General features: G+C 40.6%; 6 protein-coding genes and 2 long non-coding RNA genes across 13 annotated transcripts; 2 read left to right on the top strand and 6 right to left on the bottom strand.

The window, feature by feature from the left end:
* Positions 1–12,943: 12,943 nt before the first annotated feature.
* Positions 12,944–43,415, bottom strand: nrip2 (nuclear receptor interacting protein 2). The gene is made up of 6 exons (XM_075471506.1): positions 42,899–43,415; positions 25,095–25,409; positions 19,918–20,000; positions 19,262–19,368; positions 16,653–16,705; positions 12,944–15,354 (listed from the first exon to the last, which is right to left on the bottom strand). The coding sequence occupies exons 1-6, from the start codon at positions 43,052–43,054 to the stop codon at positions 15,238–15,240; spliced, it is 831 nt and encodes a 276-aa protein (XP_075327621.1). The 5' UTR covers positions 43,055–43,415; the 3' UTR covers positions 12,944–15,237.
* An 11,133-nt stretch (positions 43,416–54,548) lies between these two features.
* LOC142385211 (protein PHTF2) lies at positions 54,549–95,901 on the bottom strand. 3 transcript variants are annotated; one of them, XM_075471508.1, is made up of 21 exons: positions 95,729–95,901; positions 91,640–91,699; positions 76,892–76,971; positions 68,168–68,224; positions 64,789–64,858; positions 64,542–64,700; positions 63,876–64,041; positions 61,395–61,556; positions 60,199–60,427; positions 59,937–60,083; positions 59,689–59,845; positions 59,534–59,604; positions 59,311–59,439; positions 59,138–59,223; positions 58,853–59,045; positions 58,625–58,756; positions 58,426–58,512; positions 56,923–57,078; positions 56,753–56,848; positions 56,542–56,667; positions 54,549–56,458 (listed from the first exon to the last, which is right to left on the bottom strand). In XM_075471508.1, the coding sequence occupies exons 3-21, from the start codon at positions 76,934–76,936 to the stop codon at positions 56,438–56,440; spliced, it is 2,289 nt and encodes a 762-aa protein (XP_075327623.1). In that variant the 5' UTR covers positions 76,937–76,971; positions 91,640–91,699; positions 95,729–95,901; the 3' UTR covers positions 54,549–56,437. The 3 variants fall into 3 exon arrangements, with proteins under 3 accessions (XP_075327623.1, XP_075327624.1, XP_075327625.1); XM_075471509.1 differs by lacking the exon at positions 95,729–95,901 and adding an exon at positions 92,131–92,269; XM_075471510.1 differs by lacking the exon at positions 61,395–61,556 and having other exon boundaries at positions 95,729–95,900.
* A 409-nt stretch (positions 95,902–96,310) lies between these two features.
* LOC142385764 (transmembrane protein 60-like) lies at positions 96,311–98,424 on the top strand. Its single transcript, XM_075472474.1, has 3 exons — positions 96,311–96,461; positions 96,781–96,895; positions 97,182–98,424. The coding sequence occupies exons 2-3, from the start codon at positions 96,812–96,814 to the stop codon at positions 97,497–97,499; spliced, it is 402 nt and encodes a 133-aa protein (XP_075328589.1). The 5' UTR covers positions 96,311–96,461; positions 96,781–96,811; the 3' UTR covers positions 97,500–98,424.
* Positions 98,425–99,484: 1,060 nt separating this feature from the next.
* LOC142385207 (uncharacterized) lies at positions 99,485–124,139 on the bottom strand. Its single transcript, XM_075471504.1, has 9 exons — positions 123,432–124,139; positions 118,691–118,828; positions 114,087–114,655; positions 113,609–113,767; positions 107,941–108,078; positions 107,072–107,214; positions 104,191–104,361; positions 103,902–104,010; positions 99,485–103,649 (listed from the first exon to the last, which is right to left on the bottom strand). Exons 1-9 carry the CDS (start codon positions 124,066–124,068, stop codon positions 101,721–101,723), a joined length of 3,993 nt encoding a protein of 1,330 aa, XP_075327619.1. The 5' UTR covers positions 124,069–124,139; the 3' UTR covers positions 99,485–101,720.
* A 2,290-nt stretch (positions 124,140–126,429) lies between these two features.
* On the bottom strand, positions 126,430–166,796 carry ptpn12 (protein tyrosine phosphatase non-receptor type 12). Of its 3 annotated transcripts, none has more exons than XM_075471502.1 (18): positions 166,235–166,796; positions 152,161–152,269; positions 149,133–149,209; positions 148,902–148,997; positions 147,931–147,969; positions 147,488–147,559; positions 147,303–147,362; positions 146,772–146,914; positions 146,076–146,142; positions 145,837–145,914; positions 145,142–145,240; positions 141,432–141,517; positions 135,769–135,958; positions 133,971–134,943; positions 131,220–131,291; positions 130,219–130,272; positions 129,774–129,858; positions 126,430–129,511 (listed from the first exon to the last, which is right to left on the bottom strand). In XM_075471502.1, exons 1-18 carry the CDS (start codon positions 166,334–166,336, stop codon positions 129,502–129,504), a joined length of 2,412 nt encoding a protein of 803 aa, XP_075327617.1. In that variant the 5' UTR covers positions 166,337–166,796; the 3' UTR covers positions 126,430–129,501. The 3 variants fall into 3 exon arrangements, with proteins under 3 accessions (XP_075327617.1, XP_075327616.1, XP_075327618.1); XM_075471501.1 differs by having other exon boundaries at positions 129,778–129,858; XM_075471503.1 differs by lacking the exon at positions 131,220–131,291 and having other exon boundaries at positions 129,778–129,858.
* Positions 166,797–174,396: 7,600 nt separating this feature from the next.
* On the bottom strand, positions 174,397–189,856 carry LOC142385204 (uncharacterized). Of its 2 annotated transcripts, none has more exons than XM_075471499.1 (24): positions 189,526–189,856; positions 187,888–188,090; positions 187,439–187,543; positions 187,209–187,304; positions 185,930–186,040; positions 184,836–184,959; positions 184,142–184,595; positions 183,540–183,607; positions 183,206–183,452; positions 181,975–182,153; positions 181,459–181,681; positions 181,219–181,367; positions 179,965–180,056; positions 179,690–179,862; positions 179,457–179,602; positions 177,892–178,144; positions 177,680–177,795; positions 177,355–177,589; positions 177,123–177,271; positions 176,759–177,008; positions 176,420–176,550; positions 175,991–176,243; positions 175,753–175,859; positions 174,397–175,598 (listed from the first exon to the last, which is right to left on the bottom strand). In XM_075471499.1, exons 1-24 carry the CDS (start codon positions 189,563–189,565, stop codon positions 175,591–175,593), a joined length of 3,912 nt encoding a protein of 1,303 aa, XP_075327614.1. In that variant the 5' UTR covers positions 189,566–189,856; the 3' UTR covers positions 174,397–175,590. The 2 variants fall into 2 exon arrangements, with proteins under 2 accessions (XP_075327614.1, XP_075327615.1); XM_075471500.1 differs by having other exon boundaries at positions 179,690–179,847; positions 189,526–189,855.
* On the top strand, positions 189,525–193,002 carry LOC142385205 (uncharacterized). The gene is made up of 4 exons (XR_012770147.1): positions 189,525–190,157; positions 190,449–190,571; positions 191,272–191,498; positions 191,628–193,002. It is a non-coding gene; the product is annotated as an uncharacterized LOC142385205 (long non-coding RNA).
* Positions 193,003–211,659: 18,657 nt separating this feature from the next.
* On the bottom strand, positions 211,660–258,208 carry LOC142385763 (uncharacterized). The gene is made up of 3 exons (XR_012770226.1): positions 258,111–258,208; positions 248,536–248,609; positions 211,660–213,222 (listed from the first exon to the last, which is right to left on the bottom strand). It is a non-coding gene; the product is annotated as an uncharacterized LOC142385763 (long non-coding RNA).
* Between the last annotated feature and the right edge of the window lie 9,287 nt (positions 258,209–267,495).

The raw sequence follows: 267,495 nt of genomic DNA, 5'->3' as shown, positions 1-267,495 counted from the left end.
ACATAATTAAATTGGCATGGCAGCAAGACGGCAGCATGGCTCGCCAGCTGAGCAGCAATATGCCTGCAGGGTGTGACGAATGGAAGGATTGAGGGAATCACCCACTGTTCCTTTTGGGAGGATCCTATAACCACCTATGTCGACTGCCTCTGTCTTTCTCATGCAATATAAATGAGATGTGTGTTTATCGGTGTGACTGAAAGAAAGGCTCAGGTGTCCTGGAAGGCCTCAACCTCTCATCTATTCTGTGTGTCTGCCCTTTAGAGACGTGCTCAAACCTGAGCTTCACATTTTAGCTCGTTTGGAATCTTTGTCTATTTTATTAGAACGTTTACAGCTGATTACAATTTACTGTTTGTTTTATACCCGTTTTATTGTTTGACATCTGTGGGATATTCTGGTAAAGTCTCGACTCTACTCTTACTGCCAGAGAACTGCTTCTGTTCTTACTTTGCACACCTGATTTGCTCAAGAAGCGGAGAACCAGTCTCCCTGTAGCAAATGGCAAAATAATACAAGTACAGAAGGACCTCAGATACAGTAATTGCGTATATTTCAGAAGCTTTGGCACAAATGTCTGCCTCTAACATTGTTTGTTGCTGTGTAGAAGCCTCTTGCCCTTGTTTTCTGGTCATTTTTCCTTCTGTTCTGCATCCATGCTCGTCAAGGTTTTGCAGGGGCCCTTTTAGTAGAGTCAGATTTCAGCTCGTTCCAAATTTTTCCAATCGGCTTTCAATCAGGATTCATTACTGGCCAGTTGAAACAGTCCAAATTTTTTCTTTTCAGCCATTCTTTTGTGCTGGTGGATGTGTTTTCAGTGCCACTCTGAAATACCTAACACCTTCACTTTAAGCCTAGCTCTCAGACCCTGGGTAACCCATTTCATTCTAAACTGACTTGACAACTTTTCATCATTCATTGCCTCCAGTACCAGGGACCTTATAAAGCCTTCACCATGTTTTACTGTTTAAGCTGTTCTCTTGGTTACTATATTGGCTTCATTTTGCCTCTGTAACAAGCTGATGCTCTAAATTCCCAAATAACTGCACAGAAATTGGATTTTCTCTCTTTTGTCTCTGGATAATCGGCTATACTTTATTTTAACTTTACCATTTTCACGTTTCTTTTAATGTTTGTGTCCACCTGTAGAACTCCTCTTGGTTCAGTGTGTAGTGTATCATAGAGGATGAAACCATCTTTCCAGATTCTTCCAGGTCGGCCAGATCCTATTTAGATGTCTTGTTGAATTTTTCTGAGAATTGGCACATACACCGCACACTGCTCTCATTGAGCTCCTTCTCACCATCTCAACCTCCATCACAACAATGATGTAAAAACTTCTTGGTAACATTGACATCTTGAGTCAGGAATTTTAAGATCTTTGATGATGCCTAGTAGTGTTTGGCTTTTATTTACAGCAGCTTGTTGGATGCTCTCCGACAGCTTCCCTATGAAGCCCTCATTCATAATCTGGACACAGAAAGGAGCACTTGAGTCGTTTTTAATTTAATTTTGTTTGAGAAGCTTTTTTTTTTTCTTCATATTTTACTGTATTAAAGCCTTTTTTGTTGTTTAAAATCAAAATAGTATTGCACAAAATTGGTTAATTTGCATTTATTACTGAAGATAGTCCAACTTCTTTTCTAATTTTTTTTTTAACTACCAATTATTTTTGACTGGAATCATTTAATTACTATTATTTATATCTCCCGCATTTACATCATCGAGAGGGCAGGCGCCCTGACAATCTCTCGGCTCCACTTATACATTGATGATTATGAAGTTAACCTCGGTGGTTAAAATAATCACAGCAATTGCAGTTTATATCACAATCTCAACATCTCCTCTGTGCAGCTGCAGCTTTTCCATGAAAGTGGCGAGCATTCCAGTGCAGTGAGCTCACTCTGAGTCATGTTTGAGACCTTTCATGGTCAAGCAGGACCAGGCTGGTGTGTTGTTTGTATGGATACTATCAGATATACTATACATGGATTCAGACGAGTCAGGCCAGTTAGCTTCAAACAAGCATCCATCTCCTGTTTCCATTCTGATCTCCTCGAGAAAATGTCAGCCCGTTTAGTATGCAAAAACCTCCCTGGTTTCCAATGATGAATCCTGTGTGACTGTGACTTTTGCTCCGATATTTTCCCCAAGCAGGCACTCTGGACATGAAACATGTCTCAGACATCTGACCCCATGACATGAGCATGCAGGGCTAATGGCCTTGTCAAGATCTAGCTGACCTCGTGGGTGTGGATTTGTCTGCAGCTATTTTAGGCGCATTATATCTTTCACAGACAACATTAGAAAAGCTAAATTTGCCCTTTTTTAGCATCAAAATATGGAAGTTGGGACAAGAGGCATCTTTCCTCGAGGGAGTGCGTTGTTCAACATAAGTGTATCTGTGTGGTCTTCATTTCTTTAGAGATTATCCTGTCATCAGAACATGTTTAAAGTGGAAAGTTAGATTTCCAGAATAATCATGCTATTGTTTTAAAACTAGGAGTGAAAGCTGTTTTTGACCTCACCATGGAGTCGGATTTCAAATGATTTCTGACAGTCTAAATCTCATTTGTTTTTCTGTTAGCATGAATATTGGGCAATGTGGTGGCTTAAAATGTATTTGTATTCATTTTTCAATTAATTTGAGTAGGTCTTCGAGTTGTTGTCAAACGAAATGTAGAGGGACGTAGCTTCATCTACGCCTTCATCTGCCTGAGTTTGTTGTTGTTGTTGTTGGTGGTGAAGAGGTCAACAGGAAGTGGCTCTATTAGCAATAGCTGAAATGGGTACAGCGCCATCTATTGTACCGGGGTATGACATGCTTTGTGCCTACGATTCGATTCATTCACCGCCATATATCCAAGGATAATTACCCTTGCTCAAATAAGGAGCATAATCCAACTATAGCTGTAATCAAATTAATCTAATCATGTAGACCCACTGAGTGTCAGTGACCTGTCGCAGCAGCCAGCAGGAGTGGAGCGCCCCACAGAGCCCATGCGTTTTTTTTGCACGCTGGCATCATATGCAACATTAAGAAATTGCAATTATTTGGGTTTTAAATCAATAAGTGAACAATTTTTGTCTGTTTGTCACTCCTTTTTTGTGTAATAAACTATTTGAATATCATTAATTTGCCTTTGGAGTGGGTTTTGAAAATGACCACGACTCATGAAATTGTCAGGATCTGACGGTGCCTGACACACCTACATGACAGCTGTTACACGCACACACCAGATTTATACTTAATAGTAACAACACTTATGGATGGATCCTGAGTGCCATCATCTTTTATTTTTATTTTTAAATCCGAAATAAGCCCACGTCCACCTGATCCTCCCCTCTGACTGTAGATTTGACCCTTCAATTATTATTCAGTATCAATTTAATATCATTCAAACATCACAAACTTTGAAGAATAACAGGCAGAGAGAGAGGGGGAGAGGCTTTAATTATGCTTTTAAAGACTGTATCACATCTGCACACGTCTTAAAACATGTAAAATGCATGAACAGAAAGAAGGGACTGTTATCTGTTGAGTAACGTAGATTTCCTTATATGGAAAGCCTTGTCGGAATGGTGGGACGTTTGCTTGTCGGACTGGGTGTTGCCGCCCAGTTCATTCTAGCTTTACTGTACCAGCAGCTCTGAACAGCATGACTCCTAGATTAACTCAGTTTTCACTGATCGTTTTTACTCCGCTGTGAGCAAATCCAGTGCTCCCACAGTAGAGTAATACTAGGTTTTTGATTCTATAAGGAAAAGTGTAGCGATTTGATCACATTTCTTATCTTGCATCATTCAGTTATTTGTTTGATCGGTTTCTGACCTTAAATCTGAGACCAAGCTTTGTTTAAGAGGTCACAAGCAAAACAGGCTTATATGTCAACATATACCCCAACTATACTATCTATAAAATACCAGTGCCGTGAGACATTTTACTGACTAATAAACCCATCACGATGACCCTTTTTATTAAAACTGACAGCATGCAACCATGCTTCCTTGAGGCTGCTAGCTACATGCTCCTACATGAATGAGTGCTTCTTTGTTTAATTTACTGCCAGATTAAGTGTAAAAAGAGGTTTTATTACTCATAATAAAATCATCTGCTTAGCAGCTGGGCCCTCTGACTCGCCAACCATGAGAAAACTGCCTAAAAAAAAAGACTAACATGATTGCAACAATTTAGAAAAAAAAAAAAAGAATTCGACATGCTTTATGGGCTTTATGAAAAACCATTAATAGACTGAATGTATCTGGAATTATTCAATTTGATCCTGTTTTAATGAGTCTTTATTAACTTTCTTTACAGTGTCCTGAATGTAGCCGTTAAAATGTTCCTGGCTGGGCTTAACACAAACCGACAGTTCAGTGCTTCGTAAAGCACACCGAATCCTCCCACATTCCACAACCCTCAGGGACAGGTCACAGGGTAATCCTGCAGATGCTGTCAGATCTGTAAATATAAATATCTGTTGGCGGTCAGGCAGTCTGTTGTCAAGCTGTCAGTGAGAAAGTAAGAAGATCCACAGATCAGTGGAGGAGAGGCTGAAGCTCTTCTGCTGCTCCCACGAGCCCCTCTCTGCTGCTGGGGAGAACAAAGTTTACAAATGAACTACATCTTGGTTTATTTATAGAAAAATCTTTGAAAAGTTCATGGTGGCGTATCCTTATGTGGAAAATTTAGAAATGTTCTTTTCTCTGAAAACCAGGCACACTTGATGATGAGCTGAAAGCAAGGACTGTTGAGCAATTTTTATGAATGAATGCGTCAAATGACGTGTTGACTGTTTAGATTAATGCTTTGTCATGTTCTATACATGGAATTTTATTAAGTTATTTGTGAAAATAACTTCAATGAATGCATAGTATTCGAGGTGTCATGTCTGTGGGTTTTTTGCCACGTTTTTAGTTTCTGTTTAAGTTCTTAGTTTTGCCATGTTTTAGTTTTTCATGTCTTAGTTTAGTTAAGTTTTAGGTTCAGGTCTTGTTTTTAGTTTTTCCATGCTATGCCACCTTTTTCCTCAGTCTTTCTCCTGTCCTGCCATCAGCTTCACTTCCTTCACCTGTGTTTTCTCCATCAGCTGTACTCAATCACCAATCACCCTCCATAGTATTTAGTTTCCCGGTTTATTCATGTTCTTGGCCAGATCCTCACTTGTCACTCGTCACTCCAAAGTTAAGTACCGTTCTTGTTTATTCTAAGCCATAGCCATGTTTTGTTTTTGACAGTTTAGTTTTTGGTATCCAGCTCAGCTGCGCTTTTTGTTGGAACCTTTTTTTTTTTTTTTTTTTTTCAAATAAATAAATCATTTCGGTTTTCCTTCTGAAGTCCGTGTCCTCCTACGCCTCGCATCCATCCTCCCTGACACGAAGTTGGAGTTTTATTTGAATATTTGTGCTATTCATGATCGCAGCAGCGTCCATGATTCTAAAAAGTTGTCTTGATTTTGTAACTTCTTTGCCACTTTGTGAATTAGCAGTGAAACAGTGAAAGCACAAAAAAACAGTGACTGAATGCTAAAAAGATTTCTTAAAGTAAAGTTGCTTAAAGGCACTAGTCTGGACAGGACTTGATCTTAACTCTCCTACTCGGCAGTTGGGTGTGTGGCACCATCCTCAAACACTAAACTATCACTGCCCCTCATTCGAAAATATGGACTGTAACTTTTCAACACCGAAACAAAGTATACACCAATTGCAAGTCATAATATGCCCCTTAGTGACTTCATAATGTAGGACACTCCCTCTTTACATCTATGGATCATGTTTATTTTGCACCTTGTACCTTCTTCATAGAGATCTTGGGGCTTACCCAAGAGTAAAATAAACTACAAATATCTTTTAATTTGATAATCTGGGCTTTTGAGACCACCGCAGTGCGGTCATATTTAAAAAAGTATTTTCAGCTCTGATTATATTACTTTGTATCCCATGACACTTTTTTTTTTTTCCTTGCACTGCTCACGCTTGGTCACAGTCGCACAGTTTGAATGGGAATGTTAATCTGATTCTGACTGACAGACGACTGGACTCTTCCCCCCCAAAGAGGAGGGATTGACGTGAGCTCTGGCTCGTTCCATCAACAGCTCCTAGCCGCTGTGAGGACTGACACAGCTGATTAGCAGCACCCAGTTTCGCCTGTGTCAGGCGGAATTCTGCAGCGTTTCATCATCCCTGCATGCTCACTGACAAATAGCCACCGAATGAACAGCACAAAAGGCAGATTTAATAGCCGCCGGTTTTATCTCGCAGACATATGGAGGTCTGCAATCTGACATGCCGCTTGATTAAACTCGGTATTCTGCAAGTTTTGGGGTTTTTGACGTTATAAATTTAGGGGCTGCAGTTAGTGTTTTGAACAATGAGAAGTATAAGTACGCCTCAAATGCGACTGGAAATGTTACGCTGAGATTGAACGGCTCTCCAAGAAAGGCTGAATAGAGGGCAAGAAAAGAAATTGTTTGTATTTGGGGATTTATATTGGAAGGCCTCTTTGAAGATGCACAACAGCAATCATCACAGGACATTTTTAGATTTCAAAAACCTTGCAGTTCTTCTTTTAAAAAGGCTCCTAACATCTGTTTGGACCCTTTTTTTTTTTTTTTTTTTACTGCAGTTTTACAAAAATAACCCTGACTAAAGGCCAGGAGACTGCGTTACCTTGATACATTTTCTGGAAACCACAATTACCTTCAACATCTCTGTCCTTTTTGTTGCCATCTTTTTCTTTTTCCATACATATATGAATGGCTCTTGGGTCACGTTCTTCTGTTTTGGGGAACATACACACGAGAAGTTAAATCAAGCAAAAAAAAAAAAAAGAAGCCCTTTCAGATGGTTGTCGGGGGTATCAGAGGCTTTAAAGCATCCCGCTGTTGCTTGAGAGACCTGAGTTTGAGTCCTGCAGGGAACCATTTTGGTTCCTTTGTCCTCCCGTCGCTCGTATTCCTCCTTTTCTTTAACTGTTTCTCTGGTTGTGTATACACAACATTGCCAGTTTGTTAGGTTTAGAAAATGTAATACCTGTTAAGAGTTACAGAAAGAAAATGTTGTTTGGCTTAATATACAGCGTTTACATGGCCTGCACATTTCTTATAAACATCACAATGTGTTGTGTGGTGGCAGAGACACGAGGTTCCTTGAGCTGAGGACATATGACATATGCTGTACACAGGATGACTAATTGTGCTTTCTCGAAATAACATCTTGAGACAGTTTTCAGGAGACTGGGCTGAAGATAAACCTCTGACTAAACTCTAAAACCTAATGGAAATTTACATGCAGTGTTTTCTGTGGCATTCTGCTTTATAGTGTCAAAAGCTTACAAATTTGGTAATTGATTGAGGATAGATCACTGATTCTTTTCACTAACTTGGATGTCTATGCCACGAGCATTCTGCAGGTAAAATATCCGTGTCAGCATTAAGGCAAAGCCTCAACATAAAGAGACATTAACTGAACCATACAGCGAAATATCATGATAAAATCATGTCAAAGCACATAGTAACACAATGTTAACTACTTCCTCCTACTTTTAGAAGTTTCCTTTCTTGTTTTTCTAACAGAAGTCCTTAACCAGTCTTGTAAAATCAATTTCACTTTGAATGGACATCAGACGGGTGATTGAGTCTGTCTTGTTTTTTAATCTTTTTATGTTTGTGTTGTCTCACCAAAGTAGCTACATTAGCATCCTTGTTCTGCCAAGCGTCCGGTATTTTAATCCCATATGTCCTCATGTGTTCATTCATTTTTAATCTCAGTCAGGATCATTTTCATTTAAAAAAAAAAACCTTGTTGATGCAGCTGCCATATTGGAAGTTTTAATTATTTCTAAACGACATATCTCAAGAACATTTTTATCCTAGTTTACATGCAGGTCTTACCCTTTCTAGTCATTTCAGCACATGGACAGACATCTCTGTAAAAAGGAAGATTCCCATCTGGGTCCCCTCCACTAGAGTAACTGCCTGAAACCAAAGAGCTGGTACACGTGTGACTCACATCTGTCAGTGACTCACACCAGGTTTTGACATTAGCATCACCACAGTTTTCTGAATTCAATGCCATAAATTTGTCATTGATTCAAGACTCACCAGTTGTGTAGATTTACATAAACCTCATTGTTCCACTGAAATAAACTGATTTCACCATGAATTTTCATGGTCACTAAAAGCTGTTTGCTTCACTTCAGTGCACCACTTTAGATGGCTATTAGACACCACAACCTTTTGATGTGCATTTAATTACTTGAGCTCACCCTTTATTTGTCTGTGGTATTTCTGTTTTATGGCAGTCGAACAGTAGCTGTCAGAAACATCAGAATATTATACATTAAGTGTGGTATCCCTGTCTTGAATGGAGTGTTAGTTTTGTTTTCCTCTCATTTTTTTCTACAGGCTAACTAATGAATGTCTGTCCGTCCATGTGCTAGTTTCCCAGAGATTAACTGTAAGCTGGAACGTGCATGTTTACATAGTCTTGTTTGAAATAATCTCCTGAGGATCTCTCTCTGTTGAACTGCATGTTCCAAAACATGCCGCCTCACCACAGAGGACCCGGTCTGATCAATACCCCCCCTCATAGAATCCACTCTGTGGGGTTCAGGCTTGTGGGTCATTCCCACTGTTACTGGACCCTGCAGGGATGCACTGCCTGTATTTGAATCCCTTCAGCAGATGGTTGAAATGATGCGATTGACAGAGATGAAGGACAAAGAGACATTGAAAGCTATTTGTGGCGACAGGGAGAGTAAATTTCTTCTGTGACAGACTTGTTGGTGTGGGAGTGAGCAGGGAAATGAGGGTCTGTATGGAGGAGGATGCTGTGAGCTTCTATCAAAGGTCTGTGATAAAGGCAAAGTCCTTCTGCCCACACTAACCTTACACCGCTTCTCATCATGTGAAGTAGAGCACAAATTCAAAACTTGCATTCATATGCCATCTGAAAATCTTTTTGCTGTCTGGCTGAGAACGTTCTGTTCATTTTAATGCTTCAATTTGAGGACACCTACTAATAAAACCGAATCCAAAATGTCTTTTCCAAATGCATCTTGGGGGGGGAAAAAACGTATACCGGTTGTAAATGAGTTAAAAGGAAATCAATATTTTGAATATTAGCAGAAGTTTAGAGGTCAGTTTGTATCTGAAACTCTTTTAACTTCAAAACATTTTTTAAGATATGTTTGCAATTAAAAATAAAAGCGTCACTAGAATTTACCAGTTAATGGCACATGTTAAAAGCACAGACAAGTTATTATTATTAGTTTAACTTATTAGTTAGTTTTGGATTTATGAAAGACTCTAGAAAAACGATCAGTTTTGTTGAAATCCAGGCGTCTAACAAGCGTACTAATGGCTAATTATGTACAGCGCTAGCAAGTTTTCTTGAGATTTCAAACTTCATTTATTTTACTTTTTACAGCACAAAATCAACCACACAAATAGATTATCTTATGAGTTCTTTCCTTTTCTTCAGGGGTGTATGTAGCTCAGTTTGGACATCTGACTATGTTGACAAAAATGTTTGTTTTCACTGGATTTTTGTGGCGATATTTTGTGTTTTTCCTTTTCAGTAATTGGCCTATTATATTCTAATTTCATTCCCGATTCCTGTGGAGCTCAATTTATGACCAACAAATATTAAAATTACTGAGAACCATTATTGTACACATATCATGAGTACAATAATTATAGCTAATGTGTTTATTTTGCTTCCAGAAATACATAATAATCTGAAAATATTCCCCAGTAAATGCACTATTTAGCCTGCTCTGTTTTAGGAAAGTATTCAGATTGATAGACTGATTTTGGTCCTTTCGAAGGATTTGTTATCGGTCTTATTTGGAAATCCCATATTTTTTGGCATGTTTGTTTGTTTTTTCATGTGCTGGAGGACATATCGTGAATGAAAGAAGCTGTCCATGTGCATATTTATAATCCTGAATTAAGCAAAAGTGTAAAAAAAATATGACACATTAATGAACAATGATTTGTTTTTAGGGAATTAATCAGTACCCAGTGAAAGAAGAGCTAAATGTGGCACTTAATCGTGTTGTGTGTGTAATGACTCTGCTGCTGCTGCCAGAAGCAGCAAGAGCCACAGAAAGCTGGAGAATAGAAGTCATGCCACAGTGCGTTTCTACTGCTGTGAGGATGCATATTTGCAGCCAGGAATAATGGAAGTGTGATAATGATTGGCTTCAGTGATGTAGTGCAGGATATACATGGGTAAATACAGTATACCCAGTTCTTAATCCCCTATGAAGTAATATAGTATGATGAAATGGTAATGAGCTGCTAGTCAGTTTTCGATTCACAGGAAGGCCAAACATAATTTGCCCTTTTCCTCCCACTGAATCGCTAGTAGTAGTGACTTCATTTGATGGGTTGGTTAGGTTGCAAAACTAATATCATGCTGTCAAGCAGCACAAAATATGTGTACAAATCCATTTTGGGTCAACTATGTCAGAGGATTCTTAGGCAAGGAAAATACTTACTTTTTAATCACATGTAGACATAAGCAACTTGCTGCAATGTGGGTGAAGTTGTTCACATACTTCTAATATGTATGTAATTGGAGAATCCCACTGGGGGGGATACGCCATTCCGTTTCTCCAACATCTTTATCTGTGCACAGACATTTCCAAAATGGTACTGGCCTCTGGCCAGCAGTTTCTCGAGCATATCTGTCCCTGTGCAGTGCCCAAGACCCATCACAAAGATAAGGCTAACTGTGAACTTTCACTATCCTATATCTGGTCAAATTGACGCAGCTTGTGAAAGCTTCTGTTAATTTCTGAGGACAAGCACAATTGACGCTCCAAACAAACAAACGCGGGATACGCGAGGCAGCCATGATAGACACGCGTAAGTGTAAAGTAACAGATTTTATGCAAAAGTTTAGAATGTTGCCGCTTATTTTTGTCCACATTTGTCTTTTTCAGGTAATGACGAGCTTGTCAAAAAGTTTATAAAACCTAACTAATTAATTTTGGTGCCTAAAACACACCTTTTTTTTGCCCAAACCTTTGCGCAAACTGTGACTGAAAACAAAAAATACCCAAAGCCTGAAAAATACAAATAATGATAACAATTCCACTCAATAATCAAACATGGGTGTCCTTGTGTGACTTTTAGCAGCTTATCATTAGTCATTGTAGAATTCTTATTTTTATAGGGACACATTCAAATACCACCCTCCCGTCAACCCTGCCAAAACATTTTGTGACCACACGTAAGAACTTTTTAGGTCCCGTGTTATTTCATGTATACTGCTCTTACAACCAAACTTACCATTAATTATCTGTAAATACAATGACAAGTAGTGTTGTGTACTGTATGTCTATGATGCTTGTACAGCCTCAGAGGATTCATTCCTCATGGGTTGTGAGAGCGTGGGGAGAATATTCTGTCACACAAGTGTGCTTTTAGTCCTGAGGATGGAGATTTATATTAGTCATTCTCTGAAGTATAGAGCTACCCCCTCTGCTGAGACCTTTAGTCAGAATCTGCTCTCTGATGATAACAATGCATACTGTATAAGAGGATGAAGCAAAGCTTTATGCAACAGTTCTACTGTAGGTGGACTGACAAAACTGAACTTAAAAGTCACACAGGTCAACACACATTTCTTGTTTCACTTCATGACGAGCAAACTGTGTGTCTGTGGTTTCGAGACAAAGCCTCAACTGTGCATTTGTCTCAATACACCAGTGCAAAAAGGAAAAGTACAACCACTTTTTATTTCATGTAAGAACACTTGCTTGATGGAACTTTCCTACCAGGGGTTTTAACAGGATGTGGTGCGCAAACTGCCTTTAAACAAATGAAAGGGGGCGGATTGAGCTGGTTCTCCTTGAACAAGGTTTGTTATAATTTTGTGTTCATGTCATTCAATCTAAAAATATTTCCGTTGCATCTTGGTTATTTGGCAGCATGTAACTTCGTGCTTAGCTAAATGATCTTAACAAAGCTGCGATCACATAAGTCAAATTTGGAGGAGGCCAACACTCAACTGAAGAACCATAAAAAGTAGATTTTTTTGCAACGTGTTCGATGTCGTGAGACTTTGTTTTACTCCAAATCATGATGTTTTCCTAATGCTACCCTAGTAGTTTTCAATGCCTAAACCTAACCAAACAGCATCTTAAAACAGAAGTGAAATTTCAAATCAACTCAGTGTGTTGACTACTTTTTTGAAGGACAGAAGATGATTAACAGGCTCCTGGTTCCTCCAGCGCCCTAATGCAAACATTTTTTTCCTGGTTATTCTGAAAATGGCTTCTTCTCTGGTAGCTTTATAAAATACTATAACACTGTATTCCTACATTTAGTCACCTTTCCCAAACGAATGTTATCAAAATATAACCGATGGATCTAGCGTCTTCTCCTAAAGGTGTTTGCTGCAGCAGATTAGTTGGAAATCTATGCAGTTTCAAGGAGAGAAGGTATTGAATATTTCATTCAAGTAGAGGAATAATTATTAAAACAGCTGAAAATAAAATGTAATTTTATTATATTTGATCATTTTAGTCATCATCATTTAGAGACCTCAAAGACTTTAATCTTCACATAGAATTTACTTAAAACTGGGAATGTAGAACTCAGAACTTCACTTCAATGCTGCACACCATGTTGTGTTTGTCATGGAAAAAATGCAGTTCAGCAGGATGAGGTCCTTCAATGGTCAAATCAGTCGACTATCGAAACCCCCTGTTGTTGAAGGAACATCTGCTTTCTCTGTTCCTTTTATAGAAGGATGTACCAGTTAAGGGCACACACAGGGGTGTCTTTGTTATGGGAATCAATGTATGGGATGCTCTGACTGTTTTCTTGTGGTACACTCCCACAAACTGTCTGCTTACTCATATTTTGTAGACAGTTTTCATTGCTCTGTCACTTCTGCAACACTACCCAATAATTAAAAGAGACAGAGCTAGCCAGAATACATATTTTATTAGGCAGAGAAAATACTGTTTAGAGGAAGAAAAACACCAAAAATAAATTTCTTTCATACATCAATTTCTCTCACACGGCATAAGAAGGTCACTATACATCAAAGAGAAACAAACTTTGCGACGTGTGGATGAATGCCAAGAATTGGTTACGTGGGTAGTAAATTGCAGTAAAAAGCATGGCATGGCTCAGGTGTTATTAAAGCAGAGCTCAATGGTAAGCACTTCCTGATCCTCCACATTATAAAAGCTAACAATAGAGGCAGGGGACAACATAGTGGGGGCGTTTGTTTGTTTTAGTTTTTTTTTCTCCAGTGATGGACAAAGCAGCAAAGAAGAGGTGTCGAAGTTGGTAACAACAGGTGGTAAAATAAAGTACATAAATAAGACCGGTTCTCTGAATGCAGATGAGCTTCGAGAGGAGGCCTCGGCACTGAGTTCAAGTGATTCAAATCTCCTGAAATAGGCAGAGAGGGAAGGCAACTGGGGTCAGCTTTTGGCAGCTTGTTCTGTTCGGAGCTCAGTAGGGGAATATGTGAACAAATCCACTTTTTCCCATGTGAACCAGGAGTCGGTACAGGGCAGAAAACCCTGCTTTGACTCGTAACACACACATGCACACAAAAACACACACCGACCAGCCCCGTCAGACTTTCAGCATTACATAATCTGACTAGTACACTACATGCAGACTTATACAAAAGCAGAACTGTCCAAATCATGCAGATGGAATGTTTTGATATTTTTTTGTTTTGTCAGAGTCTAACCCAGACATATTTAGCTGGTTGACCAAAAGACTACCGTACTTTACTCTTTTAAAAGGGATTTAAAGGAAACTACAAATGTCAATCTAGGCCACTGTGACAGGCTGGAAAGTGTGCTTTTTGAAACACAATCACATCATTCCTCTGATGAGAAAAGAAAGAAAGTAGGCGCTTTACAAAGCTCTGTATTAGTACTTAAGAAACTGTGACATTGTCTTCAGAATATAATCTGAGGTGAGAATCCATCCTTTTCTCTTACAGAGGCGGCCTGATCCTCACCTAATTACTCTTTGAACATATTTGAGAAGGCATCTTATGCACCAACACTTTAAGTTGACTCTTGTAGGAGTAATCAGACATTTTGCGAAAAGCGTTTTCCCCAAAATTCTCCTTCACAACTCGTCACACACCAATGCTGATTGATCGCAAAGAGACGTGTCCCGCAAGTTGGGAAAGAGAACAGGTTGCTTTCCTATTGATGACGGTGATAAGATACACAAACTCACTCATTTATCGTCAGTGCAGGATGTTTAAGCCAGTGGTTCCCAACCTGTGGTGCAACTGGAACAGATTAACTAAATTTTGGATGGAAATAGTTGTATCAACTGAATTGTTGAAGGAATTATGGCAAGGGGATGAACGACTGGATTGAAAATTGACATATAGCTTAAAAAAAAAACAAAAACACGGTTTATATATTTATATGTAAATTAGAGCTGACAGAGTACTATAACTTGTTGGATAGATACATGGGGACCTATCACACAAAACTGGATGGGAACCACTGGTTCGATCCAACCTGACATAAATTTCAGGTTGTTTTGTTGCAGGCCCTTATGTGCCTATTAGTCTACCTATCATCCTGGAGCTGTAACTTTCTTTTCTTCAAATCCAGCTTTTAGATTGAACATCTCAGTTTTTCTACGATTACTGGTTACAATTCTATAATGTGGTAGACAACCCGGCTTTAAAAAAAAAAAAAAAGGCTGATCAGCTTTGTAAAAAATTGTTAAATGTTAAGTATAAATGGTGCTGCAGGTTGATTTTCTTGCAGTTGATTGTATGTCCTTGAATATAAAACTATTTCTGTAGCTACACTGAAATGATTTAGATTTGTAATTGACCTTTTTTTTTCATAGGACATGGCATAGGACAGTCAAAATCACAAAATATTCCACCTAAGTTTATTTTAAATTATAATCAAGGTTTCCCTTTTACTCAGTGTACCCAAGCAGCACAACAGAGGAATCAACATCATAATCATAGAGTGATTAAACTTACAGAAACTGGATTTTGCTCTGTAAACTAGGCTATTCTAATGTAAGAGAAATGGTGAACATCTTAATTCTGCAAACACAAAGATGTAAACTCGAGAACAACTGAGGCGACTGCTCATCCTTGTTCTGGCAGTTAGAGACACTGTGATTGGACAGTCCAGACACAAACGGCATTGGTCCGCACTGCTGCAACCGGTTAAGCTGAGAAGAGGTGGCCGCCGCTGTCGAGTCGGGCTCACAGGTTCTCATTGGTGTCGTGTTGGCACTGGCTGTCGGTTGAAGGGACCAGGAAGGGCAGCTCCTGGCCACAGCCTTGCAGCTTCAGAACCCGCCTGTCTAGATCCAAGCAACACTGGAGAGGATTCACATGGTGAGACATAATTAGTGCACTTAATAATTCATACAAGTTGCCAGCCTGAGTTCAGGAGACTAATCTGAGCGGTGTGGATTGGAGAGAGTATATATAGTATAGTGTATGTATAAAGTATATACACATACAAATATACTTGTGACAAAGTTGTGAAATGATAAATAGTTTTACCCCTTCAAGCCTGTGAAATATTGGAGTTTAATAGTCTAAGAAGGAAACTGATTTAGTTTGTAGCCTTCAAGGCCTGTTAAACCTGTCATGAATGATCATGATGCTTTTGAGGGGGATACAAACCAAAAATGTACAATACATTTGTGCTGATTCATTCTTACTGAACTCTACACAATACGCAAGTTACTATTTTTCATCTACTTGTCAAATTCAAGGATTTGCTGCTTTTTTTAAATCTTTTATATTAGTAGAAACTGCTACCTTTTTCATTCAACCAAACTCAAACAGCTATCTGAGACATGTCTGTGCAAATTAATCTTTTTAAATGATTTTATAGTTCAAATAATTCCCCAGTACATCAGACATTAGTTTTACTCCAAGATAAGATGTGACAGTAATAATCATTCATGACCCTGACATTGTCTCCGATCTTTACAAATCTCGCAAGAAGGTAATTTTAGTGAAATGAACCGTAGTAATTATACCATTAAAAAAAAACACTCTTCCATGACAGTTTGTCACATTTGTTTTATTCTTTTATCAAGCTCTGAGCTGTGGATGTTTTCATCATTCAGTAATCTCTGATGGGCCTTCAGCTGTTGCTTATACTGGCCACTCTACCTTCTACTTCAATTTTCCCGTTTCACATACATATATAATGAACAAAGAGCAAATTTTGAGTTATGTTTTACTTTACTTCAGGCTTTTTTGTTGTTGTTGTTCTCTAATAGAGAATAGAGGAGCACTATCTGCAAATTGTTTGGTATTCTTTTCTTTGGCTTTTAATGCAATTTTTCAAATGTACACATTAAGAATGTCCACATCACAGAATGTATTGAATCTGCACTTACCTTAGTTTCAGCTGCTCAATGTGCAGCTGATAAGAGGCTGCACTATTTAGAAAAAATACTTTTTTCCTTTCAACAACATTAAGAATTTGCACCTGTGACTCATTTCGTCTCGAAACATTCACTTTTATATAAATATGCTTCTTCTCTCTCTCTCTTTTTTGCTTAAAGGAACTATCTCAGGATAGCAGGCTCTTCAAAGGGCACACACCTAAATATACAAAGCTCACAAAATATTAGCAAAGCAAATGAAGACCTTACTTTAAGTTCCAGGAGAGTCTGCAGACCCAGGCACAGCTCAAACGCCTCATCCTCTGAAAAGAGAAAAGATAAGAGCAGAGGGAACGGAGAATTAAATGAATTATTGAGATGCTTTTGAAAGCAACTCTGACTCCCATTCATTAACACCTTCATCTGAACACGCATAAATTAACTTGAAGTTAAATCATCAGCGGTACAAAAACACTCATTCCTGTGATAACGTTAACTGTTAAGCATATGTACTTGTGAGGGTTGGTGTGAGTTTTTGTCGTGGCAAAGTGCGAAGTTAATTTCCATGAGTCTAGATATGGCGCTGAATGTGTCATTATTCACTGGTGAGGATAATTTATCCTATGTGAACTGCATAATATTAACATGATTTTTCCAGACAGTTCATTTCATTTAAACTTGGTAAGACAGCTATTCATGAAATAGTAAAGTATAAAAGCAAATATTTTTCATTTAATTGGCTCTAATAGCCATGGAGGGGTTCATATTTTCTGGGAGAATTCTCACCTGAACAAAAGGCAAAAGGACAGAAACCATAATCATAAATACCAAGGACGAAGCAACAAAAAGATCAGTCCTTCAAAGGAAAGTGACCTTTGTTACGCCAAAAATAACATCCAATAAATAGCTTCCAGAGATGGTGAGTTATGCAGTGGGACTTAGATGAAAGACAGATTTAATTTTTTGTCTGAACGCGTTTGACCTATGCTTTTATCAGTGACCTCTTATCAACGAATAATTTTGTAAAAAATCTAGAACAAGTTCAAACATGAATTTTCTCAGTGGTGGTTTTTTCTTTCTGCTCCAGGGGGTTGTTGCCTGAAAAAAAATCTGCCTGATGTTGTCAAAATACCGAATGTGCATACCCTCAGAAACAAAATATACAGACTTACTGTGTTACTTTATGAATGAATTACAGAGTAGATTGGCAAAAGATCAACAAACCAGACCAGCCTGAAAATATTAATTACAGCATCATATTGTCTACTTTATTGACCTGTCAATTGTATTTTCCACTGAGCTTATAATGTGTTTTTCGTACTGAAACTTCTCCTACAAGGCAGATGAAATACAATATTTGGTGCAGGAGAGAGTTTTTCTTAGAAAAAAAGCTTAATCACTTCCACTGCACCTAGCATTTATTGTGTGTCTTCTTGTTTTTAGTGAGTGATCTGATGCAATTGGGCAGGCGTGAGTTGCCCGTAGAAAAAAACTTTGATGCTCTGGTGAAACTTTTAGTAAACTGGCTTTAGTGCTTATCTGACATTTTATGAAGATTATTAGGCAAAGAAAAGTATCAAAACATCTTCTACATGTACTGGCACAAGCTTCCCAATCAAACAAATACTAAGTAAGTAACTTTATAATGAATAAGTTTGGAATTTTTGGTTTCAAACTTAAGCTGAGTGTTTCTGATATCTTCTTAAAGGTGCAATATTATGCTACTCTACAACTTGTTCTTGGACACTACAAGGCTAGTTTTACATGAGTCAGAGTTCAAACAAATGCTTATTTGGCTTGTACTCGCACTATATCCAGCCTGTCACTTCATCCTCTATCTGAAACAAGCCATTTTAGCTCCTGTCTCTTTAAGCCCCACTCTTTTAAAACCCAATTTCTTCTGATTGGACAATTTGTTGAAGCCTGTTCGGTGCCTCAAAATATATATATTTCTATCTTTTTTATTCAATTTTAAACTGCGCTTAGTATGAAAATCTGACAGTATAACATTACATATTCAAGACAGAAAAAGAAAAAGCATGATCAGTCCTCTTTAACCTCTAATTTAGTTTAATGCCAAACAAAATTACAGTTTTACAGTATTTTGGTTTACGATAATAAATATCTGTATAATCAGTTATATTTACTTAAATATCTGTTACAGTTGTGTAATTTTGCATATCAATGATGTTTGGACATTGGCAGGCTAAATTCAGTATTGTATTTGCTAAACATCTGCATTTTGTTATTGGTAGCATGTTAGCTGCTGTCAGCATTTTACATCAAAGCTCTTGAATGCCCATTTGCAGCTTTCCAGGGCAGAACGGCTGCACTGTCTGAATGTACTGTTGTTTTCCTCCACCCATTAACTTTAGAATTTTTTTATTCTTCTGCACGTTTCTGGGGGAAAAAAAGTAAAAAAGTAATTTTCATACTTGAAGCTATTAAAACCATTAAAATATCAAAAGGCTCAGCTCATCAAGGAGCAGTGAACCATGACTTTTTCTACCTTTATAGTTTTTTTAATGATTAAGCTTTTAAAAAAACTTTTAGCATTAAAATGTTAGGACAAGCCTTGATTTGTGGGCAAAGATTTTATTGCACCATGAGTGAGTTTTCATGGATGGTTAGCAAGAACCACAGTTAGCATCGTACTTAAGGTACTTATATTCTTCTTTAAATCGTTCCACTATTTATTTTCAACTCAATAACTTCTAATCCTAACTCTTCTGCATCTGTTTTTAAGATATTCTCATCAATATTCTTCAGCAAATCAAAGTGTGTTCATTCAGCAATCTTCAAGTCTAAGAAATTCAGATCCTCTAAATGTTTCTAAGTTACTTCTTTCTTTTATCAGTGCTATAACTGTTAGAACTTACCTTTCACATAGGCTGAACACTGGACAGTCTGCCTGCCCAACTGCAGCTGCAGAGCTGTCACTGAGCTGCTCGCACCGCATGATGAACTGTCCTGACTGGGCACCAGTCTAACAACACACAGAACCACACGCAATCACATCAACTGCATGTTCAATATTTGGGAAATTTGATTTGAGTAGCTGACATAGAAATAGATTTCAGTTTTAATGATCTGCCAAACCTTTTTTATTAAAATGTCAATCAGACGTTCCGGCAGCAAGGATTTAATTTATTTGGAAGAAACAGTACACCAGTTTTAGCAGATTTTACTACTCAGTTACTCTGACAGCTGCCAAAATGTCACATTTTTATTAAGTCTTAATCCAATGTGCATCCACTGATCTAAGACTCAGCTGTAGTTGCCATTTGAATGTATTTTTCAAAGATAAAGGTGACATCAAGCCTGCAAGAAACTCTCTTAACAGCTCATATGCTGTTGTTATTGCATCTTTTACTTTTGAATTGTTTTAGCCTAATTTTGAATTCAAACATATTTCCTCAGTTGCTGTACTTTTCTATCAGTTGGTTCATTTGTCTGTCAGAGCATTGTAAATTGCTTAAAAGTTTTAAAAGATAGCAGGTGATATTTAGTAAATGTGTCCAATGGTGTTTCTTACCCCAGCCTCTGGCAGCAAGAGGTGGAGATGTGGTTTTGTAGGCTACCAGTGTTGATGGATGCCTTGACTTCAGTCTCGCAGCACTGTGAAAAAGACAGAAGGGGGATTTTTGTGTCACAGTGTGATTTTTTTTTTTCCATGTCGCTCTGACGCTGCCACACGCAAGGTTAGTCACAACAACATATGAACACAACTCAGGGCAGCCTTTAAAAACACTGATTTTTCTTCTTTCAAACAAATCCATTCAGTTACCAAGTGCTTATAACACTGCCAAACCAAAAATGTACGTCTATGTTGACTGTTTATCATTTGCACAAAGAAAACAAACCTTTCCCCCCATTAGTGAAACTCTTCAAACCTTGAGTTGATTCATTTGCCTTGATCTGTATTGATTCTGTGTGGCGGTAGACATTTGATTTAGCAGCTGGACACGAATGATAAGAATCTGTGTAGGATCTATGATAAGATGTGTTTTGGGGTTTTAAACTAATATGTTTATGATCATGTTGCTGACTAAAGGTGCTGATTCTTCAATTTGTTGAGTGCACTTTGATTTCCCAGACTCACTGGAGCATGAAATATTAAGCAAGTCATAAATGCACATTTAACACATTGCTCAAACAGCTGCACAATGAAGAGTAAAACATGCATGATGAGATTCATGGTGGTAAAGACTCATTATTCTTTAGATTTTGTCCAAATATTTAGTTTATTTTTTATCATTAATGCACTTAAATTCAATTTAGGTGAAATTCTAATCCTTGCCATGGCTGTATCTGTTATCAGTATTTCTCTCATACCAGTGAATCAGATGTTGTGTTGTGTGGTGATGACAGATAAGTAGATTTTTTTAAAAACGATTTTCATCTTTCTTTCTGTTTTCATAGCAACCCGCTCTCGTAAAGAATGTGTATTAATTTATCCACAACACAAATTTTCTTTACTGTTGTTTTCCTTTTGCCAGTGTTCATGTCACGTGACTGTCTCTTTTCAAATAATAAAACCCACAGCATTAGCTTAGATGGTGGAGGGATGGTGGTGGTGTAGGTCACAGGACATCCATTCAGGAGATGGAGGTTTGTGTTCCATCTGGTCTGTTACTATGTTTTTGCTCATGTTTTCAGCTGTGATTTAGTTCCCTTTTGGTACTGAGTACTGTTAACATTTCTTCATGCAAATTTCAGATGTCGCATTTATAAACTAACTTGATTTTAGTTTGGTTTAGGCTCCAAAGGTACTTAGTTAGCGTTTCTTTGGGCAGATGTTCAGATATATGCTGTACTGAGGGGCAAAAGTAACAAAAGAGGCTGGAAGCAGGGAGGCTAGGGACAATCGTCATAAGTGGAGAGTATTCTTTTATACGGCGCATAGAGATTACATGCTAGAGATGTAAGACAAAAACAAAAAAGCTAGTTCCTTTTTATACTTAGATGTGCATGAAGAACAACACGTTCTGGTTCTGTTTCTCAGCATATGGTTTCTTTAAAGGTCTCCTAGACTTTTTGGCATCTAGTTTACTTATACACTATATTGCCAAAAAGTATTCACTCACCCATCCAAATAATTAGATTTGGGTGTTCCAATCACTTCCATGGCCACAGGCCAATGGGTTGCCCTCAGGAGCTCAGTGAATTCCAGCGTGGTACCGGATAGGATGCCACCTGTGCAACAAGTCCAGTCGTGAAATTTCCTCGCTACAAAATATTCAGTGACAGTAAATATGACAGTCAACTGTCAGTGGTGTTATCACAAAGTGGAAGCGATTGGGAATGACAGCAACTCAGCCACGACGGGGTAGTCCACGTAAAATGACAGAGCCGGGGCAGCGGATACTGAGGCTCATAGTGCGCAGAGGTCGCCGACTTTCTGCAGAGTCAATTGCTACAGACCTCCAAAATTCATGTGGCCTTCAGATTAGTTCAAGAACAGCAGGTAGAGAACTTCATGGAATGGGTTTCCATGGCCGAGCAACCGCATCCAAGCCATACATCAACAAGTGCAATGCAAAGCGTCGGATGCAGTGGTGTAAAGAACGCCACCACTGGACTCTAGAGCAGTGTTGACGCATTCTCTGGAGTGACGATTCACGCTTCTCCATTTGGTAATTTGATGGAGGAGTCTAGGTTTGATGGTTGCCAGGGGAACGGTACTTGTCTGACTGCATTGTACCAAGTGTAAAGTTTGGTGGAGGGGGGATTATGGTGTGGGGTTGTTTTTCAGGAGCTGGGTTTGGCCCCTTAGTTCGAGTGAAAAGAACTCTGAATGCTTCAGCATACCAAGGGATTTTGGACCAGTTCATGTTCCCAACTTTGTGGAAAGAGTGTGGGGATGGCCCCTTCCTGTTCCAACATGACTGCGCACCAGTGTACAAAGTAAGGTCCATAAAGACATGGATCAGCGAGTTTGGTGTGGAAGAACTTGAGCCTGCACAGAGTCCTGACCTCAACCCGATAGAACACCTTTGGGATGAATTAGAGCGGAGACTGCGAGCCAGGCCTTCTCATCCGACATCAGTGTATGACCTCACAAATGCGCTTCTAGAAGAATGATGAAAAAATTTTCCATAAACACACTCCTAATCCTTGTGGAAAGCCTCCCCAGAAGAGTTGAAGCTGTTATAGCTGCAAAGGGCGGGCCGACGTCATATTAAACCCTATGGATTAAGAATGGGATGTCACTTAAGTTCATATGCGTGTAAAGGCAGATGAGCGAATACTTTTGGTATTATAATGTATCAACAATCTCCTTTGTTTATAGTTTCCTTTCATGAAAAAACACTTTTTTTTCACACAACACAGTTGTTGTGAGACTGGGTTGTTAATTGCGGTGTTTTCATGAGTATGACTTTTTCTGACTAACAAAAGAGAAAATGTCCACTGCATGTAGTGAAGAGCCTCCAGGAGCTCGTTTAGCTTAGTTTAGCAAAAGTCTGATACAGGAACAGTCTGACACTGTCTAAAATTCAAGAATACTCATTCACTAACATGCACTAACACGTTTGAAGCTTACTCAAACATTAGCAACAATTTTAAAAATCTCAAGTTTTCTGTGTATAAACGTAATCCCAAAAATCTGCGTGCTTTCCATCATCTTCTAGTCTTCGTGCTAACCTGAGCTAAGTGTCTCATGGTTTTAGCTTTGTATTTTGTGAACATGAGGCATGGGGACATGAGAATTGTACTATTTCCTCATTAACACCCAGAAGATAAAAAAAAAAATCAACCTAATGTTCTTTGTAGATATATTTTTATTAGCCTGTCACAGTTGTTCCTGTTTTTTCAAGCAACAGCTAACAGGCAGCTTGACCTTATTTCTTCTAACATTTGCTCTCTTCTTTATCTGACAGTTGCTCTGCTGCCTGCAGGGCACTCCATGTCATAAAGAGATGTTTTCTCTAAAACTCAGCAGACTGCAGTGGTCTGCAGAAATGGTTGTGTCACCATTCAGCATCCTCAGTCGCTGTACATTGAAAATGATGTAGGAATGAGAAAAATATACCGGACATATGGCTGCTCTGCATGCAACATAAGCAGTATGGTGTCAACACCCCCACACTGTGCATAAATTAAGAGATTTTTCCAGGATAAAAGCAAAACTATAAATCGAGCAAAAATAGATTCTTGCTGAGAACTGCAAGGCTCTGTAAATATGACTTCCTGAACTTTAGTCTGTATTAAACAGACAGCTAAAGAACTGAAAACAACTCAAGAGTTTTATACTATTCCTTATCCTCTTGCTAATATTTTATCCATGTACTCTTCTTTGCTGGCCATCTTCTTATCCCCCTCTTTAAATAAGAAAAATCAGTTTCCATCGACGTTGTTTTGATCTTCCTCTTTCAGCACCAACTGAGCTGCCTGTCGAGTCCCCTTTGTCCTCACAGGCTTATCAGCAGACACACAAACCTGCTCTTTTGTCTCAGGCCTGGTGGCACAAAAATCCTTCTCTATCCCTGAAGTTTAAAAATAGCAGCTGGATGGATGAGTAACTGAGGAACACTGTGCTTTTAATAAGTTGATGATAAAACCCAGTATAGCCCTGAGTGATAAAGGAAAATGCTGAATGCACAGGAAAAGAGGACTACTGATTTTAATCTTCTTCACAGAAGCTGTGCTAATTCAATGCCACAGGGAAAAGAAAATGTTTGATCTAAGTAATGATTTCTCTCTCAGATAGATCATTACTTAGCTACAGCGCTCATTTATTAACAAGAAACAGTGCTGATAAGGAGGTTGAAGTGGAGGGCAAAGTCAAAGTCACATGAGACCAGAGTTCAAAACCAGTAGAATCAACAGTACACCGTTTGAGTTAGGCATTAAAAGTACCTGGTTAGGATTATGAAATCATAATGATTAGGTGTTAAAATACAACATTTTAGCTTGGCAAAGCTTAGGTAACAATACTGACGTCATCGCAATGCATGCCTCGAAAGTTAGGTCAACAGATAGAAAAATACCCTGCAGGTTAAAAAATGACCACATGGGTGTACACTTCTTGTTGAAAACCAACATACGTGACTCCTGATCAAGCGTTAGTATGTGATGAGTTGGGAGTAAGAATGGGATGGTCAAGCAAACTGTACCTTTTCCATTATACCTGAACTGTTAACTTCTCAGCCAACCTACTGGCAGCTCTTCATAGGAACTTTTTTCTTATAATTACCATGCAGATTTAGGGAGAAAATTCTGTGCTAGTTACTAATATTACCAAAAATCTTGGTGACAGAGTAAGCTTTTTTTGGGAGACTAGAAGAAAATTGACACTAATCCTGAAGGGTTAACGAGACCAGTGTTGGGTAAAAGTGGGCTAAGCCTGGTCCTACATGGAGGAAAATCTGTTGGTTGCCTTGCCCAGTTATTTTTACTTTTGTCCTTTTCTTCCTGAAACCTACACAGTTTGGTCATTTCAAGCCTCTGAATAAATGTGGAGGCGTCACCGTGGTTGGACTTTCGATCACTGTGACTGTTATCTGTTGTTCTGATGCTGTCAGACATCTGCTGGGTCCTGAAAAGCTTTTGATCATTGCCAAAGGGAAAGTGAAAAGAAGAGCAGGCTTTAAGTGATGAGTCATGTGCGCAGAATGGTGCTGTCTTTGTATCTTCTCTTGTGTTCAGTTTGCATGCAGTTGAATGTGGGTTAACACGGACAGGCAGAGTATGTTTTGTTGCGAGCAGTACCTTGCATTGAATAATTAAAGCTGTGAGGAGGGACGAGCTGTCTGTGCTCTCCGGCTTCTCAGCCGTCTGCCTGGCTCCAGCTTCACTGTTATCGTCCTCTTCGTCTGATCTTAGGCTGCGTTCGCTTTCCTCCAGAGACTCCCTCTCCTCTGTTGAATCATCAGCTGTGCTCTCGCTCCTCTCTTCAACGTCGACAGGTCCTTCCTTGCTGTCAGCCAGCGGGGAACGAATCCTGGCGCTGAGGTCCCGGGCCTCCCCACGCAGCCTTGTGATGTTTCCCTCCATGAGGCGACGCTGGACAATGCTGTGTGGTTGCTATAAAAAGAGAGAAAATTGATTTCAGATGGCAGGTTTAACCAGCGATACAATCAAGTGGAAGATAATAGGTGTAGAAATTTTGCACTGAAACCAAAAATTGATTTGGACATATTTCTGGAAAAGCAGGAAGGGCAGCTTGATCTTGAGTCAATCAGATGATGAATTAATTGAAGTCTGTCCATTATGCCTCCTCCTGTTAATCTTTTTATTCAAATGAACAGAGTTTAACATTTTTAAGCAAATAATCTTTCCCTGAATTGTCTTATGGCCTAAACGTTTATTCTTAAAGCCTCTTTGAAATAGTTTCCAAACTGTTGATGACAGTGTATATAAAATCTATCAGCTCCTACTTTTTCCAACACCTTTACTGATTTAAAAAAAATACAATTACTTTGCACGATACTATCCAACCTGTTTATTCCAAACTTTTTACATAAAAACATTTGGTTTGGAGGATAACCCTAAATGTGCCAGATAGTCCACTTCAGTTGGAGTACAAGACCATATGCAAATGTTTTCTTCATGATTTTTTGGTTTATCATCTGCTACTTCATCTTTTCTTTCCTGCCCTTTTTTTTTAACACCTGTTTTCAGCTTGGTGATGACTCCTCACCTGTGCTTGGTTTGTCATTTGGTTGGTCATTATGTGACAAGTTGAACAAGAATGACTTGAACAGACTGTGTCAAAGATTGCTTGTGACAGAATATGTAAGAAAATAAGATGCAGTATCTAGGTCTCTTTGTAAAAGGAACGTGTCAGCATAACTCTTGGATCTACAGGCAATCCGCATCATTACCATCTTAACAGTAGTAAAGCATATTTATGCCTGTTTGTTTAAATTTGGATCAAAGTGTTTCATTAAAAGTGCATATGTAGGTATTACCAAACGTAGAACCAGAAGAGTCTGACTCTAAATCAGCGGTCTTTACAAGGTTAACAACACAGTAGGTTGTAATTCAAAGAAAAATACGGACTTTACAGCACAAGTCAAACTGACTTCATCCCTGAAGTCATATAAACAGAGTATGTCAGTGAGGCCAGAACTGAGCGACATCAAATTGGATTTCTCTTCAGCTGAATCCTCAGTGCTGCCACTCTATATTGAATGTAGGTACATAAAGTGTGATGTGGTATATAATGGAAGAGCGAGCAATAACAAGCCTATTTCCTGCTCATGAGAAAAGGCAGAAATGTTCAGCAGCTGAAGAGGGCAGGTTTGAAAAATGAAATAACATTTCTCTTCATGCCTCTTCAAAAGGGACAGGGAGTCGCTATTAGGTTCAATCTCCATTTCAAAACATTCAAGAAAATGTAAATAAAAACAGACTGCAATCACTTGCTATTCTCATAAACCAATATTTTACTCACAATAGAACATCGAAAACTTATAAGATGTTCAAAGTAAAATATGTTACTATATCATAGAAAATATTGGCTCATTTTGAATTTGATGGCAGCAAATTACAGAAGTAATATACAGGTTTACACTCGCACAGCTTCTCTCCCTCTCCTTCCCGCACACGAGGACAGACATTGAACTACAAACTTGTGCTTCTGCGAAAAATTTAGAAGCAATCCAAATTAGTTGAAATCAAGGTTCTATTGTCGAAATGTGAATATCAGTTCAAAGTTATCTGTTAATGCTCTTAGGTCATCACTGTTAGTAGACATAAATTGATCACAACACAAGCCTGGATACACTTTTTGGGGGTTTTACATGTAAACATTTTACTGTACACCTCTATATTCAGAGCTAGTGGGTTGATCTTGTGAAATGCTGAATTAATGTTGAATTTCCACTGTTCAGTCACTGGCAACAACATGTGCCAGTAAATGCTGTCTGGGTCATATTAGAAAATTGTATTTAAGCTGCCTGTTGCTCCATAATCTTGTTGCTGTTCCACCAGAGTCTTTTTACAGACTTTCAGGCTTTGAAAACAGCAGGTCACACAACACCAGCAGAGTCCCTGCATTAGTAAAACAAAGGGCTTTTTCTTTCTTTTCTTTGGTTTTCTGAACACTGAAATCAATAGGGATGTTAAGTGATGTTTCATCATCACTAAAATCATTAAAATAATCTAACAACCTAGGTCAATATATTTACAACGACAACATTTTTTTTTTCTAGTGAGAACTATGTGATGATTAAGACCCAATTTTAAACCTTGGCCCTACATTGGTACTAGAAATGGCCCTAAACACCATGGTTGACGGGCTGGTAAACGTCCACTCTCTGAACCCCAATTGCAAAAGGGCTCCTTACTTTTTGCAAAACAAATGGGTAGGTCCACATGTTAGGAATAAATTGGGTCGAGATTTAGTGGAAACCCTTCAAAAGGACTGAGTAACTGCTTTAGTAGCCATCAGTGGCATTTATATAACCACAATGACACAGCTGAAGGATCTTGGGTGAATGCCAGCCTTCTAACGCTTGTCAACATCTGCCTTCCTGTTGCTCTCAAATGTACTGTGTCTCCACAACCTGTTGTTCACCCCATTACATCTTACCCCATTATTCTTAATGCAATAACAAGTCTGGAGTTAGCACACATTGATAGAAAGTGGTATGTTTGTCCATTTCACCATGTTCTTTCTGATGAAAACAGCCATCGAAATGTTGTTGTAGCTGATGTCATTTTGATGAGCAGAACAAATATCTGAAAGTGTACAGGTAATAGAACTGAGTTTATGGGTTATTGTGCACTGTCACAAATGCTGACAGAAAAAGCTCACTGTCTTCTGTCTATGAAGGAACTTGGTTGAGCAGCTTTGATGCTTTTATTCCTGTCAAGAGAAAACTTATACAGACATGATGGCATAGAAAATATTGACCCTTTCCAATTTTCTTACACACTGATGATCATCACTTGATGTTCTGCTCTGATTAACACACCAGCAGCAATGATAGATTGTGCTGTTAGAACATTCCTGACTGGAATTTGAATGAAGATGGAGATGATTTCATGGACCGGAAAGCACAGATGGAAATGGAAAATCAATTGAAAAAAGCATCACAGCCCAAGAGATGAGGCTGTATAACTATAATTTTTTGGTCCTACACGTCCATGCACGAATGTGAACCTCAATCCAGCACTGCAGAGATCCCTGAAGAGTCAACGAAAGACCATATATTCCCCTTGAATAGATTATTGAAAACAGTGAAACAGACTAGCTTTCTGTTGTAGATTGTTCATATTCACAGTTGTGTTTCTGTCAGTCTGGCCTTCACTACCAAACTGCAAAACATCAACACTTCAATCTAATAATTGCCACCCTCTGTGAGTTCGGCTCAGCCTCCTGTGTGAACTCCAGCTGAGTCTGAGCAGGCAGTGATGGTGGCTTTCTCTTCTCTCTTGTTCTTATTATTTCATGTCATTCATTTCCTTACCCCGCACCTCCTTCTTCACTACATTTTTCTCTTATTCCCTCCTCTCTTATTATTCCTGGGGTTTTTTTCATCAATTTTTCCTTTCGTTCCTTTGTTCCTCTCAGTTCCTTAAAATCAGTTTTTTGTTTTCATTACATGTCAGTTTTCTAATGCTCTTTCCTTAAATTCCTTACAATTTGTGTCGTTCTTTTCCATTTCTTTTCTTTCTTTCTTCTCTCTTATTTTTTTACCTGATATTTTTCTGTTGTGTACGGTCTGCGGTCAATGTTTCTATTAATGTTCTTTCCCTCATTTTACTCCTCTATTTGTTTTCCTTCCATTCTCTTTTCACTCATCTATTTTCCTTCTGTTTCATTTTTTAACTTTTCTTCTTCATAGCTCTACGTAAAAAAGGAGCTTTCAACAATTACAGTAACATGTCTCCTTCAGCATACTTTTTGCAATCAACACAAATCAAAACAGTTTTTGTGCCTTCTACTGAACGCGCTGATTCACAGAGAAGCTCAAACTCTTGATGTTGGCCTGTTTAATTTTTGGAGTTGTGTGAAGTACTCTGATGGGGTAGCTAAGCTAACAGCTAGTCAGAAGTGGGCCAGAGATGAGCAAATGTTTGCCATCTGAAACAATTCACATCTCATCATACAGTTGTTTACAGTTTTTTTCTAATATGAAGAACATGCATGTTTCTACTTGTGATTGCTGCTCTGTCCTACCACTGATCAGCAGTGTCATGCAATACCACAGACATTCTTCAGCTGAACAATGTCTGGTGCTTAACTGAAGTGGGGTAAATTCTCTGTGAACATCATTCACTTACATTTAAGTTTGAGTTGTTTCAACAGCAGAACGTTTGCTCCTATGTTTCTTCATTATTAATAACTCTTGTCTTAGCTTCCTGTCAGAATTACCCCGTTTCTCCAAACAGAGAGTGTTCTCACTGCTGTCTACACCATGTAATTTCACAAAGTACCACTTTAAAGTACCTTTTAAAAAAAGCTTTTAGAAAAACAAAATATCATATCTTATGGTGATGATAAGAGAGGGAAGTAACCTTACAGACCATTTAAAAGCACAAATAAAGACTGTGTAACACAATGATGGAAATGGCAAATGTAAAAGCTGGCAAACATAAAAGGATAAGTCTAATCACCTTAACAGCAGTTATCCTCTTAGACAATAATGCCCCACAGCTAAGAGCTAAAACACCATGTGAGTCAGTCAAAGAACAGAAAATATCATTTTAATGAAAATGCTTATTAAATCCGTCTCATCAGACTCCACAGAAGTAGAAACGTAATCTGACACAACACAGTTTTAGCTATTAGTGTCGCCATTTACCTTCTGTTGGGTGGCCCTGACTGCTGTGGAGTCAGCTGTAGAGCAAATCAGCTCCACAGCTGCACTCTTCCAGGAAACACTAGGTGTTGCATACATAATAGTTCAGAAGCGTACAGGAAAAGTTCCATTTTACCAGATGCATTTAATCTGTGCTTCCTCTCTCAACAGATTTCAGAGTTGAAGGGATGACACAGAGAAGAGGTCTGCACACCAAAATTAACATTCCACTCTGTAACGGGTGCATGAAAAAGCTGCTTAAATCCAATGCGCATACATTAGCTTTCAAACACAAAGAGACTCGAGGAAGACCCGAGCACAGCTAACCCTGACCCAAACACACCTGAGGACTACTAAGCCCGACAATAAACGCAGTCAACCTGAACAAACCCTAACAGACTGAACACCTGCTGTTAACTTCTTCAATATATTCTTTTTGTCAGCTTCTCAACCTTTAAATATAATACTGAGGCAAAAAAATAGTGTCCCTCAGTTTAATACCTGTAACAAACTGAACTGCTACTCTAAAAATGATGATCATCATCAGTTGTTCTTATCTCATTCTGTCCTCTTACTCTGTATTGATTTATTGGTTCCAGATGGAGAATTGAAATCACCTGCTGTTTATCACGAGGAATCAATTATCAGTTGCATATTGGTAGTTAATGAACACTACATTCATTTGAATTTTATTTCACCAGTTTTCTCAAATTTAACAGAATAGATAGAGAGCTATTCTCAGATTAAAACCTATGTATCGTTTCATATTATTCTGACATTTTGTGATTATCATAGGGGTACATTGCAAGGATTTTTAATTCTATCAGTAAATTAGTTAAAAGCCAAAATGTGAACCAATTTAAAGTGAAAAAAATACTTGGCAGACAGAGGATAAGATCGGAAATCCCTGGCAACATTATTCTTCCTGGTTACATCTTCCAGTGCATCATGAAAACATGATTACAAAACTTTTAAAGGATCATTACCCTCCAAATTAACTATAGTATACTATACTATTAGCTTTTTATCAACTGCTTTGCACTTTCGACACTTTGCTCTCTGATGGGGTCCCACAGTGTCAGACTCTGAGTCTGTCATATTGCACACTTTGTCCAAGCTGAGGAGACTCTCTTCACAAACTTTAATGTGTGAAAATAGTCCTCCCACGTGACGCATCTCAAGGTTTCAGAGCATTTCTCACCTCCTTCCACTGACGGCTTGTTAACAGACTGAGAGTATGTAAACTGACATCAATCATATGGCCTCCTTGTGTGTTTAATGCCATGAAATCTGCCGAAAACAGCAGGCAGCAGTAACCCATAGAATTGATCTTATACGCTTTGCGTCCCGCTGCTCTGCTTCAATTGACAGTCGTGTTTTTTTTACAGCAGCAATTGGCACAATTGAGGTGTAATCTGTTCATTTTATCACCGAGTGCAAAAGAAGATGTCAGACAATATCATTTTGAACAGTCATGTGTCATAGACAATGCAACGGCTAAAGAAAGCTCATGATTCACAGAGAATTACTAAACCACCTCTCCTTTCTTAGAACGTACCCTCAATGTCTTCCTTTGCAATTTGAGCTTAATGATTAGTCTGCAGATATTACACAGTTTTTTGTTTTTTTTGTGATTAAAATCAAAACCCTTGCCTCCAGCAAGCTAATGTGCCCAAACAGTTATTGCTCGATGATTGTGCTGATTATATTTAAGTTTTTTTTCTCATTAGTCAGTAATGTGTATACAGAGTGATCACCCTGAAAGGATTTGTGTTTTTACACTGCCATTTAGATATCATTTCAGCTTTGAAGTGCTTGAGGCAAAGTTCTTGTATGAAATCTAATTAACTGTGATTGCTTTAAGGTTGTCGGCTTGGAACAAGATTGTTTCTATCGTAATTAATTTTAATTTGTAAAAAGGCTTGCATTAATTATATTTTGATTACAGTGATGATGTTCAAAGATACATTGACGTGAAAAAAATAGAGCAATGTTGCAGGTTTATTAACAGCTTTATCACATTTTCACATTTTGGTGTGGCGTTCTAATGACATCACAGCAGGACAAACCAGCCTGGCTTGGAAGTCTGTGTCATGTCTCTCAAACCGCGAATTACTGCAACCCCGGGCAGGAAAAGGAAGTCCAATAGAAGCTGTTCACTAACACTCTGAGACCTGTAATTTTTCAAGAATCTTCAATCTTGAAGAATAATGTAGCCCCTGGTCTCCATAACCCTGACCTCAGCCCTCGACCTTAGCTGTTCTTTGCTCTGACCCAGCAAAGGGAGATAGTGCTGCTGTAGCACCAGTTTCTTGGCGCTGGATCCGATGCTTTGGTGTTCGAAAAAAAACAAAGAACCGGTTCTAAGTTAGGCTCTGGTTCCAAGTCAGCTTTATAAAAACTTTAACTGGTGGAAAAATGCCATTTCATTCCCACTGTGAAGGCTGATGTCCACAGTCAAAAATAATAAACTACCCTAATTATATGAGTAAGTTTTTCTTGTCAGAAATGCATGATACAGGCTTGTGCACTGGGTAGTAGAAGTTGTTCGACGACTTGACTGGGTCTTAAATATTGAAGTCCCCAGAGTACCTCGGGTAACCAAACTACTTCTGGCAATTGGAAAGTATATAATTGGCTTGTTTTACTGGGTGTACCTGCATTTGAAAATCCTGTTTGAACGTACAACTTTTGGTCTAAAAGTGGTGTGTGAGTTGCCATTGACGACTTTCGTCACACCTTAAACATTTTGCTGATTCGTCCAAAACAAACTGGGCCTCATCCGCAAACACAAAGCTTAAAACCAAGATAGTTTCTCTCATGGCTGTGAGTTTGCAAATCTAGACAATCCAGCTCCTCTCAAGGTAATAAACCCAGGCAAGACAAACGAATCATCTGCCAAATGGAAAACAAAGCCAGGAGCCTCTTTAATCACCATTGTAAGCACAGCTCTGTGCTGAAACTACGAGCATAGCATGACTTAGCGGTATGCTGCATACATTAAGAGGCACTCGTGATCATGCACATGCAGCTCACCCTTTTGAGAGAGTGATTACAGTGAGACTTACAGGACAAACAATCAAATCAATCAGCACAGGTGTTGAAATTGAATAATACAGGTAAGAATAGATAAAGTCAGAGATGGTTGATGCTGAATTAATTGATGGATTATCATGGGAAAAGAAACCAAACAGCTGGTCTTTCCTTGTATGAAAAATTGCACAAGCGATCCTCTTTTCAAGCGTGATGAGGGGTGTTAAAACATATATTTTCTTGCGCACAGGAGAATCAGATCATTTGGAGGAAGTAAGGAAATTCTGACTCTGAGTGTGTTCCAATATGAAGGGTCAGTTTGCTTCACGGGTCTCTCAGCTCATTTGAATCTCAATCTACGCCTCCTCAGAGTCTGCTTTAATCTGGTGGGTCATTCTGTGGAAAACTCTTTACTTCCTTGCTCTAATAGCACCATCAAACAGGTTAATGAGACAGTCTTGGATTCCAATCATGACCTATACGGGGTATATCAACTTTTGCCTTCTGGGGAGGCTCGTTTGGGTGCTTGAATGTTGGAACAAGTAAAAACTTTTTTGTGTCTTATCCTATCGCACTCGTCAATCAGCAGATGACAGTACTGTGACAGATTTTGAGTGTATAAACATCCGTCCATCCATTTTCTATACCTACTTAATCCAATTTAGGGTCACGGAGGGGGGACTGGAGCCCATCTGAGCTGTCATTGGCCGAGAGGCGGAGTGCACCCTGGACAGGTCGCCAGTCCATCACAGGGCCACACAACCATGCACACGCACACTCACTCCTACGGACAGTTTAGAGACGAGTGTATAAACAGATGTTATTAAAGTGCTGAATTGGATGTTTTCATGAGCCAATACATTATTTTGTCTATGCAGCTGGATGTGTGTCCTTAGGAGCGTATGAGGCAACATAAATTTCCACATCAGCGGACAATAAAGTGCTATCATCTAATCTTACATCTTATTTACTTATAAAAATGATTGAAATAGTCTGTTGTTGTGTTTTGATTTCTCATCTTTTCAGACACAATGACTGAAGTACCCGTATAAAAATATAGTGTGTTGTCTGTGAAAGAGGGAACAATTTAGGCTGAAACTGCTCCACTGTTCACATGGACACAATGTTCCCTTGTGACCATTCATACGTGTTGCGTTGCTGATTTAGCTGATGTGGGTCTTGTTGTGACCTCTGAGCATCAGCCAGTTCAAACCGGTCTCCTGCCAGTGGGTCAGAAAGACTGTTAATGTGTGACACCAGAGCTCCTCCTCCTCCTCTTCTTCCTCGTCCTCTCTGTCTCTTTGGCGCAGTTCCTTTCCTCTGTATTTCTCCCTCTGTGAGTCAGATTAGAGGCTTATTGCCATGTGGACTAATTATCTGACTGCAACAGGCTCATCTCTCTCATCCAGCTGGTTATATGAGCTTCCTAATGTCCTCTTTCTCATTCTGATCGACGTCTCCAGTGGCTGATTTCCTATCACACCAACCAGGGGGCTCCAACAGCTTCACATCTGCTGTCTGCATCATTTCCTCTTTATTCTTTGTTCACATCTATTTCTTCTACTTTATGACACGACTCTCTGTCTCTTCATTTGTCCTGACAATCCTGCATGGAAAATAACTGGCAGCCACAACTCCAGTGACCAAATAAACTACAGATTTGGTTCTTCTCTTGGTTTTTTATTTTTTTATCCTATTTGTTCATTATCTTGTTGTCATTTCAATTCAATTCCACCCTGAGTCTTTTTCACACATGCATTTTATTCACCAGAAGTTGTTTAGATTTCTCTACATCCAGCTGTCCTTTCAGTCCAGATTCCTCTCAGTCCTCCAGCAGCCTACTTCAGAGGCTGTTTACATAGAATCTGTATTATTCAAGACCACTTCCTCTTTCTGTGTGCAAGTGACGTCTGCGACTGTTGGTGTCAGATTTTGAGTCTGATTCTGAGTGGAAAGCTGAAGACACTGCTGTTGCACAGCTGAAGCTTTCACAGGGTGTTTCTGGAGGCTAAATGTATATCTTTTTTTGCAGTAAAGTAATTTGTAATTGCACTTCTTGGGTCCTTGGGTCAGATGAATATAAGGTGTGTACACATGAACATATGTCACATTGTGCGATACCCAACTAATTCTTTTTGTCTCTTTTGGTTTGCTCTGGTCCAGTATTTTTAGCGTCCTGTCTTCCTACACAGCACTCAGGGAGCAGCTGAGGGAGTGTTACCGCCCATCCACAGCTCCAGATGACAGAGGCAGGTTCCTAATTGTCCTGGAGCTAATAATAAAGCCTCCATCTGAACCGATTTAACACAATGTGTTTTGGCTGCAGGAAGAGGTTAACTCACGAGGGGTTATACAATCGCTCTGTGTGACACTGTTGAGTTTGCTCTTCACTTCTACAGTGTGTCTTTACCCTCAAGGGAAAACAAACAGTTGAATTCAGAGAGTGAGTGGAAATGTATATGAGAGATTTGCTGCACACCAGATGCTCAAGCAAATGATCAACTTCTTGAAACAACTGCAAATCAGGAAGTTCGCAAAACTCTGCTGCGACGACAGGAATAGCACCTCTACACCCTGTTTTTTCTTTAGGTCTTTAAATGATGACACTTCTGCGTCCGAGCTCAGACCTGTAGCCTTTAATCATGTTCAGAGGCAGCTAGTGACAGGCTTTCACACACAAACACACACAGACCCGGGCGCATGAGCAAACAGACAGCTGAGCTGCAAGGAACCGAGCTAAGCTTTGACAGCAACAGAGGAGAACAATGTGTGAGAAAACTGCTTCAATAAAAAGGATGATTTTTCATGCAGGAAAGTCTGATATGTTTTCCAATTTCAAAACCAGAAATATAATATTTGGGGGGGATGTGATCTTAATTTGAGATTATATCAATAAGATGTTTTTTTAAGTGTTACAAGATATATCATGAGCCAAATCAGCCAACACTGGGGTGTGGATTTCTGGTTTGACCAACTTAAATTTTAGAAAGGTGGTGTGAGACTGTGTGTTCAGTTTGTTCTGCTATAAGATCTGAGGAATCAGTCCTGACAACCTGTGGGACGGGGCTTTGCAGCTATTTTAAATGCACTGTGAGGAACTCATGAAGTAAGAAGCTATCTTATTCTACAAAGAGAAGTCAGCTGGTTATAATGGGGATCAAGTGACCGGTACTCATAGTCAAAAATAGCAATGGTTTTCTATCCGTTTGTGATTAACATTTTGCAGATACGAATAAGAAAAGGTGAATCAAACGTGTAAAAATCTATAAAAACTCCAGTAATTTTTGCTCGCGTGGGCTGGCTTTTGCCTCTTTCCAAGGACTGCAATTGATAGTAAAATTGGAGCGAGTGGGATGACAATCAGCTGTGAGTGTGGGCTCTGTTTTATTCGAAGATCAGACAACATGTTTGTGTATCAAGTGTATCAAAGCTCGAACAAAGGAGATATTTTAAGACCTCTGGAAGGGAATTGCTCATGTGGCTGGAATATCATCTCTACTGATTTTGGACCCCATCAATCAACAATCCGACAGAATGTTGACACATAGATTGTTTAATTAAAGACTATTGTTTCCTTTCACTGGAGTAGCCGGCAAAATATCACTCCAAGAACGATACATGTAAGAATCTTGTTTCGAGTACTGTTAATGCCCATGAGTTCACCAGAAGAAGAACACTGAACAAAAACAGTGTCCATGGCTCAGCTACAGGGAGAAGGCAACTGCCATCTGTTAAATATGACATGGACAAACCAGAAGATTGATGGATGGATGTTTTCGGGAAAGAGGAGAACAAGATATAAACTATATTTGAAAAAAGTACAGCTCCGCTTTCAAACTTAAGACACTCGTCCAATCTTTGAAACATGACAGCATCTTTCTTTGGGCTTTGGCTTTGGGTTTACCATCGTTGATGGGGCTATGAATTATGAATGATACCAGTACATTTGAAAAGAAAAGGCCAGGGCTTCTGTCCATGAACTGAATCTCAACAGAAAGTTGGTCGTGTAGCAAGACAACGACACAAATGCATACAAGTAGTTCTGCCAAAGAAAGGTTAAAGAATGATGAAGTGAATGATTTGGAATTACCTTAATGCAGTAGATAGGTTGAGAATGGAGAAGGGTTAACAAGTGGGTGTGTACAGTAGTGAACATCAAGGTCACACTGCGGTTATACAATAGCTTGGGTCACACTGGAATCAGGTGTTGGATGCATCCGTGCTCAGGTCTACATTATTTACATTGTGTTGCATAAAACAGTGACACAGCACTTTACGTCCTCACTGATCCCATCTATACTCTCATCTCCTTCCTTCCTCTCCATTGCTCTTGCATTAGAGAGGTTGATTTTTGCCCTTTTCATGTTCACCGCTCCCCCCGACTTCACAGCAGAGCAGGGCTGGAGTAATGGTGCTGCTGAGAGTGAGAGCGCCTCGGGCTAAAAAGCAGCAAAACAAGCTCTTACGTAACTGCTCTGCTGCTGACTTACACAGCGGACAGGACAAGCCAGCCAGCAGGATTGAACAGGAAGAAAAATTAGGTTACAGCCAAAAGATCTAGCATTACAGACCAGTTTTGTATATTTTAGTGAGTAGCAGCGGAGCACTCATTGAAATTTCTGGAAAAAAGGTTTTCAATGTGGGAGGCAGGTCTGGGGAAGACATCTTATATTAGTTATTGAATTAGTAATCAAAGTGAAATAACAGAATAATCTTTATGTGTCAGCGTTGGTTGAGTTCACAGATGCATCGTTTTTGTGGGATTTTTACAGGTTTTCCCACAGAGACACAGAACAAGCAGAATCAAAGCAAACACCAAGAAACACCAATCAACCCAAAAGAAATGAAAGAGACAAAACGATCAAAAGGACATAAGCAACAGAATTAAAACATCGTGAGATGTAAAATGGCCACTAAGACACTCAAAAAGACCTCGGGGACAGACGAAAAAAGAAAAAGCCTACAAAGAGACTAAAAACACAACAAAGAGACGAAAGCGACTTCACAGACAAAAGCAAGACCACAGTGGAGCAAAAATAATGCAAAATGATGAGTCAGACAAAAAAAACACTGTTTAAGTAATTACAAAATTACCACTTTTCATGAGAAATACATCAATATTTGGCTTTGGCTTATTTGGTGAGTGTCTGTGAGATCAAATTAAATAAACATGAGCATCCCATAAGCATTGAGCTAAACTAACAGGGTTTCTTTTTCTAGCTTTGTCGGAGAGGATGTCCACAGTCTAAACCCCTGATCTGAATTAGCAGTCTGACATTTTGAGAAGAACTCTTATTAACCTCGAAGAGTTAGATACAGGAGCATTTTTCATTTTTAGTGTTGTGGTAAACCAAAGACATGTTATTTAGTAAGCTTCAGAGGAACTAGTAGATGGACTAGCTAAATTAATGCCACGTTCCCTTCAGGTGGATCATGTATATATATATGATCCGCATTCTCCACAGCACCAATATTTTCATATTGGATTTTAACAACATGGTAATTGAATTAGACAAAAATAATTCCAAACGATTATTGGCTGTCAAAGACAGACTTCTGCTCTTGAGCTCTTAGACAAGAAAAAGTAGAAAAGCTGAGCAGAATGATTTACAGACAGTGTGCTGACAAACAAATGGCTCCAACAGCTGTACCCAGATGATCTCATCTTCTGCCTGTGTGCCACCTCAGAGGCACATCATACTTTCTTTTCATTTACAGTACATCTGTCCAGAGCCCAAATTACATTTTTTGTCGAGGGGACTTTCAGACATGGCAGAGAAGTAGCTTCTTCATCAATTTTCCTGAGCTATTCTAATAGAAAAACGCTTGTTGTGAATGCCTTATGAATAAGCTCCCTGTGGCCGTGTCTGTGTCACAGATGGGGTTTTGATAAGATGAACTTCAATCTGTCTTAAAAGAAGAGATAATTGGTATTATGAATGGAAGGTTTTCAAGCCCCTGCAGGAGATGTTCAATCAGACTGCCAATAGATGACTTGTACATTAAGCTCCATTAACCTAATGGAGTTTTGGAGGATCTTAGATTTTTAGTTTTATGTTTATATGTGTGGTTGTATTAAACTAATCTGTGCTCCCCAAGAGACTAAAAGCACGAGAGCTTGCAGCCATGTTTGCAGCTCGTTGCGGCACAGTGGTGCTCCTAGCCCACTGCTAATGTGAGCATGCTGTGAATTACAGACCAAATGGGAGTATATTTTTCTAAGTTCACCATCTTAGTTTGATAAACGTTCAACACATGGCCAAGGAGGTGTGATGGGCAAAAATGAAAATAACTGCTCTGAATGTAGGACTTTAATCTTTTATCCCTTCCCGCCTCTCCGTGTGGAGCACGCTGAGCCAGCTGGAAGCACAGCGGAGTCTTTAAGAACCACATAACATTCACATATCATCTGACAATCTTCTATCCTGTAAGATATCATCTAACTTTCTGCAGAACCACCTGGAGTGTAAAGTTTGTTCACACACAAAACAAGTTGATTTGATGATCACTGTGCAGCCAGAAACTGTAAAGAGGTGGTTTCTGTAGCCCTTGCCAGATATCGTTGGTGATATCTGCGGTAGATATGTTGAGCTGATGAGCCTTCCATGCCAGTTTGTATGCTCTATGTTTATAGCTACATGACTCAGGGGTTCTGCCTAAGAAAGAAAGAAGTATCTGAGCTTTCTCAAACATAGTAGAGATGTGTAGTGAGCTTGACAAGTTCTCTGTGATCTTGATTCCCAGGAATCTGAAAGTTTTCAACTCAGCTCCACAAATGGAGACAAGGCTGAAATCATGGATGCCAGACTAAAAAGGAGAAGGACCAGCTTGTTACTAGAACTGAGTTCAAAAGGCTGCATCTCTGATGGTATTTCCAGCATCTGGAAAGGGACCATCAGTGCTGAAAAGTAAATACAGGTTTGAGAGCAAGATGTGCTCCCATTCAGATGACATCTTTTTCAGTGAAGTCCTTGCATAAATCAGCAAGACAATGCTAAAGCACATACTGCATCAATTACAACTGCATGGCTTCATAGTGCCTGCAGGACTGATGAGCAGATGGAATCCTATATCAGACAAGAACGGGACAACATTCCTCTCCCAAAGGTCCAGCAACTCGTCTCCTCAGTTTCCAGATGCTTAAGATGAAATAGGAAAATGTTTTAATATCAACATTTCAATGTTGTCTATGTCCTGTTGTAAAAAAAAGAATGCAATCACTGCATTCTGTTTTTATTTACATTTTACACAGTGTCCCAACTTTTTTGGAATTGGAGTTGTAGATGTTTTGAGGCTGTTATATCTCTTTAAAACCATTTTGTGTCTCTTCTTAGTTGTTTTTCATCTCAGTGAAGCTATTTTGCATTTCTTTGTAGTTGTTTGTGTCTCTATGATGTTATTTTGCATCTCTTCTTTGATCATCTCTTCTTTAAATTCATGCTTTCATATATATCTTCATTCAGTTGCAATCAAATCAAAATTTCTTAAGATATGCTGACATTTCTTTATCTCTTAAGTAACACCTGCTTATTATCACAACCTTGTGAAAAAAACATGTGTACCTCAGAAACACAGGAAACAAATCCATCATTAGATCAGAGTGCAGTCACAGAGTAGATTAAAAAGGGGGGGAGGGGGGGGCATTTTTCTACCAAATGTGGGTTTTAAAATCTGGCAGACACAAATGCATCACAGTGAGATTGTCATAGAGCAAAAAGCGCTGCCAGTGCTGCTTCCCAATGCCAGAGCGATTATATTGAGGTTGCTGAAGAGCTCTAGGGAATCTGGGAAGCAGCCATCAAACCAGAACTCTGTCGCAGCAGTCATAAATTGTCAGAATTATTATAGGGGGTTCCTCCAGAGTGTATATAAGCACTTTGCTTTAGGAGTCTTCCGGGGGTAGAGGAAGTAAAGTGGTTGGACACGCTTCTTTTTACATGAAGAGCTGTGTTTCAACCTATGGCTCAGCCCTGAAATGTATGTGTGTGTTTGCGAGTGTGTGCACAGTGAGCTGTAACCGGCTTTGACATTCTCTCCTCTGTGGGCAAGACTCTGAATCTTTCATGACTCTGATGATTCAAAGCTGCACACAGTTCACATAACAGAGCAAACCGTTAATGCATTAAAACACTTATGAGCTTTCTCTTTTTCTCTGTTTATATTGTTAAAATTTGAGTCCAGCATCCACAGATAAAAATTAAAACTCTGCCATGCAAAGAAAAGAAATCCGGAAAGGCAGCGACACTCATTTGACCTTAGTTCATTAAAGATGGACGAGGTGAAATGGAAAACTTTTCCTCTTTTTGGGAATCATGGACGCCACATCCTTGATTCTAAAGAGGAGAGGAACCATCCTGTTATTAGCGCACAGTGCACCTGTGATGTGATGGGAGTGCATTAGTGCACATGGCGTAAGTAACTTGCACATCTGTTGAGGCCCCATTAAGACATTACAGGATATATATCTATATATACACATGTAGGAGCATTTGGAGCAACATATGCTGCCATCCAGGAGATGTCTTTTTTCAGGAGAGATCTTTCTTATTTCAGCAAGACCATGTCAAAACACATTTTTTACATATTACAACCACATCTGACAAAGAATTCAACAAACTGGCACCCTCAGAAGAAAACTCATTTCAGCTGCTTGTATTCGCGGCCTTATTCTTTTGATCACCACCCAAACCTCGCAACCAAAGGTGACTGTTAGAACGTAAATGGACCAGTAAATAGAAAGCTTAGACTTTCAGCTCAGCTCTGTCTTTACCACAGACCGGTGCAGTGCCCTCATCACTACGAGGCAAGGCAAGGCATCTTTATTTATATAGCGCATTTCATACCACAGGCAACTCAATGTGCTTTACATAACGACAAGGCATTTAAAAGAACAGCATAAAGCAGCAAAGAAACAAGCAATTTAAAGAGAATAAAAAAATAGAATAAAAATTAAAACACACAGTTAAAAGCAATCAATCACTACAGAGAAAGCCCCCATGTCAGTCTCTCGCTCCAACTTTCCATCCCTCATGAACACGATCCCAAAATACCTAAACTCCTCCTCCTGAGGCAAGGATCCATCTTCAACCCGGAGGGAGCACTCCCCCTTTTTCTAGTTGAGAACCTAGCCTCAGGCTTGGAGGGGTTGACTTTCAGCCGATTCACACTTGGCTGCAAACCACTCTAGTGTGCGCTGAAGATCATGGCTTGAAGAAGCCAACAGAATCACATCATCCATAAAGAGCAGAAAGGCAACCCTAAGGTTCCCAAACCAGGCACTCTCCTCTACCCAACTACGCCTCAAGAGGGATTAGAATGTATTTTTCTTTATAACAGTTTCAAATGTGTCAGCTGTTGATTAAATATTGGGTTAAAAAGGTTTATAGATCACCGCCTTTTGTTTTTTATGAACATTTTTCACAGCTTGCTTGATTTTTGGAACTCTTAGATTTGCATTTACTATTTCTTGACAGTTGATCTGATGAATAGTCAACAACACAGAAAAGACTGATCATCCATGTAGCAATGAGACGACTAAAGGTAAACTCTGGCGAATTCAGACATCAAAGTCAATTTACAGGAACTTGGGAGCCTTTTTTATGTCTACAGACAATCTAATTTCTATTAATCTCTGGTCAGTCTCGGGCAGCACACACAGCAACAGCCTTTCCAGTTTGGTAAAATATAAACTCTCAAGCAGTCTTTTGAATTCTCTCAAAGTCCACTCACCAAGTCTTTGGACGTGCCGAGTCTCTTGAGCCCATCCAGGGGCAGGAGGTCAGCTGAGTCCTTGTGTGTGAACTGGGTGGCTTGTTTCAGACGTCTCTGCTGGTGCAGGATGGCTTTATCCCGGATGGCTAGTTCACCTTTCTTTGCCTCACTCATGGTCTCGAAGTGTAAGGCAGTCGTTTCTAAAGCTGTACACAGCAGCAGCACAGAGTGGATGTCCGTGTGCGGAGAGGAGGAGAAACCCCCAGAAAGGCAGCTGTTCTTAAGGTTGCTGTAAAGATCCTCTTTAAGGTCCCTGGCAGCGGAATAAACCTGCAGATGTTGCCTCTTCCTGTCTGAAACACTGCTGTCCTCCCCTCAGGGCTTCCACTGCTCTCATATATCTGTCTCTGCAGCTTTTGAAGCTACTATCCTGTCCTCAGTGCTCCTCTGATGTGTACATGCATCTTCCTCACTGAGATCAGCTCAGTCTCTGACAGAGGCTGTGAAAGGCTGTGGGGAAGGTGTGACTGAGTCCGTGTGAGCGTGTTTTCTCCCCTCCCCTCACTGCCGTCTGTCCTTGGATCTCTCTGTCTCTCTGTTACACTCACGTTGCTACTTTCAGTGTTGACGCTGCAGACAATCTGCAAGTATATATGTTGTTTTTAGCATGACACAGTTTGCAGTATTAGTCCCGGCATCCCTGCTGTGGAGGTGTGAGGGAAATCACTGCGATCTGACCTCCCAAAGAGGATCGATCTGGACCGCTGATGGCAACCATTGATTTCCTCTGCCCCCCACTGACTACCATTGTGAAAGCAAGAATCCAATATCTTCCATTCATTCACCCAAACCACCAAAAGCTAAAAATACCACATCCATCTTTGTTCATGACCTCTAGACGATGGCACCTTTTCCATAGAGGTGATGATGCGGCCTAAAGGTGGAGGGTTTCATCAGGTGCAGTCAAATGCTCATCTTTGACAGGATGGCATTTAATGAGCAGATTCTGACAGAAGATGCATGTTGACATCAAAGTAAAGTGGGCATTATAAAACACATGACATTCATATAAAGGGGGAATCCTTCTGAGGGTGAAGTGGAAAACAGTGCCTGCCCTGCGGATATGGAGGGGGTGTTTTAAAAGCATGTGCTGCCCCCTGCTGGTTACCTTCTGTTGGATTGTTCAGCTTCTTGTCCTCCGTCTTCAAATTCTGTCTAAACTGCTGTTTAGTGAATTCAGATGGCATTTTTATGTTCAAAGGGACTTGTGTTTTGATATGATTTGTACCAGAGTTCATCAGAATCCTGTTTAGGGGAAACGTATACCTTAGTTCTGGATGTTAGATGTTTAGGAGTTTCTTTTTTCCCTCCACGTAACAGTAATTTATTTATCTTTTGTATTGTTTTGCTGGATCCGAGTGTATGATGACCTTGGTTCTGAAGATCTGGGATCAAAGCTCATGGTGGGATGCATTTTTAAAGGGAAGAGTGAAATGAAAGATCATATAGCCCAGGTGGTTGGTGCACTGCTTGGGATTGCAGAGGGCACTGGTTTGAATCCTGATGAGGCTTTGTAATGAAATGTTAAGGGTCGTTGGAAAGGAAAAAAGCATTTGGTTATGTCTATTACCTCAGGTGCCTTTTAAAGGTCAATAGTAATGAAAGGAACAGCAAAAGGCTGTGAGAACAGATCACACAGTCTGGTTTGATAGCTCAGCCTGTTAGGTAATTACCTAAATACAAGAGATCAAAACTTGAGGACTTTTGAAGTTTATAGTCCAGTTTCAAAAGAGAGACTAAAATGTGCGCAAAAAGATGTTCATTAGTGTGAGAGCAGAGTATGGGATCAGATAAGGGTCAGAAAGATTTCGCACTTGTACAATGATCTTCACATGTGTAACAAAGTTTTGGAGTTCTAAACATAGTTTGTGTATGTGTAAAACACATTTGTATCTGTGGGAATATTTTGTGCATGTGTAAAAATAAATCCAACGGACACACACATTTCCCACCTTCAAGTGCAACCCTGAAGTTGCAGGTTTACAGAACTCAAGTTACAAGTACGAATTTTGACGCCTGAGTGAATAGCCAATCAGCACGTTGCTTACTGACTTGCCAATCAACCCGGTGCCCACCCACGTGCCAACCAACCACCTAATCAAGGAGCAGCAATAACACCTGTCCTGTCCAAGACATTCTCTGGCCACAGCCTCTAAATGCATTGAGTTGCGGCCATGCGGTCAGCTGTTTGTGTTAACGAGCAACTGAACAGGTGTACCTAATAAAGTGGCAGGTGAGTGTATAATGAATATATGTGGTGAATGGCAGTGGTCCCAGCATTGAGCCATTAGACAGTCCTACACTAAGACTAATAGGTCTAAATAACTTTTAACATTCTATGATTCACTGTGTCACAAGCTTCATGTAAACCTAGAAAAGGACTGCAGAGTGTTGCTTATTGTCCAAGGATTCTGTTAATTCATTCTTAGGCCAGAAATATACTTGCTTTTGATTATGGATACGCGTGTTTATCCTGGCTGCCTCTGTGTTTGGAGCATCCCTTGTGCACATCCTCAACAATCCTTGGGTTTCACTTGACGTCACTTGCGTGGTTTCTAAGCGCGCGAACCTATGTGGTGGGCTACTGGAGCTGGAGCCCATTGAAAACAGCGGTGGGTGCTGTGAGTCCAGCGTGTGGGTGGATAGCATCAGTGTCCCAGATGAGTACGAAGCTAGAAAGCAAAGAGCTGCAGGTTGTGAATGACTTTGGCGGTGGCCTGTGATGAATGAAAAAGTGTATTGGCTGAATTGTCTTTGTTCCAAGCAGCAGAGATTAGTTAATGACAGTTGTGATGCACTTGAAGGTTTGGCTGATGAAGTGGCAGCAACGCGTGCGGTGACACGGCAGAAAGGTTTGGCCTGAGACGTGTCGGTGTGTGAGCGTGCAGGTGTTTGTGCCCTTATGGGGGTAGTTGGTGTAGTTTGATGGCAAATAATAGCGCATGAGATGGTTGTGTAGGCAGAGGTTTGGAAAGGCTTAGTTGAAAAGTCACGTGAGGATGGTTTCCTTGGAGGATGGTTGGATTGTTTGTTTGTTTGTGTCATGGAAAGCGTTGATAGTTAGAGTTATTTTGGGTTCTCCATGTGAGCACAGTGCGGTGGCTGCATTGCACCTGTAGTTGGAGGTGTTATTGCGCGAAGGCTGGATAAATGTGTACGTCCTGAAATGTGTGTCTCGCTCCTGTGTTTGAAGGTACTTGTGACAGTGAGGGTTAATTATTTTCCTGTTGTCTCTCTTATAGTGTGTAGTGGTGTCGATGTGTTTGGAATGAAGACATTTGATGTTTGTCAGGGATGTTGTCTGTAGTTATTCTGTAAGTAAATGAGTATTTGTTTTGAGTGATGAATCTGAAGATATATAGTGAAAAGGAGTGAGCTGTGTTGGAAGAAAGATGAACTGTCCTTTAGTATGTGTTGGGTGTTTTTTAGTGTATGTAAATCCATTTTTAGCATGTATTTCTGTGGGAAGTTGGCGACTGAGACAGTGATGTGTGTAACAGGCTGTTTTTGTATGTCTGAGTAAGTTGTGAAGTGTGAGAGTCGTTGAGAGGTCCATCAAATGCTGTTCTTTGCCTTGATGAGGTAGAAATGAAATGTTTGAAATGTTGATATGGTGTCTGTGTGCTTTGTTAACAGATATTTCCACCAAATCCACACCGAGTCAATATGTTTGTTAGCCGCAGTAGAGTCCCAAAGTAGGGTTTGTAAAGTGATGTTTTACAGGCTCTGGGTTTGCGTTTGTAGAGGCAGACGTGGCTGTAATGGGAGAAGCTGCTGATACCACAACGAGTGAGAGCAAAGGTTTAGAGTTTGTCTTGAATCAGAGGAGGTGGTTTGTGAACGGAAGTGTTTCAGAAATGTAGCATCTACAGTAATGTTTCCGAAGCGGATCTTTGAGTGAATTCCCAGGAATGTGAGCTGTTAGCTGTGGGTGTTAGAGCGCTTGTGAGGTGTGTAGAAGTTGTGGGATCAATCCCCAGCCAGTGAAAATGTAAACAATTAAGATCCAAAAGGAGCTTATTGGCAGCTCGTCTTCAGACAGCAGATCCTTCACTCACATTCCTGAGGGTCACAGCAGAGTCATGAAGTTCCCAAAGCACAGACAAACTATTAAACCTAAACATCTCAAACAAGGAAAGCAAAAACAGTATGTACAGTAATTAACAGTACACGTTACGCTGTGCACGTCTCCGGCACGGTCTGTTCCTGTTGATGAGAAAGCATCTGCTGCTAACTTACAGCTACACTGTTTCCCTCTGGAAACAATTCAGTCTTATTTACACATCACCAAATGGCATCTCAACACACATAGATAATATACTTCAATTCATTGAAATTATTCACACAGAGCTAATTCAAAAACTATTTCCTAACTGAGGAAACCAACAAATTGCACAGAAACTTGTCTTCAGTCCGATCCTCCATCCTGAAAATCTCACCTTCAGCAGCTAGCGTGATGAAATGGAAACTGACGGCTTGGTGAACTCACGAGAGGGAAGGCCAGCACCCTTCCCTGCGGTTTTTCCAGGGACAACTTACCCTTTTTAAATGGGGATACAGAAGTTGTGGTCACCCAAATGGTTTCCACTGCCTCTGTTTAAAGCCTGTTTGATCGCCTCTCATGGGGCACCTTAACCCTGAGGAACAGAAGGATAAGGCCGAGTCAGAGATTTGGTATAAATAAAGTCTCTCAGAATCGGATGCCTTTTGTGTCTTCTGTGAATGTAAACAATGTACATGCTTCTGTTACTGGGCTTATTCACATCTTATACCGAAACAAGGCTACGTTTTAACTACTTTTCCCTGTTTTGTTTTTTTCCTTGTTATCCGTTTCTACAGTTTAGTGATGCCACCTTCATGACAGACAGATGTGCTGCTGCTGGGGGGGCTGAGTGCGTCTCAACATCACGTTTCTCCCAGAGACCCAACAGTAACTAGATGTTGTCCATGAACTGAACTGTCAGATTAAAAAAATGTCTTCGGAGAAGGCGAGCTGTCCTCGTGGATCTGAGCGGATCTGGAGTGTCGGACATGAGCTGAGGCAGGAAAAGGAAAACTAAATTAAAGATTCATGTCTTTGAAATGAAGACTCCAAGTAAAAACAAAACAACCAACATCAAATATGTGAACTGGGAATATTATCTACAAAAATAGTACATTTCTTGAGAAAAGTACCTCATTATATACATAAATATAGGAGTAAAAAATAGCGCTTACAATCTTTTAGAGGCTTTTATTTTTATGTCCTTACCGGAAGTGATATCTAATTGCGTATCTGCTAGCTTGACAACCTCTTTGGATCTCTCTCTATACTTCCCTCTGGTGGCCATAAGATGTAACTACACCCTCAACGTCAGTATAAACATTGAAATGTGGGAAATCTTTATCAAATGTGGTTTTCTGATGGAAGAGAGCAGTCATATCAATATTTTTTAAAAAACTGTCATATTGAGTTAAGATTATGAATGCTGGATTTTTACCACAGCTTACATTTCTTATTGTTACTCAGTGTAGATAGATAGATAGACAGTTTCAAACCTGCACAGTAACTGATAAAAACCTTTAAGGATGAAAGTTCTCGTAAAGATTGTTGTACTTTGTCAGTTTGAATGTTTTACTGAAAGCATTGTTGTCCCGTTGTGTCTGAAATGGAGTGAAATCTGTTCCAAAGTCATTTTGTTAAAATGATGAAGGCAGCCAGCTGCAGTCTGCAGATTCAGTCTTTATACTGTGAGCAGGGCGTTTCTGCCCTCTAGTGGCCACAAACGGTATCCACAAAAAAGGTAAAGCTAGAGATATTACAAATGACTGATACTTCCGATGATACCTTTCAAAATAAAATATTTACAGACCTAAGAGTGAAATTCTCAGAGAAAGAAATCTACTTGTTTGCTTCAACAGCTCAGGCTGTCAGCAGAAGGCTTTAAGTCTGAAAGGGATTTTCTGAACTCTGCTCAAGAAGCATCTCATCTCTGTGGTCACATAGCGCAAGCTGTTAGAGGTCAGTTTGGGAAGTCTCAGGGACTGAGTTCAAGTCTTTACAAGGTTCCACTAATTTTTTCTCAGTCTTCAAGTTTTGAAACCAACAAGTCAGAGACTTTATTGGGATACAGAACATGAGACAGAACAGTCCCAACCCAACACCAAGCACCTGAACAAAGCAAAGACAGTTGATGAGCAAAGCTGCTTCACAGGAAACATGTTGGAAGACTAAAAGATAGTGTCTGTAGTCATCAGTCTCAGGTAAAAACTGCCAAGAAAACAGCACAAACAAGCAGAGGCGTAGCTCAGAGGGTCAATAAACTGCTTTGGTACACGGAGATCATATGTTCAAGTCCTGTGAGAGCTGCTTAAAGAGTTTAAATGTCTCCAGGCTTTAGAGGCCAAAGTAAAGAGTGAAAATCTTTTAGAAAAGGAAGGGCAGGTTGTTCAGCTCAGAGCAGGCTGGGATTTTTGAAGCCTAAATGAAAAGAGAAACTTTAGGATTCAACCTTTCAGTGTGGAGCTCAGGCTGTTGGCTGAAAGCTTTGAGCCTCTGGGAACGTGGAAACTATAATCATATGACTTTTAAAGTTCAACCAAGTTGCTCAGAAAGAGTAGCTCAGGATGATGGGAAGCTGCCTGGAGATGGAAACATCATGGGTTCAGTTCCCTCAAATGCTATGTGGACTTCCAAGTTTTGTTCTTTCAGGGATAGAGACCAACCATCAAACTAAGGTTTGTGTGAAAGTGTTACAGGGCAGATAGCTCAGACTGATAAAACAGTGAGGTGGTGTTTGGGGGAGTGGGGGATCGAATCCCACAGCTGTAAAGGGTGCATAGCATAGAAGGGCAGATTGGTAGAGAGCATAGGATGGTAGAGAGCATAGCATATAGCATAGGAGGGTAGAGAACATAGCATATAGCAGGGTAGAGAGCATAGGAGGGTAGAGAGCATAGGAGGGTAGAAAGCAGAGCATAGCATAGGAGGGTAGAGAGCATAGGAGGGTAGAAAGCAGAGCATAGCATAGGAGGGTAGAGAGCATAGCATATAGCAGGGTAGAGAGCATAGGAGGGTAGAGAGCATAGCATATAGCAGGGTAGAGAGCATAGGAGGGTAGAGAGCATAGCATAGAAGGGCAGATAGCATAGGAGGGTAGAGAGCATAGCATATAGCATAGGAGGGTAGAGAGCATAGGAGGGCAGAGAGCTTAGGAGGGTAGAGAACATAGCATAGGAGGGTAGAGATCATAGGAGGGTAGAAAGCAGAGCATAGCATAGGAGGGTAGAGAACATAGCATATAGCATAGGAGGGCAGATAGCATAGGAGGGTAGAGAGAGGAGAAGGAAGGGGGTCCCAAGAGAGGAGAGAGAAGGCAAAGAGGAGAGGAGGAAAGGGGCCCCAGAGTAAAGGAGTGGCAAAGAAAGAGGAGAAGGAAAGGGGCCCCCCAAGAAAGGAGAAGGGAAAGAGGAGGAAAGGGGCCCTTGAGAGAAGGGAAGAGGAGAAGGAAAGGGGCCCCCAAGAGAAGGAGAGAGTGGCAAAGGAGGAGAGGAAAGGGGCCTCAGGGAAAAGGAGAGATTGGTGGAGAAAAAATAGGAAAGTAGTCTTCCCTTTCCTCCTCTACTCTTTCTTTGCTAGTTTCTCCTTCTCTTGAGGGCCCCTTCCCTTCTTTCCTCCTCTACTCTTTCTTTGCTAGTTTCTCCTTCTCTTGGGGGCCCCTTCCCTTCTTTCCTCCTCTACTCTTTCTTTGCTAGCCTTCTCTTGGGGGCCCCTTCCCTTCCCTTCTCTCAAGGGCCCCTTTACTCCTCTACTCTTTCTTTCCTAGTTTCTCCTTCTCTTGGGGGCCCCTTCCCTTCTTTCCTCCTCTACTCTTTCTTTGCTAGTTTCTCCTTCTCTTGGGGGCCCCTTCCCTTCCCTTCCCTTCCCTTCTCTCAAAGGCCCCTTTACTCCTCTACTCTTTCTTTCCTAGTTTCTCCTTCTCTTGGGGGCCCCTTCCCTTCTTTCCTCCTCTACTCTTTCTTTGCTAGTTTCTCCTTCTCTTGGGGGCCCCTTCCCTTCTTTCCTCCTCTACTCTTTCTTTGCTAGTTTCTCCTTCTCTTGGGGGCCCCTTCCCTTCCCTTCTCTCAAGGGCCCCTTTCCTCCTCTACTCTTTCTTTGCTAGTTTCTCCTTCTCTTGGGGGCCCCTCTCCTCTCATGCTATACACCCTTTCCCTCACTGTTTATCAGTCTGAGCTATCTGCCCTGCAACATTTCCCTTCTCCTCTTTCCTTCTCTCAAATGCCCCTTTCCTCCTCTTTCTTCCTCTCCTCAGGGCACCCTTTCCTTCTCCTCTTTCTTTACTACTCTCATTAGCCCCTTTCTTCTCCTCTCTCTACCCTCCTATGCTATGCTATCTGCCCTCCTATGCTATATGCTATGCTCTCTACCATCCTATGCTCTCTACCAATCTGCCCTTCTATGCTATGCACCCTTTACAGCTGTTTACAGCTGTGGGATTCGATCCCCCACTCCCCCAAACACCACCTCACTGTTTTATCAGTCTGAGCTATCTGCCCTGTAACACTTTCACACAAACCTTAGTTTGATGGTTGGTCTCTATCCCTGAAAGAACAAAACTTGGAAGTCCACATAGCATTTGAGGGAATTGAACCCATGATGTTTCCATCTCCAGGCAGCTTCCCATCATCCTGAGCTACTCTTTCTGAGCAACTTGGTTGAACTTTAAAAGTCATATGATTATAGTTTCCACGTTCCCAGAGGCTCAAAGCTTTCAGCCAACAGCCTGAGCTCCACACTGAAAGGTTGAATCCTAAAGTTTCTCTTTTCATTTAGGCTTCAAAAATCCCAGCCTGCTCTGAGCTGAACAACCTGCCCTTCCTTTTCTAAAAGATTTTCACTCTTTACTTTGGCCTCTAAAGCCTGGAGACATTTAAACTCTTTAAGGAGCTCTCACAGGACTTGAACATATGATCTCCGTGTACCAAAGCAGTTTATTGACCCTCTGAGCTACACCTCTGCTTGTTTGTGCTGTTTTCTTGGCAGTTTTTACCTGAGACTGATGACTACAGACACTATCTTTTAGTCTTCCAACATGTTTCCTGTGAAGCAGCTTTGCTCATCAACTGTCTTTGCTTTGTTCAGGTGCTTGGTGCTGGGTTGGGACAATTAAATTCTACAATTCATGCAACATTAAGCTGGTATATTTACTGAATCTCACTGTGTTAATCTGTCCTGCAGAGGCTCTTGAACAGGTTTCATGTTTACATTTACTTTTTACTTCATTTACCTCTTTCTCACCTCCTGTGAGTCATTGGCCTACTAAATGACCAAATGTGTTTTGGTGACCACATCCAACGTCTCAATGGTTGCAAATGTATCTGAAAGGAAAGTCAACATTGCATTGGAGTTGCTCAGTAGCTCATATCTCACACCGCCTTCCCTGTAACATTCACTGCAATGACACGCAGAATGGTCAGGTAAGCCAATGGCACACGTGGCCTTCCTGACCCTTTGTGTGTCAAACTTATTTCCACTACTTATAAAACTCAAACCCCGCTAACTACTTCGAACTGAAGAAGCCTTTTAGATGAGAGCTTAAACGTCTTCCACAACAAAGGAAAACTAGTCCAGATGCCTTTATTAAACCTCTTTGGGTTACCGTAACATGGATGACTGACAATCCACACCGAGCAAAGCAGTCTCCCATCACACATAGAAAACCGTGAGCCTTAACCAATCGGTTTAATGTGTGCTTCTCTTTCAGGAAAAATAAGACTCTTTGACGCAACAGCTCTGTTTTCCTGAGTTAATTTAAGTACTCCTGATGCAAGACAAGATGAGATAATACAGAGGAGACCGCCAATCGGGAGCTGTGTATACATGATCTTGACAACAGATTTAAAACATATTCACACAAGTGACTTCAACAACATGTCAGTATAACTCGTGATACTAGTCATTCAAAAAGTTCACTCAACACGTTTCTCCCCTGTTCCCTCATTATTTTTCATTTTTCCTATTATTAAAGCTGAATAAAAAGTCAGAAGAAGTGTCTCCAAAACAACACCAGGAAATATACTTGAAATGCATACGATACAGCACTTAGGAAACCTTTATATGTTCGTGCTTTTTAGGGTCTTCATAGTGTTCAGGGAATCCTCCAGTGCATCCAATCACAATGTTTATTGTCTCCTTTCTCTTTGCCCCAGTGGCTTGCACAGAAACCTGTTCAACGGTCTGACTTTAAATCCATCATTTGGGACACATCCAAAGACTTCCTACACCCCTAATTTCTAATTTCACTGAACAAAGCAGCTGTTAATGAAGTGCCAAAACTATGGATCTGTTCTATCACCTCTGTGAGCCGCCCTTCAGAAGGCCCCGAGTGTTTCATACCAAGCCATGCACGTTTCCTCTCCTTAAAACTGCGGGGTGCAGCCCCACTGATTATTTCCTGATATCTCAAACAGCCAAATCAGAGAGCTCACTTTATGCCGATTAAATCGCCAAATTTAATCGTAAGATGTTGACTCAGACATCTTTTCATTTGATCAGTTGTCATAAGTAGCAGCTTTGTTGCTTTTTGCTGTAGTGATTTTAAATTTTTGCATTCAAACAGCAGGCTTGTTTCTTATGAAGCGTCACATGAACTGTGTGTTTTGTGCAGAAAGCATCAAACGACACCTACAATTATTCAGTTTCAAAACCTGAATGTTTACGTGACCTGTGCATTATGTTTTCCTCAGAGAACTGAATGTGGCGCGAGGTGGAAATACGTTGTTATCAACTACAAGGTGCCCACAACCCATGGATGTATCACAGGGGGAAAGATGCTGTTTATTGTGAGCAGAGGATGTTTGTTTTTTAAAAAAACCTTTATTAATAGACTGATTAGGATTAAAAGCTTTAGTTAGTGTCTTCACTCAGCTGAGCTTTGCTCAATCACATCAGTTATTTTACTTCTCTCGTATCATGGTTGGGTTGTGTACTTGTTTTTTTCATCTTTTAGGTTCAATTCAAAATTCAAATTCAAAAATACTTTATTTATCCCAGAGGGAAATTAAATTCAGGGAGGTGTTTGAGAAGGGAAAGACGAGGGGTCAAGATGGATCTGTTGCACATGCTGGTTCTGTTTTTACAAACTCTAAGTGTTACTTGTGTTCATTTTAAAGTGGTATCTCTGTACAGCAGCTTATACTTGGCCTGTCTCCCGTGAGGTAAAGGAGCATTTTACAGAGTAAATAATACTCAAGTTTATGTTGAAATGGTTATATTACTAATAATCTCGCTGCAGAAAGCAGCTTCTGTAAATATTCCTAATAAAAGTAGTGGTTGAGTAACAACAGTCAGCTTTTTTTATTAATATGACGCAACTTTTCAAAGGATTGGTAAACACGATTGATACAAGAGATTTCCCTGCATTCGTCTCTAGTTGCATCTAATCAGATTTTTCTTGTTATGAGACTGCAATCATTCACTTCTATCAACACAACTAATTGAGTTCCTGCTACACTGGCCCTCAGGTGGCGGCAGTGAAGAAGACGCCTCCTCAGACGAAGCATGGATCAAGGTTGGTGTCTTTATTTTATTCCACAGAAGAAAAATCCCATCCACAAAAAGAGTCAGCCATTTAACTTTTTTTGTATTTTTATTTTTCTTATGAAATGCAGACGTTGTGGACAGACTATTCACAAAAAACAAAAACGACTAAATCTAAATATTCAGACCCTTTGAAAACAGCATCACAACATGGAGTCCTTTATCTAGATTTACTTTGATACTATTTTGTTCCTTTAAAAACAGTAAAACGTGCCTCTTATTTCTTTTTTTTTTTGTGAGCGTGAGGAACGAACAGCTTTAACAAATGACTCATGAAAAGACCAAAAAACACAACTGTTTCCAAAGGGAAACAAATATATTCTTAAAGCACGATGCTACAAGTACATTCTTTTCCCCGCAGAGACAAACAATTAAATAAGCACTTTGGTCTTCGCCCCCAAACACTCTGATGATGATTATCATTTAAATAAATGAGGCATCATTTATGTCAGCATCTTAATCACGTTTTCTGAGGGCGTCATAACTTCACGTACCATGTTGTGTTAACTTCAGCCAGTGATGTGAATTGTCAATACAATGGAAGTCCGAGCTGGCATCCACTTCAATGCCAAACACACTAACTGTCACGCACGTGAGGTACAAAAAGAAAAGAACCCAGACATTGAAATAAGGTGTAACTTTTTCTACCGCATGTCTGCTTTAAAGTGCATATTTTCATTCACGTACAGACTTGTTTAAACTGCAGTGTGACACGTGAGGCTGAATTGATCGAACAGTCTCGTACAAATGGAGGAAAACACCAGGTTGTTTCATTTCAAGAGAGATTGAACCCATTAAGACCCAAAGAGTGTTGGAATACAACGTCCTGAAGGTTTTTGGAGAAGCTTGACGATATATTGCTCTAATTTGTAACAGGTTTGAGCAGGAGAAGAACGTGCCTTTTTCCGTCTTAATGGGTTAAAAATGACACTCCCATACATGCACAGAAAAAAAGAAACCCTGTATATTTTACACAGAGGCATTCTGAGATTCTGAAGAAGTCAAAAACAGCGGCTTGTCTAAAGAAAAACAGCAATTTAAGGTGAGATTTACTGAACAAAAAGCTCTATGATACCACCCAAGTTCTATTTACCTGCACATCGTCATAAACATGCTATGAAATTGTCCTCTTAAACAATATAATCTGAGGAAAAGTTATTACATTTACACATGTATTGCTGGAAATACTGCTGAAGCCACTGATAGGGGGGTCTGTTTCTACATACCACCACATATGCATTCACTTCTCATTTAGCTGTGTTTACTGTGGCCATGTTTCTGTAAATCAGCCGACGTCTCCCTTTCCAGGATGATCGCCGGGATGTACACAAGGGAGCTGATGTAAATGGGAGATTAGCTGTAAATTGATTAAAGAATTGTCTTTAAATTCTTATCTACCAAATATAAATGTATTGAGATGGGGTTTTCTGCACATAATGACACTTTAACTACGCTTTACTGCATATATTTAGAGTAATTATTTTAGGCTGGAAGAAAACAGATGGACACCTGCATCTTTAACGGTTTAAAACTTAAAATAGAAAATTACTCAACATAAATAGCTTTCTGTTTCAGCAAAAATAAAAACATTTTACAGTAAAATAATTGCTGGCCCATCAGCATCTCGATGCTTTAAATTTGTAAATGAGTTATATAAAATAAAATAAAAAATCTAAAATGCATCTGAGAACCCAAACCATCACAGACTGATAAGTTATTACTAATACTTTTCATAGTCAGGTGAAATATAACTTTGTCTTGTGTCAGAGCACAAACGTGAACAAACTAGAACTCAAATAAACCTTATGTACAAACACTGACTGGGTAAATAAATAGATTGTGAATTGCACAAAGTGGTAACATTGAAGGTCAGAACACTCGGATATGTTGAGACAGACGGGCAGTTTCTCAAGTTACTGTCATGATTTGATCTTCCAGAGCTGTGAACAAGATAAAAATATACATTAGATACAAAAAAGGCAGTAGCAGGCTTGATATTTACAAGATTTAACTGTTGTTTTACCTTCAGATTAAAGCCTAATAGATCAGATATGACTCCTGACACAGCAGACAGGATGACCACCTGGGTGATGTTGTAGAGCAGAGGGTTCATCGTCAAACCATACAGCCTGAAAGGAGTATCCAAGTCCTGCAGAGAGGAAAACACAGACAGGCTTTTAGGAAATCTTAACAGTTCCAATGAAGATGTGTGTAATGAGAATAATAGTAGGTACCTTGAGAAGTTTGGTAGCCAGTTTTAACACATTGTTGACCAGAGTCAGCTCCTCTTTTTTATTTGGCTTTTTCTCCATTTTCAGATACAGGTTGATCTGTGGAACACAGTGGATCAGTGTGACCGTCGGAAGGCATGTTGGATGTAATGCATGTTGGTTTCTGTGTGTACCTGTTCAGTGAGCAGAATGGAGGTGTTGCTGTACTTCTTGCTGGTTTCTGAGCCCAGAGTGACGAACCTGAGCAGGAACAGAGACAGGCTGGAGCACCAGATCACCAGCTCCCAGTTATAGTGACACTCCAGGAACGTTCCGTGGACGTGGAGCAGCTGGAGGAAAGAGGTTTGTGCATCAGTGCGTTTCTGTGTTTAGATCAAATAACCAGGATACTGATGTGCATTCAACTGCAGCAATAACTATAGCCGGTTACCTCCAAAATAGGTTAAATTAATCTCTCAAACTGTACTGAGAAGTTACTCGTAGAATAAGTATGACCTACATCAGCCAGTGTTTATTCTTTAAGTGCTCTGGTGTCAGTTTCACCCACGTAAACATTGTTTGTTTTGATCATTTTACTGAATAATTCAACAGTTGTCAGGTTTTGCAAAGTCACTCGTAGCTTGAAGCAGAATACATGCTTAGATTTTTCTGTACACATTATCAAAGGTGCTCATTTCAGCTTTAAATTAATTTAAGAAAGCCTATTGCAACAATGACATAGTTGTACTCTATCCCTCTAACACGGGCAAGTCTCCTTCTTTAAAGTCTCCTTTAAAGAAGGAGACTTGCCCGTGTTTATATATTCTGGTGCCATAAATCCAATGCGTTAGGCTTTCAATAGACTGGTTATCCACAAGTATTATTGTTCTCAATGGAAATTTGGACTAAAAGGTATACAATACTGCATACAGTTGTGTTTAGTTTATATGCAGTAAACTGTCATTATTTTGACATGACAGTAGCATGTTTCTGAACATGGTAAGTGTTTGACTGCGTTATCCATGTCACAACAGGCCTGTTTTAACCAAAAACTGTGCTTTTCCCAGGGGGAAACACAGTTTACAGTACAACGGTCTTATTGTTGCAATACCTGTTCTCAATTCACTGATTTTTCTATTTGTTAGGGAACTATTCATTTCAAAGCATGTATTTAGCTTCAAGCTATGAGTGACTTTGCAAAAACTCACTGATAGAACAAATAAAAGATCTACATAAACTATATTCATGTGGGTGAAATTGAGGCGTTGAGTGTTGTGGATCCAAGCTCCTGTTTAAAGTGCCTTCATCGGACATTGAGAGTGCTCTTGCACCACTGTTGTATGTGCTGTTAATGCGACTCCTTTATCTGAAATGGGTTTTAATATGGTGCTGAAACTGGATGACATGAGAAACATTTCATACTTTACATGAACTTAAAGAGTTGAGCCTCATGTTGCACCTTCCCATCTCATACAGGAGTAAATTATCACAGGTAATAACGACAAAGCTTGTTACTAAAGTGAAATAAAATAACACCAACTGTTCCCTGAACTTAAACACGTAGTAAGTAAGATATTTTCAGGTGACCCCATCTATGTGGCATATTGCTGACAACCACAGCCTGCTCTGCATGAGACCCATAAACGGACCCCCAACACACTCCATCCTCACTCTGATTTGACACCCTCAGAAATTACCTGGGCACAGCAGATGAAGACCACCGACAAAGTGAGCAGGAAAGCAGACGACACAATGACATCCACCGAGCGCTGTGGACCCCGTCTCTGCAAATTATCGGAGATTAGTACCCACAGACAGCAAAGTCTGTCCCATCTTGCTTAGTTCACTGCAGTAAAGATGGAAAAACGAAGGTAACATGTGGAACACGGTCGGTACCTTGAGGTAGGAGCGTAGCAACAGCCACATTTTGATGTTCTGAACTTTCTTGAGTCTAAAATGTGGAACTTCAGACTTCCTGGCTCTGCGGGCCGAAGTCAGGTGACCGAATAACTTGGCAAACAGCAGCCTCTGAAACACAAATATGACAAACTGTAAATATACCCGACATGCACTCAAACACATATCGACTACTAAGAGTAATTGATCAGGATTTAATTTTCGCACCTGTTTGTAGGTCCTCTCTGCGACACTGAGCAGGAAGAAGAAGAGCCATATCAGGCAAACACGCACCAGGAAGCTCAGCGTTACCATGATGATCACCAAGGCGTCTGATCCAGACCCGCCTCCCATCGCCACAGACAGCAGCTCATTGGCTGAGAGAGTCGTCAGCTGATCCAGGTCACGGTACTGAGCCAGCCTGCAGAAGGTTAAAAAAGGAAATGTCATGTTGATGCTACATTTTAGATAGTTGGATGATCTGTTTTCTCCTGTAATTCAGACTGTAGTTACCTGTAAGCAAAGGGCGTGAGTCCAAGCGTCACTGAAACCAGGTTCCCAAAGACCTGGTAACCAATACCAGGAGAGTAAAGATTCACCTGAACATGGAGACAAAAACATCAGTCTGATTTTCTCACAGTGTTTGAGTGCTCATCTGATGGCTGCAGACAGAAAGTATCACTCACTCTGTTCATGATCATGCCGCTGATCTCCAGGACAGACATGTCGGCCTTCTTACACTCATTTCCCTCCCACACGATGGCGCTGACCCTCTCCAGGCCGGGGTTGGGGCTGTGCAGCCAGGGAATGTGGCCCTGCAGAAAAACACACAGCAGCAATATTCAGATCAATTCAGACGACTCAAATGTGGTTTGCAATCTGCAGATCTTCTAAAGTACGCTTACAGACCTGATGGAAGGGGTCGTCTCTGTATTCCTTTTTAGCAGGAGGACATACAGGTGTTCCTCCTCCTTCTCCCTCTGGAGAAAAGAAAAAAAGGTTTTAGTTTACATACTAATGCATCTGTGAACAAGGACAGGCCTTTGGAGTCACTTTAGCAGCACCTGTCTCTGAGGTACACGATGATCTGCACTCTGCACAGTGCAGGAAGTCCTCCCACATCAGGTCCTCAGTCTCTGACTCATGCCGAGCGCTTTCTGAGTCCTGCGTCCTCAGACTGGAACATCTGGAGCTACAGCTGGTTCCAGATTTTGGTACGTCCTGACCAACAGAATAGACGTTTATCAGTTTTAAATAGCTGTGACTTGATCCTGTAGAATTGAGCTAATATGAATTAAAATGTGCCATTTACCTCCACAGCGTAGTGTTTCTTATAGTGGTGTGTATTCTTGCGGTTTCGGAGCGTACAGTCACTGTTCATTCTCTCTACTCCCCTGCGGAGGGCGCTGTAGGATGCTTCAGGGTCCTCCTCACTGGACGCCTCATCCGACGCTGGGTCCTTTAAAAAAAATTAATTAATTAATTAAATCCATCCATGAAATACAGAAGTGACAGTTGTTCTCTGGTTGTCTAATGCTGAAACTATAAATAAATAAATAAAGTTAAATAATTACCTTGTTCCCGGTGGTCATCAGCAGGCCTGGGCTGCGGGCTGTGTTAGCATGTGGTGGCTGGACCTGTGAGTTCCAGCACACCTCGTCGGCCCTGTTTATTACGTCACAGCGCTGTTCGGGGAGCTGAAGCCCCTCCTCGCTGCTGCGATTGGTCACTCGGCCGTCCAACGACACGTAGCCGTTATCCGTCTCTGTGGATTTATCAATAGAAAGCTTGGACTTCTTAGATCTGCAGGAGGAAGCAAGGCGAGTGATGGATAGAAAAAAAACAAACAAACAGACAAAGTGACAGGTAGCAGGGCAGTGAGTACAATTATTACATCGTTATCAATTTCAAGTCTCAAAAGCAAACATGCAGCAACAAAATAAACCAAGATGCATTTAACACAACACTGTGGAACATCAATAACAGAAATGAAATGTTTATGTGACAAACACTGAATGAGTGCAACCACAGCGTCATCTGCAGTTAGATAGACCCTGTAGTCAATAATGTGGGTCACATCAGGAATTCTAAATGATCAAATCTGTTATCTCCTTAAAAACATTATGTGACGGGGGTACAAGTGTCTGACAGGAAACTAAATGGCTGAAGTAACCGTAATCAGAGAGATGTTCAACACTGCTGCAGTCTGCTGAAAGCTGATTGAAGGAGAAGCACGGGCGGAGGCAGCGGCTCGAGGCATTTACCGCTTTTATCATTTTTAAATTAAACTCAACAAAAGGGGATGGGGGTACGTTGTTTCCAGCCTGGAGCCCCGCCTCCCTCTCCCATGCTTCTCTTGAATGTAGCTTAGTCAGCAGGATATTAAGATTAAAATAGCTGCAAAATCCCTCCACAGCTCATAAGTAAATGACAGTTTTAGTGCTGCAGGTCAGCATTTATACAGACTGAAAAGTTTTGCTCTGAATTTGTTCTTTTTGGGATTAAAACTTGATAAACATGGAAGTGTTGGGATAAGAGAGGAGAGGATGTTGCAGCTAAAGAAGCACAGCTTAAGTTGAAGGCAAGGCTGGCCCTCTTTCAGTTTAAACATAAACTATACAGATTCAAAGATTAACATTTTTCTTTTAAAATTGACCGATTTTTGTGTGAATTAATTGATTAATTTGATTAGTGTGGCAGTTTTCCTGAAGCACAGCCTTGTCTTTGTACACCATCTCATTGTAGGAAGAGGGGAAATGAAAATACACACCCAGCTTTACAGATATCATGCCAGAAATCTTGGAAGAAAGCGCCCAGGCTGTATGTGGTGCTGGCTGAATGGGATTGTGGCGCCCCCTCCTGTGTGTTATCGGTAGTGCTAGACCCGTCGCCTTCCCTATGCACCTCCATCTGAGATGCCTTCCTCAACTTCCTTCAGTTTGGAAAGAATGGAGGGTGGAGAGAGACTTAAAGCGGACCTGGAGACTAAGAAGTCTTAACTACAGCAGTGTGTCCACTGGGAACCTGGCTGTGTTTTCTCTTTGGGTTTCATTGTAAGGTTTAACACCACAAAGTTAGATTTAAACTTAAGACAGCAGCTTCACAGTGTCATGATTCACAGGTTTGGAGCTTCAAAAGTTGGGTAGTATGAAAACTGGCCCCCGCTGTACATAATGGCTGATACAGCAAATCTACTTTTTGGTTGTTATTCTGCAAAAGTTGAAAAATTCATAAATTCTGCAAAAACACATGCATTTGAAAAGTCAGAGTGGCTGATTTAAAGAAGTTATTGGGCGGTATTAGCCTAGAAATCTAGCGACCGCAAATGGAATTTGCTCCCGGGCTAGTCTAGTCAGTTGTGGTCGTTTTGCGAGGCTGAAAATTGAAACTTAATCAGGCCAATCAAATCGTGAGGAGCAGGGTCGGAGGCCGGGCTACCGAGTGACGACAGAGGCGCGACGTTTCAGTGTGTAGTTCCAGAGAGAACTGCACTTAAGTTTTTCTTGGAAAAAAAAAAAAGACGTTTTCGGAGTTTTGCCCACCGGGTACGGTAAAAGCTTAATTTACCAGCTTGCTCCGTTGGTGGGACGACGCATGGGTCTCCACATGGGTCGCGCTGACTACGTAATCCTTCTTCATCGCTCTGATTGGTTGTTGCGCCATCCTATTGCGTGGCGTTGAGTGCAGAGGCAACTTAACAGACAACCGTTTATCCCGCCCACACTGCTATCCAGCTTCACTAGACCCCTGTGCAGCTTTTTGCTGTAGGGGTCTGGCTTGCTAGGCTAGGGCGGTATTGGTTTATGTTGCAAATGCAGTGACAGGATTCAAACAAATTTGAGTGTAAACACATTTTTATATGGTCTACTTCTGCAGAACTGCTCAAAAAAATTAAATAAAAGGCACACAGGAAAAGTGTAAGACGGCAACTGAGCACCGTTATCCAGCTGTTCTCCTCAGTCACATGGGCTGCACCGTGTTCTATTTTCTGCGAGGAACGTGACAAAATACGGGAACGATTTCCATCCGACTAATTTGAAAGAATCACTCATTCAGTTTTCCTTGCAAACAAAGCAGCCGATGACCGCTCTGCATTAATTCACAAGAAGAAAACTGGTTTGTTGACTCACCGCGACGTCAGCCAGTGCGTCACAGTGGACGCAACTCTCACCGTGACGTGATATTGAGAATGTTGTCATAGCAACAAAGTACCAGCGTTTATCCTCCTGTCTGCGCCTGGAAAACTTTCCGCACTGAGGCCAAAATCGCTCCTGCGTTCATTACTTACGAACAACAGACTTTTTTTTGTCTCATCGAAGGTTAATTGCTCGAGAAGAACAATCAAGCGGCAGAAAATCTTGAAGGTTAATTATTGGTGACTTGAACTTGCATTTAGTGCGATGTCTGTGCTCGGATGTGAGATCGTGACCTTAAAGTATAAAAGCAAGTAACTAAACGGGGTGTTTACATTTTATGTGCTAGTGATGTATTAAATCCTGCTGTCGGAGCGATTTTACTTGATTTCTGTGAGACGAAACATCTACGAGGGTCAGATTAGGAAAATAAAGACTTTCCCAGAATCAAAATCCCAGTTCTCTCCAATCTCTCAGGAGAAATAGATCAAATTTTGATTCAGTTACAGAACAAGAGTTATTAAATCACCTAAAAGTCTTCCAAAACTGGGGCATGATCCAATTTTCTTCCAGAGTCTGAAAATTGTCTTCACATATTTGTGAGGCAGACACAGCAGATACAAGCTTTGAACTAAGGAAGACAAACTCCAAATCTAAACACAGCAAATAAAACTCACACACACTGAATTCTGTCATCTACAACCAGTTACACAATTTATCAGGGAGAGATTTGATTTCAATGGTGTCTTTTGTTTGAATTTTTCTTGAGATTAGTCATGATTGATTAAATAACTTGTGGTAAACTCTCCATGATAAACAAGGTGTTTTTGACCGAGAACAGAACATGTATTCATTAATAATTTCATTAATTTTGTCTCATGGTTTTTATTTCCACTGAATACTCCCTTTGTCGTCTCAGATTTTCCTCCCATCTCCTCCCTTTTTGCAGAGGCACTTCAGTTCTTGTGACTCTTTAGCTTCAATTCCTTCACCCTATCTTTGTTACTGCCTCCTCTTCCTCAATCTTTCTACGTGTCCTTGTCCATGTGCGTTTCATTTTCTGGTTACATCACAGATATCTGGTTACTACCCCTCACTGTGCGTGTACTTGTCCTTACCTGCGTCTCTTCCCCCCGCTGCTGGAGGCGGGTTTGGGGGTCCTGGTGGAGACGATCTGACAGTGGACGGTGCCCAGCAGCAACATGAGCCAGATGGCTCCAAACACTTCTGTGGTCGGGATCCCATGAGGCTGAGGGATGATCACATACAGCACTGCAGCTGCCACTGTGAGAAACACAAACAAATGTTAGTGAATACGACAGATTCAGAGGTTAGTGGAGAGTTTGTACGTTAACATTTTTTCTGACTCTAGTGTTAAAATAAGCTGCCTTTCCTGTAGAGTTAGAACAACAACAAGGTTGTTTTGTGTGCGACAGTGTGTGGGGAAGTGAGTGAACAGGAAGGGTGGAGGGAGAGATGAAAAAGGGCCATATCATGTAGGAGGGGGAAAACACTGTTCAGAGTTTGCACAGTGCGTGCGTGGCCCTGGTTTGCTCTATGCTGGCACGATATGTGTGGATGGTAAAGAAAACAGATTACAAGGGACGTATCTTGTGAACCTGGTCTATTTTGAAAGGTTTCAAGACTTTGAATATGAACTATATGGAAGAAATTAAGCCTGATTCAGCAACTGTAAAGTGCATCTCTTGTTTTTGACTTTGATTTTCCAATGAGACGCCTCATTTGTCCAATATCTCTGGTGTCAGAACTGTGGACATGCATACCTTGCAGCAGATAAAGAGCCAGCAGGAGGAGGAAAATGGCTCTGGAGGTGACCTGGATCCACCATCGATAAAAGAACGGGAAGAAAACAACTCGGACGATTCCCTTCCTGGTCAGTGACGTCCACGGACTCTCCGGTTTGGCCTTCGCAAATGCCGAACCTGGAAGGATAAACTCTGAAGTGAGCAGAGCAGCTCATCGCATGTCGGGATAAAGGGAAAGCAACACATACACAGAATCGTTTCTCACCTCTAACCAAGTCCACATCTATAAGATCTGGTTTGACATGTCCTGTCTTCTTTGGCTTGTTCCTCAAGCCCTGCAGGGGGAGACAGAGTCACAGAGTCAACGCCACACAAAGAAATTAGTAATAAACAAACACAAACACACACACACACACACACACGCACACACACGCACACACACGCACACACACGCATGCCTGCAGCCCTCTGGTCCACTTTGCGCCTTCATAAACACGCGCATTCATCGTGTGAGGGGGGCACGCCATGCGTTCACACAGCTACAGGTTCTGCATGGTTTAAAAGCACATTCATCTACCCCCTTGTGTTTTTTTTTTTGCTACATCCAGCTGCTATTCCTGAGCCACTCAGCAGTTTTTTTAATAAATCCTAAAGGTCTCTCAAATCCTGAAACCAGCTGTGTCACTCTTCCCGGCAGCTGTGGCTGAGGCTGCTGCTTCGCTCTGTTTACGTGCCCCCTGTGGCACACTTCATTTACCTGCTTGTCACTTTCTCGTATGATGCATACACTTGGTGTGTGTGATATCAGCTGCAATGTAACTTTGAGTTACAGTAAAATATGTAATTTGTGTGGAATTTGTGCATAAACCAGTTTTTAACAATCCAGTGGTGAGACCATTAATGAGGTTTTATATCGATGACTGGCATCATTATTTCAGGCATCAGCAACTTAATTTAGGTTTTTGTATTCACACTACAGCTGGAAATATTAAAATCAACAAAAAAATTCTGTGTAAACAACCGAATAAAACCATTGAAGTCCTCTGAAATGCCACTCAAAGCTGTGCACCTGAATCTGCTTGGTTCATGCCAATATTTACACAAGCCAATCAAGTCCTGTTATCATTCAGCAGTCTGATATGGAGTTCTTTATCTTTAAATAGCACAACTAACAAGCTTATACACCATGTGAGAGTGTATGCGTAAAAGGGGGAAAGTGTTAGGGAGTGTAGAAGTGTGTGTGTGGGAAGCTAAAAGCAGCAGATCGATAGCTTCCTCTTGGCAGCAGATTTACTGCAGCAGTAAAGTCCTTCACAAGGATATCGCCTGTTATCTCTGTGCTATTTGTAGCCTCCTCGTGAAGTAATTGATGCGGCATTCATGTTAAAAACACAAACTTTACTTATTTCATTTGTTAGGAAACGCTCAATAAAAACACAGATATAAACTGCCTGCAAGGTTGCTGTGTTTATCCTTTTGTCACACACACACACATCAATAATATTTCAGCTATGTGACTTTCACCTCTTAACCCGAGTGTGATGTTGGACTGAACAAAGTCCTAGATACACCACACTAACATGTTTGAATCATTAAACAAAATGTAGGAAGAGCTATTTATACATTTAGGTTACTTATTACATGTATAATGTGCCTTATCAATTATTTAGGCATCTGCCGACTGTTGACTCCTGATTATGTAGTCCTGCTGGCTGGACTACATATATCTGTAGAGAAAATACGATTCTGATTCATATGATAAGATAAAAGGGCGACTGCATCACCTTTTGTTAAATAGAGCTACAGTCAAGTTACACAGCAGAGAGATTATTTAGATTTACGAGAGCGATTGGTTCAGTTTTTATGCTCCCATTAACAGGACAATTAACACTTTACAGGGATAAGCCATGGTCACACGCAGCAGTGAGTGGGTATCGAGCTCATTGGAGTGTTTCCCACCTCTCTGTTCACAGGACAGAAGGCATCTTGCTAAGAAGTAAAGATGTGACACAGTGTAGAAACCTCATTACAAATATGGAGCGTTTGAACGACCTCCATCTCTGTGGGTAACTCACAACAAGCCATACAGTTAGGCTGCGACCTGCAGGAGCTGTGGAGGTCAAAGGTCACACCAAACAGGTGAGAACATTAAAGCCCCATACACACACGTCGCAGCTATTTACTCGCTCAGCGAGTGAAGTCAATAGAATGTCTATGTGTTCACGCGAGGCGAGGAGGCGAGTAGGCGAGGAGAGTACAAGCGAGTACAAGCGATGCGATGTGGGCGGATTCCGAGATGAACATATTTCAACTTCGAGCGACGCGAGTAAGTGAGTAAAAGCGAGTAGCCAATTAAAATGCAGAATACAGATTATTGACAGGTGACGTTCCCCCAGTGTTCTCCAAACAGTGGCCACCCAACTTCTACACACCAAGTCAGCAAAAGCACCCAAGCGAGTGGCGAGTAGGCGAGTGAGCGAGTAAATAGCAGCGACGTGTGTGTATGGGGCTTTACATGAACCTTCAGCTCGATCCCTTAAAGTGACACTTTGATGCCCTGCATAAAGGTCAATGACATGGCTTGCTTTGATCACCGTTAGTGGCTTCTTTTCATTACCAACTGGATTAAAAAGATACGGATGGTACGTTTTTCTTGACTGATTCCAATTTATTTATTACACCAAAATAAAAAACAAAACTGTTTTTTCCTTAAAAAGGCCAGAGGAGAGACTATAAGCATCAACATAATCAGCTGATATCTTAAAGCTCTGCACTTTAATCACAAATATTAACACTTTTCAGCCCTTAAATAGTCATCCTCTACTTCTGTCTGTCGATTTGTCGCATTTCTCAAATGTATCATTGATACCTGCTGTAGTGTCACATATCATTTAGGAAGAAGAACCTGACATCACTCTGCCTGGTTTCGCGTTTAATCCTAATAAAACATGATTTGGAGCTGAATTTGGGAGTGTGTGCACATTTCTGTAGTGACCGGCAACAGTTTGGTGTATGTTCAGAGGAAGACGCAGCACTGATGATAAAATGACCTCGACCACTTTTGTTATCTGTATCTTGTAAGGAAAACCTATCAAGCCACAACCGGCCTAATCGCACGACTCAGCCATCTCATTTCTAACTTTAACTGCAGTTTAACTTTCAACAAGGCAGCATTGTAGGCTGGGGTTAATAAACACCAAGATTCAACACGGCAGCTGAACTCAAACCAACCAATCACGGTCTAGCAGTCTACAGCGTGGGTGAGCAGACGTGCACTGTGGGATACAAGAGGATCATCCTCCCTGCTGCATACTCACCAGAGAAATAAACTGTAGAGAGGAGGAGGAAAATGGAGGAGAATGGAGGTGAAGAGAGGAGAGATGGGCAGGTGACAGCCAGCCCAGAGGGCAGAGAGGAAAGCGTTAAAAGAAAATTCTGATGGCACCAAAACAAAAAGAGTCAAAGGAAGACGAAGGAGTTGCAGTCAGAAAGGACAAAAAGATAGTTCATTGCAAAAGGGAAGCAAAAGTAGAGAGAATGAGGAAACATTTGGAAAATGTAGGGCACTTAATGAAAGAACACGCACAAACTCAAACAATGAACAACATGGAGATGTAAAGCAAACAAACTGTGACCCAACAGACCTTAATTTCTCTCTGCTCCACTGATTTCTCCCATATCTGCTGGTCATAGGCGCCAATCTGGAAAGATAAATAAAGTACTCGTTATGTCACGTAGAAAAGGAGAGCTGCAGAAAACAGGCGAGGTGCGAGCTTAAGGCTGCTCAGTAGTTACAGTAACACAAAAATATTATATATTACATATACAAATATTACATATACATCATTTCACCACTTTCCATCCATGAAAACCAAGTAAACCAACAGCAACCCTTTGGTTTCTAAGTTGCATCATTACCATCATCTAAAGCCTGATTACGTAATGAAAACGGAGACAAATCAAGAATGGTTACAGTTTGGTTTGATGTAAAGCTCAGATTAAATGTTAAAGCTGATCTAAAAACTTTCACTACTAGTAATTAAACTCAGTTTCTACACAATGTTTAGTTGCACGGTACGTTTATGGGCCGGAAAAATGTCTCCCTCAGCTCCTGTTTTTTGCCTTTATTTAGTCTAAAATAGAGTTAAGAACGTGTGACACTAACTCAAAAGGTCAACTTCACCGAAAGAGTAGCCAGAAAGCTCTGAGACAACATGAACCAGTCCTGAAGCGAGTGTTTATCAGTCCCACGCAGACTATCAGGAAATGCAGCCTGTAACTGTCACATTGATCAATACATCAAAGATCTTTTGTGTGCGCGTGTGTTGAAAGTGGATGATATGCACAAATGATATCCATGTGACTTTGACACAAGAGATACCAGACAGACATAATACCAAACAAACACGGATAGAGTGCTGTTCCTAATAGAGCAAGTCAAACTTTTAATCCACACTTGCTACACTAAACCCTGGCTGCAGAAACACAGCTTAGTACGTGCGTTCTGACATCAGCAAATCTGAGTATTCATGCGAGCGACTGAGTGCGTCTCCAAGGCATCAAGTCTGGGTCACCCTGCGAGCTCTCCAGTGGAAAGTCTGCATCTTTAATAAGACTTCATTAAAGATGGATGGAAAGAGGAGAGAGGTCAGAGACAAGGAAGGGAGAGCATGAAAAGACAGAAACAGAGAAGGCCTAATATAAAACAGAAAGTATCTACAATTAAATAGTTCCACGATAGTTTCACTGTGTGCTTGTCTTCCACGTCAAATCGCATTGAATCTCATTCAACTGAAGCGTCTTGAGCTTTCACAAGATTTCCTCATCGTGCTAAAATTTAGAACGGGTTTGCCTTGTCTGCAAGCAGCTGAGTGCAGTGAGGCTGCTCATGTGGTCTGAAAGTGTTCAAATCATCCTGCCAGAGAGCACAACAGCAGCACACGTTTAAAACAGAGACTCCATTATTAATAAAAGACCCCAGACCCTTCTCCCGCTCCTTTCAGTCAACAGCTTTCTGATTTGTAGATCCTCAGCAGCGACCAGAAAAGTTTCAAATGACACATTATGTCAGTGCAGCAGCTGAGCTCAGTTAAATTGGTGCTGTCAGTCACATAACCTGCCCCACTCCCAGGTCACACCCAACCTCTCTGGTAAACACTGATCTTATGCCTCGTAAAATGCTGTGTTAGGTGAAAGGTGGTTAGGTTTATTTTCTGAAGCACAACACGGGTGATTCATCAGTGCTACCAAAGGAACGTTAATGCATTACTACAGGCAACAGTCTTTCATGCTCACATTCTGGATGCTTCTACCGGTTTGATTGCTTTATAGCTCAGCAATGCAATTCACACTCAAAGTATAATAAGACCCACACCCTCTATTCTTTAGCCTTTGTTTCAATGCTGTCATAACCTGCCTGATAATATCTATTTAGCTTAGTTGAACCCATCAAACCTCGGGCAGGTCAGCCAAAACCGCAAATTACATGCAGGACAGCAAGATCCAAACAAGCAAGCAAGTCCAGTTCAATTAGAAGATCAATACGGACTGCCACTCTCGTCTTAATAGGACCAAGCCACTGTAACCAGTTTAATTAATAAGTCAGGTGTAGCTCCTATCCAAGTAAATAGTAACAAATATATTTGTGATATTTAAGATTTCTATGAGTGGATAAAAAGAACAATTCATTCGACAGCTGCAGCGTAAGCCACTAAATCCAGAGTGATATAACATCTGCCACTTAATCTTGTGCTGGGTTTGGAGTCAGCCAGTTCATCACTGCTGCCTTACAACACAGATTTTTCTTTATAAGCCAAATGTGTCCAGTTGGTGGACTTTTAATGACACAAAGACAGAAAAATACTTTTAAAAGCCATATTATGAAAGTAACTTCTCTTATTAACTGGAGACAGGTGTGTGGACGTGGACAAATGACGCACACCGGACGGTGTTAAATTTAACCTTCGACTGACAGATTCACAATGTGACATTTGGTCCGAGAGCTGATTTCCATAGCAACCCTCCTATCAAAAATAAATAAATAAATAAATAAAAAATAAAAAATAAAAAATAAAAAATGAACAAACACACAAAGATTAGAGAATACTGCCGGTACATGAGGAGGACAACTGGAGGGCAAACATGACCAGACTACAGAGCAGGAGTATAAACGGTGAGGTTTTAGACTGTGTGGAGAAGAGACGCGCATACGCCCACCTGTCGTTATATCACAGTCATAAAGTAGCTGAAATCTGACAGAGTGGGATTAACAGCATTGTAAATCCTCTTATCCTCTCACACACAAACACTTACATCACTTTCTGTTCATCTCATTTGCTCCTCTCAAAAGATATACTTATCTTTGATAACAAAACAGTGTAATTACTGACTCTCAGATGGCTTAACCCTGAGTTTTGCCTCCATTATTCAGCCTTAAATTTCCAGAGATGACATTTTATCAGACCTGATCAAAGGACATTAGAAACTGTGCCGCTCTCGCTCAAAAAACCCGTCTTCCGTGATTTGATAAGCAAATCAAGTACCGAGAATGAACCAGCAGAGAAGACGACGAGGCCAAGTGTGTCTCTGCAGTAATGCTGGTGTCACCATGACAACAGATGGAGGGCAGAGCCAGAAGGAGGAGGTGGTGATGGGAGGGGGGGTTACATAACTGGTACTGCAACACACACAAGTTTACAGAGAATTGGAAATGTTTGCGTGTCGACAACGAAGAATGTGGGTTAACGCCTTGACAGGTATTATCGGGCGGGGAAGCTGAAGGGAATCAGAGCATCATCATCCTCCTCCTCTCGCTCCGATCAAGGCTCGTAAAGAAATCCCAAATTAAGGAGACGTCACTCGCCACAGAGAAAAATCTCCAGTTTTACAGCTCACTTCGTCTCAGCACATATTTCTAACACCTTCCAGTGCTTCATTTTCATTATGCAGCCCTTCATTTATTTGTTTTATTAGACCCCAACGACGCACATAGCAACAGTGTTACAACGTTAAGCAGCCAGTGACCCTCATATTACAGGGAGGAAAATAACTAAGACTAAAAATAAACTACATCTACAGTCTTTAAACATTACTCAACTTCATATAAACCATGTGAAGCTACCGTCAGTATAAAAGTCAACTTCCTTGCATCCGTCGTGTTATTTTACAGCCAAATATGCACCAACTTTAAACCCAGCTCACGTCACTTTTCCTGCTACGCCCTCCAGCTCTGAAAGCCACTCACTGTGATGGAAAATCCCGTTTTTTTCACACATGTTAAGGTGTGGCGAGCTTTAACAGATACACAAGCATACTTTCAGTTCAGTGTGGTGCGTCCAACAGGTGGGACATCTCATATGTAAAAGGCAGAAGGAATGCAAACATGAACAAACAGGAAAAGCGTTTCAGCTTCCATTCACTTCTTTATAAGACGGATAAATAATTTCTTTAAGTTTAACATTTTGTTAGGCTAAAAGTAAAAAACTCTCCATTCAGATTAATTATCAAAAAGACTTTTTAAAAGGCTTTTCCATCAAATTATTCCATATCAATCTCTATATAACAATTTTCTCTATTCACGTAAGTCTGTTAGGAAAGTCTGAAAATGTGTGAAGACGTACAAAAAAAACGGAAGGAAAAAGCTGCTTGTGGCGAGAAGATTAACCACTCTGGTGTATTTGTAACTGTCATGGTGACATGGCACCATGGCATAGTGTGTTAGGTCCATTTTTATCTCTGACAGATGTTTGTGGTGTGTGTGTGTGTGTGTGTGTGTGTGTGTGTGTCTCAGGTGGGAAAACCTCCTTTTAGCAGACAGACACATTGAGGACATTCACAAAGAACACAATATGTTTTACTTAATATAACTAAAGAACAATTCAGTCAGGTTTTACAGTTACAAAGTCAAACAAAGAAAAGATGCAAAATTAGAAACAGCACAGATGTTTTTTGTTGCCTGGTAGCTGCTGGTATTCATGCTTGCAGCGATTTCTCCTGTGTAGATTGGATGGAAGGAAACTAAACAAAGAGCACAACTAAGTACAGTATGTGTATCCTATGTCTGAACCCTCAACTATTAGGGCTGGGCGATATGGACCAAAAGTCATATCTCGATATATTTAGGTTGAATATCGATATATATCTCGATATTTTTTCCTCAAAGTGAGAACTGTGAAATGAAATTCTCAGTCAAAGTCAAAGCCAAATACGAGTAGTTTTGTAAACATAAACACTGTATAACAAAGCTCCGTAAGGTGCACATTTAAATTAAAAAAATATCTTAAATAAAATTAGCCTATAAAATAAAATAGGTAAATCTTTTTCTGAGGGCAGCATTTATATATAAAGAGATAAAATAAAGTGCTCAGTTTAAGAAAAACGTTTTTAAACATCAGCTTGAGATTACCTGTTTCTTTTTGTTAACTTAATAGCTTATCTGAACAGTCTCAACCAGTTGCACAAAGTAACTTGTTTGGAGACTGTTTTCAAGCTGTTTTCATCTCCCAGTCTTGCATGAAGTGAACTGTCACGCTCATATAAGGTTCGCACGTCCTGCTTAATCACATAGCGTTGGTCAACGCAAAATGGGTGACTATATCGAACTATAATCGATATGGTCTAATTCCATATCTTATTTAAAAATATATCGCCCAGCCCTTTCAACTATACATAAGCGGTTAGATGAGGTGCTGTACAAAGGTCTCCAGCCACCACCCATTTCTTTAAATATTGCAGCGATTTATTAAGAAATGTGCAAACCTAAATTGAAAAATATAAAAAGGAACAAAACAGAGTTTGTACACTTCTAACAAGCCTGAAAGTGAATATTTGGTCAACCGTCTTAACAAGCTTTCTTTCATTTCTTTAAGTAATCTACAGGAATAGTTCTCTGGGCTTCTTGAAGGACATCCCCAAGCTCTTCTTTGGATGTGTGCTGCCTTTTGTTCTGTTCTCTGTCAAGATGATCCCACACTGCTTCAATAATGTTGAGGTCCGAGCTCTGGGGAGGATTCATCCCTCCATCAGACCTGCTGCCACTGATTTTCAGTCCACTTCTTGTGTCATTTGGCACAGCTCAGCTTCTTGACAGCCACCCTTCCATGGAGACCATTTCTGATGAGGCTTGGGCCAACAGTTGATGGATCAATTGAAGGTCCAGATGCATCTCTCAGGTCCCGTGTCAGGTCTTTGCTGATGGCAGATAGTTTTTCAAGCCTGCAACTTTTTCTTTTGTCCTGCACTTTCTCAGTTTCCTCAAACACCATGCTGAGATATGTCAAATTTCAGCTAAATTGTAAATGCAGCTAAAGAAATGGGAACAAACTATAAGTCGTTGTGACAGGCTGTTGATAAAATATCTTATCAAGTTCATCCTTTGAGTTCAGTGTCTTTTTAAAATCTCTGAATGATTCATAAGTCACAGTAAGTGGCTTAAAAGAAGAAAACAAACCCCACATTCCTCTGAACTTGGACAAATACAAGGACAGAACTGAAAATGAGTGAAAAAGCAGCCAATGTCCAAAGAAAACTTTCAAAGATCTTCAGAAAGCCTGGAGACCTATTGCTCAAGACCACTTTAAAATATTACATCTGGAAGCAGTACATTAAGAAATAAGTACAGTAATCTGTAAATGCTCCCCGCGACTCTAAAGATAAAAACATCCTCCATTGTCCCACTGCCTCTACAGGGAATCTTCACATTAAGACTCTGACCCCCTGATCTCATCGAAATACCAACAACATGAATAGTGCCACATCTTAAAATACCCCTAACAGCCACCACACAAATAAACCGTAAGCATGTCACCAGCCGGTCACTCGTCGAGGCTACAATTAACAACAAAATGCTCACAAATAGCTGAACCATCTCCACAAGAAACTGACAACGGCTTTGTTTTTGGCAGCATCAAATGCTGTGTCAGACATAAAAAGTAAGGCAGTCTGGCGCCGGGCAGATATAGACTACAGGGCTGCGTGTGCAGTGACTGCAATATGGGCTTGGCATAGAGATGTGGTGAGAAAAAAAAAAAACAACAACTCCGTAACACAAACACAGCACAGAGTCTATTTGCAGCCCAAGTCCAGACAGCAGTCAGAAATATACTGTGACTCATTGCCTAGAGGGTGGAGGGAGCATGGAGAGCTGCACATGTCAGAATCAATTTGAACTGAAATCTGCTACTCATGTATTCAATCTTCTGCAGGGCTCAGGTTTGTTAGGCCAACAGTGAAAGGACACTGTAAGCTGGACCGTTAATGCTTATCGTATGCAGCTGCAGCAGTTTAAGAAAGTAGTGGAAAACACCTTTCTGGCTTTCTGGGTGAGTGCAATTTGGTTCATGGAGTTTAAGGCATTAAAAAGGGAACACATTTAAATAATTCAGCAGCAACATGTCCCAACAGCAACTGTCTGCATCCTACTCTGGTTTGTGTGGCTCTTCTTCAGAAAGAATTCATCACTATGAAAACTATTCAGCAGTATTTGTTACTACAGAAATGATTCTGTAAATGTCATACAATTAACAATATAGATTAAATAGATTTAAAAAATAAATAAATAAATAAATAAATAAATAGAGATACAGTTGATTCGTTTTATATCGAACATTTAACTCTGAAAAAAACGCTGACCATATTCTCATTTACACAACAGATTATAGCTACACACCCCCCCGATCTCAAAATATAAAAAGTGCACTAGAGAGGTGCTGTATTTGTGGTTTTTACTATTAAAACTGATCTACCAGATACGAGGAGGAACAAAACATGCTATGTTAAGGTTGTTTGCAACAAATGTAGACCAAGCTTGAGTTGACCTTTTAATTTGACCATCCTCCTCCTCTCAGTACACCTGCGTGGGAGCAGAAAAGTATACCTGACACTGTGTGGAAAAACTACCACGACAGTCTGGCTCTTGTAACTTTCTCCGTGTCAGTTTAGCTGAAATCACTGCACAGATGTGGGGACTTTGTCAGATGAGATGTGGGTTATAAAATCAGGACTTTATAAGAGCAAAGCAGCCCCCCCCCCCAAAAAAAAAATAAAAATCACTGGCCAGTCAACTGATGCAAACCAGCAGAAACATGAAACATGAATCTTAACGTATCAGGTGTGCTATCAGACAACTTTTATAGATCACAGGAACGATGCAGAGCTGTGAAGTACAAGTAAGGACAGCCAGGTTTATCTAGCCAACATTCAGATGATCAGGGTGGAAACTTTTATTAACTTGTCCAAATGACGCATCCTGGATAAAGCTGCCCTCGAGGACAGGTGTAACTCATGCTGAAAACGGTTTATTCATGATGACTCAGGAATCGTCGTCAGTGGTTGTGCTTTTGTCCTGACAGGCTTGGTTAGAACACGTGCAACCCCAATTCTGCTGCAAGAGTCATCAAACTTAACCGTCATATATTCTGTTGAGTACGAGTGTATGAGTCCTGTTCAGTGAGATCAGACTCCAGAGAAAGCTTGCACTGACATATAAATCTACCAGTGCAAACATCAGGGAGACAGACAGAAACACACAGAGGTTGCAGGGGGAGTCGGAACAGGCAGAGGAGATAGATGAGGCTGTAATGACAGAAATGTGGTCAGGTTTGTGAGGGTAGATGAGACTGTAAGCTGAGCGCTGCAGGTTGAGCAGCTCCGGAGTCCAGCAAGGGATCTGATATCTGAGACCATGGAACAAGAGGATACACAACACCGGCCCGATGTAGACCGTGCCGAACGGCCGCTGCTGACAGCAGCGAGGAAGTCATCAGCAAAACGCTGATCTATCGAACAGAGTTCTCCTCGCTCAATATGAAAGAACTTTGAAACCATCTTTAGGTTGCATTCATGGAAAGAAATGAACTAATTTTTTTGCTATTCTTTACCCAGACCGATAAAGAGACAACAATAGAATCACTTGTGATTTTTGCTTATCTGCAGAGGGTCAAGAGACACAATCCAGCAAAACCTGACCATTCTGGTGTCATCTCTTGAACTAGTTACACTTTTCAACACTCAAACAGTTTAGGCCGGCATATTATACATGTACGACATGATTATTAGGTCAAAACACTTTAGATGACAATATTCCCGCAAAAACAATAAATAAATGAAAAAAAAAAAAAAAAAACCTTTTCACAATATCTTCATCTAACATTTAAAATGTCTTATTCATGAAGAGGCACAGCTCATTTATTTCCCACAGCAGCAGTTAAACACAAGAGTAAGCTCCATTAAACCCTCCATTATTATAAAACCCCCTAAAATTATCATCAGTATGCTGCAAAATACACAACACAAAAGCACTTCACTTATTGCAAAGGCAAAGCAAAAAAATAAATAAAAAGAAGACATGCAAGAGATATTCAGTGTCTTACCTTTTTCTGGTACCACACCACAGCATCTTTTACTTTGGAAGCCATTTACATTTCCCTTCTCCGGCCTAGGGCATCTTAGACTGAAACACACAGCGAGACACAGAAGAAGAGCACCGTGAGTGACGAGGAAACACAGGACGACTGAAGCCTACACCTGTTTGGAAAGGTGCGTCTTCACATCTGTTGAAGGAGAGAGGGAGGAGAATGCGCGCACACACACACACACACACACATTTAGGTAAAAGATTCCCCAGAACAACTTGAACCTAAAATCAAGTCTCAACACACGAATAGTTTGTTTGAAGTCATGAGATCGCCTTCACAATAAAGAGTTTTAAACCCAAACAACCAGAACAAGCTTAGACTAATTCCCTCACTTTATTAATAATAAGTTTAGTCACTTTTACATGTCGTCTCCATGGAGAACCGCTTAACTGCGTAAACAAACAGTCTTTCTTTAGGTTTAATGATTAAACACCGTGTTCTGAGTTAGCCATATCCCAACAAATGTTCCTGAACACTTCATTTACACACCTGAGCCTAGTTTTAAAGCTACAAAGTAAACCGTGTGTCTATGTGGATGTGTGAGTTCATCACGACTGCATGCATTACTTCTAAACAAGTCCGTTGCCACCTGGCTTAGAATAAACAGAAGTTCACGTCATGTTTCTTGTTTATACACACACAAAAGCCAAACTGCAAAAGGCCAAACTAAATGCATTAAATGCATGGAAACAGATGCTGATGTCAGGTCAGTCTGCTGACAGTAATGCACAATGTAACCTGTTTAAAAAAAAAAAAAAGTGATAAAAAAAGCCAAATATACCAGTTAAAAAAAAAAAAAAAAAAAAAAAAAAAAAAAGATATATGCGCTTTCCTCTCATGCCCAGATATTGATCAATAATTGAAGAGGAAATAAACAACCGACATCATGAGTGTATCAGAGTATTATTCCAGGATGTCGTCTTTGAAACTGTTGTGGTTAAAACCTAAAAAGCTGCCCGTCAGTAACCCAGTGATCCAAACTCCATTTGTCACCGAATACAAAAAGGTAGCAGCATGAGAGCTGTTGAACCGTTGCACAACATTACCAGGTTCACAAAGATTATTCTCTTTTAATCAGCTTGATATTTCCAGCTTTTCTTCTGAAGCCAAAAAGACACTTCAGGTACACGAGTGAGGCGTTAATGAGGAGAGAGATGCTGCTGTAAATCAGTGGAGGTGGAAGGAGAAGATGATGTGGTTAATGAGATGAGAAGCAGTTATGTGGAAAACATAGACGCTTTGCGGTTAGCCGCTCTCCTTCCCTTTTCTCTGTCTCAACCCCTCTTCCTTCCTCATTGGTCTTTAAGTCTTTTCCATTTGCTATTTCTCCGTTACATAAGCTGTCCAGTTGTCCTGCTGGGTGAGTCGGAGGCGTTGAGGGCAGCAGCTGCAGCACGTTTAGGTCCAGGGAAAGTATTACTTAATTCAGTAAATGTTTGCTGAAACAGCTCTTAGCTCCGCACTAAAAACTTTTCATTTTCCAGTAGCCGAGTGAAAACATCCTGCTTTGCATGTAAAAGCTCGTCTGTGCTTCCAGTCTCAGTCGGGGCTTTCAACCCCTGATGTCAGGGCAGGTTTCTGTCATCACTTCCAGTATGGTTGCTTCTGGCCATGCTCTCCTCTTAAGATATGCTATACAAAAAAAAAAAAACATCTCTGAGGATTAGCTGAAGAGTCAGCTCTGTGACCATCTGGCTGCAGATGTGTCAGGGTCACAGTAAATGATCGTCCGACAGCTCCACAGTTTATAAACCAACTGCCACCACAACACAGAGGGTTTATACTGAGTGATAAAGTCACCACTTCAAACAGAGGAGTATTACTGTGCATCAAAGCTCTTATATTCAAACTGAGGAAGAACGAGTCCAAGCTCAGTGCATCGAGAATGTCAAGTTCAAAAGCAGGAAGGAGAGAAAATGTTCCACTCAAGTCAAGTGTGACCGGTTTTTGATGTTGCTCACCGCAGTCACACACACAGAGCAAACCACCCCAGTTCCTGTAAGTTTAAATGCTGCATGCATGCTTCACATAAAGCTGCAAAGGTGTCTTTGCATGGTTTATGGTCTGTGTGTATACGTGTGCACTTTTGCCTCAGTAGGCAAAATACATTTTTAGCAACAGGAAGTAAGTCTCGTTCTCGCTCACTCCCCCCTCCATCCATCTCTTACTCCACATAATAATGTGTTTGTTTTTTGTGGAAAGGGGTGTGGCCATCGCACACTCATGCAATGAAAATTACACTTAATAGATGAGAAATGGATCAAATACTACAAATAAGACTGAAGAGAAACCCTGAATAATACAAATGTGTGCTTTTTAATGGACAGAGGAGGGCCGTTGTATGGGAAAATAAAACAAGTAAACCCAAACTGGGATGAGAAAACTAAAGGATTCAAGCATCAGAGAACCAAATACATGCTGCATTTCTGAAGTTATGTAAAAAGCAGAGTAGAAAAGTACTTCATGACTAAATCAAAGCAAATTCTCTCATATATATGCCTGGAATAATGACTTTTCTAATCATTCCCTCAGCTGAGAATCTACATGGTGAGTTGTTAATTCAACAAGGACTTCTGTTCAAATGATTTAAAGTTGAGATTAACATCCATGGTGAATCAAACATCCAATAGATTCAATACTGAAATCAACATATTGTATTGTGGTTAAATTTGTCAGTTAAAATTGCAACAATGTGATCTAGCCAGGTTAAAAGAGACTGCATGACACTGACTTTGAGCCAGCATAGCACTCTTATGCACTTGGCCGGGTAGTCGAGGACATACTTCTCAGTGGTGTAAACAACTAAAACACAACAAACAGACCAAAACTCAACCTATCCAACACTAATAACCAGAGATCACAAAGTGAGTCAAACTTAATTGTTCATACTAGAGTTTAAAATCGACAGATGGTCGCCAATGGCTGACAGGAGACATCCTTGTGGTGTTTTTAACATTTAATATCATCAGTTTTTGCTACATTTTGTGATATAACAAAGACGTTTGTGAGATTTTGAACTGAAACGGTAATCAAGTAAATCCATGTAGACAGCCCATCATTACTAAAGTCTTACACAACAGCCAAAAAAAAACAAACAAAAAAAAACAAACAGGCCGAGCTGCTTTGTTCAAAGCCTCGAAATCCCATCATACCTCACTGTGATGCCAACACTGATTCACACACACACATTAGCTGAGGAAAAACAATCAGAGATGCCCATTACCGCCTTATCCAGCCTCAACCACAGGCTTTACTGTACTCTGCAAGCTATCATTTATGCAGGGAAACACAAGAAATAGTTATTTCCCAACACGCTTTTTTGCAAATCACACACTCGCCATCATCCCGAAATACACAGTGGTTTCCGGGAGGGTATTTTGGAAACGATTATTATACTTAGATGGTCACAAGAAGATAAAAGAGTGAAAGATGGAAACATCTTTCCTCATTAAGCTTCAAACTGTAGCGTTACGTCTGACAACAGAAAGGTTTAATTCACCCCATCAGACCACGTCTGCCTGTCATTTCTGTCTAACTGAGCTGACCCGTTTACAGAGAAAGCAGTCAAGTTAGACAGTGTGCATTATGTAGGCCACAGTGCTCATGGCATGACAGTGTGTGTGTGTGTGTGTGTGTGTGTGTGTGTGTGTTCTCATGCAGCAGTTGCTGGGTTAAGTGACAGAAACTAACCCACTGAGGGTTGTTAAACATTTAAATGCTTCTCAGGAATCTAACAACTAGATTTTCTCTTGTGCATCTCAACATAGATTCACATTTCTATTCAAAATCTAAATGTGGGAAATCTGGGATTTCATTTTGAATGAGTCGGTTATCAAAGCTTTGACTGGGGCCGTGTGCCATGATAAATCTTTGTCGGAAATATCCCTTTAGACTAATGGATGTGGACTCTTTTTGGCAAAGTAGTGACTGAAAATCAACACAACTTGACAAATGAATATCAATCCAACCTGTTCATCACCCGACTACAGAGCCAAAGATTCAGATTGTTGTTGCAGAGGATGTCAGATGTGCTCATATATTACTCTTCCTGCCCAAAGAGTAATCAGTCTTTTTCCACTGTGGACAAAAGCAGTGGTCATCACAGTCCAGGACAGATTTAAGACCAACACACACTAACGATGAATCCAGTGCAGACGTCGTCATTCTAACACGTTTGTTACCATGTAAACCAATTAAAAACAAAACTACTGTACTGCACTCTTTTTCCAGCTGCCAAACACACAAATCTAACCAGAGCTAAATGAGTGCTAAGAAAGAGGGTGTGCATTGATGGAAGTTGTGCGACAGTGATGCAGAAAATAGTTTTATAATGGCTCTTCAAACATTACATCATAACTGTTCATACAACCTGCTAACCTTCTGATTCTCACCAACAGTGGCCTGGCCTACATGGACGGCAATATTCTGATTACTGGCCTCAATCTAAAAAAAGACATTCCGATTGTGATGTTTACACGATTTCCAGATGGAAGAGTCCATTCATATTCCCGTTTACATGTAACAGAGCAGTGTCTAAGTAATGACTCATGCCCCCATTACAGCACCCTTTGGAAGTAAGCGACCCCGTTTTATTAAAAAAGGAAAAATAGTTGATCATAATAAGTGGACTTGGAAACACTGGAGCCAAGGCAACGGTAAAGCAGCAGCGAGTGTCGCAAAATGCTGGGAAGGCTCCTATACGACCTTAGCCTAGTTAAGGTGATCAAATTTGGGACTTCCGGCCGAGACGCCGACAATATGGCAGCGTGAGGAACCAGCTCCCGAATAATTAAATGTGTTATGCGTCGCCAATTTGAGAATTAGGACTGAGCAAAACGTTATTGCATGAAAAGGGCGATAATGCCAAAAAAAAGACAAGAAAACACGTCCAACGAGACAAAACCGGACCAACTACTCCCCGAATACCAGCATGGATGAAGCCGAGGCTAGTCAACATGCCGACACCACTAGTATGATTCTGCAAGAATTGCGAGATTTTCGCCGGGACAATAAGACACAACTAGAAGACATAAAGGAGGAAATAACCAAAATGAACACCAGACTAGACGAGGCAGAAGAAAGAATTGGTAGAGCCGAGGACAGAATTCAAAATACAGAAGACATAATCTTAGAAATGATCAAACTCCAGGAGCAGATGGAAGCTAAGATGACGGTTCAAGAGAGCCATTCAAGACGAGAGAATATCCGCATTTACGGGATACCAGAGGAAGCCGAGAATGAATCCCCGTCTATGACAGTGTTAATTTTGTCAACTAGGACGATGACGAAAATATTTCGTTAACGCCCCTTTTACCCGTGACGATGACGAGACGATGACGCACAAAAATGCTTCCAGAAAATAAAAATATGACGAGAATAAAAAATGATTTTCGTTAACGAGACTAAGACAATTTACAAGCCATGGACGAATGGACATTAACAAATTTAATTGTTTATAATTCATTTGTAATTGTTAAAGACATGGTTGGTAATCCTGTTCAGAAACACATTTTGTAATACTGGGTGAAATGGTCCGTCTATCCTGAGAGAAATCTATACAAGATGTATTTAGAAAAAGGGACGAAAATAATCAGACCTCTGTGGCAGCTGCAGGACTGAGAAAAAGCTGACGCCCCAATCAGATTGGTCGCCTACAAAAAACCAATCAGATGCCTCTGCTTTCTGCCTACGCCCCCCTCTGCCGGCTCCCTGCTCCATGTGCGCACGCGGTTCTACCGGCTTTGGAGGAAGCACTGACGGAATGGGGAGGGGGGGGGTGGAGCTTAGAGGAGGGGACACTTTCGAATCTTGCTAGCTCTCTTGCTAGCTCTCTAGGATTACCTACCATAGCTTTAATATAAGTGTTTCTTGATGTAGAAAAGGCTCCAAAGTTGTGTTGGTCAGTTCAGAGCGGAGCGGCCCCCTGCTGGTCATGTAGCGTAACTGTCGGTGCTCGGTTAGAACAGGTGTGTGCTCTGAGTCGACAGAAGGAAGATCGAGCTGTTGATTAATGTCCCGGCAAGTGGTGTGTGCGTAAATGAAACGTGAGTATGGCTGTATATATTGTTCATGTAATGTATTCAGGTTGCTGCAGCCGTAGCTTCTGTTGCTTTGATGTGTAACTCGCCATGTGCATGCTAGTTGTAGCATTTAGCTCACCTGCCGGTATACGGTTTGTTGGAGCTGGAGCCATTTCGTTTACAACAAGGACAACAAAACAACCTGCATGATAATGATTGATCATGCCGCCGTGTGTAGAGAAGTTAAAATGACTAAAATGACTAAAATTTGACCAAGACTAAAATTGATTTTCGTCATTGTGACTAAGACTAAGACTAAATTAAAAAAAGCTGACGAAATTAACACTGGTCTATGATCGAGTTTGTTGAAAAATTGCTTGGTGACAATCTGGACATTGCAGACATCACGAGCCTCCAAATCGAGAGGGCACACCGGGCGCTTGGAACTAAACCACCTTTCACTTCTCCGCCGAGATCAATTCTGGTGAAGTTTGCCAGCTACAGAGTCAAGGAAACTATTTTGCGCAATATATGGCAAAAGAAGGGCTTGAACTGGCAAGGTCAAAAAGTGAACGTGGACAACGACTACCCCCCACGCATAATCCAAAAGAGGAAAGAATATGCTGAGGTCAGGAGAATTTTGAAAGATAAAAGCATCAAATTCCACACGATGTTCCCGGCCAGACTGCAAGTGAAGTATACAGATGGACCCACGATCTACGAGACCGTTGAGGAGGCGACGCGCGACATGCACGAAAGGGGCTTCCCAGTCGAGGTCATCAAACCTCCCGAGACACTGATGGAGCGACTACGGCAGCTGTCCTGGCAGAGGAAACCTCGACGAACGACTGGCAGAATTCCCACGTTCAGGTCGAAACTACAAGCATTTAGAAGAGAGCCCTCGCACGCAAACACAGACGGTGGTGGTCAGTAACGAGATTATCTAGCCTATCCATCTCGCTGGCGCGGTGAGTTATGTTTGATTAATAGACAATGATGTTGATAAACATGCAAGGACGTTGATTTAAATGATTGCATAATGACTGTTGAATTAAAATATGATTCGGGTTAACCTTGGACACTGGACCCTTTTTGCTCTGCTACTCACGAGGGCCCTCCTTCTCCGTATAGAGAGGGGGGCTTTCCCTTAAAGCCACCTACTACTACCATCTGGTGGAGGGTCATTAGACAGACCCTTACTGTGGAAGACCTTGTATTGTATTGTTTTTTTTCCTTTGTTATTTTTATAAATGTTTGTTTTCAATATTATTCACAGTTGTTTTTTACTGTAAAGGGGAAGTCTTACACTTACACAAAGGAAATGTCAGTGGATATAACTTAAATGCAAAGCATTCGAATAGCCTCTTATAATGTTAATGGATTACATAGTCCTGTTAAGAGGGGGAAAATTTTGTCACAACTGAAGGATAGAGTGCAGATAGCTTTTCTACAAGAAACCCACCTGAATAGTTCAGAACATGCTAAATTGAATAAAATGGGTTTTAAATATGTATACTCCTCGTCCCATGTATCGGGACGTAGAAGGGGGGTGGCAATACTACTGGCAAGGGGGCTGAATTATGAGCATTTATCAAGGATTTCAGATACAGAGGGCAGGTTTGTCATGACAATAGGAAAACTGGAGGGAACAGTTATCACTCTCTTAAATGTATACTGCCCCCCAGATAACAATTGGGAATTTTACAGGAAAATATTTGATTTAATGGCTACAAAAACACAGGGAATGGTTATCTGTGGAGGGGATTTTAATATACATTTAAATCCTAAATTAGATGTCTCACGGGGCAATTCAGAGTCAAACCTTAAAAGCAAGAGAACAAATGCATTAATGAAAGAAATGGGGATAGTAGATGTCTGGAGAGAGCTTTTTCCCACCAGGCGTGACTACACATACTACTCCACACCACATGCAGTGTACACTAGAATTGATTATTTTTTTACATTTTGTAGGGACTTACACATGGTAGAACAATGTTGCATTGGCTCTATGACCCTGTCTGACCATAGCCCTATATACCTAACTTTAAACCCTCTTGGAGAACGAAGAGAGACATTGTGGAGACTAAATTCAACCATTTTGAACAACACAGGCATAAAAGAAACTCTGAAAAAGGAGATTAATACCTATTTAGAAATTAATGATAATGGGGAAGTAACGCCAGATATTCTCTGGGACACGTTTAAGGCAGTCATGAGAGGCAAAATTATTTCCATTACATCATATATGAAAAAACTAAGAGTACAAAAGTTACAAGGCCTGGAAAGTGAATTAAAACAGCTACAAGGAGTTCATAGTAGCACTTCAGATGATCAGGCCAAACAAGAAATGGATAAAATAAGAAAACAGATACAAGATATGAGTACACAAGAAATACAAAACAAGTTGACATTTCTAAAACAGCGCTATTACGAGGTAGGGGGGAAAGCAACAAAACTTTTAGCATATAAACTAAGGAAGCAGCAGGCAGAGAATACTATACACAAGATACGACATCCAGAGTTGGGAACAATAGATCATGGATTAAAGAACATTTTGAAAACTATTACAGAACCCTCTACTCTCAACCACAAATTGATAATACATTGGAAATGTTTCATTGCATTTAACCTCAGTGTCAGAAGAAGAAAATAAAACTTTAATATCAGAAATAACAATTGAAGAACTGAACTCTGCCATCTCCAAAATGAAGGCTAGTAAGTCACCAGGTACAGATGGATTTACTGCTGAGTGGTATAAAACACTACGTGAACAATTAGCCCCAATACTACTTAGGACTTACAATTGGATCTTACAGGAAAAGAAAATACCACCCTCCTGGAGAGAAGCGATAATTTCCCTGATTCCTAAGCAAGGAAAAGATAAACTTGAATGTAGCAATTATCGCCCCATCAGTATTCTTAATATAGATTATAAATTGTTCACATCAATATTGACACGTAGGATAGACAAGATTTTGCCTAGACTTATCCATACAGACCAGACAGGCTTTATCAAACAAAGACAGACACATGATAATTTGAGAAGAACCCTACATATTGTTAACCTTATTACTCAACAGAATACAGAAGCAATTCTTGTTAGCCTAGACGCCGAGAAAGCGTTCGAGTCGGTGAGATTATCCTCTGTATATAGGGTGCTAGCAAAATTTGGCTTCCACAAATCTCTCATAGCAATATTCCAAACCCTCAATGATAGTCCCACAGCAAGAATTAAAGTAAATGGTGCCTTATCTAGAACCATTACTCTGGAACGAGGGACTAGACAAGGATGCCCTGCCTCCCCTCTCCTTTTTGCCCTGTTTATCGAACCACTGAGTCAGTGGATTAGGCAAAATGGCAATATTGAAGGGATAAGAATGGATGATGACAAACATAAACTTGCACTATTCGCAGAAGATGTCTTAGTCTACTTATCACAACCCACATCAACACTCCCCAAATTGATGGACACACTACACAGATACGGGACATTTTCAGGATATAAACTAAATGTGCAAAAAACCCAAGTACTCACCTTTAACTATACCCCACCTGACCATTTATTAAGTATGATCTGAGATGGGACGCAGATTTCATAAAATACTTGGGAGTTAATATTCCTAAGGACATTAGCAAATTGGTTGATCTGAATTATACTCCTTTAAACACCAACATTAGAGCAGACCTGCAAAGATGGACACTCATCCCTTTCCTAAGCTTAAATTCTAAAGTTGAATCCATCAGAATGAACATACTTCCAAGATTATTGTATCTTTTTCAAGCACTTCCAATCAAGGTGCCTACCAATCAGTTTATTGAATGGGATAAGTTAATTTCAAGGTTTCTGTGGCAAGGCAAGAAACCTAGGACTAGATACAAAACTTTGCAGTTAGACAAGGGAAAAGGAGGTCTAAACCTTCCCTGCCTGCGTGACTACTTTTACGCAGCCCAGTTAAGACCCTTGGTGTGCTGGTTCAGCCCCTTTTATTCAGCCAGGTGGAAGGATATCGAAAATGCTATCTCTGGTGAGATGCCTCTAGCAGCAATAATTGCAGATGGTGAATTACAGAAGAACATGCTAAATCAAAACAACCCCTGGATAAATACAGGCCTGAAGACTTGGCAGAAGATAATAAAATTTTGTAAAATTGAAAAGCCACTTAGAAAGCTGAAATGGTGCGCATATGACACTGACTTCCCCCCAGCTAAATCGGATGCCAGATTTAAAATGTGGAATGAAAAGGGCTTAACAACTTATACCACCTTTGCACCGAGAGGGAATCTGAAAAGTTTTGAAGCAATGCAGAATGACCATGGCCTGCAGCGTCAAGACTTTTATAGATACCTTCAGGTCAGACATCATTATAACCAAAATATAGCTGGAACTCTAAAGGCTGGGGAAAAGGGGGTATTAGAAGTGTTTGAAAAAGCAATTAGCTCACAAATGTGTTTCAAAGTCGTTTCTCGAGTGTATAGCAGCCTCCGTAGTGCTAACTCCGACGATACTTTTTATATTAAAGAAAAATGGGAAAGGGAAAGTGGGATACAGCTCTCAGCTGAGAATTGGGAAAGTCTTTGTATTCTGCAGTGGGAGACCACATGTTCTAATTCTTGGCAAGAATTTAGTTGGAAAAATCTGTCCAGATTCTTTATCACCCGCTTACAACAGCGTAAACAAATACCCAATGTAAGATACTGGAGAGCTTGTGGACTCATTGAGGTAAACCATTTTCATGTTTTTTGGGAATGCCCTGCCCTAGCAGCATATTGGCAAGACATACACACACACACAGAAGCTGTTTTTCAGTTCAATATCCCATATAGGTTTGACAATGTTTCTAGGAAACATCGAATTTGATGACTGGGACCACAATGATAAAAGACTACTATTGATGCTTTTAGTTGCAAGTAAAAAGGCTATTACCAGAAGATGGTTAAAATCAGATCCTCCTAAACTAACTGACTGGTTAGATGTCATTCATGATATATATGTGATGGAAAAAATGACACTCACTAAGAATCCAGATTGAAAAATTCTCTAGAACTTGGACCAAGTGGACTAAGTATATTGCATGTATAAGAGAGGATTTTTATTAGCTGAAGGCACTATTTTGTTTTATCCTCTGTCTTTTTTTCTATTTCTCATTATACTAACTTTTTCTAGATATACCTATTGAAATGGAATGTAAAGTGTAAGCTCCCCATGCTCATGTTCTTTATCTTTATATTTTTTCTTATTTATTTTTTTCTTTTCCTTTTTTTTTCGTTATATAAAAATGTATATATCCATAGGCCATAAGCTGAGGATTGATTGCAGTAATGTATACATTTACTTGCCTTAATAAAAAATATTGGCAAAAAAAAAAAAAAGGTGATCAAATTTAAATTGTGTCTAATTCACCGTAAGTAGGTCTTAACCAAGTTGATATCAGAATATTGTCGAGCGTGTAAACGTGGCCGTCCATCTCTGATAACCGCTTCCATTTTTCACTCAGTTCTAGGTGGTTAAAGCCTCTAATTTGTGAAGCTCGGACTCACTCCTTCCTCTTCTTAATCATAAAAGCCAAATCTACTATATCTAATCTAATATTTGGTCAGTTGCAGAGCTAAATGTGCCACCGAAACTTTTACTTTAGCTTCTTTTAACGTGACGTATAGTCGAGGCAAGTTCACAATAATCAAAAGAAACTCCTCTGAATCTATAATCTCAGACCAAAATAAGTGATATTACTGTATCACACAGCAGAGGTCAAGCTAATAAATGTAAATACATTCTTTAACCTTCAGTGCAGATCTGATTTGCTACCTCACCTAATCTGTGCTGAATTTAAGGGATTAAAAAGGATTTACATAAAGCTCTAAACGTTTTGACTTCTAGGCACTTTTAAATGCATTAAAAAACACAAGAGCTCAGTCTTTACTGTACATCATAAGTAGTAAGACAGTTTCTCAAACAGCGTCTTGAGTTGGTCAGAGCATAGGAAAAACAAATCAAGGTCAGCTGATGTAGTGTAGGTTTCCTAAACCTTGTGATGTGTAACTGTATACATTCCCTCATTCCTCCAGCCAACTCCCACAGCTTTGGTTTTACGAGCTGATTAGATTTGCATTTGAGTCTAAATTTATTTACGAGAGGTTAAGTGACATCTATATCATCATATGAGCCAAGAAAACGTGGATGGTTGTAATGTCTCACAAGCTTTTAATCATTCCAAGGTCATTTCCATGTGGGTCATTGGTTATATCAATAGTTAGACGCTGACCTCTATGAGAGCTGGCCAAAAAGAGCAGTTTTTAATACATTAACTGAAGAGGAGCAGGTGTTCTGTTAACCATAAGAAACCAAGCTTGGTTTTCCATCCACTTTGTTGGAAATAAAACTTAACAATGTCACGCGTCTTTGGAATGTCTTGTGAAAACATGAGCGCAGGAGGAGACCTCCTTCACGAGCCTGGTAACTCGTGATGTGCAACACTAACTGCCCTCCCTCTATCAGGGTGATCTATATTTCATGATGAGAGCAGGTTACCCTGTGTTCTGGGTGAGGAGGCACGTGTGCGTTACATTAAAGCGATACAATGTAACTTCTCAAAAAGCCCACTATGGAGCTCCCCCTACAGGCTTGGAGGTAATGTACGGTTACACTGTCGTAAATACAACACCCTTTCACTTTCACTTTTCACGTTTGTTGACGAACCGGCGAGGAGTCGGAAGGTGCAAGCTATGTCGACCGAGAAGGTAAGAGTAATCAAATGTACCCGGGAGCGTGAGAGGGGTCTATTTGTTTTTGCGGTAGGTGTGCCAGAAAGCAAGTCGAAGTACTTCCGCTCAGCTCCCGGGCCGGTCCAGCAAAGTTACATAGCGCAGTTTTTCCAACTCAGACCCCCGAAGGGCATAGGAGACAGGCCAATCGTAATATTAAAACTCATTCTAGCCACACAATTTTTTTCAAGCTGTTATTTTTAAGGTAGAAATGTTACATAGTATTGCTTTAAGTGTTTGAGCGGGTTAGCGAGCCCTCAGGAAACATGATTCTGCTCAATAGATGATGAAAGGTCAAAGGGCGGGGACTTCCTCTGCCCTTACTCTCACACCTAGTCACCAGCCCCCATCTTTCGCCCCCTTGGGCTTGGCACAGATGAAGCAGAACAGACACCGTTCTACTTCGAGTTAACTCGCACTGCACGCTTCGATCAGCCCTTTCTACCCAACACACAAATTTTCCCCAAATACGGGTAATTCTTGGCTTACTAGTTGGCCATAAAGAGGATTTATTCACAAAGGATACTCCAATTTACCCCAAATACAGGTCTTCTTCTTACCTCGGATTGCATTTTGCTGTTGCGCTCCAACTTGAGCGTTTCTCTGACCTAAATACAGAGATGTAACCTTGTTTAGTGGCTTTCTATTTGACCTGCACCAGTGTGTTCTCTCAATTGGTGGCTCATTGTTCTATTATTTCCCTGGTTTTGCACACTTAACTTATTTTTAGTTGATCTGTTTAACGGTTTACATTTCTGTGCAACAAGAATTTTCCAAACTACGACAATAAAATTTGTCGGGATAATGTGGTTAAACCATTAACTGTAGACAGCATGCCGGTCAAAATGTCAGCATTTTCTACAAATATATCACACTGTCGTTTCAGTCGTACAAAATAAGTAGAGGAGACTCAATTTAAACACTGTTTTGTACTGTATGACATAAAAGTAAAGAAAAAAGGAAGAAATGGTAGATTTGAGACAACATTGGCAACAAAAACAACATGATATCCTTGTTTTCAGCAGTTAAGAGTTAGCGCTCACAGTTGGATCGGTTGCTTCCTGCACTGGCTGACTATCATTAAATATCCCTGTAAAAATGCACAGTAATGTCCCACATTATAAGTTTGAAATCTGTGCAATTCTGTGAAACCATGTGAGATACCTGCAATCCTGCCCTGAATTTGAAGCCTTACAGAGTATAAGAATAACCTATTGATTTTGTCCACTGGTAATAAAACAAGTCAAAAAAGATGACCCCATCCTGGGCAAAGGCAACTCAAATACGAGCGTTAAGAGGAAATCCTCTCCAGCTGAATTCTTAGTATAACTCATGGTTAAAAGGAGCTCAAACCAAACACAGAATAGGCAGAAAAGGTGATTAAAGTCACTTTGTCACACATGCTGTAGCTGTTTGAGCACTCAAGGATTTTCATGAATGTTTGACGCCTGAATGTTTTGTCAGATTTGCTCATAAAGTCAACAAACGTAAGTTTAAAAAAAGAACACTGATCTGTGTGCGACGACACGACACAGAAACTGTGCTCGCGGCCATTTGTTGGACGGGAAACCAGTAACCACAGATGAACCGAAACTTAGAAAAATATATTGCTGTCAACTATATTTCACAGCCTCGTCTGCACACACTCGCACACAAAGCGCTGCGTCTCCTTCTTGCGAGCGTCTCATTTTTCCATCTGTCTCTCTCTTTCATAGTGAAAAGTCCTCATGAACTGCTGTTGCTGCATGAGCAGAGAGGCTCTATGGGTGTGTGTGTGTGTTTACTAGTTTGCAGCCCCCATAACCCAAACTGCACACAGACCGTTTTTGTTTGTTGCATGCTTCAATACCACTTGTTCTGCTGCTGCGAGGGTGTCAGCTGCTCTCTCTTACACACACGGACACAAACACACACAACTCACCTCTGGTCCGGCCGTGTAGCCGAGTGGTGTTACGTCCTCCCAGCTAAATGACGGCAGGAACTGGGTTTGGGAGACAAAGAGGAGACACAGATCAGATGGAGTTTGGTCATTTGCGATTCAAACCAGAAACACAAAACATACAGCACGTGCGTGTTTGTGTGTGTGACGCTTGAACATGCTAAGCTTGTCGATAAGGCAGCAAAAGTTTCCGTTCCTTTCAACTCCCTTAAATTTCATCCAGCTTACATAAGGACGCTGCAGACAGAGCAGCACGTGTCATTTGCCGAACGTCTATGACACACATGCAGAAAAGAAGTATTTACACACAGTTTGGATTCTTACAAAAAAAAAATGAACAACAACAGGCAGCAGCAAAGACTCCTGATCTAAACGTGCATCCCGTGCAGCTACGCAGACGACACACCACCGTAATTACAATCATCGTCTCCCTCTTTCATCATCATAAATCTCCCGCATGCCATCTTTATTACCATCATTTATCCCTCTGTGCAGCTTTCTTGATAATGAAACTCGACACTGCAGGTAACCTGTGACAGAAAGCTTTAAGACAAACTGAAAATAAAGGCATTATACTGGTTGTTCAAACAGTTTACAGGCTAGATTTGACGATGAATACCACAAATGGACTAAATCAGGCCCTACACTCACCAAAGTACATCTGCTTTGCACAGGTAATTTCCGAGTTTTGCATGAATCTTCCCAGGACCCAGTACATACAGACTGACTTTTGGTTGACATCCATGTTCATTTGCAGTGGCTGGAGCGGAATAAATTACATTATTATTATTATTATTATTATTATTGTTACAAGCACATGATGTTCATAGTTTCTGGAGCAGTAACGCGCCAATATAACATGACCAGAGTTTTAATCATGAAGAATGATCAATAACACCCATGGGGCTACCAGCAGTAGTATAATACAGACTATTAGTAAGCACATTAGTAATATTCTTGATTCTCATATCTTGACTTAAGATCAAAGAATCCATCTGAACAGCAACAGTGTCCCAAAATATATGAAAACATGAATCTCTGACCAAAGCGCTAACTGGTTTCAGATGCTGAATAAAAAAAAAACTTGAAATTCCACTGAAACCACTAAAATAAATAAATTCTGCCAGCACAACAAATACTCCTTAAAGACCGTGAGAGATCTGTATACAAGTTGATCAAATCCTAAGAGCAATATCTGATTCTAAGTCTTGAAAAGTAAATGGATCTAAAATGTTAATGAATTATGAATGCTGTGATCTTCCCTCCCTGTGCGTTTTCCACTATAAACTGAAATCCTCGATGAGATGGAAACCAGCCTGAAAGTCAAGTCTGGGCAGCCGGTTTTATACGCAGTGGCATACCAATGCAATGGCTGCGTCACAGCCCGTCCTACCCAGCTAAATTCATTAACATGCAGCCACAAATGCAGTTGGGTTATGAGGTTATGTTGCCACACATTCAGACCAAGCAGGAAACAGCCTCTGTGCTCTATCTGAAAATAGTTGTATCTGGTATTTGCAAATTGAAACAGCTTTGTGCACGTTGTACTTGGATTATTCACTGTATTTCTCATTAAGCTTACCCTGGGGCCGTTTATCTTACAAGCACTCCCATCAGGATCACTTAAGTTCTTTCCTGTCCTGTCCTTATTTTCTGAGGGAAGGTTCAGATCTAATAGGATAATAGGATGCAAGCATCTTCCTGTAAAGATTGCCAGCTGTTTGGTCAACATCTCAAAAAAAACAAACAAAAAAAAACTACTCAAAGAGTTTTACTTCACTACATCAAAGGCACAAATGTGAATCAGTCTGGGATCTGCACAGGTTCAGCCATGTATCAACTTTCAACCCAATTAGATTTGAAGCAATTTGAGTAATTAACTAAATGATGACACAAGCGACGTGTCTGAACGCTACTCGCACGTTAAGTCTTACATCACCAAACTCCCCTCATTTAAAGAAATATGGCCTGATCTGGGCAGGGCCCGATGAACTGTGCCAGAACAAATGAAACATGAGTTCTCAGCTTTGTCCGATTCCCAGGCTACACATTAACACAATCTACCAGAACCTCTGCAGTTCTACTGAGCACGGCTGAGCTGCCAACGCAGAACATGTCGTGGTACTGGCCGTACATTTTTCTAATAATCATTTCTACTTCTCCAGGCAGCTGTAACTATAATGCAGCTGATGGGCTAAGAAGCTCTGCAGGCCGAAAAAAAAGGTGGGACAAGGGAAAAAATAGGACGGGATAAGAAGAACCCTGTAACGTCATGTCTATACACACAAGGTCACTCAATCAGGCAGTCCTTCTCCCACATAAAACACCACCGCAATGCACGGACTGACACATGCAGTCGGTGGACTCTGCCGAGCAGCTACGCTGACTGACAAGTACTACTGGCTTAGCAGGTGATCGATTACCGTTCTCAAAAGGCTCGCGCTTTGTGTGAGCTGGGATTCCCACATCTGTAGATAACAGCTGGGTGTAACCTTGTGTGACGGCAACACACCACCAAGGTGATATCATTGCTCATCTCTCTTGTGTCAACAAGTGATAAACAAACAAGTGTTCTGCAAACTTTTGCTAAGTGCTAAAAGAAGAGCACCCTCTCGGTAATGAGGGCTGACACATAACTGAAGTGCCTTGTACAAGGGTGCCATATGTTACCCGGTAAGTTGTTCGAAGATGTTACCCCACCATTATGTTCCAAGTTTCTTTAAATAAAAGGCATCACCTAGCTGCCTCAGGCGTTGACCTACAGCTGTCATATGAAAACAGAACTTTTATTACAGAGTTTTATTTGTAGGAAAATGTCCTCAACGACTTTACATTTGATGCATACCTGACAGTGCACAAGTTAAACTCTTGGCCAGAGTTCAAACACAGTTAAGTGCAACAGCTGAAATAGTTCATCCAGCAGCTGATCGGCTCTGCTACCTTCATTGTTTTGTAACTGGATTCACGACTTCCACCCAACCGGATCTGCTTCACCGCAAGTGGGTTAATGGACGAAATCTCTTCAAATTTATTTCTTTCGAAAAGCACTCTCTTGGCAGACGGATGAGCGAGCTTTTTTAATAAAAGTTTTGCTCTGAATCAGCACTGCTGCTGGTATGGTGAAGTGGTTTGAATTAGGAAAATCTGAGCCAGAGATGATGGCATTACACACACGTTGAAAAAACATGTTGGATAATCATAAAGCCTGCCAATCTGTAAGCCTGACCTCCTGCTGAAGTGGCCCAGAACCGGTAGAGGCAACCAGCTCTGATTGATTAACAGAGGTCAACCAAAAATAAGAAATTTAATATCCCGTCTTTATAACCCAATATTTTACTTATCCTTATATAATCAAATACATAAGCAGCAAAAAAATACTAATAGTAATGTTGGTTTTAATCCAGGAAAAGTCAATTTGGACAAGCTACCAAGAAGACGACCCAGGTTTTCTCTAGGACATCAGGCAAAAAGCATCTGGTTTATAGACAGCTTTAACCCACAAACTGCCATCTTATCCTGTAAAAAAATACAGGCAAAAATTAGTGTCAAATGGCAGTTTGTTTACTGTGAAGAATGTTTGGTTTTAAAAAATATTTTAAAAAATGGGATTAATTTAACGGTTTTAAACCAGCTGCATCTTACAAATACCTTCAACGTCGGTGAGTTGCAGCTTAAACGAAATTTAAATGGGATTAAAACGCATTGGAAAATAACAGAAAAGTACAATAATAGGTGCAAACGCAGCAATACAGGCTTTGAAAATATTGTGGCATTGTTGGACGGGATGTTTCTGTGAGGACATGTCCTGCGCAGAGCTCCAAATCACCGTGGAGACAGGTTATTGTGAAGCTAGCTGACATGTAAATTTACGCAGACGCAGACATTGTTTTGCAGACGTTCTCCATTGCTCAGGCGGTTAACAAACACAAATACACAGACCCCCCCCCTACTTCTACTGCTGCTAGCTCAAGTGGTGCTACACGGTTAGCTAACTAAGCCACCGGCGGCAGCCACAAAGAGCCCACACAGCTGTCCTGAATATTGAATTATCATGCAGCCGCTCGGTCTTACCTCCTTTGACTGCGACGACAACTCCACACAGTACAACAATACGCTATCGAAACGTGACCTAAAGTGCAAAGAGCCTGCCAGCCTTTTCCATCGCCTGAAGGAGATGCTGCGTGTGTGCTCTGCGATTTTTGAAGCATTAGCTTTTTCCTTTCTGCCTCTCACGTTTATAATACTACTTCGTCTCGTTACCGTAAAACACCATAAAAATGTGCCACTATATTTTAAGCCAATTACCAGTGGCTCGAAAATGGGGTACAAACAGACTCGTACCGTATATCTCATTAATGTTCACGTTTAAAGCAAAAAATAAAAAGTAAAATTAAAAAATATATTGAAAATAGAAAATCTTACGTAACAGAACGTTACATCACATATAAGCTCAACTCCTTGATGACGTTTAAAGAACTTTACTCACCTCTCATGGACGTAAAACTCATTACAAGAGAAGCAGGCTTGTTTTGCGCGTTTACAACAACTTTACGGTAAGACTCCGACGTGGTGAACGTAAAAAGAAAAAACTGTAACGTGACGTCTAAATACTGGAGCCAATCAGCTTCCTAGAGAGGCGGGGCCAGTACAGATAACGGACTTGAAATCCCCCTGCCTTGTTGTTAACGGGCGCGTCTGTAGAATAAAAATGTAAATTGTCAGAAACATTTTGTGAGCATGAATGCGCGGCACGTGGGGAAACAGAAATGCTGGCCAGTGGCCACCGAGATGGAAACACATTGAAGTAAGTCAGAGGCTGTCAATTAACCGATTAGCATAAATGCTATAAGCGTTAGCTGACAGTGTAACGTTTGGTAGCAATGAATGAAAAATAAAGCACTTTTAACGGTTACAGCTTTTTTTAGCTAAATGTTTGTTACAATAGCATGTCTAATACGTAAACTGCGGTTATTGGTAGCTATTCCAATGTTGTTGATTGACCTCACGTGCAATTTTTTTTTCTTTTAAATGACGACATACCCAGGATTCATCCTAATTTTGACCCTCTTTCTGCTCTCTCTTGTCTGTTTATGTGTCCGTCTTCTGGGTGTGCGGCCTGTTAGTCTCCTCTGATGTGTGCCTACAGACAGTGAGATGTCTCTGGCTCAGAGGGTTTTGTTGACCTGGGTCTTTACCCTGGTTTTCCTCATCATGCTGGTGCTCAAACTGGATGGGAAGGTATGGGAACACTTCCTTGTTATCCTGCTGTTCACAATGTAGATAGAGGTCAAGGAACTTTCAATTCTGTTGTCTGTATTTTGTCTTCCTCTTGTTATTTTTTTCTCTTTTTGGTTATCTCCATGCAGTGGCTCTCTGCCATAATGACCTGATTCTCTCACATGATTCTTAATATGTTTAATTAACAAATAATTAGCAATTAACTAACTCATGACAGTAAAAGAAGTGGTGGATAAAAATCTTCCTCTATGATTTTTTTTATTTTTTTACAATTTCTCCTCTCAAGGTGCAGTGGAACTGGTTCCTCATCTTCCTCCCAGTCTGGGTCTTTGACGGCATCCTCATCCTCATGCTGGCCATCAAGATGGCTGGCCGCTGCAAACCCGGGTACGACCCACGAAACGGCTCACGGGACCTGCGTCTGCGCACCTGGTACCTGACAGCCATGCTGCTCAAGCTGGGCTTCTGCCTGACGCTGTGCGCCAAGCTGGAAAAGCTGGCAGACGTCAAGCTGACGTTTGTGTGCATACCGCTGTGGACCATGTTGCTGGGGGCTCTGGTGGAGCTGGGGCTGAATATATTTCCTGAAAGGAGAGAGGCTTGAGAGTGTATGAAACCTCAGCTTCAGCTATTTCCACGTACAAATATGAGAGTGCGTTTCTGGAGTAGATTTGTGTTCGTCTGACTTTGGAGCTTAGCCTTATATTTCCAGAAGAGACAACTCACAGCGTTCAACAGAGCTGGGACTCTGCTGAGGACCTTTTTTTGTTTGTTTTCTTTCTTCTTTAAACAAGAGTAAATGTACCAGTGAGATGACTCTGAAGCCGCCACTGGAAGAAAGCGTCCTGTATGTTTTGATTTGAACACTTGATGCGCAGTATTGTTTTTTTTTTTAGCGTTTGATTTGATTGATAAAAGTAACCACAGCTGCTTTTCTTAAAAAAAGATAGGCTTTAATGCTGAGTGAAAGTATTGTTATAAAATGCACTATAGCTTGAGTGGCTGCAGTCTCGCACACTTTTTCCTTTCATTCCTGAGCTGATTGAGAGTTGTTGGTTCACAAGTTCTAAGTTAACTTTAAACGACAACAAGTTTAGCCGCTAGAACGCAGAGAAACGCAGATTTCCACGGGTTGCCCCCCTCTGCCCTGTACAAGGTCCCCTTTGTACTGTGTAAATCATCATATGACCCATTTTGAGCTTTCATTTCCGCACGCGGAGCACGAGCCAGTGAGACCAATAACTTGTAAACATTCAGAGCAAAAAACAAATCTATATATAAATAATAAGTTCTACTAATAACCATGCAGAGCTGACCGTGATACTTTGTACCTGCAGTCTTGATCATTTTTTTGTTCAACTGACTCTCATATTCGAACTTTATGGTACGGGTGACTCTATAAATATATTTTGTGCCAATCGTTGATGCAAATCCTTTTTTTTTTTTTTTTTTTGCACTTTATTGAAACAAAAACCAACACGTCCTGGAACTGTATGCATGTGTTGTTCTAATAAAGACTGTCATAAGTCCCTCTGTGTGGAATTTGTCTTTATAATAACAGTTTAAGTCACAGTGATGAGTTAGTTGCAGACTGTGCAAAATTAAGTGGTGAGGGGAAAAAAAAAAAATCCCACTGGGTTCTGGCCTGAAAATAACTATAAGCCACCGAAGAGCCAGAAACAGTGCGTTTATGTGTGTGTGTGTGTGTGTCCTTTTAAGGACACACCAGCTCCACTGACACACAGCACACACACAAGTTTATCTCACGATTACACAACACTGGTAAGAGTTTAGGAGGTCGTAATATTTCAATGTTCTGGACACACATCTGGGTGGTTCGTGAGGGGACTGAGACACATCTAGGGTTAACAATGAGGTGCAATGTAACAGCATAACGGGTGATTGTAATCCTAATTTGGTGCAAAAGCACAAACTAGAAACATTTACTACTTTGTTTATTTTTCTGCAGACGCTTTAACAGGGATTTGTCCACTTTTAACTCAGCCGAATACTTCTTCTTCTTCTTCTTCTTCAGCCGCTCTTTGTTTATCAGGAACCGGTCACGTGTTTTGTAGGAAACGTAGTAGAGCCACAGACGAGCGGTTGATCTGTGCGTCCAGTCAACTCTCATACTCTTTGAAGTCATTTCCTCCCAAAACAATAAGAAAACATGCTATAAAGGTCAGTCGAGCTCTTCTGGCATGAAAGAAAGAGGGGGAAAGGCTGATTTGAGGTGTATTGGACCTGACCAGCTGCCCTGAATCAATGTGTCGTCTGTTTGGATCTGGCCTTTTTAAAACGGCTGATCTTGAATGCGTCATTTGGCCATATGATTGCTCCTTTGTGGGAATAATTAATGAATCTTCTTCAGTGTTTAGGTTTTCAGGTTTTCACGCCACAGCAAAATGATTTTATGCATGTTTTTCACTCTTGTTTTCCAGCTGCTTTGCTTCTTCTTTGTACATCACAGCCACCCACAGCTGACCACCATTTGTGTGAAACCGGTGGCACAAACACCTGTTGATATTTTATCACACTCGTCATTCACCAGATTGCAAGAAAAGACACCGAAACAATCAGCTCTGAGTCCGACGTGTTTATACTCTGAACCTTTTATTAGCTAGGCTCTTATTTAAAGTAGAAACCACACTACAAGTTTTTTTTCCTCTTTACAAAACTTCTTATGTACACTACAGTGCCGACAGTTAGAAATAACAACTCAAATGAGAAACAAAACTCTACTCGAGATAAATAAACTCTGAGGACGTCCTTGTTTTCAACTATAACTTCTGTCACATTTGTACAAAAAATAGATAAGTTCCTGTCATGTTTGTGTCACATCGAAAACCCAAAAGCATAAAAAGAGCTGCGGAGCGCCTTACAATCGGTATTAAGTGCTCAGTTATCACCTCCATCTTCCCAGAGCCACGCGGAGAACGGTTCCGTCTCAGAAATGGGAGTCCTTTGAGGCAGAGAGAGCTAAGGCGTTATCTTTCATTTTCCAGAATTTTGCAGGCTTGTGGTGTGACGAATCAAGGAAAATACAACCCTGCTCTGAGCCATCTTAGTGTAAACCGCAGATATTTGGAGGCTTTTCAGCAGTTTTAGGGACCAATTTAAGGCTTTGCTCTCATTTTTCCAGAGAGAGCTTAAACATGCGACTCCTAAAAGGACAGAACTCGTGCACCGCGTGTCTCTGGACCATCGAGTAGTTCACAGTTAAGGACAGGCACTGGGGAAATGTCGTGGGCTACATTAGCAAGTGGGCTGTACTCTAATATTGACAGTAAAAAAAAAAAAAAATGTTTTTTTTTTTTAAAAATCAAGACACTGACGACGAAAAGTTCCACAACTGTGGGACATGCAGGCTGACTTAACATCAGATACTCGTCATAATTACAATGGACCTTCAATAATTTATTGTAACTTTCAAAGACAGGAGGTCACTTCAGTCCCTGGCTGATAAATAAATAGTTCATAGACAGAATGCCGAACACCGAAGAGAAAATAGATAAATAGTGCTTTGGAAATGAGCTCTCAACAGTGTACCATCTGTTTTCAAAGTGTCGAAAAAACAGAATTTAAAACACAAAGCACAGAACTATAGAGGCCTGACTTCACTGTAGACTTGGAAGAACCTGAAATAACCCCGTTGATGATCTGACACAATCCATGATCCAAGGTTTCTAAATAACATCAACAGTATTTACACAGATGTTGATATAGACATTAAAAAGTGCCGTAAAGAGTCACATTTTGCAAGTGTTGACCTAAAGCATATCTATATTGCTCTTTGATTTCTGTCACTTCTCTCCAAATCTTCCGTTGACTCTCCAAAGTAGCTGCATATTTGCCAACATTTATCTGCAGACGTGTTGATCATTTACAGCCACCTGAAACTTTAAGCTGTCCAGTAAATTTTCTTAAGGAGACAAATACATTTGTGGATGCGTCCTGAAAGCGTTTTCCTGAGACTCTGGAGGCTGAGGAGCGACAAGCACAAAGCAACCTCAATAATCTGAGCTTTGATTCATTCAACTGCCTGACTGAACACTGTATTTTTGTACGCTGGAGCTTATTTTAGAGACTCAATTTGACGTGGGGGTCTCCTTTTGTTGAGCAACTGAACTGGAACTGATCAGAAAAGTCGCCTCATTAACGTTCCTTGTTACAGTTTTCCACCGATAGCTTTAAAATCTGAATAAAAACACTGAAACGCAACAAAGTTTTACATCCAGCAGATTACTGCTGAGCATTATTGCTCTAAATACATCATGAAGGAGAGTCCTGACATATTCCGTATCGATCGAGGTGTGTAGACGAAATACAGTAGAGATAATGTAATATCGGATCAATACGCGACTGTATTGCGCAACATCAAGGCCTGGCCCATCTTTGTTCCAGAAACAGTTAAAGAAAACAACACAAGAAGCCTTAAAAATGGAAGCATTCGCTGTAAATTTTACAAAAAGGCCATCCTCGTGACCTTTTTTTTCAATAAGTAGCCAACAAACGTCTGCAAAAATGTTCTTGTTTCCTCTCTTCAACAAACCAGAACCAGACAGCAGTTCGGCAGACCAGAGAGCTCATTCAAACCATGAACCTCAAGCTTGATTTAAAACCCTTCAAAACGAATAGTTTGGTTACTTCCTGGTTTCAGTAGAGTCTAAGCTAGTTCAATCCAGCGGTCGGGATATTATTAGTCCAACACACTGTGCCCATTCAGGTACACTCGCCTTTTTTTACACCGTTTTACAAACACAACCCAAATAAAACCTCGTACATATACAGTCATTTAGATCAACATCCGTATGTACAAAAACTCCTATAAAATCTGCTTCTGCTCCTCTTCATGTCGTGGGGGAGGGGAAAAGATGGAGGGGGGAGGTTGGGGGAGCGGAGGAGGTGGAAGAGGGGGAGGAGTGAGAGGCGGCGAGGCGGAAGGAGGAGGAGGGGGGTGAGGAAACGACTGTGCCAGAGGGTACTGAACCTGCACCTGGGCTGAGGTTTGGTACTGTGGTTGTAGGGGGTAAGAACCGGGTGGCTGTGGGAGGAACGACTGCGGGGGGAGGAAGGGGTGAGAGGGGAATGTGGGGTGCTGAGGAGGGAAGAAGGTTTTGGCAAACTGGTGCTGATAAGACAGATGAGGTGGGAGAGACTGGGAGCTGGTGAGGGGAGTGTTTGGTTGAGACATTAATGGAGGCTGGAAGTACGGCTGAGACTGCGTGGTGATGCTCGGTTGGTGTGCAGGATGGAGATGGCTCATGTGAACCGAATGTGGAGGCCCGGTCTGACCGAGGAAAGAGTTTAGAGTTTGCGGCTGAGCTGGGAGGGAGGGATGAGAGAGAGGATTTTGGGGGAAAACTGGAGGTGTGTTAGGAAGATGGGAGTGTGGCAGGAGAGGGGGGAAAGACGGAGGAAGCATCTGAGGGAGCAGAGGAGCCGGCAGGTGCTGCATGTACATTCCTCGCCTGGTGGCGTCCTGTGGTGGGAGCATCTGCAAACCTGCAGGTGTCCTGGAGTCCGAGTCTGAACTTTGAGTCCATGCCTCTGGGACTGCTTGTGTCCGTGTGTCTGCCAGTGTTCGATCTTGCGTGTCGGCTGCTGTGTGTGTCCATGCGTCGGCCTGGGAGGTGTGTGTCTGTACATCCACAGCAGGCGAGCCCTGTGGCACACACTGTGTCCGTGTGTCTGAAAGGACATCTGGCATCAGGTGGAGTGAGTCCTTTGGGTGTGACTGAGAGGAGGGAGGCAGCTGACAAGAAGAAGAAGAAGAAGAAGAAGAAGAAGAAATAGTGAAAGCATGGAGCGTGACGCGGGACTCCGCTGGAGGCTTGGGATTTGTCAGTGGTGAAAAGGAGGCCGACAGGGAAGAAGGTTTGGACAGGACAGTAGCAGAAGGAGAGGTAGAAGATGAAAAAGAAGAGTGCAAAGAAGTGACAGCAGATCCAGTTAAAGGCGACAACGTTGCAGAGGTGGAAGACTTAGAAAAAGTTGGAAAAAGGGATGATGGGGGAGCTGAAGAGGAGGAACTTCTACTGGAAGACATTTTCCTGCTGTCCAAGTGGCGATGATGGTGGTGATGATGAGGCTTAGATGAGGCTCGGGGTTTTGCGTCCTTATGAAGAAGAAGAGAGGCAGAGGGAGGCGGAGTGAGAGGTGAGGGAGATTTATTTTTGCAGGGAGGAGAAGTTGGAGGTTCTGCCTTCACCTGTGCCGGAGGAGAATCGGGTTGTTCAGACTTTCTGTCTTCTTTTGGGCTCTCCCTCAGCTCCTCTTTGACTCTTCTAATGTTCGAAATAATGCCGACAGCATGTTGAGACAACAGAGATGGATGCTGCGGTCGATCATCATGTTCCTCCTTTTTACACCTTTGAAACGTCCTTTTTTCTGGCATATCTCCCTCCTCGTTCTCTTCCGTTATCCTCTTTTTCACTCCACTCTCATCCTTCTTTTCTTCCTTCCCCTCCTCGTCTCCATTCTTCTCGAGATCCACCGTTTCAGCCTCCTCCAACTCAGGCCGCTCCTCCTCCTCTTTCTTCACCTCCTCGTCCTCCTGCTCTCCCTCGGCTCTGTAGTACTGCTGTAGGCGAACATGCCACGCAAGGCTGCAGACAGCAGACACGGTCTTGAACTGGTGGACCACGTTGCGCGGGATGAAGTAGACGTCATTGTGGCACAGGCGGATGCGAGCGTAACGAATGCCCTCCCGTCGCAGTTGGTTCAGTTTGGCATCATCCACCCACTGCACGCACTATTACAAGAGGAAGAGACATTCTACATGTAATTAATTGATTAATTAAACCGTAAATAACAAATACTAAACTCACTCTGCCTCCAGAAAAAACCCTCAAATCACTAACTTCCATTTTCTCTCCAGCAGGTGGCAGCACCAACCATCAGTTAGACACTGCTGCTATTTCTATATCTGGGAGCAGTGCTTACTGTCATGCTTTGGGTGCATGTAGGTGTGTGTGTGTGTGTGTGTGTGTGTGTAATGCAACACCTGAGATAGCGGGGGTTCATGTAAGTCCAACTGCAGCCTCTCAACAACATAAGGGAAATCAGCGGCGTGGAAACACACAACATCTTTGGTTACACGAGGAGGCTCCGAGCTGAAAAACAAGGCGGGGAGGAGGAAAGAGGCATTACATGCTATCTGTTCCTGAGTAAGTTGTGTAAATCCTAAACGTGTGTCGCCTTTAGATAAATAGCTGTTGACCAAACTGACATCAGAAGTGTGCGGGTCTGCGCAGGTGTGTGTTTTGAGCAGCGTGCGCTGCTTCATTGCCTACTTTTCCACGGCGCAGACGGCCTTCAGCACCCCAACAGCCGCCGTGGTCTGACGCTCAAAGCCCTGTCCGATGTGATCGGCGTGGGCCCGAGTCCGGTCCTCAAACAGCATCTCTCGTGGCTCGCTGGTCCTGGGCAGCGACTGCAGCAGGTTCTTCACCTCATTGGTTGAGCTAAGAGGAAAAAGTGCCCACACAGTTCATGTCTGCTTTCCTGCTGTCTAAATACAGACAAAAAATGACTAAAGGTGAGTGGGATGCTCCCTCTTCCAGTCTCTTTGTTTGCCGTCTGCTATTTAAAAGCACAATGCAGACTTCACCCGCTGGTACTGATATAATCTTGGCTGTCTTTTCTCTCAATAAAATCCAGCTTCTAAATTGAGCCTCCATGTCAATCCCGCGCGGTACGCTGGAAGGTTACAAGCAAGTTGACCCTCAGAAAACACAGCAAATCTATTTGGGAAGTTAGTTTGTTTTTCATGCAATTATATAAAGCACAAATGAATTGAGCGTCGCCGTGTTGTTAACTGTAGGTACAACAGAAAAATAAAATAGGCTCTTTTTTTCTTTACCAGTTCTTCGAAGGAGATCATTTACAAACAAATCCAGAATTGTTAGTCATTAACAATGACTTGGTTGTTGAAATACACACACATGTTGACTATTGTTGTATGTGGAAGCACCTTCCATCCTTCAATGTTTTACAGCATACTGTAAAACAATAATAATCATATGCATGTGTCATATCTGAGCTTTCTGAGCTTCCTTCTTCTTATGTAAATTATTTTCCACGCATGGACCATCCTCAACTGGTCAAAATCTAGAATAAAGAACACGGAATCAGTAACATCCTCTTCTGAGCTTTTTGTCAGAGCTGCACTTGAAATAATAAAATTCTAAATGAAGCAGACACACAGTCACGCCAGAACACATACACATCCAGTGAGTTCACACTCGGCTTCATGCATACGGAGCGGCGAGCCGAGGAGTAAAAGCATAAAAATGAGCCGTTCTGCCAAACAATAGAAGTACTGCAGTCAGCTCTCTGCTGGATCAGTGACTCACACTGGAGCTGCAGTTAGATTCAAACACCAGCATAAACACGCACACACACACACACACAGAATCCGCGAGATTCCTTCGAGAGCGTTACGCAGACACGCACAAACGCATCAGAATAGCAGCCAGACTACCCGTGCTGAACACTGGCGAACTGTGCGCTCATTCATTCACAGATAAGAAGAGCGAGGTATGAGCTGCTGGAGGAGGAAAAAGAAATGGAGGAAAACAGTGCAGAGTGGTGGGGGGAGATGAAACCACACACACACACACACACACACACACACACACACAGCTCAGTGTGACTGAGCTGACTGCAGGCTGACAGTAATAAATGTAAAACCAGGAAAGATAGTATAAAGGGAGGAGTGCTGAACTGCATACGATATTGGAAGTCTGGCGTCGTCTATGGATCTTTAAACATCCTCTATAAGTGAGGTCTTGTTGTTTGGTGTGTCTACGAGTGTGTGCAACATGCTGCCTGTGTATTAATGGCCAGATAAAGAGGAGGGGTGGGGTAAATACTTGGCAATGATGAAGGAAAAGAAGGAGAGAGGTGGGGCGCGGTGAGATAAGGCAGTAAAGCAAGTGCACAAAGGGGGGAAAAAGGGAGAAGGAGAATCTGACTTTCTGAAGAGTTATGCATATATATGGATCTCTTTCTTTGCTCAGTTTTGTTCATCTAAATTATTTAAATATTCTGATGTAATTAGACCCAGTTCAAACTTCACAATTATCAAGTTGAATTCTCAGACTCTCAGAGACTTAGCCCTGACCTTCTCACTCAAACTACGGTTGAAAAAATGTCATGAAGAGATGCGGCCTTTCCGAGCAACCCATCTTTCTTTTGTCTTCATCGGTCAAACAGCAGCCGATGACTCACAGCAACCAAGATCCCGTCCTTATATCTTTCTCAACTCCCCGACACACGCAGTTATGACAAAACTCACTTTCATAGATCCTGAAAACAACTGCGATTGAACTCTACTGTAGATCATCTTAAAAGAGGTAAAAGGAGGTAAGACAGATGTAAGAGAGGCAGATGTTCAAAGGTATCGTGGGGAAAAGGACAAACACAAGTTGGGAGAAGATGAGAAGATCATTTTATAATTAAGAAGAGGTTTTAAAAAGCTTGTTGATTTATCACCATAAAATTCTTCTTACCAAAATATCTAAACATGTTCAAATCCTTATTATTTAGGAAACATTTTTTACTCTCAGCTCAGGAAATAAAGAAATCAATTGTTATAAAAAAAAAAAAACATTATCGCTGATGTGAACGCTAAAGAGCAGAAATAGATGAAGGAAAGGAGGAATGTGTGTGGTGCGCACTGTCCCGTGTTTGGCTCACAGCCATGTGAAGCAGCGTCTGATGTAAGGATGATCTCATCTGAGCGGTGAGCCACACACCGCTAACATCACACACAAACACCAGGCAGCTCTCACTCACTCACTGCCTTACTCTCAGAAAACGGGCGCTTGAGACAGCGCCTTCGTGCGAGCAACGCTGACACTGTGACACCGTTAAACAGAGATGGGTAATTGCCTCATCCGGCACCGCTTGACTACAACAAAGCTTCATGCTGTTACAACGGATGCTGCTTCAAATTGGCAAGGAGCGTTACTCCTCTTTAATAATCAGTCCTAAAGGGGCAGCCCAGGAGAGTACAAAGGAAAGCTGGCTCAATCAGGAATAAACAAGCACACGCACACCATGACACTCCTAGTGGGTATAAAGAGTGAGCAGAAGGACCAAAACATTCAGCTTATTGCATTTACTTCTGAGAGTATTCATGTAATGTGCACAGGTTACCACAAGACTCACCGTTTTCTTTTAAAAGGAGACTTTGGTATATCAGCTACAGGTATCATCTGTTCTCCTGGTCTGACCCACATTATTGGACCGTCGTCGCTCTCTGTGGGACTCATGCTCCTCAGATTGGAGAGTGTTCCCCATGGAAGAGTCCGCTGCAGTCAGACAGACAAGAAGACAATACTGAGGAGGGGAAACCACATGTGGAGAAAATGCTGGCCTCCCAACACTTGTCACTGGTATTCCAGATGCTTTGGAGGCTGTCGAACAGATCCAAAGCCACTGCTTTGAGGACGGGAGGGGGGCCCATTGCGTGCAAGAGATTTAAAGTATCAACAGAGAACAGCAAACAGACGACATGCTTGTCGCTCCTGCATTTTGGGAACAACAGCAAACGCAATACTTTGAAGGTCTTTTACCGCAAAGCAATTAAAAAAAAAAAGACTTCTTGAGTAGAAACTGGGCGTTGCATCAAATCAATTCACACACCACTTAACGCCTCGTTTCCCAACCACCGTTCAGAATATTCTGTGCGCTGATGAGGTTTGTGTCTAACAGTATTCTCCAGCGGTGATGTAAATGCATCTAAATATTTTGGATAGGTCCAGTAATCGACACATATAAGAAATAGGCCATTTGTGAGGCGTGAGTGAGGAAACGTTGTCCGAGTTACAAAAGCTTACTTAAGATTTTAGAGGAAAGCATCTTGACAAATTTTTCTAAGTGCTGCTTTGCATTGAAAATCTTTAACTGCGTATCAAAGCGAAAGTCAAGCCCCTCTCATACATTCCCCGATGATTTTCAGCCTCACATCCTGACTGAGTTGGAGCAAACAATGTTCTTGTATCACAGTAAAATATATCCACACACTTCAGACTCACCTTCAGGAAGGGGGACTCCTCCAGCATGTCGATGAATTCTGGGAAATAGTCCCCGACCTCTTCGTCCACAGCTCCCACCAGGCTGATCTGTCTCATTGCTCCGGCTCGGTATGTACCGTGACTGTAAGTCCTCTTCACCTGATGAACAAGAATACACAACATCACCACATCAGTTTGGTTCTTTTTCTGCAGGAGAAACAGATGCAGGTCGAGTGCGCATATGAATGTTTGTGTGTGTTGGCGTTTTTTGTGTTTCTGTTCCACTGATGTGACTCAGATTGTTTGCTGCTTTTCACTTGGCGGGCAGAGCGTCGTGTGTCTGTGAGACGGTGCGTCTACCCGTCTTTTGTACCCTTGGCCCTCAACAGCGTCGCTGTGTATGCAGTACGTGCAGCATGTGGCCTGCATGCTGTACTCTTGGCTGATCGGGAAGTGTGTATTCGTGTGAGCTCGCCAAATCTTTGGCCGCACGCCTTGAGTGAGTCACCACTTGACAACGAGGCAGAGATAAGGGGAGGGAGAAGGGAAGAGAGACACAGCAGAGGAAGAAGAAGAAGGATACCCGGGAGAGGAAGAATGTGTAGAAGCGAAACAGATGGAGAGAGGTGGTGAGAAACAGGAGAGACAGTTTAGGAAGACAAGCTGTGAAAGAAATATATTTCAAACAGGGGAGACGGGACAGAGGAAGAAAAACTGAGAGGTTGGTAATAAAGGGGAAACCAGGAAGACAATGTTGTAAGCAAAAGAAACAGGGATGAGGGAGAAAAGGTTGATAGAAGGATAGGACATCAGATAAAAATAAGTAGTTTGCAGAAATTTTAAGAGCAAAGTAGATGGAGTGAAAGACTGTGACAGATGGGTGGAGGCTATGTAAACTATAAGTTGGAGAAAGACTGAGGGAGAAGAAGCATGAGAGATCCCAGGTGCATCGCAAAGTGCTGGATCCCCCACATTACTACTTTAAAGCCAAACCTAGAAGAACTCCGTGCTGCAGGAGTATTTGTTTCTTTTTTCTTTAAATAGACCTCTGAGCCGAGTGTTTATCCCTGAACTGTACTTAATACATAAATCAAACAGTTACATATTTCATTTATCACAGATGCGGATGATTTATGCAAGGACAGGCCAAGCCACGTGGCTGTTTGTTGTGTCGTTTCATCTTATTTCTGTACGTCTGCGCCCTATCGCTGATGATGATGACTAAAAGCCAGGAAGAGTTGGGCCACACGTATAAACACGCTGCTTTAAATAGTCTTACTGAGTCAATGACCCAGGTACTGAGCAAAAATATATATATAAAATATATAAATTCAACCTCAAACTTGCAACTAACCGAGTGTCACAGCCACGGTGACACAGCCACAGTGCAGGTGTTTATTTGTGAGTGCACGCACTAATCTGTCCGCATGATTTTAATTAGCTGTGCTTCTGAGTGTCTGTTTCTGTTTACATGTGCATAATTTAACAGACACACACACACACAGTTTGCAAAGAGAACAGTCTCACTATCACAGAAGGGGTATTAGGAAACATGACCCACGTCTCCTTTAAACAGATAAACAGGTTTGACAGTTAGTGGTTCACTCACACTGATGAGTACACACTCACAGCTTGTCTATATTAAGTGAAGGCAAACAGAAGGAAATGGGAAATGTAACAAACTTCCTCAGAGCAGCTTTCCTCCAGATGCTCTAGTCCTGCCTCGCATCTGTGTACGTGAGCGTAAACACACTCTCTGCTAACTATTTTACTCACATTATCTATTTTGCTACTGTCAATGCCAGCCTCGCCCTCTCCTCCGCTGCCCATTTCCCTCATCATGCTCTGGTCCCTAGTGGAAAGTCTATTAGATCACTCTTCTCTCTTTCCTGCCTTCCTTTCCGTCCCTGGTTTACTTGTTAATTCCGTAACAACCTGCAGTGTCTTTCATCAGTTCATCTTAGCCGAGGTTCATGTGATGCCATTATCTTGCTACTCTATCCGACCTTTCTCTGTGTTATCTGCCTGCCTGCAACACCCTCCTTCAAAACAATCTGTCTCTCTTTCTCAGTCATTATGCCCGTTCAGACTCAAGACAACTAAGTCTATTAGTCCATTAGCCTGTCCTGCGTCACAACAAAGCTTCTGACTGCTGACTGGTGCCTACGACACAACTGGACACACTTTTGCTTGATAAGCTCTCTACCTTTGCTCAGCTAAAAAGAGAGGCACGAGAATGCACCTTAAAGGGATAGTTCGCCTCTTTTGACATGAAGCTGTATGACATCCCATACTAGCAATATCGTTTATGAACATTGACTGCGTGCTGTGTAAACTGTGCAGACCGAAGTGCAGACCGAGCAGTCCCCTGCTTCCGAGCAGTAAACACCGTAACAGGTGCGGCTGTCGGCAGGTGGCAGCAGGCAGTGATACGAAGGGAGAGAAAATAGCGCCAAGCGATTGTGAGGTCTGACTTTTTCCTGGACAACGATTTTGTGATGCAAATGTATTACTCTTTTGAACGCATATTGTTTTGAGACGCTTTATTTTTTAAACCCCAGCCAACTAACTTTAGAAGCTAGCACTTTATTTGGCTTTGTATTAATCTCTTGGTGTTGTAACTACATTTCTACATTCACTAGACAAGACCCAGCAAATTACCTCAGTCCAAGCTCAGCATATATTGACTGCTGGGCTATGCTCCGAGATAATGGAGCACTGTAATCTAACATAATCCTTACAAGCACAGGAAATAGCCTCAATCAGGTCCCTAAAAAACACACCAACTTTGGTGGCTGCAGTCACTTTGTGAACATCACAAATACGCCGTGGGCTGCTGGAGGTTCAGACTCCAACAACAATAACAACAAAGAAAAAAAAAAAAAAAACAAGCTGCGGTACTTTTCCTTTCCTTCTCTCTCCTTTCTGCGCTCTTATAGAAAAGGCAGCAGTGCAGTCATTCATTGCTGGAACACAAAGCTACTACACAGCAGAGCAGAACCACAGGGTGGAGATAAAAAGAGTCAGTGAAAGACCAACAGAGAGAGAGAGGGACACGAAAAAAAAGCATGGAGCACAAAAGAGAAAGAAAGGTAGAAAAAATGTGGATGATAAGCCATTAATCTCTGGGTGTATACCTGTCCCTGTGTAAACGTTATCAGTATGCATGCTCACATCTGTTCGTATGTGTAGACTGTATATCTACATCCCAAGGTCACTGCTGAGAGCTACGAGGGAGGAAAAAATTAACAAGGCCAGTGGACAATGACGTTAGCCCTGCAAGGAACATTACTCTTACAAGGGACTGCGTAAGAGACGGGTTTGCAGGGAGAGATTAGATCAAATGCGGACAATGGACAATTTAGAGATTTATTCAATCTATTAAAAAAAAAAGGATGCAGAACTCAGGGATGTGTTGTGCAGGCAAACCTGGCTAAAGGAAGCAGTAGGATTTCTGTGAAGCAATAAGAAGCCAGGGTAAGAGGGATAGACAGCATAAACTGGTCTACCCCCTGTAGTTCACACACACTTAAAGTGAAAAAGAGCGGGCAGTATCTCAATACAAAGCCACTCAGGAGGTTTGAGGCAACAAAAGGCTTTTCAATATTGAACTATAGACACAAGACGACTCTATGTGAGGAGGTCTAGCTGTGACACTACTCGGGAGACAATCCAGGACAGCCAACACCAGAAAAAAAAAACAACACACAAACACTCCTTTCTTGTTTTTCCAGTTGTCATCAAAAGGTTGTGTAGTTTAGTTCCAGGGAGGCTGAGAGGTTTCAGATTACAGCTGCAGCGAAAAACACCTTTTTTATGTGATTCTGACTCTTCAACTCGACTTACTTTGAGCCTGCTCCCTGCCTGACAGCTCCCATCTCTCAGTCTGTTAACTCATCTCCCTGCTTTCTCTTTATCTTGCTCCCTCTTCCATCACTGAGACTTTCTTCTATTAATCTTATTTCTTTATCTTTTTTTGTTTTGCTTTTTCTTTTCACATTATACACTTATTTCCAATTTCCCCTTCTTGCTGTCACCTGAAATCTAACCAATGATTGCTGCTCCTGAAGTGAGAGAAGGTACAAAAATGTGCCCGGCACATGACTGTGGTTGTTAACAACGTTTTCATTTAGCTTAAGAAATCAGACATCAGTATGCCAAAAAGCTGTTTTAATGCTGAACAGATGGAGGCAGATGCTTAAACCAGATGGCTAAAGCAACAACTCAACTTCATCAAGTACACAAAGGTTACTGAGTGCTTTCAATCATAAACATTCCCTATTCTTCACCAATCCTCTTCATTTCTTCTTATAGTTACAATCTGAAATGCCATAGAACCAATATTTTGGTAGAAAAGGCAACATCTAAATTCTGGCCAAAGTATTGTAGATGCTGTATGTGCTGGAAAACGACAACAGCCCGATGGTGTACACAGATTTCAAGTCTCACAACTGGGATTTGTTGTAGTAGTGCTTAGGAAGGCTAACACTATCTAAGTAGGTTAATCTGGAACTACCTCGCATTGTTAGGAAGCTGCTGTTAATAATAATCAGTCTTTCAAAGTATTTACATTGTGTACGTGTGTGCAGGAGAGTATTCACATAAGAGCTTAAACTGAACATGTTCAGTGGTATTTGCTCTGACTTTCTGGTATCATTACATCCTCTTTTCCTAGAATTATATCTCACTTGTTTCTCCATTCATTCACTTCACACTCTTTTCATCCTTACATAAAAAGTGTACATCCACAAAGCAATCCCAGAGCAACAATTGGTCTCAAAGTCAATCTGCTGCATTCGCAAAGAACAAGGACCATTACAACAGAAAGTTTGGCCCCCTACGTAGTCGTAATATACAGATAATGACGTCAGTGTGCCACCACATGAGACAGACCGAATCATCAAAACTAATAAAAAATAAAGGAAATAAAGGAAATAGAAGTTACTTTGAGTACATAAACCCGTGCACGCTGCTGTATTTCATGAACTAAAGCTGCAAACATACTCCTGTCTATCTCAACCTTCTCTCACACGCCCAAAATACTGAGCAGTAGTCTTCCCGTTCATACCTACACCTTGAATGTCTTCCAAAAATCTTTGTGAAAACACAGCACTTAAGCAGACACACCCCTGTTGTGTCTTCCAGCCAAACCCCATTCACGCAATGGGTTTCCTAGCACGGCACCAGAGCACACAGCAGAAAAAAGGTGTGTGAATTAGCTGCATACGTCCCCACCTCTCACTGTGTCTGCATGCCTGCATGTGTGAGAGGGTTTAAAAACAAGAAACTGTTGTGTAGACCCTGATACATGCATCACTCCCTCATCTTTTACTGCTACATATGCCCATCAACTCATGTCTTCAAAAAACACAGAAAACACCTGTAACGTTATATGACCTCTTGGTAAATTCGATCCCAACAGACAAACTCCTCTTGCTTCTCACAGACAGTTCTGATGCTCAGCATGAAACGAAGGACAGAAAGTAACTTGGAAGCAAGTGGCTGATGCTATTTTGGACTTCAGATGGTCTGATAGCTCACCATCTGTTTTGAGCTCTCTGGGTCTTCAAGCTCAGGAGCTGAATAAGCAGAACTGTGTTCACTGTTCCACTTACGTCCCACCCACATCTCACATTGTACAGTCTCTATCAAATCTACGCTCCACTTTGTCCGATTGTGTCTGACTGACCTGAGAGTAGTAATTAGCCATCGTGGTGGTTTCTATGTCCTTCTTTCCCAGTATTTCCATTTTGACTGGAGCTGATGGGAACTTTGCTGAGAAGTATTCCAAGAAGTCTGGTGAGTAGCTGGCTTCTCCGTGAACAATTCCCATGACATAATGAGCTGCCTGCAAAAAAAAAAAAAAAAAAAAGAGAGAAAAACTCAGCAGAAGAACGGATTATGTTTCAAATGTTTTTCATGAGTAGTATGGAAAAAAAAACTCAGCAGTAAAAGCGCTGAATTTCAGCTTTACAGGTTCAATGTGAGCAGTATCTTTCAAAGTAGTCATTATACTAAACAGGGTGGGGAAACATAACATTTCTCAGTCAATAATATACCACAGTTAGACAAGATTACAATAACTTAACATGAATTAGTCAATCAGATCAATATTTACATAAATAAATATATATATATATATATATATATATACACACACACTGCACCTGGGATTTGTTCTCACTGAACGCCAGAGTGATAAACTCCTGGGCAAATCTCTGCCTCTGCTCTGTAGAGAGAGACGAGAGTTGGGATGTATAGGCATGAGCCACCAGGGCTCCTCCATTAGGCTGGCTCTCTATGTGAATGTATGGGGCGAACTCCAGGCCGACCAGACCAGGATATGAGCACTTCGGGTGGACTTTGATTGGGAAATGGATCTTAGGGGAGGATGACGGAGAGTTGTGGAGAGTGGAGTTACAGGGGGACTTCGATGCAGAAGAGGGAGACAAGGGTGTGAGCTGCGAGGTTTTGTTGTTGGGTGGAGGGTAAACGGGTAGAGGGGACTTGAACGGAGACAGGGGGGAGTTGGTTGTTAGTTCGGTGGAGGAAGATGAGTTCATCGATTCCGAGGAAGGAGGGAGGATGAGCAGGCCAGCACAAATGGTTTGGCAGGAGCGGTGGAACATCTTCACTCGCTTGTGCTTGTCTCCTTCTTTGTGTTTCTTCTTCTTTTTCTTCTTCACTTTTCTTATTTGAAGCTCCTCCGAGTTGATCTTTGCTTTCTCTTTTTCTTCTGGACAGAGAGAAAGAGGGAAATGACTCGATTACAGGAGGAGAAATTCTGAAAGCATTAAAACAATCACTGGAGTAAAATACTTTTAAAGAATGCACATTACCTTATAGTAAGAATAGACCACATTACCTAAGTTGGGCACTTTTATATCAAATCCAATTCATTCAAACAATTTTCCAGTGACTTTAGTGTTCTCTATGAAACAAATCTAGTGTTCTCTGCTATAAAACAACCAACATAAACACAGATGGAGAATTAAAACGATACTTTGGTTCATAATAGCCTCTGTCTCTTCCAATAATTTTTGTAACAACATAGATAGCTAACCTGAAATCACAGATTGATCTCCTTTGCTCAACATAAAGGACACAAGCGGACATCCACTCGATTTGAGTATTAACAGGTATTTAATTATCTGCTCAACAGCCCTTTTAAGCCAGTTAATACTGTCATATGTCTGTTCGGGCCAGAGATAAGAAAACCCACAGTCTTCTTAAAATTGTAAACATATAGGCAACATGTAACCTCAATTGTTCTAATAAACAGTCATCATACATCCCATGACTTATCCTTAAGTTATGATTTGTACTTCTAAAACATCCTTGAAGGATTTCAAATGCAATTTTTCCAGAATGGTATCAGCATAACAGGCTTAACTAACAGGAAACTCACCCACGTGACACTCAAAACAACCCAATACCCGATATTTTCCTCATCTAAGAAAGTAATCAGCACAAACTGTTCTTCGGCAAGTGTGGACGGATAACTCGTAGCTTTTCTCAGATGATGTGAATCTCCTGCAGTGTTTACACAAGAGGGCCCTTAAATGGAAGCAGATATGGCTAAGCCAGGAAACACGGTTTTATGAGGATAGACAATACTGTACATGACAGTCTGCATCTTAAAAGGCTAAACAAAATGGAACATGGAAACTTAGATCAGTTAGCAAACTGATTCATTATTGCTCAGTTTTATTTATGTTTATGAGTGTGTGCGTACACATCCGTGAGTCACACACCGACAGAGGTGCTGCTCTGTCAACATCATTCAAACATCAGCTATCACTTTACACACACATACACACAGTTTCAGTCTGGCTTGTACTCCACACACGCCCGATGCCAGATGAGGGAGGAATGGGACACAGAATGACAAACAGCAGAGAGACAGAGAGCATTAAAGAGAGCAACGCAGAGAGAGGGTATTTGCAGTACAATACAGGAGCTGCTAATCCAAAAGCTCTTTAACCCTAATGTCACCCCTCCCCCCCAAATTCTCTCTGAACGCACACACAAAATCTCACCCTTCGTCAACCCACAAAGCAGCAGGATATAGACAAAACAAGTGGCGCATGATCAAACAGCTGGATATCGCAGTTGTGATGTGAAACGCTATCAGGTGATGCTAAATATGCAGTTTTAAAGTCGTATGTGTCTAATTACAGACACTGTAAGCTGAAGTTGGAAATCAATACATTCATTTAGCGTTATTATAATAACAATATTCAGCTAATCGCCCCAATGAAACAGTTTATCAGTCATCACAAACCACTTAACTGCTTATTTATTCACTGTAAAGCCTGCAATTCAGTTCAACCATACTTATGTTTTGGATTTAACAAAAATATCCAATTCATTATTACATTTTCTCAAACTGAGGTTTAAGCTCGTAAATCCAGCATCAGTCAGACTTGTGGTAAGTCATATCAAATCAATGACAACGTAATATTTTCGGCCCTAATCCACAGCAACCTCCACATAGAAGTCTGCGACAGCCTCTTTGGATTCAACCAATATAATCCACCTTGTGGAAGCATCCCAAACAGTGAATCCCTACTTTTTCTGAAAAACTAAAATTCTGTGTGGGCCACTTTGCTGAGCAGTCATAATCAGTTTAAGGTCGGATAAGTTCCCGGTAAAATCAACAGACAGACAGACAATCTCAGTGGCACTAAAGCAGCCGTACGTTCACAATGGTCATTTGCTGCTTATTGATTTCCTATACATGTCTCCACTGTGTGCTTCTTTCTCAGTGCAGTTCTTTTTCATCTGTAAACTTAACACTCTTCCACTGATTAAATTCCCAACTTTTCCCTCGCTGTCACTCCTCTTCTCCATTTGCGAATTTAATACTGATTAAATGCCACACTCACCATGACTGAAAAACCTTCTGAAGGGCGGGGAGGGCGCCCTCCTCGTCGCCCTCTCAGCTGACTGAAAATCTCACTGTGTATTTCACTGCGTCTCTATTATCGTAAACACACATGATTAAATACCAGACTCTCTCGCAGGATTAACGCGCACTCACTCTCACTCGCGGTCTCCTGTAAGACCGGCCTTCTCCTAACTCACTCCCCACATATAATGAGATGATGAATCAACATTACGAGGGTGCGTGTCGCTTCTACAGAGAGCAGGAAGAGCGACATATCACAGATAATCTCTCTGTAATTTTCATCTGCAGCTATTGGTCATGGTATGTGGCTAAAGTACCACTAAGTCCTTGAAATGTCACAGTGTGGTCTCGACATTCCTGCATGGAAGACTGCCAATCTGACAGGAGCCTCAGAACAAATCAAATCAATGGAAATAACACTGGCACTCACATAGATATATGACTCAGCGATATTTGTTCACATGTCCGAGAAGAAAAAAAAGCCTTAAAGTCTTAAGCTAAAAAAAAAAAATACACAGCTAGCACATGGCTGAACTCAGACTACCCACACAGATGGTGGCGGATATTACGGTCACAGTTCTCTGCAAATCATTTACTTGTGTCAAACGGTTCACAATGAGAGTCGCCCATGCATTTACAAACACAAAAGAGCCTGACTAATATGCAACAGGGCTGGCAATAGCTTCTCATATATCTATTCGTTTTAGTTTGGTGAATGCTGCTCGTCATGTACTATCTGACATTACCTCAAAGAAGAACATTTTGTGAAAACTCTAAATGGTAAAGGATTTTGCAGCTGCTGGTATATGTTTTTTTGTTGGTAATTACATACATCCAGCTACAAGACACAGGACTGTAGGAGATGGAAAAACGTGTATTATAAAGGTAACAACTTGAATAACTACTTTTATTAACTATTCTCTTACTGGATAAAAAAAAAAAAGAACCTTTACTTTCATCTTAATTTTCCCTTGACTTCTGCTGCTCTTGTTTTATTTCTCTGGAAGGTGCCCTGAGATGATTCTTCTTGCAAATTAGTGCAATATAGACGAACTGATATTAAATTTTCTTATACAACTTATATGTTAATAAACATGTAACATATGCCGACATGACTTTAGAGAGCCAGCAGGTAGAGATACATGTGGAGAAAAGCAGAGAGCGGCTGGTAGAGACAGAAAAATAGCAAAACTGAGAGTGAACGAGACGGGGCCAAGAGTGGGAAGATGTTGACAGAGAAAAGCTTGTTCTACATATTTTGGTACCCTGGCTTGTCTCTCAACTTCTCTTGTTACAATTGCCACCATGGACTTCAAGATCGGCGTGCACACAAACACAACACAAGTCACAAGGTCTGACGAAGCAAACCATAAACACTGCTTGTGCATGTGACAAGAAGCATAGCACAAAAGTCAAGGATCAAGCTGTCGGAGAAAAAAAATAAACAATAAGAAACCGCCGTCATGCTTCTGTCATACTGTCCCACCGTCTCCTGCCAATGTGTGCTTACTGTGCTACATCAGGCCTTTTATGGCACACTATTAGCCCTTTTGTGTATGCTGTAAATGTTACATAATAATGATAAACTGTGCAGCCAGCAGCCTGTGGAAGTGGGTCATGTTTTGTTACCTTAGCAGCAGATTTGTAGTGTCACCATCGAGAGCTTATTTCTAATAAAACATCAGGTATGACTCATTTTTTGGGACACTTTCTGATTTTTAATATAACAAATGATTACATATGACTTATCCATGTTGAAAGACGTTTCAACACCCTGTTGAATCTGTGTAATATGCATGTAACTTTTTCCAGGTTTGTTTCATCCCCCACAAGTCATGTGCCACGAGTGTTTCCACCAACCTTTAATCGGCTGCTTGACTTCTCCGTTCTCCCTCTTGATCTCGTTCATCACTCTGTGCTTCTTCTTCTCCTTTTCTTTCTCTCGTTCCTTAACCTTCTTCTTCTCCCTCTCCTTTGGCTTGTCCTTGGTGGAGTGCTCTGTGGATACAGGGAGGTAGGACTCAGCTCTCCGTGGCAGAATTACATTGCTATGACAGATGACCCAACAAACACGCACTTAAATGTGTGAGAGCACCTCATTCGCTTTGATTTGCTTCTCTAACCGCTTAACTGTGCTCTTGCAGAGCTCCTCACCTTGGCTATCGTGCTCAACTTTTAATTTCGGTGATATTTCTTTTACAAAATATTTGGATTTTTATTTGCCGGTTGCTGGAAAAGAAAAACAGCTCACAAATCCCTTTATGACTGCAACAGTCACTGCAGTTTCACTCATAACCTTCAGCGTCCTCTCATCAAGACTCACTCATGTTTTTCCATTAAATTGACTATTTTCAATATCCTCCTTTGCTCCTTCCCTCTTAGATGTCCTAGAAGCCTCTTTTGCTTTTCAACATATACTACTTCTTGCAACTTTCTGCCAGACAGACTCATCTGAGTGGTGAAGGAGTATTGCAAATTCAGAAATTGGAGTGCTCTCTAATGCAACACTCACGGCAAATCACTTTGGATGAGAGAATCGGTTTAAAATGTAAATATTGCACCACCACAAACCTCTCCAGTTATTGGAGAGCTTTCTACAAGGCATGATGGCACACTGACAAACACTCCGAGCCTTCAGCTGAGCTACAAACGCCTCAGCTTTCTTAAAATAACTCCATTTTATTACTTGCCTCTGTTTAGTCCTCATTTTCTTTCATTTCTTTGAAAGAAACTTCTTTATTTCTTCCGTGGTACTTTCTTGCTGATCCTTTCTTTCCAAAGAACTTTTTTTCTTTGAACTCGGTCAGATCTATCTGTAAAAGGAAGCCGTGTTTTCAGACTGTTCACTCTCCTGTGGACGTAGGGAGAGGGAAAAGCGAACACAGCGTGGTGGACTCACTGTTTGCCAGATCAAAGGAGAAAAGCCTTTGAAAGTAGAAAGCCTAACAGGGGCAGCAGAAGAATTAGAGGTCCACCAATACACTCTTGCAAGGATAACAATTAAATAAATACATTTCTAACTTAAGTAGGTGGCTTTCCTCTGCCACTTAACGCATGGTAGCCGTGGCTCTCATATCCTGTTGTTAATGTGAGAAATGCCGCGAACATTAGCAAACTATTTCCAGAACCATGCAAAATAAATGCTGTAAAATTACAAGACGCTGTACGCTGCCTGGCGGAAAAAGGCCCGCTTCAAAACATCAATTTAGCTCCACAGGAAGCAGCCTACAAAGACAGGCTCAGATCTACTGCCAGATTTTTAAAAACATCAGAGCATGCCAGAACTGTAGCATTCATAAAGAATTACATTTACAGCCAGTGGGTGATATTAGAGCAGGTGGCTGACCTGGCTCTAAAGACACTGGAAAAAAAGCCTGACAGAGAAGTATTGGACTTGAAATGGAGAGAAGGTTTCTTAGGCAAGGCAAGTTTATTTGTAGAGGACAATTCGTACAAAGTGCAAAGTTTCTTAAAGGGTTAAAACAGGGCTGTACAGGGATTATGCAATCTGAGAGCCCACCCTAAGGCTTAGGGGTCACAAGTTACGACTGGAAAGTAACTTGAATAGTCAGAAAATGTATCATATTTGGGATTTTTCTGTTTTTCTCCTGTTGTTTTCCGACTTTATTGCAGCAGCTGATTTTTAGTGGGAACACAGCAGGAGGTTTTCACCATTTGGAGGATCGCAGGACAGATGTTAGAGGCTGTCAGTTTTTAAACTTCATCTACACCCCTGCTTGCTTAATGTTGAGAGCTGGCGGTGAAGAATCCAAAACTCTGAGAATAAATTCAGCACACTCAAAGTGTTTGCTTGTAAGTGTAAATTTCCTAATGACAACCAGCTTCTCCCACTCACTTTCTGAGCTTGAAATTACTTTGTTTTGTCAGTTTAAACCTGTGAAATTGGCACACAGCTTTGCAAATTAGTCTGCAATTTGACACTGACAACCTCTGGAGGGTGCTCCCTGCCTCTTGCCAAAAGCACACTGGGATACGCACAAACACCCTGTAATACAAAAATATATGAAAGAGCTGTAATAAAGTGATAAAGTGGGCCGATTCTAATCCTGACAGACTGACCCTTGACGAGACTTGCCAACAGCATCTTAGAGATTACAGTCAGTGAAGGAAGGACAAAACAGTTGGTTGCATCTTTAATATGTCATTTACGCACCAGATGTCCAAAATAAAACACCCCGAGTTGAAGAATTTACAAGAACTGCTGCTATGTTACCTAAAAAGACTTGACGTTCCCACATAAAGTGCCCTGAGAGGGGTTTTGTGGTTATTTGACACATAAAACTGAACCGGGACCCTGAATTAGGTGATCACATCGCGTATAAATAACCTGCATGTAAACAGCGGGTCTCACAAGTCATTTAATAACAACATCCTGACCACTGGTAACTTTTTATGTCAGCACTTTTTTTGTAATATTTTTAGTTAAATTGTCTTCTGAAAGTTTCCACTACTCTTGCTCCACTTGTTCATTCGACCATGTTAGACCTATGTCTCCTGTTTCAGCACCTAATGTGACCATTGGCTTCCTAGTACTTGCCTTCAGCCTCCCTCCAACAAGCAACGCTGCCACTAATAATATTACAGCGAGGATTTGATACTCTTTGGATCCCTGTACGGGCGGATTCTTTCCTTGCAAGACGATCAGAGCAAAATTGGGCTTCGGAGAAGTATTCCCTAAGCCGACGGTCAGCCCCTGGTTCAAGGACGCTTCCTCTCAGTTATGTCCATTTGCAGACCTGCTGGCCATTGAGAGCAGTTTGTTTCAGTACTTCATTAAGGGTATTATTCAGGGCCGCATTCAATTTACCACAGATGAACAACATCTGTCGCAACATAAACAAGAGCACTAAAAGGTAAGTTTAAAGACTGAAAATGCATTCATTACAGAATTTATAAAGGAGACTTTTATAACACTTTTAAAGCAAACTACAGTGTTGTGTAATAAGTAACACCAGCAAACATTTGTTCTGAAATCCGTATAAGCCTGCCACCTCTTTACGAGAACGAAATTAATGCGACTTTCGACACAATCCGTTTCCAAGACTGTTTCAGATAATGCAGGGCAACGAGCCAACCAACACTTCCCATCCCGGTATCCTGCTTGACTGCAGTGGCTGTTCAGAGTGTGTCCATAACCTTTTAAACTATCCAACTGGAAAAGGGTGACATCATGCACTGGCGTACACTGACATGTGCCCATCCGATCCCCCAGCTTAGTGTCTTAATACTGACACATAAAATAACACGTACAAGTACTGGCAAACAAACATGGAAGCATGCATCGGATTTAGAGACTCTGGTTTGGTGTGACAATGATGAATTAAGACAAAAATAAAGAAAAAAAAGGAGCATGATACACTAATGAGGAGGAGTCAATAAATGGAAATGAAGGGCTTTTGTCTTGGTATCCATTCAATCTATAAAATATGGAAAGTCCTCCCAAGGAAATAATTAAATTGATCAATAATGTGACTTTTTAAAACACACAGGTAGGCCTTATATAAAAAAATTAACTTTATGGTATTTTTTTTTAGTACGGTCAAAGGTTTAAATGATTTTTTCTGTGATTGAACGATGCATTGTGGAAAACTAAAGTGTTTTAGGACAAATTCATCCATACTTTTCACTTTTATCCGCTTTTATTCAGCACACACACACACACACAACTACACAATCTCAATGGAGACGAAAGGTTATCACAAAAAGATGATATGCGACAGTCAAACAGATTAAAAGGTGGAGTGTTTGAGCGAAGACAACATTTTTCTGAGTGTGTTTTACTGTTTAAACGAGCAACGACGCTGTGTTTTCGGTCATTTCAGCCTGAGGTTACAGAGGGGGGCGTGGTGCTCCACCATAACAACACTAACGTATAATGGCGGGCGGCTGTCATATTGTTATGACAGCAGCGTGAGGCTCTGATACACGCACAGCTTCAAATAAAAATAATTACACGCCATGTCACAAAATTATTTACCTTAACTGTTAGACGTAAATAAAATATCTCACCAATTTTGCCAATTGGAATTTTTCCATTTCGACAACACTGGCTTGAGAGTTCAACTCTTCTTTTTCGATAGAACTAGTTATATTCAGTCAAAACATCGTAGTTACGTAACAAATCCGCCGCAGCACGAGAGCAGCTGGTTACAATACAACTGCCAGGTCGCGCGACTAACTGCCCTGGAACGTTGGTCTTGTAGAGCTCGAGGGTTTACAAGCTAGTGAACAAGCGACGTAAGCTGGCAGCCATGGTCCACGGATTCATCGATTAAAAGGAGCTTTACAGTCACTAAACACGATGTAAACATTTTCCCTGGTGACCTAACATCGACAACAATAACACCAGCCGTATATTACAAGATATTACACAACGTTAAGGAGATAATTTTGAACAGTAGCTAGTCGGGACTGTCCAGACGAATTTGAAGGCACTCTCCGGGCCACATGTTCGGCTGAATCTACCACGAGACAAGGAACTATAAAAGGGCAGAACTCTAGCCTACTTTAGCTGAACACAACCCAAAGTTTATGAATGAAACTAGCACAACAAGAAAGGAAAAACATTATGATGGCCTACCTTTGGGTAGTAACGTGACCTCTCCATTTTCTCTTTTCACTGCAGAAATGTTGTTAAACCTACTGACATCGTTGTTGTTACTAACGTTACTCCCGGGTCCGGAGGTCACAGACAGTTTATGTTTCTTTTTCTCTTCCACGCCTCCCTTCCCCTTCTCCCTCTCCTTCTCTTTTTGTTTATCTTTGCACTTGGTTTTTGAAGAAGAAGGCGCCTTGTGGAGGAAGAAATCGCTCTGTTTGAAGACTTTGTGCGTGCTTATTGGTGGCTGGGATCCACCGGTAGCAGGCACCGGAGGGTTGCCGCTGCTGCTCATCTTAACCGGACTAAAGCTCCACGAACCCGGGCTGCTGCCATAACTCTGCTGCGTGGGCTGCTGGAGTTTCTCTTTCCCGCTACCGTTGCTGCCCACACCTCCGTCCTTGCTGAGTTTCTTGGGTTTGACGCTCCTCTCCTCGACTCGCACCTTCTTGGGCGGCGGTTGGTTGAAATCTCGGGAAGGCTGGGAGCGGTTATCCGGGTGTCCCTTCGCCTCGACTGGTTTGCTGAGCGCGCTTTTTACGGAGGCTACTGCAGGCGGAGCAGAAACAGCAGCAGCAGTCGCTCCCGAGAGGTGAGCGGAGCCCTGTGAGTCAGCCATCTTGAGGCTTCTGTCTCTATTTACTCTCTTCCCCAACGGCCGCCTCTGCTGCTGAATTTTTTTTTTTTTCCGCGACGTGCAAACAGGCACCGAGGGGGCGGGACTGTGTTTTGATTGACATGTACAGTCGGAGGCGGGGTTAAACCGTGATTGACACATAGAGTAGACTTAAGGCGGGGCTTATGAAACAAACAAAATATTTGACAAAATACGCACAAGAAAACTTAATTTTTTTGTATTTTTCTACAATGTTTTCTGTACGTGTGTATGTTGATGGACCAGTTGGTTATTTCAGTATTACTCCAACTACATTAGGGTTGTGTTTGAATGGCAATTTCTAGCAAATATATGTATCCAAATAAGAGAAACTTTACATTTTTGTCATGTTTGTGAATAACATAGAACATCAAATCACTGTTTTGCGGATATTTTGAAAAATTGGTGTGCCACTCAACTCATGAACATTTCTCTACACATGCAGGCACCTCATCAGATATTGCACACACATTTTCTCTGATTGGAATTAGGAACAACTTCTTTTCATTTCTATTTATTTATTCATCTTAATATGTATGTAAGTATAGTGGTGGGCTGCAGTGTGACTGTTAAAAGGACAGAAGACAAACGTGCCCTGTTTAATCTTTATAACTCAATGAGCTCATCACTCTAGGTCATTGTTACACATTGCCGCAGGTTCTCCGGTGCCATTTATATTTTGATATAGTGGGATGAGAACAATTTTCGTCAGACAGGCAAAGTAAGCCCTGTCGGCGTGTGGCAAGCCATCATGAATACTAAACTTGGTTCCCAGCAGCCAGAGGTGCAGATTTTAAACCTACAACTGGCCATAAACACCGTGAGTGGACTATCACCTGATGCAAGCCAGAAGTGGAAACTGATGCCTCTCTGTGTGTGTAAGCAAGTGCATTTAAGACATGTGTCAGTTTTATACTACAGGCTTTCAAATGGAGCTGACATAGTTTTCAGTTTCTTCAGATGGTGTTGCAGACTGCTGCTGCTGCTCACACACTCAACACTAACTGGCTATATTTATAAGCTATTACATAACATGTTAAAAGTGCTCATTCGGAAAACTGAGGTGACCCAGTTTAGACAGCAACCTGGCTTCATTTACACTACTCAAAGATGGAGAGAAAGGAACAGGCTGTGCAGCTGAGAGAACTCTGCATATATATTACTACATGTGGGTAAAATAATATGACAGAGTAACAGATGGGGTGGCAAGAGGTTTCAGTGCTTCATTATGGCATGGGCATCGTTTAATCAATATTTGGTCCAGTTTAACACTTAGAGTTTGAAAGGTTCACATTTGGGTTGTGCTGTGGTAACATAATAACATTAGCTTCACGGGCCATTTTTAATGGGTCATGCATTTGATACATGCTCGACCTTTACGCAGGTGTTAACCTTACACTTACTAAGTACACAAGAATCATGGTCAAATTTTTACAGTATTTGCAATTTTGCTGTAAAAATCGTCTTAGACCACAGAAGCATTTTATCCAACATTATGTTGTTTTTTTTTTTAAAATGACCCCTGAATCACAGAATTACTTGCAGTCTCCCAAATATTCATATTAGCGGCTGCTAATTAATGCAAGTTCAGTTTCTATTATTTTGTGTGTACACCTCTTTACAGCAAATTTATATATAACTTATAGGTATCATTAACTCTTGGGGATGATTTTCTCCTTGAGACAACTGATAATCCACCAAATAGTGTGCTTACGATTATAAGCAAAGTAAGAATTATCTTAAATAGTTGTAGGAGATCATGTCGTCCATAAAGGTAATCTAAGGGAACTGCAGAAAGAAAAGACCACCTCTGCTGTGATAGTCACACCTCAAAACTTATATTCAAGCCTGTATAATTAATCTGAGAGGAGTATTGACTACACGCGAGTACCAGCAATTAATTACAGCATGATCGTCCTCCTGCTGTGCCTCTCGATGTGTGAAGTGAATTCAAATGTGCAGCCTTCAAGGTCTGAATGTAAGACAGCGAGCCAGGGTGTGTTTATACCACCTGCTGCGATTGTCGTATTAGTGTGCGTGCAGCGGTCTTTGGCAGATCACCCACGTGAGAGTGGACTTCCTGCTGTGACACCCCCAGCACCCACACACACATATTTATAAAAACTCACGCTGGCAAGAAGGTCATCAGTTCATTTCTGAGCCCATCGTCAGATTGTAATTCAGAAGGAGCTGCAGTGCTGCCACTTTATTTCCGTTGTGAAATAAAGGGATTTATTAATCGCACTGGTATTACAAAATGTCTAAGCTCGCATGCCTCTACATACTTTTTGGTTGATTCACAAATAAAGAAAAAGCAGCCACATCTTTACTTAATGTTCATTTTTACTGATTGATTTCTGCAACATACAAACATTTTTTTTGTGTGTGTTTGTTTGTTTATGTGACAGTAGGACGAGGGCAGGGGCACGGCTGAATGAGAGTCCCACACAAGGTGATGGAGCAAGCAGCAGCAAATCACGTCTCTTACGCTCTTGATGTCGATGGTGATTGGAGGACAGTGGAAAGGTGAGGGGAGCAGGGCGGGCTCTCTTAAAGGCACAGGTGGGCTCTTTTCTGAGATCGAGGCTTGCTTGAGTGTGTGTGTGTGTGTGTGGACGTGTGGAGGAAGAGGTAAACAAAACCGATGAGAGATTCTAAAGTTAAAGGCCGTCTCTCCTTTCATGGGTGCATCCTGCTGCTCTGAACTGCCAACGAGTCTGAGATGTTGAAAATGAAAAAAAGACAGAGAGAAAGGAGAGTGCAGAGATGAATGATGTATACAACAGGGGAGCTAAAAATAAAAAAAATCACGCTCCTCCTTGTATGGAGCATTTGCTCCACCTCGGTTGCAGGTTTTCAACTAAAAGTGCAGAGACGAGACAGAAAATGTGTGAAATGTGTGAGAGATTTCAAAAGATGAAGACGTTGAAAGAGCATGTGAGATAAGAGAGGTTTGGGTGGGGAGGGGCGGTGGGCTTGTGACGCAACAAACAACCGTGTATACAAAAATAACTTTTAAAATACCATTTACAAAAAAAAGAGAAAAAGACCATTATTATTATCATCATTAATATTATTATTACAATCTTATTCTGAGCCCATTGTAGTCATCAGAAGGGGGCCAGCTGACAGTCTAATGCTCTTCCACTGACAGCCGATTAAAACAACACTTTATCAATCTGTCAAGCATAGAATTCTAACATAAAATAAAAACAACCCTGAAATATATTTGCCAGAAGCAAAAAAACAAAAGGGTAGCAGAATAATTTACACTTTGAAGGAAAACATTGTGTAGGGGAGGATTCATCGTCATCATCATCATCATGCACTGACTTTCTTACATCTTCTGTTAATAGGAATATTTAAGAGATAGCAAAACGAAATTTGAAATATTATATGCCTAAACTGCCCTGTACAGTTCTTTATCTTTATAAAACAATGCATATACTGTGTAGTTATGCTAGCTAATGCAGGAGATGTTAACAATAAGTAGAAAATAGTAGTCCTGGGGTTCCTAGCTGCTGCTGTTGTTTTTTCGAGTCAATGCCACACACACACAGAAGCAGGTAAAGAACAAGAAGCCGTTAAACAAGAAACAAAACTACTTTGATTTGTAAGAGGCGGGCCGGAGGTTCAGTATCTATCTGTCAAGTCCCAGATTTCAAGTGTTTCAGGTGTAACATTCATACTCCGAAACACTGAGGTTTGTGGTGAGAAGCTCTAATGAAAACTTTCAGAGTCGTTCATCTGAGGGCCTCAATAACAGGAAGGGGGGAGTGAGAACAGACTGATGAGAGGGTGACAGGAGAAAAAAAAAAGGGAGGAGGAATAATCAGCAAACATAAGTGGGACGTGAAGACCAAGAGAAGCTAAATGGAGCAGACAAATTAAAGACTTTAACTGACTGTCTTCTCTGAGAGGTGGACTAAGGCAGGCTCATGGTCCCAGCAGTGAGAACCAGAGTCATAGAGCTGATCCGTTTGGCCATTACTGGTGTACTTAATGCCACTTTACCTTTGACATTATTGGGCTAGGGAGTAGAAATATCACAAATCTTCAGATTTGAAGCTCCCAGCCCTCCCTAACAGGAAGTAGTATGAGCAGCCATATTTTAATACACAATGGAAATCCACACTTTAAGGTGCTTTTAACCCAGATCTCTGCTTTCAGCTTCACATCTAAAAAGCAAGGCGGGACTATAAATGTCACAGAATCAGCAGATATATTTAAAGCAAACATCCAGGATTCTTTTTCTTTTTTTCTAAAAAAGTACTCGTTAGCTTTCTTTCGGAGACTCAAATGAGAAGGCTGCTTATGCTCGTGTCTGCACACAAATCTCAAAGCTGCTACCGGCAGCAAGTTAACTTTGCTTCAATCAAAGTAAACTAACTAGCTGCTGGTTTCAGCTGCGTAATTAGCACAAAATCTGATTCTCAGCAACTGAGGAAATAATTATATCTATTGAACACTGCAATGACCAAACCCTGTTAGCTTATGACTCTGACAGAAGAGCACAGAAACATCAAACACTAGAGCTGGTATTATTTAGGCAAACACACGATTACAATCCTACGGGGGGAAACCTAACTGAGGCGGGAAACAGGTGAATGTTGGCAACGGACAGCTCTAGTGTTTCTGTTTCTATGCGGACCTGTTGTAATGTAGCACCAGCACATAGAAAGAGGGACAAACGGAGACAGAAATACAAGGAGACACAGAGAGCACCCTGGCAACCTCTACATACCCAACTGAAAAGGCTGCGTCATGAGTAGCAGATTATCTAAGTTCGCTTTGAAGATTGTTGTTCGTTCAGTGGGAGGCAGCAAACAACTTCTGGGAGTTTTGCTAAACCTCAGAAATCCACCTCCCACAGAAGCTTTTTTTTTTGATTACTTTCTTCTCATTTGGCTTGAAACAAAGTTTAAGAGTCACTCTTATATCCCTCTTTTATTTAGTGTAAAGAGGGACAATCGTGTGAAGGAGAGAAAAACGAGGCCCTCTCTTTGTCTACTGCAAAAAATAAAATAAAAAAAGACTGATCCCAGGTCAGCATCCAGAGATGTCAAACCATCATACATCAGCAAGCTGCGGAGGAAAAGCTTTGTTGTGAAATGGACAAGTCTCTCGACCTGTAGTTGTTCTTTTGCGTTGCACGGTGGCACTGAAGGAAGGACAGAGGAGGAGGAGGATGCTGGCACAGAGTCACACAGAAGCAGCTTCTATGTAAAAATGTGCTGTGTGTCATCAAGCAAATTGTTTTTTTTGGACCAGCCAGGTCGGATCCGTACAGTCTCGCTCCTGATAAGTGAGGAGCATGTTGGTGGACGGGCAGACGGATCGGTCCATCATGTCCACTCCAGGGGGGGTTCTCGAGGGCCTTTGGGCTGAATGCAGCGATTACCGAATCCTGAAAGGAGAGAAGCTCTTAGCGGGATTTGCTTTACTTAACAGCATAAATCTTATCCGCAAATTCCGCCGCCATTTTGCCTGGGGGCGAGCCAAATATTTCCTGCACATTCAGCTTTCCAAAGCTAGCTTTCCAATCTGCAAAAGCAGCGCCGCACGTCAAAATATGATGACTATTAGAAAACATGTCAAACCATCTCTGTCAGCAGCGTTTGCTGCACAGAGACAAAAAGCACCGAAAAGAGGGGAAATGGTAGACTTACCCACCAAGGTCTGCCTGGTTGTCTGTTGCTGTGCTGCCAGCAGATGCAGGGTCAGCTGGAGATGTCTTTACGCAATCCGACTCATCTAAACATCAACACACACATTTATGTGTAGAGCATGTGAATGAAATGAGAGAGAAGGCTCACCGTTCAACAACTGTTTAAACTGCATTAGTTTTAGTTTTACACTAAAGTTGAACAAAGATAGCATTTTCATTCATTTAAAGTTTGACTTACAGCAGGAATTTGTGAGTTATGTGAATTCTGTTCATTGCAAATAAAAAAATAACCACCACAGAGTAAAAGTTAAATATTTATTCCCTTTTGATTCAGCTGTCACAGCCACACCAAAACAACTGAAGCAATAAATTGGCAGTAAAATCATTATACGACCCTCACAGCACAGGGCTCAGTTTTATTAGACGAGTTCTCTGTGTGTTCTTACCTTTCTGTGAACTGCTCCATTCAGCTGAGGCTGATGTTCTCACTTCCAGAGGGTCTGAGAGTGAATTTCACAAAGAAAAGAAAAACGCTCAAAGACAAATTAAGTCAACACTGAGACTTAAACACATTACACACATTCAGACAAGCATTCCCACACATTCAGACACTCCATGTTGCCTAAAAATCCCATGCCATCGTGCAGCCTCCAAACCTCCAAATGAAAGGAAAACATCCGCTTTTGGCCACAAAGCTTTGATCACTTGGTCGAGATATTCAGACCAAAGTACTAAATCTCATAAAAATAATTTTAAAGCTTAAGAAGATGAGTTCTAAACCACCCCGTAAGCAATAAATATGACCAACTGAACCTGATTTCTGACATGATCCTCTCAGAAACACTTGTTTTACACAACTGAGATGGCAAATGCTGACCTCTAGTGTTGTAAAACTGACAAAGCCTCTGAGAAAAAGCACCCCCCCCCCCCCCCCCGTATCTAATGTACTCCAGCGTAGTTGAATAATTTAACATTTTCCTCAAATATCAGAGCGCTCCACACGAAACGAGGAAACAGCAGGAGGTTAGAGGGTGGTCGCGTTAATAAAGAGTCCATCCTGTAGAACTCCAGGCCGCAGGCGTCCTACCTGTCAACCAGTCTGTTTGAAGCAGACGCACACACTGCTGAAGGAAATAACATGAAGACGGGAAGCCATATTTCTCCTGTTTCAGCTAAAACAGACCATATAAAACACACACTGCTGGCTTGGTTTTAATCACACAATTTGGTTTGTTATTACTGCTCTTAAAGCAAAAAACAAGTTACCACCAACTGTACACACACAAAACAGCATCAGACCGCATGGACATTTGGTTTATTTCTAATCTCTTCCTGTAAATTCATCAACTCGGATCCATCCAGCTTTGTAGATGACCCATGACACGGAGCCACATGGAATCCACACCACAGGAGACACACTTGAGGATGGTGACCAATGCAAACGCACCTGTGGCCAGTATGAAGGACTCAGGGGTTCTCTCAGGGAGGGGGGGAGGGGAGTCATCGCTGTCCCAGCAGTCTGGGTTAAGAGGTCAGAGGTCAAATGAGAAGCAAGGTTATTGACTAGTCTGCTTTCATTTACAATTACTTCATATCAGTGTGTATTTAAGTGAGCTTTACTTTATTTCTTTGGCTTTTGCAGAATCAGAGGAAGCACTCGATTAGCTAAAAACAGCAAATACTGATTCAGCTCATTCGTGAAGTTGCTGCTGTAGTAGTGTTTGGACACACAAAAAAATGCTCCATTATGTTCATTTAATTAAGTTGTTACACATCACCTACATGCTTTAGTTTCAAATTAATGTCAGTATACATGCAGGGCTTTAAAACAGTATAACGACCACTTGCATCCTGCACTTTTATCCTTTTTATAGAGAGCTTAGAATCTACAGACCACAGGGATATTTTCTGTCTGGCGCCGACGACCGTTTCAGTGGCTAAAATAACGGTTTTCCTCGGTTAGTGTCATGACTGACATGTGATCTCTGTCTAAAGAGATTTGAGGGTCACGGTAAGTCAGGTTTATCTTCCTCCTCTAACATCATAAATAAAAATCGCGAGCATTTCTCTTGTATTTTATCTCTCTAGTTAATAACTGCTCTGGCATAGCAGCTGTTGAGTTGGAGCTGAAATTAATGATGTATTCTTGCACAATGTTTAACTCCCTTTGAGAAATACTGTCTGTCTATTTTACTGTGGAAAATTACTCATAGACCATCACCAATAGGATTGGTGTCGGCTGCAATGCACGGGGTTGGGGCGATAAGAGCAAGGCTGAGCTTTTAGATTCAGCTGCAAGCTGAAACAGCAGTATATTATATATAAAAGTGACAAAAAGAACAATGAGCTATGTGGATGTAAGACAAAATGTCAGAAATGACAATCAGGACATGAATAAAGTACGAGATTTAGGTTTTAATATTCTAATAAGAAAACTGTGTCAAACAGTCTTTAAACTTTCCATCTAGCACCACAGAGTAAGGGTGCATTTCGAGCTTTTAGATTCTTTTATCGTCTTAAATAAAACCAAAAGTGAGCTCAAACATACTGTGAGATTATTGCTGAGGTGTAGAATCCTCCATCTCAATTAGAACAGTATTTACAACCATCTTTTTACAGTGATGGTTGCAGTTTTTGGAACTTAGTGTGGACATTCCTTTACGGTTTCTATGAATAATTATCTGTCCGCTATTTAGACTTCATAAATAAAGGTTCACATTGAATTACTTGTCCAGCTAAAACTATAAACTTCTGTTTAAAGCCAAGTCAATTTCCAAGGAGACGTACTGTATTAATGAATTTAAAGAGCTGTGACCTGGTTGACCTTAAGGAAGCTTAAAAACACTATATATAATTCATCTAAGCTTCAATGTATCCAGAAACTCTGGCAGTTTGATTTAAAGTCCATCTTAAACTGGTTGTGAGGACCCATAGGTGTCGTCTTTAATTCATTAATTGTATTATGGTTGTAACCATCCTTTTTATTATTTATGGACATGTTTTTTTGTCTTGGCTATCTCCTCTTTATAAAATTAATTTCACAAAATATTGCACACAGCTATTCAAAAATTTTATTGTCATTTATTGTCACGTGCATTTTTATTAGTACATTGTTTCAGCGATTGCATCCCAATTTCTGGACATAATTGCCAAGTTTCATCAGTTTTTGTTGATCTCTGAAGATGACTTCAACAGCGTGATGAGAGTTGAGTGGTTCTCAGCAATGCAACCAGCAAAACAAGCAGCCACCACCAGCTTTCTTTTAACCAACCACACAGCAGCAATATGCTTGGTGCAACTCATCAACAAGCAGCCATCAGATTCTTGCAATCAACCAGCAGCCATTAGCCTTTCGGAAATAAATCTGCCGCAGCCAAAACAAAGGAAGGTGCCAAAAAGCAAAGCAGACCAAAATGCTGAACCCAAACTGTCCAACCAAGCTTGAAAAATTGTGGCCGCTTGTGAAAACGAGCCAGACAGGACTGTCTACATGCCAACCTTAAAACACAATACTGAGTAAAGGTTATAGCGGGATGAGTCTCTCTTTGATTAAACATCTAAAACAGGCTGGGTTCTCAGTCTTCACACCTCAGACAGTTGAAACCACATCTCGTTTTTGCATTCATGACAGCAAGGCCATACCGTGGCACAGTCAGCAAACAGCGCAACACCGCTCTGTTCAACCCAACGTGCACAAAAGAGACATGAGTGCATTTATAAGTGGCATGCAGTGCCGATCCATCACCATCCAACATGCACACGCAGTTCACACGCTGATGGACAGAAACAAAAAAACAGAATTTCTCTCATTCGCAGCGTCACACACTCGAGCTGAAAGATGATTTTCTACACACAGCATTCCTTATAAACCAACCAATTAGTTCCAACAGTCATGCTTTACATGTCTCTTTTGCTTCTTCTTCTTCCTTTCCTGCACATGTATGCATTTTGGTTTCTCCCTGCCTTTGTGTTTGCCAACGGTGAGTGTGTGTTGACAGATTTTACTTGTCATTAGCACGCGGTTTGTCTGAAGCCTTACGGACTCCAAAAAAATAAAGGCATGTGTTTACATGTGCTACAGAGGAGAAATAAGCAGAGCTAAACTTCAGTGTTTACTTTAGATGGTAACAACTGATTTGATCAGAAGCAGTAATTAATACAATAGCTTAGATCCACTTAAAGCAACTGCATGACATACTTGCTGTGGTGGGAGAAGGTGATGTAGTTGTCTGGCTTGCAATAGACATGGGCAACACCTTTCTGACCGGCTGCTGGGTTTCATGATGAAAGGATGTAGTTACCATGGCTGATGCCGTGGACACATTTGTGAAAGAACACTCCTTTCCTCCAGACAGCTCTCCATTCCCCTCCTCATCTGAGTTATCAGAATGCAGGGGGTTGGTGAAACTCAGGGCAGTCCTAACAGGAGTGGAGGAGGAGGACGAGGAGGATGAAGAAGACGACAGGTGGGAGGAGGAGGATGAGGATGGAGCGACTCTGTCTGAGGAGGAAGAAGAGGAGGATGTCTTGGGGAATAGTTTTTCCGGGCTGTTGCAGGACTGCGTCCACGCTGCGTGGCCAGCTTTCAGGTCCACTCTGTCATCTTCCTGTGAGCCCCCCTTCTCTGCGCTCCTCACAGGAAGGTGGTTCGGTCTGGTTAGGGAACCCCCATCTGCATGACTCTCCCCACACCCACCTGCTCCTCCCTCTGTGCCCGAGTCTTCCGACAGCGAGGAGCTCGACGTCAGCAGGGACTGACCAGAACGAGCTTTGAAGGCATGGCCCCTGTGCAGCATGCCGGTGTTGTTACTCGGACTGGCACCTAGTCCCCCCGCTACTCCCATCGAGGAAGAAGTGTCGAAGCTACGAGGTCCTTCCTGCAGCGGCACCTTTTTAATCTCAATGCTGAGCTTCCTCTCAATCCGAGAGGCACCAAAACATTCAACGGCTGGGGAGAGGGGCGAGGAGGGCGTCTGAGTCTGGCTTTTGCCCGATTCAGACTTTGTCGATGTTGAGGATAATTTGTTGTTGTAGTTGTCGTTGAGATCTAGATTTGAGACCTGCGTCTGCTGGTTTCGGCTTAGTAGGTCCTGATCTTTCTGCTCTGAAGGACTGGTCTCTTTAACTGAACTGGGTTCAGACTGGTTCTGCTGCTGGTCCACATCTTTATTCTGAAATCAAATCGCCAAGAAAGAAGACAGAAGTTCAAGAGAGTGCAACAGTCCTAGTGTAACAGAATTTCTTTGACATTTACAGCCTTATATACATCAACACATTTTTTTAAATAGTAAACTCTGTTTGTTGCATTTAATTCCATAACCAGCCCCCAATAAGTAAACTAATCTAACTATTGGCTTACAGAAACTGACAAACTGCAATAAATGTGATTTATTTTAATCTTTAACAAACAAAGCTCCTGTATCAGATCACCCAGTAATGATTATCATCAAATATCTAATCACTGGCTCCAAAGTGAAACAACTGTGCAAACAGAGTGCAATCGTCCAAGAGGACCGAGGTCAACTGTTAACAGCCTTAAAAGGGCAAAAATGCTTGGTTACTATAGAGATAAACAGCACGACCTCCACACAGGACGTCTTCTATTAAGGTCTCATTTTTGCTTTTCTGTTATCCTGCCTCTGGTGTTTACTTATTTCAAATATATGAGATTTATGGGATCTATTTATTACATTTTCCGCTCATTTCCTGTTTCTTTATTGAGTCTTCGAACAAAGTAATTTATTGCTTTGTGTATGTATGGCTGAGCGGATGGAGCTTGAGGGATATATTTCTTTTTTCTAACATGGAAAGCACTTTGTGTTAGTTTCTGTTTGAATAAAAAGTGCTGCCTGACATCAAGTCTGAATGATTGACGACTGTACTCATCCATCTCTCAGAGCTTCATACAGCTTCATGTCAAAAGAGGCGAACTATCCCTTTAACAATATATTCTTTAAATATTCATCAAATCTAGATTTAACTGATCTCCAGCACACCTGTGTCACGTTTTGCTGCGACGTAGCCAGGACGTGTATGACGGGTTTGGGGTGGTAGCGGTCATTGTCCTGCCGCACGTTGGTGACAGTGGGGAAGGCTGAGGGGGGAGACGGGGTGAGAATGGGGGGAACTGGGTGAGCCTCGGGAGGCTGTAGAATCTCCTCCTTCACGTCACCTTCTGTCTGGGAACTGGACGGAGAAAGAGAAAGAAAGACGGATCAGATTACCAAACAAACAAATCTAAAATGACAATCTTTAGAAGAATGACAGTATAAAACGTGACTGGTTTTAATGTCACTCAATAAAACATCCCACATAAAGTCATATACCTCCGTATTTACTTTGTTCGGAGGCTAAGTGCAAACAAAGATTATTTGCTTTAGATAGAGAAAATAGAGGCACAGCTTTTTTTTTTAAACTGAGCTTTTGAAAGAAAACCGGGGGTTCGGATAAGAAAAAAAGATGAAAAGGCAAACATTTCATCATACATGACTGCTACCATGATGAAATAAGGCAATCCACATATATAAATGATTCTCTTTAAAAAAAACTAGACCAAGAGCTGGCGTCTGTAGCGTTTTTGCACCACTAGATGGCAGAACTTTAAAAAGTCTTGCAGAAAACTCACAGAAACGACACCGCTGAGACAAATTACATGCTCCAAGATTTTAGGTTTCTGCTGTCAGACAGCTTCAGCCCATAGTTTGTGGATTTAAGGTCTGACATAATCTGTTGATGTGACTCAAACTGAGACCAGACAAGTCAGGTCTACAAGCTTAAATTTCTCTTCAAGTTATCATCTATTTCCCAAAGAGGAATTACATTACTTTTTATCCAGCAAAGTAGCATACAAAATGGATTTTATTCTCTTTATAGCCGCTAAAATGCCAGATTAAATGCTTTTAGTGGAATTCAAACAGTTAAAAATGAGTATTTTACAGATGCACTAAATAAACCTATAGATGCAGGTAGTGTGGGTGTGAACTACATACAGGATACTGAGGTTATGACCACCTAGCTACAAACAGATGGAAAACCTTATATCGAGACATTTTTCTCACACACAAAACATACATTTACATGCCGTATGCATGCATGCAAAGATAGATATGCAGCAAAATAGAGAAAGGATGTGGTGGTGTGCTAATTCAAGAGTACATGACTGAGGCAAGAGCTGGCATGGGAGGAACTGCACATGACGCTGTTTGGATCAAAGGCAGACACACAGAAAGTCCGACTCAGGGAGCTGGCAGGCGAGAAGCACAGGGGATTTCCTTATCTTCTGCTGTGGAGATGCAGTGAAAATGTAAAGGCCTCCTCCATCATTAAACTTTGTTTTCACTGCAGATACCGCTGGCTTCCTCATGTGTGACAGAGGCCGTCATCCGCTGTGTGCGCGCGTGTGTGTGCGCTTTTCTTTTTCTTGATAATAACTGTGATTTTAAGGAAATGTGCCAAAAATGCACGTTGAAGACAAAAACAAAGAGTAGTAGTTTGCCTCAATTGACATGCACAGAAACACTAGAATGTGAGTATCTTTTGTTTTAGCTCCCAGAGAGGGGGTTATAGGTCATGACTTCCTGCAGAAAAGCACTGCTGTGTAAATGAGGCTCGAATCCAGCTGCAGCAGAGTTTTCCTAAACATCCAGCTGCCTCCCAGAAGTCACTTATTGGCAATTTCAGGCCTCCAAGCTGAACATTATCCCTTTGTTTTCTTTAATGAAGATGTTTATTACCCTCGAGCATTTACGATTGTATGTCATCTTTGTTGCCTGAGCAGGCAAAAGATGCATTTATTAACTATTTGCTTTCACTGGGATTTGAATATTCAGGTGCAACTGAGAAACATGAAAGATTCTTGGGGGTTCTAAGCAAACATTAATGAGTCAACCCAAAAGAAACAAGCAGTATCAGCAAGGGGAAAGAGGGAGGAACACACAAACAGACAATTATTAAACCACCAGTTCAAAACATTCTGCTTACTGGTAGAATGTTCCCTTTTCATGCATAAGAAACAAACTATCTTAAATTTAGGCAAGGCAAGGCAATTTTATTTATAGAGCACAATTCATACACAGGGCAATTCAAAGTGCTTCACAGCTACATAAAATCACAAGAAGGCAATAAAATCATTAAAAAGAAATTAAAAAATAAAATAAAGAAGTTAAAAAATAATAATAATAATAATTAAAAATTTAGCTCTCCAGCTCTTGCAAAAAACCTATCCTTGAACACAGCCAGCACACCACATAATCACTTCTCTTTCTTACTTTCTTCATTTTGGCTGTACGTCTTTCCCAGGTGTCTAAAGATAGTCATTCATAAAAGCTGTCAACATCTCGTGTCTCAGACAATGAGGATATTCCTCACAATGACAAGCATTTTCTCAGAAGATCACCCACTCATCCTGTGCTACTCCTCGGGGAAGCTGCTGCATTTTTAGCCGGCATCGCAGTTGGATCTGCATGCTTTCATGAAAGCCGGGATGCTCCAGAGGGGAAGATTAAAGAGACTCTTTCTGGTTTCAGGTTGTCGTGAGGATAAATTCACACAGACACCCGAGGAAAGTATCCAACTTCACATGTAAACCACACAGATTTAGATCACTGCTTGAGCGAACAGGTGCGTCTCTCTGTCTGTGGGGCTACGGATGACAAAAGCGGCGGCCTCCCATCTGGAGCACCGATGACAAACGGAACAAGAAAACTCAAGAATCAAGAGGCTACAAACATGTTTTCAGTCCGAACCCAACAAGTATTTATGTTTGACGGTAGAGTGTGTCTATGCATGTGATAAAGCCATGACTCAGTATGCAGCCTCCCTGGACTTCTTCCCATATCTCCCTCCATCTCTCCCTTACACACCAACAGCCAGAACTTACTCCCTCCCCACACACAATTACACCAGTGAAGTGACCCAAAGGGAGTGTGGCCAGCAGAGAGAGGTTTACTCTAGCAAAAATAGCTCATACCATAAATAGAATCCTCCCAGGTTTAAACCAGGCCTTCACATTATTTTATTTGAGACAGTACGATGACGCAGAGACAGGAGGATACATACTGACACACAAAGAGAGGAAGACAAATGGATTAAGAGACACCCAGACATTTTAGACTGTCTGCTCTCTCCCGCTTCCAGGGAACTTTGCTATCTTGGCAGGATCTCCGAGTTCAGATTTGTATGTTTTACTAAGAACAGGAGAGAAACTATTCGGTAAACAGATCACTTGCAGCTCCATCCTAAAATTAGGACCCCTGGAAAATGTTTCCCATCAAACCAGCTGGTACAAAAGACATCTTAAAGGAGACGTTTAGGTTTTTTTTTTTCTTTTTAAAACCTGGACCTTATCGCTGGCATAAAATACATTCATCTACTCACAGATAACAGTTTGGTGAAAGTTGGCGTACTTCGGACGATATTTAGATCTGTGTATATCCATATATAGGGGCATCGGCCAATGCCCCCGTTCACTCCTGTTATATGTATAGGCGGATGTAGACGGATCTAAATAGAAAGATACATTCTAGTTCTCACCAAACTGTTATCGGTGAGTAGATGAACGTAATTTATGCCAGAAATAAGGTCCAGGTTTAAAAAAAAAAAAAAAAAAAAAAAAAAAAACTTCTCCTATAAGGAAACCAGAAGCATGGTTTTCTTAATAGTGGACATGTTGGCTGGTTAAATGCTGCAACATCAAACAATTTTACTGCTTACACTTGCTCAGGGTGATCAGAGGTGTGCCCAAACTTTTTAACTGGTACCGTGTCTTGCTGTGCCCACGCTGCCTCCACCATGCCTGGATGTTAGAAAGCTTTAACAGCTTCGTCGGCTTTGGCTCTCACTCTGGGGCTGATTGAATGTGTGTAAACATTTCAGATATCATGTCAGATCTCCTGTGTGATACATGATTCACATCAGCAAACTACAACGTATGGTCATGTCAAGTATTAGGGAACGCATCGATGAAAAAATAAGATGAAGTGTTCATCTGTTCCTCTAATATCTTGAGTAAAATCCGTCAAAATGACAAGAATAAAGACAATATTTTGGGAACAAGTTTGAAATTCAAAATAGACACAATAACAAGAGAGTTGGCATACAGTGCAAATATTAAAGATTATATTCAAAGACCTATGATGGGTCTGCAAAATGCCATGTGAAGTGGTGACACTCAGCTTCAGCACATAAACACAAGGTGGTATCAAGTATTTACACTTTAATGAGGGAAAAACACAGAAATTATGAAGACGTGGCTGCATTCCTGCAAGATACAATAGCTGCGAATGGACAGATGCGAGGCTGTCAATGATTACACCTGCGTGCAATGCAAAGAGGTAACGTTGCATCACAATTTTAAGTAGAACAGTTGATTAAAGTGTTTGATCCTGAAGATGTGCAGCTGAGGTGGGCGTGCAGTGTCTGAGACAAATGCAATACCACAACAAAGGTCCCTGAAGCCATCTGGCACTGCCATCACCATGCTGTGAACGGTAGTCAGTCGTTCTCACCGGCTATAAACTTGATTTGATTATCCAGAGGACTTTACTCTCTGCATTTCAGCTTTATTTTCAGCACTTTGACTTCATCCTTAATTTGCCAATACCGCTTTGAAATAGATTTGAAAAAAGAAAAAAAACTGAATACCGTTTTTAAAAAAGGTCAAAGTAGCTCCAACATACCTCCACATTTCACTGACTGAACTCCAGCTTGCTATAGCCCTTGCTATAAATGTCGAAAGGATGTATTCATTTTTAATGACATGGATGATGGCCACAGCCTCTTGACAATGCTTCCAACAACAGCTTATTAACTGAGACAGTGTCGCATGGCAACAAGTGTAGAGGCAACTCTGAGGCATTTGTCAACTTCGTTAAAAAGTTCTCGAGCGTATCTTGCTTCATTACTCAGGGTAGTTTTCTCCTTCTGTGGCTATACTGTAAGAAGTGGAGCACGACTTTGGTGCCTGCTTGGCACATACTGCACAGCAAGAGTTTAAAAAAAAAAAAAAAAAAATGAAGAGATGGAAAGGAAGGATGGAATAGGAACTGATGTGACTGCATGTGCTTAGAAGTCCATTTCTTTTCAAAGAGAAGATGATGAAAAACAGTTCGACTCTAACTGGCCTTGGGTTGTGCTGCATTCGACACCATGTTGTGATGCAGAGTATTGCAAAGCATTGCAAACTTAACTAAAAATGCTGCTCCTCTTCAGGCAGTCGTTAACAGCCAAGCAGAAGTTAGCTTAATGCGGAGGCCGGCTGCATCTGTGGGCTGACGGGGAGCTAAGGTGGCAAAAACTCTGAAAACAGCTCCTGCTGCTTCTGTTTGGTTAACTTAATGTGTTTTCTTTGTGTGCTCTAACACAAACTTTGTGTTTTGATCATTTTTTCCTTTGTGTGTGTGTGTGTGTGTGTGTGTGTGTGCATGCGTCTGTTCTTCCAACAAAACATAACACCCGCTGTGCTCGGTGACAGGCCACCTCACACCTCCTCCTCAACCTTGTGTGAACCTGGTAATTCATCTTTGTGGAGGATGAGCGTGCCTTGCTTCATTCTTTGGCAACATTCCTTGATTGTTTCGTGATCAAATTTAAAAGAGAAGAAAAAGAAAGGCCTTGGAAAACAACAACAGATAACCCCACAAAAACACAGAGTGTATCCTACCTGCGTATGCGGGGAGGTTTTGGAGGCGGCGTGTCCCATCTCTCATCCTCTGAATGATGGCTTGCTTTGTCAGGACTGCTTTCATCCTGGACAGACGCATAAAAAGAAAAAAAAAAAACAATGTTTTCTTTTTGGTTTTTTTTTTTCAATGCTCTTCTCAATTACTGTCTGTATTAAAAGCCAAGTTAGTAGCCAAAATGCAAATCTTTTCCAAACACATTGTTTTTCTAGCCTGGGTGCCAGCCGAACTTAGCCCCGCCCATAAAAGTTTAGGTCGGGAAGTTCGGTCTGGCTCTGCTCAGTTGGGAAATCATTATGCCCGACCAAGAATTGGTCGGACCAATCAGATTGCCAGGGCGGGCTTTATACGATGATGGACAGATGATCAACAGGGACATTATCGACTACGTCACTAAAGAGCTGAACACGGCTGCCGCTGGAGAGCTAGGGCGTGTAGATTCTGCCATCGAGTCTGTTCTACAGGATCTCCACATTGCATTCATTTTGAAAGACGAACAGAGGAACGCGATAAAGGCTTTTATCGATAGAAAAGATGTTTTTGCCGTCCTTCCTACAACAAGTGTGTGTCGCTTAATCTACGTCACATACTACGTTGCTCTGATTGGTTGTAGGTCTATCCACTTGAGCGAAGAGGCATTTTTTCTCCTGGTTCGGTTGAAACACGCCCCATACCCAAATCTCTATTGAGCGGTATCAGACTCACATTCTGACTAGAATCGTGAGTATGACGTAGTCAGGCTATTGTTTTTCTGCATCTGGTCAAAAATATCTTGTAACTGTTATAATTGGCTTTGTTCTTAGACATTATGTATTCATATTCTGTATTGTTCTAAACAATCTATGTTCCTAGTTTGTACTTACTTACATTATGTTACATACAACATAATGTAAGTCATTGAATGGTCCAGGACTTTAAGATAGCATAACTGGACTAAACAAATGGGTCAGATGTAAGTTCTCCATCTTGTCAGATAGGTCTGTCACATTAAGCCCCGTTTCCACTATGCAGTCCGGTACGGGTCGGTTCAGAACGGGTCGCTTATTTCAGTGTTTCCACTACCACGAAAGCGTACCGGTCCCATGGAACCCGTTACCATTTTTGTAACCCTTCTGCTTGGGGTACCTCGCACACAGGACCGGTTCCAGGCTCTGCTCTCTGTTGTTGGTGAGGAGCTGATTGCCGCAAAAATGGCAGAGAGTGGTTTCAACCGGACCGCGAGCCAGTGTCGCATTAAGCTGAAGAAGCTTGGAGGTGGTTCCAAATTATGGGTGTTATTTGCTGTTATTTGCTATTTACGCTTCGGCACGCACTCCGCCCACCCGAGGGTCCCCTTTGTACAGTGGGAACGCAAGCTGACCCCAAAGCGACCCGACCCGACCCGTACCGAACCGTACCGGACTGCATAGTGGAAACGAGGCTTATGATACACGCCTAAAACAACACACACACGTTGTTTATCACAGCCAAACAACATGACGTGGACGGTGGTTGGCCTGCTCATGTCACTAATAACTGGCCAATTATACTCGGTTGCGTTTAAGTCCAACCTCTATAACATAAATGTGAAGATAAATATGAACTATTTCCGGATATCGGGCTGACGGATTTCCTGCGAGACCTCTGTCACTTCAGTTCAGGCAGTGGTGAAAACTTCTACTCCACTTGATTTGTTTAATCAAGTGCATTACTCATATATATAGATCTATAGATATATAGATCTATACAGATATATATATATATATATATTTATTTCAGTTCTACAGATTAATGATGCATTCTCTCGTACATCCAATTCCCAACTCTAGCTGTGTCTGGAAGTTGCTGCAAATTTGCTTTGCGACAGGATAGAAAACTGTTTCTGAAAGACGCCCTCCTCCTTCTGACGACCGTTCCCTCTCCTTCCTTGCTCCTCCCCTCATCTCTTTCACTGAGACTCATTAATTCAACTCTCTCGCCCTCAGTCATCAGAAACTCCTCAAAGAGGGGCAAATCCAGCCAGAGTGAGAGTACAGTCTGCAAAGGAACAAAGTTCAGAGCATCCAGGGTAAATGAGGTGAAAACTCAGTAAACTTGCATGTCTGTGTATGTTGTGAGAATCAGTTTTGTAGGAATGTTTCTCCAAACAATGGCGGCTACATCCGAGAAAGAAACAAGTGTAGGATGTGTCTATGTGTAGGATTATTGTTCATACTGCCATTCAGCACCTATGTGGGTGTTGTAGTGACTTACAATGGCTGACTGGACATGAGTCAACACGTGTATGGATTGAGTCAGTACAGCTCACTGATAATGACTTGCTGAGTGCGAGTACACTCTTCTTTTTGGACTTGCAACTTTGTTAGATAATAAGGAAATAATCAGCTGAAACAAACTCAAAGTGAATGAATGATGAAGACAACCTTTTATACAAGTTAGTCGGTTTCATGCAGTTTAGAGAGTGCGTCAGCTGAGTGTTTTCTCCTGGTAAAAGGCTTGTTTGACTGTGTCTATCAAGAGTCTCCCTTTCCCAAAGGATGCATTTCTATTTTCAGAGTCAAAGTGCATTATGGGAGAGGGGTGATGTCATCAGAGCTTCCTAAGCAGGAAGTCAGCTGGACTCCTGCCAGGACACGATCTCATCTTGTCTGTATCCTCTTGTCTTTAGACGAGCTGATCTTCCACCCAAACCCTAATCCATCTGTCTTCTTCTTTCTGCGTCTTTAACACCTACATACATTTATTTCCAGGAGTTGGGAGAACTGGCAGTGAGGTAGAGTTGTAATTTTTTAAATAATGTTAATTTCCTTAGAAGTGCAAAGCTCAGATGAGAGACCACTTGTGCAGATAAAGCCTGAATCGTCCGATTTTACTTGAAAGGTCTGACATTACAAGCGGTCAATAAGTTTCTAAAAAGAAGCAGAAACATGTAAGAGCGTTGGTGTGCTGAGCTACTTTGCCCAGTAGTTTACAGACAAGGGCTTCACAAATGAAGAGCAGCCTGAAGCTTCTCTGAGAGGGCGTGTCTTGGGCCGGATGGACCGACAGATCAGAAGTCACAAGTCAGTTTTTTGAGAAATAATAAATCAAAGCTTATGTGCATTTAGCCCATTAGCGTCAGACACAACATGTGCGTGTATATCCCCTGTAGACATGAAGTAATTGTAGATATGCTCACTGTTTCAAGTTAGTTTTACAGTCTGAGGACCACTGTGATTTCAAAGGTAAAACGTTTTAGTTTAGATTTGGCGATGTTTCTTTAAATGGTAACTTAAATCTTAATGAACTATGATGAATCCTTTACTGCTCCTATTGTTTTTGACTCACTTGGACTTCTACTGCAGTACAAAGAGAATGGGGCAAGGTTTTTATGTAGTTTCTGTGTTTGTGCAAGCGTTTTTGGGCAATACATGACAGTGTTAAGTAAATCAGAATGAGGCTCAGACTGACAGAGCAAAGTTTTTTCTCTTGCTCCTTCAAACAGGTTCTACTGAGCAGTCCTCTGAGATGAGTCTGTGGAGATATGTTGCTTGAAGGCACAAGTGCTGCAACTCTTCTTCTGAGTTTTCTGAAGACTGACTCTCCTCTATTTCTCCACCCTTTATCCCCATGTGACTAATTATTTGTTTTCTTCCTACTCCTAGTGTGTTACTCAGCGACATCCTGCCTTTCTTTAACACCAGACAGAAAGCACAATGTGAGTGTGTCATACCATGCCATCATGTATCTGCGTGTTGGCAGAACTCTCCAGTAGCAGCAGTTGTTTCTCAAAGAGCTGAGCGATTGCTTTATGAACCAACTCATACTGTTCCTGGGGAGAAAAAGGCAAAGACATAATGAGGCAAGGGAGGTAGAGGGAAATGAGGGGGCTCGATGGAGAAAATATTTCTGAAATAGAATTCGAAGAAGACCAAGAGTAAACTTCATAATAAAAAGGAGGGGGACTGCTTTGTCAAGTAGAAACATTCACCATTAAGTCGAAAGTCTCCACAAGTAAACCTACAAACACACCCACGTCAAAACTGTGGTAAAACAGCCTTAACCAGTAAGAAATAGAAGAAAAAAAAAATGTAAATATGCGAGGCAGGCACATATTTACATTGTGTAACAAGTAGCACAGGAAAGAGGGAGGAGACGTCTGGCAGGAAAATGAGAATCACTGACACTTGGAAACCTTTTGAACGATATCAACCAATGATTTTAAACCTTGAAATAACCACAAGTTACTAATAAGTACTTTTCCATAATACTGAGGGGTTAACACTTGAAACAAAATGTTCTGTTTCATCACACCAACATTTCTTTAGCTACACTGTAATCAATATTAACTGCTTTCCAGATCTGCATGAATGAGCAAAATCGTTCAGTGTGTAAAGGTAAAGATGAAGTTAAGCTAGAAGAGCAAACCTTTGTTTGAACAGCAGAGTGCCGCTGCATCCTCATCTCTTGGATCAACCGGAAAATGTTAAATTCCTCTGGAATTTTCTGGGAAAAAAAGGATGCAGCAAAATATAATGGTTAGCAATCAGTACTGCAAGTTGAATTAAAAAGCAACTAAAGGATCATTTAGAGCTGAGAGTACTTTAAAGCATTAAAAGGTATATGAAGGGTGTGTGTTTGTGCAGGTATGTGAGAGCACTACATACCCCAGCTTTGAGGAGGTTCCATGTGTAGTCAATAGCACAGATTGCACCCGTCCTCCCACAGCCTGCACTGTACGTACAGTCACAGTTATACAGATTTGATTATGAAAAGCACACTTCAGCTTTCATAATACAACTGCAAAGACAACTCCACAAATATCAACCCTGGATTTCTGTAACTGTGATGCGCTGTGAGCCACAAAAAAGCACCATGTGACAACACCTTGTCCAGACAGGAAGGAGACGGGAGCTCCAGAGAAGCTGATCCGGCCTGACGGATGAAAATCATAAAACTTGATCTCATGCTGCCACACCGCTCTCTTCGACTCTAAAGAGCACGGTTTCGCCACATCAGCCCACACAAAGCATCTTCACAGACGCAGAGACACAGCTTTGAGTCCAGCTGTGTAACAGAGGAACCCGGAAATGTCCTCGGGCTGCTCATTACTGCTTATTACACACACATGGAGACGAGCGTGGGTGCGTGCAGCCGAGTGCTTTAAATCTACAAAGTTCCAAACAAAGTTGCTTCTTTGTTTTTCTTAATAATCCAACAGTTTGTGGCGCCTTCATTTTTGAGAATAAGAATCTCATGAACGCAAGTGTGAATCATTCATTCCATTTAGGGTGTCACAGTATGTGCACAGTGCATTTCATTTCTCTTTTTAATGGCAGATTTTCAGCACAGTTTGTATCTACCTGCAATGCACGCATATGGGGACGTCGTCACTCTCCTGGTATTCTCTCATTAGTGCTATCATATCCAGTATGGAGTCGAATGATGAGGGGACGTCATGATCGGGCCAGTTCATATAATGGAACTGAGTTATCCTCCGAGTTTCCTGGCGTGCAACACAAACGTTGGAAGATGACCAAGTGCTGACAGAGTTAAACTACAAGTGACTGTGGAACATTTCCGTATTTCATGCCTTTCAGTGGTATCTTACAAACCCCATGTGTTGTTTTGCAGAATTAATGCTTTAGAGAAAATGTTTTACACACAAAAAAAGGGAGACAGCCATTTAAGCTGTTGTTCTAGATATATGACTATTTTTGTGTGTCATTTAATGTAAAAACAATGGAACAAGTCATTGTTATACACCTGAAATTGATCACTGCCACAGTGATATATCATATTACAATACTTACTTTACCGCAGTAGACTAAAGACTGGTCGTGTTTGGGGGAAAAAGAAACAATGCATTGATGAGGAGGAGAGTCAGAACTTACTTTTTCATACTGAACCATCAAAGTCCTGACAAAGTAGTCTGTTCTGCGCTGCTCTGATTCCTAGAAAACAAAAACAAGGAGGAGTGCATTTAAACAAAACCTGACTGAAACAGCCATTAGAAAAGCAAGAGTCCAAAAATAAAACTCTACACACAGCTGTTATATTATTCATTTGTTTAACTTACACAGGAGATTCTGAAAGGGCCAAAAGTCATGGGCTCCTCCTCTAGCGGCGGGAAGTATCGTTCACACTTTTTCTAACCGGAGAGGAGCAAAAATGTCCCATTTACACAGGAATGTACAAGCTGTGAAAGCTATTCGTCACACTTTACTTTTATTACATTAAACTAAACTACTACCAAGTAGTACCAAGGATCAATGGAAGGTGACCTGAGGCTTCGTTAAATGGCGATGGCTTTGCCTCTCCTTTATCAAACTCAAACACATGCAAGCGCACTGCACAAAATACGAGAAAGGCTTTAATCAAGGATGAACCGTTCTCAACCTAAACGAGGAACTGTAAATCCTTGAAAACAATCATTTATGATATTCGAAGGAGTGGCAAAGAATGCGTACTGAAGCCTTGGATGAGATAAGAAAACGAAGATACGTGCATGGACTGACTTACCCTTCCCATCTCAAATTCCCGGCAAGCCATTACAATAACCTGCGGAGACACAAACAGGAAGAAGCACCATCAACAGTTGCTCACTCAAAGCTGAATCCTGCATTTCCTAAAATCCAGGACCGTTCACTTCTACATGTTCTTAAAGATTCAGAATACGAAGGATTTTAATATGTTTTACCATGTAGCAACACAGCAGACCCTGCTTTTATTTTTAATTCATTCCCTTCCTTACACCAGTACCAACTCATTCTCCTACAGCTTCTCAGTTTGCTGTTTAAACCCAATCACAACCTCATCCCTTCTATCTTATTTGTCCATCTGCTTCCAACAAAAACACTTCCTATCTGCTCCTGACAGCAATATTGAATATTAAAAAAAAAAAACTAAAAAACTTGATAATTACCACTTTACGTTGCCCACAGTGGCATTAAAAAACAAGTATTTCCTATGTTATAACGGTAGGCTTAATATAGCAATACAAAGATACAAAATATTATCTTTCATCAACATAGATGGCTCTTTTAACACTGAGAAAACATTTAAATATTCTGCTATAATTAACAAAGGAACAGAGAAACAATTCAAACTAATGCATTTATCTGCATTATAGTGAAACAGAGTTATTCCCTTCTATTGGTGTTTAAGAGTATTTTTAGGCTTATATTCATAAAAAAAAATCTGAGGAAATCGGGGCAAATGCAATTACTTTAAATTTCTTTAGAATAAAGTTTACAATGAGTTTAGTTCAAACGGCAACTTTACATTCAATTCATTGAATCATTATTAGGATTAGTTTTTTTTTATATATATATATATATATATATATATATATATATATATAAAATATAGAGGCTTGTCTCTATGTTAGCCTTTAAATTCATGGAAGTTTTGTAGTTCTGAGACCTATCCAGAAGCTGCAGACCTACAGTGCATCCCTCCTGCCTTTCTGCCATCCATTCAGCAATACTCACAGCGACTTTGTACTCCCAGTTCATCCTCCAGAAGTCAATAACAGTGTTTGGTAGTGGACCCTGAGTTGCGATGTAGGCCTTTGGGCCATCTATACCCTGAACAGAAAGGTGGACATTAAGGAAACAATGATCATCAGTCAGATCCTGTCATTTAGCATATTCACACACCACTTTATCCAACCGCATACTTTACAGTAAGTAAAAGATCAGACAAAGTCACTTGTTTTTTACCTTGATGAAGTTCGCATTGACGTAATCTGTGTCCTGATTTGTTGTTTTAAATGTCAGCTTCACTCTACTGTGGTCAACTGGTGGGAAAGACAGACAGACAGAAATATGCTTTAATACTTTGTTCACAAAGTGATCAACAATGAGACAAAGGGAGAGAGTAAAGAACCCAGAAATAAAAAATATATGTAATGACAGGTTTAGAGGAAGAGAAAAGACAAACCCTCGTTCAGCTCATCAGCTCATTCCCAAAAAGCCTTAATAGATGAACGGATGGATGGGGTAAAGAGATATAAAACAAAAAAAGTAGGACAGATGTTGGAGACCATAACATGATCTGTTTCAACATACCATTATTTGTTCAAGATGTATCGAATGATTATACATTAAAGTATATTTTTGTAGTAAATCTTTTATGGACCCCCTACAGTAACTTCCCCTTATTCTTCCCTGCACCTCACTTTCTTTTCCCGTTTTACAGAGATAGCTGATGCAACATTTTAACGGTGCTGATATCACCTTAGATTAAATGTGCATTAGTCTGTAGAGGCGCTGACCTTTAAAGCTGAGCAGATAAACGCACACAGTTTTTAAGCTGCCAGAGATGCACGGCACGAGGTCGCTTCAAGATTAACATTGTGAGGCAATGCTTGGAAAATATACACAACATTAACACGTAGCTATTAAAGGCAACCCTGTTGGTTATTATTGCACACATGTGGCATACACACCGTGTGAACTAGCAGAAAACCACTGCTTTGTGGTAACATTTGGCCCCAATCTTAATGTGTATAACTTGTCCAGGAGTTGTTTGTTTCTGGGAAATCGGTATAAAATAAACATTATAGACACACTATAGGAGCGAAGCTTAATTAAGAAGAGCATCAGTGGAGGATGTAAAGAGCTAAAGCTGAAAACGCTTGTTTTTAATGTCACACAATGCAGTGTCATTATGTGCTCAACTGTAGATTTATCAAACGCAACCAATCGAGCATCAAGCTCCATTAAGGTCCAGGAACATATCTTGTTTAGAGCAGTATTGTAGTGTAGTATTGCAGTATAATGAGCATCCCACACATGCTAAATGGGCATATTATGAGCCACAGTTAGCTAAAACTTGAGCGTAGCATCAAGTCTCCATGTAACCTTGTGTAAATAAACAGCACTTTTACTTAAAGCCCAGTTTTATTTGGAACCTGCAGCGTGAACTACGCTAATGTCAGCTAAAGGCCAGGCTCCACACAACAGTTTTCATTTCGCCGCCCATGTCCATAGATTACAGCGTGCGCACCAGCTGCATGTTGCACATCTCCGCTGCTGCGGCCACGTGTCATCGACAGCTCCAGCATGGCGCCCATATTTCACAACTGAGGTAAGCACTGGAGAAACGGTTCTCAGAAAATACAAAGCCAAATCATTTGTTGGCCATCATATCGACCCTGTATCGATAAGAATACGCCTTTCACCTTTCAGTAGGTGGAGAATTAGAGACATTAATACAGCCTAACTGTTCCGATTTTCTTTTTTCATTTCAGCGATAACATGACTGATGTTCAGTTGCAACTGGACAACTTTAGACATGGACATTCAGCGTGCATGTGCCACAGCTCTCATCTGACAAGTCTTGTACTCTGACCGTGGATACAATCTATGGCTTGGAATATCTGGAAAATGTGTGTATTAATGCCAAGAAGGAAAGACATCAGCAATACTTTTATAGAAGCAACTGTTGCCGTCCATCAATCTGGGATGAGTTATAAGGTCATCTCTAAAATATTTGAAGTCCATTAGTCCACAGTGAGGAAGACAACTCACAACTGGGAAACATTCAAGTCAGCTGTGAGTCTTCCCAGGGGTGGACGGCCCAGGAAATTCACTCCGAAATCAGACCGTACAATGTCCAGAGAAACTGCCAAAAACCAAAGAGCCACATCTCAGATTCTGCAGGGCTCACTAAGCTGGCTAAATGTTAAAGTCAGAGGAAAGCTTAATTTGCATGGTAGTGTGTTCTATGTGTTCAACAACAGATGCTTAAAAGATGTTAAGCCCGAATCTGTGTTTACTGTTTACGTTGGATTGGAGGATTATCGTTTTCTCTGCTCAGGATGTTTAAAAATCACAGCAGCATGAAACAAAAGAATACAGGAGAGCAAAAGCTGAACCCACCCCTGATGCTCAAACATTATAAATAGGCCTCGTATGATGGATTAGCCTCAGAGTAGCAACTAGTTAGCTAACTGTTCTGTGGCGACAGAGAGCTCAGAGTCGCCATCAAAACCCACCTCATTAAAAGTCACCTGACTTTTCTAAACTTTCCCCGTAGACAGATGGGATAAACAGATACTGTGTATGTCAGCGGCCAGGATATACTGTGCTCAGAATGCTGATGAATTGGTCCGCAGCTGGAATGTGACTGAAATGTTTAATATCTGCAGTGTCCGTTTGTGACTTCACATCTACGCACTTTGCTTTGGTTGAAATGAAACTCTGCTCCGTTGGCCCTGTTAATGTGGTTCATTTGAGCTGATCTGACATCTGTTAACATGGGGTTTACAGCTGAAACGCTCCAAGCGTCTAAGAACAGAGAGGATTTTGTCTCATTTTTTGTTACATTAATAGTGACAGTGTAATATGTCACGTGTTGTTGTTAATCTGAGCTTGCTTTTATTTAAACCAAAGACCTGTTAAGGACCAGATCGTTCTTTACACATAGGGGGAGATATTTTTCACATGTCTTTTATATTATATTTCCATCTGTAGTTTCTTAATCCCTGCAGTGAAAATTGAAATATTTGAAGATTATTCTTACCAAAGCCACAAAAATTGAACAACCTCTGTATAGTTAGCCGTCCTCGACTATTCTTCCATTTTATCAGCAGAAAAAAACAGGTCTGTCGCCAATAACATTTTCACTTTCCCCATTGATTGTAGCCCTACCTTTTGTGCCACATAAGTGGGCTAACCTGTAAAAAATGAAAGTTTATGCATCTGTTCAATGCAACTGTCCATTTGTAGGTGAACCAAAACTTACATGGGAGTATATCTTTATATCTGTTCTTCTTGACGTTCTCCTCCCTCTCTCCTACATTGGTGGGGTAGATTTTCTCCGTTCGGTACTTTGTTGATAACCGCCGTAACCGCTATAAAGACAAAAAATGGGAGAAAAAAATATTAATTGATGATAACAAATTCACTCAAAAGGCAGATATTACTCATGGTTTGTTAGCAAGTACAAATTAGTCAACAAACAGAGGAAAAATACTGTCAGATACATCTTTGATTGGTGTACTTTTCTTTGAAAGGGCACGAAAAACTGATTAAACCTGAAAAACCTGAGAACAGGGTCAACTAGTCAGTACGAGTTACCGAGTCCAGCTGCAGTTTCAGAGGCACGAGTAGCATTTGAACACAGGTTAAGACGACTGTGACTGAGTTTAAAGCTTTGGTTTACATACAGACACCAGTGTGGTAACAACTTCACCAAACAAAGACCCCATTCTGGAGCACCGACTCTACTATTAATACCACTGCATCACAGTTTATTTCACACAAACACACACACATCACTTTTCCTCTCTGTGAAACGCAGCATAAAGTTTAGCGCAGCCAAATCTAATAGTGGCTGACACTGATGAAGACGCATTCGGTTAATGGGAACTTACAATTACATTGTCTCTCCTCTGACAGCAGGCCAGAGCTTATTCCGGGATACAGAGGCGTGCAGAGGCTCTTTTTGCTCAGGTGGGACATTAGACATAAACACAGGCATTCATACCGAGAAATAAAATATACCAACTTGAGAATCTACTGTCAGTTTTTCGCAAGCATTCATTTCTCACATTATGTGCCGTGACAGCATTGCATTTGGCAACATAATAGTCTAAACTCCTCACAGGTTTCTCAGACCTGATCTGTTCCACCTGACAAACAAGCGACAAGAACTTGGTGCGTTTATTTGGAACAGAGAAGACAAAATGACGTGTCAGACAACCCATGTTAGAGCAGAACAACAGAGAAACCTGACTGGAAGTAAGCACGTTTTGTTGAGTCAGCCAACGCAGGTAGAAACTGGGTCAAACCTGCCTTGTAGTACACCCCTCTGCTCGTGTGATGCTCAGTCTCCACCTCTTCTGTAGACCAACTTTGTGTTTACTAAAGTCGTTGAAACTATCTGAAGCATGTTCTTTTGAATTGAACTTTTTACAGTGTGTCTTTTCCTTTAATCACAGCTTCACTGAGGCCCCGAGCATCACGGTAAAACTTTTGGAGACGTGAAAGTTTCTCTGATGGCATTAACATGGTATCACTCTCCAGAGTCCATTTTTGTTTCTCTAAGTACTTTCCTCTTTCTTTCTGAGACAGAGATGAGATATTCGGCATCTCTTCACTTTTTCTGCCTCTTTCACTCCTCCCCTCTCTTGCTCTCAGAGTCTGAGAAAGTCAGCGTGGGCGTTCAGGCTTCTGGAGCCTCTTGTAAAAAATGCCCCCCTCCCTCTTCTCTTTGGCCCCGACTGCAGGCTTTCCTCCTGTTAATGTAACATGGACACGCACTGCACATCGTGATTTCCTGAGTTTCTGACACAAAAGACCTTCTTAACGCCCTTGTTTCACCTTTCTAACATAATACTGAGCCACGGTAGAATGTTTAAACTATTATTCAAGGTTTTTATAAAAAAAGATATGATGAACATGCACAAACTCAGACTCCTTTGTGTGTCATTTTCTTCTTGATGATCTCTCACAGGTAACTGAAGAAGAGCTAAAAACACCAACTTTCGATCTGAAAGCTGTGATCGGAACATATCTGAACTTTCAGATGCTGCTGCGCAGATAACGCTGTGCTCCCATTACGTTGCTACCACACACAAGAGTTTACACGAGTAGCGCAGAGGTGACCTAAAAACACCATGATCTTCGTAAACCACAACAAGAGACTATCAGTCACCGAGGGAGAGTAAGCCGGGGAACGAAAGGAGTTAGAAAGAGACGTACACACAGGGAACGTGGGCGGCCTCACAGCTGTGTGAGTGTGTGTGTGATCATCTATGTCAGTGTGTGTGGTAATAGCATTAGAGCTCCTCTGGCCTCATGTGAATTACATTTGCAACAGAGGTCCGCTTCTGTGCTGGGCCACAGCCCGGGAAACACACAGAAAGACAAATACAGCAGAAATGTCGGGCTTTAATGACGGTAAGTAGCTTCCCTTTGTAGCACAATTCATTTCATATACAGCAAACTGGGGAACATAAATAGACTTTCCCCATTAAAACAGTAGACTGGTGAGATTGTGCAGTAACCAATCAGGGGTTTCATCATCAAGTTTTTAAACTGACGTGACAGACAATATCAGCGGAAAGTTATTGATTTGTCACGGTTAGATTATGTAGCAAACGATAAGCCAAAGAAACGTCACTGGAAATTACATCGTTATCGTGACAGCAAATATAATTCAATTTACGATGGTCGAGCTACAAACATTTTAAAAGCGAGACAAGCCACTTTAAGAAAGATGGAAAGACTTCCGTTGTAGGAAATGTTCTTACCCCTCCTACGAAAAGCCAGTTGTTGCTTAATAACCACTAAATCATCAAACATGTCTTGCTATTTTCTGTTGTTTCAGTAACTCAAGCAGAGTTAAGTTTTCTCACAGTTTCTGCTTTTTGGTGGCACTAATGGACCTTAAAGATAGCTCTAAGTATGCATCTAAAAAAGGAGACTTTCTCTCACGAATGCGCTGCTTTCCCATGGAAGGAGATGCATTTAGTTGGGTCACATCACGGCACTCTGACTGGATCTGTAATGAAGGTGTTTTTGTGCTGGTTGAGAGCAAAACTCATTGAGCTTTTTAAAACTTACTTTAGGACAAAACCGACTAAATTTTTTGGTCCCGTTGACCATTTAAATTGCAACTGTGGTTCCCTCCACACTCGTTTTGACAGGGACTTGGCATTCTTGGGCCAAACTAACTACCTGGAGGCTTTAAAAAGCGCTTAGAAACACCTACTATAACAAGGCAACTGACCACCTTCCCACAATTTCTGGTAAGAATGACTTTCAAGAAAAACTGTTGGGTTTTGGCTGGATAGCCGTTCACATCAGAACTGAGAAACAGCTGCCAGCCACAGTGTAAACAGATCAAATGGATCAGTCGCTCTATGGTTTAAATAACTTACACTGTGTTGGTCGTGTCTGCTGCCAGCTGTCCTTGAAAAAAAAAAAAGCAGCACAAACATCATTCTGTCCCTCGTATTTGGCTGCTTCATTTATACCAAACACATTAAAAAAAAAAAAAAATGTCGAAAATATGTTTTGGGGATTTTACTTACGGCTCAACGGTGAAAGGTTCTGGCGAACAGATAATAGACATCACATATACGTCTTTCAATTTATAATCATCAACTTGTCTCAGTGCCATTTAATACATCTATAAGAGCTCCTTTCCTTTCTGCTTGCCATTGTCCGACAGAAAAGCCCTTTTTCTAATTACACTTACTTCCTCTGTTACATAAAGCACGCAAAACGACCCACACACACACAAACGCTCTCACAAATAACGGCTGTGTTTGAAGGATTCAGAGGAAAGAAAAATATCAGAGGGGCCGCCTCTTCTGTACTTTCATTTCAAATAAAATTAACAAGTGAGGCGAGAGAAAAGAGGAAAGAAATTTAGGAGAAAGAAGGAGGTAAAGAATGATTCGGGGGGCAGAAAAAGCACATGAGGGTTTGTGAGAAAAGATGGGGAGAGTCAAGGCTTTTAAGGGGCTCTTGTTAACGGAGCTAATGGTCTCTTTTATTCAGAGCCTCTTTCCTCCATTCACACGCTCTCTTTACACACTCTGTCGCTTCACACTGGCATCTGGAGGTGAGTGCAGAGAACAGGGCAAAAAAAAAAAAAGTAAAGCTCCTCGTTGCCATCGGGACTCAAGTGCTCTCCTCGACTCAGTTCGTGTTTGTTATCCAACAGTCAGCAGTGTATCAGTTACTGCAAATTGACAACAAGCAACGGAGCTGCTCTGGATGGGAAACTGGCAGAAGAAGAGAGCCTGAGTGGAATGTGATTACAGCCTCCCCCCCCCCTCTCTGTCAGTGTTTCTTTTGGAGCTAATAAAAATAACTGATAACTTAAAAGAGTTTTCTAAAAAAAAAAAACTTTGTCATTGGCAATTAGTATGTTTATTTCTTTCGTGACTTATTAATGGCTCAGTCCACTAATCCATTTGCTTGAATGCCTGAAGGCTTTCTGGAAAACTTAAAATTCAGGAAAACCTTTTATTTCTCAGTCTCTGAAGAAACTACAAACACAGAATATAAACCACTTAAGAACTTAAACCTTCTGCCTTAATTGTACATCGCAGACTTTACCGCCATGTTTGTCTATATATTTAAAAAACAAAACAACAAATTGGTGAATTTTAGAAATGTTGATGCAGACTTGAGAGGTAAAACTGACTCCAGGTACACATCAGTGATGTCAAACAGTGAAAAAAAAGCTCTTTTTTCCCATTAAAATGCCTTTTTTTCTCTCTGATCGGCAGACTTAACTGAAAAGAAGTTCTCATGAAACAGGATATCAATATTTTAAGCCTGTCACTTGTGAGCAGATAGGTGTAAAAACACTGATTCAGAATAACACTAGTAATGCTAATCCCTTTCCAAGAAATCATTTATTAAAAAAAATAAAAAACCTGGACTTTCACACACTTGCCTGCACTCCGTCCTTATTTCTCACACTGCCCCTGTTTCCTCTGCGTCCACCTTTCTTTCCCCTTCTGTTTCCACTTCTCACTTCCTATCAGTCAGAGAAGTTAGCAGCCAGCATGACTGAGTTGGCCAGTTTACTGTGAACGCTCGGCGTGCACTGCCCCACACACACACACACACACACACACACACACACACACACACACACACAGGGTGGAGCCCCCAATAGGCCAGTGCCAACTTCACAGACCCCCATCCGGGTGTGACTGAGTCATGCTTGTTCATAGACACATTTCTTCACAATGACTTCACTCGGCCTAAAATGACTTGAGGATGCCGGGGCAGTTACTGAGCAAATTATGAGTTAAAACAGAGGCGTGAGATTACAAATGGCAGAAGAGAAAACCATGTAGCGCCTCAAGATTGGTTAGTGGATCTAACCCACTTTCTGTCTCCTGGCTGAGTGAGCCAGCATCTCTGTGCTTCCCTCGCACACTAAATTATTCACACACATACACAGACGGAGAAACACATTTGGTTTCTTGGGCTCAGCAGTAAGCACTGATTGGCAGAAAATGTGCTCTTCCTGCAGAGGCGGTGGGGTAAGGGTTTGTGAGAGTGTGTGGCCAGGAAGTGGCGTTGCTGAGCGTTAGTGGCAGAAAGCCTTAACTGACGGTCACCTTTCATGCAGACGAAGACACACACACACACACACACACACACACACACACAAGCCAAAATAGGTCACCCTTTACAATGCTCTCAGAAAAAATCCATCTCTCATGCTGCGAGCATGCGGGGAAAAGATGCACTGCAACAGCAGAGAGATTAAAAGGGTCTGTATGGCTCTCATGCTGCTCTGCTTCCCTCCCTCCAACAGCTCAATAAGCATGATTGGTGCTCTGTCTGCCTTTTGTGTCTGCGCCGTATCAAAGTCTCTGATCGCACAAAAGCCACAAAGTGCAAAGTCATAATTAGTTACACAGAAAGATGTGACCGTGATAAATGTTTAATTCTCTCAGGATTAATCAAGCGTAATGATTTGAAGCCTTAAAGGAATTGCATAACATTTTGAGAAATACGTTTGCTGGGAGTTGCGAAACATAAAGCTCAAACAAAGCGAATGTGAGCTTTTCTCAGAAAAAAAAAACCCAGAACGAACTAATTCCAAATCAACTGACTGACTGATTATATTTCCGAAGTATCATCATAGTTTTTAATATGATTATTTTGTTACAAACATGTGTTCAATGTGGCAGATAACCCTTGGAGATTTACTCGCCAGAGAGAAAAATCTACCTATGCTCAGTGGGAGCTCATTTTGGACATTGACCTTTGGTTGTGAGACACATCATACGCCAAGAAATTCATACAGACAATAAGCAAAAGATTAATAAGTAATAAACAGAGATGCTTCGATTGCAATTTTGAAGTCATTTCTGGAATTCCTAGTTTTGTAATAATTGGCAAAGTAAATAAAAAAAATAAATAGGGGAAAATGTCATCGTGTCCAGTGACATATTAAACAGAGCTCCTCAGAAGCTTGATATAAAAGGAAAATACCTGAAAGCAACACCAGCCCCGCCCTGCTGCTGCCATGAATCAGGGGCCAGGACTTTGTGTGACTCTTTACTAGCTAAAGATCTTTCCAAAGCTAGTGTCAAACAGCCTGCATCAGTTACCAGACGGTGATACACACTTTACATGGTGCAGTCGATTCAATTTAATGGCTACTGGCCAATATAGGTCAGTGGAGCACTGGCAGTGTGAGTGGGCAGGAACATATAAGGATGTCCACAGCAATCCAGTAGCCACTAGGCTAACCTTTCTTTCGGTTTGTCGCCCTTTCATTTTCAAATCTAACCCATCCGCCAGAATCACTGCCCGCACTCGGTTACACCCGGCATGACACAGCAACATGCAGGCATGCCAGGTTTAGATTAACCACATACAATGAGTGGTTACTCCATAGCTACACACACGCTTTTGTGTCTGTGACTGCACACGCACTCTGTCATCGGTGACACACTCACACTGACCGCGGGAAGCACCTGTGCTACACTGAGCGCACATGCTTCAGCCAGCCATTACAAACCATCATCACCTCTGGTGCCCACTTCCTTTGAGACCCATGAACCATGCATGTACAGTCTGCAGTATACTGTAAACTCAGACAGCCAAACAGAAAAACTACTCCTACCGCTTCCTCTGACGAACAAGTCCCTGTTTGTTCTTTCTTTTTGTCAGAAGACAAAACAAAGCCAGCGAAAACAAAAAATAAAGCAAAGGGAAGGATGTAAAAGGGCAGATGTGGCAGCCACGTTTAGTTTCCATCCACTTTCTAATGAGCACATAACTAACATATCAAAACGTTTAAGGATGTCAAAAGTACCTGTGCTTCTATCATTATCATTTAGATTATTTATCAATGTAGTGCATCAAAAAAGTGTGCTCAACAGTTGATATAAAACTTTGAGATATGCTGTACATATAAACAGATTTTTATTGGATTTTTCCTACAATCACATGCCAGTGAGTATATCTGGGGCAATGTGGTAAATCAGAACTTTCATTCATTCACACAGTCCTTAAACTCCCTCCAGCTTCAGCAGCTGACCACCATGTGACGTGTTGCGCGAAGATCTGGATTACATCACAGTGTGGCGTCACCTCTGTCTTCACTCCGTTTTCTGCCTCTAAAATAGGACTGAAACAGAGCCCCGACATGTCATGCATAATTTCAAAGACGTGGTCATCATGAGCAGGGAGAGTCTGAATAATTGAGCATGGGCGAACCTTTTTGGAACTGAAACGCACTCACCATTAACTGTGACATATTTTGACTCCCGTCGCAGTGCTTAAATGCCGTGATATGAAAGCAAAAAGGGGCTAACTAGTATTAGCATGGTAGTAATTTCCCCACTCTGGATCCAGGCCTGCAGCAGGAAGCAGATGTGGACAAACCTCATAAAATCCCAGTCATCTGGGACATGGGGTCACTGTGTGTGCTCTGTGTCTGTGTGAGCGTGCATGCGTGTGTGTGCGTGCGTGCATGTATTTATTGCTTTCCTGCACAGACATTTACTGTCTGTATCAAGAGTCAAACTGATGACTTTGTGACTGATGACAGTCTCCTGTTTGCTTGTGATTTAATAAACTTCAGTCTGGATATTTTTGTGCTATATATGCTTTGTTCACTGATGTTAGTGTTAAATGGGTGCTTAGCTGCTGTGTGATCCTCTGTCCATCTCAGGAACAGCTTAGCACATTAAATGCTTCCGTAAGGTGTAGGTGCACGTGAGTTGCAGACGATGCCAAACGACCCCTTTATGCATCTACTTCCTTTCTTGTAACACATTACCCACACATGGTATCACTGTAAAAATTTCCTGTGCGTTGGCGTGTGTGGTCTCCTTATCTTGATCAATTAAGTTCTTCTGCCATGTTGATGGGTCAGCTCGCTTTCATCCTGCAAAGCCTAACACACACAATAACTGCAGAGTGGAAATATTGTGTTACGTCTCTTCTGAGAAACGGCGGGCTCGGGGGGCAAAGAGGCTGCTTTCTGGGTTAAGCCGTGGGAAGCGGTGGGCGAGAACGACGGAGGCTTGTGACACCAGAAGACATTGGGAAGTCTTGTTTCTTGTAGTAACATGAGACGGACTGACGGTAGTTGCCACACACACTAGCTCACAGAAACAGCAGCAGATCCCTAAAGAGTACCATGCTGCACCCACGCACAAAAACAAGCTCATAAAAGCACAGACAAACACAGTTGGATCCCCTTTTTTGATGGGAGACGGCGGACTTTAGCAGCTATAGTTTGTGTAGGTTAGTGGCGCCTGGAAAAGCTGTTTGTACATAAACATGCATTTTTCTTGACTTTTGAGCTCAAATGAAAAACAAGGCTAAAATAATTTTGGCCTGGCTCTACTCCTGCAGCCCCTCCAGCTCACTTTCAACATGCCTCAGTGATGAGTCTGAAAATGAGAGAACAACATGCGAGCATTCTCCAGGTGGTAAAGGATTATGCCAAAAAAAAAAAAAAATATCTGTTTTCATCTGAAAAATGTGGCCATATTGTTTGGATATTCATGTCAACAACCTGCTCAAAGCTTCACAACAGTTTGGTAACAGTGGCTGACAAGTTTTTCTAAGAACACGAGACGTCATCCTTCCCCTGAGAAAGCGCACTTACCTGCTATACTGTTGCACACAAATGGGGACCCGGACCAAGAGTTAGCGCTTGTGCAAAAAAGACGTCAGACTGTGACACTGAACATGCATGCACTCACACATACAGCTCAAAAGAACACGAGGGGAGATTCCCTTGTTAACACACACACACACACACACACGCTCATCATTGTCACATTTCTCTTTTTTTGCCCCCCCTCTGAGCATTTAACGTTGACTTCACAGAATTGTGTGTGCTTGCACTTCTCACTTTCTTTGTGCTGCTTGGGAGCCATCTACATGCAGAGGTGTGGCAAAAACGCACACGCACACACCGACCAACGCACAGAGAGGCTGAACTTCTAAAACCTGTCGAGAGTACAATACTGAGCCAAAAAGCATCAACATGTGCTTATGATGGGAAGATAATATCAAGCCTGGTGTGAGGACACATCACAATCGTAACAGCTCGCTCAGATTAGCGTTTCGATTTATTTCCGTTGTGCAATTTGTTTCCTCTCTTTGCACAAGGTTCCTTTTACTTTTTCTCACCTCAAAACGATTCGCAGAATCCCCCGCTGAGGATCTGAATACCTCTACAGACACTGTTATATTCAGGCTGCTGTTCGTGTATGACACAAGGACATTGCGTTTGTGGAATTGTGTCCTCAGCTTGGGTTAGGGTTAAAAGCAGAATACTGGCATATGCTTTTGTTTTTTCCGGTTTAGTCCTAAATAAAAGCCTTAGTTTAACTGCTGGTTAGGTCTCATATTATATTCCAGCAGTGTAAGAAGTTGTGGTTTTATGTAGCAGGTTTAACATTTTCTGTATTTAAGATTTCCAGCCTGCAAGCATTCAGGGACACAACAAAGCCTGCAAAAAAAAAAAAAACATGCACACAAAACCTTGAGGCATGTTAGAGTTGAATATTTCTATAAAGCAGTGTGGTGGGTCCATCTCTTACAGAGCGCTTCCCATAACACAGAGGTCATCGGCTCAATCCCTGCAGATTGCATGTCTACTATAAACAGCTGTGAGTTCAATCAGCCTGGCCTTGAGCTTCATTCTATACTCCGACCACCTCTTACTGCACTGACAGAAAGCGTGAATGTGTGTCATTAAAAAAATGCTTTGAAAACACCCAAAACTAGAGAAAACCTATGGTTTTCCTAGCTTTGACTGCAGAGTCCGGACACAGAGAGAAGCATATTTCACAAAACCGGGTTTGTACATCAGCAAGGCAGCACACATAAATGCATCTGAATGTAGCCATCAAATCAAAGGTAACCAAAGCGAAGTGCGCTCATGTTGAGGTTTCACATCAAGTTTCACTTCAGTGACCAATAATGTTCTGTACGCGTGAAACAAAGGGTGCAAAAAACTGATTATGGTCTAACGGGACACATGTAACCGGGTGGTCGACAGCTGACTAGCCGGCTGAAGTCATGTGATATTTGGAGCTGGGTAGTATTCAGTTCATGTGCAGTTTGCATCCGGTTATCTTCTCCAGCCTCCCAACAACAAATAAAATGCTTTCAACATTTTACATATATCAACATAACAGAGTTTGTTTCCTTCAAATCACACGTTCACACGACTTTAGATTTGAATTTCGTTCCTCTTTTTGCTGCCTTTGTTTGATTTCACTTTTTAAAACTCGTCGGTCTAAACATGCTCTGCTGTTTCCAACTGAAATTTATGACTCGTTACATATTGTTTTACCTTTTACCCGTGTAAAGAAAATTGTAACGGACTATTTCAGCTTATTCTAAATCCCCTCCTTTGGATGTGTGCCCTGCTCCTGCTTAAAAAAGGTTGACTCTGCTTTGGAAAGTCGTGAGTTGACTGAGCCAGTTGATGACCACTCTTTGCCATTGTTTGGTTTTGTGGAACCACCAACAACATGGATGAATCAAATTTTCGAGAAGCTGTCACAGGGGAGATCCTAGGACTCAACAGTGCACGTTTGCCTTTCAAGTAAGTTCATCATCACCACACCACTGATTAAAATACTAAACTTTCCCACTAAATCTTTTCATTTCTTTACTGATCAGTAAAATCACAGCAGCAAATTAAGAAATAGATCTAAAATCGGATGGCATACGTATTTTGACCCACAGTGTGCCCCACTTCCAACTTTCACCTTGCTCATGATGCGGTGCTTTTTGTCTCAAGCTTCATCGGAGGCCTTCGGAAAATATGCACACGCTTGCCCGGTGTAATTTACCTCTGCATAAGTGCAGCAGGAATGAACAACTCTCCGAGTAAACAAAGAGAGTTTGAACATTTAGCATGTGTTACGCATTTGTTTCTCATGGGGGTCAGACATGACAAAATAATAACCCAACACAATACAGTACAAACTTCCGAGATTTAAGTGCAAGGTGGAAAAAATCCACTGTGATCCCGCTCCATCAAATTGCAGAAAAAAAAAAAAAAAAAAAAAAAAAAACTACTGAACAAAGCATATAATCTCTTGACTCCTCGCCCCACCAGAGCCTGTAATTATGCCTATAAAACACATTCTATATATAAACAACAATAGGCAGTTGCAGTGGGAGTTATGTCAGGGTGTTCTGGTGACTCACTGCACAGAGGAGCACACCCCATGCCACTGTGGTATTGTGAGTTTGACTCCAGCAATTGAAAGCTTCACACAAGGCTTGACACTGCTCAAAGTGTCTGGCAGCAGCGAGCTAAAGCGCTGTCTAACATATAGGTTGCAGCTGGGGAATCTTAACTGTGCTCGGTATGCCGACACAGCCCACCTGCATGCTACCGGGACAGGTTTTCTCGGTTCCTGGCCGTGTGTCTCCTCAATGATCGTATCAAGCTGATGCTGTCAGCAGCAACAAGAAAATAGCTCGAGGCTGCATTGACACGGACACTTTAAAGCAGCGATTTAGCAACTTCATTGGTGCAAAATTAATGGAGAGGATACAGTTCATAATTAAATCATTTGCATGCCCTGAAGACACACCTTTATAAGAAACGTTAAACTGTAAAGCTAGCAGGGAATATGTTTTACTGTGGAAACAAACAACTGTACATCATGCCAATGGAACCGAACTGAAAGAAAACATATAATAAACTGTTTGTTTACCAAAAAAAGGAGGGGTTTGGATTAATATTCTGCAACGTTCTACAGCAGCGAAGTCTAAAAGCATATTTTACTGGAGGAACTCATGACTACCTAAACAGAAAGCAATAAGATCACACCATCACTTCCTATTATTCTTCCATTTGCGTGCTATTAGAGGACTGTGGTTGCAAAAGGCAATTTGACGAGGCATGGATGTGTGTAAGGATGTGAATGTGAAGTATGTCTGTTCTAAAAAGAGAAGCTACATTTATGCGGTTGAATAGTTTACATGATGATTTTAAAGTCGAGCCAAACCGGCAGTCATGAAAAACAGAGACAGGGTGATGTTTTTAAAACATGAAGTTTAACTGGTCACACTTGCAACAAGAAAAAAAATGTTCGGTATCTGATGATGGTACGTACTGTGAAATGTATATGTAAATAAGCAAATCTTTAAACAAGCATCAGCTCATTTGCTTTTGTCCATCCCTGAATTCCTCTCACACAGCTCAATGAGAAGTCTGACTTTGCGCAACTTCTCCTAATTTGCCGTTTTCTAAACCAAAACTCTCATAGCATAGATCAGAATAAGAAATCACTGGGCACAAAACCAGACATACGCATGCGGTCTCGCTTGTTTTTCCAACACGTGCTTAAAGCATTGATCCAAAGTGTGCTAAAGAGTTGACAAAGCACCAAGTTTAAAGCCAGGACAAAATGTTATGAAATAGGCCAAGAAAGAATGTTGCAAGCTCCGGCAAGCAGCTTGCATGAAGTGGGGAAGTAAGGAGTGCGCGAGTTTGTTTGCAAATGTAGGCAAAAAGAGGGAAAGTTATCCGAGGCAGATCAGCCTTTTTGCTATACAATCACACCCTAATACATTAGAACAAATAAGAAGGTGCCCGAAAGATAACGGGGCGAGTTCCCCCATTCATTTATGACTAATGCTTAATTCGCCAGACTCCTTAACGGTCATTCAAATCGTTTCCTTCAAATGACAGCCGCTCTTACCACAAAATTTCCAAACACATCAAATCATAGCCACCTCACAGCACAAATGTTATGATAGAGGTGCCATTCCTGCTGTGGCTATTCCAGCTATTTCAAAAGCCTCGGAGTGGGAGAGGTCCTGTGTGGAGTCGAGAATTGCAACATCCAAAGATGTGGTGAGGGCAAACTTATGACTGCCAGTGTGCGGTCATCACAAGGGAAAACAAAATGCTACTAACAACCAATAACTCTTTCTAATCTAACACAGATTAGCTACTGAAGAATTAAATCTGCTGTATGCATCCGACACTCGCTGAAAGATTGGATTGTAATCACAAACAGGACCCATGTTGCAGCTGATCATTATGAAACGGCTTCTAAAGAGGAGGAATGCAGTTTTATCTTTGTGGATTTACACTCAGCAAGTGTAAATATCAGTTCTGATTCAACATAAATGGTCATTTTAGATAGTGTAGTTTGTGGCACTCTTAAATCAGATGTCTTATTTCACTAACTGTACATGCAAATTGAGGTATTACTTACCTAGACTACACAAGTGCCCAATTTAGTTAGTCTATAAATATTCAAATTGAGCTATCTAGCAATATTCAATCAAGAAAAATACAAAAGAATACAAGGAAACCACAAGAGATAATAGATGCAATTAAGCTAATTTTTGTGGATATTGACTGCAGATTAAGTATAGGAGAGGACAATGAAGCACTGCACTGTATCCCAACAATCAGACAGCAAGCAAAAGCCACAATAACACTCCTCTTTAGCCTGAGCTAAGCTGCTCCAGCAACGCCACCTAAAAATGAGCCCAGGGCCTGAAAGTGGCGTGAATGTGTCCCTGTGTTGTTCTTTGCCCATTTTCCTTTAAAGAAACATAAGTCGGTGCTGTTTCTGTGGTCTGTGAGACAATGCTAGGCCGCCATATAAAGCCTGGAAATTAGAGGAAAAGGAAGAGGGCAGTGTGGCCGCCCCTGCCTCACCTCCTGGGGGATACAGGGAACCAGGAGACGGGGAGGGGGGATAGGATATGGAGGGTCTGTATGAAGGAAAAGGTGGAGATTATGAAGGACAGAGCTGTCCGAGTGAGATAGAAATAAGATAAAGAAGGCTAGGTATAGACTCATGTTAATTTTGACCCACCATAAAGTCGCTGCCGAAGTTGTCCTCTCCCCTCTCCTCGTCCCCCTCGCTCATGGCCTTCACCCCCTGGATAAACTTTCTTAGGATGCCGGCTTGGTCCATCCTTCAGTCCTCTTGTAACGTTGCCTTTTCCTTACAAAAAAAATCTCCCAAACAAGCAAGGGGAGGACAAATGGAAAAAAAATAAAACAAAAGAGGACACGAGGGAAAGGGGTAAAGGGGGAATAAATAAAAATAAATAGGCTTCACGGGTCCTCCCAGGGAGTCATCGTCGGTCCACAACACAACACATTTTTTTATTATAGCCCCATGTTGTTTCTCCCTTTCCTTCTTTCTTCTGGACTGTTTTCACAACGACAGCGGTTAGTCCTAAAGAAAAGCAGCAGCGGCCGGCTTTCCTACCCTCCAAACAAGTTTACAACCGTAGCATAATAAAAACTGTAAATGCTTGGTTCTGCGAGGGCAGAAAAATGCAGAAAAAAATACCAAAAAAGCCCGGTCCGGACAGTCTATGTACCCCTCCCTGTCTACCTCGATTGCCACATTCACACACTGCTGCTCGTTATTCGCTTACTTGAGAACATCCGGACTGGGCAAAGCCAACGAGAGGTAGACCCGCCTACCGCATCGTATTCCTATCTCTGATTGGTCGTACGACAGACAATACTAGAATACTATTGGCTGAAGTGGATGTGGCTCTACCAAAAAGACAGATCTGATTGGATAGAATGTGTGTCCGTTGTTTTGACGCTCATGGTCAATGTGATCATAAAATCTCACTGTAATAATGATAATAATAATGATGACAATAATAATAATGTCAACAGTAATATTATGAATAAAAATACGAAGAATTTAATTGTTTTATAATTGTTGTAAAGAAGTTAATTGCTTTAACAGCATAGATAGATAGATAGATAGATAGATAGATAGATAGATAGATAGATAGATAGATAGATAGATAGATAGATAGATAGATAGATAGATAGATAGATAGATAGATAGATTTCTCTATTTGAATAATATGCTTTTTCAAGAAAATGCTGTTTAGATAAAAACGGAGTAAAATCCCTGTTGTTACTATTGTGGTAGAAAAAGTAAGAGCAAAGCCTAAACTAAACTGGCCAAAATTATTATGAGCAGCATAGAAAACCAGTAGCAAAAAATAATTTGGTGTGATATAGCTGACAGAAATAAGGAGAACAGAAGAAGCATATTTGTTTTTTTGCTTCTTTTTTTGTTTTTTTTTGGGTTGAAGCTGTCGAGGGACAAGAACTCAGTGGGCTCTTATTCCTGATTAACTGTCCTCCAATAAACACTTGGGAAAAAAGGGAATCGAGTTACTTTGTTTCCCTTTAGTTCTACCAGAGACAGAAAACAAACCCATCCATTCAGAGTGAGTAAGAGCGAGAAGGAAAGGGGATGCTGTCTCTGGGCCAAAAAGCTTTTTACTCAAACAAGCTTCTTGTTGTTGCTCTTGTCTTCTAACTTATTTGCTTGTTATCCCAGTGCATATTCAATGTTTTCTTTGCCTGGTTTTCCTTTTCTTCCTCCTTTCAGCATTAAGAGGGACAGAATCTGCTGCCCTGCTGCTGTTGAGAGTTTTACTCAAGTTCTCCTTTCTTCTCTGAGTCAAATTTAAATGGCGTCAGATAGGCATTGAATGGGATCTATATGGTTGTATGCATTTATATGCCTCAAAACTACTGACTAGTTTCATTATCTGTCAATTAACTGCTCAATTAATGCTGTTTTTCCTTTTAAATATGGTGGCTGAGAGGTGCAACATTTCACAAGACACAACAACAAACAGAGAACACAACATTTCATAACACAAAATTATTGTAAACTAATTACTCTTCAAGAGTTTATTTAATCTTAATCGTGAAAATAAAAAAATCACATCTGCATTGATGGAGACTAGGGAAGATAACACTTTTAAATAGGTGGTAAAGTCACAGGAATGACTCACAGCTTCACAGTTTTAGAGACTGACAAACTATTCCTCTAATGCTAAACTGTTATGGCACTGAGACCTGACAAGAGACTTTGATCAAGATAAATGGCTGAATTTTCCAGCCTACTGTGGGAAAATGTGTCAGGAAAGCTATCGGAACGTTCCCAAAACATAAAACTACACAAATAATACCACACTCCAATGAGACACCATCGAATGGAATTAATAAGGGAAACTTTATGATGGGAGCATAAAACAAAGGTGGGAACATTCCTGCTCTGTGAATAGGAAGGCACATTAGTGAAACTGTGTGTGCTGCTTGTTTTTTCTCGTCCAAAATGAGAAAAATAATAAAAAATAATTGTTTTTTTCTTTTTTAGAAATGACAGAAACAAAACAGGAAACACAGCATCCGTGCAGAATACATAGTCTTTCAAAAATCCCAACCTTTAACACACCATAATGAAGGTTGTGCAACATCTTTTGGATGTTGGATCCTCATTTGTGAGTCGCTTTGGATAAAAGCGGCTGCTAAATGCACAAACATAAACAGAAGTGGCAAGTTCTTTTTCAGGTGTTTTTGCATAGACAAGTCTAATTTCTAATTGTATTTTTGTGTCAAAAACAGCTATAGGACATCGATGATGCTGTGGTCTGCTGCACTGTGTGTCCAAGGCTAACGGCTGTATGAAAATTAATATTTTAGGAAAGACCTTGTGTCCGTCTCTCTGTCACTTCCTTTTCCAGGCCCTGGATCTGGTTACTCTGTACTGTATCTGACCCTGACCTCTGACCTCCATGTGGGGGGATGAGGGCCAGGGGTTCAACGTTTCACAACCGGGTTCAGTTACGTATCATATTTTCATTCCCCTCTCCCTCCTTAACCAATATCCTGTGCCTGCCCACCTCTGCTGTCTTCCGCTGCTTTATCCTCATTTTAAACTTGCACTCCTTTTTATCAGTCCTGTCTCCCTCCATTCCTCTACCTCTTAACGATTCTTTTTTCTTTCTCCTCCTTTCTTGCTGGAATGTGCCGCTCAGAAGCAGCTGAGTGCAGGAATGTTGCTGTAACAAGCCTGTACATAACCCGTAAGTAGGGAGGTTCCCTGCACACCCAATCTATCTCTTCATGTAGTTGACTCTCTTCCTCACTGCTGAACTCCCTACTTCCACTCCCTCTTGTTCTGTCTTTCACTCCTGCAGCAGAGGGATAGCATGAAGATGCATGTTTGAGAGCAAGGCAGAATGAGAATTTCTGGTCCGTATCCACACACTACCTAGAACGTGAGCCTGCCTGTTGCAGCAATGTTGTTTGGTGAAAATGTCTGCCCTCAGGGCACAGGAATGACTCAGTGGCAGGTTACACAATCACTCCATGCCCCCCTCCAGTAGGAGCCGAAAAAATCTTCCATACACTGTAGGTTATCAATTCAATGAAAAGCTTGAGTGAAAAAACGGTTTCAGTGACGATGCATTGTGATCATTATCATGATCTGTGGTGAGATCTGCCACAGGCTATGAGGCATGAAAACAATTCCAAGCATATGTCATAAGACATTCAACACTATTTTTCCAGATCTAGTTCAACATCTTTGAATCAAAATATCAGAAGAAGCACACCATCATCAAAAACCCTAAGAAGGAAATTTCTTTTAGTATAATGGAGTGAGGAATCCACAATGTAGGTGAATCTGTGCTTGAGTATTGAGACCACTTCAGGCTGTTGGTCCAGCTAGACTACAGCGCTTAATGACACATACTGCAGTCAAACACTGAGTTCATTCACCTTGTGCCAGAAAAAAAAAAGAATCTAGCTATCTTCAAACTCAGTCAAAGCCAGTTGATGCTTTTCATGTCCACTTGCCTGCTCATTGTCACTGTCTTTATCTGCCCAAGTTAGTAAGAGTACCCTTTGGCTTGAATTTCACTTTGAGGAGGAACGCACCCATTGTCTGTATATAAAAGTTGCGTCAACATGGTAAATGAAGCATTTTAACTTAGCCTAGTGATTGATGCCTGCTGATCAAACCAACGATTTGCTTCAGAGCTGAGGTTAAAGCTGAGTCTGGAACTAGCTGCTATACTTAAAGATCCTAAAGTTGCAACCGGCCTTTCAGGAAGATCCTCACTCAGAGCTACGTGTTTTTTTTTCTGTGTTTGAAATGAGGGGCCACAACCCCAAAAACAATAGACTAACGATCTGAAGTGATTACGGTATGAACAAAACTACATCCAGGTGCACTTTTGCTGTTGACTTTGAAAGCCAACATCAGTCTGTGCTTGTAGTTGTGAAAACCATGAATTGGCATTAACATGTGGGTGTGCTAACATTTGCTAATTAGCAATAAATGCAATGCACAACTAATTATATTATTTATGCAAATTCTTCCTCATAAGAATGGAATCAATCAAAACATTAAGGATAGGGACAATAGATGAAATATTAAAGGATCAAAATTATTTTAATTCAGACTGACAAAAACATACTGTAAGTATATGAACCAAATATTGATACATCAGTGTGTGTCTGCAAAAGGGACACAGTGATGTTGTGGCTGATGTGGCCCTGCTCAACCCTCCAGTATGCGTCTGTGTATGTAAATGTGCTCCCGAATGCAGCGACAGTCTCGGTGTGGTGCTTCCCTCAACAGATTCCAGCCAGCCTGTCCCTCTCCAATGACACATACACATAAACACCCAGGAATGTCTCCGTTTCCTCAGAAGATTTGCATTTGACTACCTTGATAATCACAACCATGGTAATCATTATCTCATGGCAAGTGTTCATGTTAAGATTGAGTTTTTCATTCATGGAGAGTTGCTTTTAGTTTAAATGAAAAAAAAGAGAGAGACATGCCTCCAACACTGTGACTGTGTAACCAGACTTATCTTCACAACATGAATACGCACAAACATGCACATACTCTGGCAGGCAGCCAGGTACTGGTGGCTGGATTCTCGGTCAGATTTAGACATGTAATTACTGTCGTAACTTTTGGGAGCTGTGTATTTGTGTGTGTCTGTGTGAACTTGTCTATCTAAATATACTGCATGTGTTACTTGGGGTGGGTTTACGGCCACAGACTGACAATTGCACACAACGGTCCGAACAAAACTCTTGGTACTGGGAGGTAACTTTTACTGCCCACTGGCACCACCTGGTGGCCAAAATGAGAACACTTGAACGTCTTTTCTTGTGCACCAGATGAGTTAGTTTTATAAATTCTATGTGGCGCATCAAAAAATGGGGAACAATTTTGTGGAAGCACATTGGGATGAAACCGAAGAGCAATCCAGTGAGACCTCTGTGAGGTCAGAAAAAAAATGATCCAAAATGATTGCGTACAGATTTTTAAATCCGTTTCATTGTAGCATAGTGATGGATTTTATCTTTTTACCTTCCAGGCCATTGGTTTTGTCCAGGCATGCGTTACTCTATTTCTTCTGATGAGTCTAATTTTCATTTTATTCAGTCACATTCACCAGAGTCTTGTTCCAGTTTTTGAAAAAGCTCCCGTTGCGCCGTATAGGATGGAGCCGAATCTGAAATCATGCTTTTATGGGTCAAAGTATAGGTTGCTGGGCCTCAACAATCAGCAACAGATAGTTTATGTTCTTACTTATGTGAAACTTTGAATATAAGGAAAGGAGATATTCTGTGTAGTAAATTTGAAACTTTTTACACGTTTTAAAAATACATTCTGCATTTTGAAGAACTCTTTGGTGTTAGCGAACAGTGATGTCACAAATTATGGCAACTTACCAGCCAATCAAAGCAGTATAGTATAAATCAAATCATCATAAATCATTTGCCTTTGGTGGAGAAATGCTTGTCACAAAAAACAACTTATGACAAACTAATGACTTATAAACTTATAGTGCTTAAATCAACACTGACTCAGTTGACAAAAAAGGATATTTTCAAAAAAATTAAATGAATTGCTTGTCATGTTAAATTAAGGCAATGTGGTTGAATCTTAAAAAAGAACCATTACATACCAATGCTACATCGAAAATAGTCAAAGCTTCACCCAGTTTCCTGTAGCACAAGCAAAAACAATGTCCCACTGAAACGCTGACTGATTTTTAGTTTTGTTGAGTTGTAAAAAAAGAGATAAAAGATAGATGATGCTTACCAGATGAAATTCCAGCTTTAAGTGTTGGTGCCTGGTTTAATCCATGACTGCAACTGATCACGTGACAACCTTTTATGTCAACAGTCGGAGCATTTTAAATTTAACTTTGCATATTGATTTGTTTAATGCACAGGAAGAGCATGCAAACTCTACACAGAAAGACTTAAAAGATTTAAAGCGGGAAACCTTGTTGCTGTGAGGCAGTCCTGTATTTGATTTGGGTGTTTCATGAATTTTTTCAATGTTTCCTGTCTGGTCGTGTTGTCTTGAAATAAGTTGTGAAATGTGGTGCTGCATTTGCAGATGATTGCTTTATGCTCCGACTCTCTTGGAAAGGGCATCTCTGAGACACAAAGGAGATGCAACACAACACCTTCTCCAGTAGACAAATAGATTAACTCAGAGATCAGAGAGAAATTAACTGAAAAAACGGTCTTAAATTAGAAAAGATTTGCATTCTTTACTGACTATTGTTTTCACATGTTTGGGATTTCAGAGTGGAATCAAAGGTAGAACAGCTGGAACTATGATGTCACAGAATGGTGCATGAATGGTATTCTGTGCATATCAGTCCTCATATTTAGTGGCTATTGCTTGACATTTGAGCTGATCGTATGAGCAAACTTATTAGACTGATCCACAGTCTGTATTTTCAGATTTGTACCTCTTTAGTTCAGTGTACCATGACTGTCAACACACAAAGGTAAGAAACTATTTTTTGTGTTACTATGATTGATAATCCTTTGGTATTACAATGAAACCAGTTCATCTTTGTGAGCTTTCCCACCAGGTCGGAGATTAAAGATAAATGAGAGAAGAGCAGAGGAAATATCGTGAGGCCGATTACCTTCTCGACTTTATGTAGCTGCTCTCTTTGCTCACCATTTTTGTATTACTTTGTTGCTTTAAATGGGGACAAAGTGTGATAAAAAAAAGCAGTATAGCAGCTTACACAAGCTGTTGATTTGATCATTTTGAGTGTCTTCAAATCTCACACTGAATTGTTTCCGCTTTGCGACTCACCCAGGGTTCACGATCACCTGGCTTCTCATATAACAAATCCTGCTGCACGTAAATGCACCCTGCCAGAAACTGGCACTGGCCACCTAATGATAAAACATAAAGGCAACACAATAGTAAGTCTGCCTAACAAACTGATCCTTAATTTGCACTGCATCTAAGTTTTAATGACTCATGTCATAACTTATATTAGTATAAATTTTGCAATTTTTTCCCCCAAATTGTCTGCCTCTTCTTCTGTTCATTTTCTGTACCGATGGAAATATCATCAGAATGTTGGTGGTGAGGTGGTCTCCACTCATTTTCCACCATTACTAGCTGAGGCAAATGTCCAGCAGCATGCCAGATTTTTGGTCAAATGGTCCTCAGCCTACAGCCCAAGGTTGGACTCACAGTATCCACAGCAGGACTGGCAGGACTTACAGAAGCTGCCCATGTTACCTGCAGGTGAGTTCTGTTTAAAGGAGCCGTTTAATCAGTCTGAAACGCCTGATCTCTAGGTCATCTGAACTGACAACAACACTGGAAACATCTGAAGAACTTAACTCCTGAAACATTTAGCTTTTCCTTGCCTTTTCTTTGTCTGAACTATTGTGCAGTTGTACAGCAAGACATTAACAAAGAGACGAGTCGACTGACACGCGTCAGACTTTCTGTACGGCTGCCCCCTCTTTAACACACAACCCAACCCGGCTCCCGGGAATCAGTGCAGAGAGACTACTGCTCTCCCATCAATTGCAAGAAGAACACAGCAAGCTGAGAGCTGAGTGTCCCAGAGCAGACAAAGCACTAATAAAGAATAAAATATGAACATTTAAACGGTCAAACTTCTCTCTTTTTCTTTACCTCGAGTGTCTTATGACCAGTTAATTACTGCTACTAATGGATTGGGCTCAGTGCTGGTTGGACCTTTGTGATGTTTGACACAGTTGATCAAAACATCCCAGAGAGACTGAAGTTCTGGGTAGGAAAATCTGTCACAGCGTTAAGATGGTTCTCTTCTTACTGTGTAATAAACAATAACCACAGGTCAAGCTTTTCATCTGTAACACACAGTGTTCCTCAGGGTCCAGTTTTATTTTATTTTTACAGGCTTCCTTTCGGACACATCATCTGGTTTTCATCACGGTGATTTTACTACCCGACAGGCTATTTTAAAAACTGCATGTTTCAAAATGTTCTACACATTAGTTCTAGCAATACAGAAATAATTTTAGATGGTTTCTTTTTATCTTAATTCAAACTAAAGCAGTGTGCAGCTTTGTAAAGGCTGACTTAATAACACTGTAATTTCAATCCACATTTTCCTGGTTATAAATTCAATGTGTTGTATTTTTCTTACTCTACACTAACTATAACATGATATCCGGTATCTGATCTGGCACTAAATGCATTTGTGGGAGAACGTTTCACACACTAAATCACACATATATCTGCAATCACCCATTTTTGATTTCTTTTAATAGATATGAAAAAAAAACCTTGACACGTTTGTGGCACAAATGTACTTCGATAAGATTTGAGGTGCAATATGTATAAAGTAAACAGCCAAACTTTGGAATACATACACAGATAATTTAAATAAATAAACTTCTAGACACGGTTAACTCACACGAGGTACAGGATGAGAATGAACTTAAATAATTCACCTTTCAACACACAGATTTCCAACTTTGCAGACAAGTGCAAAGACAAAAGGTTTAACATGTGAGCCATGAATTGAGACAAAAAAAAGCGAGGCTGTAGTCATAGTAAAGGAGGTTTTGCCTGTTTTTCTACTCGCGTGTGCTTTGATTCACCCACTTTAAAGTTCAAGTATAAAATAATCACTAGAAAAAACATGTTGCGGAAGAGCACAGCATTTTGTGACCTTCACTCATTTTTGTCCCCCAAACCCTGAGCGTCCTGCATCATGGCTGTTACTAAGAGTCACAAGACACTCTAGTTGAGGGACGTGCGCACACACACACACACACACACACACGCACGCACACACACACACACACACACAGAAACACACAAACACACACACAGAGAAACACACTAGATTTCAGCCTGAAGTAAGTCTTTGTGTCTGGAGAATGTAAAAGTATTTGAAGTATATACATGGAGTTTGGACAGGCCCTCCTCTGTCAAAGGTAAACAAACACCTCAGCAGTGAATATCACAGCATTAATGTCCTTGTTCTTCTGGATGTTCCTCTTTCATCTGCGGCTGCTGTGATATCTTGACAGCTGGTGATTTCATGACTCTGAATCAAAAATAAACATTTTGGATGTCAAACTTGTGAATTGCACCCAAAACAGCAATCTTACTGCGGCGGACACAGGGCGGCGACTCTGTGAGAGCTGCTCTGTGGCGTCAAAGCGGAGAAAAGTCACGAGCACGACGGACATCGGTCTTACCTATGACTTCAGGGGTGTCATCAGACAGCGGATCGGAGTTCATCATGTACTTGTTGCCAAAAATCCTCATCAACTGATCGAAAAACTTGCACTCCTGCTTCTCTCCTCTGAAAATAGGAGAGAATTTCTGAACTTATTAGAAAAAAACATTCTGAAAATTCAACCTATTATGAAGTTTAAACATGTTAAAACAGGATAACACATAATGACCCACCAAACAGCGCCCACGTGTACTTACTGTCTGCCTTCGAGGAAGTGTCTGAAGTTTGCCCTCAGCCTCTTTATCCTGGACTGACATTGTTCAGGAGTGCGCAGGTAGCCCTGGCTGCCCATGACCTGAGAGATCTGGATGTAGAGGTGTTTGTTCTTAGTGCCACCCTTCAGGTTCTCCTGGATGTCCTGGCTCCCCCAAATATCCAGGAGGGCCTCAGTCTCTTCGTCACTCCAAGCCAGTTTAGCGCTCTCACCAATCCACTGGTTACCTGAGGCGACTTAGACAGAAGTCTGCAGGTTAAAACCCTCCAAACAAAGTAAAGCAAGAATGACAAATGCAATTCAGACTTTAGAGATCTTGCTGAAAGTAAGAGCCTCCCTTTAGAAACGAGAAAGCTTTAAAACGGCTTCCAGTCTGTTGGGATTTTACTTCTCCTTTTCTAATCAGTTCCACCTTTCATCTGGCCCAAGTCAGGAGGGCAGTCATCCATTTCTTCTGTGACCGATGTGTCTTCCACTGGGTGGTCCACTTTTAGGTCCTTCCTGAAGATTTTGTCCATCTCTTCGAAGAACTTAAATTCCTGTCTAAATTGAATTAAAAAGAAACTCATAGTCAACATTTGTTGCAGTAAAAGGTTAGTGTTGTTGCTCAATAAAGAGCAGAAACAGTTTGTAGAATATTGTGCACCTATCAAAATGATCTCTCGATGGCAACGACAACAAAACTAATACCGCCATATAAATGATGAACTTGTTGAGAGTAAACAAGAATCAAATTTGATTCATCACTAACTTTTCATGGACGAAGCCGTATTTAAGGCGCTTAATGCGGGTGTAGCACTGCTCTGTGGTCCTTATAAATCCATGGTCACTCATCTTCTCTGAGATGTACTCAAACACGTGGCGGTTCTTCAGGCAGCCCCTTAGGGTGAGCTGGACGTTGTCTTCCCCCCAGATCTCCAGCAGCGTGCGCGTCTCCAGTTCCGACCAGGGCGTCTTTCTGCTCAGGTCGGTCAGGAGGTGGCTGGTCGAGGGCTGCTCGTCTAAAACAGGAAGCAAGGGGCTTCATCACTGGGTCTTATTTGATGAATTTTGCACAATACTTGTACAAGAATGCTGCCTACTGCTCAAATGGATTAGATTATGTTTCAACCTACACAAGACAGGATCATTGTCCATGAGAGGTTCTAAGTTGGTATCGGCCACGGTACTGTCCACAGTGGCAAATGATTGAGCGACTGAACGATCCCCAAGCACTGGGGCCAGAAGGTTAAAATATCGGAACACTGCTGGCCGACCTCCATTTCTGGAACACATTAAGCCACAGTCAGCTGGGAAACGTCACACTTAAATCACTCAACTCTAAATGACCCATCTCTTTTATTTTACCTCCTGTTGTTGCAGTGACGTCGATACGTCTTCTTCAACCTTTTGATCCGCGTCTGGCACTGCTCCGCTGTCCTCAGGGAGCCCAGAGTGGCCATCTTCTCCGATATCTCTGCAAATACGTGCCCATTGCGAACGCAGGTCTTCAGGCTGTGCTGCACGTCATCAGCGGCCCACACCTCAATGAGGCCGACGGTCTCCTCCTCCGTCCAGGGTGTGTTCACACCATCTGCAAGTCCTGCAGGCAGACAAAGCAAAATGTCCAAAGATGTACGACCTTCTGCGTCTTCTGTATCTGCGGGACTGTGTGAAAACCTTTTGGCTGTACCTGGATCCTGGACTTCTTGGTCATCTTGTTCATCGTACTCATCAATAGAAGTTGCCTCCTGTCCCAGTATTTGCTCAAGTTGGTGGAAGAACTTATAATCGACTTTTCTTCCACCTCTGGGAAAGAGTGAAAAGATGCAGCATGGGGTGTTGCTTTAGGTTCATATTGGATTAAAAAGAGAGACTAACAGGGAATAGAAAGAGCGGTCTCACTTCTTCCTTTCGTAGCACTGACGAAAGTTGATCCTCAGCGACTTGACTTTCCAGCGGCACTGCTCGGAGCTTTTTGAGAAGCCAAGGTCGTGCATTCTGTCTGAGATCTCAGCATAAACGTGCCCGTTGTGGACGAAACCCCTCAGTGCCTTCTGAACTTCCTCCTCTCCCCAGATGTTGATGAGTGCCAGGGTCTCCAAGTCCGACCACGAGCTGGTTGCTGGTTTTTCAGCCGACTCGCTGGTTTCTCCGTCTTACATTAAAGACAGAGCACTTCAGTGTCAGCAGTGTTTTTCCAAACAGACTATTTCACAAGCACGACTGCTTCCCCAAACCATCAGAGATGCAGGGTTTTGAACGTAGCTCTCATAACAAGCTGGATGGTCCCTCGCCTCATCCATGATTTCCAAAAAGAATTAAAAATTTTGATTAACCTGACCACAGAACAGTTTTTCACTTTGCCTCAGTCCATGTTAAATGAGCTTTGGCTCAGAAAATTGTTTCTGGAACCTGATCACATATGGCTTCTTCTTTGCATGATAGAGCTTTAACCTGCACCTGTGGATGGGACGGTGAACTGTGTTCATAGACTATGACTTCTGGAAGTGTTCCTGAGCCCATGCAGTGATTTCATGACAGAATCATGTCTGTTTTCAAAGCAGAGCAACCAAAGATCACGGCATCTAATACCTAATATCTCCAGATTCTCAGAATCTTGTCATCTCATGTGTTGTAGATGATGGAGTGTTCAAAGTCTCACATTGAGGAGCATTATTCCAGAATTGCTCCATAATTTGTAGATGCATTTTTTTTGCCAAACATCTGATCATCTTTCCTTCTGAGAGACTCTGCCTCTCTAATGTGCTCCTTTTATACTCAGTCATGTTGAATCACTGACGTTTTGTTTAATCCTCCTTCAGCTTTTTCTTTCACAGCTTTTTGTTGCCCCCATTCCAGTTTGTGTGAGACGTTTTGATGTCTCACTTTCTTCATTTGATATGTTTTCTATGTTCTAGAGTTAATAGAATATCGGTTTGTGAGATTTGCAAATCACTTTTTTTTTAGTTACATGTTACACAGCGTCCCAACTTTTTTGGATTTGAGGTTGTCTGATTCTTATTATACACCCATAAATGATCATCTTTTCATTAGCATGTGTAAACTGTGAGAACAAATGTCTCACATAAACAGAATGCTAAAAGGTCATTAAAATTCCTTCAAATGCTTAGCTTTCACCTGATTAAATGTACACAAATGCAGGGGCTTTACTCAAGTTAAAGTACTGATAATATCATATGACATTATCATGTATTGATATGAAAGCAGTATGTTACTGTTTTATGCATTTCTTACCGGACTTTGGCTTCTGTTTGTATTTCATTAGGGATTCACTGGACTTGTTTCTTAGTTAATTAACTGATTGTTTGGTTTGTAAAAAAAAATCAAAAATAGTCTCAAAGCTAAAAGTGACCCCATCCCAAAGCTTACTCAAACTAAAACACATTGTGCCAATAATCGGAAAGAGTTAATGAGTTGACATGAGAGGAGGAAGAGGAGATATTTACCTCTTTCTGTTACTGATTCGCTGTTGGAGTCTTCTGATATTTCGATGGAGTCTGTAACTACAGCAGACGATGTTGACGGCTGCTTTTCCAGAATTTGCTCCAGCAGATCATAGAATTTAAAGTCCACTCGATCCGTCCCGGATGAGCTACAGGTATCAAAGCCATATGTATGAAGGCACTCAAAAGGTTAAAGGTGCACAATAATACGAGCATTTCTTGTTTTTGTCATTTACCTCATGTTTTCTTTACACTGGCGATAGTTAGCTTTCAGTCGTTTAATCCTGGTGTGGCACTGCTCTGGGCTGCGAGAGTAGCCGTTAGCACTGAGTTTTTCTGAAATTTCTGTGAAGATGTGACCGTTGTGGGGGTAGCGTCTCAAGCACTGCTGGACCTGAATGTAGTGGCACTATTTAAAATGGCTTTATCACAATCATAGCTTTCAATCCCATCTAAATGAAAAATACATGAACACGAAAGCCTGGATTTGCAAGATGATATTGCGCTCTACCTGTTGGTCTCCCCAGATCTCCAGTAGGATGATGGTCTCTTTGTCAGACCATGGCACTTTCTTGCGGTCCTCCTGAACTCCCGGTGAAGGCTCTGAGAAGATGTGTAAACAAACAGTACATATTTACATGTTTGAAACACCTCAAAAAAGCTCCAACTATGTTGTATGTTCTGTAACTGAAGAGTTGTTCTTCCATTTCACTACGTTCCACAAGTGACTCTTTGTATGGTTTACATGTCCAAACTCTTAAAACAATATGATTTATTGTCATATATAAATACAAACATATGATGAGTACAATAACATTTATCTAACCCTCTCTCCTAATGACCAAGGTGTCCTAGACAGAAGAAAAGCAGAAACAAGTCAACCTTTTGGCATTCTGATCTTTAAACACCTCCAGCTGTAAGAATTTTGCAGAATGTATTTCGAAAGTGATTTCTTCCCCGTTCTCCTAACGGGTTTATGGTCTGAATAAATAGTTTCAGAGTTATCCAACACATCATAATCTTAAAGTAAAATAGAGAATGAAGTTTGGTATGCTTTATGACTGACTATTAGCTAACATATGGTTAATGTTCTGCAAATATTTAACATCTTTGAACCTCAGTGGGGTTCTCAAGAGTTTGACAAAGTGTTCCACATCACCAGTTCCCACATATCTGCCATTCAAGGTATTTGACCACTTGGAGTCATTTTGGTAGCTGTGTCTTCTCTACAGACACCTCGACATGTGGACAGGACAAAGACTATAAACCTTGAAATTAGTGAGAGCCTCCACCAGAGCACATGCTCACCAATGGCACTTATGCAGCCATATGGGCGCGCATGTGTCTGTGGATTCTTAGTTGTAAATCAAAATGTGGCTTCTCATAAACCAAAATGGCTGAAATGTTAAACTTGAGGTATATTAACCAAGAGATAACATAACGGTGGCTATGTCATATTTTATTAGTCCTACATATTTTTCTCTTTTATAAAATCGATGTATTCTTGTCTATGTGTGACCTGTGAAAGGCACTCTGCTTGTTTAATCAATTAATCGAATTTTTTTTGGATTTGAATCCTTTAGAAAATAAAATGCCAAAGTTATTCTGGGGGAAAAAAAGCATGTTTTTTTTCCAGCATTTTTTCCCACACTTCCTACGGAGTGGGAAAATGCTTTCCATACTTTTCAAAGCTGCGTAGGAACCCTGTTTATAGTCCCACATATTTTTCCTTGGACAGAATATCTCAGAGAGAATGAGACCTTACCGGTGTCCCGGTGACTGTAGGAAGAAAAGCCCCTGTCTTCTGCCTCTTCCGATACTTCCTCCAGCTGCAGCACTGATGCGAAGTCCTTCACTAAAATTCTTCCCAGCTCGTTGTAGAACTTGCACTTGACTTGCTCGTGTCCCTTCAGGCTACAGAGCGGGGATGAAGAAGAGCAGACATGTAAATGATCTTCCAAATCCGACATTTTGTTTGAATCCTTTCAAATGTATATTTACACACTTGTTTTGGTAGCACTGCCTGAAGTTTGATTTGAGTCTTTTCAGCCTTGTTTGGCACTGCTCAGGTGTTCGGGAGAAGCCCTGAGCGGCCAACTTGTTGGATATGACGGAAAAAATGTGTCCGGTTCTGTGCATTCCTCTCAGCTCCTGCTGCATCTTGTCGGCGCCCCAAATGTTGATGAGAGCCAAAGTCTCCAAGTCTGTCCATGGCACGCTTCTAGTTCCTTATGACAAGAACACCAAACACAATGGTATGATCAGCTGAACAGACAGAAAGACACTTTCCATCCAACTCTGCAGACATGTATTATGTTAGATTTTTAATTCAGATCTGTAATTTCATAAATGTATTCTTCCACTTTCTACGCAGTGTGAACCGTATTAAACTGATGCACTTTGTGTATTATTTTTTTTTTACTTTTTTATCTTCCTTTGAAAAGAAAAAAACTGTCTGCTAACTTTGAGTTTCTAATCATATATACAAAAGTAAAATCTTCAGAAAAATGTTATGGTGTACCAATTTCCATTTGGCTCGTTTGCCCGAGAAACTGCAACTCCTCATCGCCGTCTTGGGACTCATCTTCATCGATGATTTCCTCTACATCGTAGGTGACCTCAGTAACAGCTGAGGGAGCTGAGGAGTTGAGAATCTGCTCCAGCTTTGAATAAAATTTATGCTCCAGCTTTGAGTTCCCTCTGTGAAAGATCAGGGAGAAGAAAAAGGGCATTTTAAGAAGGCGTATTTTCATTTTTGTCTACTATTTAGGAAATTAAAGCTTGTGTTTAAAGCAAGTTAGGAGGCATGTGTATGTGACTGGAGTCCCCCTCCAATGAAAAATATTTTCCAGCTTGTTTAGATGTTTTTTTAAGGTGCACATCACAAGCAGGCCTTTTAATAAGGAAGCTACGGCTGAGGACTTCTGCTTTAAATCTGGAGAGCACCACTCAGCCTCAGACAGGCGAGGTCAGGCAGCCTGAATGTTCAACACAGGGGATTTTTCAGAGCCAGAGCCTAACATAGAACCTCTCTACCACACACTTCAATATGACCCAAATGTAGACTGTTCCAGTCATTTATCTGGTAGACATCGTGAATATGCGAGGGCACGTTGGTAAGTTTGTTTTTTCTAATGTGTTTTCTGTGGGTCCCACGACTGTTTACAATTCATGCAGCCAGGTAACAAGCACAAGCAGCAGCACCAGCTGCCCACTTACAAACTGGCTGAGTTTCCAGGCTAAATCAGCTGTTTCCATGGGAAAACATTCTATGTCTGTGCCATATCACTCAAAAAGCCTACGGGGAAGCAAGCTTTTTCTGGGAATGCGGCCGCCTCTCGAGCAATGAGTCCTGGGCAGACTTTCCCACTTCCCAGTGCAGAAAGCCATCCAGATCCCAGCAGCTGTACTGATGTGCCGCTGAAAATGAACCAAGTGCAAGCGGTTGCTGCATCTTATGTGAAAAGCCCAGAATTCTGGTGCTCACTGAGAGTTATTAGCCCTGATCATTATTTGATGATCAATAAAATACTGTACTTTACAATACCAGCGTAGCAGAGTAAGTTCTGCAGAGTCGGAGAAGACCTTGAGAAAGTGCTGAGAGGCAGAGCTGTGGGTGGAGGTAATTAGCATATTTATAGATCCCCACTCACTAGGTGAGGACAAAGTTGGAGAATCTTGCCCCATTCAGTATTAAAGCCATGAGAAGTTTTTTTCCTGGAATTTTACAAATGTGTTGTTAGGAACTTTACTTATTGCTCTGGCGGAAACATTTCTTCAGTCGTTTGATCCTTGTCTGGCACTGCTCAGCTGTTCTCATGTAGCCCCTCTCCCCCATCTTCTGTGCAATCTGACTGAATATGTGACGGTTTTTTAAGCAGCCCTTCAAAGCACGCTGCACAGAGTCCTTCCCCCAAATGTCAAGCAGATGGAGGGTCTCCTCATCGGACCAGGGAACCTTTGAGTCCATCACAACTGGAAAAGAGTGTTCCTGAGAGTCTGAAATTAGACGTGGAGACTCGGTTAATGTTGTGATTAGAGAAGCAGAACTAAGTATCGACTGAATCGTACATAAACTGAACAAACCTGTATATTCTCCCCATATGGAGATTAGAGGAGATTCACCTGAATTCTCACCATCCATTGAGGAATCACTGCAAAGTTAAAGAAAACAAAATTTGATATCATGTCTGTCTTTTACAAACCTTTAGCTATTGTTATTGAAGTTGCATTTTTTTTTTTTACTCGCTGCTGAAGTTATCTTCAGTTTGCTGTTACTTGTGAGACTGAAGCATTTGTCACTGGTCTTCTGCTGGCTAATATGCTTTCATCAGGGTGCATTTATATAAAATAAAGTGGGGTGTGCACTAAAAACATGTTTATTTTTAGTCATACTTTAATATCTCTGCTCAGAGAGCTGTGGTGCCTACATTCCAGTGCTTTATAGCTCTCCATTACACTAGGCATCAGAGTTCAGAATTACAAACTGTGAGCTATGAACATTAACTTCTTCAGTTTTAAACCGCGTGAACTGAACTTTGAACTAGTACTTGTGAGGTCTGGACCTGTCTGCACCCAGTTTCATGGCAATCCCCATGCAAGCCTAAACTATAAATGAGACAAATGAATAAAACATGAAGACAAAAGTGATGTTTCTGTGTCAAACAAATAATTCATGCTCATCTTACAAGAAAGCTGATGCCTCCATGGGCTGCTTTGAGGGAATGTCCACACCTCCGCTCAGCTTCCTCTTCCTTTGACTCAAAGCTGCCCTCAAGCTTTGGTTGCTTTCGCTGGCTTCTGAATCCGTGTCTGCAGTCTCATTAGTTATCGTGAGGTCTATGGTTTCATCACATGGCCGTGATGAGTTTTTCCGCTCCTGAGAAATGTTTCCATCGATAACCTGCTGCCATTTGCCAGAGTCCCTCATCTCCCTCGGTCTTTGCCTGATCGAATCAGAACTCCTCCTGCTTGGCTGCAGGCTGCTCATGTTGACTGGAGTACTGAGAGGTACTTTGTGTTCTGGAGGGGCCGTGTCTTTGAGAGCAGGTGAGCAGGAGGCTGTGTCCATGACAGATTTGCTCCCAGGAGGCAACGAGAGGGAGGAGAGGATGCAGTCATCCATGGGTAGTAATCTCGGATCTACCGTTGAGAACAAAAATGGCTTGGTTAAAACATTTATCTTTGAGAAAAAAAGCAGCCGTTAACATTTGAATTAGACCTATAATTTTGGAGATCTAGGATATAAAGAAGCTAAAGACATTACAAGATAACAAACGCACCTTTGCTGCGTATTGGAGAAAAGACATTTTTCATATTTCTTTGAGAATGTTTCATTAGTGTCGACTGCAAAATTCTTACAACACGACAAGCCTCAAGTACCTTTCTCTTCAAAATGGCCGACGCCTCTGTGGTGCTCAAGAATAACTTTCATATCCTCTGGTGGGAAAAAGGATTGTAAACAGTCATCGAGGAATGATGGAGCGTCTCTGATCAAATCAGCCAGCTGAGAAGAGAGATCAAGTTACCATCTTTAATAAGTCCTTTACTGTACTAATACAGTAATACATCTTTTATACTAAATAATTACAATAGATGATAAAATTCTAATAAATGAATAGGAATTTCGTTAAAAGTTCATGCAATCCACATGAGAAATACTAAAAGTATTATGAAATGGGTATGTCTGAATGTTATGTGCTGAATTGAAGTGCTTGGAGGTTGTGATAAATGAATAAATCACAAGCAAATACAGTCACTGATTTGCCAGGTGTGTTGACAGTGTTTACCTAAAATAAAGTTATAGAACATTTAAGATACTGAAGAAGATATAGCCATGTGAAAAATAAAGCATATAAAAAAAAAATCATCTGGTCTTTATTGGGTCTTACAATAAACTAAACCTTATTACTATTCATTCAACAAAAAGTAAGGCAAAGAACTACGTCCAACCAATGATTCACGAGCTTGTAGAACCAGATTCAGCAGCAATAACTTGAAGTTATGATTTTCTGGATGATGTTAGCGATCTCTAACACTTGTGTGTTGGAATTTTGGCCCATTCTTTACAACATTGCTTCAGTTTATTGAGGTTTATTGATGTCTGTTTTTGCACAGCTGGCTTGAGGTGCCACCACAGCATTTCAATCAGTTTGAGGTCTGGACTTTGACTGGACCATTGCACCACCTTTACTCTTTTCTTTGTCAGACATTCTGCTGTAGATCTGCTGCTGTGTTTGGGATCATTGTCCTGTTGCATGACCCATTTTCAGCCAAGCTTTGGCTGTTGGACAGATTGCCTCAGGACCAGATGATTTTTTTTTCCATCATGTCCTGTTCTGCGAGATCTTAAGCGTTGAAACAGAGGGCATTTTCTTTTTGACTTGCCTATATTAGTTTAGGCACAGTGTAACACAAATATTAGCATGCAGCTGGTTGATAGTCCATTCCAAGCTCGAGTTCAAACAACAGGGCACCTGTGTGAAGTCTGGAACGGGCAGCAGCTCCTCCATTCTTGATATGAACTCCCACACCAGCATCTCGAGTGCTGCATCATACTTAGGGCCAAAATATGTAGGGAAGATTTCCTGCAAGACAGAAGGAGACACAGGCAGGTTAGCAGAGAAATGCATCATTAAAGGGTTGTGTGAAATTGTCATGACTACAATGCTGCACCATCCTTCTGCTGAGGGTTGGTTTACTTCCCTAGTAGAGTACTAAAAAGTTTCTAAGCAGCATTACGGAGATCGCCCAAATAAATGGAACACAGTCTTTAATGATGTAATAATTAATGTATAGTGAATACCTCTGTACAGATACTCTGAACCATACATACAAACATTTTGGAGGAAAGGGAAATGGGCAAAATAGAGATAAATATATTTGACTCAACTTTAAATAGCAAGTATTTAAAGCTGTGAGCCATAACTATTCCATAAGCACCTTTCAATTGTAAAAGACAGAAGCCAGATCTCAAATTAAATTCGCCCAGTTAATTCTAGTCTAGTTTGCCTTTCCCTAATACAACAGGTCAAACTAGTCCTTTGGTCTACAACCACAAAAGCTCGGCTGACAGGGTGTGAGCGAAGTCATATCCTGTTTGGGCTCACACCATACTTTGTTTGGTCTGGTTTATGGTAACCCAGAAATCTGGGTCAGTGTGACCACAGGTAAAGTCAGTAACAAAACTAATTCTAAAGAATAAAGAAAATTTGCAGGACAGAGCCTTTGTGGAATATACCACTAATTATCAAGGTCAATTTCCACATATGAAGTAATCAGTCTGATTGCTGTGAACATAGAGACGCCGCTGTAACACTCATGTATTGCTTCATGAGGGAACAACTGACAACGTTTTGGCCCAAATGAAAGGTCACTTCGGGCCATAAAGTGATTAAAAGGGTCAGGAACCACACTCAAGCTTCGGAATTCAACTGCTAAGCAGTTGATGTGTTAAGAGAGCATTCTCCACACTAGTCTTGACGGTTAATGTGTTGTCCCATTCGAATTCTGAGCATGCCATCTGCATGCCTCCGCAGAAAGTCAGAGACCCCTCAGACCAAGCTGTGTTTTTCCAGCCTCCAGTTTGTCCAGTTTGTTGAGTCTACACTCACCCACTGCAGCTTCTTTTTTTGACCGACAGCAGAGAACCAAAAGGGGTCTTCTGCTGTTGTAGCCAGTGCATATCGAGGTTAACCGTGTTGAGAATTGTGAATTGCAGACTTTCTGTCAGCTCAAAGTGGAGGAAAGTCTTACCTGGAAGAAATATTTTCTCTCAGAGGGATCCTCCAGCAATGAATGCACCAGCTCCACAAAGTTCACTTCAGACTCCTCCACCTGGTTGATAGTTACCTGATAAACAAAATAAATAAATTAGGTTAAATATGTAAGGAATTCTGACTTTAACAGGTCACACCAACCCAACACAAATTACTGAGCGAAGCAGAGACAACCAGTTATGTGTTTTCCAGCTACAGTTTACTCACGTGGTGATCTTTGGCAGTGCTGACAGGAGCTTTTATTCTGTCCAGATGTGGCTGAATAGTCAGTATATCCACTGGATGCTCCCCTCGACACAGCTCCAGAACCAACTAGTTACACATAAAAATCAAATACTTCACATGTAAGGTCTGGAAACACCCTGGACAACACTGTACAGAGGCTTTGGTTTATGTTTTCCTTGTTTTTTTCTTAGAAATGGCAGGCCCTCAATAATGTTTAACTGTTGTGACCAAATGCTTACAGGGGAAGAAAGGAAATAAATACAGATGTAAAAGGGATTAAATGATTTGATGAACCTAAAACACTATTGAGGCGACTTGTGCTGAATTTCTACCTCACAATAACAATATCAATGGCTTGGAAAGTATTCAAATTCGCCTGTGAAAACTGGGACTCTCGTCCCCTCAGAAGGATCAGAGGAAATGCAACTGACCCTGGCCCTGAGTCCCAGGATGAGCTGAGCCCTCTGACTGTAGCTCATCAGCTCAGGAACCAGCTCTGTCACCATGGTAACTAACTCTTCCAGCATCCCATAGTGATCCACAAGGCCCTGCTGCACAATTTGCCACACTGCAGCCGACAGAAGCTGTAAGGGTGGGGCCAGGAGGCGCAGATAACGGATTGGAAGATCATTACCTGAAGCAGAGGAGAGGAAGAAAAGATAATGTTTCATGTAACTGATTACTTTGTTCCAGTTTAGGACTGCATGTCAATTACAGTGCATCGGCTGGCGACAGCATTTTAAAATCCTATGATTATCCACGTCCTGATAAAAATCAACAGTTAGCAAGAAAAAATTAGGACATTGGTTTATTGTAACTCAAAATAACCATCTTAAAACAATAAAAACAACAAAAAAGCCTCTTTTCTGGCCTTCAAATTCCCAAGAACCCAATGTAGACCTCCAGTGATGTGTCAGATTAAGCACCAACACCAACCCACAAAACCCAAGGGATCTGCAACCAAAGTCCACGTGCAGGACATTCCCAGAATTTCTGTGTTCAACCCTGACAAGTTAGAGCTGTTTTAACAACATGAAGGATAAGAGCAGATAAATAAGCAGGTGGTATGATTGTTGTTTCTGCATATCTGGCTATTAATCTAACACTAAATGCACTGTTCAATCCGATCATCCCGGCAACATCTCCAGTTAGAAGGCTGATTTATTTTTTTAGGCAATTCCCTGAATTACAATGCAAAAGTTACAACATGAAGTTTCAAATAGGGTGTCAACTTTATGCAACCCTGCCTCTTCTCTCCTCTATGATTAATTTGATTGGCCCTTGCATAGAAGGTTATGGCTGCACAATGCAGCTTCACTAATGCTTTCAAGTGCGTCTCCTTTATTGGTTTTGGAGGGTAACTGGCGCAGATAATGTTGTCTTTATGATGTGTGTGCGCGTTGTAAAGCTTGAATTACTATTCACACATCACAAAGCAAGACACATGCTGGTGTCATTTTTTTTTTCCTTTTAACAAGAGTGCATTAACTTGGCTGTTAAGACAGATGAATACATCCAAAACAAACCTCATCCCGTGCAAACCAACAGTGGCACATTGGTCAAACTGAGGCACATAGAATTGATCAGCATCCACCTGACACCTCAAATGATGGCCATGAGCACAGTATGCATAAGTGAACTTGTAGTGGTGAAGTGCTGCGTAAAATAATGGCATGGCAGCGCAGCTCTCAGGTGCACCGACAGCAACATCCATCAAACTCACAACACGAGTTATAGCTAACCTTTGTACTATAGGCTGCACAAGATCAGAGATTTCTGCCAGATGTAACAGGCACAAATAACTGAATAAAGCTCCGATCGGCTATGGAAGCACAAGGCGCATATATTTAACCAAACCGCTGAATGACCGCAGGAGTGATAGAAAACAACCTTCACTTTCTGATTGGGTCATTGAGAATCAAGTGGCAGAGCCTCTGCAGGACCGTTAATAGAGAACAAAAGCGGTTATTTTCCGTTATCAAACGCCGTGGTTCGCGGCTGCCGTCACAAGGATCAAGATTGATAAAACACTGATATATCGTGATTGCTTTTTATGAGGATACACGCACCTCGGTTGCTTCCACTTTCAGTTCCGCGTTTTATTTCCATTTAGCAGCTGACCGAAAAAAACATACACGACCAGATGTCGTCCTTGGCTTGGAGCTAACCAGGAAGAGGGAGAAAAAAAAACAGACCTATATAAAAGCCTTATTTATAACTCTCCTTATTTCGGATTAGTAAAACAAGCATCTGCGATTGCCAACCCACAAAATAGGAGTGCGGTTTTGCTGAACGCATGGAGAGGGTCGCGGTTTTTCTTCTCGCATCGAGAGGAGACATAGAACAAAGGTTTCTGGTCTCATCCGCCTCAGTCCAGATCATGGCAAGCCCTCTTTCCTGGTTGGTTGACGAAGACCGGATCGACCAGGCAATTCGGAAGCTCCAACAGTGGAGGGCGCAGTCTGGCTGTCAGGGTCTGATCATTTGTTTTCCACTCAAATGTGTGTGGTGAAAGAAGGTGGAATATTGTCACCTGCTCTTTCCATTTTGTACTTTGATGATATTTCAAAGAATCTGAATGAATGTAGGACTGGATCTATCATGGGAGACTTTTGATTATTAATCATCTGATTTGGTGACTTGGTCCTGCTGTCTCCTTGTGCTGGTTTACAACAGTTCCTCACAGTCTGTGCAACTTATGGTGAGCAGTATGGCATCCTGTGTAGTTAAAAGAGAAGGAGCTCGCCTTGTGATGAATTGTAGAACTCAAGAGGACCAGACACTAGCATTAAACCCATTTTATTTTGCAGACAAAGTGTAAAAGAATAATATCCAGGCCATATAATCAGAAATGATTTATGTGACACAATGACACCCTCAGCCAGTGTTGTAAACTGTATGCAAAAGCTAATATGCTGGCACACAAATTTCATGTGTGCACAGATAATATTGAAATAGCTTTTTGGATGTCATTGTGCTTTTTTGCCTACAGCCCATTTGTGGAGCAGTTATACTAAATGTGGCTTGCTTAGGCTTCCAAGATGGACAAGTGCAAACCACTGCAAGCCAAGGCAATCTGATACTCGTCCTTATCAAGGCTGCAAAATGTGAGCTGGTGGGTATGCTAATCGAGTTAGCGTCTTATTTTGAAAAGCAGCAACCGGAACCGGAAGCGTTAACGGTTCATATAGCTCTGCGTTACCCGAGATGTAAATATTTCATATTTTCTACACATACCTGTGGAACTATTGATTGAAAAGAGCCCTAACATCAGACATCCCCATATTATGAGGTCTGGGATCATTTCAGGAGGCTTAAATAAATACAGCTTTATATCATCATGTAGTATTTTATTGCTGAAGTTAAATTTTGTCTTGTGAGGAGCCAGTGCAAAGTCAGATGTGTTTTTTTTTATGTTCATACAAACTATTATTGCACTAAAAATGTTGAGCTTTTTATCAGACACCTTCTGGCTCTCTTTAGGGCAACCAAATGACAACTATTTGAGCTCAGTGAGTTAAGAGCCAGCCTTAGACAATAAACATTACCCTGTAATCCTAATTGACAAGCTTTCAACAATACTATCTGTAACAGTTAACAGCGCCAAAACATATTGGCATGTTAACAAAGTGAAAAGGTTGATTTCTAGCAGAGAGGGACTTAAATACAACAAAATAATTTATATGAGATGGGAGCAAGTGCAAACAATAACACAAAGTTGATGGTTTTGCTGATCAATTCTTTGTCCTGACAAGAACTGTGGTAGCATTTAAATGATTTTAGCCATTTCACTAACAAATGTTTTTGTTTCTCAGGTGAATTCACATCGGACACTATTCTCTCCACGCTTGCATCTAAACAAACTTTAGTGTGGTCTGGAGATCATACTGATCAAGAGAAGGATCCAGAAAACAGCTGCAGAAGTCTCTTGTGATGACGATGCTGACAGCAGTTCAGTTAAACTCTCGGGAGCAGGTGTATGGACTGTCAACACTCACTTGTTCTCCGTGTTCTGAAGATGTTGGTGCGTCCAGTGATGGTGGTGAGCATTGTGTGGATTCCCACTGTTGTTGAAGGGTTGACTCTCACTAATATAGGACTAAATATTCTTTTGGTGTTTTGATTCTCTGGGGGTAAATTCATCACAAAATCCCTTGTTTCCTGTTGCCAGGGACTGCAGGTGAAGCGGCCTTCCTCCCGACCAGGGTGAAGTAGAGAGCGCAGTTCAACCCTCGTCAGGAGGCACAGCCAATGTCTCAGATTCATTCATTGAAAATGCTGAAAGAGCCAGTGAAAAACCCTGCCTGGACTACGGCAAGTCATTTAAATCTTGCTTGGCTTTGAAAACTCACCGCAGTGTTCATTCGTCGGCGCGGCTGTTCAGGCGCACTGAGTGCCACTTGACACATAAAAACCACAGAGAGTTGACACGACATAACCGCATGCACTCCGTCCCATTCAACAGTAAGTCCTTGCTTAAAGTTCATCTTCTACATCACAGTGGAGAGAAGCCATATGCCTGTCGAACTGTGACAAGAAGTTCTTAACAAAGCCAGTCCTGAAGTCCCACGTCCGCATTCACACCGGTGAGCGTCTGGCTGTCCTGTATCCCTGCACCATATTGTGACAAATAATTTTCCAGTAGTTCAGGACTGACGAAACACATAAGAACGCACACAGGAGAAAAACCTTTTAAGTGTATAACATGTCACAAGACGTTTTCCCAAAAGTTCAACCTGAAAATACATCTCAAAGTCCATAAAAACATCAAGCACATGATTGTGTGAGTTTATAGAGACCGAAGGTGAGCGTGAACACTGACTCTTAAGTGTTTATCTCAATGTCAGGACAAGTTCCTCTGATGTCTCTTAATGGGTAAGACACGGTATACCGATGCGTCCATCGCTGAGTGAATGTGTGTGACACAGCCCTGAGTAGCCTCTAACATTGTATAAACCAAAAGCAATGCTGTAAGAGTGCATGTGTGAATACAAATTCTGTGCAAAAGCTCTTTGCATGGTCAACTAGACTAGAATAGCGCTATACAAGTACAATCCATTTACCACTCAGCTCCTTAGGTTTTGTTGGTGTACAGCCACGCTGGGCTTTGCCATTCCAAGACTTCACCGAAGGCACTTAACAATATTCCAGGGAAGAAGGAGCTCAACCTATTTATTTAATATGCAAGCTTTCCAGAAGGAGAGTCATGCACTTTAGGACCACCACAATGTCCTCACTCACCTCCTCTGCAGGCACACAGTTGAAAAATGAAATTAAACCTGCTGCAGTGTCGAGGTTACCAAACTCAACGAATTCTGAATGGACAAGAAAAAAATCTTAAGACCTACTCCTGTACAACAGAGTTGGCAAAGAAGGCCAAGAGCTTTGATACAGACGGCTGAGCCAAAGTGTTGCTGCTATGATGAAAGTTGAGGAAGCCTTGCACTGGAAAAAATCTATATCTTACCAAGTATATTTTTCTCATTGAGTATCTCATTATACTTGATACAAGACACAATTGCCTAACAAGTACCATTTCAGCAAGATATAGGGATTTGTTTTAATACAATACATCTTGAATATCTTGTTAAGTGAAAAAGTCTCGAAAACAAATTGTTTTGAGTCAGATGAAACAAGCTTTTTTTTTTCATTTGAAGAGGTTTTTAAGCTAATTTCAAGATCACTTTTATCTCAAAAGTCCTAAATATCACATTTTATTTCAAGAAATCTTGACAAGCCGATTTTCATTAGTTCCATTGGCAGATTTTTTTGCTTATTTCAAGCAAAAACGTCTCGTATTTGTTGTTTTTTTTACTTATTTTTGGAGGTGCATTTTTTCCAGTGTAGGCAGTTGCGTCTTATATTAAGTGTAATGCGATATTTTGACAAGAAATGAGACAAATATACTTGGTAAGACTTAGATTTTTTCCAGTGTGGTTTAAAATATGAATAATTAGAAAAAATGTTCCCTTCCAAGGATATTCCTGAAATTGTCCGATTATTAAAAAAATACGACATTAGTTGCAGTGAAGGCCTGGACGTAGACGAATTTTGTAAGGCAATGCAGCATCTATACACCACAGTGGATGAAGAGGAGCTGTGTGTCCTCCACATGAAGATCGACACAAACTGTGGCGAAGAGTATCAGTACATCTACTGATAAAAATGTACGTTTATGGTCTGACGGTGGCTGGAGCATTTTTCCTGAGGCCCCAATTTCCACTGTATGTTACAACATACACAACAACGAGTTGTTCCTGGCTAACTCGGATATAGCCAAATGTCTAGGGAGAGACTTTAACATCCCACAACATGCCTTTGTGCAGTGTGCTATGCCACAGCATTTACTCTTTATGAAACTGTACAATGGTCTTCTCTCTCCATCCAAAGAAAAATCCAGGACTCCCTGGGAGAAGAGTTATTGTAACTCAATGGGACCATTTCCTGGTTAAAGAAAGGTTAAATAAATAAAATAAAAAAAAACAAGCAGATTGTCTCTGTTTGCATGAGTGGTATTGTGACTGTGTGGGATGTTCTTACAGGAAAGGCAGTAATGCAGTTCAGAGTCACTCTAGATAAGTCTGTGGGGCACACTGCTATTACCTTTGATCAACCCCAACGCACATACACCCCTGACCCCACAACCAACAGAATCAATTGGCTCAGTAACAAGTGCCGCGCAGTGGCACATAGGCCTGGGAAGAGGATCCAGAATACACATTTACCACAGTGCGGATCCCCCAGTCCCTAGACCTGCAAAATGGTTTGCTCAGAAACAAAAACCCAGTGGACCAGAAGTCTGAGAAAAAAAAACATACGCATTTACCACCCAACAGAGATCATGCGCAGTTCACCCTGACCCAATTTATTTCACATGTATAAAAAGATTTTAAAAATCTAAACAATTTGACCACTGAAAATTCACACTTTTGCATTAAAATTTTAAAAATAAAACTCATCGTCCTTGTTAAGGGAACACCCTTTTCTTTTTTTTTGTAGAACGTGTTTGAATTTGTCTTCAGATATTCACAAACTCAGTTCTCAATTATATCAACACCGTCCACAAACGTTTTCACGAAACATTCGAACCAATTACGGAGGGTAGGATTTCATGAAAATAATTAAGCGCTGCTTAGAAAGTTGTAGCCAAGTTGGATTCGTCGTTTCACTCCGTCAAGGACTTGCAAATCAAAGAAGCCTGCTCTACTGGACCAGATGGATATGTTTTAATAAAACATTTTTAAAAAAACGTCCTGTTGGAAAATTGATTGGTAGATTCTACAATTGATTTTTTACCCATGAATACACAAAACTCCTTACAAATAAAGCAGAGATGGGAGGCAGAAATAAATATGGTTATATCCCAGGAAGCCTGGGAGCAGGTGTGTAGTGAGGCACACCTGGTCACAATTAAAATACATGGAGGGAGTTGAAGTGGAAAATAATTGTTAGATTTTTCAGGACTCCAGAAATAGTAGAATAAGCCAGTCACATTCCAGTTTATGCTGGAGGAATTGTGGAACACGTACTGCCAATCATACCCATATATTCTGGTTATGTCCCAAACTAAAGGCATTCTGGGGAGCGGTATTTGATGCTCTTAAAGAGGTTTTCCAACAGGATATACCTCGGGACCCTACTACGGCTCTATTAGGAGTGATGCCCAAAGGATTGATATATTTATTTAAATATCTTTTAAATATATTACTTACAGCAGCACTGAAGTGTATAACTATTAGATGGTTGAAACCACCCCCCCCTTCATATAACATATGGATCCAGAAGGTTTGGGACCTCTATCAGATGGAGCACATTATATATTTATTAAGGCTCCAAAAGTCCATCTTTACTAAACGGTGGAGTCCTGCCGTGTCTTTATCAACACAATAAGACTGGTTAGCACCTCTTTTACATAATCCACACAGTGCCTCACAATGTTTTAGTGCAAGTCCTGCTGCTTTCCTGCTAACTTATTTGTATGTGTGCTTGTATATATGAATGTCTGAATGTGTATATTTGATTTAATACATTTAATGTAGTTAAATGGTAGTGGATATTTGTTTTTGTTTGTTTATTATTTGCTTGTAATCTTAATTTGGATATGTGTATAATTGTCATCTACAGCTGGATAGAGAAAAGCGTATATATTAAAAAAACTAAAAGAAACCTCCGGTTGTCTTTTTTAGATACTTTCTTTTTACCTCATGCCATAAAGGAAGGGTGATCGGAGAAGTTTTGAAAGACTTTAAAGAAGAGACAAGTGGAATCTGACCATATGCAGACTAAAACTGTGATGCGAGTCGGGTCAGTTCGAATTGTTTATTTAGCTGAGGAACTTTCCTAACTGAGTGAAATGACCTTGGAGTATCTCAGTAACAGCCAAAATAAGAGCTGTTCAAATTGTTCCAAATGCTTCCCTAATTATCTCCTTTAGCGTCGGCTCCACCGGACCATCCTTTATGAGAGAAACTAGATCATTCTGTTCCACAGTTCCTTGTGGCTGCAACTTTCATTTATGTTTCTTTTCTTTTTTCACGTTGATTATAAAATAATATTCTATATTATCTTTAATATGATATATGTGACCTAATGTATGTATATATTTATGTGACAAGATTGTAACAGACGAGGTATTTTAAGCTCTTTTTGTAGAATATTTATCTAACGTTTGTAGTTTAAGTTCTGCAACCCCACATCAAGTGTGGTCAGGTTGTGATTGCAGTGTGGTTGTCTTTTCCTAAGCCCTTAAGGATTTTATACTACCACATTTCCTCAGCCCTATGATGTTTTCCATCAAGGTACAGAAACAATAGATAGGAAAGATATCATTTTTTAAAGAAGACTTTTCCACAGAATCCTTTGATCTGATGATTTCTTTCTCTTCCCCTGTAAATTAACCTAACATTTTGCTGGAGAAGTGGCTGTTTTCCCACAATGCACTGACATCCCACAGCAGCGCACTCTTATCACATCGCTTTCTAGCAGATTGTCTCTGTTTGCTTAAAATGTGTTGTGACAGTGTTGGATGTCCCAACATGAAAAGCAGTCATGCAATTCAAGGTCACTTTAGATAAGCCTGTGGAGCATATGGCCATTTCATTTGATCAACGATGGGAAAGTGAGACTCTTTGACGACAGCACCGGGGTGTCGTCTGCTGCAAGGTTAGATTTTCTGTTTCAGCAAAGAATTCCAATATAATATTTAAGGTGAATCTAACCTTGAAGAGAATACAACACATTTTTAGAGAATGACATTTGTTTGGTGGAAGGCCATTAAGAAAACACCTAATATTCCATCATCTATGTTGTTTACAGGTGTAAGTTTCCTTCAGGGATTAATATAGTGTGTTTGAATTTACAGATATTAACAGTGCCATCTGGAATTAATATTGTGGTATCACAGAGAACATGTTAAAATGTCTGCCATAGTTGGTGGATGAAGGGTCTCTGATGTTCTGCCTGTTAAAAACAATGTTCGAGAAAAGTCTACAGAGGACAATATTAAGAAGAATGTATCTCCCATTGTTTATCTCCAAAAACCAGGTAGATTTGAAATTGAAACAGCCACTGCTTATCTCAGCATATTGTTCAATCTGTAACTGGTCAGTCAAAGTTATCGAAAGCTAAAGGACAGCTGATAGGGAAGTTAAGTAGGATTGGAAAGTACTTGAGGGGTTAGTCAGTATGGAATTAGATTTTTGCCAATAAATGAAAGGAAAACTTGTTCTTCCTCTGCTTCATTCTCGATGACCTCTCAGACCTTTGCTCAGGCGGTCGTCTTTGCAATTTCACTTATAGCTGTTCAACTTTTTCAATTGAATTAAATTCTATAGGCCTAATACTTTATTAATCACCAATTCAAATAATAGTTTTGATTACTTTGCGATTGTTTTAATCATTCACATTAACTGGATGGTTAATAGAATAATTAGTGAGGGGACAAACACATATTCGTGTATGTATTTTTAGTCATAATTACGATTTGTATTTTACCAGGGAAACTGGTAATCATTTAATAAATTGCGACTGATCCTCTTCACTTACACTATGAAGCTACATCAAAATAAGTCACTATTGACGTCTCCCTTTAGACCTTGAAAAGAGCGAAATATCTGGTATCAGTTCTCAGACCAAATATGATTTTATTGAATTATCTGAGATCAAAATGAGTTCGCCATACCCTAACACTCACAAATAATATTTACAAGTTTTTGTCCTTCTATTTTCCAATCACACAGCTGGAGAGTTGCTCTTTTTGATTCCCTTTTCAAATGTACAATTTGTACCACCAGAGGGAGACATGCAACAGGCTATTTTTCAACAAGGGCAAACTCATTTTACAAAGGGCCTTGAAGGAAATTCAGTCAGTTTAAAACATCCCTGATGGCCCTCGTAAATTTAAATGAGTTTCTAATTAGGAGGAGCCCGGAGTTTTCTTCTCTCAGGCATTTTTAACTGGCAATGAACATGCTGGCCCTGACAGTTTGACACATTACTGAAAATCACCTAATTATGAGAAGAAGTCCAATGTCTTGATGAAGTATACAAGGCCTATATACCTTTCAGTATTGATGAAGCCTTTCCCGTTTCATAGACACTAATGCAGTCCTGTACCATCAGAGATGCAGACTTTCTTTTAATGTGCCCTGATTACAAGCTGGATGGTCCATCTCCTTTTCAGTCTGGAGGAAGCAGACTATGATATTCAAAAATTCTAAATTTGCATTTTGAATGCGACCGCTGAACACTTTTCCACTTTGCTTTAGGCTGTTTTGCACGAGCTTTAGTCCAGTGAAGATGGTGCTCGTTTCAGATCATGCTCATAAATGGCTTCTCATTCGCATGATAGAGCTTTACCCAGCATTTGTAAATGGAACAGTGAGCTATGCTCACAGCCAGTGTTCCTGAGCCCTTGCAGTGATTTCCATTACAGAATCATGCCTGTTTTACATGCATTGCTGCAAGAGGTCTCGAAGATCATGGCCCTCCAAAATTTATTGTTGACCATGCACTATTTGCACACAGATGTCTCCAGATTCTCTAAATGCTTTAATGAAAGTATGTATGGAATTCAAAGTCTCTGAAATCCTGTTTTTGAGAGACTCTACCTCTCTTAGGTGAGGTTTATGCTAATTAATCTAATTTCATCTAATTTCATTCAGATATGTTAATGGGTATGCTAAAACATTCTTTCAGTTAAGGAAAAAGTTTGTTTTTCTGATGACATATCCATGTTTCTGTGTTTCTCTTGTCAATATACAAACAATTTTTAGCTCTTATAGTTTAGTAATTAGACATTTGCCTGAAAATATACTCTCGTATACATCCTGCAAGGCTTAAAGTTACATTGCTAAAGTGCCCCCTGGAGCGCAGTCCATCCAAACTAGGTTCAGTGTCATAAACAGTTCCCTCTGTTACCCTCAGCTCCCGCCACTTTCATTTAATTGATTTGTCAACAGATTTTACTCTAATTTTATAGAAATGTGATCACCTAAATAAAAAGGATCTAGTAAATTTCAACCCTTTTTTGTTAAGATATGACAATTCTTGTCAAAGAACATTGTTATTTAATTGTAAAGGGAGGTAGGAACTGTATTATTTATCAAACTAAATTCAGGGAATTTAGAGTAAAAGGGAAAAAAAAGTATGTTAAAATCCACGAAGGCCCTCAAAGAAACCTTTGTTGAAGCATTTGAATGTTGAAGCATGGACTACATGTTGAAGCAAAAGGTTGTCATTTTGGGAAATATTTACATGAAGGAAGTAGTAGAAAGCTTTTGGCTGAGGTCACTTAGCTTAGCTTAGCTTATACAGACTATAAGTAGGGAAACATAGTTTTAATTATGGTATGAAAATAGGACACTGATGGCTTAATGTTTTTCATAAGGTTTTTGTCTGGAAATTAGATGTAACATATATCTGTGTCTGTGTTCTCTAAGCTAAATGGCTGCTGGCTCCAGCTACACGATGAACAATCATGAGGGTGAAATCCTAAAATGACAAACTAGTCCTTTGAAGATAACGTCTGGAAGAAGATTTTCATCATCTCTCTACTACTGCTAAAAGGTTGCTGAGTGCATTTGCTTGACTGAATTAATGTTAATACCACAAGGAAATGAATAACAATTAGGTGCACGAAACCAGACAGTGTAATGACAATAATCACTTTGTGTGGTTCAGTTACAGCAGTAAAACAAAGGTCACTGACATCCCCACTCGGGATGCCTCATGGATATTAGGCAGTATTTACTGGTGCAAGATAATTTAGTGAGATAACCCTCAAGGACGGTGGCTGGCGGTTGTGGAGGGACTTCCAGAGGTATTTTGTATGTGCGTGAGCACGTGAGCTTTGACTTGGCAGGAGACACCTGACAGGTGGATGCTCAGCCAGCCAAAGTCCCATTACTTGCTCACGGGTTAGCAAATGCGTATATATCCTTGTGTGTGTGAGTGTGTGTGTAATTACTTTTTCTCTCCATGTGTGCATGTTTGTGTGTGTGGAGATGGTGATTAGAGATGGGTGGTGGGTGGAGGTCTTGTCAGAAGTTATCTTCCCATCTCATCTCATCATAGGCAGTCTGGCGGATTCCCTCGATGGCTCAACAGCCTGATGTTGCGGTGCTGCTGTCAATCGGGCAGTCAACGCCTGCAGAAATCGATGCCAATCTCCCTCAGTTTCTATTTTTAACTGAGGTTCAGCACCCAGGCCTTTGATAAGGATTCTGCTTTCTTTTGGCTCCCCTCTTTGCCTTGGATGAGCCCCCCCCACCTTTCTCCTCTCCTGCTGATGAGGGCTGACAAGAGACAGACGGGAATAAAGCTTAAAACACAAACTTGCCTGACACTCAGAAAGGCATTCATGGTGGACAAAATGATGATTATTAATGCTTCTACAAGTATTAGTGGTCATACACAGTGTAATATAACAGTCACACACATGACTGCATTCAAATAGCTGCTGTGATTATCACTAATTTCCAACACTAAGAAACACCATTATATTTGCAATTCATGCATAAAAGATGTTGCTGTTATATATCATACACATTGCACACAATTGATAAACAAATAAAAGGTTTTCCTCATTTATGTGCACGTATTGGATATTTTTATTTGAACATTTTCTTAAAACATTAACACTGTTCCGCAACTGAGCATTTTTTGGCTTATGATGATAATCTAATATATATAAAGCTGCAGAAAAGCCACTGAATGGACCTGGAGGAGCTGCACAGCGCGCATTGATATGACGCTTATTGAAATACACAGTGTTTACAGTTTAATATAGAAAAGCTAAGCCAACCAATATACAGAAAACTTATGTTGGGAGAAATGGGTCTAAAAGTATTGTGCAGGAGCTATAACATATCTGTATTTGAATGAAAACTGGGAAAAGGTTTGACTTTTATTGTTTCACAACATCAAATTAAAGTAGGTTTGATGTGCCTCTTTTAAAACTAAGGTCATAATGAAAACAGATCTTTATAAATGGATTTAGATGAAGATACGATGCAAATATTTTTCCAAAGTATTCACCTCCTTTAATAAAGCCAAATGACCACATCAGGAACTTTTCCCAGGACCTTGGAATCTTTGGAGGCTCAGAAAGCATTTTGTCTGAATTTGGAAATATTGTATAATTCAGAAAGGTGTGCTTTAAAATGGGGTTGGGAAATTTCTGTCTACTGTAGGTGAAGAGATGGCTTTTAACACAACTATTGGTTGAAGGATTTTTACGGGTTGCAGCAGGAAACAAACAGTCAGACCATCACACTGTTTCTGTGTTTAAACAGTGCTACAGCATACTTAGAACTGGAGTTATGTCCAGTAACAATCTCCCATGGGACAAGCTTGCAAGCTACAACAACATGAAGGGATGGAATTGGACTATATCCTTTAGGCTACGTTGGATCACAATTTCTGATAATACAAACTTTCTGAGATAATTTAAGTGGCTTATTATTTTTGACTGGACTGCGAAAATCTGCTCGCACAGCAGGACTGAGAGTGAGCTGTCAGTCAATGTCACCTCTGTCCATGAGATGCCAGTTTCAGGGCTTTCTTCTGAGACATTTTTGTTGTTAAATGTGTTTCTGTAAAGAAAAAGCTAGCTCTGCACACTCATGGCAACCTAGTACGTTTAAAATTAGCGAGAGTCGATGAATACACAGGACTGCCGCAGTCATTTGACGCAGGACTGGATATGGTTTACACTTTTCCATTGCACTCAAAAGACAGACGCAAACGCTTGTTTTCTGACAGGTGTAAAAAGGGCTAAAGACAAAAAAAAAAAACCCACTCCTCATCGTTACAGCTGGCCAGTTAAGGCCCTGAGCCCTACAGGTGAGCAGGTTATATAGAGCCATCTTGAGTCCTGATTGGTTCCCTCAAGCTGACAAGCCAATCAGGGTAAATTGGCACGAGCCTGCACACTGAAACTGTGAAGAGACAGGAAGCAAAAAGAGGGAGGGGTAAGAAAGTTGGGCAGACAAACTCATCAACAGGCACTATAATGTCCCGTGTGGACCAGTATGACACATGGCTCCTGTAACCACCAATTTGTAACCTCAAAGTTTGAGACATTTTGGACCAACAGCGTTCTCCATCACCTCCATCCAAGCCACAGAGTTGGGAAATTATTTTAGAAGATTCATTTTGTCGTCCTCCAGTGAAGTTTGAGAAACTTCATACCAAAGAGCAGTGGAGCTGCAGTGGAGGCACTTCATTTAGTTTTTTTAATTAACTTCATCCTCTGCTGGCATAGAAACTACCCAAGAACTATACCCAAGTGTCAGCAACTCAGAACTCTGATTAAGTACGGTGCAAGAAAAATGTACCTCCTGTCTGTTGTTTCTCCTCATACACAGCTTGTGCGTGTGTGCTGTGTGTGTTTTTGTAAATTGTGTCTACCCTTCTCTACAGACTTGATGGTACTTTGTCTTTAAAATTAATTCCCCCCCCCAGAATTGGATTTCAGATGTTGCACATTAAAAATAACCATCACCCTGTGATCTATATCAGCAGCAATCATGTGCTGACAAGAGCGACGTTGTGTTGGGAGTTGTTGGAAATGTATCACAGATTGTGAATGACACACCAGTAATGGTTAGGACTGAAAGCTGTGTTGGTTATGAAAGTATATTTAGAAAATTGATTTAGAGTACTACGAGGATGTTGTTGCTTTAACGAAACTTTCATTTAACCTCTCCTCTGCGCTCCATCTTTGTTTGACTGTAGCTTATTATGTTGAGATCTTTCTCGTGGCTGTGTCCACAAAAGCAGCTACAGAAAAGACATAATTTGTGGTAGTTGCATTAGATGTTGGATTCAAATACAGCAGCTGCAATGAGTAGGCAGGGTGGCTTGCTGGTTAGAAAGAGCCTCATGTAACTGACAGGTTACATTTTTGACCGGCATCACACTGACTGAACAGCTGTGTGTTGCAGAATTTTACCCTTGAGTAGGGTAACAAACTGTTTTGAAGTTATACTGAATTATAACACAGTCCTAATATCTAAGATATAATAGATAATCAGGTAAATAATCAGGTAAATCAGGTAAATTGATTACAGAATATCTTCTCATGTGCATTTTGTTCTAAAGTGTTGATTCAAACATTTTGCTTCTAATTGGATGTTTTTCGTGGATGCAGGATTAATCATCCGCATGGTATTTGATGTTGTTTGGGCAGCTGAGAGGTAATACAGCCAAGTCATTAACATACTATTAAAGAGTCCTAAACACTGTAATTGCAGGCAGCATGCTGATGCTACACTCTCATTAAGTGGACCCCTAACAGGAGCTGTCTCAATGTGATGGGTTTCATTAAGATGTTAAAAGAAAAACTGGAACTAACTGGAAGTGAGCACGCTGCTATCACAATGAGATGTCCACAGGTCAAAATGTGAGAACAATGTTTCCAAAGCATCGTGTGCACCTGTGGCAACTGACATATTTCTAATATTTAGAGGCTGCAAAACAAGGTTTGCAACTACTTCTACCTTTGCAGCTCTTAACATGATCATGCTATTCACTGGTAAGTTGATCCCATTTATCTTCTTCATTTCTTAACACAGATATTTCCAGTTACTAAAGAATTTATCTGACTAGCTGGACTTAGGACATACACTGATTATCCATATCATTATAGCCACCTGCGAGAATACCTTCTCATGCCACCAAAAGAGCTGTGACCAGTCAGGATTTGGACAAAGAGGAACTTCTGAGGGTGTCATGGAGTGTCTGGTACCAGGATGATAGCAATAGTTCCTTTGGACCCTGTGAGTTGAGGGATGAAGTGGGCTTGCTTCCCACAGATTCTATCAAATTAGCATCTGTTGAGTTTGGAGGGCTGTACGTTATTGTGTTTTTTAAGCTGTTTTTGTGGGGCCCAGCGCTTTCTGCTGCTACTGTAGGAGAGTTTGGTTGTCATAACGGGAGGCAACACCACCAGGTAGGTGGCAAAGTGCCAGCTATGTGTATACTAGGAAGTAAGTTTTCCCCAGCAGAACATTGCGTAGTAACAAGATGAGCAATGTTACTCACTTTACCTGACAGTGGTCATAATATTGTGGCTGATCGACTCATTTTCATGGTACCAAGATAATGCATCTCCAGCCTTTTCCTGCAGTGTCAACATGAGGCTGACTTTGGAGATGTGAGTGGAAATAGCTCCAAGAGAATTAGATAAATTGCTGTAATATTGTTGCCTTGCAAAACAGCTAGAATATTGTAAAATGACAAACACGAGCCTTCAAGATTCTCTTCATCAAAAGAAGAGCAGATCCACACTGAAGGCTTTCCTAGATGGGAAACTTGAAGGCTTTAGAAAGAATTTGATGTACCTGCTAAAGTTTTGCTGTGATAGAGAGACAGATTGAAGTGTGTCAGACTCGAATGTACCCGCCCACTGGAGAGGAGAACAAGTGCTACACAATGCAATTAAGGGTGCTTTCTTTTATCTCACTGGCCCATCTTCCAAAGGTACCAACTGAATCCCCTGAGGAAAAATACTTGCATATTATGCTATCATGACTATTATCTAATCCGACAATTCTTAACAGTTAGCAAAATGAAAAAATGCTTTCTACACATCCCACAGATAAGCCAGTCCTGTTGTTGGTGTCTGACATCTTACTCATGTCTCCACGAAGGCTCAGTTTTTCAGTTCAGCAGCTCTGATCATAAGTTAGCTCTGGTTTCTTCTCACTGTAACTTTGAAGCCTGTTTCCCCCCTTGCAGGCGGAAAACAACAAGGCACTGCACAGTACCATGTTAATGGTGATCGGTGAGTTGTTTCCCACTCTCTTGCCTCTGAGAATGGTAATAGGCAGATGGTACAGCCAATTGCCTGCCAAGTAGTTTTGGAAAGTTTCTGGTCCTTTCATTATGTTTACAACAACAACTTCTCTGACCGTACTATGGAAGAAATCATTTGGTGCATCAGACAGATTGAAAACCTGGGGCAGATATGATTGCTCTCCTCAGGATGAATTGTAATGTTGATCACTGGTCAATTCAACATTAAATTTCTCCCACACTTTTGATAAAAAGCTAATGAAATTCCCAACTTTGATACACTTAGTGTCTTCTGTATATTGTTTCTTGTTAGCATTGTATTTTTATTTTGGGATGTCGAATGTGTTCTTTGCAAAGAATTCACTGGCATGTTTGTTGCCGCTGTTTATCATTTCTTCAGATGCAAGTTTAAAAGATATGCCTGAGGAACTGTGTGAGATATCCAGCAGACACATGACGAAACAGTGAGATGGCACTCATATTATAGCTGGTAATTTTGAACAATTAGAATCAGTTTTACCTCAGTCACTAGCATTAATGTCCTCTGGATATTCCAGGCAACTCTCACTTGTACATTTTGGTCTATCAGCCCTGCTTCTCCCACCAACTACAAGCCAATAAAGAAATAATATAGTATTTGTTTTAGTGGTTTTGGTTTATGTGCATTGTTAAATGACTTTTTTGAGTGTGTGGCAGAGGGACTGTCTGTAGATTGTGTGTGTATAATGATAAAAATATTGAATATTTAGCAGACTGTAGTACGGCCTTATAGCCGCACTCGTTGTAAACTCCAAGGCACATCTTAAAATTAGGAAGATTTAGATTTTTCACTCATTTTACTCCTGAGGCTAAACTTTAAGACAGCAATGTCATATTTTATCCTTGTGCATAAATTTACGCAATTCTAAAAAGCTGCTCAACAATGTTGGCTCATGTTCCATATCTGTACTCTGCAGGACTCATCTGTGTCAATATTTGACAGACTTTGTGTTTTAATTGCAGATTCCCTTTTGTGCACTCTCCCAGATTTCAGGGATTATCTAATTACCGCCCGCACATCGACAAACAAGGGGAGCTTTCACTAATTGGAATGAAGAGTGGTGCCAGTGCTCAAAGGGGAGGCCTATCATTGACAGTTGGTGAATAGAGAAGGCTTTTTAAAAAAAACCGAAAGAAAGAAAGGGTGTGTGGTCTGCCTCAGGCAGCTTGTGAATTTCCTCTGATTTCATCAGAAAAAGATGGCTGACGCGATTCCCCAAGACAACAGGCAGCTTACGTGTGTAGGCGAGCTTCGCTGCCCCAAATCACTGAGAAAATAAAGTGAAAGAATCTCACAGTGGCTCTGCAAGTCATCCTCTGCATTAGAGTTAAACCTCAACAATCTTTCAGTTTGCCTGTGATTCAAGTCTTTGGGGTAACATGGTGAAGCAAGCAAGACATCTTTATCTGTAATTATGTTATTTTTTATTGCAAGTTTGACATACAGTAAAAAACTTTTTGAAAAAGGCAGATTAAATAGCTCTTATTGGGTTTTTTAGGCGTTTGAGCATCTCGTGTCTGTTTGCCTACTCACAAACCACTGACTAAAGCATACATACAGCTAAATGTGCTATTATTATTAACATTTTTGGTCTTTACTGCTTTATTCTATCTTTGCTGTTTCCATGGTGTTCACATACTCCGTCTCTGGTGACAACTTTGCCTTGCCTTTTTTTTATCCAGTGAGATCTGAGTTAAACTGCTCGTGTTGTAAGAAAAGACCCGTTCAGTCTGATGTGTTTTGTGTGTAGATTTCAGGTGTGCATGTGTGCCATTTTGAAACAAAAGATAAAATTGTTTGATAGACAAATGAAACAAGAAATATGCAGCAGGTGGAACTAGCGTGATTAATAATTTATTGAGCAGCAGTGAGATTACAACTGGGAACAAATGAAGCACAGAAGACAAAAGAGCATTATTTATTAGGGGAAAATCAAAGTGTAGCCTGAGGGGGGTGTAGATAAAGTAGAACAACACTCATACATTAAACCAACTGTATACAAACACACTACAATATTCCAGCTGTCAGAGGAAAATCCTATTTCGCCAATGTTGATGATTTTCATGTTTTTACCTGGACTTTGTGACCTTGTATAGTTTGATCATAACTTGGCGAGTCACGAAAGCCATAATTTGAAAAAAATGCACTGTTGTCAAAACGAAAATGAGGCTGTGCTGTCTTATTTCACTCATCATTTTGACATTTTCGAAAATGTGAGGTTTACAGCACAGTCGGATCATAACCAAGCAGCACAGCCTTGAGCAAGATAGAGGACGTGAGCAATCTATTCAAACACAACTTCCCCATCAAATGCCTGTGATGTTTTGAATAATGCAAGCTCTTTCCCATAGATGCTATCGCGGGTTGATTCCCCTCTTTGGATTCCCATGGACCCCCACTGGTATAAAATCAAATCCTGCCTCAGCCTCCTTTAATGTGTCTCACTTGTTCAACTATTCTGTCAGACCCCCCCCCCTCCCATGACTCCATAGAAAAGGGGAAAAAAAGCTTGTGTAGGAGTGGGAACCTGAAACATAAATTAAACTGCAAGCTGCACGTTAATTGCAACCTAAAGAAACTTCCCAACCCTCCCACTGAATATAAGATCATTAAAATCTACACACACCTTATCTGTTTCTGTTTCATCTTGATTCATGATCCCCCTCTTATCATAGCAGAAGCAATGTCCCTCAATTGCAAACACATGTCAGAGTCTTGTAATATCTATTGATTAATAATTCAGTTTTTGATTTGAGCCTGTTTAAGCTTTATTCAGATTCTGCTCAAATGAGAGGGCCAGCAGCTTATTTCACAGCAAATACAAACAGAGAGTTGACATTTAAACTCAAACCCCACAGCACCCAAATGGACCCACCAGCAGCATAATTTGAATTTCTTGCTTAATTAGTTGACACTCAGTTCAACTCCGGCAGAAAGTTACTGCTCATATAAATACCATTATTAGCTGGCCAAAGTGTGGACACAATTTAGGAGTAAAATGAGATGGTTTTGCACTCAGTAGAGTTTCCAGGCTTGACAATTTAAAGCTGTTGGCTAACATTACAGTAATAACTGATCAAAATGTGCATTTCTATGTAAATACAGAATGAACACTTAAAAGATTCTGATGGTAAGGTAGGTTAGTGTTTTTTGGGGTTATTTTGGGTTCTCAGACTAAGAATCCTGCTGACATGGGAAAGCCCATGACCTTTTTCCTATAAAAGCAAGGTAACTTTTGAGTTTTAACTACTCAGTAAATTACTGTGAACTTGATATGGTCTTCTGGATCTCCTTCAGATTAAATCAAGAACCAGGCTTTTATTAGTTTGATAATCCCCTGATTTTTATTTTAAATAGTTGGTTAGACAAACTTTAAATCTTCCAATACTTTGGTTATCTTTTATTTTGTTTGGGCAAACTAAAACTATTGCCCAAATCAAGGTTTCCACATCAGAGTGTGATGACTGAACCAGAGTTCAGTCACGTTTCATCCTAAAATATCATGTTTTTAGAGCCAGGGATTTTTTCAAAGAACCAAAATGGTACCCTCTGGCTTCCATTTTGTTCTGAAACAACACTAACAATTCAAATTAGTTTGTTGATGCTGAAAAAAAATCTCTTTTTGCTGCAGCAGTTATGTCTAAGGAGCAGGTCAGGGCTGCATACAGAGGCAGTGAAGCTAAGGAGAAAAGCACAAAATTTGCTTCAGCCACAGAAATTAGTGATGAGGAACTTTCCTACATGGTTGTGCTTAGGGGTGGATATTTACTTGAGCTCTTGACATCTAACCACAGTGAAACAACCCAAGAAGTATATATTTATCTAACTCTCTGATTTGTTTTGCTGCTTTTTCTCTGCATTCATTCTCAGGCGTGTCCCACCTTTACATCTCTAAAGACTCTGTGTTTCACTTACAGTCATTGAAAGAAGCATGTTTGGCTGGGTTTGACTGTAAAATGTAGCTTTTCTCTGCAGGAAAAGTAGCTACAAGATTAAGTAAATTTGACAAATTACAGTTCAGACGGGTTGAGATGACTGAAATTGATCCACAGAAATAAGACGCTTCAAGTACTTGACAAGTACTACTATTCTATAGTCAAACTGCAATTTTGGGATATGTGGTGGTCAGCTATATAGAACCCATTATATACATGAAGCCACCTGCAACTTTGTCTTTATCATCTGCATGATTTAACTAACACAGTGAAGTAATGGCAATACTCACAATTCAGTAATGTAGCAAATTCAGGAACTAAAATATATGTATTCCAAGTACAGACCGTACAAGCTGCCATTGTTAGCTTGATGTGGATGTCAGCATCATCCCTCCAGGTCTTGGCAGGTAACAAAATGTATATATCTCATGGTCCCACACATCCACATGTTAACACATGGACACGGAGAGCATGAATTCATCTTCAGATCATGGATTTGTTTTCCTGTGGTCACTCAGGGTATTGATAAAGATTTCTGATATATATATTTGCTCAAGAACACAACCCTGTTACTTTGGAGATTTGGAGTGGTTTTCTAGTCATACTCCCAGCTCAATAAGCACTCCAGAAGAATTATCTTACCCATTTATATCTTTATCTCCACCCAACTTAAACTTTAAATGACGCTGCATTCAGTGTCCCTTGGAAATGTGAAGCTAGAATTCTCTTAATTTTTGCTTTGCTGTTACCAGCAAATTCTTATCAGCAGTTAGTGAGTTAAACATCTCCTAACTAGGAAATCCAACTTTTTTTGGTGTTAAATTTCTTTTTTTCCACATAAAAGTTTTTCCTAATTAGTCTATTTGTCAATGAAAGCAGCGCTACATTAGCACCTGTCAATACAAAACGTGTTACATTAGTAAAACATTGTCCAAATGAGCAACAGTTCTTAACATTACCTTTTAAGAACTCACCGATCACCATAGCCTACAGGGGATTTGGCCAACAGTTAAACCCAAAGTTCATTGAACCTATATGTAACAGAGGAATAATGACGCGATTTCTGGGTGGTCTATCAACTACCTAGAAGGTCGTTATATTAGGTGGTTTAATAATCAGGGCCACTAAACTGAGATATCAGAACCAGTTTTGTGCAACTCAACTGCAGACCAGGGAAACGTAAGTCAGAATAAAATTGACAGTCAAGTATTTTTACAGAGATTGGTGGCTGTATACTGTGTGCTCTGTCATACGCTAATAACGTTCTTTGAAGGTTATTGAGTGCTACTCAAAAGAGTTAGGCCTTGCATAAGTGGAGAGTGGAGAGAGTCAAGTGGGTCACTCCATGCCCTAAAACAGGCTGATGTGAATGAAGATGTAAAGCATGCCACAGATATTTCATTAAGACCTCAATGAACTGTGTGAACTTGTGAAAAAAAGGGAATAACATGTTTACTTTTACATTGATAAATACAAGTGTTGTACAGCAGACTGTAACAAGATCCTGCGTAGACTTATGTTGATGGAAACAGAGAGCAGATTTAGTACATTATCAAACGCTGATGACCTACCTGTGCAAGTTGTTTCATCTTTTATAGTGATATCCTGTTTCCTCTCTATCTCTATTTTGAGAACTTTCCAGCTCCAGTTTTGTACAGTGACCCAAGGGTAGAGGAATGAAGGAATGAGTTTGAAATTCAGGACACATACAGCCAGCATGCAGGTGGGAAAAGTAGGTCTGTTCACATCTGAAGGTTTGGTGAGATTGATTTGTCAGCCCAATCTTAATGTGGATTCTGCCCTACTGTATTGAATCCAGTTCTTTAGTCAGGAATACTACCAAATTAATTGCATGACTTTACATTTTTCATTGTGTATTCTGGTCTATAAAATAACCCCTCTCTTCCGTGATCACCATGTACTATATCTATTTTGTGTGTATATTCTGAATATTTGGCAGGACATTGATGTGAACATGGCAGCTGTCATATCCACAGGAAGCTCTCTGCATGTGTTGGCCAGCGTGTCGAGCTCTCACTGCGTGTTTAGTGGCTTCTACTCCTACATGAACCCATCTATCATCACGTAGGAATAAAAAGCCATAAGACACAACAGCAATCTCACAGGAGGAAGGAGAAAGTGGGAAGGATAAAAGAGTAGTACTAATGGAGGACTTCATGTAGGCATAAAGGGAGGGGGGTAGTTCTCTCAGCTGGAAGGAAAAGTTGAGTAGAACATGATCCCCAGGAAGCAGAAAGTACGATGAAGGAAAAAGTTGATTTTTAGGAGGAAGGATATAAGGAAAGAAAAGTAAAAAAAAAAGGAGTCATTCAAAGCAATCCACAAGTTCAGAAGGCCACAATCTGTCTTTTTTTTTTTGATCTCTGTGTTTGATGATGTATGTTTCTATGCAGCAGATGAATTTGTACTGCAGGCATTACGAGATTCTGAAAAGTCCTCTGTGTGAAAGCTATATTTGATATGCTGGAAGCAACCTGCTCCGATGAATCTAACCAAACTCCATCTGCTCTGTTTCCAGATACACATATTTTCTAAAAGCGCCCGCTCGTGTTTTAATGTGTCATTTAAATGAAAGCTAGTGTTTCTTCAGATGGTTCACAGATAAATATCTACATCTTAAAGCCAGACATGCTCGTATTAACATCCACTCCATAGTCTGTGTTCACAGCCCTCCTGTACTAGAAAGCCAGTCACGCTTGCATGCCAATGGGGTTACAGTACAAGTGTGTGCATGCACAAGTCAGGCACGTCCAGATAAATATGTATGACTCCACCGCAGTAGGTTTCCTGCTTTGTATGCTAATGATCTCATTCAAGTTTAATAATACAATGTAGGTGCACTGAGGTGGGGGGAGGGAGGTGGGCGGGTGTGCAGGAGGGCTGACACACCGATGAACGACCTCATGAGATGAAGCATTGGCAATGAAATAACACTTTTAATCTAATTAATCAGACTGCAGAAAGAGGGGGGGCTTTCCATGGAAACAACAAAGGCAGCAGTTGGTAATAAAGGCCATGATGCATGTGATTAGACTTAATTTAGTCGCAGGAATGATGCTGTTCAAGTTGGTGGTAAAATGTTTGTGTCATCAAGGGTTTTTTCTAGAACTCTAAGACGAGTCTGATAGACTTTCAAACAAATGCTAAAACTGATAAGTTCATATAGTGTTTTTTCATGCCCTTATATGTGCCTCCCAACGGCATCTTGTAAAGTAATATCCCGCCATGTGGCAGGGGTCTAATAAGACTCTTATGAGCATTTCCACATCAGAGCACACTTTATCCTCAAGTGTTTTCTTGAAGAAGCAACAAAATCCTCACACGGAGGTGTGTTCAGTTAATAAAGCAACAACAGTTCACTAAAAAACACTTTTGCCACTTTCTGGTTGAGCTTAGACAAAAACAGTTGGCTCGGGTCTTTATTTTACAGTGTGAACGCAGTTGCAGTTGCTCTCATAACTATTAAGTTTTTACAAACGTTTTTTTCCTGCATGAAGAAAAACGTCACAGGGACGTATTTGAGCGTGAGACAATGTCTGTATCTTTAAGATGCTTGCAGATAATTCTTCCATTGCATATACTTTCTTTTTCAATTGGTTGTCTTTCAGTAATAAATAAATGTGTATAAAATATATTGAAAAACCCAAACTTATGAAAATTAGTTACATTTCTCTTAACCTCAATCAACAAAGACACTAAAATCCTACTTGTTGCATAACTGTAATACCCGTACTTTAAGTTACTTTAAGTAACTTTACCAATGATATTTCGGTAACACCTTACAGCAATGGACACAAAGTTTCTATGTTGCGACTTGGGTGCAAAAGAAGATTGAATGAGGAAATAATTCCTTGTTAACTATTAGTAAATCAATTTCTCCTGACCAAATGCAAAGTAGGTAATAGGCGAGAATTAGCCAAGAAGAAAGCCATCAGTATAATCAATTGATAGATATTCATGAATTAATGTGTAGCTAAACATTCATTCTGTGCCCTACTAATTCATGATGATCTATTGTAAGCATCAGATTTCTACTCTAAAGAACTTATTTAGAATGAATCAATTATCAAGTCTTTCCTGATTGATTTCTCAATTGTTCCTTGATTAATTATTTTTAATTAAACACTAAGCATTTACTTGATTTGTTTCTCTTTTTTTTTCTGTGGCGACTAATCAAAAATGTTACACCCCTTATTCTAAAGTGGTATCAAGATGGTTCATTTTTTTATTAATCTGACCCGCATATGATTAGGAGTGTATTCTCCTTAAGATATGAACTAATTGCAGTTTTATCACAGATGATAGTGGTGAAAAAAGGTATTCGTTGGCCTAATAGATAGAGGAAAGTATGATAAATGAGGGCCCAAGCTAGTGTGTTGTTTCCTTGTATCAGTTATCTGTGTTTGGTGAAACACTTGTGTCTGAGGAACGTCACTGTCGCAGCTCCGGGTGTCGCAGGTCCGCTTCAGCTCCTGTAAGGAGAAAAAAGAAAAAAATAGAGAGAGGAGAAGAGGAGATGTAAGATGTGCTCACGCAAAGATTTAACTTGAAGAGAGAAATCTTCATTACTGAACTGCAGCTGGTTATTTAATGAGACAATCTTACGGCTTCATTATTGAATTAAGGATCATTATAAGTAGCTTTAATAACAATGCACACCCTGGAAGAAATGTTCCAGTCTTAAAAAGCTGCCGGCCTTTTAAAAAGTGCTTCTCCCAGAGAAAGTGGGAGGTCTTAAAGAGCTCACACTGTGATTTTACCAGCACACTGACACTTACGGCTTCAAAACAGACATTAACAACAAACCAATTATGTCAAGCAGTAACTACTTGTTGATGACTTGCGCAGCTTATTGTTCCTAATGAAAAGTTAATAGTGAGGACATTCAAACAGTGCAGCACTTGCTTCTCCCTCATTGTTGACAGTAAAATTCTCCATATTTTTCACTGTTGAGAATATTTTACAGTTTGACAGACTTACCATCGTTATGCACAAAAAGAGAAGAGGAAGTTTTGCTCTTAATTCATCTTGAAAAAGACCCTGGGAATTGTTTAGGATAATACTCCACACAATGAGCTGTGACATCTTCATTGAAAAATGATTGATTGGGCTGCCAGCGAGAGGGGCTGTTGAGAGACAGATCACTCAAACAGTCAAGCTGTAAAAGCCAAAATAATATGATGAATGGTCTATTTACCCAACAGATGAGGAGAGACTTGCATAGAGATTAAACGTGTAGATTTTGGATGTGTCCTCCTCACAGAATAGATAGAAATTTGAATAATATGTCTGTGTTCTCTGTCAGGGAGCAAGTTGGAAATGAATTTGAATTGCGAGTGATTTTACAAAAAGTGCAGCTTGGCCCATTTATCACCTCAGATTGTCTTAGAGCAGGAGGAGGGGAAAATGGGTTTATTGATTATGACGCATGCACTTCACACCTGTGTGTATTTCTATCAGCACAAATCCCACTAAGAAAAGCCACTTAGGATGCTAAAAAGGTCACAGAAAAATTTGGATATTTGTGATTAATTTCTTCTATTTATTACTTTTTTGTCTTTGCGCAAAAAGAAGTTTGAGCCACATTATCATTACAGCAAAGTCAGTTTTAGTTAAACATGTTTTCCCTTCACCGGAGTCCCTTATGGATGTATAATCATGCATCATAAATGGACCATTTAACACTTAGAAACTGCACCATGTCTAAAGTTAAGCCACTAATCACTTAACTAAACAATGTCTCTAAGGATTGAAAGCAAGTGTTCATAGAGTGACCCAATTCTTTACACACAGCATCTATAATTGATGTGCAATAAATGTAGCAGCCTCAGATCTGATAAGGGCTTGGCTCTGATGGATATCCAGATAGGCTTTCGCGGGGGGAACAGATGTAGAGTCGTGCATCAGAGAGGGATGGGGTTGCCTGTGATCGTTTCCACCCTGCAGCGAACAAAATAGCCCTCATATATCCCTGTAATCTGCATTAGCGCTGGAGCACAAGCCAGGAGACAGCACAGAGGGGGATGAGTAATGGGGCTACTGCTGATTTGGCAGGCGTATATTACACCTCAAAAACTCAGGCAGGCCCAACTGGCGAGAATATGAAATGAGGATGTCGCAAATGGGCATCACTCCTCTACCCAATCACTATATTTATCGGCTTATATTGCAACCAGAAACACGGTTTAACTGCAGCAAGTGACTGGCCATTACACCTGCTTTTATAGGTAATTTTCCTACTATGTGTGTGCCTTGAGTGACATTTACTGTAACTCAATAAACAGCACTGTGTGGTGGAAAGAAACACAAGTACAATTTTAAGATGCATTCAGTATCTCAGTTTCATTATAGCTAAAGCCTTTTCCAATCTCGAGGGGACTATGTACATAGTCATGAAAAATGTGAAGGTAGTTCCATGACATGGTGTTGAGGGGGAAAAAAATGGAAAAAAGCAGAGAAGTCTATGTAAGTTGGTGTAGAGTCTACACAGTAGACTATATATATATATATTTATATATGTGTGTGTGTGTGTGTGTGTGTGTGTGTGTGTGTGTGTGTGTGTGTGTGTGTGTATAAAATCACCACATAAGCCATCTAAAGAGCTTCAGGCTGACCTGGAGCAATCTGAAGTGGTGGTTTCATCTCAATGAACACTGAACCCGGAGGGGCTGAATGATCGAGGACCAAGAATGACATCACTATTGAGAGAAAGACTAATGTTTGCAAAAACTTTTAGATAGATAGATAAGCTGCAGTCTCTCTGAGTTAATAGGGTCTTAAAGCAGAGGCCATGAAGGGATGACTGCGGCAACCAGGGAACATTCCAGAGCGTTGCCGTTGGACTGGGGGTCTCTGAGAAATGCTGTAACTGTTACAATGGCAGCTTTAGCAGTGGAAAACTATGTTTTGTCAACGAAATGTCTTTAAAATGGCTGGGGAGCACTTAATATATGCTTAAGAAGGCAATTTAATTTGAGTTCAGGATTATTACATTACTCTAAGAGATAAACGTGTCCAGCATCTTAACTGCTGGAGCTGTTTCTTGAAAAATCACTGCATATATTCACTTTTTTTCTATGCAGACAACCAAAGTAGAGCTCTCTAAAATGTTGTGTACTGGTTAACATTAAGGCTGACAAAGAAAATAACATGCTCCCTACAGTAAAACATGGTGGAGGCTCTATCGTGCTGTGGCACTGCGTTACTGCCTCTAATACTGGAGGCAGTAAATATATCAAAGTATTCATACTGTCAGATGGTTAGCAAGCCATTTTAGGGCAAAATGTGTCAGCCAGTGCTGGAAAAGAAGGTTTCAGCAGGACAGCGACCTGAGGCAACACCACAAGGAGTGGATGAAAAGAAAGAGATGGACATATTTCACACAAAAGTTCGGATAAATCTGAAACGTAGCCTAGAGCACAAGCTTGATATGAAAATTTGCCTCAAAATTGCTTGACATGTTTTTTTTTCAAGACACCTGCTGCTGAAGCTCTGAGCACAAATTAGTGAAAGTATCCAATATCTATGTCTTTCTTATCATTATTCTATCATTGGAAAGTGTGTTGTTCAAAACATTACAGGTTTATCACAACAACCTGTTTAATTCCTTCCTAAAGATCTTCTAAATTTTAGGCTTACAGTTCAGGGCTACCAGTAACTCTGACCAGAACTTTAATTTTCACTCGACTAAATTAGTCATTTGGCATATTTAAGCTCGCTTTCTATTTCTGTCCAGAACTCAGTATGGTGTGGGTTGACTGATGACCTAATGTTGCTTTGGCATCATCCGCTTGTATTACAACCAAAAAAACTGAAGTCACAAACATCTATCTGGCTGGGAGAGTTTAAACATGATCCCAGACCCAGCAGAAAAAATGAACATGTTGGTCCAGCAGCCACAGTAGAGGGTGCATTCTAAAAAGATTATCGTCCAAAATAGCAAATTGCACTCAACACCCAGAGCTTTGTCCCTGCTTTAATGTCTCAGTAACATTTTAGAGCTTAGTCTGAGTCAGCCCTTACAGAAGGAAAGTAAGTTCTGTTCAAGTCAATATTTTAGATTTGTGAGTAAATCTAGCAAGACAAATTTTGGCTGTAACTTCACCAGCAGAAATCGTTCCATCGCATTTAAATCCTGAGAAGTAAGAATATAAAATAAGCACATTTCCCCCAACACAGTGCCTGGCATTAAACCCTTGTAATGGCTTGTAATAGGATATGCTTACATGCTATCTGAAATTAAAGCATAGATATTACATCCCTCGAGGCCAATCAAGTGCACAGTCTGCTGGGACACTAATGTACTATGAACTGAGTGCTTGTGTGCTTGGAGTGTGGGCATCTTTGTTGTTTCTCTCTGCATGAATTTAGTTTAATTTCCTCTCATAATTCATGGTTTCCTGCATTAATAAATTGTGCTGCAGTGTTGTTTCTATTTACAATTAAAGTACCTAATAAACAAAACACACAGCTTAAGGAAAAGAGTGTCTGCGGCTGTGCACTGTTATTCTTGCTCCCCTTTTGAATGGAAATTTGATTATCAGGAAAAGACAGATTGCCTGCTGCTGCATAGCAACTGGTGCAAAATCTTCCACTTCTTCATCATATGAAAGCAGTTCATTTAATCAACATATGGTGGGATTAAATTTGAATCTTGCAGTGGTGTGCAGCAGCACTGTCTATACTCAAACCCATCAGTTTTCCTTGGAGCCTTTACAGATAGCAGTATGTACTCTGACTGCTGTTGCGCAGCTTTTCATTATCTGACTACAAAGCTGCAAAATGGCAATTACCAAAAAATCCGTAAAATAAGTCCAAAACAATAGTAGCAGAAGTTCTACCTCAGATAATAGGCTCATGAAGATGAATAGCTGCGAGATAGTGTGCATTAAAACCCAGTCCCTTATTGTGACTTTGAAGCTTCAGTCACAAGGACTTCCATTTGAGAACCGGCCCCTGCAACAGGCAAGCCTCATTGAGCTTTACACATAACATATAGCATCGACAGGTCTCCAAGTCATTAAGAGAGCAGGACTTTCATTAGGCTATTGTTAAGGTGTGCATGTGTGAAATTCCCTCGTTAGTGACCTTTAGACTTGAGCTAATAGTTCTAAGTCTCTGCTGCTGCTGTTTTCTCACTGCATGGGTATCAGAAGATTGCTTTTTCCATTTCACATGTCTCTACAATAAAAAGTGCTTGTGAAAGCATTTTGTAAACGAGTTAGAAGATTAGCCCGAGACTCCCTGCGTATTGGGCTGACCTGAGAAGTTGAAAGGTGGTAATACCATTTTTCCCCCTGATTTTTGTTGCACTGCTTTGTAAGAGATCCTTTTGTGAGATTCAAGAGGATAAATTCCCACAAGATCAAAAGAAATAAGGTAAAAAATGTGTAAAAGTAAAAATGAAATTATATCAAGGATATAAAATATTTGCTAAAGATAGATAAGAGATTTTAGCACTGAATGTTGGTGCTTAAGTTTGGAAGTGATCCCAAAATGGTGAGCGAACATGAGTGACACTGTATACCTGTAGGTCATTTTGCTTAGTAAAAGTAAGTGACCTCTAACTGTCCTATGAATGGGTGCGTGTTAACTATAATTATCATCATTCTTATCATCACACACATGTATGATAGCCCACAATTGAAGCTTTAGTCATGCAATGTCCTTGTTTTTTTTATAAATTTAGCTTTTACTCCTGTTTCAAAATAAGCAGAAGTAGTTGTACTGTTGTGTTCGACATGGACTTAATCTGCAGCGTAGTTCGTCAAAGCTAAGTGAGCATTCACCTGGTAGCCCTCACACATAATGCTCGGCCATTTATTCTAGCAGCAGATGCTTGTCAGGGGATTAGAAATGACACCAGCTGCTTTAGTCGAGCAGATACATCCAAAATGTCAAGGCCTCGGTGATGACAGTCTCACCACAAGCCTGTCCGCAAAACGTGCACAGAATGATTTGTCTGAAATGACAGCAAAGGAAACTTTTGAGATTGTTTTTAAGTGAAAATATTAGATTTAACCAGTTAAATTTACATCTAATCAGTTCGGCAACACTAGGTTGAATTCTTCCTCAGGTCACTTTTACAGCTGCTAATCACTTCTTTTTTTTCAGGACTGTACACAATACCATACAGTATATTTATGTAAGGCAGCTAAATTCAGAAATTATTAATAGTCTAAAACTGAAAGCGCCCTTTGAAGCGTGCAACAATTCACCCTTATCTCCTCTGTCGTGCTCTGTCCCTTTCTGTGTTTTCATTACTCTCTGAAGGTTTTCTCTCTCCCGTTGACTCCAAAGTGAGAACATTTTCATGAAGGCAATAAAACGCTCATCAGCAAAGGCCTGAAATGATTTTTTAATATGACGACATTTTAATGAGGACTGAAGGAGATGGCTGGTTTGGCTGATGGCAGCACCTCTTTATCAATGAGTGGCAGGAAAGAACTAATAATGGCTCTATCGCCGCCCAGTCTCTTTCCCCCTCTTTCTGTGTGCCTTCATATATCTCCTATACACACAACACAACACACAGAAAAACACAGTACACAATAGATTTTTTATTTGTAGAGGATAAATCCAATTTACCCAAGATTCGAATATAAGAGCGACAAAAAAAGACTATTGTTCCTTCAGCGAGAGATTGTCAATATCACATGTGACTGCATTTGACTATCTTGCATGTTACAGTGGTTTGGGAAGGTTCGGGTCCCCCTTCTAAAACTTTCTTTTATTGTAAAAGGTAACTTAATCTTGAGATTCTTGTGATTTCTTGTATGTTCTGCTGCGTTAGTTCAAGTTCATCCACAGAGTTCCGAGGACTTTTCATCAGTTTGTGATAAGAATTGTTAAAGTTGTTGTAGAGGCCATCCTCCTTCCATGTTCAGCACCGTCACAGACAACGTGTGTTCATCCACTTTAACACATCCTGCCATCTACTCCTTCATCCTTATAAGTGTTTATGGCCAGCTAAAGACTAGGGAAACGTGGAAATCGGACTTCATCGTGCTGAAACAGCTATACAGATGTAGGATGCCGATGTACAGAGGAAGAACGTTGATGAGTTGAGGAAAATGTGCAAAAGAAGTTTCGACTGTGCATGATGGTGCCCTCACACCCCAAATTCTCCGTCCTCTCACCATCTCACTTTTTCATCCCAGTGCTTACATGTGTTATGTCACTGATTGGAATTTAATCTGAGGATTTAACAGTTTAGCGGCCTAGGAAATCCTACCAGATGTGAGCACTGAGATTGATTTAGCTGACGAAAGGTCGTGTTATTGGACTGGAGAGGCTATGATGAAACTATGGACAGATCTAGAAAGCGTTCATCGTTAATAAAACACAAGTGATGAGGAGTCCACTTTGACTTGATGAACAAACCTGCGTCATACATTAATATTTAAGGTTTATAATGCTGCTTTTCATGTTCAATCGACATTAAAGCCCTTTGTGAGGATCACCTGAACATGAACTGTTATAAAGCTAAGATATGTTGTGAATTAAAGTAGACATATTAGTCCCAAAAAGTGTTAAATTACTGTCTGTTTCTAATTTTGGAGTTCACTTGAAGCCTAGAACATAATGACTTGTCAAGCAGAAGTACAAGTGAGTGCTTTGATACAGCAACGTTATGATAAGCAGCAAATTAGTGTCAGAATAATGTCACTCACGAAGATACTTTCGTCTCATTACATGGTTTGCGTCTGATAAGTATAACACATTGTTTCATATTATTTAAATGAGACTTTCACTTTATGCTCTTCCTCTAGTGAGTGGTCAGACTTGGCTGACTCTGCTACCCAAGGTCAGGACGAGAAGAGAGCCCCCTGCCCACCAGACACTAAACAAAAGCACTTCTTTAGCTCCTTCCTCTTTAACCACACAAGGTCGTCTCAAGCTGGCAACGCCTTCGCAATTAGCATGCAGCCGGTGGCGTGGCCTGTCTGGAGGCGAACACACCAACGCCAGCGCTCTGCTCTCCTAATGAGATGCCAGTCAGCGAGGAGGCCCGTGGGGCTGTGAAAGTAAAAAAAATAAGAAAAAGACGTCTTGGGGTGAATTTGAACCATCTCATGGATGACATGTGCTTTCAGGATATATGCCACAGAAAGTTTTATAACCCTTGCTTCACAAGAGCTTTAGCCACAAAGAACATGATACTTGTTTTCTATACGTCAACATTGCATCTGAGAGAACAATTTATGTCATGGCATAAAGAATGGTCTAAAAATGGCTGTACCTGATGAGCTAAATGGGACCTTTAGAGTCACTGTTAACTTGTAACTAGATATTTTCTTACGATATTGTTGTTAAATGGTTGTCCCATTCATGTTTTTTTGTTACTGTTGGCCCCATTAAGAGTCCTGTAATACAGAGAATATGCCCATGTTGAGAATGTCTTACTTATTCTTCTTCTCTTATCATTCTGTAGGTGTCTTTAAATCTTTACTCCACGATAGAAAGACATCTATAACAAACATCAATGCTGAAATACTCCCCTCACCACAGGTTAAGTTAGCTTTTAACAGTACATTAACAGAACCTCTGTGTGAATGTAGCTCACACACAGCATGTACTGTTCCTGAACTCTGCATGATCCACGAAAAACACAGAACATTGTCCCCCTGTGAGGAAGTTGTTATTGTCCAGCTCTACATGCTAGTCCAGCTGACAGCAAGGGGAAGCTTTTAGGACGCTTGTGTGAATGTTTTAGAATAGAATTTTGAGGCAAAATGTACAAAATAGCAACAGTGAAGTGATGTTAAACTGTTGTGTGAACATTTTTGTTAAACTGTATGAGCCTGAAAGAGTGAGATGTTCTTCTTTTACAGAAACAAAATAAAAGGTTTATCTTCAAACTCAAATCTAGGTCTGATCCTCCGAGATGTTGCTGAAATACAACGTGCAAAGTTTTGACCCAAATTGGTGTATTTTGCTAAGGGCACCGATGGAACAAGGCTTTTAGTGGGATGTGCACTTTATTCTAGATCTTGTTATCACATGAAATCAATCTATCAGTCTGTCTATCAATCCATCTCTCTATCTGATAAGAAAGACAAACACACAGCATTACACAGCTAATCATACACATCTTAAAATAGCCCGTGGGGGTTAAAGGCGCAAAGCAGCAACATGCCTCACAAAGCCTTGGTGCCTGCTAATGGCCCCCTGTTTGTAATGGCATCCGTATAGCAGCGCTTGACGAGCTGCCAAAGGGGGTGTTCTGTTATTGCGGGGCCAATCACCCACTAAGTATTTGCTGGCTCCTATTTCCTTCCTGCTAATGTGCAAGCCTCCCTAGTGCCGTAGCTAAATCGACTCTTTACGCCTGACTTGTCACCCTGCAGCGACGCACAGAGAATCCCAAAGATGCATCGTTGTAGGTCCAGCGCAATGCTTCTGTTGCCGTGGATACGTTTACGGGCAGGGATGGGGATGGGCGGGTTATGGTGCTTTTACTGCAATCTTAAATCATGGAGCGCGATGGCTTTCAGTGATTAGGATGATGAAACTGACGTGACCTTTGCAAGGGTGTTGTTAGGCAGCGATTGCTCACTTTAATGTGTCTTTGGAGCTGTACTGTGTAGATAAAGGGTGTGTGCTGTGAACTGCTTCAATGAAGGGGCGATTGAGTGGATCTTTAAAAGAAACAGAGGTCAAAAGTGGTTACAAAATTTGTTTAATGTATTTTATTGGACTCATAGGAAATACATCAGCTATTCCTAAAGTATGAAAACATTTTGGTCTGAAAACTAACTTCAATCCTTTTTGGGAGTATTTGTAAGCATACTGTAAGACTATCACATTCAACTGATAGGGTTAAAATTTGAAATGAAAATCCAAGAAACCCTGTGTATTATTTACATCCTAACTGTTGGCTGCCTATCTATACTATGTAGTCTTAAATAATTTCTATCTCAGTGGGACACTTAAACACCTACCACCATTATAGGATCTCCTTTAAAATATAACACAATCCAATATAACAGCTTCACCACAATTTTCAATGTAATCATTGGTAAAACTCAGAATTGCAGAAAATGATGAAATTTAGCTGCAAGAAGCCACACATTTCTAACTAAAAAGCGGTCCCATTATTTTAGATGTAGCTCGACTGACTATTTGTGGTGTGGACAAAATTAATCACACTGGGCTGTGGGAGATTGCGATAGTTCTGTGTTGATTCCCTATCTTCCTCGCATTTCTCCTAATAAAAGGATAGACTATTTTGCTTAGCTTTTTCCAGCCAGGCAGCAATTTCAAACCTAAGAATGCCCCTGCACCACAAACAGAAAGGTGTCCTGCTGATAAGCGGGGTAAAAAGCAGAGCTTTGAAAGTGAGTCAACTAAACCCACAAAAAGGTGAGAGTCCTCAAGAGATCTGTGTGGGAATGAGTAATATGTGAAAGGGAGTCGCAGGCTAGAAAGCCCAGACATGCTTTGCCCCTGTTATCGGCCCGCGCAGATGTGCCTCAGCCTTCTCTGCGGCACTCCCATTCGCCACATCCATCACAGAAGTGCACCTTGGGAGACTGAGACGATGGTGCGAGTGCCAAACCCGCCATCTGCCGTCGTTTAGAAATAAATGACAGGCCCAAACCTAGTGGGAGCCCGTCTCATTCCGCTGCCAGCCTAGCTGCAATGGTGACGGGTCCGCCCAACCTTCCCTTCTCCCTGAAATCAATGTGTGGGACCCCTGCCAGTCACGCCGAAGTCTGACTCAGAGAGAGTGGATTTGGTCGGTGAAGCACAGCCCTTTACTCAGGGGAGCGGGCAGGTGGAACAGCATGGTGAAGCCAGCTGTCTCCCCACTGATTACAGCAGCAACATCGAGCATTGGAGAGCTCATACTTGAGGTGGATCTGACTGGAAAGCCTCTGAAGCTCCACTTTATTTGATTAGATGTTTATTGATGATCTACAAATAGAGAAACTATCGGTTATAACAAGATGGGAGTATTACGGGCTGTCTATCCTTTTACTTCAACGCATTCATTCTAATTGATATTTTGCACAAGTAATGGTTGCAGAGCCCACAGCAAAAATGTGCAATTAAGCGGTTTCCCCAAGATGGAGATTAGGGAAAATTAACCAAAGTAAATGGACAATTCAACCACTGTGCAAACGATGAATGAAGCCACAGGAATCATAAAACTAACACACAGACATAACCCTCATCAGAGTGAAAAACTACAGCTGAGGGATCATTTGCCCAAAACCCCAAAACTCCACTCCCGCGCTGTCTTTAACCTCCTGTTGAGGATGATTTCCTGGAGCTGCTACTTGCCAATTGTGTGAAGAGGCAAAGTACTACATGAGTTCTCATACGTGACAGCTAATAAAAGTTTGGCCCCAATGAGATGGGAGGTAGACTTTATTAATTTCGTGGATTTGGAAATGAGCCGTGGTGATAAGGCTATCACTCTCTTATCTGGGGAAAGTGGGGGCGTAATTAAGCCGATAGCCAGCGATGATGAGGAAGTGGTATGAAAAAAAAAGGCCTTGGGGGATATGAGGGCGGAATCTGCAGGGCTCGTTTACCAGAGGGATGATTAGATTGTCACTTAATTGCCACCTTTTCTATTTTTAGGGTGGGAGGTTTTCTCATGAGGCCTCCACCTCCCTTTTCTTGTGTGGTCAAGGTTAAACACGTCAGACACGTCAGAGTGTTATGTGGTGGTTAGACTGAAACTGCCTCCCTTCCCTGTGTGGATATGTGGGAGATTGGGGTCAGCAATAGGTGCATGGCAGTGTAATATAGCACAAGATCAAGACATGCTAGAAATGGCTAAGTTTCATCTCTTGACCAAAAGCCTTGAACTCTGGAAACTGTTCTGCAGCAAGTAACCTGCCTTACCAATCACATTTTATTGATTCCTCATGTCACCATCTCAACATCTTGTCTATCCTCGGAATCGTATTTAACGTCTTCAACAGATACTGGACCACACTGTCAGCTACAGCTAAGAGTTTCAATATTCTCTGAGAGGCGTGACTGGGTTCTAAAATATAAGATATTCTTTATCTCAATCACAATTGGAGAGTGAGTATTTAAATTGCACTGCTCCTCACTTACATTTTCTTTGTGAACAATCAGCAGAGCTGCTCAGAGGCTAAGAGAGCCTTCAATGGACACATTTCAGGTATGAAATTGGTTACTGTAAGCCTGCAATTGAAAAGATGTTCGGACAAGACTGATAATCCAACTGATAGTCCAGCTAACTTTGTGTTTCTACATGAGTTCCAGGTTTGACTGGTGCAGTATAGTTTTAGGGTCCCACTTTGTATTATAAGTCTACAGTCATTTTTATAAACTATTCCAAAAAAAGATACCATTTGAATGAAAATGTATTTAATAGAGCAAAATTCTTGGCCTTGTTCACACAGAAATGGCTTTTATCTTCATGCAAACACAGTGCTATGTCACTAAAAATGGACCTTTTGGAAAATCTCCATTTCCGATTTTAACATTTAAAAAGAGAAACTGGAGTTTTTGGCTTATTACATCAATGTCAATGCTAGTTTCCTCCTTTAACAATCTGAGCACTTCAGTACGCTAGGTGGCGGTATGCATCAGTTGGTACTGCAGTGGCTGAGGTGCCGGATTACAGCACCAACTGAAGCACCTCAAAGTCTGTTTGGAACAGTTTTCCTCTGACTTGGGTAACTTTCTGTTTTATCTATCTAGTTCCAGTTTTCTTATGCCACCCCATGCCGTGATGTGAATGATGAAGCAATTTCAAGCTAATTGTAATTAGCTGGATCATTGTTCATTGTTGGTCATTTTGGTCTTGCCAAAACAAAAAATAAGAATGTCACCAAACTTTAAATGTCACAGCACCAGGATTACGGAAGCTAATTCCAGCAGAGGTTTGACATTTATCGAGTAGAGTGAGTCTAACTTTGTCCACAATGCAGCTGCGTGACGCTGAACAATTGGACAAACAAATGATATCCTTGAGTATGGTGGAATGTCTCCAAGGGATTATGATATTCTGGCAGTGCAGTACATTTTGATAAGGTGACTTTAAATTACCTGTCCATGATTGAACAATGTGAAGCGAAGCTCAGAACTAATGAAGACTTTTGTGAGAGACAGATGTGAGACTGTTCCTCTGGTGCCCAGTGACACCCTTGATACTGTGCAAACATCCCAGCCTGCAGCAAGGGGCTGCAAATCGGCAAAGCCTTCCACGTAAAACTATAATCCTCGTTCCTCCGACAGACACACAGGGCTGTGGAATGTTATCACCCTGGGTGACATACTTCTGTGTTTTCTCCCTGCATCCTTGAGGGTTTATCACTCCTGCATTTCATTCCATTATCCCAAGCACACTGGGCCTGTGTCCTCGGAGCAAGGGGAACAAGACAACTTGTCAGGGTCGAGGAACAAAGAAAAAGCATGCCGAGCAGTGGATTAGACAGGTTAGAGAAGTGTGGGACTTTGGGGGGTTGGAATCAGGGGAAACAGGATGCAGGAAGAGAAGAAACTTTAGGGATGTAAAACTAAACAAAGGAATGAAGAGAAAGAATGGAAACAGGCAAAAGGTACAACTCATTTTTCAAATGCTAGTTTCCTCCCATGCAACCTTTCCTCTTTATTTGCTGATGTAACTCCTGCTCTGAATGAACAAAATCTCCTGTGTTCTTACAGTATTCTAAAATGATTGCATTATTTTGTATCGTTAACCCTGTGTGAACAAAATATGTTTGTTTCTGTTCTGTTGTGTGCAAAAACCAATACATTTTGGGCAAAATAAACAAAGAATGAAGATCTTTACAGTGCATGGAACAACTGAATCTGTGGCATTTAGTTTTAAGCATGACGTTAAGAGTTAGTTATCAGAAATATCGATCGATTTGTCAGTTTCTAAGTTTCATGGATATCATTTTCTTTTTAACCACAGTAAATCAGGCCTTACATGTGTAACACACACACACACACACACACACACACACACACACACACACACAGGTGACATGTCAACCCACAATATCTCCAAAAAGCCATAAGGCACAGACAAGCGCACGCGGCAACCCCTAGATCCCACACTTCATTACGCGTCCTTCCATCCCTGACTGGAGTAAATCGATGCAGAATAATAGCCGGCACCATCACCCCCTCCATTGCTCCATCCCTCCCTCCTTCACCCCACTGTCCCTCCATCCTTCCTTCCCTATAACCATCCATCCATTCATCTAGCTGCTTTCACATTCTCCTCCCTTGCCCTCTCTAACCTAATACCGTCAGATCATCACCGCCCACCGTCGCCGCACCATCCTCTCACTAACAATTGCTTTGCCCCTCTTTTCCCTCCCTCCATCTATCCAGCATCTCTTTCCTCTCCATCTAACCTGTCTGTTTTCATCGCTACCGTGGATCATTCCTCTTATCAGGCACCCGCTCTGTAATGCCGCTGTCGTATATTACATGTCTGTTGTGATCACTGGCAGCTTGGCCGCGCAGCGTTGACAGTAACAAGGATAATAAGCTCATTTTGCATGTGATCCTGTGTTACTTCTATCTGTCTCGGCTGCTTCCTATAATTTGGGTCTGCTGCATCTCTGGGGAAGGCGACGTTATTAGTCTGCTGAGGATTGTCTGGGTTGTTTAAAAGTTCCATTTCATTAAGGGTGTCAGTTTACATGTAAGCAGAGAAGTCGCTGCCTTTACACTTTGTAATGGCTATATTACCTTCATTTAACAAACCAAATTGTAAGAGCTGCAGGAAAAAAAGGAATAAAAGCTGCAGAAATGGTCAAAGTTTTTGCGAGTTTTCAAACTTGCTTTGGAAATGATTTATTGTGGTTAATGACCCAGTGCAGGCTTGCTGCACGCAATTAAAAATGTGATCAGTTACAACTGAAATAATAGCCTATCATACACACTTTAATGACATTCATGAAGTTGGGAAACATTTTTTCAACTTAGTTTAAAGGGTTTCAGTGCAATTATGTTTCACTGAATGGCACTTTAACTAAAAAATGTTAAGCTTTAAAGCAAAACAAGGTGTGTTTTTGAGTTGACAACAGTGTTATATATATAGGCTTTGAAAACTAATAAGCGAATACAAAAGTGCTCACTTCATACTTATACTAGACAGAGCAAGAAAGCAACAACTTCTCCTTTTTTGTCATACCGCATCCTCAAAAAATATTGAATAATTTATAATTAAACTTGAACCAAGGACATAAGTTGTGATTTGCAAGATATTCCGGTTACTAAACAATGACTGGGGTTTGAAGGAAAAGGAAAAAAAAATAAAAAATGCATGAATTATTCAAGGGAACTTTGATAAAGTGAGGCAGGAGCAAGAGCAGGAAGACGGCATGCTGAGAAAAATCAGAGATCAAAGACTCTGAAACTCCACTGCAATATTTTACACATTCAGGGTGCAAAACATTCCTGTGGCCTGAATCAAAATCGCTGTGAACCAAATTTGCAGAAGTTGGTGTTGGTGCACTATGAACCACACAATAGAGAACAGATGGATCAGCTAAAAAGTGACATTCTGGCAAATGTGTTGGAAACTAAGTAAATGTCACATTGCATTATTAGTTACTTTTGCTCAGAAATAATTGAACCACTGAGTGAAAATATGTGTACTCAAGTTTCTAATCTTTCTTACACTTAGTTTTTAAACAAGGTGATCAGATTGGTCCACACCATCTGTCACGGTTTGGTGGTGGAGGCGAAAGAGGACCCCAATGCAGACATGGGACAGGAGCCAGGAGGAAACTTAAATCTGTTTATTATAATATAAATGAAAATCACAGCCAACGCTGGAGAACCACAACAACAAACACCTAAGGAAGAAATAACAAAAACTAAACTGCACGAAAACCAGGAAGCTGAACCATAGCGACAGGGTAAATTGACGGAGGATCTGAATGAATAAAGAGAACTGGGAGACTAAATACATGGGGACACTGATTAGTGAGAAGGTACAGCTGAGGATAATTGACACAGGTGAAGGGAGTGGAGTGGACGATTGGCAGGAGGGAACTGAGGAAAGGTGAGGAAATGGCAAGGCTGAACTAATAGAAGACTAAACAGACTAACCAGAAAAACACACAAAAAATACATGGATCGTGACACCGTCGCCTCACAGCAGGAGGTTTTGTGGTTTGAATCCCCGCTGGGGCCTTTCAGTGTTTGCACACAGAAAGTTCCTCCCACCGCATGCATGTTAGTTTAATTGACGACTCTGAGTTGGATGAAGTGGGTATAGAAAATGGATGGTGTGAAAATACTGTGTGGGGAACATTCAACGTCTGTAATTTTAAGTAAAAGCAAATACATAATGGGTCCATCCGATATGGCTTCAAAAGTAAGGAGAGTTTCACATGCTGAGGAAAGGAGCTGCAGAGTTATCAAAGTGTGTTTTAGCTCATTCGTGGCTCACTTTGATGAAGCAGTAAAAAAAGCTGAGACACAAAAAAGAAAAAAAAAGACATTTTTGTTGAGGGGAAACTAAATGAATCAATTTGGCAGATGTAATTTTGAATATTGACATTTTGTTTGCAGAGTGGCTTTGAGCAGTTAAATAACTCTCAAAAGGCACTTTACCGATGCAAAAAAAATATGTGTGTGCAAATAGGACTGACAAAATGTTACATTGTATTTAGTCTTGAAATTGTGACAATGTTAGATGACAAATGTGGAATTGTTGTGCAATGGCTTTCGAAGTGATCAGTTGCCGTGTGAGGAAAACGCCTTGGAGATGAGAAAAATGCAAAGGTACAAAGGTACTGCCGATGGCATTAATGAATTACCTTTAAGACTCTATGGGTCTTATTTAAGGATATGAATAAATCATCTATAAGGTTATAAGGATTTGATGTCCTTTTGGAAATTGGATTCTTCCACCTAGAAGACTTTGCTGTTTGTTTTAGTTTTAGCATAAAAAGACTTCTTGGTTGGGTTGCATGAAAGATCACGACTTGGTGTAAAATGCACCTTCTGTTAGAAAGCACATTTAGGGGATGAGTTCTGCATTATCTAAAAATCAGAAAAAGGAAATTTAGTGCTTTACTTTGCATGTTGTGCTGAGGGAAGAAGGTATTCAGTTGTTTACAATAAAAATTCTATGTAAATTCTACACATTGCCCCTTTGGGTGGATATGATAAAATTGTTGGCAAAAACTTTCTTAGATAGACAGTAAGCTGGTATAAAGTTTAATATATATTTTGAATTATGTTTTTTCACAGCTCATGGAGGAAGTTGATGCTTACATGGTTTTACCTGTTTTTGGTCTCTAACTGTGTCTGACGTTTGCTGAGAAGTAGGTAAAGCTTGCTTGCTTCTAATTACAACTAACTCAGCTGAAAAGATTGTGCTGTAGGTGAAAAGAATGCTTTACAACATCAAAAGGCTTCTTCCACATTTTCATCAATGTGTTCAGCTTGAATTTTTTCAGAGAGAACTGCAATAGTGACCGTGGCTTTGAGGCCATTTCGTTACAAGTTTGTATATCCCAGCTGATCAAAACCTCAGTAGGTTTTGATCAGCTGGGATATACTGTAGCCATCAGAACTGTATCACCATCCAGCAAAGTAGGCAAACAGCCTGATTTAACTGCTATCACATAGTTAAGACCTCTGTTTTCTTTTAAAACTGGACCTCTCTGTGACTGACTGATTTATTATGCTTATGTTAAAAAACAAAAAACAAAAAAGGTGGACATTTTAATCTAAGCGCCAATAGTCAAATATTTACTCACTGACTCCCTCCGGGTGTGTATGCCTGAACTTCAACCATCTGCTCACATTGCAAGCTGCTCAGGACATCACATTTGCTGGCTCTCCATATGTTGTAGCCAAATTTATGTGACACAGTCAGAAAGCAAGCGCTGCGCACGTATCAGACTACCAATATGGTCTGAAAAATTTACAAATTCCTATAATGAACACTGCAGATTTTCCTCAATACTTATCACGAGCAGACCGAATCTTTTTGGAGAGGAAAAGTTTTCTGTAGCCGAACTATCAAGTGACATCAGCACACCATGTGATGAGTAGCACACATTTATCATTTCATTTACTGCCTGGAGTCTGCAGCACTGAGATTTCCACTGCTGGCAGTTATCAGCTACCTCAAATCTGGAAGCATGTTAAAAATGAGCACTATTAGGTGCCTGTAGGAGGAGAAATATTTGAGGTTACAGTTAGTATGTAAAAATAGCAGTCACATTAAATTTAAGAACATTACTGTTGATAAATTGAGGCAGATAATGAAACAAATTATTGAAGCAAACTTTAGAATTTAAGAATGAAAAACGGAGGGACTTTTAAAGAAAATCTAATGATTTGAGAAAAACAGCCTTCAGAGTAGCAATCTTTTTTTTTTTCATGACTTGAACTTTATTAGTTTTCCATAAAGAAAAATACACAACATGGCATGTGAAGAGTAGCAATCATAATGCATTAACCCCTTTAGATGTGAAGAACAACCCACGTATAACAAAAAGAATTGAAGATTAATTTTAATCCTTTGTAGAGTCAAACTACAGCACACAGAATATCAAATATTCATTATCTCACCATAAGAGCAACCTATGGATCAGTTACACTGATGATAACAAGGGGGATATGAAGTGGATGGAACAGACGGAGGGCGAGGCAGAGCAAACACTGCGGCAGCAGCTGCTCTCTGCAGTACAGCCATTAAGGCGGGAAGAGGCGATGCTCCTAGGAGGTGGCGTGTAATGAATGTGCACTGGTGGCGTGCCACAACATCTGCGCACCCTGAAATCTCAACATACCCTCACCTTCTCACCTTTAAGTACGAGTCCTTTAAAAAATAAAAATAAAAAACTCAACCTGCTTCTGGATTTGTTGAGTTTTCATTCGGTTTGCTCGTAACTGCTTTTTTTTCTGGTTGACAGCGATACCAAAATGGAAAAAGGTGGTGGTAAGTTGAAAGCTGAGATACAGAGAGACAGACAGGCGAATGACAAGAGGGAGGAGGACAAGCATCCTCCTCCTCCTCCCCCGGCCCCCCTCGGCCCTCCACCCCCTTACAACTTTTCTTTGGGGGCTTCTTATAAACCAACCATCTATCTCCATTATGCCCCTGAAATTGCTATTTGTCGCTTTGCGGGGAAGAAATAATCAATATGTCTTGTGGGGGCAGCGAGCGCATTAGAGGAAGCAAATTGATGTCTCTCGCCCCAGCGCTCCTCACCCAGCACACTGCACCACAGCTAATGGGAAGCCTTGCTGGCTGGCAGACAGGGAGACTGGGTGTGTGTTTGCGTGTATTTGTGTGTGTCAATGCACATGAGTGAATGAATGAGCGAGTGGTCAGGCAATGGGGAATGTGTTCATGCAAAGTGAATGCCAGCTCTTTGGATGTGTTTTTGTGTGCTTGTGTGTTTTTGTGAGTGCAGGTCTGCGTCCTGTGTGTGTCTGTGTGTGTGTGTGTGTGTGTGTTGTCTATTTGTGTGTGTCAACTGCCGACAGTGTTATCTCACCCAGCCATCCGGTTTTAGGTCTTTGGGCTGTCAGAAGCAGATAGCCCTGTCACTACTGCGGCATACCCTTTCCCTGAGAGCCTTCAAGGCTTCCAATACCAACTGACAATTCCAGAAAATCCCCACCTGATAAGTGCATTGCAGATGGATGTGATTTGTCCACTAGTCTATCTCGTCTGCCCGGCTTTTTATTTTATTTTTTATCATTCATCTCTATTGTTCTTGATCACAGGCTACAGAGATAGAAAGGATCGCTGAAAAGACATTTTTTTGTTGAAAATAGCAGTTGTTCATCCAGCGAGTGCAAATAGTAGAATCTGTTGTTTCCTTGTTGCAAATTCAGTTGCGTTATACTTGAAAATCTATACAGACTCTCAGAAAAAATGCCCAAATACTTAAATGTAAAATAAAATGAATTCAGATCAAAGATATTCAAACAGATTATACTTTGGGAGATTGGGGGCAAAATTTATTTTCATATACAAGTTTAAGACTGAACATTTATTCTATTTGTCCACTGACAATAGTGAAATGATGTATGTCATTTGTCAGACAGAGATGAACATTTTCTGATCATGGAACCAACCATTTTCTGAGCCAAATTGTGGAAATCTAAGGAATTTGAAGATGTCATCTCCTGTGTTTTTCCTATTTCAGTATTTAGTTTGATGCTTCTTTTGAAGCTATTGTATCTCAGCATAGAAGGTGCTTTTGAGCTGCGAGAACATGTTTTTAGTTCTTATGATTATTGAAGGTATTCCCCTTTCTTTTTCGTGTTCACACCACAGGGACTGAGAGAGATCATTCAGAATTCCTTTAATAACATCTTTCTTTTTCGGCTATCTGCTCAGAGTATCAGCTTTTTCCAACATGAGGTGGGGGTGAACCTATCCCAGGTAACATTGGGCGGGAGCTGGGGTGCACCCTGGTAAGGGCCCCAGTCCATCACAGGGCCTTAGAAAAACACTGATTATCAATCCAGCCTCTATAAACTAAACACATGGGAATGGGCTTACATGATTTACTGAGCTGATATACAGCAAAGGGATTCCAGTGATCTTAGCTTGTCTACCACCGACTGGCTTGCTTTCATTTCACAGCTTTCCTATCGGCAGTGCTAGTGCAACATGAGAAAAAGCCCTTAAAGGTATGTTGTAATTTCAAGGAGCTCCACAGTTCCCATGACCCTCAGAGAGCCCATATAGCTGTTTGGTCTGAATGCACCTAAGGTCTGTTCAGTAGCTGTTCTGACAGCCCGGTCACATTGCAGTTCATTAAAAGGTTTGCTCGGACATCATTATTTCAGCTTTGCACATCTCTTAGTGCAACTCGGAAACAGTGCTTTAGTTGGAAGTCGATCTTTTGGGCTTTCATCATGTTTTGCACTAGCAAGCTGATGTAAAAAAAAAAAACCTGTAAAAGCTAAATTACTAAATATTTTTTTATGCTGAAGTGCTGACTGTGCTGACTGTAGGTGGATCCTGCATAAAGGACTGGACCTACATGTACAGAGACCGAGGCTGGGGATCGAGTTGCCAACCCCGTAGCTGTACGATGAGTGATTTTCTTTCCTAGCCACAAGAACCAAGGTGTTAAGCCAGCTCGTGTTTTGGGAACAATATGACCTGAAAGAAGTACATGCTGGCATCCTGATTCAAAAGTCGGGTGTTCCCATAAAAGTAAGAAATAAAGCACATTTGTGTGTCTATAATAGATTCATTTTCATGACTATTTCATACAATGGTTGGTTCTGGGGCTCTTGATAATATTACACAATCTTTTTCAGCACATTGAATCAGACATGTATTGCATATGGATGAATTCAATTTTTTTCTTAGAACCACACTGACAATAACAGCAGCTGATAATCCTGATAGAGATTTCGTGCCTATTCATGTTCGTCCTTCTCAAGATGTCAGTTTATTTCTGAGCGGCAAAGAGATAAAAAAAAAAAAAAATGTGAATGACTTCAGCTGGATTTAATCTTGCGAGGTGCGTTCATGCCTGTTTCTTCCACAGTAAATGTGAAGACGCCAAACTGACACGGCAGAATAACATCACTGTCCCTGCATTTTAATGTGACATATATTTATATGTATATGTAAATAGTGAAGCTGATACTGTGAAACTCAGTGAGTAAATTCATCTCCCTGTCATTCTCCCTTTCTTTTGCTCACATGCGCAGACCCACGCACGCAAACATACACACACAGACACACAAAATCAATCTCTGGCTGTGTCATTGGAGTACTCAGATAGCTATGTGTCTCATCTCAGACACGGGACGAGGGAGGGGTGGTGGGGGCGTCACAACAGGATTCTCGATTATCCATTTATTCACTGCAGAGGGCATTAGGGGCCTGTCAGTCCTCATTTACCCAGGCTGCACTTGCCCGGGACATGAGGCGAGACCATAAACATATTTGTAGTTCTTTTAGAAACAACGTTTTAAATGTGACAGCGTGTGGGGCTTCTTCAACCAAAATTATATTTTAGTTCTTCATTGTGATTTGAACCAAGAAGTTGGTGGTATTTAATATTTTTCCTCTGGTCAGAAAAAAAAATCATAAAATGTGAACATCCAATGTGTTGCCCATCTCTCAGTATAGCAATAAACACATTGTTTCCCCACTGACAGCTTAAGTCTTTTAAAAAGACAATCGTTTCTAATGTCTTATAGAAATGTGGCTCAAATTGAAGAGAAAAACAAAATCACATTTATTGGGGATATTTTCAGTAACAAATTTATCGCACTACAGAGTATTAACAGCATCAGCATCAACTGAATGTAATGCATTTTCATTATAATAGAGGAACACAACGTGTCACACCTGCATGACTTATTGATGGGCTTTTATCAGTTTGTGCACACTAGTGTGACCTAGAGATAAGATTTACTGCCAGTAGGATCAATTTTGCATTGGTTTGTTTAGTTTATTGGTTGAGAATCTGATCAATAGATTATTAGGAGAGAAATATGGCCAGTCGTTGGCATTTGTAGAAAGGGTAGTATATTTTTGAGATCATTGGATTAGCAACAACCAGAGTTTTTTCTTTGTTGTAACATGCTTTTCCCCTGCCTTTCCAAGGTATCAAACATCGGGCACAGGGCACCTTCACCACTGTGTTTGTGGTTTTTCTTGTTCTCGCATGCTTTCCTCGTGGGGTTTTCTTTAACTGCCTAAAGATAAGCAGGTTGGTTTAATTGAACTCAAACCCTGTGGGTGTAGCTTCAAGTGTGAACAAAAAAACCCAAGACAATCATAGTTTTTTCCTAATAATATTAATGATAATTTGATTTTAGATTCAACATACACAATAACAGAAACTGAGGCAACTAAAAAGAACTGAGCCATCACTCATTATTCACATCAGTACTTCTCCTCCTCTGTCAAGTCTAAATATCTGATGTGAACAATACATACTGGTGCTTTTTGTAATAATAATCTAGATGTCAGGCCTGTGTTTGTGTATATGACATGTTTTCTCTCGCAAACCCTGAGTTTTTCATTTCAGAGAAATGGCTTTATTTCATGTCATTCTCCAACCCCTTTCCCCGTTATTTCCTACCACTCATCCCTCATATCTCACTGTAGCATTTCATTGCATTTCCCCACTAAATCATTGAATTTGAAGGAATGAAGGAAAATAAAGTGCAGTTATTTTTGACCGAAACATAATTTGGTGAGGAACTGACACATGCACAGATTTTTTTCAACATCATTGTCAGGACCAAAAGCATTCACAATAAAAGTTCTATTAAAAGGAATTTCTTTTGTCTACTTCTTTTGTCAGCTGAATTATTCTAAATGGGAGGTAAGGAACATTAAAGATTATACAAAAAACAATCTGCACTCAAGAATGTTTGGATTTCATAAGCTGAAATCAAATCATGATCATCTTATGCGTACTATCAAGATAATATCAATATTTCATAATCTTTGATATAACCAATTATATTTACCATAATAATATTGTAAATATTGGCAATACTAACATATCACAAAACAGGTATTCAATGCTACGTCGCACATTAGCATGTTACTAACAATATTCTAATACTGAAGGTGGAGAGAGCAGTCCATGAAACTACATAGGCAAATTAATGGGAATGCTGCTGGTTGAAATAACTTTTACAACCTAGTTACCTAATTCATTTGTTGTCAAGTCTTTGAAAGGCACTGCAAATAGATTAAAAAATAAAACAAAAAACAATTATTCTGTGCCTTGCTTGGATTTGGTAAAGGAAACCTAAATCGTTCAGACTTTTTCCATTTCTGTGTAATAACTTTACAGCATTCTTCACAATGTAACATAAGAGTATTCGAGAAATAATTCCACTTCCAGCTGCATGTGACAAACAGAACAATTGCGCTGCGCTGCAGGTTAAATCAAGGCTTTGATGGATGTTGAATCAAGGCTGTGCTGCAAGCGCAGAAGAAACCATAGCAATTAGAAAAGCTCTGTGTGTGAGAGTTGGCTGCTGCATGCACCGCTGGGCATAAATGAGTCTAGCAGCCCGGGCAACATAGACAGGGTTTTAACACAACACCACAGATACGCCTAAGACTCCCATTGTGCCTCTCGCTAATCCATTTCCATCCTAACAAGCTGCTGCCTTCGAACCCAGCCATCCAACCGCAAGCCTGTCCACCGTCTGCTGAGCTTGGTTCAGCTCCAGTATTCTGCATTTCAGCAGCCATTTTAAGCTCTCTCTCTGTCAACACTCAACCTCTTCGGTGTTTAGATTAATCTGTAATGTTTCCGCACAGAACTGCTACTAATGCACTTGTTTGAATGCATGTGCCCAAAGTGGGTGGCTGTTACTTTAACTATTTTTTTTGTGTGAGTGTGTGACTTTTAATATGACTGTTTTTAGACTGCAGTTCTGACATCTGATTAACAAAGAATTTGCCTCACAGAAATATGAACGTTGAGATTGGCTTAGCTGCGAAAGAACATATCACACAAGGCAGACAACAGCATGATAGTCTATTAATCCACCAGAATAGAAAGCTATCCCCAGCATCACCTTTAGATTTTCTTATTTGGACTTTATGTGGATTACTTCTGCAACCTCTTGATATCCACAGCTCACTTGCAGCTCAGGGGACTCTTTATTTCACCAACAGAGGAATAATAATAAGGAAAATGGGCTGCTTTTGTTCTGCACTAATAAAGGAGCTGAGACACCACTGAGAAATCAACAGTGTATTTTTTTTCCACTGGGCTGAAAACAGCAGAGGCACTTAAACAGCACTATTTATTGTCCTCACAGCCGAGAATGTTTCCTCAGGTGAAAGAGCTGAGTGGCCAACAAACAAGCCGAATTAATAACAGCGCCGAAGCCCTTCAAGTGTGCCTGCTTTAAAGAAACACTTTGAATGAAATCTCTGCAGACATGGGGACTTTGGAGTTTCAACTATGACTGTTTGAACAAAGTCTGCGTAGTGTTTTGCCCAAATACATCTACATTAACATGCACCCACACAAGTGACAAGATGACAAGTAATGGATAATTGCAGAGGCATGCAGAGACAGAAAGCTCGATTGACAACGTTTGTGAGGGCAAAAAAGATTTTGTCCTCACATGGATTATCTTATGTTATATCAATACATACAACTGCTCTTATTCTGACACCCTACAGTTGTCTTGTTTGCTGCTTTAAAGTTGAGCGTATTAGTTGCATTAGTATTGTAATGTTATGCAGTGTGGAGTAAAAGGTTGTGCTTTTGGGAGATATGGCTGCAGCACTGTTGAAGTATTAGTATTCATACAATATTTTTTGAGGTTTATTCTTATTAAATGATAATGTCCACATCGTTTGCATATAAGCTGCTGTCGGTCTGTTCTCATTTGGCAATCTGCCATTTCTCCTTACCTAAATTAACTCAAAGATACTTCTCTGCACATATTATTAAGGAAAAAAGAACACATGGTTGCCCAGAATGAATGCCATTTGACATGGTTTCAGTCACTTCCAACCAGAAGTGCTTCAAGAGACTGACTGTAATGTTCATTTTGACTGTAATCCTTCAATTTCAGATTGCCCCTTAAGCTTTTGTTTTTGACAATTTTGTTCCACAAAATAAAGAATTAATGACAACTTTTTATAAACAATTTAAAGATCTAATAATACACATGTCCCAAACTGACAGCAGCGCATTAATGTGGTTTCTGCTACATATTTTTGCCTGAAACGCCCCAGCTGCTTATGTGTCTCCAAGCCCCTTGGTGTCAGTCTGTTCAAATAACTGCTTCTTGGCACAAAGGCAGACACAGTGAATATGAACAGAATAAACTCCAGACAATAAAAAAGCAGCACATCAATAACTGCTCGGCTTGGCCTAGCAGGGGGGGCTTATTGGTTTAATTCTCAAAATACAGCAAGATGGGAGACTGCATTAGAACAAACAACTAAAGGGGGTGTTTATGTGCATAAGGGTGTGCTCAAAATCCAATCTACCACATTTTCCAACACGAAAAAGCAGGCTTAGTGCAAATATTAACACGAAATCTATTGCGAGGCAATCTGGCCGTCACCATATTGTTTTTTTGGTTGTTTTTTTGCGCACCGAGCTGAGCAGAAGCTGAATGTTGCCTCTGTTGTTTTGCTGCTCCGGGAGAGGTCGCATTGGTAATGAACATTAAGTTCAGAGGCTGCCATCCTCACTGCAGTTGTGCCTGAGCTGCCTGCGCACCGTACTGGAACAATAACGTTGGCCGTGTGTTGTTTCAGTCAAACATAACTTTGTTAGGATTCTGATCACATAAGCAGAACTGTGCTAAGGATGCGATGTCAGTGTAATCCCATCACTTCTTTGTAGCAGGTAATCACCTTCCCTTTCTAATTCCTGTAATGTCATTTTTGCAGTTTTCTTAGACTGTTATTTTAACATTGTTAAGTTATTATATCCGGCAAACAAAGTGTCATGAAGGGCATCTCGCTTCACAATTGGATTACAATGTCAGTATTTTAGTTTGCTGAAATGAAACGCACTTAAAAACAACCTTCCAACGGTGCGTCAAGATAAGATATTAATACTTTTAAAAATAATTTCAATGACCTTATTACTATGAAATCCATAATGGAACATCACATTGAATTGGACTGTTTAAGATCAAACTAAATTAAATGTAAAATGCCACTTAAATATTATGTTTTTTAAAAGCTACAATTTTTACTAAAATGTCAAATTGAGTTTTTTAATGCATTCTTGTGGGTAGATAAAGACATTTTGAACAACATTATGAACATTACAAAAACCACAGTTGCAGTATTCAAAACACAGGATAGCACAATGCCACAGCATCTTGTATTTTACTGAATTTATAGCCCTGTCTGATGGTAAAAAACATGAAATGGTCAGGTAAAGGAAAACTATGTTTTTGTACTGACAAAGACAAAATCTGTCATTTTTTCTGCCATTTAGCATAACTTTAAAAGTAATGTATTTAAATAGGACATCAGGTTTGTTCGTCCAGTTGAGGGGGCGGGACTCAGCAGCCAGTAATTCAAGAAAATAATGTATTGATGCAAGATGTTATGATAGGGTCATTTTTAATGGAAACCATGATGTTTTTCTAACCTTGACCATCTCATTCTTGATGTCTAACCAAAAGAACAACTCGATGCAAAAAGGACATTTGAATATAAAGTTATTCAATTTTGACTCCCTCACTTTGCAGTCAAGTGTTTAGGGCCATCCTCCAACCCCTCCAACCTTCAAAAGTGTAGACTTGGTTGCCTATTCAATGCGATCCAACAGTCTAAAAGGGATTATTTCACTAAATGCTGTGACACTATAGCACTCTATGGAGTTACTCTTATTAAAACAACTCCTTGATCCTTTAAAGTAAAGAGGCACCTTGCCGCTGCAAAATGGAGGGGTAGGACCAACGGAAGGCCATTTGTCATTAGTCTGCGATACAAAAACAAAACTCCATCGTATAGTACTGCTGTTAAATCTTCTGCGTTGTGACCTCCAACTCACTCAAACTGCCTACTGACTTCTGAAATAAATAGAGTTACTGAAAGGATATTTTAGAAAAACTTTAAAGGGTAAATGATGTGCATCATCTCAGGGTGTGAACTTAAAAACAGAAACATAGAGAGATTATGTGACATACAGGGATTGTTTGAGCACTGTAGCTAACAAAATTTCCCCATGCATGTAAATTAAGCATTGTGGTAAAATAGAGAGTTTAACAGTAGAGTTTCTTTAGCCACGTTTCACGAAGAACACATTTGTGTTGATGTCACCTGAATGCACCTTAACACAGGTTTAGAAACTGCGTGTATAAAGTACATAGTTAAATAGCCACGTGCTCTGTTGCGTATGCTAATTACCCACATGGAGCTCTACGCATGCTGGTCTTTGTAAACCCTTTGATGTTTAAAGATCATTCATGAACAGAATGACCTGGGCATAAATCTGAATAATGGAGTTTACTTTTTGTTAATGATGCAGTGATCATGACTGTGGTAAGGTTTTTGACCCTTTTATATCCCCCTCCAAAAAAGTAACAAAGTAATAGTTTTGAACAATTGTTACACCCCTCTATTTTCTATCCCTATCCCTAAAAGGGATTATCCTGATAAAATTCTAAATTTCTATTTTGAAGAACCTAGATTAGTTTTTAAGGGTTTGATAAATACCTATATCAAAGTTCAAAATTATTTTAAGGGCAATATTTGCCATCCTTCTACTGTTTAATTCCTTTTTGGTCTCTACTTACTCCTGAAAGAAACATTTATCATTAGCTGCAACTGGCAATGAGAGCTACGTGTTCCCTAACTAATATTTAATTCAGTCTGAGACTTGGTTGTGATAAAGAGTTAAGGCCAAACGAGATAACAAAAACACTCTTTAAAGATGAGAGGAAGCCAGATTTGGCAAGAATTATCTCTGTATTCATTACTACACATGGCCCTTTTCATAGAAATACACATTTGATTGATTCGAAATATAAAGTATCAGTTAGTGCAGCTGCAGCATGCGTATATTTAATACCAGCACATTGGCAATACTTATGCCTTCCAGGCATGCACAGAAACATTAGAATATCACGTGGACAGGGACATCTTGGTAGAGATGTCTCAGTATTTTTGCCCCGTTAAACGAATGTCTTTCCCTCAGTGATAATATGAGGCCTCTATCTTAGGTGGGAGCTCTGACGTCTATTAGATCTATAAATCATGTTAGCTGAAGGGTGTGGGGGGTAGAGGGGAGCAGCAAGAGCTCAGGGTCGTAAATCTCATTACCTGAGACTGCTGCCGACCCCCCCTGCCGCCTCATCCTGTCCTCAATCTCTCCCATTATCAGCTGACCTTGACCGCCAACGTAGACACTTACACTCAATCAGAGCTGCTGAGGGCCTATGCGTGTATGAGTGTGTGTGTGTGTGTGTGTGTGTGTGTGTGTGTGTGTGTGTGTGTGTTCACCTGCCATATTTCTATTGTGATATTGGGAGCCCCGCCCAACTTAAATGAGGGACTGGGAATTTTTTATAATGAAAATATCAGTTTATCTTTGTTCCTTTGTTCATCTTGGCATTGGCTTATTTTCATCTTGCTGGTCTGCTTGTCATTGCCTCATGCGGGTGGACGTGTACATGTACACATACAATACATACATTTTAGCTTAGAATATTTGAAGATTAATTTCCAATCTGGTACAAGTATATGATCTTCACTCACAGTAAACTGACAAATATATGAATGTCTTCTTTTCCTAAACAGAATAAGCAATGCTAAATAAATTGCCCCTTCCTGTTTGGCTAAGGTTTTCCTTTCGGTTCGACTCATTTTCAGACTCTTTGTTTCCTTTTGTGACCAAACAGATTGCTTTCGCTCTTGATTTTAGTCAGCTTAGTCATTTTGGCGCTGTTGTGAAATGGCTATTAAACGCACACCTGTAAGCACATCACGGTTCGTTTGAAATCTAACGATCTAATGTTGCAACACCGACCTGTAAGCATGGAGCAATGGTGCTTAGCAGCTACCCATCTGTCAGACATGTGGAGCAGAACACGAGGATTGTTAGAGTATTTAACAACTAAAACATCTCAGGGTAATGTTATTTTTCTGTCCTGTGAATTCTCCTTTAGGGGTAAAACATTACTTGCAACAGTAGGCGATGTGACTGTACAGCACTCTGCTCTATGGCAGTGTCAGTAAATCTGCTACTTTGGTTCAGTCTGAATTATCTCAGCATGTTAATATATTCATATATCAGTATGTTGGCTCTCTTATACCCTTATAGCCTGTAGGCTATGACAACCTTAAGACATGGACTAGACTATTTCCTGCAGCCTGTGATGCACAGTTTCCGATAAACGCTACTTTGAGATAATAAGAAGGGTTTATTCATTTCAGACTTGACTGGGGATATTATCATTTGACGCAGGACTGAACGCCTACTTAACACTTTCCCATAGTACTAAAAAGTCAGATATTAGCAGGTCCTCAGATTTTTTTTTCCCAGTCGTGTTATTGGACCTTCTTCTCCATAAAATATGTTCTTAGAGCAAGCAGTTTATTATAATCTTGCTGCATCGTACATTTGAAAGAAATGACCATGATTTGTGGTAAAAGTGAATATAATTCCTCTAGTCGACTCATCATCCTGGTGACTCAGATAAAAAGTTTTTAAAATGCAGTGAGTGTTGTTGAATAGTCAACCCTAATCATGACCTTTTATTAACTCCCCTCAGTGTTTATATTTCCTAAACCTAACCAAGAAAAAAATAAATTCAGGTCTCCTGGGTCTTAATCTATTTACCAGCCTTCCTGCTTCTTTACATAGACTCTGTCCATACTTTGGAAAGCGGTAATGCAAGTAATATTTGATGTTCATATTCTCATATGTCCCCTATCTGGAAGGGTCAAGCAATTTATTTGGTAATGTAATTAAAAAATCTTGCTGTTCATGTCTTCTGCTTGTTTTAATGCTAATCTTGTGATTGACTTTTGTCAGCATTTATGTGGTATGAGAGGAAGTAAACAAAGATGTATACAATACAATCTAAAAATAGCTTTACTAATGTTTTTTGAGGAAAGAAATGCATAATTGGATAGTCTCAAGCCTTGTGTGGTGTTTTCAGGCCCATGGGAGTTGTTTTTGAGCGGTTTCAAAATCAAACGTGATGCAATTAATTCTATTTTTCACCTGAGACTCATTAGCCTTGACGTATCCTCTGTGAATAACATGTAAAAGAAAATATTTTCATTGCATGCACATTATGTCCCCCCCAAGCACATTTATATATCAATTGTGTTTTTGGTCTATTGGACCCAAGGGTAATGAAAGTGTGGGAAATATGATAGAAACAAGTATGGTAATAATAAAAGAATACAGTATGATTTGCTGTTTACCTTTGGTCAGTCTTCCTTTTACCAGCATTATTAATTAATTTACTTAATCCACTCTCATTCTATATAGTTGTGAATATAAAATGTTTGATCACATAAAGCCTTTTATGGGTAATACCATCCATACCATTTTCTATACCCGCTTAATCCAATTCAGGGTCGTCGGGGGGCTGGAGCCTAACCCAGCTGTCATTTGGTGAGGACACCCTGGACAGGTCACCAGTTCATCACAGGGCATGGGGAATACCTTAGCTATTAATTTGTGTTTGTAAATTTCAAAACTTTGCAGTGGACCTTAAGCTCTGTCATTTGGCAGCCAAATGTTTGTCCCAATGTACTGTGTTGTATTTGTATAAAGCAGATGTCTTTGGCAATAGTTTTATAGCAATTCAGGCCAAAAAGTAAAGCAATAACTTTCGACCTGTTGACATAGTTTGGATCTACCATCAATATAGATTCAACAAGCATAGAGGGAAGCCAACATTCAAACATTTTACAAAGGGAATATTTCCTTTTGTCCATCACAGCAACACAAACTTAGCAAAACAACGATAAAGTGCCATCAGTTCACCCAGGGCGAATTGTCTTTTTGTTGTGTAAATCAAGCTTCTGGCAGTGCCCTTGGTTTCTCTGCTGCCTGGCTGTGATCGCCCACTGAGCTCTGACTACCAGCACCAGTGAAAAAGACATAATGAATGTTAGATTTCCAGAGTCTGGCTCTGTACGCGGTCTCCATATTTCTTTATCTTCTCTTTCCCCAGCTTTCTGTATTATCTTCCATTTCTGGCGTTTTGTTTCTGTACAAATTTCTCTTCCGAGTATAAATGCAGATTACTGCACAGGATATTTTTGTGCAATTAAGAGATCATTCCAGATCATTTCATCAGTCACCCCAGGAACCAGGCACTATGTTCTTATGCAATCAGCTGTGGTGTTTCAAAGAAACAGAAATAATTTGACTACAGACACAAAGATTACTTGATTAGAATTAATTAAATTAAAGGGGTCTTTGTTAAAAAGTGGTGATTACTCTGTCTGCGGCTTCCTCCTTTTTACATAATTTCTTCAACTCTTTCTCTGCTTCCTGAAATGAATCTTAATGGGTTTTCATGCCTGGGGCAGATTTAAGGCCCGGGCAAGAATATGTTTCATTGTGGTATGTATATCTACTGGCTCAATAATAACTCATGTGACAACACTCCTGGCTATAACACAACTCCCAAAACTGTCATGGTTCCACCACTGTGCCTTTCGGTAAGCAAGTTCACCGTGACTAATTTCACAACAACAGCAGAGACCAAATTTGCCCAAAGGAAGATCCTGGAAAGTACGTCATGTCTACCCTGAGGCACAATGCATGGGCTGGTGACAGCTTCAGTCATGTTTGATAGGTGAGGATGAGTGGAGCAGTTATCACCAGTGAATCCAGATATGACACAATGCAATAGAAGACATGACCTGGGGAAATAGGAGTCTATGTATTTGCCAACACTAATAAGTCAGGATTTTGAAATCATTCCAAGCAGGACTGGAGTGTCTCAGAATTGCTGATGGATGAATAGTTTGTATAATTGCTCATATCCTCTCACATTAAGGTGTAATTTCAGTTCACTGTCCAAGGGCCCAAAAGTAAGTCCTTTATAATTCCTTATAATTTTCTTCAGTGGAAAATGGTACAATGGGCATTCCTTCCTGGGCCAAATTACTGTAAATACTAAAATGGAGTAGAAACGGGTTTTGGTTTACCTTGTGATGCAATTTACAAGATCATGTTTCTGAGACTTAATCTTGGCTTCAAACTATTTGTTTGTGGCTCAAACAGGAAAATTGGACAAATCAGTGTCTCCTATTGGCAACTACAGGTGAGTTTTAGGTGTGACAACAGTCAGTAATGCTCTCAACATGTATAATTCAATAACCTGTTAGTTATTTGTTTGAAGTGGCTGCTCCTTTTCATTGCTCAGTGTAACATACTGTTTGTGTGTCAGGTTATGCATGTAGGCAAGCATACAAGAGCATCTCTGCAGATGTTGTCAACTAACTCGTTTTAGATCTTTACAGCCATTCAGTCAAAGAACCAAGCAGGTCTTATAGCACGGCCCAAATCCTGTCATTTTTAGTCTGTAGGTTGTTGTTTAGAGGTTATTGTTTCCCATGGCAAAGGAAATACTGAAAATGGTCAGTAATGCTGCTTATCCCAGCTGACGACATTTGGGCCACTGAGAAAGGGACCTTGTCTTGCTAGCCTAAATAACTACACAGAAGTGTTTCCATTCAAGTGGCAAGACTTACCTCTTCATAATACTTCATTTGAAGGTCTAGCACTACCCTGAATAGGAAGTCTGACTGCAAAGTGCTTCAAACTGCTAGATTTTTGATTACTTTACACTATAAATAAAAGAAGTTCAGTGCATGTCTAAACAAAACTGAACTGCATAATAAATACTTTTTGCATATAAATTCGCTCCTTGGTGGCTCCTGTCAGCTCAGTTATGATTCAAAGCATGTAGAGCAACAATGAAAGCTAGAGAAACAACCATAATCCGATGACTCATTCATAAATTATACCTTTTGTGGAGTCTTGTCAATTACTAGGCTACTTTTGTACTGTAATGAGGTTTGATTCAGTGCTAAACTTCTGGCCTTAGGAAACTTGATGTGTTCAGCTAACAAACTTTATAGTCAGATATGACAAAAGGAGGTGGGGCTAAAATGTCAGCTACTATCTCTAATAACGACAGTGTGAAATCTTTTGGTCTTATTTTTATATCTGTCACGATGTGACACACACACACATACAACAGGTGTCCTTTTCCACCTTGATGTACTCTCAGGACCAACACACGGCACAATATCATGGGTTTGTTTTGCTTGTATCAGCTCCATCAGAGAGTAGCTGGGCTCATTAGCGCGTGGGGCCCCTTTAGGGTCCCCGGGCCCTACAAACTACCCAGCCAACCTTCAATATCCCCTTGGGCCCTGAGCCACAAACACAACAAATCACTGAAACAAAAAATCCCTAATGCCTGAATCTTTACACTTCAAAAACACAATTATGCTAATGCCAGGAATCATTTGCCATTCCAACTCTGATTTAATGCGGCCTTTTAGTGGAGAAAGCTAATTAGAGGCTTTAATTAACATGTGCGACACAAACTGAGAGAAGTGTGAAGGAGCCTGTCGATCATGGAGAAGCTCAGCGACAGCGATGAAACAGGGAGAGCAAGGAAGTGAAGTCTGACTGCAATGCAAATGAGACGAGGGTGCGCCATAGGGAGTCGTGGATCTCTGCTGCTACAACGCTTTCGGTAAATATCACCGTGACCCGTAGAAGAATTGGAGTCATCTCATTAACACAGATGTGAGGGTGTCACCGGAGCTCAGCCCGCAAGGGTCAGCGCTGATACGATGCAACCTGAGCTTAGTGAGGGTACCATCATTAAAACTGTGGCAAAACACAGGATTTAAGCCTATGCTCTGTTATGCTGATATATCCCTCCACTCACATCATCCTCTCCTGGATAACTACCTCAGGGAAGATGTGCTCAGTGCACAGCTTGACATTTACTTGAGCTCTGTGTTGATATTCTATGTGCTACATGTTGCCCAAAATTATCGCATTTATAGTCTTCACACAGCCGGCAGGTTTCTGTAAATTAAACTGCAACATTTAGACAGGAGTCATCTCATTAACACAGACTGGAAGGTGAACTCTGCTTTATAGCCGGGCAAAGTAAGCTCAGGGTATCCTCATTATTGCTGCTAGATACAGATACTCTGGCTTCTTGCAGAGGTGCACTTTTGCCTTGAAAATAAACCAGGCCGCAGAAAATAGGAAAGTGAAATAGAAGATTGGAGCTGAATGCAGAATGTAGCTATTAACATTTGAGCTTTTATTCGACTTTACACTCATTTGCAACATTCTGTTGCACAGGCACTACACTTTCATAACCAACATTTCAGGGCTTTTTTCATTTTTCATTTTGCTGGTTAAAGTACCATGAAAACTTTAAAGTGGCTGGGTTTTTTTCAAGGGGAGTTTCATTAAACAGGCAGCTTTTTAGGTTGCAATTTTCATACTCAATCAACAGAACAATAATTCTGCTTACACCGTTTCCTCTTGATTAGTAGTTTAGATATTGTTTGGCAATTGCCTCTGCTGTTTCTTTGCAAAATTTTCCAATACTCACAGTTGTGTTCATGAAGTGGTTCAATTTATTTTAATACATTTCCACAAGTAACTTTTCATTTTTATCACAGTTAATTTTCAATGTAAAAGCCAAGGCATTATTTGAATGATTCTCTGTGGGCAACAATGTCCATTATCTTTTATGTATTCTGTGTAGTTTGTGAGAGTGATATATTTCAGGAAATAGTCATTGTTTCTGCACTTTTAGTGTCTCTGGAGGCTAAAGTCACTTTGCTTCAGCTTTGCTAAAGCTCTCTGTGTACTAGTCTGACTAAATGACTTCAGTACTATCTGGGCACAAAAGGTTTCTCTCTTGGGAGTTAATGCAGCAGCAGGAGACTGAAAAGCACAAGTGAAATGTGCAGTTTCTCGGATGGTTGCATGTAGACTATTTTAGAATTCATAGAAAGAATAGTACAACCATCTCCTGGATGAATAATACAGTTTGGGAGTATTGATCTTTAAGATTCTTCTTTTGGTCGACATACCAACCCACTTACTGTGTTCTAAATGCATCATTTATACATTATTTTTTAATATTTCCTTCATTTTTGCACCAGTGCATTACATATAGTATAACAGGTGCTGATCTCTGTAATACAATGAGAGATCACTTAACAGGTCTTCCTGACACATCAAACAGTTCTTGCACATCATAATCTCTGATCTTTTTGGCTACCCTCCATAACTTTAAGGAACTTTGTTATTAATCATTGAGAGGAGACTTAGAGGAGTGACACTCACCTGTGTGTTCAGGACAGCCAGTCTTTTCAGTTTCAGTCTCAGCTCACACTCTTAGTACAGCATGTTCCCCTGTTCTGTAAGAAGCACAAGATTACAAGAAAACTCAGTACCCCGGAGAAACCCATCTCAGTCTCATCTGTTTTTCAGACATGTTTTTTAGCTCAGAGCAGGAAATCTTCAGTTTGAGAAAACACTTCTGTTGCATGCCACGAAATGCTTTGGCAGACTATGAGTTATGCTTTCTTTTTAAAACAGTAAGTCCTATCCATACATTGAGGTAGTACATACATAGTCTCCCCAACTTATGAGGGAACAAAGTGCACGCCCATATCAGTGCTCCACTTCTTCTCCAAGTTTAATAAAATTCAGCCCAAACCCAAACGGTGACCGTGTCTTGCTTTGATGAAACAATTTTAACCATTCGAACAAAACTGAAAATACAGAGGACAAGTGGGACAACTGATGTCTCTAGGGTAAGGATACAAATATCCATTGTCATGATACACTATGAGGCCAGGTGCTATTGCCTTCTTTTCATCAACAAAAAAGATACGTTAGAGAGTAGGAGGGGTGATAGTGGAATAAGTCATAGGATTTGCATTTTAGAGACTCATTTTTGTTGAACTCCCATGTGGCGGATGCAATCTATCATTTAGTTTTGAGAGTCAATGCCTACAGGTAGCTGTTAGATTTAAGGTTTGCTCTAAAATGCAGCCTTTCACAACACCAACCATGAATCGTAAAAATAAGTGTGATAAAAAAAATTATGTTAAAAGGTCTACCATTGCAGTACAGTTGGATGCCATGGGATCCTGACAAAATAACAGTTTGGAGAGTAAAGTAAAGTATATGTAAAGTAAATGTTCTATGCGACATTTTAGGAAGAAGCAACTTCAAAGCCTGATATACTGAATATTATATTTCAATATATAATTGAAGGACTTTGGTTTATGTGCTGGGCATGGCTCTTAGTGAATTATAAAGCTGAAAATCCACTAAGTTGACTTACAGCAGGTGCAGTGAACCTTGCTAATACCCAGAAGTCAGTGGATGCCAAAAATAAATAAATAAATAAATAAAATAAAAATAATGTTTAGAGGTCAAATGTACTATTGGACTTGTGAATGAGTAATGTTGCTTTATATTATGTTTCTAACTATGTGTTAACAGTTTTGTCATATGTCATCATATGTCAGTGATAGGTTTGTATTTAGTTTTTGCTGCCCCCCAGAAGCCAAAAAAACCCCAAAACGGTGCAAATTTTGGTGAGTAATTGAGTCACACTGTGCTAAAGTTAACTGTAATTCAAACTTTTTGTTCTCTTTTCCTTGAGAAAACAAAGTTCCAGTTTGTGCGGTGAAGTGAACTGATGAAGGTTTAAATCGAGGTGGAATGTCCTGGCCTGTTGTGATGAAACATGAAGATCTCCTCAATCACGGTCCTGAGAGCTGCATGAACAATCTCCATTAATGTCTGTTCATTGGCTGTTTTGTCCTGATTTCACATTCTCGCTGAAGCAGTGAGATGCACATCTGCATTCAAAATGTTTCAAACAAAGTGCTTTTGTATAAATACTTGAATTAACAATGCAGCAGGGCAACGTATTCATATTATGTGCTTCTCACTCAAGGTCAGTGACTATTAAGTGGCTATAAAATATGCTCCTCAATAATGTGATACAGCAGAAACATGTTTCCCTGAGGATGTGAGAGTGAAAGTGCATGAAGTGAGTTTTTACTGAGCCCACAACCAGTGGAGTTTAGAGTATTTTTAATTTACATTCAGCAGGGAAGAGTGCTTTTTCTCTTTTACTTGATTGCATTTATATCAGAGATAATTACTAAAAAAGAAAAAGTCATATATGGGCACATTTCATGTTGCCAAGTGTCTGAGTAGTTTCCAAATTCACCAAAGAGCCATTGCCTCAAAACCCCTCAGATGGTTAAGTTATGCTGCTGTTTAAGGCCTATATTCAATATTGATCTTAAAACATAAAGCTGAACACATATCCAATGGTTTATTGATTGACTAAGCAAGCCGGACAAAACTGGTACCTGTTCTGATAATGGTTCAAACAGTTCCAAGCAACACTGCCAAACATTTAACTTGCTGCTTTTTTTTGTCATGTGGCAGTTAATGAAATGTCTTTGAATTTCTGATTGATAGAAATTTTAGGAAATTAAAGAAATTTACACCAATCCTCTTGGTCTGTGAGAGATTTTCATTCACTTTTCATTAACAACATCGGATTACTTAATGGTAAAGAGAATAATTTGTTGGATCCTGTATGCAAATATTTGAAAACTGAGCCCCCCCTTATAGTATGTGTGTCTGTTTTCAAAAAGCAATAAACACTGCAAATTCTCATTCTGTCAGTAAACAGTATTTCATACGGCTCATAAAGGAATCAATATAATGCAGAGAGATGGAGCGGGAAAAAAATAAACAAATGGAAGTGTTGCTGAGGCTGGCATCAGAGGGGCCTTTATAGTGAACTTGATTAAAAGAAAATTGCTTTCAAGTGCTCTCAGCAGGCTGGGAGGTTGAGTGGGTGTGCTCTGGTGGTTTTCAGGGTGAAGAAAAAAGATGAAGAAATGCTTTGAAACTGCCTGAGGACAAAGACTGTGGAGGCACTGGTGACATGGTGGCGCAATATCACATGTATCAATTTCAATATATTCTAATTTACATGCTAGGTCTGTGACCAGTGAGATTAAAAAACATAAAGCTAAAGTTAGACTTTTTAGAGCTTCTCAAAATAGTTTACCACCATCTTAATTATGGTTTAGTTTGATATTTAAACCCTTCCTTCAGAACTGCCATAATTAAACCATAACCCCCTGTGGCCACACATCAGATAAGAATTCAAAGTATCTGTTGCATCTTCTGAAACGTACTCGTGTACTATAAAAAAAATAATAAAACAGCATAATTGCGAATTCCAGCTTGCTACATATTCACGTGACAGAAGTGTCAGAGGGATGAGGTCTTTAATTTTGGAACTGTCAAATTTGTTTAATTTATTCCTTCTTGAATTCAAAATGACATCAGGAGATCAAATCCTGTCCCTGATTTCCATGACGCCTTTGGCTAATTGGCTTTTAAAGAGTTGAATAATTCAGACTCTTGGTTTTAAAGTAGTCTGGCTTTGGTGAGAATACCATAGGAAATCCATTACTGCGCAGGGTTAAACTTTTTTCCCCCCTTCTTTTAGAAGCGCTATCTGGAAATTAAATTTGAATATGATTTAATTTAAATGCATTTCTTCACCCCCGTGCTCATTAAAATATATTGCCAGTGTACTCATGTTTAAACCCAGCAGCAGCAGCAACAAAGTGCATGATGACGCACAGATGCTGCTAGTGTAGAAACACCAGAGGAAAAACACACTTTTAGTTTTGCATCACTGTAAAACTGTATTTTACGTTTTCTTTCAAATCATCTGTTTTTTAAACATTTGCTATCCAAACACATCAGATAACCGGTAAGTAATGCGAAGGATTCAGTTTCCCCCTCCCTGCATCGGGTTTACTTTGATACACTCTGTTTGAGTTCACTGTGTAAACTCATTCACTGGTATCTGAATATCCTCTGAGATGATCTCACTAAGTAGCACAGTAAACACTGGATCCACCAATAGACTTGACTACAAATAGCCCTCTAGGTGAATAATTTCGAAAGACAAACGGGTTTGCTCCTTCGAACAAGTTGAAGGTGTGAACATTGTTGTTTTTACAGGATTACATTGTTGCTGTTCATTTATATTGATATCTATGCATTTATCTGCATTTCAGAAATGCTCAGTTTCAATAAAGTGGTTAAGTAGGTTGAATTTGGATTTTTTTTCTGTGCAAGCTCGCAAGTACTGATGCTCATATGTCTATATGTGGTGCCACTCTCATGTTAATCTACAGTTGGGTTTTCTAAGCTTGGCATGAAAACTAGAAACACTGGTGCCAGCTTGACTTTGTGTAACAGAAAATGCTTACATAGTGCGTTCTTATTCACCTGGTGTAGCCTGTAGCGTTCTAACAAATATGCACAAGGTATTGATGCTGTATTTGATGCCAAGGGCAAATGCTATGGCCACATGCAGGACTGTTGGCCTTATTGATATGCAACAGAGCGCACATGAAGATTGAGGAGAGGAAGATGAATAAATTATTGGAATTTCCTTTGAGATTTGAGCTTAAGTCATGTATAACCCTGTTTGTTTTGGCTTAGACATCAAGACTACTTTAACCATGCATGCTGAGAAAGGAAGCCAGGAGGTAGTCTGCACTTTACATTAGGAGTCCTGACAAATGAGAAAAGCTGGGAGGGAAACTGGGAAGAGCCACCAGCATTTACCAAACTGGATAGAAGACTCAAAGACTCAGACTCGAACGACAGTGGCCATTTGTTGTTAGGAAGGGAAACTGCTTCAAAAACTCAAACAGCCACAAAGACTTAAAACCTCTGTGAAAATAAAAAAGAAAGACAGAACAAACCCCAAAGAGAAATAAACCTATGAAAGATTTACAATGACAGATGCAAAATGCCCCTCAAGAGATGCAAAGAATTGCATGGAGACAAGATATGACAACAAAGAGAAAAAATAACCACAGAAAGACTAAACGAGCTAAACTGAAACTTAGAGTGAAAATTAACGCAAGAGACACAAAATAACTGCAAAGTGATGAAACAACCACAAAGATAGTGTCAAACACTCAACGTGACTGCAATAGAAAGGAAAGCAGAGGCAAAAGTAAGAGCAATGGCACTGACAAAAAGAGCCAAAATAACTGCAGAGATGAAAAAGGACTTGGAAAAAAATTACTCTGAAGGAATACATAATGAACAAAAACTGACACAAAAACCACCATATTGACTAAATTAACACAAAGGGATTCAAAATGCAGAGAGACACCCAACAACTACAATATGATTCAGAGGTAAAAGTCCTTTTACACAGCAGGGTTCATGGGTCTGTTGTTTCTGAATCTCTTCGTTGAGCACATACAAATACCAAAGTTTTGAAATGAATTCCTCAAGTTTAAAATAGTTGCCTGGCCAATTGAGAGCTTTAGAGCATTTATTTCATTGTCAAAATTTTTCCTAAAACACTTTCTTAACTAGCCAAAGTTAACTCCTAATTAAAGTGGAATGAAAATTAAATGTAAGTCCTTATTGTTGGGGGAGAGAAATGCTTTAGAAACATCACCCAGAGCTCGGTTCAGATTCACAGACCGTCACATTAAGACAGCTGTGTATAAGGTACAACACACATGCAAGACTTCTGAAGGAGCCTCACTCAGTTGTGTAAATGGCTTAAAATTATTTCTGTCTGTAAAAGCTTAAAAATGTAAAAAAAAAAATTTGTTTGAGAAAAAAAAGGGAGAAGAAATTCGTCAAGATCTTAAAATGTTGTCATTGAATAAAAAACAGTGGAGCGTTATTGATCATTGTACTACGTCTTTTTACTAGTCTTAATATCATGCATTAGATTATAGTTGTGTTGTTCTGGTAGTGATTGGAAAAGGCACAGCCCCAAAACAGACAAACTTTCACAAGTTGCCAATACTCCAAACCAATGATTAATCTGTCATAAGTATACTGTAAAAACTGTGGCTAACTTTAGATGAACAAATCAGATATATCCTGTTGATTTGGGTTTCAGAGGAACTAAAGTGGAAATGCTGGTTTGCTTCAATTGGAGATAGAAGAGGGTGGGAGTGCAAGACACTAAAATACTTACATGAAAATAAATGCTCCATTTGGGTCCTATCTATTTTGAAAAATTAAAAGAAAAAGAAATTTTCCTACAATTTTTACAGAAGCTGTGGTGCTGTCACCACCGCCTGCAGGGAGACCGTAATCGGGGCAGTGTAGGACAAGCTTCCTTTTGTGGTGCTATCAAATAATTTTAACACATCACCTGCCTCCACCACAGATTGTTAAGAAGTCTCCGTCACATTTCTTTGAGACCAGGCTTTCCCATTTGAAATGGTCAGTGAAGGTAACTGGCTGGTGGCTCTGACTTCACAGTGCAAGATAATCTGCCATAATTTAAAAAATGTCCAACAGTGCCTTTATATGAGCAACATCTCCAAACAAGCCAGGCCTGGCTGCTGGCCCAGTCGGCACTAAATGAAAGGAGAGCATAGCCTGTGTTGCCTGTTTACCGGTGACGTCATTAGCTTTAAAGGATTCTGTCTTTAAAGTGCTGAGATTTCACAATCTAAACAGGCAACAGTTGGAGAATCACATATATCCTTTTTTCAGACTGAAGCTATGTGAAGCACAGCTGACAGAAGCTTGTAGTGGCTTGGCATGCAACGGAACATATAGCCCACTAACAGACACAGACGAGACAGGACACTTCAGTGACCAAGCTCGGATGGGTGAAATCCCCTGAACCGACAAACTCATCCCACTCGATCGATGGCTGCTGTGACAACAGCCCTTCTCGTCACAGGCTGGAGAACAAGCTGTTGTGAAGGTCTGAGAATGGAAGATAGGCCCCGGAGGGGAGGCTTGATTTACGACCCCAAGTCGAGATGGAAGCAAAGTCGCCCACGAGCCTCAGACGGCCCGCCTGCAACATCAGTCTCTCTCACAGTGTCTGCCAGCCTGCCTCGCTACCTGTCCCCCTTACAGTGTTTCTTTGCCTGCCTGCTGACAGCAGGAAAGGCTGAAATGACATACCACCCAGAGAAAAAATATCTTTGCCTTCAGTTCAGTGGATGGTTGGATCCTAAATGTCACCTTTAATTTGCCATAGGTAGAAATTTTTTAGTTTTTGCAAACATAGCCTGAGGCAGAGGATGCTCGACAATGTTTAGATAGATAATATAAGAGATGGAGCTAATCTTAACAAGTCATGTTGCTGTAGTTCTCTGAGAGAAACTAAGTGAGGACACTCAGGAGGTTAACTGCGAGACAAAACAACAACCCTGCAGTGAGAGATAATGCGGTATTTTGTGGGGAACATTTCTTCTTGAAGAGATTGCACAAAACTCAGCTCTGTGGTATGTCTTGTGGCAAAAGCAAGGATCCCGTGTTCGTGATAAAGAATCAGCACATCTGGGACATCCACTGCAGCACTGAAGCTTTCTTTTTTCTATTTTAAGGTAAAGAGAAAAAGGAAATGTTTGATCTGTCTTACATCTGTAAACTTGTTCTATCCTTTAGAGACTCTCTTCTATAGACCATAATTGCTTGACAAAAAGGCAGAAACTAACAACTGTAGGAGTTTGGACACATCGTTTTACTGTGGTGTAACACTGATGTAAGTTACAGTGGCAGCGACAGCGGCTCCAGTATAAAATACAAATAGAGCTACACTGACATTTTAAACACCTTCTTCTGGTCTCAATGAGATCTGTCATGAACCTGTTCAGCTCTTGACCGCATATTCTGGCTCGTTTTAAACCCCAAAGTCCCTCCGACACACAGCGGCAGCAGCCCCCCCCCCTTAATCTGTTGTCGAGTGAATGAAGACACCCTCTCGCCTCCATCTCTCTCCTGAGCCGTATCAATATTCATGGGTCTGCCGGGTGCGTTTGTGCAATGGCTGTCTCATTAGCCTTTGATCCCGTTGCGCGAGGCCTGTCGGTGCGTTGCTGCGCCAACAACAGAGCAGCGTTTGAAGTGTAGAGAGAACAGCTGCTTGCATTGATCTCCATATATATATATATATATATATATATATATATATATATATATATATATATATATATATATATTTTTATGCCATCCATCCGCATGTCCACACATACACAGATGCAGCCCACGGGCACATGAATACATGCATCTACTGTAACACAATACTCAGCGCAGCCTGGGCCGTCACTCTCATAACCACTTTATGGCATGTACTGTAATACATTTTGATTTCACAGCAAGTGTAGATTAATCGATTAGTTGAGCAACAGAAAATTAATAAGCTTTAATTCTGATAATTTATTCACTCAATTGATGTAATAAACTGATCATCTTTAGGTTTCAGGGATTGACACCTTAAACAGACATTTCTTTTTATTAGTTTCGTACATTTTTACACTAACAGATTAATCAATCAATGATGACAGTACTCTCTCATGAGAACAGAATTTATGTTGGGGGATAATCTCAAGCTTTACAGTCTTTTCAACAGGTATTATATAAAAAAAACATTCCGTCCCTCAATTTTTCAGACTGGACATAAGTAAATAAACGCCACCGTAGCAGAGATTACATGGAGAACATAATGTTACCAGGTGAAAATTAATACTGAGGTTCTTTTTCTGCCACTATATTCTACAGCAAGCTGGAATAAAGCTGGAAAAAGCTCGGTAAAGAGCTGCTATTTGCTGCTTTGAGGCTGCATGAATATTAATAATTAGAGAATTAGTAGCCTAAACCAGTAATATTTAGTTTAAAACAACACAAATGGTAAACGGTGATGTGTTAAAATGGGTTGTCCCTCCTCATGCTGTAGAATTTGCTTTCAAGGGTTAAAGCAGCCAAAATGAAATGACATCAGACTACATAAACATCTGGAACAATTCCTGCTTCATCACTGAGTCAGGCACTGGCTCCTATCACACTCTGTTTGCTCCACAAGCCTTAAAAGACAAAGGGTCTGGAGTCATCCCACTGAATCTCCAAATGAACACCACTTTGTTATTACAGGACACCTCCACTCGGCATTGTTAAACACTTTCTTGAGTGCAGCCAGAAAAGAGAGGGTAGCATGACATCATGACATCTGCACAAAGACAGTCCCGGCAATATCGCATTCAATGAGTCTTCCCTGAAATGGGATCTGTTTCACAGTTAAAAATGAAGACCAGGAGCTTGTCTCAGCTATCACCCCTGTGGGAATAGGCTAGCCGATCAATACCGCCAATGTGTGTGATAACATTAAACCGGCCTTAATGGCACTAATGAAGAGAGTGGCTGACAGATACTCAGGGAAGCTCGGGTCAGAGAACCAGCCTGTTAGCTGCAGAGAGAGTTCATTTGATATAACGTGGTTTGGAATTATAGTCACATTCTAATTTATCACTTTTGCTTCTGGGAATGATGCAAATTGAAAATTATTAATGTGGCTGTTTCAAAGCTGTGATGCATTAGCAAGCAGACTGGAGTAAGATCAATTTAGTTTGAACAAATGCGGGGAAGAAATCAATTCAATAAGCTCTTTTTGTGATTTTCGATCAGTTATTTGTCAGATGGAGGATGAAAACAGGAAAAAAATACTTACACCTTCACAATGTCAAGTTTGTGAACAGACTAACTCTTGTTACTGTCCTTCCTGACATCAGGTCACAGTGTGCTGAGACTATGATTGTAGGGAAAGTTATCAGTCTTCAAATGTCAAAGAAACAGCGTCTCAGCACAACTGCTCCTGACATTTTGATGAATTGGAGCCCATTTTCCTCCGTCTGGTCTCACACACATGTCCTACCCACACATACACAAACAGGGCAACCTGCTGCTGAAAAAGACACTGTACTTAAGAACCCCAGCGCTTGACTGCAACTGCCCCACGGTCTTCATGAAGATGAAACAAAGCGAGGAACAAAAGAAAACAGGCAGAGGGAACGTACCTCACAGTGGTCATCTTCAGGACTGGTGAGGTGGGACAGTTGTCGTCTCTCTGTCTTCCGTCTTCTCCAGGATGGAGACTCAGGAGGAGAGCTGCTCCTTCGCTGCCTCCTCCCTGCCTCTGGTGCGCTCTGCTGTCTCAGCCCCTCTCACTATCATGCATCCCTCCTCCTCTTTTTCCCTCCTTTTCTACTCCTCCCCTTTTTAACCTGCTCTCTCCTGTCTTTCCTCTCTTCTGCACCACCCTACTCCTCAAACTCAAGGGTGACAAAGAAAATCAGGGCTTTTGTCATTACTTTCAGCTTAGTATTGGCTGTGTTTCTAGAATGAAAGGAAAACTCATCAGCAAAGGTTGTTTTTCTTTTTGCACTTTACTGTTTGGAAAGCATAAAGTCTGTTAGATACCGTGCTAAAGTGGCTAATTGTTCTTTATATGAAATGCCGTTCTTATTAAAGGCAGCTCTAATTCACCTATTGCCAACTGGAGATATTCAAAAAGCTGTTTTTCATTGCAATCAACAAACTAAAAACTCAAAGATGTTTAATTTAGTGTTATGTGGAGCGAATTAAAAGAAAAGGTAAAAAACTGAACACATTTGAAAGGCAGCAACGAGAAAAAAATTTCTTTTTTTTTTTTAGTTTGGCTTTGGAATTGAAGTAAAGTAAGTTTAAATTTCCTTCATTGAAAAGGTGCCAAAATAAAGAGGAGATGTAAAAGAAAAAAGGTATGAAGTACAGTGAAGGCTTTTTAGGGTTATAATTCAGAATGCAGTTTGCTGATTGTGAGGAGAAAGTAAAACTGCTCAGAGAGTGATCCGAGAAACACTGAAAAAAGGAGGCACTTATAGCAAGCACAGTAAGGTGCCCCCTTTTAACATAAGATTTGCTTTGAATGACCACTCCTGGATTCCTCAGCACTGGCCGGCTCTCCGTCTTTTCTCTCTTCGTCTCTTTCCCCCTCGCTTCCGCAGACAGCCCTCCGCTGCCTCTGCCCCTGTTTCCATAGTGACACTTTCCCCGACTCTGGCTCGACATAATCAAGTGAACGGGATGGGGGTGGGGGTTGGGGGTGAGAAAGGAAACTGCGAGTGGGGGGGCCGTTGAAGGAATAGCCAAGATAAGACAGATAGAAAAAAAATAGTGAGAGATAAAGAAGCAAATAATCAAAAAAAAAAAAGTGTCAATAAAAGTGGTTTGTCAGCCGCAAACAGCATCTTCGGCTCAGGTCCATCTCTGCTCAGATCAGGTGCAATGGAAAGCCTCGGCATATGGCTGAAATAATTATCATGCTCATCAAACAAATAGATGGCCACTTGTCTTTTGCGACAATGCTCCCAACAGAGCTGAAATGAATTATGGGAGAGAGTTGATCAATCTGAATTTTAATGCGAGTGTTGCTCAGCATGGTTTTGCTGCACGATGCCAGGAGAGATGGTATAAACCTCCTCGAATGCTGGAATAACATTATGCACAACATTTACAGGCATTAAAAAACATTCTGCTTTAATATTTTTGCAACGCCACCAGCTTGGGTTGGCATTGTGGGCCTGTCTGGTAGTAAGCCCATCATTCTTCTTGATGGATATCCAATAAATTCTTTACAGAATAATGTCCCTGGGCTCATTAATCTTAGCAACTTTGGTGATCCACTAACTTTTAGCATGGTAACAACAATTTTGGTTTTCAGAGGAAGCATCATTTGGAGTGATTGACATTAAATGTGTAGGACTAACTTCTACCCAGCATCACGCGCAAATACCTAACAATATCTACTGTTCATAATGATGCACGTTGAGTCACCACTTCCTCCTTCTGTACAAAAATGAAGCCAAAGTACTGCACCAACATGATTCACTGACATCATCCGGGGGAGAGCTGATATTTAGGTCCTTCTTCCTGCCAAATATATTTGGGCCCCTTGAGCTTTACCTACCCCAGTCTATTCCCCTTGATTGTGTTCCTAAACAGCTGTTGGTCATAATTACAAACATACATTTTGAAGCGACAAAAAACCTCATCAAAAATGAACTCCTCTCAAAAATGCACGCTTAAATATCAACATTAAATGCAAATTGTTAAAGAGGAAACAGTTAGGGTTATGACCTACACACAACCAGAAGGTGGTCGTGATATTTTGTCTTCAATCCATCTATTCAATGTAGAAAAGGCCCTTGTCTAAATTAGGCTGTACTTGCTGTTTCAAATGTTATAAGCCCTTCAAATGACTGTTATCAGTTATTATCACTGCCACAGATCTGGATAATCAGTGCACTTCCTCCCGTGTTCAGTGTTAACAAGTATTAACACAGCCAAGCAGCCCATGTTCACAGGTGGAAGTGTTGGTATAATTCAGCTGCTGGACTTTCACTCAGGATTTTATCCCACTAAGGGACCATTATTATCAGACATCTCACTTTTGTTTTGGACCCTTCACTCTCAGGCACTGGTTGGTTTAGACAACAATATAGCTTTGAAAAATTACAGTTTGGGTTCGAATTGAAGCTTTCATGTGACAAAATGAGAAGAGAGAAGAGTTTTCCTGATCGAATTTTATAATACTATTAAAACATAGACACAACTTTTAATTTAGATCATTTCATACGGCCTCCCGTGTCCAGAGTCTGCCCTTTGATGATGCTTGTTGCTGGACATGAATACACAGCAAATCCTCAACATACACTGAAGATACAATTGTTTACTTTATAATAAGCAGCGAGTGTCCCCAAGAGGACTAAGAGGGATTGTGTTGCTGCAGATTATCATTTTGCTGCATTAATCACCATTGCATGGGATTACTTTCAGCTGCCATCCTTCCTGTGTGATCGACGAGCAGCGGCAATATGACTTGTGAATCATTTAATTCCATATTGATCCTTGAGCTGCTTTGTTACAGCCTTCCTCCACCCGCAGGAAGGTCAGGAGGTAGGGTCAGTGGCTCATGGATCCAGTGCAGATTTAGAGTCATGATTAAAATTGCATTTCCACAGGCATTCTTCTGAGGGTTATGGGGATCCAGTGTGAGCCTTACAGGATTCCTTTTTTTTTTCTTGCCACAAGGCTCTTCTGTTGATGTCCTCAAGGGGAAACTCCCAATTTGAAGAGAAAAGAAAAAGCTTTTTTTCTTTTAGTTACAAAAACAATAGTAAGACACAGATTCATATCTAAATCCTTGTGTTTGTATGGGAATCAGAGCTTGTGTTCACTCATGCTTTCTTGGTTTTGTCACTTTTACATATTTGAAACGGAGAACATTTCACATTCTTTCCTGCTGTGAAAGATAGATTAGATGTTGGGCCTCTCCCCAACTAGCATGTTGGAAGAACTCCTCTCATCCAATTTGGTGATAGCTCCGCCTGTAAAGGTGCTACCTTGCCAAGCACAAACTTGCCGGAAAGATTTATGTCTCACTAACTCTAAATTCCAATCTCAGCCTGTTAGTTATCCCTGGCTTTAGTTTAGTTGGCAGAGTGATTGACAGTCGGCTGATTGGGGAGCCGAGGATTTCTGTGCCCTCAAGTCAGATTCTGGGGGGATTCGACCAATTACTGCTCAAGGGCATCAAGACAAGGTGCAGAGGGTTGACGCCAGCACAGGTTGTACTCTAACCTGTAATGGTGTTGGTGCACGCCGGTGGGTACAGTAGGATGCAGAGAAAAGGAGCAGAAATTACAGCAACACAATGAGGCCTGGCAGGTTATGTCTCTTGTAATTGGAAGAAAAAGACTGTCTCACAGAATCGATGTCAAGTTGCAGAAACTAAGGAAAAAGCTAAAAGGTGACGTTTGTTCTATGTAATCCTGAAAGAAAATTTTACCTTCTTCCAATTTTTATCTTTGTATCAATAGTAAGAACTGCAAAGTAGATCTGACTTGTTTTGTATTTTGTTACATTTGTAACGCTTCACAAATTCTTTCTAAACTTTTTTTTTTTTTTCCCATTCAGGTCCAGATGAGGAAGGAACTGGTATTTCTTTATGCATGCAGATGTTGAATTAAGTGTTCGTTCACATAAACTTAAATCTGAGGAGTCCTAACGAGTTTCAGGTTTGCACATTTAGAGCATTAGACCCTACAGTGGCCGTTTTTGTCTTTAAAAAAAGGGTCTAAACTGATGGAAAACAGAACAAATTTTTTTTTTTAAATATGGTTAGATTACCCACAATGCATTTTTCATCAGCTAAGCGCTGCGAAGGCCTATTGTATCTGCAGGATTTCACTATTTTTATTTTTCCGGCTTCTTTTTCTTCTCCGCCCGGAATCGCAAATGGCGGGGCCTGAACGTATTCGAAAACTCACCAAACTTTACCCAAAATTGTCCCCCGCGTGAAATCACATGTTTTTAATGGAATCGAAAGTGGGCGTCGCCACACTGCTCTACAGCGCCACCTAACGTGAGATAGCCCGAACCGTACGTCGTAGAGATCTGAAACTCGGTATGTATGTAGATCGCCTCAAATCAAGAACAAAAGTCTCTTGGGGGTATGCTCTAAAATGTACAAGGAGGCGGCCATTTTGGGTCAAAGGGCAAATTTTGGCCATTTTTCATATTTACACACCTCGTAGAAAAATGTTCACGCCCTAGGGATTTTGAGCTACGGACTTCATCTTTGGTCGGTATGCAGTTAAGGGATGGGGGAACAAAAGTTATCAGAAATCTTGAGTTTTTGAGCATGTTTAGGGGGCTTGGCCAAGCGGCGAACTTGGCGTACTCGCCAGTGTAAACGAAACGTTATAACTTTCACGTAAAAAGTTAAATCTGTACCAAACTTGGTATGAGTCATCCATGTTGGATGCATGACGATCCTAAGTGGTCATATGCTGACGTCATCTAAGCCCCGCCCCCTCAGAACAGGAAGTCACTTTTTTTACTTGGAAAGCTCCATCTCTGGCCAACTTCACCTAATCAACATGATCTTGTGTCAGAATACAGATAACAAGTTGGTCACACTTGCTTTAAAGCACCAACAGTTTTCAGTTGAAGGTGTGGCTCTGGCGGCTTGGTGAAGTCAGACATCACGCCGTTACCATACGTTTGGCTCTAAATTCTACAGTTTTGAGCCGAGATGCACCAAACTCACTGGGAACGATCCTAATCCGCCCCCCAACAGGTGTGCAGTCCAATATTTGATGGGCGTGGCCTAATTAGTCCACAGCGCCCCCTAGAACATCTAAAAACATCAGCCCCAAGCCATGCTTTCACAGACAATCATGAAACTCAGCACACCTGTGCGTCTTGTCAGGACCTACAAAATAGTGTGGGCGTGGCAAAATGGCAAATTCCAATCCCTCGCCGTTTGCATACGTTCGGTTCTAAATCTCACATGCATCATCCGATTTGCACCAACCTCGATAAGAATGACCTTTGTTAACATCTAAAGAGCCCAATAGGATTATATTGGAGTGTGACTCCACTGCGCCCCCTAGATAATTTAAACAGCTATATCTCCTTGAGACATCATCCGATCTCCGATGTCCGAAATTAGGTGAGTTCTCTTTTTAAATGGGACATGTTTATATCTCAGTTTTAGGTCTCCACAGTATGATAACTCAAAGACTAGTTGTGCTTGCATTTAACTGCTAAAAAAAGTCAAAGTTAAGAACCTGTGTGTTAACAGCATGCTGTATCTATGTCCCTACAGTGACTGCTAAACATACAAATATACTGTTTGTCTGGGAACGAAACTTGAAAATTAATGGGGGATTATAGAATTTCTTGACCCATAAAAACCTTTTGTATTATATAACCATTTCAATGTAATGGTATAGATTTATCTAACTTTTTAATATACTACCTTGCCATTTAGAGAATGAAGACCTTTCTTGGTGAACTAAAAAGCTAAATGTCATCTGTAAAACAACCCTGAGTGAATGTGCTGTAAATGGACGCAGCAGAGTGCTATAAATTTAGAAACGCATACTTGTGAAAGCATGGACTCTAAAGATGGAATCAGCATGCACCATCTTGAGCTGTTACCTAGTGATGCACACCTAGAGCATGTGCTAGTTTGGCCGTTTCAAAATGACAGATGAAAGCTGGTTTAAGATTTATTTACTAACACGTCATCCTGCATGCAACAAGATTAAAGTAAATTATATATATAATATGTATAATTCATGTAACTCCACAAGGTACATATAATTTCTTTGTAATATCAATGACACTGTAGTCCACTGCTGTATGCAATGTGTGTGTGTGTGTGTGTGTGTGTGTGTGTGTGTGTGTGTGTGTGTGTGTGTGTGTGCGTGTGTGTGTGTGTGTGTGTGTGTGTGTGTGTGTGTGTGTGTGTGTGTGTGTGTGTGTGTATGTGTGCATGTGAAAAGTTTGTGAAGAAAGCACACAGAGGGAGCGCAGACACCAACTTGTAAATTATGTCTTTCATCTCTCGACTTCAGATGAGGCTGTCATCCACTTCCATTATACGGTGGGATGAAGTAGAACACACAAGACAGACTGAGATAGAAGAGTGAGAACAAAGGAGGCTAAGAAACGTGTGTGCCTGAGCTCACACACTCCTAGTTGGTCAGGTTAGATGTGTCATAATTACAGAAATGGTAAGGAATTAGTCTTTTTGAACAGAATCACCTTTGTGAGATTGCAGGACAGATAATCCTGGGGATATCTAGGTGGGAAAAAATGAATAAGATGCATCCTCAGCTCTCTCAACAAACAACTCTGTGGTGCCCTTGAGGAAGCCACTTAAACCCCGAATCGCTCCAGTGGAGCTCAGAGGCCAACGGCAGCAGACTGTGGCTGCACTAAGCGAATGTCTGCAAGAATTTAAAGCAGAAGGCTGAAAACACAGCAACAAACCTCTTCTTGGATGTTTTCAGAGAAATCTCAAGACAGGCATAACCCAAAAGAATGACAATTCTCTCAATCCAAAGCTACAAGGTGGAAAATAGAAGTCCTTTGGGGACATTAAAGTTTGATAAAAACAGGACACTGGTATATCACAGCTAAACAGACAGCCACATTCACCTTGGATGTACCAGATCTCAGTGTAATGCCTTTGATTCTCTGCTATCAGAAAGAGTTTTCATGTTTTCAGTGATGGAGACAGCAGTTAGCAGGCACCGACTGGAAACTGAAACTGCTTTTCACCGTCTTCACACTCTGAGTCATTTCTCTTTGACTGAGTAAATGCTGATTTCATTCCATCAGAAAAGCTTTTTCTATGGGTTGCAGCGATTCATTTAGCTAAAATTATATCAAAAGTTGAATTATTTTGACAAAGGTGATGTATTGAATAAGTAGAATAGTTGTGGGTTCTGACGCTGAAGTGTCTCTTGTCAATACACTGAATACCTTCGACTTTGATTTCTAACATGGGACCTGTTGCCAAAAATGACGTTTATCTTCTTGTTATGTTTACTTTAATTGTTTTACAAATCAACAAAAGAAGAACAAAAAAATAATCTGTTTTTGTCAGCAGACCTCTAATTGTAGATGACTTCTTGTCATCTGAATAACCTGGACTGTCTGGAAGAGATCCCCATCTATCTCTTTAATCGCTTCAGAAAACTAATGAACAAGCCCATTCTTTTTCATTTCATATATGAATACTGAAACCTATTAATAGCAGTTCATAATCCTCTTCTGTGAGATGTGCGCACATCTACCAGCATTCTTTAAATGGACCAAAATATTTTCAGGTGTGAAAAGGCAGTTTTCTGGTTGTTTGTTTAGCCCATTTACTGAAATCATCTCTGGTCTCCTGTGATGTCATCCGAGCTGTAAACACAATTAGATAAACCTGCAGCACCATAGCCATTCGCATAGCAGCAGGACAACTATGATAAATAAGTTTAACGGACATTTGCTTGAGGACAGAAACAGAGAAGAGGGGATGGTGTATTCATCCAGCAAAACTGATCTTAATGAGAGCTGCATGTCGAAGAGGATAAGCCGCACTCTTCACCTTACATACCAGGACCTTGGCTGCTGAGACGGCTTCATTAAGCCCACCAGGCTATGGACTGTCACTCCTGAAAACGGGCAAGGCGGCCAAAGGAATGGGAAACAACAACACAGTAATAACGTTGACATTTACAATAGGCGTCGGGTATCATATCCAATTTCTCCCTGCACACTCTTAATTCCTTTTTAATTGGTTTTCCGTGTTGGTTCCGGGATAAGGCTGTCTTTCTTCATTTATGAAAATGCAGGGATGGGGACAGTGAATGTGTGTGTGTACTGACAGCTGATGTGTGTGTGGGTATGAGTGGATGAGGGGTTATGGGTATTGGATACTAAAGCGGGGTTACTGTTGCAAGAAAGGCGAATATAGTTGTTGGCTGCTTCAAACAAATACAAATACTTTTCTAAAGAAGTGTGATTAAAACTACAAATCTGACTTAATTTGGTGAAAATGACTGAAGAATTAAATGATTAGTATATAGACTGTGTGATTAATTATCTGGCAGCATGCTACTGAATGAACATGTTCAGAATTTCAGACACTCATCCTCAAGGGTGAATCATGGAACTAAAGACGGCTAAGACACCAAAAATACTTAAACATGTTTTCTGAACTGAGTCACAAGAACTGCTGATAAAATTAATAAATCAACATAACATAACAGTGCATTTAAAGTATTTTTGCATGTAACAAAACTAAATTTGCTCCATCTGACCAATAAAATTTTGCAAAGAAAGAGAAGAATCAGTTTTCTTGCAAATGTACAACGGGACTGAGGTGGCCAACTGAGGCTTCATCTGTGAGGCAGAGGATAAAGGATGAGTACGCTGCTGTCATTGTATTGTGCATTTCCTGCTAGTTGTGGTCCAGAGCACAAAACTAAATGCTTAGAGTATATAAACATGTTTCAATAGTTTTATATTTGAATCAACCACAGCTTCAATCCCATCTTATTCACAATTTAGGCAGATCAGAGGGAGAAATGATAGTAATTCATGATTATAAATTTGCACCCGAGTAACTTTACTGACAGAGCCATACAAAGCAAACATGACACAGCAAGCTGTTTATTAATACTTACATATAGCAAAATCTAAGCAAAGTCTTCATCTGTCTTCTGTTAGCTCTCTCCAGCATTTAAAACCAGTCCAGTGTTTATTCTAGTCCTGTCTAATAGTCATATACTCAATCTCGTCTTCAGTTCCTCCAACAATGTTGTCTTGGTTCTCTTTGCTTCACCCAACACAAACATGACGTCGTACTGTAAAGAAAAATGGGTGGACACCAAATTTGTAATCTGGGGTTTTTACATCCCCAAAGTGCTCAAGGGCAGTTTCAGACCTAGGAATGTGCTTGAAGAAGGTCAGTGTATTTAAAAATGGTTCAGCACTTCCCTCGAGTTCCTTTGAAGAGTCTGGTATTTCCATTTAAAGTAACACTTTTACTTTTAGGAAAAAATGCTTTTTTAA

Source organism: Odontesthes bonariensis, chromosome 8 (genome assembly GCF_027942865.1).
Source record: "Odontesthes bonariensis isolate fOdoBon6 chromosome 8, fOdoBon6.hap1, whole genome shotgun sequence".
In the NCBI taxonomy this organism is placed as follows: Eukaryota; Metazoa; Chordata; class Actinopteri; order Atheriniformes; family Atherinopsidae; genus Odontesthes; species Odontesthes bonariensis.
The sequence above is the reverse complement of the archived record's forward strand: the minus strand, read 5'-3'. Positions and strand labels throughout refer to the sequence as shown.

Coding starts and splice junctions, on each gene's coding strand:
- nrip2 (XM_075471506.1), bottom strand. CDS start 43,054: ATGAGTGAGGCAAAGAAAGGTGAACTAGCCATCCGGGATAAAGCCATC. Junction 19,369..19,917: donor TCTTGCTGCCAGAGGCTGGG/GTAAGAAACACC, acceptor GTGTGTTGTTAG/ACTGGTGCCCAGTCAGGACA. Junction 15,355..16,652: donor AGACTCTCCTGGAACTTAAA/GTAAGGTCTTCA, acceptor AATCCTCTCCAG/TGTTGCTTGGATCTAGACAG.
- LOC142385211 (XM_075471508.1), bottom strand. CDS start 76,936: ATGGCTTCCAAAGTAAAAGATGCTGTGGTGTGGTACCAGAAAAAG. Junction 59,440..59,533: donor GAGACGACCCCTTCCATCAG/GTCTGTAAGCGT, acceptor GTTTTTCTGCAG/GGCCACATTCCCTGGCTGCA. Junction 59,224..59,310: donor GCGGCATGATCATGAACAGA/GTGAGTGATACT, acceptor CTCCATGTTCAG/GTGAATCTTTACTCTCCTGG.
- LOC142385764 (XM_075472474.1), top strand. CDS start 96,812: ATGTCTCTGGCTCAGAGGGTTTTGTTGACCTGGGTCTTTACCCTGGTT. Junction 96,896..97,181: donor TGCTCAAACTGGATGGGAAG/GTATGGGAACAC, acceptor TCTCCTCTCAAG/GTGCAGTGGAACTGGTTCCT.
- LOC142385207 (XM_075471504.1), bottom strand. CDS start 124,068: ATGGCTGACTCACAGGGCTCCGCTCACCTCTCGGGAGCGACTGCTGCT. Junction 114,656..118,690: donor AGTCAAGCAGCCGATTAAAG/GTTGGTGGAAAC, acceptor CTCTCTGTCCAG/AAGAAAAAGAGAAAGCAAAG. Junction 113,768..114,086: donor TCAGTGAGAACAAATCCCAG/GTGCAGTGTGTG, acceptor TTTTTTTTGCAG/GCAGCTCATTATGTCATGGG.
- ptpn12 (XM_075471501.1), bottom strand. CDS start 166,336: ATGGACCAAGCCGGCATCCTAAGAAAGTTTATCCAGGGGGTGAAGGCC. Junction 145,241..145,836: donor ACTCTGCTGTTCAAACAAAG/GTTTGCTCTTCT, acceptor TTTTCTCCCCAG/GAACAGTATGAGTTGGTTCA. Junction 135,959..141,431: donor AAACCTCCCCGCATACGCAG/GTAGGATACACT, acceptor TTCTCCGTCCAG/TTCCCAGACAGAAGGTGACG.
- LOC142385204 (XM_075471499.1), bottom strand. CDS start 189,565: ATGGAAATAAAACGCGGAACTGAAAGTGGAAGCAACCGAG. Junction 184,596..184,835: donor CGGCCATTTTGAAGAGAAAG/GTACTTGAGGCT, acceptor TCTCAACGGTAG/ATCCGAGATTACTACCCATG. Junction 179,863..179,964: donor AGATCTGGGGAGACCAACAG/GTAGAGCGCAAT, acceptor CATTTTAAATAG/TGCCACTACATTCAGGTCCA.